The sequence below is a fragment of the Grus americana genome, chromosome 13 (genome assembly GCF_028858705.1).
Source record: "Grus americana isolate bGruAme1 chromosome 13, bGruAme1.mat, whole genome shotgun sequence".
In the NCBI taxonomy this organism is placed as follows: Eukaryota; Metazoa; Chordata; class Aves; order Gruiformes; family Gruidae; genus Grus; species Grus americana.
In genome coordinates, this window is record NC_072864.1 from 15235752 (window position 1) to 15524109 (window position 288358).

At 38.6% G+C, this 288358-nt stretch overlaps 1 protein-coding gene across 1 annotated transcript; it reads right to left on the reverse strand.

The window, feature by feature from the left end:
* Positions 1 to 173975: 173975 nt before the first annotated feature.
* CBLN1 (cerebellin 1 precursor) lies at positions 173976 to 177110 on the reverse strand. The gene is made up of 3 exons (XM_054840640.1): positions 176514 to 177110; positions 176166 to 176285; positions 173976 to 174973 (listed from the first exon to the last, which is right to left on the reverse strand). The coding sequence occupies exons 1-3, from the start codon at positions 176778 to 176780 to the stop codon at positions 174776 to 174778; spliced, it is 585 nt and encodes a 194-aa protein (XP_054696615.1). The 5' UTR covers positions 176781 to 177110; the 3' UTR covers positions 173976 to 174775.
* Positions 177111 to 288358: the final 111248 nt, after the last annotated feature.

Genomic DNA, 288358 nt, shown 5'->3' on the forward strand with positions numbered 1-288358 from the left:
AAAAAAGTAAGAAAAAGCAGAGGGAACACCACAGAGGTGGAGGTGCTCCATGGGGAGGCAGATATTCAGTGAAGCCTGTGGAGGACACCACACCGGAGCAGAGGGATATTTCCTGATGGGAACCCCAACCCATGGAGGGAACCCATGCTTGGAGCAGGGGAAAAGTGTGAGAGGGAAGGATCGGCCAGGAGGAGCTGCCCGGTGCTGCCCATGGCCCCATCCCACCCTGTGCTGCGCAGAGCTGGGGGCAGAGGAGTTGAGGTGGAGGAGTGAAGTTGAGCTTGGGAGAGCAAGGAGGAAAGGTGGTGTTTGAATGTTTGCTTCTTGCCACCTGAATCTATTTTAATGGGGTTTTAATTAGTAATTTTCATTAGTTTTAACAAATTAATTTTAGTTATTTAGTTTTTCTCCCCCCATTCCTGCTGAAGGAGTGAGTGAGGGGCTGAGTGGAGCTTGGGCCTTGGCTGAGATTAGCCCACTGCAGAGCAAAAGATTGTTCAGCAGTCAATACCAATGTGTACGTCTGTGATTGAAGATAATGTTTTGCCGTTAGTTGTGCATTTAGAACTTTATCTCCAGAAGTAAAATAAACCCCTAAATGCTGTAAATATGCATTGAAATTTTTGAAATCTGAGGTATATCTTTCTCGCTGTATGAATTCAGTTCTATCAGAATCAGTATTCTTGTGTTTGTTTTGATACACAGTGGAAATAAGTACTAGTTCTCTTACACATAAATATGCTATCTATTTGTGAATTGAGTTTCAAACTCTTTTATCAACACTGATTGCTGCCCGGGGAAATGATTCCAATATATCAAAGCCTGAGAGAAAAGAAAGCCAAGAGTGGCTGGATATTTCAAAGCAGAATAAAAAATGAGCATTAGAATTCATGACAAATAAAAGCAATTTGTAGTACAGAGGTAGACGTTGTATTAAATAAATGCATTTAAAATATTGCATGTAAATGAAATAGATGTCTGAGTTTAAGAAGGAAAAACAAGTGCTATGTATCAGTGTTTAATAAGGTATTTGTAGATAGTAAGAGACTTAATTTGAAAATAAGATTACCTATAATTCACTCTGGATACTTAAAAATTAATTTCTTCTTTATCAGAATCAGTCACATTTATTCCTATTAAGTAATATTTTATTCTTAAAGTAGGTTTCTTCATTTGCTCTACCTATAACATAAAATACTAGTCAGTGCTAAAACAGTAGGAAAATATTCTTAGCAGCAAGATATTTAAAGAAAGAAAAAGGGATATGTTTCACTTTCTTCATTATGCTGTGACAAGGACAGTCTACTAGAAAAGGTGAAAAATATTTTGGATGCACAAATTGGATGACACCATTTAATTTTTTTTCCTCAAGCATTTATTCTCACCTCATGAGTAAATCTATTGTGTATTTTCCTGTTTTCCAATGGAGACGTAGCAATGTCATTGCAAAGCCGTTTCTAAACAAAAGAACCTTATTCCTCAGTGACAATTAGATAATTTTGGAAGCATGTGTTTTGTCCTATGTAATGTTGTAACAGCTACAAAAGAAGCAAAATACAAAAAAAGTAATTTTTTATAAAAATAAATTACTGTATTGCTTGAACGAATTTAGGATGCGACTAGATTATATTGCTGTTTTGTTTTAAACATTTTGGGCCTATAGAAGGACAAAAGCTAATCTGATTGTTTTAACAACATGTTGCATAATAGGTGTTCACTTACAAGGAAAATGCTTTGTCTTCTAGTGTTTTTAAGATATTTTTCATTTTAAAGACATCAATTATTTGCTGCTCTTGAGACAACACCACTTTCTACCATGATGTGGACGCTATTTGGAATATGTTCACCGTTTTTTATTAGATTCCAGTGATGAACTTTAACTGCGAACCCTGGAGTTTACTTACTGACATACAAAATGTGCATACATGTCTGTGTGAGAGATTTGAACAAGCAGCCCCTTTCTCTTAACAGAAATGTGAAGTGTTGCATTCAGTCCTTGTTTCCAGACTTCAAGCCACTGTCTGTGATTGACCTACACTTGAGAAAAAGACAATTAGAGGGTGATATTGAAATTTCCACTTTCATATTTTTGTAAACTCTCTTCAGATTGCTCAAAAAGCAGACCTGGAAAATCTAGACATGTCCATACCTATTCTGTGATGAATCTGTTCTGCTACCTCATTGTCACAAGTTTGTTTTTTAAACAAAAAATGTTCCATGATCACAATAGCTCAACACCAGTTAATCAGCTTTTCCCACTTTTCTGTGATTAAACTCTCTTGTCATCTTGTCTCACTTGTATCTAACCTGTTTTTCCCCTTTCTGTCACCTTCTTGTAACTTCTGATGTAGCTGTTGGAGATCTGAGTCTTGTTCTGTGCCATGTACAGAGATTTTTATGATTTCAAAACAATTACTACTAATACAAGAAGTGAAAGCTTCCTGAATGATTTGACACGGGGGCCCTGTTCTACAGTGCAAAAAGGTGATTCGTGACTCTCAACTGGATCTGCACTTGCTTTGTTAGAAGGACACTAAGGCAGGCAGCATGCTTGCGTTTTTTTAAAAAAGAGGACATTCCTCAGGAGTTATCCTTTTGGTGAGCTGAGAAACAGTAGCGGCTGCCAAGAATCTTTCAACTCTCACTGATTTTTTCCTTTCAAAATTTCTTGTATTTTTGATGGCAAAAAATTTTGAAGCAGAAAATCTTTTGTGGTTTGGGTGCTTCCCCAGCTTTAGAGCCAGGCAACCTAATATGAAACATGCCAGTGCTAGAATAGCTCACAAATTGATTTCAATCAGTTTTAGCAATAGCCTGTATGCCACACGCTTTTTAAAAATAATTATTCCACCTATGTTTAATAGCAGCTGTTCTGAAAGTTTTTATTTTAACTGTGTAAAAGGACTCACAGCTTAACTGCCTTGAAAGTAAGACTGAAGTAAGGTAGACTCGAGTCCTCTTTCAGCCAATGTGGCAGTTATCCTGTGGACTTCAATGTTACTGTTTAATGGATACTACTACAAATAAACTGATTAAGCAGGGACACATTTCTAATTTGTGTTAGTAACTTAAATATGAAACAGTACTGTTAGAATACATAGTTGTAGCTGTGTGACACTATGGCTTCAGTAGCTATGCAGTGTGGCTTAGGGAATGCCTGTCCCATATGCTTTAACGCTTGAGTTGTAAAGCTGGCAATGTTCAGTATCATATTTCAATTATCATTTGATACTCAGTCATTCTTATAAACATAGCTAGCCAGCTGATCTCTTACCTGGGCTTTATAATTTTGACTTGTCTCAATTTATTGCACATTTACACGACATGTGGCATTCACTCGTGAATATTCTTTTTCAGTTGAACAGCAAGTCGACAAGTCTGTGGTGAAAGTTATGATACTTTAAAGGACGTATAATCTGCTGTGCTTTTCAAAACCCCCAAATAGGTAAGATGCAATCAAATTTTATACTAGATTTTGTTTTACCAGTCAGGCACTGTTATAATTTGACAGACATGATGTGATACAATGAAATCTGAATGACATAACCCAATGTGACATAACTGATAGGCCAATGTAGAAATTTAATAAACATTTCCAATAAGTTTACCGTACTTGGCCTGTCATATCCCCAACCATGCCCCAGTGTTATGTCAATATTTGGGTCAGGTATTTGGTCTTAAGCATTACAAAATGTAACAGTTCTCTTATTCATGAGAAGTGCAATAGGTGTTTCTATGTGCCCTTTCTGGATATTCAGGGTATGAATAAGGTTGTAACTATGTAATTATTCCAGTGTGGGCACCTGGAAATCATCTTGGTTGTAAATGGTCAATAGAGAAACTACCGAATATATGATGGAATCGCTTAACCTACTTACATATAAATTGCCTAACACTGATATACTGTGGTGTGGCTAGCTATGACTCAATTTGCTTCTTTCTAAATTTTTTAGGTTTAAAAAACCCAAAAACCTCAGGCCCAGTTTCCTTCTCCTCCTCCTCTCCCCCCCCCCCCCCCAACTTACCATGACAGTGGCTTACTCAATTATAAGCAAGGTGTCTCCTCTACTTCCAATTTACATTCCTGCTACCATCAGAAGGTTCTCTTCTAATTCAATGAAAACCAATTGATACAGCTAAACTCCCAAACCTCCTAAAATGGCATTTAATATCTGAAATTAAGAGAACACAAAATACTTTTAAAAATTCTTCACACTATCCCTTCAGCCAGATATCAGTTATGCCTTGGCCCCTTTTCTAACTAGCTAAAGGTAAGACTTGGAATCAAGAGTTTTAAAGTTTTTTGTAGTCATCTAATTCTTGTGTTTTCAGTAGGAACTGGCAGACTTGCAAATGTAGCTCATAATTAGAACGCATTTGTTATCATATCTGCATTACCTGCCTGTAATATGGAAAAAACCTATTAATATTGCACACCACAAAGAATGTATTTGCAAATATTATTTCTGGGAACTTTTAGATAAAAGGCTTGTAAACAAGTTGTACTCTTTTAAGCAACAAACAGTGTAATTAACAGCACTTATGAAAGAATTGCTTTTACAACCTGAGTCAAAACTGCTATATAGTCTATTCCAAACTAGGCCATGTAAATGTTTGCTAAAAATGGACTGGGTTATGGAAACCAGAGAGCAATTGTCATGTGTTAGTTCAGTTTCACATTTGAAATATGGATTAAGGGATCAGTGTAAACTACTTGAATATACTTGTATCATCTTTTCAAAAAAAACCCTACATGTAAACCTCCATCAAAAACTTCACAGCAGGATTATTATTTTTTTTTTCTTTGGAGTTTTAAGACCTGTCTGTAGGATTCTGCTGTGGAGGTGCATGGAAACTCCACGGAGGTAAAATCTTCTCATATTAAGGAGTGAAGTCATGGATACATATAAACACGCTAGTAATTTTGTTGCTAGTGTAATCTAATTCAGATTTGTTTGTGGATAAAAGGGATAACACTTGCAGGTTCAAATTTTTTTGTGTTGTTTTATACTGAAATCTGGTATAATAGAACTTATTTCAAACAGAATTTTCCCACAGTTCATTCAACTAGTACAAACCAAGACATTTTCTTCACATATTTTTGAAATATTTTCTTGTGTTTTATTTTGAAATATATTTCATGATTTAAATTAAGGCAGAACATGGGGAGCAGCAAGGGGGATCAGTGAATGAAAGACTGAATTGTTGCTTGTGGCTTGCTACATGGAATTGAGGGAGGTGTTGTGGGAGGGGAGAGTTTCCAGAGGCATCAGAAGACAGCCTATGTTCATGTTGGGAATGCTCCCTACCTGTAAATGGCTCTGTTTTTAAAAGCCTGATCATTATAAACACCAAGTCTCTTCATGTGCTACTATTGCACAATGAATGGCAGAAAGCACATGAAGTATATCTAAATATTGCTGGCTGTGACTGGACTTCATTGGCAGGTGGTAACTCATGCTTTGAACAAACAAATTTTGTTTTACTGCTAGAGCTGTAAACCCAAAAAGAAGGCCTTCCCAAGGTGGCTTAGAAGCATAGCCAGTTTTCCTTAACACTTTCTAAACGTGCACGTTAGTTGTAGCAGCAAGCAGGAAAGTGCTTAGTAAAGCCTTCATACAGGCATTACCTTGACTCAACATACTTTCCCTTTGTGGCCAAGATTGGAATAGGTTAAAGCTTACTGTACTCCTTGACCCGCTTTCCTCTGTATGCTGCCCGTGGAGTGTCTGTATGTTGGCATGGGTCATATCTATCTGCCCTGATGACAAGCAATATTAAAGCAGCTGCAGGAATGATCCAGGGCTGCCTCTCCAATGTCAAATGTGATGTTTCAGAAAGAATATCAAATATGGTTGGTGATGGTGACAGTGTGAGGCATAGTATACTTGTGTACCTACACTGCAAACTATGGTATGGCTGACCCTATGGTAAGGGAACATACTCTTACCCCATCTCCCTAGAGTTGTCTCAAGCTTGCCACAATGCAAACATAGAGGTGGCTTTTGGCTGGAATTTAGGTGCCAGTCTATATTCAAAGTACTGCATGAATATACCCAGTTGCTCTGTAAAAATAAGAAACTCTTTATCTCCACATGACTCCAACTTTGAAGGTGCCTTATGCCTTCAAAACAACAATGTCTGTGGAGCCACTCTGAATACATATTTCAGTTGAAATTCGTGCCCTCCTTTATTATGGAATAACTTCATTGATGAAGGGCATTCAAGTGACTTGGGTCCTGAAACATACTGGTTAAAGACAGGAATAAACTGTCCCCTGCCTCTGTATAGTAGAAAGACTATAACTGTTCAGCCCCCCAAGCCTGACATATCTGGAGTATCAAGCCTCCATGCTCTTCCCTGCAAAGGCCAGGGGCAACAGAGGTGATGACTGTAACCTTTTTTGCAAGTAGCCAGATGGTCTTATTTCAGTCACCTGAATAGATAATAGGTAGCTCAGGAAAGAAGTGCTTATTGTCAGCTGAGATGTAATTGGTTTTGGACACAGAATATCACCATTTAAATCTGTTCTTACTGTCTTAGTAGCTATATGAAATAATTTTCTTAGGCATGCTAGATTATACAAGCTAAATGTAAATAAAAATATTGAATGGTACTGAATCATGGGAATACTAATAGTCTATCTAGTTTTTTCAGGAAATAAGCCTCAGGTACAAATGTTGTGATCTGGTATTACATTTAATGTAGTTATTTGTCATCATAATGCATTTCTTGGGTATTTTCCTTAAAAAGCAAGCTATACAATAAATTTCAGTAAACTTGACATATAAATTTCTGGGGAAGAAGAGGTAAAAGATAGAATGCAGGTAACACTAGGCTCCAAAATGGATTTGGGGATGATACGTTGCTAATAAATACGAATCTTTGTAAATTACATTGAATGGTTGCATTCAGAAAGTCCAAAAATGTTTTATTCTGAAATCTTTAACTGTTTCAAGAGTCTCTAGCTCGTTTTGTCCATTTTCTACCCATTTCTTCTCTTGTACTCGTGTCCGTATGGCTTAGCCTCACAAGGGTATCCAGAGGTATGAGCAAGGCAAGTAGCATGGCAGATTTCCTTTAAGCCTCTGTCAGCTCTCTGATGCACACTTGTTATAATTTCCTCTCTCTGTTCTTCTTCCTCCCCCCACCTTTCAGTGGTCATGTGGTTCAACAAACACTCCAGACATGCATTGCTAATTATGTAGTAGATGTGCTTGCTGAATACCACCAAAACAAAAAAGTGTTTTTCACCAAAGATAAAAAGGAGTTAGACACACATGAAGATTTAACCAGTAAACAATGGGCTAGATTCATCCCTAAAGTAACTTTTCCAAACTTGTCCACATCTGAACTGTTTAGTTCACAACTCCTTTACCAATAAAACCAGACAGTTTCAATACCGAGTGTTATTTTAATTAATGGCAAACCTCTTGGCAACATAACCCAGGTTAAGTAATACTACAGTAAGATATTTAATTTTATGTGTCTAGAAATGTTATACTGAAGAGGTAAATGGTGTTTTGGAAGTACTTAGTCTGTGTGAAAGGAGACATTATATGAGAGATGCTCACTGGCTGGGATGATAGGAAAATTGCACAATGCAGGAGGATTTGCTATGGCTCAGAAACAAATCCATTATTAATTGTCACTAGCAAGAGACTCGGGAGATTTAAGAGAAAAATGTCTAGTTTCACACCAATCCAATCATAGGTTTGTGCTTATACAGCTGAACTGCCCTCCCAGTATGTTCCCTCTCCTTTTTTCACCCCAGAAGGAAAATTCATGTAATGCTACTCCATGCATTGTATGCATTTTTTTTACTGAGGAAAGTACTTCTTGCTTTCCTTCCATTCTGTGGAAAATTCAGTGAATTGGCAATAGAATGAACCCTTTTTGGTAACTAATGAATCACATTTTCTCTTCCAGATTTGCTAAGGGTTTCAGTGTTCCACTCTGATTATATTTGTATGTAGTCCTGGCAGAAAAGCTATTATGCCTTAAAGGTGCTTTACTCCTATACAAAATTCATTTTCCCTTAGAAATACATACCTTGGTTATGCAGCAGGGTTTATGCCATTGTTACAAGCCTCATCTTCAAGTGCCTGCATTTACACTGTGTTTGCCACACTAACTGCTTTGGTGTAGCTGTAATAAGGAGCCACCTCTTTTCCCCCACCCAGTCTCAATATAGACAAAGTCTAAGTTATGAATGTGATAATTAACTATATATTACAATTCATTAAATATTCTTAATTCTGATGTGGGAACAAATGAAATTCATCATTAGCAATTGAGTTTTAAAGTGAATGTGTGTGGGTGCATGGGAATATGTATGCTAGAAGAAATTTATGCAGATTAAATCCATTAGCAATTTTCTGCACACCTCATTAAGCAAAATATCAAATCCTACTTAGCTCTGCTGCTGCTCTCATTAGACAATTTAAACTATACTGTTCCATACCATGGAAATAAAAAAAAATTAAAATCCCTGGTGTAGTGTCCCACAAGTGAATTATCAAAATCTATAGCTGTCATACTAACAGCTTGGAGTAATCATGTTGCTTCCCTGTACTGTATCATTGTTCAGCCTGCCAAGAGACAGGCAGCCTGGCAGCTACAGAGGGGCTCTCTGGGAAACAAGTATGTTTCTTACATTTTGTCACAGAGCAGTCCAGGCTCTCTGGCATCGTAAGTGGCCTAAAGCATGTGCACTGCTGTGCATCAGGTGTTGAAAATACTTCCCAGTGATGAGTGTTGAAAAAGTTACCCCGACACTCTTTTTTTTTTTGTCAGAAAAAACAGATTTATAAAAAAATTGAAGTTTTCCGTGTGAGGATGTCACCCTTGCTAGAACTTATAATGGAATAATTTCTTGGGTTAATGATGGAATATCTCTGTGGCTACAACTGTGTCAGAAGCCATGGTTTAGCCAGCACTTTAAGCCAGTTTGTCAACTCCACTGCTTAAGTAAGCATTCCCAATGTGCCCTGACCCCAGCAGCTCATTCCTGTCCTCCCTCGTGCTTATGCTGGCGCAAAAATGGACAACGAAGGGGGACAAATTGGCTTAAAATTTACCTGGCAAAATAAGATCAAATTAGTTTTGATATAGTTAGATTTGCTGATCTGGTTCAACACCTAGCCTTGCAAATAACCTGGCGCAAAAGAAGGGAAGAAAGTACAAGCTGAGGCTAGAGAGAGGGAGGACAGAAAGTGCTTCTTTTAGTGGTAATATTGTTTTATGGCAGTTTAAAGTTTTCATGATACTGTGGCAATAATGTGATCAGTAGTTCAAAGGAAGCTGTATAATATATAATGAACAAAAGTAGGTAGAAATCTTTAAAAGGAGTTTGATTGCAAGTATTTGTCATTATTTTTGCAGGGAAAGGGGAAGAAATGGGATTTCCTCTTGTCTGTCCATTTGCACACGACAAGAAAATATGTGAAAGAAAGTATGAGATATAATATTATAACTTAGTCTATACTGAGTGAAAATCTAAAAAGGATGGAGAAACTTTATTCCTTTCTTTTCCTGTTATTTAATGGCTCCTCCTGTTTTCAAGACTGAAAAGTGCCAAATAGTTTTCATTTCCATGCCCAAACCACTTTGTCCAATGCAAGCTCACACAGTCTAGAAGCAAGGTGATCCCTTAACCAGAGGGTGGCAAGGGGAGAGGAATGATTCCCAGCTGAGTACTCAGGGTTGAGGTCCAGTTAACTTTTCTTTCTTATTTATGAGTGAAAACACAGCAGAGTCAGAAAACACTAACAAAGCCACTTAGTTCCTCTCCATGTACAGTATTAGGGCAGTATTTTACTTTTAAACTAGGTTAACCATATTTTTAGCCTCTGTCCTCTCCTTCCTTCTTGCAGATGGCAGAGCAGGTAGAGTTTCTGTTTTTTACCTCACACTGGAAGCAGCAGTGTATAAGAGAATAGGGGAATTCTTACAGTGCCACATGTAGTGTCCTTTGCTGCCTTTGATCATTTGTCATTTTGATCATTACGCAGTTTGAACAAAGTAGCTAATCAATCCCTTCTCATTGTGTCCTTCACGTACTGCCTGCTATCAGCTTTGTTCATTTTCTTTATATTCAAAACTGTACAGTAAATAGTACCATAGGTCGTCTCAGCTCTAGTGGGTGTGCCTGTCATTCTGCTGTGAGGGAGGGGGTGTTCCTATTACCAGCTGGCACCTCAGTCAATCAGGAATGCTTTTGAGCCTCACCAGGATACGTGGCTCTCTGTGGGAAATATTTTGTACCTCATTATGCTTTCTGTAGCCAGTAGGTGCACTGCACATGCTGAGATGCAGGGCCATAAGAAGGAATTGGCAGATAGGAAGGTTTCTGGAGCACTAACAAAGACACCTGAACCCTATTTCCTCCTCTGTTCAGTCACACAAAAGCAGACCCGATGTGGCATATATGAAAGTGGCCAAGTAGAAGCTTAGTGGATTGTGCTTTTATTGGTTCCCAGATATCCTAGTGAAACTGGGACAGCCTTAACTGTGACTGGACAAAGTGTAAGCAATTCCAGTTCTTTCTATATGAGTCATCTGTCAGTCTGAGCCTCAGTCTTTAATGACCCCACCCTGCATGAGGGAAAGGGTTTGCTGGCTACTTCTGACAGCGTGAGTCACTGGGGCACAGGCTGGGCCTCTCAAAGCCATGGGCCCTCTGAAATGTTCTAATGAACTTAGTTTAGTCCTCTACAGAGAAAAATCTCAACTTAATTTTTTTTCTGTGTCATCTGGAAACCCAGATAGGGTCAGATCCTCCCTCAGCTGTTGTAAGCTCTCTAGTTCCCCTGGCTTTGCCAAGGGAAGGGAATTCAGTCAGATGTTGGCTTGTAAGTGCTTATAGCTGTGGGTGAGCTCATGGCACAGAACTGGGCCCTCAGTTTGAATCAAAGGAGGATGAAAGAGGAGAGATGGGGGAGAAGTAATCCCATTTTTTTTTTTTTCAGGATTGCCTTTTCGCCTCGACCATAACCCATTCCAAATCCCATTCTTAAGCCATGAATGTGTTGTATGCTAACCAAATAATTTCTCCTATTATACTTTACATGCAACAAAATTCTTTAAATTCAAAGGTCACCAGCCAGACATGTAAAATGACTTCATGAACGACTTCAGCTCATTAATGATGCCTCAGTATAGCAGTGGCTCTCCTCTGTTCGTTAGAATAAAATTTCTTTGCACTTTATGGCAAACCATCATTATAATACAGAACAAGGACAACAGTGTGTGAAAGACTTTTTTTAATGAGACTTCATAGCTGCTCATGGTGGGACTCCCTATCCTGTTTGCTCTTGAAAGAGCTGTCTGACAAAGGTTCAGAAGAATTTTACCTGGTGAAGAGAGCCAGGAAGAGAGTTTCACAGGGAAAACTGTCAATGAGCTTAGAGAAAGCTACGTAAACCTGGCTGCCCTGTTGGCTGAGCTGTCAGTCTTCAAACAAATACAGAGAGAAAATCTTTAATTGTACTCACCACACATATGACATTTTATGCTGTATCATTGTCATTTGCAGCAGTTCTTAACTTACGGAGAAAAAGCAGCAGTTCAGGATCCCCAGAATCTTGAGTGGACTCTGCACTTAATAAGGAGAAACTCTGTAGTTTAATAATTACCAATTATTGAGGAAAATAAACTCTTCATTAGAACCTCTAAAACTCAGTTGCATCATCAATGCTCTTGCTGTTATTCTAATATTATTTTAGTCCTTACCTTGAATATACCAAAGAAATGGAATAATTCCAACAGTGCTGGACTGAGACAGCTAATTTAAATCTCCCTTAATAAATATTTTAAGGGTTGTTAATAATATTTTAGTATCTTTCTTCTTTAGCTGGAATAATGAAATTGCAGAAATGGCTTATAAAGTTTTGTGGATGTTCATTTTTAATTAAAATGTTCTTCTCTGTTTTCCCTCAGGAGTGTAGTGACTTGAAGCACTAGAAAAGATAGCAAGGTTCCTCACAAAAAGAAGTACCAGTCTGACTACTGACCTCATGATTCTATAACTTTTTCATTTCCTGTCTGTGAAGCCAGTACAGGTTCTCCTCACAAAAAAATAAATACTTACAAATCCAGGCCCTAATCTTGTCCTCCTGCCCAATTTTCAACTCCCTTTGAAGGCAAATGTAGTTTTAATTCATATGGGAGGCAGCATCAGAACAGTTCTGCAATATGCAGATAGCAGAGTAATAATATGATGAGACATACTTATAATAGTGCCAGCCTCAAGAGGTAAAATCAAACTTTATAATCAATGGAATCGTAAGGTATTTGAAAATTATTATGTTGTTCTTTTGGCCTGTCATCTGTTTTTTCTTTATTGCCTGTCTCCAGTGTTTGTGACACTGATTGCTATAGATATTATTCTTGCCATATACCTCTCATCTCCTATCTATTAATTAATTTCCGTATCTATTCCCCCAATAAATTCTTCATCCCTGAGTCAGTTCCAAACCTGTAAACTCTGTATATGCCTCTCATCACTATTATCCTGAAATAGACTCTGCCCTAGGCTTCAGCAACTGTCTCCCCAGCTTTGCTACCACTTGTTCCTGTAAATCCTCTGAAATTCTGTACATCCATCTCTCTCTTCCTCACTGGCCAAGGTCTCTTTCCACATGGGTACTGTATGGGCCAAGGGCAGAAAATTGTCATCTTTCAAGCCTGGAGTTAGGAAGAGGTACTGTTCTTCTCCACTCCTCCAAATATTTCTGTCAACACTGGGTGAAGCAACATAGATATTGAAGTAAAAGAAGCTGTACAAAGTATTAAGCACGGTTACTAAAATGTTCATGAGCTCCTTTCTTCAGCTGCTTTCTTATCCAAATCATCAGGCTAGTTTTTGCAGCATCTCTTGGTCTATTTTCCATCTTTCTCTTTGATAGGCCAAGAAAAAGACCCTTTTTTTCTTGTTATCTCCAGTCCTCTTTCCCTTGTGTTGCTCTGATCTGCTTTGTCAAGTGATCAAAGTCCCTGTACAGGTGAGCTGTTGCTTAGTTACCACCTGCTTGGAATTCACTCTTGAAAAATTGCTTTGTCTTGAGAAGTAGCCATATCTTTGTTCCTTGGTGCTCCATTTAAATGGATGATCAAAGTTTATCAGCCTGCTCTATTAGCACTGTGTTCTGTGCAAAACTTTTTCTTGTCACCTTCTATGGATTTTAGGTCAATCTGGAGAAAAGAGGTGGGAGAGAAGGCAAGAATGCTCTGCAGTTTAGAGATAATGTTTGTCAGAAAGGAGTCTGACAGGGAAACAAAATGCATAGTCTCTGGCAGCAAACAGGCTGCACATAGCCAGACATCCCAAATGATTACAAGAGCGAATCAAGATATTTTAGTGTTGGTAATTTTTTTTTAGATTATTGCCTCTAGAATTTTGTTTTTCTGTAGACTTTGGGGAGAAGATTGGCTAAATGCATTTAGGTACAAAAAATACATCCCAATAATAACATATATAAAAGCAAATGTGCAACAATCTGCAACATAAATCTTCTTGCCCCAAAAAGGCAGAGAGAAGTATCTGTACTACTGATTGCTGCTGTTGCTCTTCCTCTGATTCTTTTCCAAATCATCTCCTACAGTGAGAAAAAAAGTTGCATTTGCGCTTGCCATGTGCATGACAGTGTACTACCTTAACTTCATGTTTGCTTTTCAAATGTACAAATCAGAACCAGGCAAATCGACTGCCAGGGTTCTTTACCAGCTGTGCATTAAGCAAGAGGCCTATTAATGCGTAGAGCAGTGTTTAAACTAGAGAAGAGATCAGGGGCTATCAGCAGCAAACACCTGAAACAGCAGCATCAAAACCAAAGGCAGACTTTAGGTGAGAAATATGGTCATAAAACTGTACACAAAAGAACATTTAGCACCATCAGCCATCATGCAGGACTGGTTGTTACCAGGATTCCATGTTGTACCTAAACCATTGATATGTATGTGCTCTATACTGTATATGCAGGTAGAAGATTACAGCCTATTAATTGTAGCGTAAGAGATTCTATCAAAGTTGACAGTTGCAGAAATAGAAACATCTGCTAGCTTTGTTCCCAGTCAGGAACTCATCCTGGTGTTGTAAGTGAATGACTAATGTATTACTGAAATTTCTTTGATTTTTAGTGGACTTGAATGGAAAGGAACTTTAGATTTAGTGTTGGTGCAGATTTTCCATCAAATAATGAAAAAAAAAATCCTGCTAATTCCATGGGTGGCAGAATTTGGATTACCTAAGCATCTAGAAATTTTTCAGCTTCAGGAATAGTACAAACTAGATTAGGATTTCTAAATCCATTAGATTTTCTTTAGAGAGGCTGAAAAAACTGTGGCGTTATACAACAATCCTCCTTTCCCATCCTTCATGAATAGATACCAGTACTGGAACAAAAGTAGATGGATTAGTTATCTCTCCAACATATTCTTCAACATCTACGGCATTAAATTTGAGCATTGTTATTTGAATTCTGTCATCCTACCTGCATACTTGCACATTTGGATTGGTTGGATGAATAATAGGCACACTGAAGAGGTAGGCTAGATATCTCAGATCTTTTGAAAAGCAGAATGTAAATTATTTGAGCAAAATTTAAAAAATACTGAAGGTTTGGGTAAAGTCCATAACAAGTGTTCCCACATGTCTTAATTTTCAGTGCCTCTTGATAAGAAATTTATTGAAATACTTTGTGTACACATAGAAGCTGCTAATGATTTTTTTGACGTGATGCAGTTAATAAGTTGATTATACTGACAAGTCTCTTATATTAATAACGCTCTTGTCCTGATTTGATTTATTATATCCAGACCCACCTGACTCAGAAGGTGCTGAGATTAGCTATAATTAAAGTACTCATTACCCTTGAGTACACAGCATGGGACACTAAGTCTGATTCCAATTCTGTTCTTACCACTAATACAAATCCAAGATGATATCAGTGAAGGCAGTGTTGCTACTCCAGATTCTCACTGTTGTGGGGGGAGCCTTTGGTCCAAGCATGCCAGATTGACTTCTATCCATATGTAATAACAAAAGAGCCAAATATTCACAGGTTTTTACCTGGTAATTCAGTGATAATGACAAGTTCCTATTATTGTAATATGAGGACTACAGTCTTTATGAACAAATAATGGCTTAAGACCATGAAAAATAAGTAAGTTTCACTCTATCATGAAAGTGTTTAAAGTTCATAGACTTTGGTAGTGCTCTTGTCCTAAGAGTGGCAGTTAATATGTGTGGTCTTCAGAATGTAACTATTCAAGCAGACCTGTGTGCTCTAGCCTCCTTTCCCAACTTCTGGTAACCATTCATTTAGCAGTATTTCACATTATTCCTCTCTGTTTTATCTCTTATTTGGCTCTTCCATATCAAAAGGCTCTCCTAGAATGGATACTCTCTTCCTTTTTTTCCTCTACGTTGTGTATTTTTTGTCATGAATACTGGCTTTGATTTTTTTTTTAATCTTCCTGCCACTATATCTTTTATTCTAACCTGCCTTTGGATTCATTCCTTTATTCTGGCAGTGTTGTACGTACAGAAGCAGATGGGTGGCTGCTGACTGCTGGGGGGTGAAGAGCAATAACTCTGTTACTGCATGGGGATTTCTTTTAGGAAGTGCAGGAGCCTGGAGGAAGTGAACCAGAAGGGCCTGGAGTAGGATCTGGCAAGTGCTACATATTTCTGAGATGCCAGATCCGTAGCTTAGGTCTACTACAATGCTCCAGGTGTGAGGTCTACAGTTTAAGAAGTTTTCTCCTAAGTCAAGTTTCCAAATAAAGCAGCCAGGAGGCTGCTTTTCCTTACGAGTGAAAACAGATTGAACTCTTCTTTTAGTGTTTCTCTCCCCCATCCACCTCTCCCCCCCTTTTTTTTTTCTCAAAAGAAAAATAAAACTGTAAGTGATAACAATAATTATTGAAAACTTGCACTTAAACCAGCAAGGAGCAAATTCTTACTGCACTCTTGATCAAGTCCTGAGCTACATTTTCACAAATTTAAAATATAAATACTGATTTCTGTGACTGATAAACTAATCTGATCTCTGAATATAGAATATATGCTTCTCTTGCACTTCTTTTCTACAAGAGAACTATATTTTGTGAGGAAGAGCAATTCACCAAAGTGGCACTTAAAAGAAATTTTAGCTTCAGTTAACGCATGCCATAATGCCAAATGAGTTCTCCTGATACTCTTTTTGTATTCTGTAGGGCTGTTTTTATATTAGTTAAATCTGTGTCAAGTTCCTGTTATGCAGCAATTGCTGTAATTATTAACTTATTCCTAGAATTCTAGAATCTCAAAGCAGTTGGAGGTTGAAAGGGACCTTGGAGATCCATCCCCCCTGGCTCAAAGCAGAGTCTGGTAAAGCAGTTTGCTCAGGGATATGTCCAGCTGAGTTTTGAACAGCTCCAATAATAGAGACTCCACAACCAATCTGGACAATTTGTTTAAGTTTGTGTCAGTCCTCAAGGTAATTAAAAAAAAAAAAAAAAAAAGTTTTTCTTTAAGTTGAATTTCCAGTTTGTGTTTCAACTGTGTTTCAGTTTGTGTCCATTGCCTCTCACTTGTCACTGTGCACTTCTTCCCATCAGTAATTTACACATACTGCTGAAATGTGAACAAATTCAAAATTATGCAAATCAAGATGATGATTTTGAGGGAAGCAAAATGTGCTGTAGATATAGTAATATTCAGTTTCTATGTGAAACAGCTTGCAGTATGGGAAATTAAAGCAGATAGATAAAAGATAGTAAAAAACCAGTTAAGTCTGATAGTTTGACTAATCTCAGTGCACCTGATTCAGGTGTAGCTGAGCGAGATTCTTCCTGTCTTTCTTTCCTGTCTCACTAAATTTTATTAGGGAAAGGGGATTGTAAAGCTATCGCTACAGTACTAGTATTATAGCTTCTGTTGTTCAATATCCATTACCATTCTTTTATTTTTTTTTTTTTTACAAAGTTAAATTTTGCTAACAATGAGATAGTATTAAGCATTTTTGTTGTTAATGCTTTTGCATAGGTACAATGTCAGCATAAAAGCAGCTACCGGGGATATCAAAGCTGAGAAGGATCGAACATTGGGAACATACTTTATTTCTGACAATTTGTCAAAAATTACTAGGGTTTGTTTCATAGAAAGGTATTACAGATTGTGAAGAACAAACAGTTTTGAAGAATATGTCAAAAGAGATTTAAGTTAGAGGCAAGAGTATTGATTTGAGATGCAAGGTTACTTCGATACAGGATTACAAAGCAGGTGGGGAAAAAAAAGTAATGAAACTAAGAGCAGTCCCTGCAACCAAATTTTATAGAAATTCAGAAAGGATCTGGGCCCAATCCTGTGTCAAGCACCAAATTGTGTCGATACTACTGATTTAAAAAGCACATTGTAGAATCAGGCCCTATTCTATTTAAAATAGCACGTCATACTCTATTTTCCTCTTTAATGCTGTTTGTCTTTCTGTCTCTATGCCAAGCTCGTACAGGGACTCAGAAAAGTGTTAAAGCAGGCTTTCACATTAGTGTTTCTACATTAAATCTAATTTTCATGAAACAGCTAGATTCTATTTAGGTTCCACGTCTCATAATATTGGAAAGTTTTTAATTGCTAGGGTGCAAATCCTCTGACTAACTAACCCAAATACTTTAATTTTTAACTCATGACAGTAATAGAAAGACACTTTTTGGCTCCTGTTATTTTAGTTCCAAATGGCTGAAAGCCTTGCAGAGTTTAAAAACATCAAGCCTTGAACAGCTTTGCTCTGTTGAAGAAGCTCTAAGGCATGCAATTTCTTTGCCAGCTGATGTTTGCTAGATTTAAAAACAACAAAACGTCCAACCCTGAATTTAATTACAAATTTTGCAAACACTTTTATAATTCTGATGTTACCATGATATTTTGCATGATATCTCAATGTCTACACTAGAACTGTGAATCTAACTGAAGAAAATATTTTCAATTTCTAACAGAAAATGTAATCCTCCTTTTTCTGAATCTGCAATGTGGCAAAGGATCAGGGCCTTAACATTTTATGGAGGCAGAGTTGCAACTGTCTGATCCTGCTCTGAAGACAGTTGTGCTGCACATGGGTACAAAATCCATCTTCTGTGAAGTGTGTGTGTGACTGAATAGCTTCTTGAGTAGGATTTCCTGTTGTTCAGGGGAAGGTAGCCTTGCATTGGCATCCTGCCTTCAGTTATTTGTTAGCCTACTGTATAGGATCATCTAGGGTTAGGTTTTGCTTCCCATTCTGCCAGTTCCAGTTGGCTGTACATTTATTAGAGCTACATAATTTTCTAATTTTGCCTGGTCAGAGAGTTTTGTAACCAGAGACAAGTCAAAGTAGTGAAGTGCCCAAACAGCTAGAGAATGGGAATTTTTATTTAATATGGACACACTTTCTCTTATTTTCTGTAGGTTATAGACTGTTTATCATTCACTTTTCCCCAACTGTTTCTCTGGCTTGAAAGTATGGGTGGACAAGATCTGTGTGCATTTAAACGCATGTAATCTAACGTTGACAGCCTCTCAGAACAGAAGAAGGTTAAAAAGATCAAAGTCTAATGACTAACTGACACTGTCTTTAGTTATTTACTTCTGATGGCAAAGGGTGGAGCAGTCTGGTTTACTGTGTTTTGCTTCCACTTTCTACAAAGTAATTACTTCCCCAAAGAAGGTAGCTGAGGTCCAAGACCTGGTTTCCTCTAGTTTCCTGCTGGGTTCTGAAAAACCTGGTCTTTGAAAATCATAGTTGGGCACCAGGTTCCAGTACTTACAAATGTATTGATTTATAGTAACAATGGTAGTTCTTGTGCTCAAAGACTAGGTGACAACGCAAAAATAAAGTTACAGTGGCTTTATATCAGAGCTACAGGAACTCATTAGGGATGCCTTCTAGCATCTGGCTTGTCCATACACAAAGTAGCAGTGTGAGAAAACTTGATGAATTTTATCTATTCAGTAATAGCTAGGAGATTTTTTTTTCATTACAAAATAGAATTTTGCCGGTCATTTAATGTCTCACCTACTTCAGATTTTTTTAGGACTGATGTGTATAATACTACCTTCAGTATGTCTTCAGCAAAATTGATTTTATTATCCATTGTTTCAATATTGTTAATAATTTACAACAAAAGAATTAAGAATACATTTCAAACAATGTAGAATTAAAAGTAACATTTCGTAGGCAGTTAATTCTTATAGCAGACTATGCACCTTCGATATTTTGAAAACATAAAACCCAACAACAGCTTCAAAGCAACAAAGATATTCTAGTTTGCACTGTCTCTGTCCAAGTACTATAAGAATTATTTCACAAAACTTCACAGTCCAATATGCCAAATAAGAGAGGGGCTGCAGATGATGCATGTTTTGTATGCACACTGGGGCTATGCTTCTGAGTATGAGATTCCTCATAGAAATCTTGTTGTCTTGTATTTATATTAATCCCAGGGATGCATACACACATCAGATCTGCCATTTTCTTCTTCCCGGAAACAGTGCATAGATTCATGACTTCTGTCTTACAAAACTAGGACTGAGTATTGTACACCAGGCTATACTTATAACAGCAATTTGCAGAGGCAGTATCATAAATGCTGATCCTCAGGGTTTCTGAGCTAAGCTCTTGTAATAAGATCTACACAAACCAGGGGTGAGAATTTCTCTTGAAGAAATGATTGACTTTATTCTGAACCTCGGGTTGCTCTGGTCTTAGCACAAGTTAGAGAAGTCCCAGTCAAACTGAGACTTGATAGAGGAGAGTGAAACACTTTTCTACTTCGCTAGCTATCTCCTCTCCTTGACTGCCTCTGTGGTTTGTGGGGTGTGAGCTCTTCCATTTGTAGACCAACTGAAAGCTTCCCTACTGCCAGGGAGTGGTGGAAAACCATAAGATATATTTTGGTTCTTCACACTACTCAAGGACACAATTTCAAATACAAAAGAATGCAGCTTAACTTTATTAGGAATAGTAAAAAAAAAAAAGTCTGGATTGTAATTTTTTTCTTAATCCACAGAAGTGTTGAAATTTTGACCTAAGACCAAGAAAAGGTTTCTAGTACTTTTGCATTCTGACATCTCTCTATAAGTTGTACTGGGACAGTTAATATGAATGTACTAATTTTTAAAAAGCCTATTAATAGGGGGAAATTGAAGCATTTATATTGCCTGAGAATTTGTTTGAGTTTGAATATCTGGTTTTGTTTTGTTTTCTGAAGAGGTCTCATAAGGATGATCCCTTAGTTCCTATACTGTGCACACGAAAAAGGCAGTTATCAAGCATAGAATAATTACCCGTGGCCTGTCATTATGCTGACCTTCAATTTTGAAACTGAACATATTCATACACAATTGAGGGCCCTACAAGACCACCTTTTGTTCTGTTGAAACATAGGAACAGGAGAAGCCATGAAAGTAAAAAAACCTTTCCTCTTCTGTTCCATCTTCAAGTTTTTTTTCATTCTTAGTGTGGAGGAGATTGCAGAGTGAGACAGTTTCCAGACCTGCTGTCCTCTCAAGGTCTAGCAGTGTGGATCTCAATTAATGCCAATTCTGAGCATGGCTTTTAAGATGCAGGTACTTTTCTACCTGAAACTGAATATAATATAATATTATATTCTTTCAAATAGGTCATCTAAACAGCTGTTGAATTGTAGAAGCTTCCAGCCACTGCTGATCTGAGTCAGGTTTGAACTGATGACCTGCTGATGAAAAGCTTGAGTCAGATTTCAGTCCCCTGAGTCATTTAGACTGCCTGCAAATGCATAATTAACATTTAAGATGCAAGTCTTTTTTTAGTAGCAGGAGATGGGGAAGAAGGTAGTCAGTATTTAATAATCTAAACTGTCCTGATACAATACTGCAAAGAAAATGCCTGTGCAGCTGGCAAGTGCAAAATTCAATGTTAAAAAGGAAGCCCATTGGGTTACAAGTCAAATCAGGATTTCACTGAAATAAATGGCAACACTTCATTTTCATTGAAGGTTCAAGGATTGGGAGGGAAAGAGCAAAGTGGTAGTTAGGAATCATCTGAAGTATTGGAAATATGTTCAATTCATTTACCTAAATAAGTTTGCCCCATATCTTAGGAAAGGCCATGTAAACACTGATACATTCTGTGTAGGAGAATGATGTCTCCTACCCTTTCTCCTACATAGGTGTCTCTTTTCAAAAGATTTTGAGTTCATCCTAGTGCAGGATGGTGCTTGTGGTTATAATTCTGTGGGTTCTGCAAAACAACAACTAGCCTTACTCTGTTTAGGAGGAAAGATGTCCTGTAGTGAGTTTGCCTATTTCCTTCCAAAATAGTGATGTTCTCTGCATTAAGTGAAGTTTAATTTCAAATCTTTAGTGATGGAATTTTCATAGCATCTTTTGGGAGACTTTCTGATGGACTAACAGATTTCAGTGTTACTGGGATTTTGTTGGTATACACAGTAGCTATATCTTTTAATATTATCTGATGACTCCTAACTATATAAACTCAACTTTTTGCCCTGTTTTCTTTTGATGTGTTTACAGACTTTTATATCTGCAGACTTTCATTGCAGGCCAGCATCAGTTATGCCCATCAACAGAGACAGAGAGGAAGACAGTTATAATCCAGTTTTACACAGAAAGAAATGTATGGAAACATAGTAGGATGAGAGGCAGTTTTTCATAAATGAGAGTAGATTTTCTTGATGATGTTTGTTCATGAAAGATTTACTATTACACTGTCCAAACCCCCCAAAATCCCAAAAGAACTCCCCTTGTTTTCAGCTTCTTTCAGACAGAATTTTTCAGGTTGAAGTTGTAATTAAACTGAAATGTTTCTGCAGCAGAGCTATGAAAATAAATGTTTTTGAGTGAAGACAAGGCTGTCAAGCTGTGCTTCTCAGCTGGCAAGGTGCTGCGATACAGTGTGGAGCCTGTGCAAATAAACTCTGCTTGCTCTTATTTGACTTTATAAAGAGGCAGGTTTGTTGTGTCTCTGCAGTGTTGCTGAACTGAGTGTGCTAGGATATGTGTTGTAAAGATATTTGAATGCTTCTGGATGGAGTCAGATGAGATAGTATACCCATTGCACATGGCAGCTGGTAGTAGAGCTGCTTTTAGTGGGGTGGAAATACCTGCTACCCAGGAAAGAAGACAAGAAGGAATAGGAGCTCTAGGATGGGATAGGAACGAAAAGTTGGATCTAGTGAAGCACTAGCATTGTCCAGAAGTTTAGGATTTGGTCTATATAAGGTTGTCTTGAAGGTGAGCCCTTTTACTTAGCTTATATCATTTGTGCAGGGCCTTGCCTGAGTAACAAACTAATTCCTGGTTATGTGTGATGAGTAGAATAGAAAGCATGAATGGGAACATCACCTGAAGGGGTTTCCTCACCGCTTCAATTATTGAAAAGCTGTTTTCTAGTTTTTGGCTTGAATTTATTTATATTCTGTTTGCTTGCATTTTTCTTATGGCTCCATTGTTCATTAGCTTAAAGAATGCTCTTCCCTCAGTGATGATTATCTCCCCTCTTACACTTAGAGAGAGCCATCAAATTCCCCTTCATTTTGCTAGACTTAGCAAGCAGAGTTCTTTTATTATCCTCTTTCAAGCTCTCCATGCACCTTCTCAGTCTAATGCCCTTTCTGACGCTTTTCCAGCTTGAGTTCAACTTTTTAAACAAAGGTCACTATCAGCGTTATAGATAATATTCCAGATAAGATTTTATTTTTCTTCTCCTCACAAAAAGATTATTCACTTTATAGTCTGACAGTAGTCTCACTGAGAATGTCAGGATTTTGCACAGGTCAGAGAGAAATCTCCCTCCTTATTAGAGCTGTAGATCTTCCCTCTTTCACTTTGTCTCATGATTTCAATTACTTTTCATGATATGCATGAACCATTTTTTCATCTACAGAAACAAAAGACAAAATAGAAAAATGATTTTATTAACTTGTTTGTGAAGGATCTTTCTTTCCTATCTTTTATCTTAAATGCTATGCAAGATTAAAAAGATGTGCTAATGTTCTATTTGTAATAAAACTGTGTATTAAGCAGCCATCAATGATCAATAAATAAGCAAAACCCCAGAAACTTATTAAAGAAACATTTTAAAATAATTTCAAAGTTTTAAACACACACATTGCAAAAGTGTTCAGTCCAGTGTTCTCTGCATGGACAAATGTTAACTTTTCATAATAATCTGGTTTTGGTAAAATAATGTTAGTAATAAAACTAGTTTTAAGATATACCTGGTTTGTGTACCTAGAATTAAGAAGAATACAGTTTTTAAGGACATGCTATATTACTTTCAAAATGTCAGATTTTGCTGTGAAAGACCGAGAAATGCAGCTCCCCACTTTGTTTCATTTTATGCCACATTATTATAGGGTTAAATCATATGGAAGTGAGTCCAACAAAAATAACTCTGTAAATTCATAGAATTGCTTGTGATGTAAGATAAAACTCCCGGAGTGAAGTCCTACCTCTATTTAAATCTGTTGGAATTTTCCAGTGACATGATTAGGTAGATTTTCAACTTAAGTGCATCATAATAGTCTTATGGCTGCTTGCTGTCAAAAGCAAAGTCACTATACATTTAGTTTATTTACCCTATATTGAAAACAAATACCCTTTTCTCATTTAAATGCCTAAGCAAGAAGAGTTAAGATTTACATGAGAGGTACAAATGCAATATGATCACTGTAGTAAGGAGGACAGTTCCACCAGGATGCATATAGGAAAAATGCTCAATTGGAGGGAAAAAAAAAAAATTGCAATTCTCTGAATAACTACTTTAATTTTTACTTACACAGTAAGGAAGTCTGCAATAATAATAATAATTTTAAAAACTTCCAGAGGAGTTGTTAATGAATTACTAACTACTCACAACAGCAGTGAAATATTTTTAATATGTCTGCTGGTGAGAACTCAGCCCTAGGTCAGACCAGCACTAAGTCCGTGCATCACTTCCACCCTTGAAGAAAGGACTTTGGCAAAAGCTTACGCCGGTCTTCCAAGAGAAGAGAATTTCAACCAGGAGAATTATTTGCCAGAGTCACTAACAATCATTGGTGTTGGAGATCTTGCTATAAAGCACCAAGCATGGTCAATTTGCACTGATGTCAACAGGAGCTTGAGAATAGTAGGTTATGGAAGAGAAATAATACTTACCTGAGAAGTTGTTTTAAAAATGGTATTTACACAAATATTAATTAATCTACTGTTAACAAATGATTGCCTGAATATTTACAATATTACAAAAACCCATAAAGAGTTGGTATTTATCTGCTAGTTGTATTTGCCATACAAAATGTCATATTATATTAAAAGAGAAAATGCAAGAACATATTATTTTTCCCAAGATCAAGTTGCCATATTTTCATAGCTGCTTCTTGGATGAAAAATAGACACCCAGTCCAACAGGTTTTTGGAGGAGATGGTAAACAGCCAAATCACTTTAATTCTTATCTTTTTATTTTAATTTCATATCACGGACAGGTTGCTATGTAAATGAAAACAGCTAATATTTTAAATACATCTTCACACTTGGTTCAGTTGTCATCTAGTCCTGTCTTACTGTGTAATCTTTGGGTAATAGCAGTGCTTGATACTTCTAGGCCACTTCGAATTGTGTTGATCTTCATGTAATACAGAAGAATAGGGCCAGGAAATGTTAGGGGTTTTGTCTGTTTCAAATGTTCATAACGTCCATAAGTAGGAAAGGGGTTAAGGATTATGCTAGTACTCTGGGAGATGTACTTCTAGCGGGCATAGTGATACTTAATTATATCTCATTAGAGTCACAACAGTAAGAATGAAATATGTTTTCCTTCCCCCCCCCCCGATAGTGCCTTTAGACAAGCTTTCTTCTTTCTCTTAGTTATACCATGTTTCATTATACATTGCACTTCTGAGGGAGGGATCTGGATGGTAAACAATTTTAGTGGGAAAAGATTTAGGCCCCACAAAATTAATTGGATAAATATAAAAAATTCCCTTATTACCATGCTTTTCAAAATGGCTTATCAACCATTTTATGAAAGGCAGAGTGAAGTGATTTCAGGTACATTTGCAAGTACATCCTTCACTTTTGCCAACCAGTCTTATAATCGGTCTAGATAGTCTCTGAAGTGAAGCCTAAATCACAGAATACAAGAAGGGTACCCTTCTGTTCTTCCTTTGTGCTAAAGTTATCCTTTCGCTGAAAAGACCAGCATCTGGGAATCTTTAATGCTCATTAATAGGAAAAATATTAAAGATACTCTTCACCTTCATATTCTGACCACAGTGGAAAAAGGTCAGCCCTGAGCTGCAGAGCTGACACTGCATATTATACTACTACACTGTAAACTGTTAACAACTGTATGCAGGTAGTATTTAGTTCACTACTTGGAGGGAAAAAAAGTAGTGCCAGTAAGAAAAAAGAGAGATCAGGTAGCAATTTCTTCTATTTGTTCTTTTTAATTTTATTACTGTATTTTCCCCATCCCGATTTTTCAAATAGCAGTAGAAGGAAACGTAACTAGAAAAACATTAACATCATGTCCCTTCCAGGTTACACCTAAATATTTTTGAACAAGAGATAAGGGAAAAAGAGGGAGGCATCACTGATTTTTTTTCAACAGGTACCTTCATTTAAAATCAAGTTACACTGTATAAAGAGAAGCTCACCTCACATTTGAGAACCATTTCTCCTAAAAATAAAATGTCTGGGTAACAGGTCATATTAAAGTACTTTTGCCTAATGAAAACCACTACTAAGAAATTTCAGACAGAGTTGGACTAGATATGTTATGTGAAGGTGTGTAGTGTAATTTCTAATAATTGCAAGAAAGAAATGGAAAAAGAATATCAAGAAATAAACACCCAATAACCTTGCCACTTTCTAGAGGATGTTTAAAGCAAACTCTCTGCCAAAATTTGTGTAGCCAACGCAATACCACTAGCTTCAGCAGTGGTGAAATGCTAATGTAGTCTGAATCATCTAAATTGCTTTGCAGAAGTGATAGGAAACACACTGATTAAGATCTTACTGGCTTTCAGCATTGGCATTGCTCTTATTATTGGTGTTAACAGATACAACTTGTTGTAGAAAACAGTCTGGTACAGTTTTCCAGTGTTAAAGCAATCTTGGACAAGAAAAACTGTGGTTTCTAGGTAAGGAGTTTAATGCATCAATCACGCCAGCTGGCCAGTAGTCAAAAAATAATGATTTTTGGGTCCTTAGTAGAATTCATTTTCAAATTACGGGTGGCTTCAGATGGATGTAGAGGGTTGGGTTTTTTCCCCAATGAATAAGATGGTATCAGAACACACAGGAAATTCGCTAATTTAAATTGCTATTACTTGAGTCACAAGGTAACAGCAAAATAGAAAATGGAATGAGTTGAACAGCATTTTAGTCTAACCTGACTGCTGCTTAACCTAATGGCTACTAAACTAGAAGCATCTCACTTGATCCTGAAAGAAAGCATTTACATTTATGAAAGAGATGTTTAAACAAAAATATCTGTCATAATAATCATTACCCTGTCTGCTGAGGAAGTGCAGCAGGTGTTGAAAAGAAAGATTGTAGTTAAAATTGTGACAGAGTAGATTAAATTTCTCAACCTCTGTCACTATCAGAGATGGACATGTGAAAGATAGCACCAGAATTGAAACCTCTGTGTTATGGACTTTCTGCAATATGTTGTGTCAATGGCTAAAGAGCAGGGTCTAAGCAAAATATTGTACTTTGCTCATTTCCAGAAGAGCAAAGGCTGTGCATAGGCCATGTATGGTATCAGTGAGCTGTCAGCAAAAGAATTTCTAAACAACTTTTCAACACAGAATAACTAAAGTCTTGGAAATATCAACAGTAACTTGTGCGTTGATTTTTGCCTTGTGTACATACCTGTTAAAATGACATAGCAAAAAATTGTATAGCCTGCTTAAGGAAGATATAGCTGTAGTGTACTCCAAATAGTGTAAGTTAAAGTTTAGCCCCATCCAGTTTCTGCTGAGAAAAACTTCAATGCCCAGATAGTACTAGAATAAGCAGCACAAGAAAAGTATATGGACAACTTGGCTTCTACTGGCAAGTTCCAAGATTACTACCCAAATTTAATAGCAGAATTCCAGCTTGATTCCAGAGCTGAATATACTTACCTGGATTTCATAACTGGGTTGATAAAAGTAAAATTTTATTTGGCAAGTTCATTGCACTCTTAAGTGGTATTGTCACTGCCATTTATTTAATCTGCTGGCCTCCTATGAGATTTGATTTAGTTATTTTACGTTTCACATTTGCTGTCAAGGTCTTTTTGAGGGAAAAAATGTTTAAAAGGTGCAAATTTGAAATAGTTCAACACATTCTTGTAAACAAGCAGCTGTTTAAAATGTGATAAAAATATGGTACAACCTTAAATTATCCATCTTCTCTGCTTCTATTTTTCACCCAAGCATTACATTTTCAAACTTTTCTGCTACAACAATCCTTGCATAGATTAGATTAGACTGTTAGATTATTATTCCTTATAGGAAAGATCAGTAAAAGTAAGGGATTGGTTTTCATTTTAAAATACATATGATGTTTTTGTGATGAAAGTGCAATAATGTAGAGATTGTCTTCATTGCCTTATCTTTCATGGGGATGTTTTCCTTAGTGCCATTTTAAGCCCTGCTCTTTCCTATGTGAAAAGTACCTTCAGCATTTGTACATCCTTGAAGCATCTTTACCTTTCCTCTGGTGTCTGTGGCTTTCCAACTGCTGGAAGAGTTATAACCTGTCATTCTGGAAGACAGAAGTAGTTTTGTATCTTCTTTCCCCCTGCCTTTTTTTTTCTCCTCAATTAATTGTCAGTGAAAAAAGCTAAGTAGAGTTGCACAAAGGACTGACTATGAGAGCGCAATTCCAAAAGCAGCACCTAGTATGGCAGAAGGTGTTTCTTTAGGAGTGAGCAGTCTCACCATCCACAGTCGTACTTACTTGTCACCTCCTCCAAATAAAATAGTCTGAAGAGTCTCACCAACTGATGAGTAGGCAGAGTGCCACCTGAACACATGGGCATAAGCCTGGGCAGCAAAGAAATCATGTTTGAGCACCAAATGTGTTTGCTGAATCCTAGATGGCTGAGTGTGGCATCCCAAACAGCTGTCCATATTGAAGTTATGCATCAGTGGACACAAGAATGTGAAAATGCTAATCTAGCTTTTGGCTAGGTCAGTTTAGAAAATGCCTGGTTATCTGCATAGAGATTTTGGCTGTGTTACACTAATCACGGTGATGTACAGAGGGACATTAGAAAGTCCCAGAGAACCCCGTATTATCTATCAGACTGAGGAAAAATTAACATATCCAGCCAAAATAATAATAGTTGCCTTTCTGCTGGGATGCCAGAAGTGTATTGGGTTTTGTGTAAGTGATAGCAGTGGCCATAGCCATTTCAGGGGTGCCTCATTTCACTTCTGTAAAACTATTCCCAGTGCCATGTCCTACTCAAAGGACACAAGGCAAAGCATCCTTTGGGCCTTCTATTGTGGCACCAAGACAAGTACCATGCCTGCTTTCCAGAAGTAGTAGGCAATTTCTCTCTAATGAAAGAAGAAAAACGTACTGATTTCTTCAGACCTTTAAAATATGCTTACCAGCACTAGATGTAAAATTTTTCTTAATCAAATTTTCTTGAGTAGCAAAGAGACTTCTCCAGAACCGTGAGATGAACCTTTGCAATTAAGTTTTTTATGTAAGAATGGAAAATTATATGTTTTCCAGGAGCATGGCTCCTCCCTTCTGATTCATAGGGTTCACATTCAAGAGTCAAAAGCTTGTACTGAGGCCTTGTAGCCACACGTTTGAGAAGAGGGATTTCCCAATGATATGTTGTAGCATTATACGTAGAATAGAAGTTGAACCCTAATGAGCCTGTCTATGGACATCTTCACCTTTCTTTAGGGATCATACCACTGAGGCGCTGAATTCAGAAGGAAAGGAGAAAGCTGAGCCCCTACCTCTGCTGTCTCATGCCTATATTTTGGCCTAGTGCCAATAGTTTCTAATGCATTAATAATAATAATAATGCTTAGCAATTGTTTGTATATAATTCCTAGATGCTTTCACTGAATCAAAAGACATGCCAAGTGTATATCATGTGCCTGTCAGCATTTCCATCCAGCATAGTACTCAGGGCCATCTACTGTGGGTTCCTGCTGGTCCCACATGCTCCTTCAACCAAGAGAGTCCAGGGCAGCCAGAGAGACCAACTGCAAACAACTATACTTCAGCTCACAGCAGGAAACAGAACGGCCTGATAGGAAAGGTGTTAGTCTACAGAAACAAAATCCTTTCTATATTTCTTGATTTCTTTTCTCCTTCTCCAGTGGCCTCCCTCGCCTTCTTTCACTTTGGCATGTGTAGAAACACAAGACGTGGTGAGGCAGCATTATACGGGTGGTCACTCCTGACTCACAGGAGCTTCAGGGGGACAGTACTTGATCAAGGATGACTGTGAATTTTATTTTCCCCTGCAGACTGAAGAAAAAAAGACTCAAAAAATGATTATAAATTAAATGAGATGGTACTATTTTTATCTGTGCTCACTATAGTAGCACTTAGTTGCAAAAAAATCTAATTTATTTAAACATTTTAGCCGTATGAAATAGTATAACTTTTAAACTAGAGATTTAGCCCATACTGCAATTTCTTTGTGACTGCATCTAGAACAGAATGATGGTAGCTCAGTATTGTATATCCTGGAAATAATACATCTTTGCTGTTTGATTCACGGTGAAAAAGTAGGGTAGGCTGTAGAAAATGCAAGCAGTCTAATCTGGATCTATTCACCAGTTAACTAGATTTTTGTTCTGTAAGTAGTTTTCTGTACATATAGCAAATTGTAGTTACTCTTCGCTGGGTAAAACACTGACTGGGTGGCTGAGCACAAAGAGTGGTGGTGAATGGAGTTAAATCCAGCTGGTGGCCAGTCACAAGTGGTGTTCCCCAGGGCTTAGTAGTGGGGCCAGCTTTCTTTGATATCTTTATCAATGATCTAGACAAGGCGATCAAGTGTGCCCTCAGTAAGTTCGCAGACAACACCAAGTTGGGCGAGAGTGTTGATCTGCTTAAGGGTAGGAAGGCTCTACAGGGGGATCTGGACAGACTGAATCGATGAACTGAGGCCAACTGTATGAGGTTCAACAAGGCTCAGTGCCAGGTCCTGCACTTGGATCACAGCAACCCCATGCAACACTACAGGCTTGGGGAAGAGTGGCTGGAAAGCTGCCGCATGGAAAAAGACCTGGGGGTATTGGTCAATGGCTGGCTTAATACGAGCCAGCAGTGTGCCCAGGTGGCCAAGGCGGCCAGCAGCATCCTGGCTTGTATCAGAAATAGTGTGGCCAGCAGGACTAGGGAAGTGATCAGCCCCCTGTACTCGGCACTGGTGAGGCTACACTTCGAATACTGTGTTTGGTTTTGGGCCCCTCACTACAAGACAGACATTGAGGTGCTGGAGCATGTCCAAAGAAGAGCAATGAAGCTGGTGAAGGGTCTAGAGCACAAGTCCTATGAGGAGCGGCCAGGGGAACTGAGGTTGTTTAGCCTGGAGAAAAGGAGGTTCAAGGGAGACCTTACTGCTCTCTACAACTACCTGAAAGGAAGTTGTAGCCAGGTGGGTGTTGGTCTCTTCTCCCAAGTGACAGGACAGGAGGAAATGGCCTCAAGTTGTGCCAGGGAACATTTAGATTGGCTATTAGGAAAAATTTCTTCACCGGAAGAGTTGTCAGGCATTGGAACAGGCTGCCCAGGGAAGTGGTGGAGTCACCACCCCTGAAGGTATTTAAAAAACATGTAGATGTGGTGCTTAGGGATATGGTTTAGTGGTGGCCTTGGCACCGTTAGGTTAACGGTTGGACTTTATAATCTTAAAGGTCTTTTCCATCCTAAATGATTGTATGATTCTACATATTCTACTGATACACACGTAAATACTTCTTTGCAGTCTCTTGACATTTGCCGTATTTATTTTTTATGCTGTTAAATTTATTTGGTTTAGTTAATAGATTATATGGTTATCTTTAATGCAGAATTTCTTAATATTGTTGTGGGATAAGCTTGTCTGGATGAATGCTAAATATGTAAGCTAACTAGGCCTTCAAAAATATTTCAGTCCTATTGAAAATAGATTTCTCGATTTGTAAGAAGTCAGTCTTACAGTCTCATCTAATTTCCCTTACCATTTTTAAGTATCAGGAGGGCCAGGGAAACTATAAGCTTTTGGTTTACTTTCTGCTAGTAAGCTTAGTCAAATAATTAAAAAATATATAATAAATACTTTTATGAATACATTGTTTGAATTCATGTCACTGCTGTTTACTTGTTAAAGTATTGTTTCTGAGTATAAAATTATTCTTAAACAGAATATATTTGTAGTGAAAGTCCAATTTTTGTTATTTTCCTACAAAAGATGTCAGCCAATCAGGGAGTAGAAACAATACCAATAACTATTCTGTTTCACACTGCATATTTAATAAATGTAATAAATGTTATAAATATGTTTCGCACCATACATAGTACTAAAGACTTTAAACAAGCAATTTCTCTGCAGTCTGGAAATTTTCTAAAATTATTTTGAAAAAACTTGAAAATATGTCATGTACTATAAAAATCACAATTATTTCATATCACTGATTTTGAATAAAAATTCATACTGTTTTCATTTAGAGTGTGTGGTCAACACTTTATAGATACTAATTCACATTTATGTAATTCCTTCAGTGAAAATACAGATTGCATGACTGGTGGTGGCTACATATTTTAGCTTTTAAAGATTACTTTGGTTTTTTTTCCCCCAAGTAAAATGTTATCCTGGTTTTATATTGTATTTATTGGTTTCCTTGTGGATTTAAAGTGTGTAGTTCCTGTTTGTATTTTTCTTAAAGCTTTTATACACTCTTTATTATTTATACCATGTGGCAAACACAAAAACAAGCAAACCCTTTTTTCCAATGTAATATGTTTTTGTGCGCTCCAAGCTTCCTGGGGTATTCTGAAGCCAGAGAGACAGGCTGGAAGTGGACAGGAGTCAACAGCCTGATGACAATAGGCAGCCTTACAGCTCAGAGAGAGCATCCCCATCTTTTCTCCCTTGAAACTTGAATACCAAGCTTTCAAAACTCAGATTTCCTTCCAGAGAGGTTTTCATTTAGCTAGCAATCCACTGTGGCCCTTGAGTTAATAGGGTCCATTAGAGTCTACGTAAGATTGCCACATCCTCCATATATATTTATTGCATATAGAGAACAGATTTGCATTATCTGAGCAAGGAGATACCTGGTCATTTGAGTTAGGATAGGATATATGAGTTGTTTCATATATGTATGTAACATTTAGGCTGGGATTTAGATCTTAACACATTAGATGTTAGGTCTTACCACATTTTAGAAGTTTGGTTATTATTCATCCAAGCTGTAAGTTCTCTCTGTAGTCATTGAAGAGAGATAAGCACTTTCAGAAGGTAATTAATACCACCTTAACATAAATGTCTAAGGTGGCATACTTGACTCCAGAAGTCTTTCTCTCTTTCCCCCTATCCCCCCTCTGTTAACTTTAGGGGTAACTACAAAACTAGCTTAGATCACATTCCTAACTTTTAGACAGATTAAATTAGGCGACATGTAGCTTTAGAGAACTTAGTACTTGATATATCATCCATCATTTCTTGAATTATAGTGTCTCGGGATCAACTGAATAGAAATCTTTATTTTTTCCTGAAGTTATGTCAGATTTTTGCGATAACTTTTAAATATTCTTTCTTCCCTTGAGCATCTCCTTTTATTTAAGATTGCCCACCATGCTGCTAATTGGACTATATTTCATTTGATTAGCTTATTTTGGTATGGACATATTGACATCAACAACATTTGCTCTGCTATTCAAATTTGCATAATGATGCATGCATGAGATTTGTATGGCTATTATGCAATAATAAGCTATGTATTTACATAATTATGTCATAAGCAATTCTGCCATGAGTAGTGTCAGTGAAGTCAAATAGGGATGACATTACAGTCATAAAACCATAAGAAAAACACTTGTCTACAATAATATTAGTAATGACCTTACAGCTTCTGGTGCCCCAAGTGAAACTAGGTCATTGCAAACTACATAGTTTGCTAGGTAGGTATGTTTTTAAGAGGGTGTAGTAAAGTGAAAGTTTTTGATTGCAACTTTTCCATAGACACAGTTACCACAAGTGTTCATCCTTTTGTAGTTATAAAAAACATTTGTAAAAAATCAGAGGAAGCTGGATGCTTCTGTGATAAATTTCATTCAGCCCAGATCACAGTATCCTGAACTGTTGTGAGGAAGATGGAATGAAAATTCAAATTTGAAAGTGAATTTTGCAGTTGAATCTTATCTCTAACAGATATATGAAACATTACCTGTCTCCCTTCGTCTTCCCTTTTTGTATCCTTGACTGCTTTACAGAAGACCATTTAGAGAATGGGGTTTGAATTCTTTGATGCAGACCCATTTGTAACTTAAAGTTGTACATGCCTTACTGTCAGATTTGTGTATATTTTTCTTTTCTTGGATTACTAGAGTGTTCTCTTCTTTAGCTCAAAGGTTGGCTTTAATGAGACAAATCAGAATGTAAATTTTTTTCTTTTTCCTTTTATGGTTTTCTTTTTTAGCCTTTGTTATAAACATCAGTAAGAGATTAGTGATAAGTGAAGTATGAAAATTATGTACACATTTTTAAAAATAGAAATGTGGCAGCTCTGCCAGCAGTCAGCAGTTTTTAGACAGTGAAGCTGAAGGGAGTAGCAAGTTTTTAATAAAAGTAAATGAATAATCAGATGACCTGCACATCTGATTGCTCCTTCCACATAGGTAATGCAGACAGTTTATTTCAGATATTGTTACTATATCACATCATTGCCTGTGCAAGTATGTTTTGTGATTTTTCAGTTTTCTATAATATTTTGATTGTACTTTTGTATTTTATTTTGGTGTTTACCAAGAATAATAATTTGTACTCATGAATCAGTAGTATTTGGGGGTCATTTTAAGATACTAAAATATTATGTAATGCAGCAAACTGGAAAATAATTTGTAGTCAATTTGTACGTGTACGTTTACTTGGCTGTAAATTATTACCCTGGTTTTAAGTCTTGTGCTTTATTTTCATCTCTAATAGATCATTATTGATTACTGAATGAGCATTTAAATATTATAACAATGACATTCCCAGAATTCTTACCATGAAAAGCAAGTGTGATAGAACATACACTAGTCTGACATTATTGAAATACTTATGTTGATGCTACTTTGTGAAAAGAGATTTTCCTGTTAAACAAAGATATAATAAACACATAGAATCATAGAGAGTCTATACAATGTAATGTAATAAAAGGACCTGGATAGTTCTTTTGAGATTGTAAATGCACATGCTTAGAGATGGCCATGCTGGGCAATCATGAGAATTAACAAATTTGGGGGTGTTCAAATGAGCATTTAATCTGAACAGAAACCAAATCATTCATACAACTGATCATGCAGATTTTTATCCTATTATGCTTATTTATTACTACATATGAAATTTCTTATACTGACTGAAAAAACACAATTCAGCCACACACTTCTGTCTCTGTTGACTGATTATGCCTGTAAGGAGTAAACTACGTATATAAAGAAATAACAAATTGAAACTAAGTGCACATCTCTTTCAATCTTCCAATAAAAGCTTTTTGAACCAAGGGCACAGACTGCCTGACCAGTGAGCCGTGTGATAAAGCACAAACAGTGCAGGAAATGAAAACCCTAGGAGTAGCAGATGATGTGGGCAGGAGGCACAGGTATTTCACTCAACTCTATCTGGTTCACTCCCCAGGCTCTCAAAGAAAACTTAAACATTATTTACTCAAGCATGTGCTAGTTAAAACCAATATCTCTAGACCATCTGTTCAGGAAGATGACCTCATGCAACTTTCTGCCCCACCATTACGTCAGTGTAATTCTGACTAATCAATCTCTGCTTGATCACATTGTCTTAGAGTTTTCCTTACCTATAGAAAAGAAAAAGTTAGACTTAGCTGGATATTTCAGCATCATTTTCTGAAACAGAGTTAAGACCCTTAGTTGTTATAAAGTAGCTTGGCTCTGCTGGATCATGGGAGTTTCTCTGATATATGCCAGATGAAGGGCTTGGCCATGTATATTTACTACATCTATCTATTACTATGCAGTCTTTCACTATGAAACGTGTTCCTTTTCAGGACACTTCTCAGAGGTATCAGCATTGTTTGGATCATCAGGCTTTTCTCATATCTAACTATTCTCATCCAATTATGTATTCATATTAAAATAGAATTGCTTTTATAAGAAAATATTATAGTGCAGTAAAATGGCTAAAATACTTCTGAACACCATTAACCTTTCAGTGTGAAGTGCAGTTGTGTGTCATGAACCTTATATGTTAAAGTGGCTGTTGGCTATAACAAAAGAATCTTGCAAATAAATAAATAAAGCACAATATAGAAAAACAGTTCAGTTGTCTCAGCATAGAATGGAAAGAAGTGCGAAGAATGAGCAATGGTCTTTCAAATTCAGTACGTGAGTGCTTGCTTTCCAAGAGTCTAGCACCAAAATGGATGCCTGATGGGCACCTAGAACTGAGTCAGGAATTTTAATCAATTCTACCTCATGTATTCAAGGTGGTGTTGGGTATTTAATCTGTATTTGTACTCAGTATCCAACCTGATGAAAATACATTTGTTGGTTTGCCTTTTCTCCAGCTTTTGTATTGTGCTTGTTTAGTCAGATCCAGTTTACATGTACATACCTTAATCCTACATAAATGGTAAGGAGAATTTGCTCCAATGTTCCCCTTGAAATGTCGTGAAAGCCTGGTCAGACATTCTAGCACTGAATGTGGTTTTACAGGGCATTTTCACATGTCCCTGTCACTTCTGTTTATTCATTCACACCTTTGCTGCTTTCTGATATAGTTCCTGTTTGTTGCCAGGCAACTATAGCTGTATTATGCAGGGTTCTGCAGTACACCCAGAACTAAATTGCAGTGCACCATAAAGCAATAACTCATGTTAGGCTGTACTTTTTTTTTTAATTGTACCACACCTTTGTTTTCCAACTGTTTTTCTTTTCTAATTAAGTGATTTTCATCTAAAGCATGAAAACTTTCTAGATATATAGTTAACAGAAAAATAAGATTGATCAGGAATGCAATGAGGTGAGGAAAAAAAATTGAAAGGATCTTTATGGTTTTTTCCTGAATCTTTTGAAACAGCTTTGTGATGTGCCATAGCTCTTTTGAGGCATCGCTGTTATGACCTGTGTTATCATGATTCTCGGCTTAAGTAAGTTGCATCAGAGTACTAGTGAGCATCAGCACAATCTAGAAACAGGCAGAAATATTAGGTGGTTGATTAATCTCTTTTTATTTAGATGTTTGTAAGACCTCCAGGCACAAGGAGATCTCTGTGTGTATGTGGTTTTATAGCACAGTGATATGTGGAGCTGGTGGCTACTGCTGTTCTGTCCATTAGAGCTATAAACTTCTTTAATGAATCTGGACAGGAGATTGCAAGGAAAAATTTTTGTATGAGATCCTGAAAAGTCTCTCTAAAAATACAAATAAGGAAGGAAATTTACAGTTACTGTGAATGAATACATGTCTAATGCTGAGGAGGATAAATCTCACGCAAGGGAATTCATTTACATACTATTAAAGTCGACATGTTAATATCAAAGCATTAAAATATGTAAATAGCATAAGCATGCACAAAATCCTAATTACTGCTTTACATTATCAACTCATTTACTCTTTATGATATTTTATGACTATTCAGCAGTGTCAGCAAGCAATTATAAAAACCTACTACGACTTGATGATAATGCATTTCTGTATATTTCCTTTTCTTTCTAAAAACCATTCTTCCAGTCCTAAAAGAGAATGATGTGAAAAAGATTCATGTTGCTGAATGTCCTTTTTGCATGAACAACATATGCTTTGAGTTTCTAGTGGTTCAGTGGTCTTTCTTTTATCCTGCTTACCAAAAAGGCAGATTTATATGCAGGCTAATGAGAACTGACATTTTTTACACTATCTGCTACAGTTACAGTACAGATTTAATCCATTGCAGGTGTTATATCATTACAAAATAAGCTAGAGGCATATGAGCATTGAGGAAAAACTTAACAGTTATTATCATAGAAAAAGATGCTTCATTTTATGAAGCATTGTACCTTTTCAGTCATAAAGTCTTTACAGCAGGGTAGAAATTTGTCATAAAATCTGTACTGCCAACCTGTAATAAGACAGTCTCTTTTTTCCCCCCAGTAACTTCAAGCAGTTATTGAAATCAGAAAGCAGTGATGTGATATTTCTTGATTTCACTAACATGTTTTATTCATCTTAAACAGTTGCTTTAAATTAAATGGAAATTTCTTTTGGGATGTAACACTGCTATTGTGATGAGTCTCTTGATCTATGACAGGAAACATTTCATGTCACAGCGACTTGAGACATATCAGATTGTGTTATGTCAGTGTCCTTAGTGGTCTTAAAGAGCTGTTCTATACAAAAAACTAAATGTGGGGGCAGTTCCTAGACTACTTGTGTAAAAACATTACTCTTACAATCAGAATTTTTATATATGTTAGAAAACTGGGCTGAACCCTTACTTTGAAAAATTTACTTTGAATTCAATTGGAAAAAAAATGTAGTTTTAAAAAAGGTGTCCTGAAATAATTTTAATTATTGCTTGTTCATAGAGGATTTATGTAAACTGTTCAGGTTTTTTTGCTCTTCTGTAAGTAAACGTGAGTCAAAATGTGGAAGATCGGGGCTATAATCTGAGCCTGTGCTGTTGCTGAGGAGCTGATGTGATAAAGAGAATAGAGGGAGTTAAGTGATTGACAGAAACAACTTCTGTTAAAGAGGAAGTTAGAGACAAAAGGCTCACAGAAAACTATTTTAAGCCAAGGGCAGGTGACACAAGAATTGGAATTTAATGAGCCTTAAATGCCATAGAATATGCCAGATGTACAGTTACACTATAAAGTCTCTGTACAGTTGCATACCTTCCCAAAACATTTTTAAAGGCCATTCAAAGCACACATAGTCATAAATTCAATCATATGATGCTCAGAAATAAAGCCAAAACCATTTCAGGTGGTTGCTATAATCTATTCCAGGTTAGATTTCATTTTAACTGTGAGAGTTTGAAGCTTGGTTTTCCTAACACCACAGATTACTTCCACAGAAGCATCATTTTGCATCCTCTCACTGCCTACTCATGTGATACAGGTGGGTGTGACTTATTAAGTGGCACCTGGTAGTAGGCTGAGTCCCTGTGCACGGTGCAAGCTTGCATCTCCGGGTTGTGTCTTGGAAATTTGCTTTCCAGTCTGCAACTACTTCTTGACAATGCTCACTTTCTTTGCTTTCCCTACCTTGCTGGCTTCCTATACAGAGATTTTGATCAATCACAATTTCCACTGATGTGTTATTTTGGTTTCTATGTATGTGTTAGGGCTGCATTCAGATCTCCTCCAAGTAACAGTTATATGCCAATTTTGTGCTTGAGTGCAAGAGAGCTGATACTAATTTAGACTGCTTACTATCAGGTTTGGTAGACCTTGCCTGTCGGTGCAGATGATGGAGAGAGATAGGTACTGTATTCAGATCGTTGCTTGGAATGCAATCATAACCTATTATCTCAGTGTTCTTTTAAATTTATGTGATGTGGGAGACACTAATATCCATCCCGTTTCTGATAGCAGTAGTCCAAACAATGCTTATTCCTATTTTAGATAGTCTGAAAATACTGGCTTTGATGAGGTATACCACGTGTAAGTGTACAAAATTATTTTTATTGACAATAATTTTTCAGAGAATGTTGTTTCAGTGGGATGAAGTATCTGCTTGTCACTATAGGCTGAGCTTGACAAGCCATCTCAGCTGCAATGAGAAATAAAATTCAGAAATACTGAAAGTTTCTTGCAGTATTTTAAAAACATTTTGATTCTAAAATTCAAAATTACTTTTTTCAATTCAAAACTGATCCATTTTACAGAATAGGTGTAGGAAAATGAAAACAAAAAGCTATTTTACTTCAGGGCAAAGAAAAGATTTCTGATAATCAGAATTTATTTTCCATTTTGTGATTCAACTACTAAAGCAAAAATGTACATCATCTGCTCAGCTTTCTATGCTTCTACTTTTTACATTTTGCCTTGCAGTAATATCTTGATCTGATCTAGTCTGAAATATATATTGTAGCCAAATAAAATGATTGCATACCTTTGTGACAGAATATAAATAACAGTAATAGTTAAGGTTCTGCTTTTACTAGCTGTAGGCTAAGGGGTTCCTAATTACATCACACTACTTTACAAAAATATCTTATGGGACAGACTGGCTCAGTGTTGCTGGAGACAACATGTGGTGTCCCTACTTATGCTGCAAAAAGGAGCCATGAATGCTCTCCCAGAGCCATATGGCAGCATGTGCATGGCAGGAGCCACAGGGCCTGAGAAGGCTCAGTGCCAGCTGGCCGTGCCTTGCTGGACTAATGGACCACTGATGGTCATCCTGGCTTGCCCTCAGCCTTGCACTAGGTCTCTATCTTGCATTTTTCTTTTACATGTGCAGCAGGAAGAAAATACTTGTCATACCGTCTCTCTCTTTGCTGTATCACTGTGCATGTTAGGAAAAGCATAGTAGAGCCTCTGTATATAAGCTATTTATAATGGAAATAATGTGTGTGAGGGAGTTGTGGTGAATTATATGATAATTTTTTGTATTGTACTTCAGGAGTGGAATGGAAGCTCATCAGTAAATTCAGAAGAATATGTGTTTCAGCACCCAAAATGAGGGAGTCATTACAAACATGTAGAAATCTATTTTGGGGGAAGGTATAGCTCATAGGCTATACCTTAAATACTATATAAATGCAATGATCTTCCACACAGGTCTCAGTTCATGTTTCAGATCCTAACAAAAAATATGTGCAGGTGTGTAGATGAAGGGGGACACAAAAATGATGATGAGGTCAAAAGATGGATCATTTTATGCTCTAAATGCATATTGCCAGCCCTACATACATCAAAAACAGTGAAAACTTCAAGACTGTAACTTAAATATGTGGGAAGAACAAACTTGGAACATACTGGGCAGTATTAAGGAAGAAGAGGAATGAAAAAAGGTGGTAAATGAGAAGTCCTTCATTTGCTTACTCCAAAGTGGGGGTTATATAGGTTTCTATACTACTTGTATTTTTATCTCCTATCTTCTTTTACACAGTATACATATATTATTTTTGGTTTTTTCACAGACTTTTCTTCTGTCCCTTTTGAAAAAACATATTCTTAAATAGAAAGCTGGTTCTGTATGTCTGAACTTTGCCATCGTTTTGTGGGGTCTTGTTTTTCTGTAGTAGTAACCAGATGAAAGATGTGTGACTTCTGCTTTAAACTAATACAAATGAGATGCTACCAAATGACAAAACTCTGGAAACTGGGGCGGGGGGGGGGGGGGGGGGAAGACAACTCACAATCTCTCCTTAAGTCGTGCAGTTATGAAAACAAAGCTTCTCCACAAATATATGAAATATAGATAGGGTTTGCATCTTCACTGGAACTTTTTTTTACTTATCTCACATCAAAATCTCATATTAAATAACTACACATCTATGTACAGTTAGATGTGTAAATGTTAGATGTATAGACAGACTAGAAGAATTATCTAGGGAATATGGAATTTGTCATATAATCTCATGTACGTATCATATTCAACTCTCCTGCCACCCATTCCAAACTAGATAGCATCTTTCTAAGAGGGCAGTTTTGCCCTGTCATTTTGTCCTACAATAGGACCCAGAAATTCTGTATATTTGTTCAATGGGGTATCAGCTGAGTTTGTGGAAAGAGAAAACAAGTGGCCTACCTTTTTTAGTGTTTGATATCTGCAATGCACTATGCTGATAGCAACTAATTAATTAACTATTTTTGAGATTAGGTGAGGAATATTATTCATCTGCAATGGATACAGGCCATAGAGGAATGGAGAGAGCTGACTAAAGCTACACAGTGATTCTATGATACAATAAAGATTACATTTTCAAGGACTTTGTCTCCTGTTCTGTGAGAAACTTGAGCACATTCTAAACTTTAAGTGTTTACTTATGTCCTTGCCTGTTCAGTAGACCATGAAATCCTGTACCTGTGGGCAGTATGTATCTGATCATACTCACTGTGTCTGCTAAAAAAAAAAAAATTAAAAAAGTCACTTCTAAAAGAAAGCCAAGGTAAAATCTTCAGAGTTGTTATTGTACCAGATGTATTTGAAACAAATCCTCTTTGACATTGCTTCATTTTTTTGACCTTGATAGAATTTTTGCTTACAACTCAAAAATAGGTGCACTGTGAACTGCATTTTTGTCTTTATCTCAGAGAATATCTCTGTGGACTTACCTGAATTCAGCTCAAAGTCTTGATGTGAATGAATTGTAACACAAATAAATGCAATTCAATGAAAGAGTAGTTGATTTTTAGTAATAAATTAACATCTTGTCTTGGTGTTAGTGGTCGAAGTATTGCACATAAGTTAGTACATTATGTTTTTTTGAGGGTAAAATTAAAATAACTTCCATACCATATAGCTAAATGGTTTCCACCTATGCAATTTCTGCACACAACCGGGTTATTGCTCAAATTTTTTTAGCAGGCAAAATAGAAAACCAGGTTATGAAATTAATTTGACACTGAATAAAGAAACAGAATATATATTTTTAATCTCTAAAATACCAAAAATACATGATTGTTATTAGTAAGTGTGTTTGTGTTATTCCAAGAAGTGAATTGAAATTGGAATGCTTAGTTCTGTCACAGTATACCCTGAGATTTTGAAGGCAATTCTCCATTGGCTTTCTGATATTTGTTTAGTGATATTACCATGTGCTTGAGAAGAGTGATAAACACAAGAGGGATTTTAATATTTGTATGACTTAGGCTTACTATGTGGTGTTTATCTTTTCATCTTAAGCTCAAGATGCTGAAAAAAATGTCTCTTGCTGTTCTGATTTGAAATCCTGCCAGAGCTCAGACATTGGCAGTAGGATATTACCTTGGCTACTTCCAAATGGCTATTGACATTAATACATTGCCAAATACATATAAAAACCTCCTTACAGATAAAAACGGATCAGGAGATAAGAAGGATGCAGACAACACATCACCAGGTGAAAACATTAAGGAAAAATTAGACAAGCTGAGTTGTTATCCTCAGTTGAGTTATTCTCTGTTCTGTGGACAATTTGTCATTTGTTCTTGCAGCAGATACAGGAGGAGTCGACCAAAGTGTGCATGTGGTGATATACTATTGAGATGTACTTTGTAACTTACTGAGTAAAATATGTGTTTAATTATATATAACTGGCTAGATTCTCAGCTCAGTATAAATCAGTTTGACTTCATAATATTTTGTAGTATAAGTGGCCAATCAAGTATCTTAGCTAATGTTGTAGCTTACTCTTCAGTATGTCATAAACTATGTACCAAAAATTCACATTTTGATGCACAGGGGGTTTTTTCCTTACAAAATTCAAAAATCTTCCATAAGAGTAGCCTTAAAAGTTGTGTTGTTCTAATAGTCATCTTCTCTGTGTCATTAAATTTGATTAAAAATAACTGGGATAAATGTATCTGCAAAGAACTAGTTCAAACCCTTTTATGGATTTTTTTTTTTTAAGTATGGTATGACTTTATATTTGAGGAGGCTGGTCACAGACTTCTGATGAGCTTCTACTGTAATTTTGGTCATTCAGAAGTGCATTTATGAATTAGTTGCAACATGGTTGCACTTACAATTTGTAAGAGGATTAGGCTAATTCTGTCAAAAATATATTTAATAAACCTGGGGGAAAAAAATCAATATAAAATATTTCATCACATTGTGTCATGTCTATTTTGGCAGGTGACAATCTTACCTTGATGAGCATGGTGTTAATGAACATAAGAAATCCTCTCTAGTTCATATGTCAAAAGACCTTTAGGTCTGCCAGTGAGGCAAGCTTGCAAAAGGTCTAGTTGTATTCTGTTCCTAAAGCTAATTGAAATTCTTCAAAGTGGGAAGTAAAGGTGGACTTCCAGAAATTTTGTAAAAACTCACTGAAATATAATTTGGAATGTATTTTCTCACTTTGCTATAAGAGTGTGAAGCTTTATGAAGATTTATAATCATAAAATCATAATCAGTGTTCATGAAGATTCACACAGACTTGCTATGTGATGATTTTATCCTGTTCTAAATTACTTTCTCCCATAGTTCATCATTTATTTCAGTTCAAAGAGACCGAAATTACAATTAATATCCTCTGTCTACCCTAAAGTCTAAAGTTTTTATGCTCCTAAGCAACAGAATCCTGAATGTTGAATTCCATCAGTGCTCAGGAGCAGGATTTCTGATTTACTGATGGTACATCAATAGTACCAATTCTTTAATATGAGATCCAAAAAGCTATTAAACTTGGCTTCTACTTTTTTAAGTGTGCTAAATCTATAGTTGTGTACAGACTAAATATTACATCTTTTTCATAGTTAATGCTGTAAAACTGCCCAAATACCAATTTTTTAAAAAAACCTGGGGCCTGATTGCTCATAGCCTATACCTAGTTTGGTTATTTGATGCCTAAGTATCAAACTGGATGGCCTTAGGAGCAAAGTCACCAGCTTCCCTCTTTCCCTGTGTGATTCCATCCTGAGGCCAATTAATGCAGGCATGATTTTTTGACCCAGCATGGCAAAGGGTTTTCTGTTTATGGGAACATTCATATATTTTCACCAAGTCTAGAAATAGTCGGAAACATCCACTTCTTTTGATTGTCCATGACTTTAACTAGATCTGAGGGTGCTCAGATCTTTTTATAAACAAACCTTGGGATTTGTATATCAGATTTAGTTTAACTGGGGCCACTGGTTGCTGTATTGCTGAAAACACGATGCTTTTAAAAACACTGATGCTAGCAGCAGCAGCAACATTTAAATAAATGCAGGCAGATATGATCATTGTTAACTTGCCTGTTTTGCTGTTGGTCTTAGAACAGCATTCTGTATAAAACCTCAGTCTTTGCTACTAAAATACAAACTTTTTAATGGTGAAAAACAAAGTATCTATTAAAAAACTTTCATATTAATCAAATTGTGGTGAATCCTGGCAAAATTTGCGATATGGTCTTTGAATTCTGCATTTGAATATTTACATTAAACATTATTATTGCTTGTCACACTATAATACACCAAATAAATTTCATGACTATGGGCTGTGTTATCTGTTTTAAAAATGAACCTGGTAAGTCTGTTATCTAAATGTGCAAGTAATCCTTTTGTGACAGAGACTGTTATTTAAGGTCACTCAAGGAAAGAAAATAATCAGAGATTGTTTTTGCTCACACTTCATCCTTGCTGACTTTGTATACCCCTGCTGGGTCTTTCTTACCCTTCTTTTCCACAGTTTCAACAGGTCTGTGTTATTTGCAGATTTAGTTAGAATAGCCTCTCTGATCATAGATCCATATACCACTGGACAAGGTGTAAATGACCTAACCAAGTAACTATGCTGTAGGAAAAAGACTGGAACTATATAAGTTCAGTTCAGTTGTGTTCAGTACTCTGTTGGCATACTGCCTATTGACTTGTGCTGCAAGCAGCTTGCCAGGAGCTGAAGGTGCTGATCCTTTACTAATTTTTAGAAAATTTTTCATACAACTCATCTCAAATTATTAGTAAAACAAGAAAGATTGTTAAGAATTAAATAAGTCATGAGAAATTGTATAACATAAACAAAGTTAGAAAACATTAAAATTCTTGAAAGAGAAGAAAAATGTTTTCCTTTGATTAACTGCAGAAGCGTGAACAGATGTGGTAGTCCTAATGGCCTTCTGTAGAACATAAAAACTAAAATGCCTTTTGTTTTGACAGGTTTTAAAGTATTGTGAACTGTGGCTAGGGATACCAAGAAGTAGATGAAAGAACTTCAGCTAGAGGTGGTTTAGAGAACAATTCCAATACAATTGTGTGTATTGTCTTACATTATTTACTATAAAACTTTACTAACTTCATTCCTTAATAATTATATCTCACTGTATTCATGTTTATGCTCCCCAAAGAAAGAATCATGTTCCCTTACATCAATGAATGTTTAAATATACCATGTGATATGGTCCCAGAATCTGGAGTATATTATGCAGGGTAACACTGAACAAACACAAGGATTGCGTGAGGGCAAAGAGCATGTTTTGAGCCACCCCAAATATGCCAAGTCTCGGTTTGCCTTATGTCTCTGTGACTCTAGTTACAGGACTTACCTGAGGACCAAAAGAATGCACAGTGGAAAGGCCAGATCAAAGTCCCTCTTTAAAGAACAGTCAACTAAGAAAACCCAATGTCTACAATAATAACAATAAGGTAGAGACAAAGAAGATGTAACGGGTGCTTTCACTCAGTATTCTGAAGAACTAGAGCTTCAATACCCTATTACTGCTTTCTTTAACTGGAACTTCTGCTATGAAATAGTGCTGATCATTAGCTGTTTAAATTAGATAAAAATGACCACCTCACCTGAATGCAACTCAAAATGGATCTGCCAGCCCTTTTAAGTAGGCAGGTACTTAATATATTGCAACAATTTGGACCAAGTTCCTTCTGAAAGACACTGAACTGCTCTGCTTTTCATGTACAAGGGCCTTGAATGCTTGTAAGAAACAAGTCCATGGATATGCATTTTACAATATTTTCTCTGAAACATTACCTGCATGCTCTGCCTGGTTCCCCTTTGTGGAAATGAAACCTTCAGATTTTGAAAACCAAACCCATTCTTTCGGATTATTCAATAATTTAAACACAGCTTCTCTCAGATACCTATGACTATGTGGACACTCTGGGTTAAGTTTGTCTTTTCAAAGGCATCTGACAGGGGCAAAGAGTTACTCACATTTTGTATTTTTCTCTCTTGGGTTTCATTTTGTCTTAGGCTCCCCAAATAAAGTGTCATTTGTATGCAGACTGTGCAGCAGAAAGCAAATTACTGTTTATGTTGGGAGTTTAAAATATACACGGACATAGACAAATAGCTATACACACCTTGATAGGGATTTCATTCCTTGGGAATCCTTATCACTCTAGAGAGCTCCCTGGACTTTGGTGGCAAAATCCTCTGAGAGATCTCAGTTTCTTGCAGACAGCTTGTGTCCCAGGTATGGAAGCTCTATCTCCCAGCTCCAACTTTTCTCTAAGCCGACTTTGACCATGAATTAAATCTTCTTATCCCTTCTCCCTACTGTCATCTCATTCCCCGCTGATGTTTGCCATTACCAACAGCTTGCCCCGACCATTAAGTCACTGACTTGTACAATCCCTATGGCTTTAAAGGCCACCATCAAGGCTGTCTGAAGATGTCTTCTCAACTACAAAAAATTTCTACAGCCTGAATCCTGAAGTGCCGAAGGATGGCTGCTCAACCAGCTCTGTTACTTTTGTTGCCTTTTAAAGGAAAAAAAAAATTGTGGGTGTGTGGTAATACTTTTCTTAAATGCCTCTTCTTATGAATTTCCTGAGAGCTATTATGATGTGGACCTGCTGTTTTCTTTGTTCTGGTTTTTGTTTTGGAATGGAGAGTCATTTCACACAGGGCCAACTTTCAGTCCATGGACTGTTGTGGTCAGGAAGTAGCTGCACGTTCAGACATGAATTTATGCTTTTGTGAGCATTTGTTAACTTTGGCTTGGAAGTGATACCAGAATGATCTTTAGTTCAGACACAGTTTAGTAAAAATTTCATTAATGGGAAAAAAAGAAAGAAAAATAGAGAAGAAAGGCCTGGCTGGTGTCCTCATACTCACGCAATGTCGATAGCTGGGATCAGTAGTTTAGCGACAGTTTGGCAGCTGAACTGCAGTGCCTTGGTGAAAGGAAGCTACCTTTGCTGCACTACAAAAGGCCAGTCTTAATTTATTTCCTCATATTCCAAAGCAAATTCTTTGTCTTCAGTGGTGTCCCACAAATGTATGCATTTGTTCACAAAGTATAGCCCTGACACCTTTACCTAGTTAGGTGATGGCTTTGAATGGAATCATACAAAACTGAAGCAGAATAATTTTCAAATTTATTTATTTAACACTGTATGATATCACTGTAGTTATTCTTTCTGTTCCTTTACCACAATAAAACTGTAGACAATACTCTACAGGAAACTTTTATATATAGTGAAAGAGCTTTTATTTTTGGAAGACTATAGTTCTCCACTTGGTGGTCTGCCTGTTAAAAGCAAACAGTTATTTTAGTTTAGAACACAGTTCATATCAAACATTAAATACTGGCTAATGTCATTCTTGATTCTGGGACAACTAGTTGCTACAGTCTAATCTACTACATTGCACTGGGCAAATATTATATTTTATATAATATATTTTATTATAATTATTCTTCTAAACATAATGGTAAATAAAATATTTCTTTACAGAAATTGAACAATAGGTATGTAGCTGGGTCTGAGCATAAGGTAAGTCTTGCATGTCTTTTGCAGGCTGTTAAGAACTCATTCTTCCAATGTTCTTTCCTGACTGGATGCTATAGAGGAACATAGGATAGAAGCAACTCCAAAATAAAAACTTCCAGAGATGCACGGTATAGTTTTATCACAGTGTTAATATGGTCATACCAGCTTGGCTCAGATGAAATGGGAGAGAAGAGAGGATTGCATGTTCATATGAAAAACTCCACAGATATATTTGAAGATGAAGTCATGAACGAAAGATGAACAGTATAGAGAGTGCCTTGAAACTTAGGGAAAGAGACATTAGGAGAAATAATGCAAAGTAATAGTATACTTCCTCCAAGCATAGCATTGCCACTGTTTTCACTACACATTGAGAACATAGTGGTTTGGTCCCAGGTCTCAAAAACATTTAATTAATTTTAAAAAATTTTTAGCTCACCAGTCATGCACTTTGGGGAAGTGCATATTGCTTCCTGCTGGATAGCCAGCTAGCAGTACTAGTTTATATGCCTGGTCCTTTGGGGAGTCATCTATCCTCTTAAAAGAAATAAATATGGGATAGATATGGGCTGCTCTGACCACTAAAATTGCAATTTGACTATATTTTATTGCAGACTGTATAATTTCGTGTGCTCTCTCAATCCAGTAAGACACAATCTGTGCCAACGTTAAGACAGTTTGTGTTCTGACAAGATAAAAAACTTAGGTGTTTAAATTGGATGCAGCAACTCAAAAAGGCCATATTTCCTTAATTTTAAAAGGTGGTTATAGTATTTTACCAATCTAAAAATTAAGTTCTTTCTTTCAGAATATTTTTTCATTTACTCTATATATATCTATACACACACATATATTTTATATATAAGGGCTTCTGGATGAAAGGCTGTTTAATAAAATAATTATATTTCTCTCCTATTATTATATTTAATTACCAAAATTTTATATGCATTATTGTGTAACAACTATAAACTGTAGATTAATTTAGCCAAGCAAATGCAGTACATTTATTTTTAATCTCTACCTTGCACATTTTGTTCATGCACTAGAGTATTATTATATATGTAATATATTAACTATTAGGTACTTATGATATTTTGGTTTTATGTATGTCTACAAATTCCTAAATTCCTGTATCATGGTACTTTAGAGTAGAATATCATTATATCTATAAATTTAGGAATTTGTAGACATAATGATACTCTGAAGTATTATGATAACAATATTTCTTTTTGTTCATTGCAAAATGGCAATCCAAATCCATAATTCCTAATCTCATTTCCACATTTAGGTATCTAGTCAGTATATTATAGATTCAAGATGAACTTTGTGGTAGTATAAAATTATGGATTTAAGTGATGTCTGGCTGTATAAAAGGATGATATCCCTTGATATGAGGACGTGACCCAGTGTTTTAAGCAGTTAATAAAACATGCTTCTACTGTTCAGCAGAAGATTGTGCATGGTATTTTACAGCAGGTCAGTGTTTCTAACTGTCATTTATGTGAAGTCAAGACAAAATACTTATATGGGTATATTTTAGGCTGGTTTTTTTTATAACTCCTGTATGTTTTCTGTCTTATATCATATTGTAACATAGGATTCCATAGTTTCTTCTGTGACACCTTACAGCATCCAGTCTCATGCTTCCCTTTTAGATACAAGGAATTATGTGATCTGCAAAGCAAATTAGCATAGTTCACTGGAATTTTTTTTTAAATACTTGCTTAACCAGTGATAGAGGGTTGGATGTAGATTTACATCTGAAAAAACACCAGGCTGCTTTTCTGGAATTACTTGTGGAAAAAGGAGGAGCAGAGCACAGGAAATTGAACTTGAAACCACTTTGGATCTAGAATGGTTCATTGCACTGCATACTCCTCTCATTAGAAGGCTAGACTTCTGGATATTGCCATTTTGGGATGAAAAATAATTCATAAACACCTACTAACTACAGGAAGAAAAAGGGAGTTTTCCAAGAATTCATTCTCTTTGGTGGTGTTTTACTTTGTCAGAATATCCATATTTCAAGTTGTAGTAGTAAATGTTAAAAATATTTACATTGAAGCTATTATAGTTGATGCCTTTACTGTCCTGAATTTCACTAAATCAAATATATTAATATTTAATATTCCTAAATGTTTCCACAAAGCCTCTAGCCACTTTCAGGGTAAAATTAAATTGCCTTTGGCTCACACTGAAGAAGAGCTTCCTTTTGAAACAGCTATTCTTAGAAAATAGTGCTATAGAGCACGGAGCAATGGAATTGCTATGCATAATGTTAGGGCAATTTCTTTTTGCCTGTAGGTGATATGACCAGCTGACATTTCAACACAAGAATCCTTCAGAGTAATATAGAGAATTTGATGTGACAGTGTCTCTGAATCAACAACTGAACTTAAAAAACCATTCATTATATATACAACATATGTACTAGCCTCTCATGTAATCAAAGAGTTTTCTCTGTCTTGTTTCCATATGTAGTTGTCTCTTTCTTTTTCTTATTTTTATTTTGACTAAAGCATACTTAAATGATCACACTTCACACACACTTGCACATACACAGCCTTCACTTTGCAGGAGTATGCCTCATGCATTGCCATTTCTGGTTCCCCACGTCTTGTGTTTTGCTCGGATTGCTTCTCTTGCCAGGAGTGTCAGCTGAGGGGGTATTGTAAGTGCAGGAGAGCGAGCAGCTCCTTGCTTCCGAGAGGGCGATAGCAGGAAATGTCAAAGTCTGCCCTCATCAGTTTGGATTAAAGCTGGATGGAATATTTGGCAAATGCATTAAAGTCAAAGCAGAGCATGTTGGAAAACTGCAGTTTGAACACTTAAATTGGCAAAGAAACTAGCAAACAAGTTTTTATGAAGAAAAGTATTAGACAGCCTTAGTGTTATGGCTTTATTCCTTCCCCATAAAATAAAAATAAGTCATAAACTTTTTTTTTTTTTGTGAAAATGCACTTCACCTAATGTTTCTGAAAACTGATAATGAAAGGAAGTAACCTTTAGGGTGCTGAATGCCAAAATTTCAATGAATGCGGTTGACACAGGTCAGTTCTCCACAACAGTGTGCCTTATTGCTAGCTTGAGCACATGGTTTGTTATTTCCAAGTTCCTGTGTGGTTTATTCAAGAAGCTTGATGGATTCATCTGCTTTCCTAGAGCAAATAATGTTCTTTCTGACTGGTGGAGGGCAGAAAACAGGCAAGCCAGCAGAAGTTACTGAAAAGCATGGGTTTCCTTCTTTGTGGTTTGAAAATTTGTATTCTGGTCAACACTGCAGTATCTGGGTGAGAAAGGGCCTTTCAGTGAATGGAGATGGTCTCCTTTTTTATCTATGAAAAACAGTGATTCTGCAAGATAGGTACACCAAAATGACATACCAGTGACTTCAAGTGACAATCTCTGTAGGAGAACTTAAAACTGCTGCGACCTTCTAGTCAGCTCCAAATGGGTCACTGATTCACTTTGATTACAGAGTTATTCATTTCCCATGTTAAATAATTTATAGGTTATTTATGAGTGCCATAGCTAATTGTAATAAAGCTATAACTTTTTGATCTCTAAGGTGGGTGTTGCTGCCTTTTGTAGAAGCAGAAAGTCTGAAAGTCATAAATGATCACTATCCTTAACAATCCTTTACTGTACAGATGTTTTACAATAAAAACAGGGGACAGGGCATTCTGTAAATTTAATGACATATCACTTAAAACATCATATAATTACAAGGTGTATGTTGGAATAAAAACTATACCTTTGCAGGTTAAGTAAAGAATCACTAATAAAATTGTAACAGACATACATTATACAGCATGGGGTTCATAATGAATAATTGCTAGGTTATTAGTGCTTAACAGATTAAGGGTACTTCCATTTATTACTGTGCTCCACTAAGGATGAGCATTAATTTTTTTTCAAAGCAAATTCACTGGAAACAGTTTAAAATTTATGCTTGTAATGATTGCTACATGGTCCATTAAGACCACCTCTAAGTGAGCTTAATTTGTAGCAGATAAATGTACATGTCTACGTATTTTTCAACGTAGTTTATGGTGCATCCTGCACAGCTGTGCCCAACTGATTAAATCCTCACAAAATTTAAATAGGAAACCCATTACATAGGCAGTATTATATCCATTTATCATACACACATTTTCAATTTAACTCTCTAAGCCTTTGTGCGGGATATTTTCACTGACTCATTAAATATGTATAGCGAGGCCATTTTTTCTTCTGGTTTGTTTTGCTCTTTTGTTTCCTGGTTTTGTTTGGTTCCTACTTTTCAGTTCTATCATCCAATAACTAAGAACTTCAAACTGAACATCATCTACAAAAATTATCTCAGTAATGATCCTAGATATGACAGTCCCTTAATATCCTAGATCTAGAGAGCTCTTACCGAGAGAAGCAGAGCTATAATCAATATGTAGGGAAAGGTGACTGGTACTAACACCCTCATTTGCCTTCCAGAATGGATTCTGGACACTGGATTTGTCCTGACAGATAGACATGCTAAATGCTGAGAAAGGTTCAAATTGCAGATATTTCTTCCCTTTCTTCAACATTTCCCATTGGTTACCTCTGGGCACCTCCTGATTTTGTTAAAATGCTTCCTTAGGATCCCATTCTGAACTGTCCAGCTTTATCTTTGCTTTAGGTGTTTTAAGTCTCATATAAAGCATGGTTCTGGATTCTAGAAATAGGATTAGAATTTGTCCAATTTTAGAGATCAAATTTAGCTGCTCGGAATTATTATCTGAAATCCCCCTTATCATCATTGACTGTAGAGTAAATTAAAGCTGTTAACTTCACATGGCCTAAGCCCTGTGTAAAATAGATGGTATGAATTCCCTGTCAGCCAAATACTGCTCTACTTGATTCAAGGCTATAGATCTTTCTCTGGATCTGGTGCTATGGTAAAAGTCTGGATCATCATACCCTGTGGTCTGCTTTGGTGAGCCTCTGCAACTGTACATAGGTTTATTAAGCTCACTATAGTACCTGTGCTAACAGAATACTGCAAAATAAGGGCCAACTTTTGTTTAAGCTGTAGGAATATCTTTGCCTATCTTAGAGTAACAAAAGGGAAACAAGATTTTAAAAAACCAGGAATAACTAATTATTGTTCATTCATTTTCACATTCCCCTAATTAAATGCCAGAGACATATTCTGTACTCTTCTACAAACTGAACAAACATACAGAGCCACAAGGAAGTGTTGACCTTCAAAATCTTCAGGAATTGAAGATTTCCTGTGAAAAGAAATGGGTGTTTAAATAATAGTTCTCTGGTAGCTGGCTCTGTTTTCTTAATGTATTTATAAAATTGAATCATTTGGCTTGCTTTTTTTTTTTTTAGCAAACATGAGTATTTTATAGAGAAATTGGAAGGACTTGGTAATTTTGCTTTTTTCTGTGGTGCAAATAGTGACAATGATTTATTATAACCTTCTTTTTTGCCTACCATTGAAGCCATTGTGTCTCTAAATGATTTTTTTCCTCCCAAGGTTGATAGAGTTAGTCCATTTCCCACAGAAACACTGATAGATGGATGAATTAATTTAAAAACCTTTCAGATTACAATTAGAAACTAGTGTATGTTCCTGTGTTCTGAAATTTGTTTCAGTATATTTAGAATTTTCATTATGTATTAACTGTATGAAACGATTGATTTTTGTTTGATGAAGATGAAAATTCTGGTGTAACAGTTTGCCAACTTGCATGATATTCTTACAGGATTTTATTGTGGGCTAGAGCTAGTCCTGATGTTCTTCAGAGCCTTTCAAGTGTTTGCTCTGCTCAAGCCCCATGGTTTGAATATGATATTTCTTTTCCTTTTAAAAAGCCAAATCATCTGTAGGAAGCAAGCAGGATTCCCAACTATGAACCCCCAGATAGCGTGCCTCTGTTCTCCCCAACAGGGGAGCACTAGGATTAAGACAAGGACAGTGAGGAACGTTTAGAGCTACATCATCCTTAGGATGTAGTGGAGAATGGACTTTCCAAATCTTGGAGACCGAGTAGAAATGTCTTAGGAGATTTAGGGAAAGGAGGATGTCCTTCATTTGAGGTTCAGGTGAAGGAAGTATGCACTGTTAAAATGCTGAGCAATTCTTTCATTATTCTGAATACTCAGGTGATCTGGTGGTAGTCCCCACACCTAGAATCAGTGCTTCTGGCTCAGTCTTTCAGGTTTTTTCTCAGATAAGAAACATATTCTCAGCCTAAATGTTCTCTCAGGGTATTTCTGACACCTGACCCTTTAAACAAACACTTGGAGAACCGAATGACTGTTATAAAATAGAAAAGTATATATTGTAATAAGACCTATAAATGTGATATTATAGACGGACTTACTATCTTAGAAGAATAGATAAATGCTTAGGAACACAGATAGTCAAACCAAGGAAAAATTGTCCTGGATATTCATTTCAGTTCAAGCATCACACAGAAACAGAGGCTGGCTGAACTGGACAGTTCTTGAACAACCCATAGGTGAGGTTAGAATTTTTAAAGACCTCTGTGAGAATTTGAATGTCAGGACTGTGTCCCAGTTCATTCAGAGACATCTGTTTCACTGTTCATTTTTCTAGTGATCACTGCCAGTAGGAATCAGTTGTGACTAGTAAAGTGCTGGCTCCAGGGTCTGGACAGTTGGTGGGATCTTCAAAGTGTGAAAACAACAAGGTTTTGTCATCACAAGTGTGAAAATAATATTGCAAGTGCATATGATATTATTTCTAGATTGGGGGGAAAGAAAGTTTCAATGGATAAAGAATTATGGGTAATGAGTTGCTTGAGGTAAAGTCTAAACCTTTGATGATATAAATGTGCTCATTGTTTTGTTTTCTTTCAAAAGTGAGAAACTGTTCACTAGGAATATTAGTAGCTCTCCAGTATCTGATGATATATTTTTCTCATGGAAACACAAAACAGTGTCTTTCAGCTATGCACAAGTTTTTGGAGACTTGCTTGTGATATCAAGAAATTGTTGACTGTGAGATTCTCGTGTATATATCATTCACTTCATCTATATCAAAACAATGTTTGTGCTTGTGATGATACTGTTCTGTGTATGTTTAGCGCATAAACATTTTAACAGAAGTGTTTATTTAAAAAGGCATAACAGTGCAAATGTATAAACCTGAGGAGGTTTGTGTCACAATCTGTCATCTTGAAACCTTACCAAGACAAAGTTACTTCAGGGGAGTCTGTTTTATTTTGCTACTGGCAGCAAAATCATTAGTTGCAGAATAATCTTATAGAGAGCTAGTTGCTGATTAAAAAATAGACTGCTCCCTGTGTCATACTTCTAGAGGAATCTTCCTGACATTTTTTAATTTTTGAGGAATAACTAATGCATTAATGCATTATTGTTAAACAATCATTACATTTTAAATTATTAATTTAGCTAATTATAGGTTTTAGGAATTTGTCTTCAGTTTCAGGTTAACTTTTTTTTGCAATAAATAGATGTATGAAAGAGACAAACTATCTACCTATTAGAAAATATAAAACTATATAATTATTTCTGGAATATTTCCAGAGCAACGAAAGAATAATTGGTAATTGGGTTACTAAAAAGAAAATGACCATTAATCTACTGAGGGTTTTGAAAGCAATAACAGTTTGCGTCCAAATTATATTAAGTACTTAAACATTTCAATTCTTGGGTGCTTGGTTGATCTGTAGTGCCTATTCTATCTTACCTCAACCTTTATAGTTTAAATAAATTTATCAAAGTATGTCCAATTCAGAAGGCAATTTCAGTTGAGATTATAGTCCCAACAGAGTCAGAGGTAGGGTCTTGTCTTAAAGCTGAGCTAAACAATTCAAGCAAATTCAGTGAACAAAACAAATTTATATATAAATTAAAATAAATATAGAAAATATTTTGGGCATGAGAAAGGGACAAATGCAGTTAACAGTAGTTCTTAACAATTTTTTTTCAAGTGAGATGTTTGTCATCTGCCAAATGATAGCACATTAAAATATGTTTGTGACAGAAGCTGACCTTTGTGAAAATACATTTTATGCTCAGATGGAGGAGGTTTGATTATCATATAGTTACCACAGCACATGTAAAATACCTGGCTTGGAAAGCAGAAGCAATCATCTCTAATTAAACTTTTTTTTTGTTTCAGTTGAGTTGACTTGCAGTCAAATTGGAAAGCATCTTCATGTTTTAACAAAAAAATAAATCTTGAAACAATAGAAATATGTAAATATTGCACCACTGCTACAGAGATGTTTTGTGAAGCTTTAATTAAGACTATTTGGGATTTTAATCTCTGTGCTGTACTTCATGGTGTATGGTAATGTTTGCGGTTTACATCTCATTGCATTAACTGGCAGTGTTATAAACTGTATTCTTTCTTTGTGGTCCCCTATGTGTCATATGATTTACTTCTGATTTTTTTTTTTTTTGACAATATTTCTTTTCCTCTCAAAGTATATTGGGTTTTTTGGGGGTGGGGGTTGTGTTTTTTGGGGTTTTGTTTGTTTGTGGGGGTTTTTTTGTTTGTTTTTTGGTTTTGGGTTTTTTTTAAAGCATAACTATTTCAAGCAGTGGCTTAAACATGGAGGAAATATGAAATGTTTTCACATAACTCTGTAATGTGATATTAAATAGATTTAACACATATTTAATACAAACATACTAAAACCAACTTCCTCTAAATTTAAAGTCTCTTTATAACATGTATTATTCTTACCTAGTTTTAAAACAACCACTGTCTTTTCTGTGTTGCTGAACTGTTGTTTTCAGTTTGTTTCCAAATCCTTCTTTAGAATACCCCCTCCCCTGCTTTTTTCTTCTTTTTTTGTGAAACCTTAGCGATTGTCTCACCTTTAATTAATTCCTTTCTGAATCATTGTCTCAAATTATATGTGCCTGCAAGGGTCAATGAGCTGCTTGGAGTGAATACCCGTCTGTCTTTTTTTCAGATGCTCTATAGCATTATGTGCCTACTATTTTGCACCCAGTTTTGACTGTGTGTAAAAAGCACAATGCAGACATTACTTTACATATGCAGTGTACATAAACACAACACATATACAGGGCTGAAGAACGTGATCCATAATATCCCGTTTGCTGAGCAGGGAGCTGTCTAACTTGGAACAATTTTGTGATTTTGCCATGCTCTGGAGTATACATTACTCTTTTCTTATGAGTTCTCGGGTCATGAACAAATGTGCAGAGCCAGTAAGTCCATGAAAATGAAGGGGGAGAGGAAATAAAGAGAAATCAGGAGCGAGGAAAATGAAAAGTTGGATGAGTGCTAGTAGAAGGAAAATGCTTACAGGTTGTAAACTTGCAAATTCTTTACATTTGAACAAAAAGTACACCTTTGTGTTAAAGGTCTGCATCCAATATTGCCCTTTGAATTTATCAGCTTCCATTTCCTAATTTTCAGTGGCTCTGTACCATGGAAGTTTGTGGACTTACATACTGGTACTTACATACCCTAACAGCTTCCGGGCAATTGCCAACTGCTGGATATTCTAAATAACTTAATCAGTGCAATGAAGCAAAGCAGAAGAGCTAGTATTGGCCATTTCAGTGGTGCAAGCACATCCATATACATTCTCAGAGTTAAAAAATGTTCACTGCTCAAGTCCCTTGTGGCCAGTGTCATCTTCCAAAAGACTTCTCAGGAGAAGCATGTTCTTACCCAGGTCCCTTTGGTGACATGAGCAATTTTTTCTGCTATATTGTGTGTCTCATCATCTGAATCATCCTTTAAGGATATGCTCTGGGCTGAAATCCTATTTGCACTATTAACTTTTATTCTGTAATAACTCATTTAAGAACATCAGATAGTCTCTAAATAGGCTTTTTATTAATGTTTTGTTCAAAAATAATAAATTCTGTTCCTGTTAAAATAGAATTTTGCAGCCTATGCAATATAACCTTGAAATTTCAAAACTCTTTTAAAGACCTTGCAGTCTTCCTGATAAATTGAAGAGTTTATTGTTTTATCAAATGATACACTCAGAGGAACTGCTGATTGGTTTGTTTTTTTTTTTTAAGTGCTAATGTCTTAACCCTACTTGCATCTCAGATTTGAGTTATATATAAATGTATAATAAATATATAGTGTATATAGATATATATACTTCAGGAATATAAATGGCTCACAAAATCTAATTAGCTTGTTCTTTGAAATCTGTCTGGTTAGTTTCAGTTATTTGGTTTTGAATCCATTGTTTTCTCTGCTTAATTTTGCAGTACAAGTATTGAAGTCTAATGTAGTTTGGCTGAATAAGCATTATGTTTGGAACTGGGAGGTCATCGATACTTCTTAGTCAGGCGCTACACAAACATAAGTGAGAGAAAAAGCATATTCATGTGTGCTTGAAGACAACCTGAGAAGACTGAGGTTTTCTCACTCTGCTGCCCAGCGTAGCACATGCTCTATTTGTGTGAGAGTCTGATGGAGGAGAGGCTGTCATCAGTATTCCTGCTGCCTCTAGACCTGTTTATGGTTTATGTTTTTATGTTCTCTGTTATTACAAAAAATTTAAAGAGGTATCATACATAATGAATAAGGATTTCCAAGAATTCAGCAGAAGCTCTAATCTGACTCCTTAAGATGCTCTTGAATTTCAACGTTTGTCTAGAAGATACAAGTTTTTGGTCCAGATGGGAAAGAAAAATGCAGGCCCATTTTCTGTATGCAAGTCAGATGGCACCCAAGGTAGCGAAAAGTTGATGAGAGGACCCAAAATCTTATGAAAATAGTTCAAATGAAATTGTGCTGGCATATATGAACTTGAATATTAGCCCATGGACAGCGTCAGCCCTTCAGCTCAATATTTGTTTAATCCAGAGAGAAATCATAGGGCCTATGGAACTATGTGAGAAGGATGCATTTTTCTCAATTCACTTTTGTCTAGGTATATGCAAAGCGTTTCTAACTTTGCTACCAAACACCAATTTAGCTTGTTATAACACCTTCCTTGAGCAGTCATGGAGTCCCACTGAAATGTATGTTCTGACTCAAAGCTTAACACTGTGTTTCTACTGTTGTAGCCAGTATGTTGCTATGAAAACTGTTGGTAAGTACCTATCTGGAATTATTGAAGGACTTGACCTTCTTCTGTGAAGTATTAGTGATGTTATTGAGTTCTTTTTTAATAGTGTTTTTGTTATCTCTGCCCTTGTAAGTCCCTTCTTCCAAATGTTATAACTTATTAGTTTATATGCTGTTTTCATTGCAATTATAGCTGGTACAGGAATGTTTTGTTGCCTTTTTAACACATTGTCACCATGCATCATTTTTAGATCCTCATTGCTCCTTATTAGAGGTTACTTAAGTTCTCAGCTCTAATTGGATAATGAAGCATGCTTACAATATAAACTAGCAAAAGCTTATGTAAAGATTTTGTTGCATTGGTGACAGTCTGTGGTGGTTTATTTTATTTTTTGTGTGTTTGTGTGTCATCTCTTAGGTTAGTTAAATGTAATAGAAATGTACATAAGTGTCAAACAGCTGGTACAGGCTCTGCTGGAATGGATTTGTGAGTGTGCCAGAATATGTGAGATCTCTGCATGCTCCACCTAATCTCTAGTATGGTGCCACCTTCTTCTGATCTGTTTTCGTCCACTGACACAGATCAAATAGAATAGGATACAATGCGTGTGATGAATAGCTTTGGTTGTCTGAAGAAAACCTTGGGATCTCTAAAAAAAAAAAAGCTCTTGGAAGATAAAGAGAAGGAGAAGAAAATTATTGAAGTGGTACTGAGTCTACACTAAAGAAAATGCTGTGATTCGCCTCCTTTAGTTATTGTTTTGCTTATGTTTTTTTTTGGTGGTTGTGTGGCCTCAGTGTGTATTACCCAAGCATGTCATAATTTGGAATGTATTTATTACTTCTCACAACATCCTTACAGTATAAAGAAGTATTACTGTTATTATTTATTATCTTCATTAGTTGAGGCACACACCCAGCAGACTACAGAGACACTCCAACTAGTGAATACCATGCTAAGATGAGAATTGAGCACAGCACATTCGTGGTAGCTCAGTGCTATGCCTGAGTTGCTAAGCCATGTGTCTCAAGAGTGCCTGTGAATGCAGATGAAGCACCATACAAGCCTGGTATTGCCTGAGGAGCGCTTGTGGGACAGACCCTTGTATCCTGCACAGTCCGTGCTGTGTACTGCACCGTGTAGAAGCATTACCTTAAAGCATCATTAGCATAAACTTTTGTGTTCTGTGGCATCTGAGTCATTGAAACTACATTTTGAAACTGAATCCGTGTCTCTTGAGTCCTAGACCATTCTTCTTCCCATATTTACTTGTAAGCTAATTTCAGTTTGGTTTTTATCTGTCAGGTATTTATAAACTTTTAAGGCCCCTGTTCAAATTCTTTCCTTTCTCTAATTACACAGAGTTCTTATCCTGTATATTTTTGGAATTTACTTTTCCACTACAGAATTAGAGAGTGGGCACTGTACTGCTTCCTAAACCAGCTCAGCACTAATCCCTCAGTGTTCTTCCTCTCTGTATTCAGGAGCAAGTCACTACTACAGATATGGACTGAATTGCGTGATTGCCAGCAAGTTTTTTCTGAAGGGAAATCTACTGATTGAACTGGGGACTGAGGCACAGCAATTCCAAAAGGTTCTACTAAAAAAGTCCAAGAAAAGCATGGAAATTAGCTGGTAGTTCTTATCTGCTGTGTTGTGGGTAGGTGGAGCAGTCATATTTAATTAAAATGAGGTCGACCAGCCAGAGGATATACCAGCCTATGCAAAATATTGACAAGCTGGTGTATACAGGTAGTCGTATGGTTTCAAAGCATTCATCAGCTCTTTTAGTCTGCGAGAAGGACATATGGATTAAAATTATATACCCAAACATTACAAGAGACAGAGAGGCCAGAGTGTATTGTTTCAGAGCACTCTAGAGCAATCTGTAGTAGAAAATTTTCTACAGAAATGATTGAGTGATAGTAATTAGCTTATATTGGAATTACTTTAAAATTTATATGTTATAATATTTCAAAAACATTCTAACTGTCCTAAAATGTGAAGAAAACTACCACTACAGCATTTTAAAAAAATTACATACTATGGAATTACTATCACTCTGAATCATTTCTGTCTGATTTTCCTGAAAAATAGTTACTATAGACCTGATTATACTTTTTCTATCATTGTCAGATATGTCAGTGAATTTCCTGGTATATAACTAAAAGCAAAATGTGGCCATTTAATTCAGCAAACAGCAATAAAACTAGTGAACTCTGGAGAGTATGTATTTGGAGTATGAATAGTAAATATTACTTTTAAATTGGGTTTATAGACTATTGTTAGTACTATTGTTTCCTTTTTCATTGCATCCTTGAGAGCGGATGTTTACAGATGCACTGTTGCGAGAGCTACTTATTGTAATATCCTTTTTGAGTAAAGTCAGGCAGCCTGTGCTAATTGCTGTGCAGAGACACTCTACGATGTAATATACAATGTCACTTAAGCCCTGTTCATAAAGACCTGAGTTTTCAAATGTTCAGAGCATTACAATAAGTTTTGGTTTGGGCTAAATTGCACTATTGATTTCTTTGTAATTAGGTTTTAATGAATTGTATTCACTGAATTGTATGTTTGTCAAGGGACTTCAAAGATTGGATTGTGATCATTTCATTCACTTTATTTATTTATTTTTATTGTGTCTAATAGCAGAGAGCTCCTGGAAATCTTTTCTAGATATCATTAACTTTGATTTTCGTGTTGGCTTCTTTAAAGTCCAGCACCTACTCTTCTGTACTATAATATTATTAAAAAGATTGTAAGAATTTGGCTTGCCTAAAAGCTGTTGAAGTAATCCAGCTCTTAGACATTTCTTTTTTCTTACTGTTTGCTCCCCTGCACCATTCGGGTTAAACCACTTGACTGAAATTGGTCGGTAAGGGCTTTGTTGGACTTTTGCTCCATTATGGTTGCTTATATTTCCATTAATCTTTATCACTGGGCACTAAAAAGCTGCTTTTCCTTGTTGATCCTTAATCAAATGTCTTGGCAGCAGATAATCCCCTGTTCTGATTTATTAACATGCACTTTTCCATGAGCTTTTCTTATACTGTTTTATTAAATTATGTGCTTTAGAAGGAGAAACACATATTCTACACCAACCCCAAAATACTGATTAAATGGTCCTTATACAGCTTAGTTTATTCTCAAAGGGCCAGGGGTACCTGCTGTAACTTTGTAAGTATGACTATGTTTCACTTTTCTAATGGAAAATCACATCATTTCCTGAAATAGTTAAGTAGTTTAAAAATCCCTGCTTTAATTTGTGATTTCTGTATTATGTGTAAGCATTTCCTTTCTCGTTACCTTTGCTAATATACTGGACTTTCCACTGTGCTAGACAGCAATCATGAATAATTTTTGCTGAGCAGAGTCCTGGGTCAGCATGGTTTTCTTGTGAGCTGGAGCGTGAGTCTGGCCCTTGGTCAGTAACCCCTTCAAGGCAGGACAACAACTGCCTTTCACAGAGCCTACTCTTGATCAGTCAGTTGTCTTTTGTAGGGGAGGTGCTGAACGCTTCACTGCACTTGAGTGGGTTTATCTTTCTTAATGCGATTAGAGCTAATCCAAACAGCAGATTAACTTGTTCTTCCAACTACAGCAGTTGTCCAGGTTTCTCCCTCTCTAAGATACCAGTTTTTAATGAATACATATATGCTTAGATAAGGGGCTGTATGCTGTCTCAAAGCAGTGGTGGGGCTCTGTTGAGAGTCCTTCCAGACCAGAAGGAGCCTAGCAGTGTTAGAAAGGTATGAGCCAAAGCTAATGCATCCCAGAGAGATGTGACATATTAGCTTGACTTAGCTCTATAGCTTTTGTATTGGAATTTTTGGATGTAAAACTGGTTTACAAAAGAGAGAAATAGATGTACAACTGCCTGCACATGGCTGGATAGGAGTACCTTCATGTTTTCTTTGATGCTGACCTACTATATGACCTTGAGTAAATAAGTCACTGAATCTTTCTGTGCTTTTGTTCTTCCTACATACCTTTATTCTACCTGTTATATTCAGTCTGTAATATTTTGGCCTTTCATATCAAAAAAGCAAATCTTTCCTAATGTAATTTGCCATTTTTGTCATTGATCATTGCAAAAAAAGATTCCAGCATGTGTTTTATTCTGTATGATTTGTACTTGCTTAGGTAAGAATCAGTCAATTCAGACATGAAAACATGCACAATAATTCTAGCTTGCTGTATTTTACCATTTAGTTTCAATAAACATGTTCATACAGAGGATTTGTATCTTTCAAACTAAATATTAGACATTAGTTCCCTGTTAGATTTAACCAGCAGCCTGGTGAATTTATGCTGCTCCCCTTAGCTATGAATTTGTTGTCTCTTCCAGAACTATTTGGGCATAAGGGCCTGTATTGGGCAATTAAAAAAGACATAGAGCTATTACAACTGTGCCTAAATACTACTTCTAAATTTGCACACGGCCATTTCCACATAGAAATGCATTTTGCATGTGTGGCTGTGCAGTTTAGTGCCAATAATTTATGTTTATGGTATGAATGCACCTGCATGTAAGACTTTATTTTAAAATTTGGTCATGCAGAACTTTGCTTTTTAATTAGGTTTTCTTTTTTTCTCTTGGACAAAAATTTGCATTTGCATATATTTGCATGTTTTATATGTATTTTTAGAAGGGGTCACCGCAAATTGAACTTGCGGAATGGTAAAATACAGCTTGGGTATACCCAAGTATGTAACTTATGTAAATATAAACAAGGATATGTATCTCAAAGTGAAAAACTCAGGAGGTCTGGCTAAAATGTGGAAAATCTCTTTGGCTAAGGAAAAAAAGAAATTTCAGATCACAAGAATATGTTCTTCATGCTTCCTCATGTTTTCCTCTGAAAAATTTATTCTTTTCTTTAAATTACAGCTGATTTTATTATTACTATCAGAATATTTAATACTGATACTCATTTTTTCTCTTTCTGGCTATGAAATAGTTTACTAATAATATTGGTTGTAATCATAGTGTAAGAGGCATTTGTGCAAAATGGTGACATGCTTTTTATTTGTTGAGATATTACTAGCTGTTTACAAGCGGTGCTGGTAGCAATGATTTTTTTTCTTCAGAGCATTTTAGTATGACGTAATGGTATATATATGTCTCTGGGGCAAGACATGGAGCAAAGAGGAAATATTTGGAGGCAAAAGCAGATATTTCCAGATGAGCAGCTTCCTTCTTGTTTCCTATTAGAAATATATCTTACCTTTGTCATGAGTTTCATTTACAGATTGCTTTCCCTGTGACAGCATTGTTCAGTTTAAATTCATGCAGTCTAGCAGGACAATACCAATTAGCTAAATTAAGGTGAATGGGATATTTAGCAAAATAAATAAATATTACACATAAACAACTCATTCTGCTTAGTTGCACTGAATGAATTTCCAAACAGGCTAAGCTTGAGTTTGTATACACATACTTTTTAACTCTTCCTCCTGAAAACTATCTAACTCTGGTGTCTGCCAATGAAGTAAAACATGTCAGAATGAAATTGAAGAGAGGATGAAAGTGGTAGGAAAACAATGCAACAACAAGTAAATATAGAAGAAGCCATAATTTCCCAGCAAATAAAAACTAGAATGCATAGAATTAAAAAAGTTCTAGATAAACAGGATTTACTTACATCATTATCTTGTCTATCCTCATGTCAGTACAAAATAGTTCTTTTCTGCAAATTTCCAAGTATTTAATCCATTTTAATGTATCTTAGATGACAGGGTTTCACAAACTCCCTTAGAAGCTTATTCCATGGTCAGATACATCTAACTATTAGCATTTCCATTCCAAGTTCAGCCTTTGCTCTGTTTCATCCTATTATTGCTACCCCTTGGGCCACATTAAATAGTTTTTTCCTATTCTTGGACTGTATGTCCTTCAGACACTTAAGGATGCTTATCATTGATCCCTCAGCTTAGAAATAGTTAACGAGAAAAAACTGCTTCAGTAGTATAAGATGCAGGGGATACAGCATTTTTAACTGCTGGATATGGCTTTCTTAAACTGCACTGCAATGTTTCTGCAAAATATAAGAGGAATTAAAATATGCATTATTTTTGCCCCCTTATTTCTTGATTTAAAGTGGATTTTTTTAATTGATTTGATCTTTTTGATTAACTTGTGTTACAATGGTTAGGTCAGGCTGGGAACTTCAAATCACCCAAAATGTAAAACTTATCCTGCTTGGGAGCTTAAATACCCTCTTAAGTCCTTACTTATTTCTGCTTGATCCAGTGTCACTAGGGGACCAGATCTACCTCATTTCCAAGTAACACATACTGAAATGGTTTTCTACAAGAAGTGCTGCAGTTATTTACAGCACACATACACTGCTTTGTTGAGGGTATAATTGTTTCCTACCATCAGTGATTTTTCTTTTTTTTTCTTGCTCTACTTTCTAGTTATCAATGTTGCTGTTTGTCTTGGAACTGGAGATTTTCCATAAAAGAAAGCCTACTTTTGTCAAGGTAAGTGAACAAAGCCATATTGGATTGCAAACATTCTTGTGGTAAGAAGGTTGCTTTTATCTTTGACGCTTTGTAGTGCTGTTGTCTGCTTGTGGCGAACACCTATACCTGAAGAATTATTAAGCTAAAGAGTGAACAAGACAGCAAACAATGCTGGTTGCCCGTAAAACTAGCTTCATAAAGGAAATGTACCAGAAATATCAGCAAATATTTCTCCAAGATCTCACAAACTAACCATTCAGATAAATATAATTTATATAGCTTTCTGAAACAATGTTAGATAATGTTATAACTAGCACAAAAGCTGAACACTGATAATTTTATGGATAAACTCTGCTAAAGATATATATTATTCATTTCTCATAGCTCTTTCAGTTCTAATCCTGAATGCTCCTGTTTTACTCTGGAAATATTCTCTTCAATTCTTCTTTATGCCATGAAATGGAATGTCATCATACTGTCAAAGTACAGACTAGTAATAAAGAAAAGAATTTAATTTGAATAAGGCTAAACAAATAACATCCTGTCTGTAACTAGCTGATTTGTTTCTGTTTCTGAATGTCTATTTGATCATTAGTGATGGTTTTTTTTGCACGTGCTCTCTATCTGTATAGTTATTAATACTGAACACGTGATACCCACCACCATGAAATCTGGAACTGTATTCATTAGCTCTAGTGGGTTCAGGCCAGTACTGGCTCATAAATAGGTTTGTTGCCCTAAACTTGCTAAAATTGGTTTGTGCCAATGGAAAAGGCCAAATGGTGCCAGGGCCTCAAGGGGCCCCTTCCACCTCTTAGTTCCTAGTGTTTCCAGTGTAGTGACATGGCTACCTTTCAGTTCCCTAAACCTGGCATGGGGACTTGAGGAACTAGAGAGAAGTTGCAATGCTGTTACTGTAATACAACTAATGCCAATTCTATGGCATAGCAGGAGAAGAGGCTGAAGCATGCTTAGGAGGCTATGTCCTGAAGCATACACATCTTCAGAAAGAGGATACAGAAGAGTACTGCAATGCACTGTTAAAGTGAAGTCTGTATAATAAGGCCCATCAGACAGTTTCCAGGTACTACTGGAATGAATAACAAAATTCTACACCTGAGAATATATCAGGAGGATATTTTAATTAAAGTTGGCCCTGGAAGAAACAATGTCTTGACAGAAGCAAATGGTTATGGTGAAATGCTGGTGAATAATAAAACAGGGAGAGAAGAGAAGGAAACAGAGGATTGAGAGGCTGTGACGTAAAACTGGTCTATAGATTTTAACAGATGCAAACAGTGAACTCGAGATCTCCTGTACATGACTACTACCCTAAACTTGCTACTAGTAGTGCTCATTTTTTTGTTTAGTTCTGTTTCAAGTTTCAGTGAAGACTTCTATTCCTGAGAGAAAATAATTGGTCACTGTTTTGGTGGGACTTCTTGACTCCTGAAATAAGTCAACCTATAACAGTAAACAGAGGTTTACTGTCCTTCAGTAAGAAAGAACCAATTTTCTTTTTGATATTATTACTGTTGTCTGATTATATGATCATAACTCTTGCAATCACAAGAAAGAGTTAAGGAAACCACTGAAGCTTTGCCTTTTTAGAGAAAAGAACATAGCAGTATAGAATATTTAGGAAAATGTCATCTGAGGGAGTCACATAAATATTACTGGCATTATATCTGGAAACATAAAGCAATTTAGTAATTACTGCCCCAGCATGGCTTATATTTAATATATTAATTGTATTTGCATACATCAGGTATATACATGGAGACCTCAAAGTCATCTCTGTCAGATTTCATGAATCTATGAGTCAGGTAAACATCTGCAGCCAGTACAAAAAGTCCGCTTAGTCAAGCAATTTATCAGGACCATGTAAAAACTGCTTCTCACAAACCTTCCCTGTTAATTAAGCCAGGACATAAAATAGCATCTGCAAATGTTTGACTCTTGATCCCAAAGCAAGGAATCATTGCTAGGCTATTTGCAGAGTGTAACTTGAATGAGGTACGTCCAGAAAAGCAGTACAGCAGACAACCAAATACAACAGTCTTAAATACTTGGGATAAGGCTGACCGATTAAAGTCTATATTAACGTTATCAAATCCAGCTTTATCTACAGTAAAATATATATATATGGCTGTTGCAGAAAACATTGTTATCCTGGCAGTAAAAATCAGTGTCTGTCCAAGTTTTTCTGCAAAAGACTTCTCTTTTCAATGCTTACTATTTTTTGTCTTCATAAAATTAATGGTGATTGTTAGTGATTTTCATAGTTGCTACTATAAACTAGAGCTAAAGTACCATGAAGAAGATTGGGAAGTTTGTAAAAGTAAATATTATTTCAGATGGCCTTCACCTGAGCCTAAGCAAAACCCCCCTTTTTTTTAATTGTTCAAAAGCAGCTAGGGATTCAATCACAGTTTGCTGTTTGCCAGCTACCTCTCTGGACAGTACAACAAATTATTAGAAACCCTCCTCTACAGTTACAAGAAGCCATAGAAATCTGAGGAGGCAAAACACATGGTACAATGTCTGATTCATTCAGATATTTGAAACTTTAAAAATGGTTTTAAACAACAACCTGAAATAGTCTAATGCTAAAAACTGAACATTTGTCAGAATGAAAGTTTTGCCTAAACAATGTGTGTTTCTACTAACAAACATATTCTAAGATGCTGCATATTTAACTGTGTAGGAAAGATTGGTGCAGAAAAATAATTTGAATGCTATATTGAATAAAAGTTGCTCTTATTTTGCTAGATCTTTAGACAAACGAATGTGAGCTGCATGTATAGGCTTACTGGGTTTTCTTCAGTAGACACAAGGACAGTAATCTCAAGACAGTATATTCATAACATAATTAAAACATCCGTTTCAGGGATCTTCCCAACAAGTTCCAACAGTATCATTATCACTTGCACTAACTTTGCCATTTAATAAATTTTATGTGAAGGGATCATGGTCATGTCTGATTGGTCAGTCTGACTGGCTGAACATCTATAAGCATTTTACATGAAAATGGTCTTGATGTTGCTCATGGAATGTAATTGTGACAAATGCTCAAACAGTAAACCTTCAATGGTAATCAGTCAGCAAATTAAAGAGAAGGGTTTAAAGACTTATTTTTGTAAATACAGAATATGGAGGAAACATCTATTTTTGCAGATCATATTCCATTTATTTGCACATGACTGCTGTAACTATTTTTTTTTCTGATGCAGTTTCTGAGCTTTAAAATTTGTCTGGTTTTCCTCTTTCATTGATCAGCAAAGATAGTCAGCATTTTTCCTCCCATCTCTTCCTCATCTATATCTTTTTGTCTGTTATCACATTTTATAGCCTGCACTTCTAGCACTTCCTTGCTAGTCTGTAAAAGGCCAAAAGGAAGATTCAAATAAGTCTGGTGATAAGTAGTCAGGTCATCTGGTTTATCTTCTTTACACTGATTTTTGTTCATCTATTCACCAGTTGAGTTGCTGGTGAAGCAAGGTAGACAAGACAGTCTAATGAGAACATCATCCAGGTGTAAGGTACTGTACTTCAATTTTAATGAAGTATTATGGGAGTCTTAGTTTTAAACACTTCATTTTGCCACTGTTAGGACAAAAAAAAAAAAAAAGGCTAGGGCAATAAATAGTTCATCTGGATCAGCATTTTAGGAAGTTTCTTTCTGAGAAAAAAAAATCTCACATGTGATGTGTAGGCAATGAGTAGCCAGATTTTAAAATGAGCAGTATTTACTATCTTTACATCCTTGCTAGTGAGTAAAGTGATACTGAAGGTGACATACCCGTGGCAGTTGTGAAAGGAATAAAAACATTCTCAAATAATTTTACTTTGTCATATCTACTAGATTGTTTTAAAAATCTATTTTGAATTTCCAAAAGCAGCATTTCCAGCAACATAAACCCCACTTTTTATGGTACGAAAAAATTATAAAAAAACAATAAAAAAATCCAAGAACATTTCAAAAGTAACTATCTCTAACCAATAAATATTGCTTTCTTAAAACTGGAGACACTTCTGTTTCAGTTCAGCTAGATGGGGCTCTACGTGAACTACTGGAACTGTCATTTCTGTTTTCTTTCCATAAAACCAGTTAAATGTGATTAATCTTAGTTCTGAAGGTGACTTTTTTTCCCCCTTCTGTTTCCCATAATATCTGCAAAATTAAAAGCACTGGCAGTATTAATCAAGAGGAATAAATACAGGACTTCTTAATTATATAGACTGAAATTTACGCTTACATGTTTAGAGGAACTTAGCGAATGAGGAATTGACTTTTTTGTGTGTCACAAATCTCCACCTTCTTGCTTTTGACTTTGTGTGTTTTTTTAAATTGCCCCTTGAGAAAGCTCTGTTTTAAATCTCTGAAATTCACTTAAGAGGGAAAAAATGCAGATTCAGAGTCTCACTAAAATTAGTGTACATGACCTTGGGCTTTACCTGAAGCTTATGAAGTACTTACATCCGGGATGTGTCGGTTTACCTATCCCAAAGGAAGATGTTTAAGATATGTCAGAGAAATTATCATCTAGAAATGCCCATTTTTTTCCATTGAAAACAGGCAGCTACCTCAGATACAGATGTCTGTAAATTCAGACACTTAACAGACAAGTGGAAGTCCCCCTCCCCCTTTCCTGCTACCCTTCCTATGTCTTTCTCTTGACTTCAAGGACTGAGCTCTAATCTTTTATCCTCAATTAATGCAGGAATGAAAGGATGATTTTCATTTGCTTTCCAATTCTAATTTAAGAAAGAAAACAATGGTTGCAAGAGAAATCTAGAGCTGGTTTATGTTAGTGCTCAATTATGCATTATTTAGACAAGAGTAAATATTAGGATTTGAGAATCCAGCACAAAAGTAATAGATTTTTCTTTCTTTAAGGAAAATAGCCTATTTGCTTTACTGCCAAGCATTGACTGTTTCAATATGTTCAAGCCTAGAAGGCCGAAAACAACGACACAGATGTGATTCATGTAGGGCTCACCAGCATGGTGCTTCAGTGTTCTGGCTTGTTGGAAAGCTTCCAGGGGATTTAGGAAAAGAACATACTGAAGAAATGCAAGCCATTATTTACCCAATTAGTTGGGAAAATGTGTTTTTTCAGCATGATCAGAATTAGCTTTGATGATTTTTTTTGTTCTCATCACAATTTCCCCACACAGAACAAAATATTTAGTCGCAGAGCTGTTATCTATAGTTAAAAAGTTTATGTATCAATCCAAAGAAGTTTTGAATACCCTGTTCATTAAATGGCTTACATGTCTCCTAGGTGATTGTAGGAACAAAGTGGAAGCATACTGCATAACAACAAGGCAAATCCATTATTGTTTTAGTAATGTAGTATTGGAACCTAGATCATGTTTTGTACATAGAATTTATTTGGCTATTTTAAACTTGTAAATCCTAATTACAAGACTATATTTATTAGATTCTTCCTTCCTGGAACAGGATTATGAATGTATTGGGTTTGGAGGGAGGTAAAAGAGACTGTAGGAAAATGCTACTTAGTGATGCTGTTCTCCTTGCGTGATGTCCCTAAGAACTGGTGCAACTGAAAGACAGACCAATGTGGAGCCATTTTAAAAAGTGTAATTAAGTCATCTTGTTTTATGTAAGATTAAGGCATATTAAGGTTTCCTCAGTCTCTAGATTAATCTACTGTAGATGCAAAAATTTGCAGATCAAAATCAAAAGTGGTTTTACAGGGAGGACCTTCCAGGCTTTCTACATAGTAATGAAATATGATACAAAGCAGCACAGTGTCAATAAATCTACAGGATAAAGGTCAGGTTTACATCGATGGACAGAGCTGGCAAATACATTTGTTCCTGCAATGTCTGTGTTTTAAATGCCACCCTCTGATGAACCTAGTGCAGAAATACACTTTTGGGTTTGATGAGATGTCAGTTTTGTTCAGTGCTGATCAAATAAGATGAATGAAAGTGAAACAAGAACAAAAATATTACTTCTGTCATTTATTTTTTATGCATTACAGGAAGTGGGTCAGTCAGGGAGATTTCTCTTAAACAAATAGCAATCACTGAACAATATCACCCATTGATCTCTTTCATAGCAGGCAATAGGCTTTTTGTCAGAAAGGACATACAATTCAAATACCACAGAATATGTAGAAATGCCCATGACAGGTTTAAAAAAGTATCTTCCCCTCCTTTTACTTGCCAAGCCATCCTTCTCCACAAATCAATCTAGGCTGCAGAGGCAGAGCACGGCAAAAACACTTCCAGATCTATAGTAAAGGCAGATATTCTAAAAAACAAATGTGTAACACAAATATTGTCTACTGTAAAGGAAATTTAGCACTTGACAAAAATAATTTGTTTTCTATGATATAAGCATTAAAAAACCCCACCAAAACCTGGCAAGTTGGCAATTGCGTGAGCTAAACCATCATTTTGTCTAACTGTAGCAATTTGAAGGCCCTTGTACTTAGGCTGAGTGATATATCCCATCACTAATTCTCCTCTTCAGAAAACGCTACCAAATGCTGGAGTCCATGTATCCCATAGGATTGTAAATGTTTGGATTTTTTTAAAAAAATGTTGTGGATAAACTGTCCTGAAGATGTGACACTTCCCTTTACACTTAATTTGCTTGTGAGATTATTTTAAAGCATTTAAATACAATATCCTACTTTGATCCTAAGCAATTTTCGTGTGTATGAAATGAGAAAACTAAATTAAAATATAAGAATCTAAATAAGTGGCTTGAGTTCCTGAGCATTTATAACCTGTATGGAGGTAAATGTTATTTCCAGTTTATCACCTGCATGTCAGCACAGCTAAAAAGCAATACAAGAAATTCTCTAATAGTATTTTACAGCCAAATATGGAATGTTTGCTTTATATGAGTTATTTATTCAAATAACTGAATTACTTTGCTTGACAAGTTGTCTTGGTCATAAAATTCACAGATTATATCTTCTTCTGAAGATGTGTATTTTAATGTCGTGGCACCCGTAAGCAGAACTGATTTGATTTAATTCAAAAGACTTTTGTCTATTTCTTTGGCATATTATTTATGGAGGTAAAATAAAAAAAAATGTAAATCATAATGACTGTCTAAAATAAACATTCCTCTAGTAATGAACTGAGATGTGTGAGAAATACTGAGAGCCTCTCATGTCTGGCTGAAATCTGGGTTTACAGGTAGCCCATAATCTTCACTTTATCATTTTCCTTTTTAGAGGCGAGAATAAGCCTCACTTTCCTCTTCAAAAGTGGGGAGGAAAATAACAGCACTCATGAAATGGAAAGCTGGTTATAGGAGCAAGTTAAAATGAGGAGAGACTGACCTGTATTCATGTGACTGATTTGTTCCTGCTCTGTCCACTTGTTGGATTATATACAAATATTTAAGTATTTACCATTCAATATAAAAAGACTGCAGATCTTAACCATGGTAACCATTGTATCGCTTGCTATTTAGTATACCTGTCTTACCCTTGCAAAGCCGAGAAATGCCATTAAAAGAAAAGCATGTATTTGAGGCTTCAAAAGTGTTGATTATATTGTATAAGGTTTTCAGGAAAAAAAAAAATCCATATATAATACAATTTATATTCTCAGTAGTTCTTCAGCTTTTCAGAATCTTTTTAAAACATGAAGAGACTATAACAACAAGGGAAAATCTGAGAATGACTCTCATAGCATGGCAAACCTAGAGCTTATGAGAATGACTTCTGTTTTCTTCTACTCTTTCTCTCCACTGTACTGTAAGAACACGTTATGATTTGTATTAAATCCTATAATCTATAAAAATTAAGTAATATTGGGATTTGGGGATTTTAGCTATGCTTCCCATTATGAGCACTCTTATGCAATATCGTATAATATGCTTACTTAAGTGATATAGTAATGTGAAGTGAGATTGTTCATGAAAATAAATACATAACATTTTAGGGCACTATTACAAGATATGTATTATTATACACACTTGCATTTAACAGTGATACCACAAAAATGAAACAAAGCCTGAGTTCTTTTAAAGCTTTATATGTTTTACCCTAAAGATCTACTGTGAAATTTTCCTTTTTTATAGGAGGGCCAAGAAAAGAGTTTCTTTCCATTCCTTAAAACTTTCAGCTACTGGTCTCTGAGTACCCCGTAAGTTTAACTATACCTAATTTCAGATCAACTTTTCTACAGCTGCAGACCGGATGGAGATCTTCCAGATACATGCCAGACATCTGAAACTGTCCACTGACTCCCTTATTTTTATCTCTGAGATCTGTTAGATCATTGCTCTAAAGCACCTTCCTTCCCATCATTACCATATATAATTGACCTTTTTAATAGTGACAGAGAACAGAGAGGGAGCATTAAGAGAACTTTGTATATCCACGCAGCAAGACTTTTGGCTGTGTCCTCTTTCACCCTTGCAGAGAACGTAGCTGGGAGTGTTCCAATGACAATGAACTTAGTGGCGGTCTTCAGGGCATGTTAATATTTTTTAATATTCTGAAGACAGCAAACATTTGATAAGCATGCAGTGAGCTATCCCATGGAATTGTTCTTGCAGTGGCAAATAATTTGACTCACCTTTGCTGACTAAGTTGTTATATATGGTTTCCAGTTGTACTTTATAAATGACTTTAATTTACAGTGCATAACATGGCTATGCCTCTAAATCCCCATGCAATAATTTGTATCCTTTCCCTCGATAGTTTAATTGTTTGTAATTTTTTTTAAGGTAACTTCTTGATAATCCAATCCAACAACTTCTTTCCCTTGCTTCTGAATAATAAATCTTTAGGTACTCTTTATTCAAATTATCCTCGGTACTTATTTTATAACTCTTTCTAATCTGGGTAACACAAACAGTATTATTCTTACACTTCCTTGGGGAAAAAAAAAAGCACCACAGAAACTTATTCCTTTACATAAACACAAATCAGAACGTTTAATTAGATTTGCTAGTGTAGCTGCCAAATGGTCTACATGTACTATAAATGGGGTACGTATATCATGTATGCTTGCACTTCAGTTGGAACTTTACACTACCTTAATACTGTATAAGCATCAGAGTAAAGAAAGGTTTTGGTTCCAAAAAATAAAGCTTCATCTTAATCAAATCTTTACAGGAGTTTTTAGTATTCTAAACTCCACAATATGATCCCTGGGACTTTAAATTCATGAGACAATATTTGTGTAAAGAAAATTATGTGAAAAAACCAGAAAATAAGTGTCTAAATAAATCTGGCCTGAAGTCCTTCCAGTTTGTTTGTGATGGATTGCTGAGCATGTGAAACAATATCTGAACTTTCCTTGCCTGTCAATGGGATAGGAAGGAGAACTCTAGGAATACAATCTTGATGGTTTGTGAGACAGTGAGGTTTGCATTTTGATACTGGTGTTTCCTACTTGTCAAATGAAAGTGCTTGCATTCAACCAAAAGGTTAGAAAAGGATTATGAGCTCTGTGATGCTCTTATTTTAAGAGAAAACTTTGTCTTCACAATCTTATTAGAAAAGTCACCAAAAAGCACATAATGTAATGGGTATGGAACTTAAAAATAAAACATTTATCATTTTTTGAAGGGTAAGTCCATCCTGTCAATTTGTTCATGGAATTTTCTTACATCTAATTTTCCACATCTGACTCTTATGTCATTTCCTATCACTTCAGAGATGAAATAGTGCATCTAATAGTTGCTTTGACCCTCACTAGCTGATGAAAAGGATTTTTTTAAATGTCAATATTCAGTAATACATATTAAATGCTTTCTAGTTGTCAGTGTGATAGGAACTTTTTGAAAAATCTGTTTTGCTTGAGAAGTATAAACATTCTGAATTCCTTTTCTGCTCACTAAAAATTCTGAATTTCCCAGTGTACGTATGTATCCGGACTGCAGGCCAATTCTGTTATAGTCTTCCTCCTTTAAGCCTTATGAAATGAAACTACTGTTTTGCGCAGTTGCTAAATACCAAATATAGTAAGCTCATGCCAGGTCTTAAATCTTCTATTAAAATCTTCACAAAGCAGTAAAATGAAATTAAAGAAACAAATTAATGGGCGTAATCCAGTCCATTAAATTTTCCCGATTTAACCCATGTTAAAAGAAATTCACTGATTTTTATAGCAATAATTTATAAAACCTAGTTGGTGGATGCAACCTCTTTGAAATGGTTGTCTTTTCATGTATTCAACTAATTTACCTTCCTTTCTTTTATTGCCATGGTGGTTTTTTCCATGTTCAAGCCATCATTGGAATATGAAATTTCTATCTGAAATTTCTTACCGTCTTCAAAGCATGTGAAGAAATTTGTTTCTTTATCAGTGCAGGCAAAAATCAAGCAGAAGTTTACAGCCTACTTCTGTAAGTAAAGTCATCAGCACATTAAAGTTTAAAGCAGGTGAACAGATGTCCTAATAAACATGGCAGGATAAAATAAGGAAGATACTTTTCATAGGTTGTTCCTGGTTCTTTAGAGGTGGATTCTTTTATTTATTTATTTTTATTTCCCCCCACCCCTGCCCAAAAAGTGTGGCATCCAGAAGTTCATTTAAGGCCTCTTGATTCTCTGAATACTTTGCATTTTTCCATTTTTACTCTTCTTTTTAAATTCAGATTTTAGGATGTGAGAAATGTAGACCTGTTATGATCAACAGTAAGTGGCAACTTTTGTGACCTTGGCTTTTTTAGATTGTGGACAGTAAAAAAATTCAAAAGTAATTACTGGAAAATTTATAGTCGCTTTATGCCCAGTCATCTAAATAAGTAGGGAGTGGGAAGAAAAATATAGAGAAGGTAAATTAAAACCTCACTGTGTCAGAATCAAATACAATCATAAAGAATTCTATTAAAAGTAAATTCTTAGGACAGAAGTGTTTTCTAAATTTCTAGTAATACATTTTTTCTGATTTTCCCCCTCTATTCCTTTCCTGTCCCCTGATATTTGATAACACTTCCTCATGTGCCTTTTAATTTGTTCTTACTTTCTTAAAAAACAGTCCTGACTTAATATAAATGGATATAATTCATGGGTGATAACTGAAAATTGACAAGAAGTTTGATGTTTTACTCATTAGCTGCCCTCACTTTGTTTTTTGGATTACTTTACTCTTTATCCTGCAGAAAGAGCACAGGACCTTACTGTCTGTAGTCATAGTTGTGCAAATACACATTGAAACAGCTTTTCATGTTTCCAATGCTTTTTATATTCCTGACATAAATAGTCACACGTAGGCATATATACCTACAGGATTGAGTCTTATTGAGATGTAATAAACAAGGGAAAATTCTTGTTCAGGTAGGATTTTTCTTTTCTCTAGTGATGTCGCATCACTTTAAACTAGGTTAGTGACACTGGGAATAGGAAAAGAAAGTTCAGTATGTGTCTGCTTTCTCATCTGAGTCTTGAAAGTGCTCTCCTAGCAATGTGGGTATTCTCTCTGGTCAGTTCATCAGAAGTAGCTGAGTCAGATATCATAAAATAACTAACCCACATTCACTTGCTTAAAGCTCAGGCACATCATACTCATTGTTTAATTAATTTAGTAGTTACAGGTTTATTTTAGCAATAAAATATGCTATAGCTGTAGCATGTCAATTCAAAAACACTATTCCTTCTTCATGAGGAGGCTGTCCAGAGATTATCAAACTACTGTTCAAGAAATTAGATGGCTCTGTGTTGGTGTCAACATAGAGAGTATTCACCTGCATTTGCAGAACTTATCCTGGAGAAAATTGTGATTCAGGTGGCTGATTGTATGTATCTATATTTTAAATTAAAAATGAAGAAGTTAGAGTCCTGGCTCTACTGAAATTTCACTGAATTACTATTTGAAGAAATACGGCTGATGTCAATAGTAATTTTTGAACACTGTTGAAGCTAAAGGAGGGGCAAGAGCTTAGTGTTAAGTGGGAAGTTACTAAGGTAACCCTCATGGGCATAGCTGGGAATGTTAGCAGTGAAGAATTGGATCAAGAAAGAAAATGGTTCTCAGACAAAGTGTTTACGATTACTGAGAACAGAAATGAAGTCCAAAGAAAAAACTAAATAAACAAATTTGAAACTGGCCATACGAAATCAAGAGAGCAGGACATAATTAGAAGGTGGCAACAAAGAGAGTGGTAGCTCAGGAGAGATGTCTGAGTAAGAAGCTTATTGATAGGAGATTTTGCACTGCCAACTAAGGTTATTAAATCAGCAACGAGAGATATCCAGAGAGAAGAAAAGCATGTGATTGATATGAGTAAAAATACTTTGAAGAAGATAAAACATTGTTAAATAATATTGATTACGCAGGTGAAATAAACCATATCCATGAAAATCTGCAATATCTGCCACTGAAAGGGCCAAAAATAAACCTTTCAAAAGTGAATGATATGCTAGCAGAACTTAAAGTCAATTAGGGTGCAGAGAGGAAGACTGGACAGTGACCTACTGATTGAGTGAGATTGACACAGTGCGAAGGAAAGGTGACTGGAAGGAACGTACAAATTACAGAACCATTTCTGTAGTGTTGCATGTCAGCATGTTAAAAGGTCTCTGGAAGGCATTTAAAAGAAAACAAAGTGAATAGATGGGGCAGAGGTATGAAAGGCTCTTAAATGATGGCAAATCATATGACCATGATGAGTAGCACTGAGAATTTGGGCAACAGCCTTGCTGCTCTCAGAGATACTTATTCTGGTGGGAAAAATTAAGTTTGAATTTATGATGAAGGTGATGAAGATGAGAGCTCTACCAGAAAAAGTGGTTAAAGACCAGTTTAATTATCACAATCAGAATCCATTAATAAATTTTAAGGAGTAATGCTTGGGTGAATTGTGGAATAGATGGGTAGTGGTTTGGAAAATATTTTAAGATTATAATTCTGTGCCTAGGGCAGTCAGTCCTTCACTAGACCTAGAGAAGGTGGTCTAGAGAGGGCAAGTATGTATGGAAAAGAGAAAGAAGGGGAAATTGCAAAGAACCTGGCTAAAGGCAGAGAGGGCTGAACAGAAATAAGAATCAAAAAAGATTACCAGTAAATAGACAAAGGTAGACTATATGTATATTTTGTGTAGAAATATATACTTGAATACAGTGGTTATATTGTAAATGTTTTGGGGAAAAGGAGTCATTAATGAGGATGATAGTGATGTTCAGTGAATAAATTCTTAGCAACAATTCAACTTCACAAAAATTAGCAAAGAATTTACAAGATACTTTGGTGGAGTAACTATTGTGGTATACAGGCATAGATTGGAGAATGCTTTGTGTCAAATAGTCAGTATTACTGGTCAGAATGTTAATGTTTTCCAAAGAGGAAGGTTTTTGATAAGTACAAGACATAGACTGCGGACCTAACTTCCTCTGAAAACTCATTAGATTTGATAAGATTTCTGCTACTACTTTTGAGGTTTTTTAAATTTCTTTTAGTGTGAAACAAAAAAAATAATTTTAAATGCAATTTATAAAAAACTATCTAAAACTTTAAACAGTAGAAATTTGTAAAAGATAGCTTTGTCTGTGAATGAAAAATATATGTTCATCTTGTTTGTATTAAAAATGCATTCATTGTAAAACCCCAAGCTGTCTGTCACTTTAGTTTGGCTTGTATAAATAAGGTATCTCTGTTTAGAGAGAACTGTGGGCTCTGTTCATCATCTTCCTGTTCACTTTATGTTTTACATTCTTTGTCAGGACCCTTTGTTTGTTTTTCACTTTTAAAGTGTGTGCTTATCAAAGAAAAACTTGCCGCTGTATATGTGTTTGTGTTTGGTGTGCAACCATTGCCAAGGGATGCAGATTGTAGGAAAGATCTAAGAATAATTTGACCTGAAAACTCTAGCTACATACTTCTCTACCTATGCGTAGTCTTACAGACATGTAAGTATGCATACTTCTGAAGAAAAATTGCACCTGTTGTGTTCAGAGGAAATGTGTATGAAATCTGGTAGGTGAAATGCTGACTCCATGAAATCAGTGACAAGTTCTATGTTGACTTCAAACAGACCAGTATCTGGCGTTGTAGAACACAGTTTCTGCAAGCGTGAAGAAGGGTGTTTCAGTGGAATACAGGGAATGTATTCCAGTTAGGATAAAATGCCAGAGGTATTTTTTGCTGGTGGATGGAGGGGTTGCTCTACTGCTTGCTTTCTTTGGTAGGAGTTCATTTCATTCAATGGCACCATAAAAGGAAAGAAAAAAAATTTCAGGGCTGCTGAATTCTCTTCTGTCCCAGCCTAAGAACACAATCTGAATTTTGTTCCAATAGCTAGGTATTTTTGAGGGGACAAAAAACCCTGAACATCTCAGATTTGTTCTTCAAAACTACCTAAATGCTTTAGGAGCTGTAGTAACCTTATCTTGCATTGAAACAGAAGTCTTTAAGTGTACATAGTCTTTCTGAAAATGGGATTTCAGTGCTTTTGAGACTTCTCTATTAATTTAATTCAAATGGAACTGATCAAGGTAAGTTTGCATAGTGTTTAAAGACGTTAGTTTAGCAACTTCTACATTTAGATATATGTTCAGAAAAATACAGTTAATTTTCTGTTTACCAAAACAGAAGCAGTTGAAATTATAGGACACCAAACCAGAATGTATTATGTCTCCTTGTGGATTGTACTTTTGCAATGAACTGGCAAAAAAGCCCTAGGGTTAATAACAAAAGAGGTATTTATTCTTTTTTCTATATGGTTAAATTAAGTATTCTACTAATTGTTTCAGAATTACTTTAATACTGCAGATATTTCTCATGAAGCATTTACATCCTTGCCTCTTTAACACAGTGAACAAAGCAAAAATGTCATCTGCTAGATCTGTATGTTAACTGACACACAAGGAAATGAGTCTCCAGTTCTGGTAGTTTACAGTACTGGTAAGGTCAGAATCTTAATTCAAGTCCCACTAAATGCCATTTAAATTGAATGTAACTGCTGTGAAACTGAGATAGATTGTATAAATGAGATCAGAATCAATCCTAATCCCTAAAATTAATATTCAAAGTTAATTTGAACAGAGGACATTATTGCCCTTTATTTTTATCCCACATTGTCTCTCTCATCCCTCCTCAAAACTATTTGGTTTTCCTTAATGTTAATAATGCAGCTATACCTCACCTTGTTATTAGGAGATGCACATCTCTGCTTTTAAGGTTTTGAAAATTAATTTCTGTTCTGTATTGGAATAAAACTAAACGTTTTGCATATATTTGTAAAGCAGAATCACTCTGAAACACTTGTTTGACAACTAAAAACTGAATTCATCTTTTTCAGTCCCTCCTCTCACAAAAGCCCTCATATATAATTCTGTCAATATAGCCTTTAGTTGTAGATATTCAAAATCAGCATAGTTACTTCTCTTTCACTACTACGTTAGTCATTTCTCCTTTTAATCCTTTGTTAGCCTTGCCCAAAGAACACTTTCTTAATCTCATTTCTTGCCCTAAATCTCACTCCATCTTTTCCCTCCTTTTCTTCCCACAGCCACACAACCCCATACCCTTTCTTTTCACCCATATATTACCTTCTAATTCCGCAACATTTTACTTTCATCAGGCACTTGACCCTCCCAAGCCACTACCATTCCCTGCTTTTTTGGGACCCACTGTATGATACTAAGTAGAAAAGGGAGTGGAAGGAAAGAGTGTCAGTCCTTTGAGTGGTGCAGCTCTGCTCCCACATGGATGAGGGCTCCTGTACAGAAAATTCTAATAGGTTAAAAGATCAAAAGACAGTGATACCTGATAGTTTGTTGTATGCCAGTTCACCAGTGCTGTACTGAATTTTGGAGTACAGTTCCAGGACTGAGATGCTGTCATGGAGAAAACTGCCAGATGACAATACTTGTACATCTGGTACCTTCCCAAAATCTGTTTTTTAAAGTTATGTGCCATGTTTCTGATCAAAATGCTGAGTTTACATTTAGCACCGCGTGTTTGGCCAGCAATGCTTGTTTTTCTAGATTTTCCAAAACCCGCATTTTCAGTTTTGCTGTGCAATGTAACTGAACATATGTTCCACAGCTGAACCTGTCTGTGACAGTGTGCTGTGTGGGACTGTGCAAGGGAGCAAACAGACAAAGCTTATGTCAGAGCTCACATTTGATGAAGGGAGGAAAGTTACTGACTGATCTCAGGAGGTCTTGTCCACGAACTATATCCTGGTAGATGGCTGCAGAATAGTTCTCTGTGTAGCTATGAGTTTTTATTTTCTTGCGTAGGTTCGTATCCTGTACTCAGCGGGACCTACTTTGTTATGACATACAGATGGCCTTTTCCCTGTGATACACATTTAAATGGAGAGAGAGAGTCCAGCTCTGCAAAATAGGTCTGTCTAACGATCCATCTGGCATCAGAGAGCTAGTGTCCTGTTAAGGGAAGAACATTGATGACTCTCCATGCTTTAGTATGACCATTTTTACTTGATCGATTTTAAAAATTACTTGTGTTTCTTCTCCATCTAATTTCTCCAGTTGCTCATATTAAACATTTGATGATCTTTTGAATTTATTTCATGATTATAATTCCTTTCCATCTGAAATACACTTTATTTCTTTCATACATTCTTCCTTTTTATTTTGTGAAAAATGCTAAAAATATTTTAAATGCTCTGTTATTGTGTTCCTGGCTGTATCTGAAGTTTTGTTAAATTCAATTTTCTAATCATACTGATCAGTGGCCACACAGAGACCTCAAAGAAAATGACAAAAAGCAGAAAAATGGCAATTTTTGCTATGCATGTGTCAGCTGCCATAAACTAGGAGATACCTTACTACATAAGCACCAGGAAGCTTCAGCTGTTTTTAAAACTAGACTTTAAAAAAACCCTTCTTTTGCTAAAGTTTTGAATTGCTAATGCATATCTTTAGGGTTAGTTGTTGGTGTGGTCGTTGTTTTTGTTGTTGTTTGGGTTATTTTGGTTTTTTAAATTTTGTTTCTAAATAGATGCAGAACAACTAAAATCCTGTAAGAAATTTTTTACTGCAAGATTTCAATCCTGATCTTGAAAATCCAGTATTTTATCATTTATTTTATAACCATAATGCACCTTGTAGTTCAGACCTCTTGTTTTAAGCGTGTTTTCCCTGACTTCCACTAATAAATCACATTTCGTTCTACTTCTTTATAGAGGATCTGCACAGAAACATATCTCAACCAGACTCTGAAGCCTTGGGCCTGTAAATACTGAGAGCTTTTTAGAAGGCTAATTCCTTCATTTTTTCCATGCCATGATTGCTTTGCTCATTAAGAGATTGCTGCATTACATTTATATTTGTATTTTTTTACATCTTATATTTGAAAACATGAATGTATAATGTCTCCCTGGGACTCTGCACTATTATGATGAAAGATACAAGTGGAGTCTAAGACAGACATGTTTAATTAGTGAGCAAACTTGACATTTTCAGTGTTTAGACTAGACAGGGAAAAAGCCAAGAGCAAACTAGTGTTTTGGGTTGTTTGGGGTTTTTTTTTTTAGATTGCAAACAGAAAATAATTGATTTAACACAAATCAAAATGAAACGTCTCTACATTTGTAGTGGATAAAAGGCCATTAGAGTTAGGATTCAATGCTTAATCACAAACCTAAATATTCCAAATACCTAAGTAGGAGCAAATATTGTAACATTTTTGAGTGATAACCACTCAAATTCTGTAAAGGGTAATGGAAGATCTGCATCTTCATTAATAAAATGTGTAATTCAGAATCAACCTCTGTAAAAATCCAAACTCACCTGCTCAAATCTATTTTCTTCTCTTAATAAAAATTTGTTGCAAATATTATTATTCTTTATTTGCTTTGTGATATCAAAATCTTTACAGCATTACGTAAAGCTGATAACATGGGGCAGGAATGGAAGTATTCAGCCATTTAATTAATTTGATTAATTTTATTTAAGTCAGTTGGGACCTCCTTTTAGTTAACTTTGAATCTTTCACCCTCAGCTTCACATACAATGGCTTGGCTATATAATTTTAAATACAAGGACTAAGAATCTTGATTTTTATTTCTTTTTTAAATTGATTGCTTTTTATAGAAATCTCAACAGAAAAATTATAAAGGGAAAATATTCTTTCATTTCAGGTTCTAAGAAATTCTTAATTATTAAATGCCCTAAATGTACATGCCTGGATTTTTCATTTAGAGTAGAAAAAGATGATCTTGGCTATGTGCTCCATGGCATGTTAAAAAAAAAAAAAAAAGAAAAATCACTGCCCCACAGTGATCATCAGTGGAGCTGGCTCTGCAAGGTATTGGGAAAGATTTTTTTGGTGAGGTCTGAAGTCAGCATAAAGTGTTCACTTGACATTTAGCAACCTGCTGAAATAGAAAATGTAACATGGAAAACCATCAAATTCATAGCAGTGATATATTACTTATTCAATGAAGTTGGCACACTGTGTTATGGTGTAGTATAAATCAATGAGATAGTGGTTGAACATTTCATATAGATCTATTTTCAAGCTAATACATCTGTATGGTGACATTGATCAAATTTCAAAGAATTATACCTGTTTATTAAAACCAGAGAAAACTGGAACAACCCTTACATTAAAGATAGTGGTGTGTAGATCTGTTGTTAACCCCTTTGTTCTTGGAAGATGCACTATTTCAAAACAGTGCGGTCCTTAATTTAGAACTAGCATTTTGACCTCTGTTTCCAGCGCACTTGTTTGAATCTGGTCAACCTTAGTTGGGTACAGTCATCAGCATTTGAAATTTGCGTAGATGTGGTGTGTTAACCTGATTTTCTGTTTAATGGGGCAAATCATCAGATCTCACATACAATCAGTGTAATTGTTTCTGACCTGGACTTTATTCACTGGCTATCAGTAGGGTAGCTGGGAACTAAATGAATAAGCAATACTGTCATTTATTACTAGTGATAATAAAGGAATGTAAGACTCCGTTATCTTAGCCCTGTTTTTCCTAATTTATCATATGTTTAGTTTAAAAAAAAACTCTTTAAATATTTCTGTTGTCACAAAACCTATCAAAAATACACAATAGATGCTGTTTAGAATGAAAGAAAGCCTTATCTTCTGAATTTCTTTTGATAATTGTGCCATCTTTCTTCCCCTTCTTTCTCAGTCCATGAGTTTCCTAATTCTCATGCTATCTTTCTTTGCTGCATGTCTTCCACATTAGAATTAATTTATACCATCACAGGATGTTACAGAATCAGATCTATAGGATGTTATACTCCCTTCAGTGTTGTGAATGACTGAGTGACACATAAGAAGGTCAACCATTTGGGATGGCAGGTTGAATGCGTTCATCTGCATCTATTGCTACTAGTTTTATGTATTATATATTAGTAGATCATTAAAGTGGGTGATCAGGTTTTGGTTTCAACTGCTAGGGACATTTTTTTCTCAGCTGGCAATAGAATTTTCATTCTTTGGAAGTCTTTTATTCTTTTATGAGTAATAAGTGATTCAGTAGAAAGAAGTAGGAATAGTTCAGTTTCACATACCCTTCTAATTCAGGGTTAGAGGATGAAACAGAAGAACCTACAGAATCTGAGAGCTAGGGCCCTTAGGATTTAGCTAAGGCCAACTTTCTCTTCTGTGAAGTTGTGTTTTTCATTATATCTGACATTTTTTGAGGGTGAGTTTTGTTACAGATTATTAGCCTATGGCACTAGGCTGGGAAGATGAGACTTCGCTGAGATACAGAACACATAAAAAAAAGAGCGAACAATTGAAATTACAGGGTTATTGGTATCTTGTTGTCAAGGTAGCTTGAGGTTGGTTTTGCACTGAGAGGAATTCAGCTTGCTTTTATGTGTGATACTATGAAATGAATTCAGTGCCCAGTGTGCCCCAACACTAATTATAAAACTTTCTAAAAACAAAGAACAAAACCAAAACAATTCTTTCTAGCTTTCTTTCACTGTTTAACTCTTGTCATGCATCTCTGGAACCACTGTATTGATTTACACAATTGAGGCTTTAAATGCAATCAATTACCATATGTATCTTCTCTCCTGGTTTATGCATATTCATGGAAGGAACAGAAAAGATAATTTTGCATCAGATCATTACCTCTGGGATTTTACTTAGGACATTTAAGAGTCAAGTTCCTGAATTCACTGCCATTAACTTTGAAGGAAGTAAGCCCATGTCAGCAAGGAACTATTATCTTCCTGGGTAGCTGCTGTGCAACAAATATATCGCAGTCATCAAACATTGCCAGCTTATTAAATAAAGGGGAATCTAAGAAAGGAAATTTCTAGGAGCATTTAGGGAGAACCTTCTGGGCAGCCTTGAGACATCTTTGTTCTTTCTTCCTCAGTAAGTGCAGAGGATTAAGCCAGTGAGTAGATGCTTGCTGTCTGGAGGAGGTCTACAGTCAACAGACACAGGAAAGATTTCAAAATTGTCTTGGCAAATATTGTTTGGAAAAAAAACAGAATGCATTTCAATATGTATATATTCAAGGTACTATGTTTAGGCAGGATTATAAAATGAGAATAAATGGATGGATAGTAGTTTGCATCAGAAGGCTGTAAATTTAATGTGAGTTATCAGAAGTATTGTCATGAGTGCAGCAGGTGTTCTATGACATGTATCAGCAGATACATATCATGCATAAACAGGACTCAGAAAAAAAATTTTTCTGTGCTTGTAGTTTTTAAGACCCCACCTACAGTACTATGTCTAGTTTTAGTTCCAGTGTGCTAAAGAAAAAAGCATGGGTCGCTAGAAGAGTTTTTACATATTTAAAGATTTGTCTCAAACCTCTTTAGTTTTGTCTCTTTAAAGTTAAATGACTCAGTTCTCTCAGCCCACTCATAGTTGTGTTTCCTGGATCTCTAATCTGTTTTTATCCTTTGAACTAATTCTTTAAATATGTTTTTTTAAAAGACCTATAAGAGGAAGGAAACAATCTATTTTTTATATCAATGACAATTGAACAAGCAGTATTGGGAAGCTGCAACAGGGAAAAGTCACATTAGTTACTAGAAAAAACCTTTTAACAGTAATGATAGTGATGCATTGGAATAGATTGCCTGGAGAGATTTTGGAATCCCCATAATTGCAAGTTTTTAAAAAGACAGTCTAGACAAACATCTGTCAAGATTGATATGTTTGATCTTGCCTTGAGACAAAGGATGGATGAAATGACCTCTTGAGGTCCCTTCCAGCCCTGTTATGAATCTATAAAATAATGTTTAAGCTCCCAGGGGAGAAAGGAACTATCCAAGCACAGAGATGCTGCTACAAATCACCTTTGATATTTTCATTGACAACAATTTGGAAGTGGTCTCAGTGGTATAGCTAGTAACGATGAGATAAAATTATCCTAACTAACATTCATTTGTGGTTTCTTCAATCAGAATCCTATATAAACACATTTCTAGGTTAACTCTATATGCACTGTAACTTAAGGCTTCTTGCAGGAAATAAGGTTCTGTGTTTGCAGAATGAGGATCTTAATTTGAAAAGTTAAATGATGTATTTGTTATCACATTGCCATAGAATCACTCCTGGTGTCTCTGAGACAAGCTTGTCAAGAGAGTATACTGATAAACGTGACTCAGTCTGGAAAATGGTCTTCTGCAGAAGACCATATGACCTGTTTGGGAAAAGATAAGTGTTACTTCATGTCTCCAGAGACAGCTGGAATTTCACTTTAAAAAGAGTTTGCTTATAAGGATCTGCTCGCTACAGAAGCTCATTTCTTTCTGGAGTTCTACAGAGCAATGGTTTTCAACCTTTTGCAGTTTTAAGACCCTTAAAAAATTCCTTGGAAGACGTTGACTCTAGAATAGTGCTTGTAAGGTTATTAACCAAAAGTCTGGTGTTAAGGGAACTGCAACAGCAAAGGGGAAAAAAAAGCAACCTGAGCTCACATCATATCACAGATCAAAAACACCTACTGTAGAGCTGTACACAGGGAGGTGAAATTGTCTATAACTAGCCATAGGAAAAGAGCAATTTCTGACAACAACCTTAGAGATACCATTTTAATTACCTTGCAGATGAGTCTTCTATGGGAAATGTTGTTGAAATATAAGGGCAAATAAAAGTGAAGAGTTTTTACAGAATCACATGATATTTCAGATTGGAAGAGACCTCTGGTGATCTCTAGTCCAACCTCCTGCTTAAAGCACTGTTAGCTATGATGAACTCAGACCAGGTTTCTCAGGCCTTTACCCAGATGGGTCTTCAAAATCTCCAATGACAGAAGACCACACAACTCTGGGCAACCTCTTCCACTGCTTGTCTCTCCTCTTGGTTTTGTGGGTCTTTACCATATTTAGACTCCCTCACACTTTGAAGGGTGAAGGAAGACTTTTTTCTTAGTAATGGCAGTGTCTATGAAACACCAACAACTGAAGTTCTCAATGTACTTTGGAAATATTAATCTTTGTTAACAAATGGTTGTGACTTTAGTCTTTCAACTGCCTTACCCTCATCTGTAAAAAGAAATGATAATGCTTACTTGTCTTTGAGTATTTGAGAACCTTTGGTGAAAACTGTATGCTAATTAAGATGCTTCTCCTACAAATAAGTATATTTTACTCTTGCATAAACAAAAAAAATCCTATCCCTTTTTAGATTTGAAATATTCAAAACCGACAGAGTATTAGCTCAAGGACTAATTTAATAAGAAAATGCAACTACCATTATCTCTTACTGAATTAAAGGACATTGAGACTATCAAAAAGATTAATCTGCTATGTTGAAAAAAGCCTTATACATTCATTCTATTGAAAAGAACTGTGCTATTGATTTCATTGCTTTCAAATAAGTTGGTTCTGGAAATACAATTAGGTATCAGGATGCAGGGAAAAAAATAGCTTGTTTTGTATCATCAAAATGGAAAAACAACAAAGAATTGAGTACATTCCCCATACATGTGAAAAGCTTTTTCTAAACAACTAAATTAATTCATTGCTACAAGAAAGCAACAGAGATAAACAGTTCCTCTATCTTCAAAAAGACAACTTTACAATAACTAATATTCTTGAAAGAAAATTGATTATAATTCTTTTTCAAAGGGTATAATATAATTTTGGAGAATATTCCTTTTTCTGAGTCATTTACATAAAATATTAATTTCAAGCAAATTAATAAGAGAATCTCTCTTAAATTCTGATTCAATGTTCTTATCAGACAATAGTTTAAATGAAGATGCTACGAATAAACACATGCAAATCATACACATGCTGCAGAATAGTAAAACAGTTATAGAATGGTATAGTGAGGAAAGAGTAGTATAAAGTAGATATCTAGCCCAATACACGTGTAAGATGATGCCTGGTGCTCAAGTCTGCTTTGTATACTATCCTTACAACTATATGGTATCACAGAAAAACATGAAATGCAAAATTTAATGGATGCCAACCTGCTGAGCTTTGTCCACATATCCACTATTCATAACAAAAGGAGCTTTGCTGTTTAAGAATCAAGTCTGAAAAATAGCGTGAAAGGAAACCTGTAATGTATTATAGCTCACCCAGTAGGTATGAGGATAAGCTATCCTAAGGAGCTCTTCATTTTGTCCAGGAATCAAAACATCTCACTGAAGGTTATTAAGGCTTTTAACTGCAGACATACACGGTCTGATGAGTGACTTCTCCAAACTGTTCAGGTTGTGTTATAGATATTTTCAGGTTTGGAAGAATTCTTCTAATTTGTTGTAAATCACTTGACTGAACTTGTGTCTTCCTGTAAGTAACAGTAGGAGAAATGTCCTGCCAGTTCATCACAGGCAGTGTGCTCACTGCTGCACAAATGGTAAAGTACATTTGACCTTATTTATTCGTTGGCAACAGTTTGAAGCAAAACTATGAACCCCCTTGGTACACTTGACAGGGCTTTTCCTTCACATAAAGCATGTTCTGAAAGTAGCAAAACGTTTTCTTGCCAGATGAAACAGCTGTAATATGCTGCTCTCAATTTGTTGTGCCCTAATTCTTCTGCTTAAACCATGTAAAATTTGCTACCTTTGATAACAGTCTCACCTAGCTCTTTAAAAATAGCTTAGAATATGACTTAACATGTTAATCTTCTCTGTCCTACTACTGCAGTTTATATCCTTCTCTGGAATATATATGAGCTCTTAAATTATTTATGATAGGCAATGTTACTGAGAAGAATATGAATCAAAATGGCAGACTTTGATAAATAAAACTACTTTTTTTTCTGTCTCAAGAATCACATGAATTCATGTTGTTTTGCTCGTTTTACCAGGGAGGAGAGAGAGAGAGGTTAAATGACTTTCCTCAGGAGAACTCTGATAGAGTAGATAGCATATAACATCACCTAGACTGTGGCTTTGCATACACTTACATATGTGATTAACTTTATCACAATAAGATGAGGCATTTGCAAGCATATTCAGTGCCCTTAAAAATTACATCATATTTGATTTGGGCTCTAGCGATAACTTGAACAATAATATGAAGTAGAGGAGGACAATCTGCAAGAATCCTCTCATTTTACACTTGTATTTCCCTCTGTTATTTTTGTCTATGTCTTCAGGCTGAGTGTGAAAAAATGGCCAATTTTCAGAAGCTCTACAAGCTTCTCCCATGTGATAAACAGACAAATCAATGGGGAAGCACTCTTACATCTTGCACTTCTTTGGCTTTACACAATTATATTTTTTACCTTCTCTGTAAAAAAGCTTTGCAGTAAACTGTCATTGTTCCCCTGCTTTTTTCCCCTCTCTGCTTCTCCAACAATCTGGAACCAGGGAGATTTATTTGTAGAACATAATAGGATAAAGGGGTATCAAATATAATAGTATCAATGAGTATCAATCAGTGTTAGGAAACTGCAGTTGAATGAGGCTGCTGATCAGGATAGTAAAGTTGATAGCTGATTTCATAATTAACAGAAAAAGAGGTTCAAGGAGACAAAGAGTCTTTATTTCTTCTCTTTGCTTTGAAGTGAACTGTTGCTCCAGTCATGCATGATAGACAAAAGAACACCAAACCAAACCTCATTCAGGATCTCTGTTCATCTCACAAAAGTTGATATATCAAGGGTTAGGATTTCCTCCAGTGTGACATTTCTGGGAGTGTAAGACACGAGAGAGAAGCTCCATGAGCTAAGACAGCTTTTGTAATCCAACCTTGTAGTTTGATGGATGCATGGCATTTATTTCTATTGATCAGTGACACAATAACAAGGAGAAAAGGCATTAAGATACTTAGTTGTCAAAGCTATAGAGGGGTTTCTTTTTTCCTTCTGATAGCAATATTTAAAGGGAAAACTTCTACAATGTAATTGAGAAAATGCTTGTAAAGGTATAGTTTGTTTAAGAAAAACAAAAAACCAAAAAAAACCAAACCAAAACATTACATTTGTGCTCTTGGGTTGCTCCAAGAAGAGTTTTAAAAACTTTTAAAATGCCAGCAACCTGAAATGTCAATACTGAGTCAGGTTGAGGAAAAATTCTGCTTCCTGACAGCACTTCATATTTGTTGCTGAAGATCCAATGTGCTACCTGCATTTAGGAACACAAGCATAGTTATTAGTTGGGGTAGGTGTTTTGGTCATTTCCCATAAATTCTGAAATGTTTGCAAAGTTAACCTATAGCTGTTTAGAACCTAAGTATCAATTAGTGTACACTGAGAGCGGTTATTCTTTGTCATAGAGAATAGCTGAGCTCTTGTTATACAGGTGGTGGGTGTTTTTCTCTTAAAAAAGATTACCTCTCTAGCAGGTATGTACGCTATAATCTCTCTAGATACTGCTGTATGTTCCTGCTTCCTGGCAGAAATGCCATTACGGGTTTAAGTTGTATGACTATCATTCTCTTATCATTCTCAGGCAAAACCTGGCAAATGAGAGAGAGGAACAAAATGAGGGATATTTTATGTGCTTTTTTCTATACTTCACTGTTTATCTGCTTTTTTGCTGATGTAGATGAGATCAACCAAAATGAATGAAACTTCTTTCTCTCACCAGCCTAGAACACTGATGTTTTCTCCTCTCTTTATCAAAATTGAAACCTTTTCTTCAGTTTATGTAGTGTGTGCAATAAGAATTTTTTATTACAGAACTGTTATGTATTATAGTAGCCATTCATATTAATAGCTAGTTTACCTGCTGTATCTTAGAGCTGCATAGGTGCAACAATATAGCTGTCCAAATGTTGACAATTTGGGATTTTCTTTTCTGTCTGTAGGTGATTTCTGTGATTAACTAAAAGGAGAAGTTAAGTTCTTCTTATAACTTCAGGTGAATTAGAAAAAGATTACCATGTTCTAAGGTTTGCAGCAAACACAGTAATGAAACTTGATATTGAAATATTCCTTGGAGAAGACTAGTTCTTTTGCTTAGTTTGAAAAAAGAAATATTGAAGGAATGTTTTTGTATTTTGTAGTGACTGCAAGAAAATAACTCCTAAAATAAGCGTACACATCTTTCACACACTCTGGAAATCTTGGCACTTCCAAGCTAAAATTACAGTTCTAATTTTTGTGTCATTTATTTACTTGTTTATTTTATTTTGAAAAAGAAAATTCAATGTCAGTGTAAACCTAGGTGCCTTGGCAGGAAACAGAGATTTGAGAGCATCACAAGGAGGAAAGAATAGCAGTCATTTCTCTTCCAGGCCCCTCACTAAGTGTATCACATCCTGTGCGTGGCATTCTCAGATGGCTATTCTGTAGAGAAAATGACATATATATGTGTGTGTGGTTAAACCTTCTGCTAGGTGCCCAGTGCCACCCATAGTACAGTTTTCACTCTTGACTCCTAGAATTTGAAATGAGCCATCTTCATGGGTAGCTTCCCTGCACCCCCATCTCATACATTCTTCGTGGGTCACAGCAGTGCCTGAGAACATGGAATTGGGGCTACCTTTTCTTTCAGGCAAAGAGAAAAAGCAAACAAAAGTAATTTGGGATATTTGTATTTATATAAAATAAATTGAATAAACCAAGACAATGTGGAAGATTTTGGTGAAGGTAACAATTTGAAATAGCTGTCTAATTACAGCACTTCAGCACTTGCATCTTTCACCCTTCACCCACACCCATCTGCCCACTGTTCTAGTACTTTGTTGGAAGTGGGCTAGGTATTATGGAATTGGTGAGCCTGGCACAGTGAACCAGTGCAGCACAACTGTTGCCTCTATTGATACTGCACTGGCAAACCTGCACCGCTGCTGATTCGGTGGAGACTTCTCAGGCTTCCCTGCGAAATCAGCTGTGCATGCTGTCAATCTCACACACACATCCTCTACAAGGACAGGGACGGCAGAAAAGCAGGATCCTTGCACAAGATTTCTGTTTCTTGAGAAACAGTCTCTTAGAGCAGCAAGCCCCTTAATTTTGGCTGAAGTTTAGTTGTATTCCTAAACCAAAGTCTAGCTCTGGAGAGGTCAGGGTTATCCATTGCCTTCCAGAGGTATTCAACATAAATCTTGTGCTGTATACTGTTCTGTGATATTGTTTATTGATTCGCTGTGGGAAAAGAAATACAAATGATTTAGTAGGTAGGATAATTGGTAGTCTGCATTAACGTATGAAAACTATATTTACTGTATTTGACTGTTGAGGAATAGAATTTTCTGTTGCCTGTCTTTTTACCCTGGAGTTATATGTGGTCAAGAAATCAGTAGTAGTTTACTAACCAAAAATTAAGATTAGGTAACTCAACACGAGAGAAACAGGTGTCCATTTTTCTCATCATTTATCATAGCCCCTTGTTTGATTGATGACATATAAGAAATTAGTGACATATGGAGTATAATTTCTGTACACCTAAGAGGTTTTACACTTACTAGATTTAAAGTAAAGTTTCTTGTATTGGTTTATTTGCTGTCACAAAGAATGTGAAATAAATAGCAATGTTCTTTGATTTTTACTCCAGAACAGGTAATAGAAAAATCTTTAAATATAACTGTCTGGTGCAGGTCTGAAATACTGTACCTACATGAATATACAAACACACACATGAAACCATGGCAATGATGAATGCACAGCCTTGCACTACCTTGAAGCCCAGAAGAGGAAAAATGTACTTATGGAATCAAAAGATTACAGTGTTAATGTGAGCTACACGTAGGAATCAACTCCTGAAAAAGGAATGTTTTGCTATTACATAGTTCTGTTTTCCTTTGTCACCTAAAGGAATAAACTTTGTTTTATTGTAATTATATTTTCAATTGAAAATATACTGATGAGTTTAAAGTTCTGTGCAGCTTCCATTTGAAGTAGATCATATAACGTGCTAAATATATTTGAATTATACACCAAACATAAAGCGAGGCTAAGTTCTAACACTTATTGTAATCCATAAATGATACTGTGTAATTATTTCACCACATAACTAAGGATAAATTTAGTCACATGGATGCTAAATCTATATATCCAGCATGACTTTAATCTTAGACCGCTCCACATTAAATATACATCTTGATTACTGAAGGAAATACTGTAATCTTACTCCTTTTGAGGGGTACCTTAACTCTCCACCATACAGCTTTCTGTCCTTCCATTAGCTTGTTTGGTCATTTTCTTGTTAGTAAACTGTGTTTGCTGGCCCTCATGTGCCAAAGACAAGGGGATGCTTGTGTATTGCTCAAGGCAAGACTCTCAATTCACATTGTTCAGGAACTCCACCTTTATTCTAGCTCATTTGGGGAATTTGCGGAAAAGATTCAGGTGAGAAATGAATGTACAGCTGACAGTCTATAGATCTGCTAGTTGTGGAGAATAGCTTGCTTGTGTCCAGGTTTATGAAAAGAATCTTCATGAAAATAGAAATTAAGTTTTCTATTTAAAATGCTTTCTAGATTTCAAAATACGTCTACAAATCACACAATGATTTAGACCTGTAAAGAACTGCAGATGATGAAAAACTAGAATTCCCATTCTGCAATTCAGCCTGTGTCCCATTTTCTCTTTTTATTTGGCCTTGCTTGAATAATTAAAGTGGGACTGGCAAAGACATATCTAAGGAAAGAAATTCAACGTAATGCAATTATGGAAAAATATCATTCAAACATAATATGTTTTCTGTACAAAACATGGAATAGTTGGCAATGTTGTACTAACCTCAGCTAATTGGTTATGATGATTTGTGGACATTACCTCTTTCTGGTTTTTATGGGGGATTTTCGTTTCTTAATCAAAAAATATGAAATTTCTCCAATTGATTGGGAAATTGTTGATGCTTCATTCTGTAGTTCCAAAGTAATACAGAGATTACTAAGTGTGGGGCTGAACATTATTCTGTCATCTTCAGCTGGCTTAACAGAGTGTGATTGGCTTGGGGACCAGCAGATTTGTATTCTCATATCCAGGGAGTACTGCTGAGACAGCGGGGCAGATACAGAGCCCACAACGCACAAAGATACCTTCTGGAGCAAAGCATATATATGGTTGTTATGAGAGCTCAGCTATAAAAAGGCTGAGTGAAATATGGCATCACTAAAATGCATAGCAAAACTCAGTGTGATTTCCATGCTGCCAGAATTTCATTCTAATCCAGCAGAAATTTCTAGAATGAGATAAAAGGTCAGATACACAAGCCTGCATAGAGAAGGAATATATTTTAATCAACGCTTACTTTTATTGACCTGATATTTCCTAAATTTTAAATTTTAAGATGGACATAATTCTTGTCCTTGTACTCAGAAAATCTCATTTGAAATAAGACTTAGAAAGTGTTGATGTCTTTCTATAGCTAATCAGAAACAACTTCTGAATCTGTGGGAAATTAAGCTAGAAACTTTGCAAGACAACTTTGAAATATTTCTAAAGTAATGCCTCAAGTTGGAGACAAAATTGTTGCTTTAAGAGCAGCAGTCCTGATCTTCTGGCACCTGGGAGGTACCCAGAAAAACTCTTAAATATACATTGCCACAAGTAATTTTAACAGTTGGTCCTTCTAGCACAAGGAATACTCAAGGAACTGGTACCTACCGGATTAATTACATCTGACATTTACTTTTCTGTAAATGAATCTCTGTGATAATGTCTGTTTTAAGAGTTCACTAAGATGAACCTGATATTTTTCGGAAGGTTACAATTGGCTTAATATCATTGTTCCCTTTCCAATCAAAGGGAGAAAAACAGAAAATAAAAGTTTGTCTCTTGCTTTAAAACAGGTAAATCATTGTTACAGAATATGCTGCAGTGTTTTTTGAATGTTAACTTTTTTTTTCATATCTACAAATACCTAACAAAATTAAAATAATCTTGAAAATCAGTCATTTGGGAGTAGAATAAAATACTGCCACCATTAGACACACTACAAAACTTCTAGGCTCTTACAAAAAATTATGGGACCATTAAGAGTCTTTGCATCTTTAATGGGCTAATTCAGATGTATCTGCACACAGAGGTTATGTTGGTTCCATTGGGATTTGTCATTTCATTTTATAGTATTGCTGCAACAAACCTTAAGCTACAGTACAAGCTCTTCAAAGCACATAAGACTTTTGCTTGTGTGGTTCTTGCCATTTATTTGGAGTGATTACTTCTGATCGTAAACCCAAATGCTCCCATCAGGCATACAGTTATAAGTGAGTCTAAAACAATTCTTGCAAACGATTGCAAGAACATGTCAGTGACTTACTTGCCCATAGGAAAGTCAAAGTCAAATTGTTCCTGAGATGGAATCCAACAGAGCTGGAGGAATTGGAATGTTCAGAGTGAGATCTACAAATCCCCATTTCATTTTCATGAGTATTATGAAGATTTGTTTGACCCCTACTGAAGTATTTCCTGAGAGTATTTTATATTGCAGAACACTTTGTGGGTCTCATCTGCTCTCATGTACAGAGCATGCTGAAAAGAACCAGTCTTCATAAGTCTTAGACTGTTTTGTAGTTGTATCTTACTAAACACTTGTCTTCCTGCCAGAAGGAACACCATCACACCATATTAGTTACCCTTTTCCACAGGGACTTATGCTGCCTGTTCATAATTCAGGTTTATGTAAAGGTAGAGAGAAAATATGTAAGCAAACTTGAACATGTATTTCTAAAAATTGTTGAATTCTTAAAAATTATCCCAATCTTTTATCCGGTGAGTGACTTCCAAACTTGCTTGTCTCTTCCTTGAGATTTGCTTACCAAAGGTCTGCCTCTTTTGTAGGTGAGAGAGACTTCTTAGCACTTTTCTTGCTTATTTTCTGATAATTACTACCATCACAAAAAAAAAAGGGTAAAATTATGGATTTGTAAAAGTACATCTTCTAATAAAGTGGAGATAGTAGTGATGATAGTGAGAAGAGAGAAGGGAACACTCACCAGGTTCAAAAGAAAGAAAACACACAAATGAATCACTCTGTTCTAAACTTGCATCAAGCGACACAGGAGATACCGAATATTCCTCTCTCTCTCCTTTGCCCTCCTCCCCTCCCCTCCAAGTCATTGTAAAACACAACTGATGACTAATGGCAATTCTTGTTCCACATGCCAATTTCCCAATAATGCTCAAATTTAGCTCACAGAATCTTAATTTTTATGGAATAAAATATTGCTGCTGTTTTCTACTTATGAAATAGCAAAACATGCCAGAATTTTAAAGCATTTAATCAGTTGGAACAGAGTAATAATAGGCTCTGTTTGCTGAAATTTTCACAAACAAGTGACACAAATAAAGTCACTTCCAACCTCTCATTCTGTCTAATCTAATCTTCACTTTTATTTGATCACTATTGCCAAGCAAAAATAAAAAAAAATAAGAATACTCCAGCATCTGCCCCTCTTCTGACCTTCCCAGCATTTATGTTGCTTAATTAAATTTCTGAAGAGTTTTCTGGGAGGAGTGACAAGAGCCCTACTGAGAGAAAGACAAGTTGTAGAGGAAATTTTGCACTTAGTTCTGAGCTTAAGTGTTGTTCTCACCTCCAAAGAGCTCCTACAAAGTTTGATTTTTCCAACAAGTAAGAGGTGTGTCCTTTAGATCCTCACTTCTTAAGAAACAACATTTTATTGCTACAGCTGTACTCTATTCAGCTGGAGTGTGTAAAGAAATGCAGCACTTCCCACCCTTGCTGTTGTTACCTGAATATTTAGTACAGAGCTTCCTGTATGACTATCACTTTGAATTCCTAAATTGTGCTGTTCCTTCTTTATTAACACTTACCTACACTAATTTACAGCTTCAAACTGTAAGACTTATTATGAAAGACTGCAAACAGTAAGAGCTCTCTACAGAAAATGATAAAATCTTTGTTCTTCACATGACCTGATATATAAACACTGCTGCAAAAATCCTCTTCAGGCTCCATGACGTTCCAGTACTTCACATGTCACTTGAACATGGCCTGGAAGTAGGTCAGGCTTTTGTAATCTCATTTCTTCAGATTTGGTTTGATCACAACAGAATTTCACAAGAGGAAGGTCTCTGCAGGAGCAAGGCAAGTTTTAATGAAGCGCTGTGTAACACAGAAAACTTGGGCTTTGCCAGTTGATTTTACATAAAATGCTTTGTGTACGGGAACTTCAGGACTCCTGTGCTGCCACACAAGTTGAACTCACCTGGTTTTGCTGAGGTTGGCATGTGTTGGCAATATTTGTAAGATATTTGGATAAATAATTTGAACAGGGTGTTGGCTGGGGCCTTGTATGCAGATGAGTAAGAGGTGCTGATGATTCTGTCCATATTCTTGAGCTTCAACACTTGCATCACGCTTTTCCTCTCAAAATGCCTTGGTTTTGGTTACACTAGCCATGCCAAGTTACCATCACAGGTCTTATTTCATAGATGAGAAAACCAATGCAACAAAGCATGTTTTGTCTGATACCACAAAATCTGTAAGAAGGCAGCTCTGCTGAAATGTAAACAGGATGATAGTTGGTTAACCTTAAGAAAGTTTTGTCAATTTTGAGAAGACAGAATAGACTTGCTCTTTGCTAGGATTGGCAAAAATTCAATAGCAGGGCCAAATAAAGCTATGTGAATTACAGCCTTTGTAGAGGAAGGATTTACTGTGTGATATGCTGACAAGAATTAATTGCCTTTTGTTCTGTTGCCAGTGTAGACCATAATGACCTATGGACACTACATCTGCATATGCAGAAGAAATTAATGTAGTATCTTGCAGCATCTCAAAAAATAGTAAACCTTCCAACTGTCTTGCAGAAGTCTGACACAATTGTTGTGCTAGTGTTGCCAGAGAAGAAAAGCAGGTGGTGAAATCAAAAAGGAAGAAATGTGGAGGGGTTTGAGTTGGTTTCTTTTCTTTGCTAATCAAAGATGACACCAGTGTAAGTTAAGGCAGGATTTTAAAGCAGTTGTTTAACTGGTGCTGGTGATATTACACTGTGCATTACCTGAGTGGAAAGATTTTCATTTCATGCTCCTCCATACTTGCAGCAGCATTATGAAAATATAATCTCTTAAGGCTAAACTCTGTTTTATTGCTTTCCTTTCACAATCAAATGATTTTATGTAGTAATTAAGGTCTTTTGCAAAAATCATAAACATTAGCATATTGCTAATTTAAAAAGCAGTTACTAAATAAATGCCTATCATGCAGTGCACGTGTTCCACTGTGCACTTTGCTTATGTTGATATTGCTGTTTCCATTTTTATTTCAGCTGAGTAAGAGAAGTCTACCCAAAAACTGGTTTTCTAATCAGGTATATGGGCAAGGATATTTAAGCATATAAATCGCAAAATTGATTAAGGTATGTTGCAATCCACCTACAATCCCTAGTGATTTTACTGTGTGAATTTCCTGGTCGTTGCACATATAAAAACCTATAGACCTAGCTAGGTATTCCCGGGCAGAGAAAACTCATTTTCATGTACAACCATTGATGCATTTCTAGGGAATGTATTGCATCTGAGGCCTTGAGAAATGTGGCTCTCTAAGAAATAATTTCAGATTTTAGAGTTTATGTTTTTAAAGCTAATTGGGGGATTTTGATGATAAATTCTTATATAAATCCATTTACTTCTTTTGAAAAAGCTCATCTTCAGCAACTATTGATTTTAATAGCTGAAATAAATAATCAGAGCAAAACAGCTACTCAATAATTTTCATGAAAGTTATGTCTACTAACTTATGTTTTCTATAGAAATAGAACAGTATTGCTGTGACAAATCACTGGTATTTGACTTGCTATAGCTAGAAATCATCTTATCTATCAGAACTCTATTTTAGCCAAATTGTCATATTTTACTGCTTATTTTCCAGTGTAGGTTAGCACTTTAAGATAGACATTGCCAACATTAAAGCTAATATCATGACCAGAGTAATATTATTTGAAAGATCCCTGGTTACATCATAACAGTCTATGGCCTTGCTGACCTCTGTGACAAAAAAGATTCCTGAGCATCTCTTTTAATTTCTTGTATTGAAAGGTAGAATCTCAAGTTAAATAGGGCAAAATTATCAATAAATTTCTTCAGAAATGTTAAAAGTAACAGAATCAAAATAAATTTTAGAATCAGTTGGGTTTTACTATTGGAATAAAGGTCTGCATAATAATGTGCAAGCTTAGGGAAAACTTGTATGCGTATCCTTTGTTGGACAGACCTCAGGTTGGGCCTTGAATTCTCTATTGTGATTATTTTGGTTCCACACACACAAAAAAACAAACAAACAAACAAAAAAAGTCCCAATTCTAATGTAATTCCTTACATTAAATTCTTTTAATTCCTAAAAACCCAGATTGTCAGGTTTTCAGGGAAGTTATACATTGCTAATACAGATCTCGATGCTTATTCAAGATATTTCTTTTTAGATATTCCTTTATGTCTAAAAGCATGAAGGTTTTATTAAATGTAAAAGACTGAAAGGAACACAGAATCCATATTACATGGCATGTCCTGCTGTGGCCTTACTTTGCTAAAGAAATGTAGCAAAAATGTGCTGGTAATATCCTTTGTCTTCATTATAAGAATCTGTGTTACTACATTCTTTCTGATGTAAGGCCATTTACCTTGGCTCCCAACTACATTTAATCTCATTACATTCACTGTCATTATAGCAACATCTTTATTCCACTTGAAAGACTTTAAAGCTCTGGAGGATGATATTACAGTAAGGGCAGAATATGCTTTATTGAATAGGGTCCTGTGTAAATTCCAGATATGATCATGCCATCCATTTTTATGAGCCTGCTCACATGATTCTGGGTTAATGCAGCAGTTGCAGTTCTTCCAGTTAAATATGAGGATGGGAAATCAGACCATGAATAAGCATCTTAAATATTTTGGTATTGAAAAGATCAAAAAAGATGTATTAAAAGATCTTAATATAGATCTTGACTTAAAAAAGAACTTCTGTACTTTTCATGCAAAAAATTCCACAAAATTAAAACATGTTTAAATACAAATGCTAATGTTAGAAATAAGAGTAAATTAATTCCAAGACAGGAAATGACATCACTGTAACTACCCTCAGTATAGAACTCAGTATTTCAACGATCATATTGGGTTTTGTAATATTAATAACAAAATCTACAGTGCTGAGTTGAATAAGCCTTACTCCTGAAAGAAAAAAAAATACCTAGTTTAGGCTACTTGTCAAGGGATCAGCATTAGAATGGAAATTTTCATGGACAAAATGCTTCAGAAAATTAAAAATCAGAGAGGCAGGGTTGGGATATTCAGGTCTTGTACAGCTCATGAACAGCCATGGGGCTGTTAAGGGTGTCCCCAGACAGTCCTGAGAGGCAGCAGGACTCTCAGCAAGGTGGTAGAACACAAGAAGCTACTGTCATCTTCTCTATCTGTCCAGCTCTCTTAGGCCTATAAAGTACATTTCTGAAAATGTGTCTTTGTGCTGAATTACCTCTTTCATCTCCTATATTTTTGTAGATGGTTGTATAGAATAGCAAGTACAAGGTGCATGCAAAACTTGAGATCAGATAAACTACTTTCTTCGTGACTTGCTTTAGATAGTGAAATAAATAGCTATGTGAAATTAATGGGTTGTATGTTCTTTGTGAAAAAACAGTAAAAATTTCTCACTGCATATCTGAATAAAGCATTCTTGAAGTACTCTGCATGACCATGCTGATAAATAGACTTATCTAATAACTGAAGGGCAAGTTATTGGTTCTTGCCTTTGGTCAGTGATAACGTTGTATGATCGTGTCATTTATTATGGCAGATTTTATTAGGTGTGTTATTATAGGCTACCCATAAAATTTTATGTACTAGTAGAAAATAAAATTATAGTTTATCAGATTATTTCTCTGCCTCTAACTATCCCAGATGGGTGAAAACAGAGATTTGAAAGGTATAGAACTTCTTAATGAATACAGACCTAAAGGATGATAATGTTAAAGATGATTCTGTCTGCTCTTTACCCTTTGAAGCTGCAGCATCTAGTGCTGATCCAGGGACTGACCCAAGGGAAGGGTAACAGTAAAATCTGTTAATTTCATTGAGGTGGCTACTAAAGATTTTGTCTAGAGAATGGCTACAAAATGTAAAGACAGGGTATGTCTTAGACCAATATATGCAGAATATCTTTTCTTTTTTTTTTTTTTTCCCCAAGGGCAAGCTTTCTGCTATATTAGCTTAAGTAAATATTCATGTTGATAATTGGTTCAGATAATTTAGGTAAATGGTGTTTTTTGAAGATGACTTAAAGTGCAAGATTAGTTATATGAACAGAAATAATTGCTTATCTAGCCATTTCAATAACCTGTGCTATTCTCCTTTTTATCTCACTTTACAAAGCAACTTCACCAGGCCATAATAAGTGTTACTCATGTAGAGCCTGTAAGTCTTGCTTTAAAGGAGCATATAAACGATGAAAGCAGAGACAAGACAGGCAGGAAATAGAACTCAGTGAGGTTATAGATTCTTGCAGATTTTTCTTCCAAACTGTTGTTCAGTAAAAAGATTTCCCTTTCCCTCATGCTGCAGAACCACACTTCCATGCTACCTTTTGCTGGCTGATCCATGGCACAGTGTCTTCATCATTTCTATTGAACTTGGGAGACGTAAGATTGGGCTGACACAGGGCTTCCTCACAAAAAGATTCATTGGGTTTTCCACTGAACAGAGTTCTCATTACTGAGGAACACAATCTAATTTTCACTTATACAATGGATGGGTCCCATAGTTCACAAAAATATAGGGAGGGAAAAGGTGTCTTACAAGCCTATCACTCCTCCTTTGGTTTCTCAGAGTTTATCCCCAAATGAGTTCAACAAAATACCATTTGTATTTCCTTTTCATATGTAATTCCATACAGGCATGTCTAGAAGTGACATTTGTCCCAGGGTGCATAGTCAAATGTTTGTACAAACTGTATTCCTGATGCAGTAATGAGACTCTCTGGAATCTCCTCAGAATGATGGCTCCCTCTCCTATTACTAATGCATTTTCATAGTCCTGAAAAATCTTTTCTGAATCACTGTTTTCAGTAATGTTCTTATGCATTAGTATTAAGTTTCATATTTGCTAGTTATTTCTTTAAACAGCTTTGCTCCATAATTAATGACTTCATTGGTTTTTTCTGATCAACCAGGAAAATTTCTTTTTCTTGTATTCCCACTTGGATATGTTCTGCTTTTATTTAAAAATTAAGAGATTTGATCCCATGTCTTTCTCTTCTGTATTAGAATTAATCGGGTCTAGTTTAATATTGGGAGATACCAAATAATCCCTGGTTAGCAAGTTTTGTGTTCTAGAAGTGCTGTTTTCATCACTCTACTAGCTATCAAATAGTAACAGGTTGGCTGATTTTGCCACTAGCTCTCCATCATGCTGGGAAGTGTTCCTGCTGTAAAATAATCCAGTAAGGTCTGTTGGTTTTGTAGTTCTAAAACTCATACCGCTAAAAACAAATGGTTGATATAATTTGCTCTTTTGGGAACCTAAAAATGACAGGTGTACAAACCTGTAGCAGAATCCTAGCAACAGTTAACTCCACAGAAAAAGCGTGACCTAACCTTATTTTCTCTCAGACTGCATGTGAATTTAATTACATAGAAGTCAAAAAAGGAGACATGCTAGCCATTCCTAGTAGACATGCTTTGACCTGCCCTGTTTTAAAGGATTCCCAAATTCATAATTTTGAAGGAGCATTTTTCTTTGGGGGGGGGGGGAAGTTAGATAAGGCATTCTTCAGAGAAAATGTTTCTAGAATTGGAATCTGAATTACTTGCTGGCACACAATTGTTCTCACTCCTCCTCCCAATTGGATTTTAATTCAGCAATCTGAGAGATTTTACAAAACTAATCATTTGCTTTGATCCTGTGAATACATTCTCCTTGAATAAAGACAAAATCAATAGGAGAAAACAATTGATGAGAGGAAGAAAAACCTTTTTCCTATGCTCTAAAAATGTAGCTGTCCATTGACAAATGGTAGCATATTCTACAATTAGCTTATAGCATCTCTCAAGGAGAAAGACGCAGAAAAGACTTATGAGGGTCTCTCAGTGGAACATGTCTGTATCTGGTGTTGGGGATGATTCAAGTTCACTTTGTCCTCCACCACCTTGTCATCAATTTTCTTAACTTTAGCTAGCTGCTGGAAACAGTTTTCTATTTGCCATTGATATGTGCAAGTTAATCAACACCATTAATATGCATTCCAGATACCTGCAAAGTGTGTTCCTTACTACTAATGCCATTTTCCCCATACACTTGGAAACCTATGGACTGCTGCATGTATGATCTTATCTATCATTACTGTCTGATTTCTTTGAGTATAATAAACTGACTTGATCTTTACTTTGTATAGGAAACGTTTGGGCTTTTCATAAAGGAAAAGCATTGTTTAATTCAGCTGACTACCTTGAATTTAACCTGATCTAGATGATTTCCTAGAATTTCCACAGACATATCTGTATCCACAGAGAACTGTATTCTAACAATTTACAAGCTTTCAGTAAAGTTTCAGCAGACATTGTAACCTTAATGACTGTAGTGCCGGTACAGGTTCACGTAAACTTAAAGGTCTTCATTTTACTTTTGTCCACTCATTTGCTAGCAGCTTCCTCTTAGCACCTATAATTTGCTGCTTCTGAAAGAGAGTATTGCATTTACAACAGCACCGGTGTGGATGTAGCTGTTTTTTAATTGTTTCATCATAACTATTTAATTGTTTAATGCTGTATGATGCAGTCAGTTCAGTGTGCAGACGTAACCGTAATGGCTTTGTTGTTGACTTTTGTTCCAAACATACCATTAAGTACTAAGACCATCTTTCCTCTGCCAAGCAGTAAAAGTTTGGGACCTATCAAACTGGTTTTCCAGCAGAAAAAAACCGAGGAATATAGAAAGTGTCTTTATTCTAAATGCAGTTAATGTATATGTGATCCTGGGGTACAGATGCTATTAAATAGAACTCTACTACTTTAGAAATCTAAGCCAAAAATAATGCTCAATATGCAGACAGAAATTGTCTCAAAAACTGAGACCAGGGATGAGACCAAGCTCTCCTGGCACTCCTAAGGTTCCTCTCTAACCATCGCTACCTCAACAGTGAAACCTCAATATTAAAAACCATATTCTTTTCAGAACTGGCACCTAAGGAAAAGAATTTAGAAAATTGCATCTACCAGCATCTTTTGGGCACACCTACCAGAGGAATATGTTTGCAGATAAGATTTATTAAGCATTAAATGGAGCTAAGTACATATAGCCCTTTGTTAATTATGCTTGGTCATCCTGCTATACTATAGAGAATAGTGCTTTTTTTTTTTTTTTTTACCTTTCATATACCTTTTGGGGTAAATATGTCATGATGCTTGTTGATAACACTGATTCCAATAGCTGAGATCTTTCGCTTACTTCTTGATTGCTCTGTATTCAGGTATCCTGAACAGTAAGCACAGACCACATCCATCTGTCTCTCAAGTCCATAAAAAATTTCCATTGGAAATCTAGTTTGAGCCCTGAAACACACTTGTAGTTATGAAAATTATTCAGTCTTTCAAGAATCATCTAGTATTACTTGATACTCTACCCAATTATTTTCCCTCCAAAATCTGTTTTCATCATTTAGTTATTTATATTACGGGTGTTGTTCCCAAAACCAGTACATACAGGAAAATCAGAACTTTCTAGCCTAAAGGGAAATGACTTGTAGTACAAAAAACAGGGGGCAGATTTTGTTTCTTTATCCTGCTTCCTTTTTTAATTTACTAACCTCTTATTGAAGCTTAACAGAATGGCTGACAATATGCAGCACTTTCTAGAGTCAGCATTAGCAAGAATGTTAAATTCACAAGGAACTAGAGCAAGTAAGGAACAAAATACAGAAACTATAACTTTCTTTTTTTTAGTGCTTATGTTCCATTAGATTGTTAGTTTTCATTGCCATGTGTTTTAATGTCGTTATGATTTCCATAATGTGTCATGCTTTTTTTACACAGTATTTTCATTAAGTATCTTGCTTGCTTTCTTTGCCTGACCTACCATTTTGTCTACGCTCAGATCTGTACAGAACCACTTTCACTCCTCTAGCTGTTGCCTTTTTGAGCCAAGCTCCTGCTCTGTCTGTGGTGGGGCTGTAGCTTTCCACTACTCCAGAAAGTTGCCTCTGCTGACTGTGCGGGATGGCCCCAGGAGGAAGCGTAATAGTCAAAGCCTTGGCAGTGATATGGGGTGCCATGGCTTCTGTGTAAGTCAGGTAGTAGCAAGTGTGAGCCAGGACATTGCAAGGTTTTGATGGTTTGTGCTGAATCCCAAGTTTATCGGAGAAGTCTACAGAAAATGAAGATATACTGTACATTACTTGGAAAGAAATTGGAAGTTACTTCAGTGATACCTTTCCTGACCTAATCCCTGATAGTATTTCCTAAATGGAAACAGATGTGTAACAATTTAAGACTGTCTTAAAGGATGAACTACCAGTCCTTATATTCCTAATGGTCCGACAAGCTGCAAAAACTTGTGTAAAAATATCTTCAATTTTTTCACCAGAAATCTCTACCCAAGAGAAACTGTGTGGCTAAAACTCTCAGTCCTCCAAATATATATTCTGCCTTGTTTCTTCTCAAAATGGAATAAAAGGATTAATTTCTCCAATTCTGTAGAAAAAAGAATTTACAAGATTTTTTTTTAAAATGTTTTTCCCCTTATTTTGTGTTCCTACCAGAATCTTACTATTCACAGAAAAACTGCGGATGCTTTTGCTTTCACTGTTATTTCTTGTAGGGGTCACGTGCTGCTTTTAATTACAACCTTACTCCCTACTGAGGCCTCTGCAAGTATTACCCAGAGCAACATTTTAGCCACTACATTTAGACTGAGACAAAAGCTAATCTTCTATATCAGAGGTTCACTGTGCTGGATTTATTAACACCTTCACAATCTTCACCAGTACTTTAGAATTCTTCAGGTCAAATTCATCCTAAGTGAAGTCAAGCATAATAAATTCTCAGGCTTCTGTCTAATTCTATGACAGGTCACAAATTCTTTGGTATAACGTGAAATGAGAGAGAGATGTAACTGCAACAGAAAAAAAGTAGTGGTTGTAAATACTGATGAGCACAATAATTATCCATTAACAATGACTAATGAATAAATCAAGCATAGACTACAAAGAAAGGTTCCCAAGGACCAGGAGTCAAATCAGGAAAAAGACTGTGCTTTCTGTTGTACAGTCAAGGATAAGCCTGTAATTTTTAGTGAAAGTGCTCCAAATTGTTACCCTTTTGTTTCAAAATGTAGCTTGCTTTTATGTTATATTTCATTAACTCTGTGAAATATGTGTGGAAGTGCCAAGAAATTGATTCCTTCAGTTATGTTTATGTGGTGTCATTGATCTAAGTAGGAACCACATAAAGTGCCGTCGATCTAAATGGAGGTCAGGTTGAAACATCCAAGGGAAGAATATGGTTTTTTGGTTCTATAGGAGCAAAACAGCCACTACATTTATTCATTCACATGCACTTTTCTAAGTGAGTCACAAACTGTTCCTGTATGTACTGGGACTTGAGACTTGTCTGTTTCAACAGCAGGGAGCAGAGGCACACGAGTCTCGTATTTGTTGCTGTAGTGAGCAATAAATTAGCAAGAGCCAATATAATATTAACCTACTTTAATTGCAGTCTCCTTGTCTGTTTGCTCTGTTGTATATATTTAGTTGCACAGTCTCCGGGTGCTGTGCTGTTTCCAGTATGATCACTAAAAAATGATTGTGCAGTTCATTTTCAGGCATCAGTGATGAATTTTCATCAGCCTTTAGTAATGCTTAAAGAAGAATTTGACTGTGTCAAAACATTAAAGCAAATACTTAAATCAGATCGCATCTGCTGTTTCCATATAGACTCTTTCAGGCGCTGATAAGAGATTAGATTCAGATAACTTACAAGATAATATATCATTTAAGCATATCCCCAAATCCAGAAATGATCAGAGAAGACAATGGAGAGGGCACAGATGAAAATGCAAAACTAAATCTAGGAGTCTGATGAATGGGAAAACGAGTGACTCGGCAGGTGGCACTCTACCAATACCCAGGTGAAATTAGAGACTACTTTATAACTGAAAGTGGTGAATATTTGATGAAATGCAAATTTAAGGTGCTGAAAGCTACAGTAGGTGGGAATTCCTTGAGTTTTTAACATATTCCAAACTAAGTGCTGTGTGTAGAAAACTCATTGCAATAATCAGCACTTAAACCTTGATCAGATGGCTCTGTAATGCAATTCTGCCTGAAGTAATTCATCCTGTAGACTTATTTATTTCCACTTTCTATTGTGTAGTACTGCTATACAAAATTAAATCACTGCTGTATAGCGTCTAGAAGAGGGGATAATTTATTTGTGACTGAAAGAATATAGTACCATCATGGCTGATTTTTGTGGGAGTTTCATGAGGTAAGATCTATATCAGAATCAGGTTTGGCAGAGCCATGACTTTCTGAAAACACTTTTTGCAAATGTAAGGTGTAGAATTACTGTGGAAAGCGATACACCCCTAAAATTAATTGCTGTGTAGCAAAGTATTTTTATACTACTTGGCTGATCTTTAAACAAAAGTTAGCATTTCAAAAAAACTTACTGAAACCATTAGCTTTCTTGCAGTGCATTCCAGTTCAATAACTTTAATGAAGAGAAGTGATATCTTCACATTAAAATTCTAACAAGGAAAATACTTTCTAGTCATCTCTGACTCCAGAAATTTGTTTCTTTCACTGACTTGTATTGCTTTACAGGAAGAAGTATCCATCATTCACATACAATATCCTAACTTCTTTTAAAAGATTTGATTTATATCTGTTTCCAGAGGTCTCCCAGACTGGGGACGTTAGTGGAAGATGACTGGGAAGCAGGTTCTATTGTATTATACAGCATGTTTTTTAAAGTCACAAAATAGCACAAGATTTGCTTTTGCATATGCATTACTGATTGTTATTGTCTCAATGGGTAATTATTCTTGCGGTATTCATTTAACCGCTTAATACTGAGTTATACTGTTCTGGGGCACATTACACAGTTGGCAGAGGGGGCTAGAGCAAGCATGAGGGGTTAATTGACTTTTATTGAAGCAGTTTATAGCTTGCTCTTATCTTCATCCTTAAGCACTACTGATCCACTGTAAACTAAGGTCTATTGGGACAATATTTTTAAAGGTGTTTAGTTTTCCACTAACCTATATTTTATTTGTGTTGTTTCATTTTTTCCCCCAAGATACTCTAGTGATAAAAAGGATAAAGTCATTGTTACTGAGTCTCTTTTTCTTAAGGTGAACATATTAAATTCTCCTGCCCATTAAAGGGCAGATGTTGCATATTTTTTTTCCAGAGAAATTTACATACACTTTAGTTTGTGGAACAGAAAATGCAGTAATTCAGTAGGTAGCTACATTTGCTTAGCTTACATAAAGTGCTGTAAGGAGATCTGAGGGGAGAAGTGTTACCCTTTTAAGTGATTTTTAAGATATCAAATCTTATTTCAGTTCATTCTAATGGTTTTCTACTAGTAGTATTTTACTGTTATCACCGTTCAGTGTGTTTGAGGTCTATTAAAGATTTAAATGAAAGTTTTATGGAATATGCTTTTTTAGAATTCAGAGGATTTTATGGATTATTATTATTATTCATAACATCTGCCACTTACAGAAAAAAGCCTTAGAATGCTCCTTTAATATGTATTTAATGCTTGTGATACAATTTTATATTAAATAAGATTTGTTTTATTTTAGCAGTTGTGTTTGTGTAGCTGTGGGAAAGATCTGCTTGCTCTATAAACCCTTAGGTCTGAGATTTATAGTTTGGCTATTAAAACTTTCATTATGAGGAAACTTGATATTTCTCAGCATATAACATATATATGTTTTTTGCAAAAGATGGAAGACTGGAAAAAGAATAGAAAATAGACATTTTAATATTAACGAATGTTTACTGGTAACTAAAATGGATTAAGTAAAGGAGTAATGTAGATCCTTTCTGTTTTCCTGCTGTATCTTTTATAAAATCATTTTCTTAAGAAACAAAAATTTGCTAGAATTTGAGATAGCCGCAACAAAGATCTTGGAAGGTATTCTAAAGGCAGACAAATCAAGCCTAACTCCTTTTTTATTTTTAACTGCAGGAAACTCCCATTGTTCGGTTTTGTGCTTGACATTGAGCTGGGCAGGTGTGTCCACATAAGGTGCAACAGGGAGGATTTGCATGCTGGCTTGCTGAAGTGACAGAATTGTGCAAAATAACTGCAGTGGTCTGGCAAGCTTCAGGAAGCAGGTGGATCTGAGGTACCTATCTCCAAAATTACAAGGCTGAAAATGCTTGCTTGCCTGCTGCCTAACCCAGGAGGCATCTACACCTTTTTTCCCCCCAATATTATTCACCAGGCTCCTCTTCTGTACATCTTGGCATGCCTAGAATTGCCCCACTCTTGATAGATTTGGGTGGTATAGCCTATAATTCTGAGCAAATTTGGGATCCAGAAATTTTATGTGTGTATATGGGAATATGATGTACAGTCCATAGGAGAATTTGTATATGCATATTGAGAGGTATAAATTTGCATACAAGAGAAGATGTTGGTACTGATTTTTACTGAATACAGACAGCACTGTTCATTTAGAAGATTTAGAAAGCCCTTTCTCCTCTTGTATTATTACCTTTGTTCACTTGCATTTCCAAATGCTGTTAATATTGAATGAATATGATAGAATATGATAACAATATCACATTAATCAGTAAGAGAGTCCTTTTTTCAGAAGTGTTTTTTCATCAGGAAAAAGACTAGTCAAATGGAAGTGTATAGGAAGTAATGAAAGTTACATCAGGGAACTTTTCCAAAAAGAATAAAATTTTTGCTAAGCCAAGTGAAGAGACCAGAACAGTCAGCAATCAGATAATTAGAGCATTTACCAAAGAGCATTTGGAGCAATGATTAGATTCTGGCCCCAAAGACCATAAGGATGTGCCTGAACAAAGAGGAAGTAGCTATTTTGAGGTGATGTTTTCTTTCTCAAAAGCTATGAATTACAAGAAGATCATTGAGAACAGTCAACATGGACTTGACAAGGACAAATCATACTGGATCAGCCTGAAACTACTTGTCAAAAAAGGCAATGGTGGAGAAGGGAAGAGTAGTGAATATAATAAACCTTGATTCAAGAAAGGCTTTTCACACTGTCTTCCACAGCATTCTCAATTGGAAACTAAGGAATTTTGGACCGATGACTGGAGTGTTAAAGGCTGAAAATTGGCTGACCACCACGCTCAAAGGGCCAAACAGTGCTTTGATATCAGAGTATCCAGAGGTACATGCTGAGACTGTTTGTGTTAAATGTCTTTGTCAGTGATCTGGATGATGCAAGTGAATACCCAGTTGGCCAAATTGCAGGTGATACTAAATTGGGGTGGGGCATGACAAAAGTTAGAGCTTCAGTGCAGAGACACCTGGAGAAACTTCAGAATTTGGCCAACATAAATCCGGTAAAGATGCACATAGTGAAGTGCAAACTTTTGTACTGGAATGGAAAAACCCTGTGCTTTGGTACAGATCAGGAACCCATTGGCTAAATAACAGACAGCCCTGCTGGAAAGGACTTGGAGTTACAGGGGATGCAAGACTGAACGTGAGCTGCCAGTGTCTTCTTATCATGAATAAGACAAATCACAAACTGGGCTACATTATATATGTCTGCTCATTTCTAGTGAGGCCATGCCTCAAACACTGCATCTAGTTTCAGGCCCTCCAGGTCAAGAGGGAAGTTGACAAACTGTGGTGGATCCATCAGAGGGTTGTCAAGATCATTAGGGACGTAGAGCAACAGCCCTGAGGTTGAGGGGAATGCGCTTGCTTAAGCTGGCATGTATGCTAATAGCAGCCTACAGCTACTTTAAGAGGAATTGCAAAGATGATGGAGTCAATCTCTTCTCAATAGATGACATAAAAAGGGGCAACTGCCATGAGTTGTGGCTTGGGAGGTTTGAATGAAGCCTTCCTATCAAGGCTACTAATGCATATACAGGTTATGAGTGTGCTTTTCACAATTTCACAATCCTTTCTTTTAATATCTTTAACACTTCAACCAATTTCAGTTGCTTTTAACACAGAATGAGTTTAAACCAGGTGAAAATTTCCACAGTTAGTTACTCACTTCCACAGCTATCTCCTGTCATATCACTCTATTTAAGTCTCTTATGGGAGTATTCAGATTTCATTTTTTGCACAGTGGAATGAATTAAGGGTACAATATCAACTTGGAATTCCCCAGGAAAGGAATTTCAGTCTGCTTTCATAACAAGTTTTAAGCAGATTCAAAGAGAGGTTTAGTTTACGGTCACTGCAGAGCATCTGCATTGACTAGTAGACACTAACAGCTCTGTCTGAGGCATTTAAATGTGTTGGGTTAATGATTAACTGCTAAAAATTCTCAGTAGTTTTTAACATAATAGACTATCATGTTCTATCAAGTAAACTGTATGAGATTATTTAAAATTGTAATTCAGATTAAGAAGAACTATTTTTCCTAGAATATAGTAGAGTTATATGGAAAATAAAGCACTGATAGAATTGCCAGAATAATTTACCATTGTATGACATGAAAGTGGCTTAAATCTCTGTTGGCAGATGAGCACACAGAGTAATGGTTCAAAGTGATCATTACTACTTAATCATAACACGTTCTGCTGGAAGAGGTAGTTATAATTCTCCAAAATGAGGCATTTATATTTCCTCAACTGTTTCTCTTCTTCCTCTTCATGGTATATATCAAGGGACAAGATTCATATTGAAATGAAATTTTTTCAAATCAGTTAGTGAATTAGTAGAAGAATGACCACAGAATAGTTGTTTAAACTTTACTCAAATAATGAAAAGCATTTCAAATCATAGTTACCACTCTTATCATGATTGACTTGAAAATCAGTAGCACATAACATAATTCTTGTTTTTGCTCCAGTCATTCATATTTTATTTATATATTTACAGATGCAGTCAGGTAGCAGTCTCCAACATGGTGACAGTTCTATATCCTATTTCTCGTGTTTGGTTTTGCTACATTACATTTGCGTTATTTTCTTTTTGTGACATACTGTGGAACAAAATTTAATTTTTGCTATTTTTAGTTTACCAAATTAACCTTCTTCAGCAAGAACAGCTGCAGAAGGAGTCCCTGGAAAGTATATGTGAAATTTTTTAAAAAGTACATGAATACATTTGTGCTTCTTAATATATGAGAGGTAGTTTGAAAGAGTCAATAATAATCCATAAATGATTAAAACTATGAATAAGATTTTAAGAACGACTAGTATTTTGGATGCCGGTTGATTCATGACCAAGGGACATTGGAAAAGCAAGCTCTTTCCAGGTGTTCTGACTATATGCCTACTATATTATGCCTAATATATCTTCATGGAAGAAGATAGTCTCCTGACTGGAGAACTGGAGTGCCTACAGCCTAGAGAAATTACCATTAAAGATTTTCAGGATTAGAGAGGGATGACTTGCCTGGATTATTCCGTATCACCCCCATTAATGAAATCCAATAGATGATGAAGATGTGTAAGTTCATTATAGACCATTGCACATCTCAGTGCCTTATCTGTTATGTCTACTTAAAAAGCCAGCACTGTCTCCCAAAGCTCTAAAAATAATATTAGACTTTTTAGGTAACGAAAGGTATTGAGCCATTTTCAGTTCATGAAAAGCACTGAATGATGGATCATTAGGATATTCAAATGCTAGTCATATTTTTAAATCCCCAAACTATACAAATGTTTTAAATTTAATTAATTTGGTTCTTGATATTCATTACTAAAGGCAATTTGCAAGACAATTGTTGAATGGACGGACCACTCAACATTTTGGTTATAATGGACATTGTCTAGTGTTAAAAGGAGAGGGATGGTAGTTAATGACACCTTGCAAAGTAACTTTTGCTGTGGAATTCTCTTTCGATGCATTCATCGTTTTGTGACAGTGACTGTTTTAAATACTGTCTTCCTCATTGTAACAGGATTGAACCATTTCAAACATTCTGATTTCACAGCCATACAGGGTTTAAAATATAAATTTCTCATGTATCTCAATAAGATTACAGAGAATATATGTTAAGTATGTTTGGAAGAACAGATCGCTCCTTGATGTTTCAGTAGAGGTTTCTATTTTTTTGTCTTATATTGAGCTTTCTTTTCCTTGTTTTCATTGTGTTTTCTTTCTCCCTTTTGAAGTGTCCTTCACTGACATGCAGTCTCTGCACTGCAACCTCCCTGACTTCTGATCCGGATGGGGTGACTTTGCTTCCTTCTGCCATGCCTGTTATGTGGCCGTTTGTTTGCTAATGTCAAACATCTACTGTGGCACGTTAGGTCAAGCTGTAAGAAGTAATGTCCAGGCTTCTTTTGATACTGTCAAACACATGGAAAATGCCTGGCCTGCAGGATCATTATAGCAATTACAGCATTATAACATCTTCCTTCAGATCAAGTGTCCAATATCACATATGTGTCTATAAGATTTTCAGTTAAGTATTTTTAAAGTGGCTCTAAACATTATTTTTCTGTGTACTGTCTTGCTTATCTCTGCCTGTAAAGACTCACTCTGTGTCTTGAAGGTACTGAAGCTCTACAAAATGTTCTTGCTCTTGGGATTATAAATTATAATTTATCAACTGAAATACTTTATCACTATAAAAATAAAAAAAAAATATACAAAAGCTAGTTGTTATATTCAAAAGAGGAGCTCTACTAACCTGTGAGATATCAAAGACCAGGCCAGGCAGTCTAAAAAGTTTTGGAGTTTTGCCCCAAGTGAGTATTTGTTGAAATACCTTGAAAAATATGCCTTGAGTTTAGGTTTTGTAGGATAATACTCTCACTGAAAATTTTCGTATCCAATACTACAGCTGTAGGTAGTCGGTTAAAGGCAGTAGTAACTGGAAAAATCTAGAGAACCCATGCTTAAAAAATCAAGAAACATTAATTTTGTGTCATAAGAGAACTGCAGTGCAAATAAAATGGGTTGATATTTGATCCACAGACAGTGACACTAATTAAAGGACTCATGGGGATCATAGGCTGATTTTACATTTCTGGGAAATATTGGGAGTTGCATTTGAGAGGACACAAGGTGGTATTTTAAAGTCTATATGCAAGATGGAAACAGTGACTCTAATGTTTTTAATTCATACAGATGCTTTTTATAGCTTGTTGTAAAGTTAGAATTAATTTACCCAATCCAAGGGTTTAAATGATCTAGAAAAAATGATTTTATTCTTTTATAAAAACTACAGAGAAAAAAGATTTAGAATTGTAGAACAGAGCAAGACAATTACTCTGGGCAAAAATCAATGAGACTATGCACAAGGGAGAGAGAGGGATACTCAGCATGAGTTAAGGGTTAGTAGAAATAAGCCTTTAGTGTGAAATTCAATCCTGTGCTAAGTACCAGCACAGACATATCACACGAACCAATTAAGGACCATTTAAGACTGATGTACTTTTTCATTAAGTGTCTCTTAAATGTAAAACTAGGTCCTATCAGTCAAATATTCACTTAAAGATGACCAATAAATGTAGTAGAAAAGCTTTTCCTTTAAATTACCTTTTCTTTTGACCAGGAAAAATCTTGCTGAGAAGCTTAGAAACAGACTATAGTAACAAGAGGTTAAAAGGTAGTCTGTGCTTTTACAAGTCCCCAGCTTATTTATAATTAAGAGATGCACTGAATTTTGCTCTGCAAGGCTGCAGTTCCTCATAGAACAGCTTGTGAATTAGTAAGAAAGAGTACTAATTGTTTGCTTGATCATTAATTAGCCATGCCGGCTTTCCACATCATCATTTAACTCCATTAAGCTTAATGTTTATACATATACCATACTAATGATCTCACATACAGATAGCAGTGGAATACATAGTGATTAGTGAAGCAATAATCACATAAAACGTTATGAATTTCATCAGTATTAATGTTAATTCCATCAATTTGCAATATTACAATAGAAACTGGATCACAATTGGAGATGTATTTTTAGACATCATAAATTATTACCAGATAAAATTATTTCCAGAGGAACAAAAACCCATAAAAATAACACTGTGTCTTTGTGGGGTATTCATTAAAAAACCAAACAAACAACCTTCCTCCCCCCCCCCCCCCAAAAATAAGAGGCTGAGTTTCTAGTGAGATCAGTATAATAACTAGAAGTCTTGAAGTTCTCATTTATTTTAGTTCTTCTTTCATGACATCATGATGAAATGACAGTGATCCTTTTAAGAGCCGTGTGTCTCTGTTCTATGACTTCTTCCAAATTTTGATCGAGACAACTGAAATATACACTGTCTGTGAAAGCTCATAAAAAGGCAACAAAGCTAGTGAGATGTACAGTAAGATTTACATATAAAGCACTTCAAAGACTATAAAGATTCAGAAGGTATAAATTGACGCTCCTTTGGATCATTTACCAGTTCATACTGCTGAGACTCTCATCCTAGAGTGGTTTGGTTTGGGAAGAGTAGTAAGTAGTGGGAACACAACAGAGTATTCAGAATAGTGATGGGGGTATTTTCTGCATTGCAGAGCTCAGTGAAATAAATGCATCATGAAATTAAGGGCCAGTGTATTTAGAACAAATACAATAAAATGTTTTATGCAGAAAATAGCCCCTGGATTTTTCAAGGGCAAAAAGACAGATAATGTGTCTGTATGTAATGGGGCTGGGTAATTTGTTTACTAATACTATTTGTAGCAGTGATAATACAGATGATCAAATCTCACGTGACAGAGAAATATGATGAAAAGGAAACACTTCTTTCTTTTTCTTACTGTTATTTCATAGTCAGTTAGATGTTTTATGGGTATACAGAGACATAAAGTATGAGAGGAGCTGTAGAACAGTAGATAGACCCATTATGACAAATTCTCTGTTACTTGCTCTGTGAATACCCAATCCAGAATGCCCATTGTTGCCAAACTGCAGAAAATATTTCTATTTTAAGAGTTAGTTTGGACAAGCAAAGCTGATAAATGATAGAGCTAAAATAAAACCATGGAGCAGAGCTAAGTGACCCAATAATAATATCTTACAACTTTTTTATTCATATGACACCTGATTTATACATCTGCAGTTCCCACTGATTTCAATGGTTCCTTGTGATTTACATTACTATAGATGACAGTGAGATCAATTCTTGCACAAAAAGGCCTTTTCCGTTGAGATTTTTCTGTCTCAATGCTATGTTGCACAGGTTCAAGCACTATTTTCTCTTTTGTCACTTTTTGGTCAAGACATATTCTCTGTAAAAGGTTCTGGAAGAGTTCTGTCACATTAATAGTTTCTAACTGAAGGCATCATTTGCCAGAGCCTATATTCAGTGTCACACTCTTTAAAAGAATTGCTCTTGGCATCACAGCCTAATGGTATTACAAATCCTGTCACAATATCAATAGTGAAGTGGTAAGAGAGTTAGAAATATTAGAATGGTGCTCCATAGTCATATAGTTTGGCAAAGAATAATCTGACTCTTCTCTTGCTCATACCAATGAAATGTTGTCAGTCTCGACTATCTGGATTTATAGTCTGATTGGAAGACCACTGGAATCAATCTTCACCTGTCCAAGGGGAACAAAGAATTCCAAGTTAAGTGCTCCACAGTGTTCTAAATAAGGAACTTGAACTTAGCGCGTAAACAGATCAGTAGTATCATCAGTTGTTTCAGATTTAACAGGGAAGTAAATCACCTTAGCAAAATATTCTTTTGGATAAATTGTAAAGCAAGATCATATAATCCAGCACACTCCACGTGGACTTTTGTCTATCTAGTACAATCTGCCAAAGAGTCGCCTAAGAAAGCATCAAGCAGTGCCAAATTTGACCATATCAGACTGCTGACTGCAGCCTGTCTGTCACATTGCCCCACCAGATAATTGGATAAGTCATGACAGAAAGAAGTATTTATTTGGTTCTTTCTACACATTTCTAAAAACTAACTAAGAGAATCTCCAAGACAGCAATAGTCTAGAAACTTTACAGAATTTCCTAAAATTAAACGGATGCATTCAGATGGTGTGTATACCATTTCACATGAAAACCTCATAGTCTTAGTAAAACCACGTGTTTAGTATAACAAACCTGACTATGTTTGCCAGAAGAATTATTAGTGATTTCAATCTATTATTTTGTATAATTAGTTGGATTTCAATTATAGGTCTTAGAAAAGGGTGTAAGCTTTTTGTGAGAATAGTTGTCCATTATTATCCACTCTGATGCAACCCTGATAGGACGATGTGACAAGAATTTCCATGCATTGCTGATATAGCAAAAAATCAGTAGGAACAAGTAAGCATAGCTAAAATATATGGTTTGACTTGAATATAGTCAAACCATTCAATCACTTCTGATTTTTATTATCAGTTTCTTTAAGTAGACTGTTTTAAATGTTTACCAAAGGAAAAAGTAAAAGCACTGATGGAAATAAACCCTTCTAAAACAGTTGTATTGTGCAGATGCAATTAGTTTTCCTTCTGTAAAACCATCAGAAAACTTAGTGGCTCCCTAAGGTATATTTAAATATTCTTTGATGAATTTTGTGTCATGCTTGATTGTGCATGTGTCACACAATTCCAAAGAATGTGTACAATGGGAGCAATTACTTCTCCTATATAACTGTAATATGGCTTCATATATAATCATGAACAATTTACATATGTTATATCTGTACAGGAACAACCATATTTAATACAGCCCTTCAGTGAAAAGATTTTGTCAGTCGTCGTCTTGTGAGAAGATTCTTATCTACAAAGCAAGTGTTCAGTCTGAATATTAGGAAAAGGTATTGTTTGTTAGTGCAGCATGCTTAAGTGAATTAGGAAGACTGAAAACAATTCAAGTATTTTTCTATTTTCAAAATCCCTTCTTTTTATGTGTTCATAAGTCAACCAGTCACTAAGGAAACAAATGTAGTCTTGTATTGGACTCAAAGAATATTCCTGCAAAAGTTGGGCAGCATCCCTGCCGATGTGAGTTAATATAATTCTTCCTTCATTCTGCCACTGAGTTACTCATTACAGTTCACCTCATATTACTGCTACCACCTTAAAATCATCTCTTCTCCTTAGAGCCTTCACATGATTTTCACTTTTATCTTTCTTTTTTTCCCATGTGTTGTGTCAGCATTGCAAGCCTGGTTAGAACTGCATAGAACTGACATTTCTACATCCTCTTGATTTTAGGCACCTGGAAAAGAAAGGACTTTTTTGTTAATTTTTTGTTAAAGGGTATACAAAGGAAAAGCAAGAACCCTCACTAGTTGTTATACTGTGGATAATTTTATCTTTGATCTGTGATCTGTGACCTATATGTATGGAAATACATGATAATTACTGCTTGCTTTTACACTAGTGTTGCGATTCTGGTGTCCTTGTTATTTATTCTTAAGACTGGAGTGAGCACAGGCCTTTTCACCCACACTGCTACACTTGAGTCCCTCTCTCCTGTTCTTGAAAGTCTTTTTTAGTCCTACTGTTACATCCCTTGCCCTTCTCTGTCCTCAGTCCAGTCTCATTCTTTTCAGTTGTCCAGGATCCATAGGCTTCTCTTGTAGTATCTATCTTTTTGACCCACAGCTCTGTCTGTCCTGGACTCTACTGCCCATTTCTCTCAATTCTGTCTTCAGTCTCTTTGATTGACTTGTCCCAATTTATATCCCTAGGCACCTTTTTATTCCTCCGTAATCAAATGGGATAGCTTGTTCCCTTCCTGAACTTCTCTGAAATTTTTCTAAATTTTTTTCCTGAAATTTTCTAAAATCAGCCTGAGAATCTTGGAAACTTCCTAGAAACTTTCAATCTAAATACTTCCTGTTTTGCAAAGCTATGAGCAACTGAGAATATGACTTTATGACAGTAGTCATTCAAAACCTTAACAGGAGACAATCTTTTAGCCTTGCCTTTTCAGCTGTGCCCAATAATATTTTTGACTCATTATTATACCATTAATTCGCAATATGTGATTTCACTGAAATAGCCTGTTCTTTTTACCATGAAAATTAGTGGCGACATCACTGGTCATCACTGCTAGCTATCTTTTGCTGTGCTTTAAAAATATTCACATAGATCACTGATATCAAAATATAGATGTTGTGCATCCAAGTTTAAACAAAGTCTTCTAGACAGAATGTGTAAATGGAGGAGTGAGCAGAAATAACACTTTTTATAACTACCAATACATCTTTCTTCTTTAAAAACAGGAGGGGGGAAGTAAGTTCTTTGATACTAATTCTATTTTTAATTAATTTTTAGGGTTATGAATTAACATTACTAGAAGGTGGGAAGACTGAAGTTTCACTTTGACGCTGTACATTAAGATTTAATGACCTAGACTTATTTACACCTAAATGAGTTTTTTAATGGTCTAATTAACAAAATGTATCAGTTTGCCTCTTTAAACTAAGCCACTCTGAGGTAGTATCTTTTAGTAATTTCAAATGTTTAATAAAAGATGAAAGCCTTCCATTATTTTAAGTGAGTACTTTTCTAACAAGCCGTTTCATCTTAACGTATTACTGCTGCCTCAAAAAATTGGACTTTACATTCAGAATAAATTTAAATTAGGATCAATTAAATTTAAATTCAGAGGAATCTGGACATTTTGTGTAGGAAAAAGGTGAAGAAATATTTAGATCTTGATAAACTCCTGTATGGGAAATTCTACCTCCCAGGAACTGCTGCTTTCAGAAGACAGTCCTGCTTATCCTGCTGAAGTGCAAAAGGTCTAGTTTGTGAAATGAGGACTATGGTCTTCTCAGCACTGAGAAGAATAATTTCTCTGTTTCTCTGGACTGCTGAGTCAGACTTGAGCCATAGTGGATTAAGTCCAGTGCTATGAGTTTGGTTTTATTAGGAAATCTCTTTATTAAATACTTTTCACTGATTTCTAAGCATTCTTTCCAGCTGTGTTAACTGATAATCAATTTAGATCAGAAGAAGACAATATATTAATTATCTGAATTCTATTATCTGTTGTCTGGAAGCTTCCAAGTACCTTGTAGAGACAAATTTTACCCCCTTTTTTAAAGAGCAGGAAGCTGGGATATAGAATGCTTCAGGACTTGCCCAAGATCACAGAGAAAAGTGAGCAACAGACCTCTTCGTTCTTAGCTAATTCTTAATATTGTGACACAGGCTAACATATCTGATGTGTGATAGTAACTTAGAAGTGGCAAACTTCAAGTATAAGAGGACCCCCACTGGTTTCCATGGGGCTGCTTGTATGAATCAAGTTGAGCATTCACATAAGGTATTTGCAGGATTAAGGCTTTACATATGGTGGAGAATTGAGCTTTATATAAACTTTAAATAGATTCCCAATCCTTTGTGCTTCCCATTGTCCTGTGTTACCTCTCACTCTGAAATAGGGCATATCAGACAGCCAGGAGAACTGAGCAGACAACTGGAAGGCAGAAGGCTGTCTCCTATGAATTAAAAAATCTAAAGGCTGACCCCCCAAATCATACACTTCAGTTTCAATAACTTCCATGGCTTTGATATCAATCCTGTGATTCTATTTTGGTTTATCTTCTGATTTTTGAACTCCTGGGGTTGGCTACACTGACATCATCTCTAAATTTGGTGGGGAGAGAGAAAGGCAAGCATTGTTAGGGTGAAGGAGCCTGAACAGCAGCAGCTGCTGATCTGCTCAGTCAACACAGTCTATTTTATCACACGGCTTGAGATCGAAGGTTTCTCAACTATATTTTTAGCGCATTAAGTAAAAGCTTATTTGTTTTTTGACTGAGGTGATTATACTCTTGGTGAGGTGTTACTGCTTGTTCTGCAAAATAATAAAGACTGTTAATCTTACGATAAACTCAGGGGTCCAAAATGAGCGTCACTCAAACCTCTGTTATATTACATTCATAGTCAAAATGTTCAGAAAACAGACCTGCATCTCTGAAGTCATGATTATCTCTGCTTTAATGTGCAGTAACAAAAGATAAATAAGTTACCTGAGTCTCCTGTTAGGGCTGGGGAGCTATGCAATTTGGGTAAATAATAACATAGAAGATGGCAAGATCAGCAAGATCAGAACAGGGGATACATCTGTTTATGAGCTCTACCTCAGGAGTATTTTTAGTCTCTATCCCTTAGAGAAAGGATTTGTGGCAAGAAATACAGTATGTTAAGGGAATTAACTGTATTCTAAATAGCCCCTGCACTGGAGGCCATGAAGTATTGCAGACCATAATTAATCCTTCAGCTTACCATCAGTAATAGGTTGGTAGCTTTGTGACAAACTGGTGAATCCAGGCAGTTTGTAGACCCACTACCTGTAACTTGTTCCTAGACAGTTCTATAGAAAAAACTCGCAGCTGCAACAAAGCTGTGGCTGTGTTTGCATGGCACCATGCAATATCACATAGAAATATCAGTGAGCAAGCGCTGAGTGAGTACCAGAAGCCATCTAGCAGCAATAGCACAGTGTGCTGTTTGGGTATATTACTCTGATAGGAATAATATGTCAATACTACAATTCTACTTTTAGTACCAAGCGAATTTGGAAATATCACTGTATACCACTGCATTATGCTACGCAGACATGTACCTGGTGAAATGGGAACAGAGAGGGGAGATTCTGACTCCCATTAGAGTCAGTAGAAGTTTTCACGTTACTTCAGTTGGTTCAGCATTGCACCCATGGTTTTTTTACTGGTTTGAGGTTTCCCACCTACATATGGGTTCATCCCACAGCTGGTAGATCACAGCCTATTAACTGTAATTCTTATTCTTCATCCAAGTTATTTTGTGACTGTTATAAACTGAAGAATAAAAGATAAATCTCTGGCAATGTCTTGTCTGTTTAGACAGAAAAGTCTTTAGGAACAAGGTCTGTTGCTATAGTGCCTAGCACAATAGGGGCCCGGGTCTTAGTTGGAGTCAATGCAGTATCCTCATTGTAGTAATAAATGTTCCTGAGGAGACAGAAAAATACAACAGCTACTCTGTAATGGAGTCATGCACCATAATGGCATAAAATAATTTGACATACAGACTAGTCACATTATGTGTGGAATTACACCTCGCTATGCAAAAACTTCTCAGGTACTAAAAATAATCCTTCATGTAGCACTGATGATCTTGCAGTAACCCAAATGATTTTACAGACCCCAGAGCGCTCTTTCACGTATATACAGATACCATACTCTGTAATGTAGCACCAAACTCAGGGAAATGCAGCCACACAGAAGATGAAATGCAGAAAATATTTAACAGTACAAGAGCTGCAAGACAGAATGTGAGCTAAAAAAATGCGTTCTGTTAATGTTGTGAGGTGGATTTAAATAAGTAGGAAATTATCTGCTGGGATGGAATTTGGCAAGAAGACCAAACTTAACATTCCCTCATGTCATCCAAAATGTGTCAAGTCCATCTCAATAATGTCCTCCCAGAGGAAAATAGGCAGAAATTTTCCAGTAAGCAATGCTTCATTAGGAAACGCTGAGTTACTGAAAGCAAAAATATTTCTCAGGAAATGCTCTGGCTCTTTGGGTTTTCTTATTTAATTTTATTTTTCTTCCCCCCTTTTCTTCCCCCCCCTGCCAAAATGCAGGCAGGTCTCCATTATTCATGGGTCTGCAGCAGACCTTCTGTATGGCCTTCCTCTGACTCCAGGCCACCTAGCAGGCTTCCTGCGACTCACGTAGGAGCTGAACCCAGTGCTCACATGTCTTCCAGGTGTCCCTGGGGGAGCTGGAAACCCTGAATTTCTGAGGTCTCTGACCCAGCTGGGGACTCCTGTAACTTTGACTCCTCTCTTTACAGCAAAGAATTCGGATACCTTAACTACTGCCCCAACCCCTGGCCTGTGGGGGTAGAAGTCTGAAAGCCCTAGGAAAGCTTGCCCAGTAGTGGCTCATTCTTTTGCACCCACAGCATTGGGCCCTGTAAATACCAAGAATGCTGGTTAAAGTGTGTATGTCCATATTTCTGAGCTTCCTACTCTATTGGTAGGTGAGAAACAAACAACCCCAGGAGCTCTGATGCTGCTTTCATAATGGGATTTTTCCTAGGTTCATGCAAGATTCGTACAATTGGCCTCATTTGTTTCAGAAAAAATAATCAGCACCAAAACTATCCAATTTTTCCAATGTAAAATTTTTGGAACATTAATTCCATTGGAAATCTTGAGAATCCTCTTTTTTATTGTTGTTCAAAGCAGAAAAGTGGAGTAGAGATCTAGAATTTGAGTGAAAGCATCTGCTAGCACTGTCTGGGGAATTACTTGGTGCTCACTCCTTGGGCCAAGCGCTTCATGCTGAATTGCTAGCATCACTCCAAACTTGTCTGCTTGGTGATTTGCTATCCGAGGTTGTTTGGGTTAGTCATTCTCAGCCAGTGAGATGTGGCATATCCAGAATGGGAGGCTGATAATGTTTGGCACTTAATTCTTGGTAGTATATTGTTTACACTACAGCCATTAAATGTTCTATAACCTTCAGCTATCCTGTTTTTTAACCATGACTTTTATAGTGTCCAGATGTGTTGAAGCGTATGTACAGTATGTTCAGTCGTGGTATGTGCAGAGTTTAAAGCTTTGTGATTCTGTTACACAAAATCTCTCTGTGCCTTCACAGCTATAATCCTTCCTCTTGACAGAAACATTAAAAATAGCTATGGATGTTAAAGATGCTCCCTGGTACCCATAACAACGTTTCATTGCATCTGAGTTAATAGCTATGGAAGGACTGAGCGCAACTGACTGGTGCTATGAAATGTCGCTATATTTGCATTGAATGGTCTTCTGTCCTGTGCCAACATGGAAGAAAGCTGACACCACTTTAGATTAACAATCTCTGATATGCATATAATTAGGATGAAGTTTGCACTTGGTGTGGTAAATAAGAATAATTACAGCTCTCAAAACACATATTTAATAAATATTCAAGAACTGTAATAATTCACCAGCAATCAGTTGTGAGCAAATTTTCTTAGAAACCAAGAGATACATAGCGTCTGTGGGTGTAGGAAGATTTGCCTAGGATCCTTGTACCAGGGCACACCTTGCTCTGCAGTACCTGAGAATGCAGATGAATTTGGCACTCACCTAGGAAAGAGTACTAAGTATTGAATACCCAACATTAGCCTTCTGGCTGTAGTAGGACTAGTCCTATGTGGCAAAGTGGTTCCAGGATCGGGACTGGAGAAAGCTTTGGCTAGGATTAGAAGCTGTCAATTCCCAGAATCAGAAAATTCAGAAAAGGATACTGAAGGCTTTATTCAAAGCAGTGCGATGAAATTTCCCCACTAACTGTTTTGCAAAAATTATATTAATAAACAGTTAATCTGGGAATTGTTCCAGCAGATCATGTACAGGGACATCAAAACAAAAAAAAAAAAAAATTGGGGCTGGCATCGTTCTATGTATAACAAGTGAGATGTCAACACTATGTAGTGATTTGAGCACACTGATGCCTAACAAGAAAGGAAAGGTGTATGCTGGGGGAAAGAGAGAAAAAAGAAAAGTTTGAGATGGTATTTGTTTAAAGAAAGAAATCCATCATATGCCTTTTTTAAATGAGGATAAAACTACTCTCTTCAGCTGCATACAAATGGGAGAACATCTCACATATTAAAATGGAACTGGGACTTTCAAGTACTTCACTCAATATGCAGAAAATGATACTGGATGTTGACAGCTTTTCTCCACAAAGACGACAGCTGTGGGGGTCCTTTTATTAGACAATACTAAAAAAAATCCTAAAGTGAAGTTTTCCCAAGTAAATAGGCAAATATTCAATAAAACAATCAAGTGCTGTTTTTATTTTGCTGTTCAGTAAGGAGTTTGTTACATTTCCTGCAGATAATACACAAAACAAATCCCTTTTTAGGACTGTGGGAAGTACTCATATATGACAAATGGTGATTGGTATACAGATGTGCTGAGCTGGTAATGTCTGTGTTCTCCAGAGCCTATGAATCATCTGACAGCGCCAGTGTGATGTTAAACTAGAACAATATTTTCCTTTTCCATTCTGGAACATCCTGAACTTTCCAAAACCAGAGAGCCTTCCTTATAATTAGAGGCGATGCCCTGCGAAACCACAAACCCTGTCCATTCTCAAAATCTCTGCCTAATCCCATGTATGAACTATACACACTGCATGTATGAACTGTATGTATTGCCCTTATTTCTTACACATGTACCCCTAGTAGAGAGCCAAATCCTGGAATCAAAAAGAATTATATGGTAGCTTCTAGCTAACTTGAAACTGCCTTATCTCCATCTCTCCATGTCTGACAGTCTGGGAGTTATCCCCAAAGATAAACTCATGGGGTTTAGATGCAAAGTGACTATTGTGGAAGTACTTGGGCTCAGGAGCTGCTTCTGCCATGTCCCAGTCAGCTGATGCTGAAAAAAGCTCATTCTGAAGTAGGTCTTCATGGACTTTTTTAGTCTTCTCCAAGAACAGAGGGAGATGTTTGGTAAAATAATAGTTTATACTATTGAAAGTGATGGTTATATCTTTCACAAAATATTTATGATCCTTGTATAAGCATCTGGGACACAAAACTGTTAATATGCAAACAACAGAGTTAACTGGGGTATTACAGAACATCAGCAAACATATAGAGTATAAATCTGGCAGGTGATACATGGAGATAAAAATCAGCCTGGCAGCTCTTAATTTCCATTTCCATTCAAAAGACAGCTTCCCAGAGATGAAGAACTGCTCCAAGGAACAGCTGCACTTTCCCATGCTTTACATCTCACAGATACAATTTGCATTTCAGGGAAGGAATGCTTATTCCCTAAAACTTCACATATGAAGTTTCCCCCTCATGGCAGGAGGGTTGGAACTGGATGATCTTTAGGGTCTCTTCCTACCCAAACCATTCTGTGATTCTATGATTCTATATTATCTGTCTTAGTTTTTCCTCTCTTAGTCACTTTGAATCAAACCAGAGGTTTCTTTGTTTGTTTTTCTGTGTTTGCTTGCAGAGCTACAGTTAAACAGCAATTACAACTTGGATAGGTGACAATGCCATTGCTGTTTAACTCTCTTTTTTCAAGTCTTGATAATGTATGTCTTAATCATAGTGACAGTTAAGTAATCACATGGAAAGCCAAATGTATCAAATATAGATGCTATTATACAGTTTAAAATGATTGCCATTTAAGAAAAAAAAAGGAGTGATGAAATTGATATACTGAGAGTGTTTTATAAATCTCTGCAAAGACACAGGAATATATTGCATAGTGGAATGTGAGTTATGTCTGCAGCTAGTTCTCATTTGAAAACCCTTTTGTGATTTTGAAAATTCATCCCGTTTTATCTCTTTAAAATGTGTGCTGTACTTTGTTCCTCACGTTCTACAGTGGTAGAAATGAGAGTCTAAAATCATCTTCATGGCTTGTCATTTGACAAATTATTCCACTGGCTCATCCTTTACTTCCTGAGAAATACAAACATCTCTCTCTGCCACAAAGACCCTTTGAAGCTTACCCCATTCTCCCTAACCAGCTGACTTTTGTGTCTGACCTCCATCAGCACTTAATCAAGGGATATTCACTAGCTTAATTAGCCAATACTGCCTTTTCTGTCAAATATCTCCTAATCTCTTTTACCATGTCTTCACAAGGTTCAGATCGTCACCTATAGCTCATATGTGCAAACTACAATTGCTCTTCCCTTCCTCTATTCCTCTTCTATATCTACAGAGCTAACCAAGGTGAGACAATTTATTGCCACTTTATTGACTCTTATGCTATATTCCCACCGGGATTTCAGTGCCACCTGAGGCTTCTCAGTGCTAGAATAACATAAATCTTTCATAAAGTAAATATAGAGAAGGAAGGGGAGCAGGTAGGAGTCAGGTTGCTCACAAACGTTGAATAATGAGACTGGAAGAAATGGTGCGAGTCACTGTAAGCTGAAAGCTTACATTAACATCTCTATTCTATAACTATATGGTATACTCAATGGTTAGTTAGCTTTGGCGGGCATTGCACAGTAAAGATGCATTAGAGTAATTATATTGTAATGACAGAAGATCGTGAGTTAAAGATGTTGTGGATCCTGTTAGTATACACATCTGAAATTGTTTGGAGCTGATGTGGGAGGTGTATCCACATGGAATTTGATAGCACTGATATTGTAATTAAAGCTGAGGAGATGGGGTTTGTACTTATTTCCTACTGCTGCCTGTGAATATTAATTAGCTCATGTAACCACCTGACCCTAGCAATAATCAGCTCCGTTAGAGCAGGAGGGAAAATGTGAATTGCCCACTAAATATTTATTAAGAAAGCCAAGATGAAAACAGCTCAGTTGTGATAAAGAATAGAGGCTCCTGGAAACCCAAGTGCTGCCTCCGTGGTGGAAGGAAGAGCAGAATCTTTCCAGGTTCCTCTGGCCTCTGCTTCCTGGAGGACAAGGACATTTCTGGCACCACACAGGTGACAGAAACATGCCTGTGTGGCACACAAATGAGTAAGAGAATCACAGGTCTGCAGAGATCTTGGATTTCAGAAGACAGATGAGACTTTTTTTTCCTGCTTACCTTCCTGCCTGCATAGGCTGTAAGGAGGAGAGAGGGCTCCAGAAGGCAAAAAATGTTAAACCTGAGATGAAGAGCTTCCCTAAGTCTGGGCACCCTGGATAGACATATGTTACTCTTTCTGAGGGCTTCAGCATCACGCTCAAAGAGAAGGTAAATGGTTATTTCATCACTTGCAAAAATGAGATGAAAGAGTACATGGGGAAACCCTGCATCTTGTACTGGCAAAAGCTCTAAGAACTAAACTAAATAAAACTAAAATTCTAGCCCCAAGTCCTAGGCTGTCTGGCAATTGTCTCTGCCTGGCAAAGCAATCCTTTTCACCATTCACACTACTAGTGTAGTGTGAGCTTTGGGGATACCCAGAAATTTGGGTTAAGGGGAGAAGTTTGAATGCGTGCTTTTTAAACATAGCAAATAAAAGCCATGGAGAAAATTGAAAGATTAGTCTATATCTGCAGCATAACTAGGTAGCTCTGTTTCTCTCCTCGTTAGGTCCTGGTCTTGTTTGCTGCAGCTGCAGCCTTCCTTATGATTTCCTGATAAGACTTACAGAGTTTATATTTTTGTGCTTCTCCCATCTCCCTCATTTCCTCCTATCACAGTCCCCTCCCCAGTCATAAGGATTTGATCACCTATGATATACAGTCTTTGGAGTCTATGTGGAGGGGCAGACTGTGTCAAAAAATGGTGTATTCCTAATTGCTTTAGGGTTGGCTAGGCACTAATTCTCAGAAAAGATGGTAGAGCACGATGCTGCTGTGCACTAGTGTCTGGTTGCTGCTCTGCTGGAGGTCCGTGAGCAACAATAGCACTATGAGTCCTCTTTCTTCTTTCCTGACAGCACCACAGTACCTGTATCTTAATCAGTCAGCGTCAGACAGTGTCACAGGCTCTGAACGCTCCTCTAAGCAAAGCACAGCACAAATACCTCCCTGCTGTTTGTAGCTTAGGTTACCATTACTAGACTGAGCTGCCTGATGTAACGCTTAAATGCTCCAGACAGGCTGAAATCTTCAGAAGCGTTGGCACCAACATGTGTTCAGACCAAGACACCCCTCAGCCACGAGCCAGGCAGTTTCTGTGCTCCCGTGACTCTGGTGGAGGCTGCCTAACCTGCTAGTAACAGCATAGACGGGAGGCAGAGCTGCCGCCGGAGAGAGGTGACAATAGGAAAAGATCGTTGTGGTTGTTGATAGAATTTTAGTCTCATATGTTTCAGAGAATTAGGAATTTATGTGTATTTTATATTAAAATATTGCATGCCTCTCAAGTTATCTGATTTGTAACTTTCATGACTAGTATCATTTAAATCAGAAAGGACGAAGGGGGAAACCTACCCAAAATGAAACGGTGACATAAATAAGAGTTGTAGAGGAAACAATGGAATAGCTGACTATAGGGAATAATTGTAGCTCCATCAAAGTTAGAGTGGTTTACTGTTCGCAGCAGTCAGTCTAGCATCAAAGGGAATCCTAAACCTGAAACCCTCAGAAAGAAGTGGGTTATCAGCAGATACAAACTGATTCATGTAGCGAACAAAGAGAACGTTTTGCGAGTGGGACAGCCTGGCTTTTCCCAACTCAGTGACAGCGCTCTCTTCCCTGAACATGGAGAGGCTAAGCCTGGGCTTTTAGGCCTTTCACCATGTTAACATATTTTCCTCAAGGCCCTGTACCTTTGAGGTATGATTAAATAAGGCTTTATTTTTAAAAACATTATGTAAGTTACATCTGTTCAGAGCATCCTGCTGGGAATGTTTTCAAGTTCCATAAGCAAGTTAGACCTGCGGTGGCAACAGCGGTCTGGTGAACTGTGTTCACCCATGGGCACTGAATATTTACTGCAGCTTTATTAAACTTTTGATGTTTAAATTCTTTACAGACTAAGGGCCACCGATGACAAACTTCAGCAACTTGACTTTCTGTTTGTTGGTTACCACTTTATGAGCCCTCCTCATGCTGTGTAGGTCCTCATTGTGTGTAGAAGATAAATAATTGATTATTTGGAGCTACCCTGCTAGTAACAGCACAGACAGGAGGCAGAGCTGCTGCCGTAGAGAGTTGACAAAAGGAAAAGATCATTGTGGTGGTGGTTGATGTACTTTTATTTGCATATGTTATAAAGAATAAAGAAACTAGGTTTAATTAATGTTGAAATGCAGAGGAGCAATGATGGCTTTACACTAGGTGTTCCAATTTGGCTGGGTTAGTCTTCCTCCAAAAAGAGGATCTTCATGTTCAGCAGAAGGTTTTTTGGGGGTTTACTTTTGTCTCAGATTTCCATTGAGGGTATTCCTTCTGTCTCCCTTTCGAATCAAAAGCACTTCACCCCCTCAGGTTGGGAGTCTGCCTCAGTCTCTCCACAGCATGGTCCAGCACTCAAGCAGATGTACCTGTGTCTTCCTGCTAGATGATATAATGGTAACTTTAAGATGTCTCCTGCAAAACATGTACATAAATGGATGCAGAAATCAGTGGCACTTCTTTTTTTGACAAGCATAAGACCATTCACCCATTTGAGCTGTTGCAGGATTGAGACCTTGCTTAGAAACAAGATATTCAATTAAAATAGTATCTGTTCAATTTTAATTTTTGAAATCTTATACACATTGTAAATATTTTGGAAATGAGAAAGAATATAAAAGTGTTCAACTACTGCATATTCAGAGGCCTCAGCTTTAGTAAAATGTTATGGTTTTATGAGACTACCTTATAATTCATTTCAGCTGCCCCAGAAGTAAAAAGACAGTGGTGTTTCAGGGGCTGATTGCAGAGGTCATAACCTTCTGCACACAGTATATTGAACAATTCCATCATTCCTGCCTTCAAAGTGAATTTAGACTGACATAGCAGAACAGAAAAAATGCTTAATAAACTAAGGGTTTTATTGCACACATACACAGTCTCATAGGTATGCATTCAGCAAAGAATGGGCATGACTCTATAATAGGTACGCTAAAAAAAGCAATCTGTAAGTATTAATATCCCCTTTCACCACACTGAATAAAAAAGTCCTTTTCAGTTATTTTACCCTTTATCCTCATCAGTTTTACATTTGTTTGACTGTACTATTACCTTAGTAAAGAAACCTTGTTATGCAAAGTGATAAATATGAAATTTAAGGGAATGAATCTTTTATGGGTAGTAGTAAATGCAGTGCACTGAGCCAAACGAGGGATTCAGGAACGTTGCCCTGGCAAGCACGGGCCTGTGTGCATGTCCTCTGGCGAGGAGAGAAACTTTCCATTGTGCTGCCCATCCAGCCACCTCAAGAGCAATGAAGGCGAGAGCTTCCAGGGGCCAACCCATCAGCCCAGATGCTGAATCAGCCCAAGAATTTTGAACTACAGGAGAAAAATGGATCACATCAGAGGATTTTCTCCTTGAAGAGAAATTCACCCTGTTCTAATTAGAGATAGAAATTTCTGAGGTATTCTGGACTTCTTTAGCAGTTTAGTGCAATAAACAATGGAAATATGGTCATGCACTTTTCACCTTAGGCATGCGCATTGGTTAACCCTTTGATGTGATAAGATTTGTAAGGAAAATCCCTCAGACTTTCATCCCCTTGAAAAGATCCGTAGCAAAACCATTTGATAAATCATGCCTGGTCTTTAGCACCCTCTCCTTCACAGTATCCCCTACAGGAAAGAAAGGCTTTAGCATCCCCAATTTCCAGATAAGCAGCTAAGCTCTAGGAGACTAGACCAAAGTCTCCAGGACATCAGAGTGCCTGAAAACATTTGAGAACCTAGGCCCAACCAACTCTCTAGAAGCCGAGACGAAGGATGGGAAGCAAAGCCTTAATCCAAGGCCATCATGCCTTAAATGTTAATCATAAACACAGCACCATCCTTTTCCTGCAGAGAAGTTCCTCACCATAAATAATTCTTCATTACCAACACTTGTTTGCTAATTGCTTTTGTTTTGCAGTCTCACCGTTTCATTATTATGTTGTACAGCCACCGCTACCTTATTTTTCAGCCATATATTGTCAGTCATATTTTTGTTTCTTGTTGTTGCATTATTGTCAGGCTCTAAGCTGTTTATGAGTCCCTGAAATGTGAAATTTTGGTCCTCTTCAGTTTTCAGCTAATCCTGCTGCTTAGATGCAGGCATATCACATTTACCATACAGAGAGATTTATTTAAAAACCAATTGTGAATTACACTGAGGAATCTTCAGTAAACCATGACAATAAATAATGAGAGGATGTTTGCCTGGAGGACTTCTCCCTAATGAGTTTTGGTCTTAGGCAGGCATTCTGTTTGGAAGTCAGATACCTCATTTCCTAGGATTTTCATGTTTCTCCCTATCTTGCAGGGCTTTCTGTGAGATTTTGTTAATAATTGACCATGGGGTCACTAATGACTACACATAACGGGAAAAGACATGACCATGAACATACTTGGGGGAAAAATAATTTTATGTACAATTCCAAGTCTAATATTTATTTATTTGTAAACAAAAGATCTTAACAAGATAGTACAGTAGTTTTGGAAGTAGGCATAGCCAAGTGTGCTTAAAAAGAGACTATGGACAGTTGTTGAGTAGAAAATATTATTATGGTCCACATTTCAAGTTCAAGATTGTTTCTGCTCTAAGGTGCACCTCTTTGTATTGTTACAGTCTTATGTAGGGTCTGTTCGCAAATGAACTTTTCTAAATGAACTCTCTCACTTTTGTAACTGTGGCATTTGCATTAGTTCACCCTCCAAAACCCACCTTTCTTCATGTGTGCCAACTTTGCTCTCTGCTGCTTCAGTGGGACACAGGATCTATGCTAATATGGAGTTGTGGCAGCTACATGGATGAATACTGGTGTCCCCAGTAGTCCACCAGTTCAAACCTTCATCACTCTGTAAGGTACACAAAACGAATTTTCCAGCATGGTATTTTGGACACTCTATTGTAAGGTGATATATGTAATAGCAATGGAGGTATTTGCATATATACCAGTGGAAGAATATGATGCATGTGCAGGAAGAAGAAAATCTGTAGGGAATGATGTATTGCTTATTATGTTTGAGGGAGATGGGTGCAGTTCCACTGATGCTCGTTGAAACCCCCTGGCATCCCACATCACAAGCCTGTACATTAATTTCACATCTGTTAAAAGTGGTATACTATTTCCTTGTAGGTTTACTTAAAGATTGATACAAATAAGAGTGTGAAGCACTTTTTTACTTGAACAGTGAGAGGCATGAGTGTAATTACCTAGAGACCCAGGGTCCCTAGCCAGTTCATTGGCCCTGGAGAGTTACTTACTGGTTGCTGCTTGGATTCTGCAGAATAAATGGACATCCAGGTAATGTGATAGGAAAGTCACCTGACTTAAGGATTTCCCTGTGGACAATACCCACTGATATTAAAAGGTAGCCAGAATATACTTATGGTGCCACAGTTGTTAAAAAGTAACATGTATGGCAAATAGTTTTGGTTGGATCTTTCAAGCTAAGTTAACCTGCACCATGATTTTGAATAACTGTATCCAGGATGAAGTCTTCCTCCCTAGATGAGATATTTCATCTCTGCTCATTAGTAGCTCATTCCCATACTGGGCAGAACTCTCCTTAAAGTGGAGCAAAAGGAAAGAATAATATTGTCAGACTCCTAAATTAATAAAGCTCTCCCCTGATCTAAAGCAGCCCAACCATTTACTTACTGCAGTGAACAGCATGTCCTCAAGTTATGGAGATTCACAATGGGAAAATCTGCCTCTTCACCTCAGCCGCACATCTGATGGCCCTTAGGCAGAAGACAGGTTTGAAAGGCATCAAACCAGTAGCAGCACACGGTGTCTGGTTCTTCAGGTAGTGCAAGGTTCAACAGCCAAGTAAAAAAAAAAATGCATCGCTTCTTTCCTACTTGCCTCCGGCAACATCTGCTTGTGTGACAAAGTGAAAGCTCAGTAGTTCTGCACTTCAAAAACTAGTTTGATGTCTGACTTACATTCAAAGTGCTCAGTAACTCTATGCTTTGCACTTACCTGTTTTAATCTCTCACAGTGCAAGCAACTTGATAACGTAATAATCAAAAAAAGATTGACAGATGTAGCAAGCTTAACATACCCCTCTGATTCTTCTACTACTTCAAGAAGAAAAGAATTCCTCTAGTGACTTCATTGTTTTCTGGGCATCTTTCTAGATGAACTTTTCCAATGGTAAAATCATTACAAAGTAGAAATGAAATCTCTCTAAGGGCTAACTTGAAAACCTAGTCTAATATAAGGAGCTATAATGCAGTAATTAATCCTATAGGCAAAACAGGACTTAGCGTGACTGGCTTTGTAAGGCAACGAAATATAAGAGAAAATGTTGCATTAGGAGAGTTAAGCCAGAGTGTTATTTTGGGGTGTTACAAAACCAAGGTGTCTCCAAAAGCTAGAGCCCAAACTCTAAAATGAAACCCCCTTGAACTTCTTGAAATGTCAGCTCGCATCTATATTTTAGTTCTGAAAATGAAAAGGCAGTGCTGAGAACACCGGTGTTCGGGTATCTCTGATATTCAAATCCGAACTGGATTAAAATCCTACCTCGCCATGGCAGCTGTAGTATTTTCCGCTTCCGTTCCTTTTGGGATTGTTGCAAGGTGCATAATCCCCCAGTTACATGAGGAAAGAGGCTGTGGGTGTTTTATGGCTACGTAAGAAGGTCCCTTCCCAGTCACACTGCAGCTACGTCAGGCCCTCTAATGAGCAACAAAGTAAGGCTTAAACATTACTCTGCCAGAGAAAGGTAATGGGAATCCAGGCTGATATCATCCCCTTTGAGATGGCTTACTTGGAATTTTTATATGCGAAAATAGAACAAAATCAAGCCCATCTGAAAAGAAAACTCAAAACTTGCTACTGGGACAGGAAATGAGTGAGAAAAAAAAAATCTTAGTTAAAAAAAAAAAGGCAAATTTCATTTCCAGAATGACAGAGAGAAAATAGATCGCTAAATTATAGATTTACAGTGAAAGTTCAGCAAACAGACAGAAGTCTATACAAAGTATTGAACATTAGAGATACTTGAAAGACATATTATTTGCTTTCATCTCTCTTAGGAAAACAAACAATTGCAATCAATTATGCTGTAATTTTAATACTGGCTTCAAGTGATTTGTTAGATTACTTTGCATTATTAAAATGTGGCTTACCCTAATATAAGATAAAAGCACAGTTTGCTTAGTTTGGAAAATAAGAATTGCCTTGTTCAAATTGGAGCGAATCTAATAGTCGTATGTGTAACAAACCACACTGATAGTTCAGGACAATGCATTATCTTAGACTTTTTTTGGTCTTTAATTGTGATCAAATTAATCTGGAAAAATCAGTTTCTAATTTACTATTAATTGACTCCTTGTATGTACTAAAATTTTGGCTGTCTGAAATCATAGCTTTTCTGCTGTCTTCAAAAAAAGAGATTATAACACAATTCAGTGCCCTGCAGTAAAGCTAAAGCAAACCCACAACACCTGCACTTGGCAATTGTACCTAACTACTTTCCAGCAAAGCAATAATCTCTGAGAAAGGCCAACTCTTTAAGTACTAAAATTATACTAGATGAACATTAAGGCTAAAGTCCTTGAGTGGAATGTGCGTAGCATGAAAGCAATTTCTCTCTCAGAAGGTTTGATAAAAATAACATTGCATTTTCCTTTAAAAAAAAAAAAATTCTGGTTTTAATCCACACATGATAAGCTACAAGAATTTAAGGGTCACTGAAAGAAAAAAAAAAATCTCTGAATACTTGACAGTAGGGGCGACAATAGACAGCAGAAATAAGACTATAACTTTGTTACTATGCTGTAACCACTCCCAAAAAGCCTTTGTGGGAAATGCCTGGGTTCCTTGAGCATCCTCAGAGTAGGTAATGAGACAAGGAAGAATTCAAGGTGTTAGTGAGCCGGTGTGTTACCTACGAGCATGCAAGGTGTGCACCTTCCTTTAGCGTCCTTTGATGCAGGAAAGAAGTAATGTCTCCCCAGTGTACCAGCTGACTATGAACGTGCCTCAAAGATCTCTTTTAAATCTTGTCCAAGTTGCTATTAGTTCCTTCCTTTTTATGCAGTAAATGTTGCGCTGCTAGGAACAGTATGTGTCCTCTTCCCATAGTGCAGCAGTCATTAAGAAAAAGCATCTTGTTTATATATTTGTGTGTATACACACACACAAAATTATATATTTTAACTTACACATTCATTACCATTTGTATTTATATATGCTATATATTTATATGCATATTTTATATATTCACCTTTTAAACCTTATATATTACTTATATTTAATAGTACTTTATATAGTGTTTGGTTTATATTATATACATTGTTTTACATAGGTATATATTTATATAAGTAAATATGTTTAGCATATTATATATTTAGTTATATTTTATAAGGTTTGTCTATATTAAAAATGACAACATGAAGGCTATAGGTGCTTTCCACCTATTTGGGTGGGTGAGGAGAGGCTAGGTTGTTCGTAGTTGTTTGGTTGGTTGTTTTTTTTTTTTTTTTTTTAAAGTGGAGTCAGTCACAAGAGCTGCCCCTGTGGGCCCAGGCTAAGGTTGGTGCCAGGAATGAGTGTCAAAGACCGGGAGCGAAGTGCTCGATGTTAAGTGATGCAGCAGCAACCCACATCTGAAAAGCAAACTCGTGCTGCTCTCCCAGGCTTTCACTGTGGGTGGTGCTTTTGGGGTGTATTTGTTTTAAGCACAACTGTGCCTTGACTCCCAAGCGTCTGCAGCAGCACACTAAATCCAGGTGCAATGCTCTTGTAAAAGCAAGCAGCACTAGCCAGCACCTGTCCTATCGCTCTGGGGGCACAGGAAGGGGCTGCCGGCTCTTCCCCAGGCTCACACACACTTACAGTCCCAGGGTGATGATCCTGCAGCCCCCACAGCCGAAGCAGCCGCCCGCTCACCGTACGGGTGGTTCAGCCCTGCCTCAGCAAGGCAGCCGCATGGCCTGGCTGCTTCCTCACACAGAGCAGGACACAGCTAATAAGGAGCAGGCTTTTGATGTTGCAAAATTTTCCATCTGTTCGCAGGATTTATAATTACATGCAACTCACTGTGCACCTTCAGCAATCCATAATTGGTAGGCATTTGCCTCATTAATCATTCAGGTGCTGTGAGCTGCTCCATGCACAACTGCAGAATTTATGGCCAAATTTACAGATCCTTACTGTGGTTTGTATCATTTACCACACACAATTTTTTTGAACTGTGGTCGATTCTGAAAAAATTTGCAGTTAGTGTAGCTTAGGGTTTTTAGTATCATGAAGTGCCACAAGATGGCACTGATTCCGAGGCACCTCGACCTGGCTGCCTCCTCCTCTTGCCTGGGCGTCGGCTTTGCCATCGCAGCAGGTGCAGTTTGCGCTGCTTTGGTCATTTTTTACTAACTAGCTACTGGCTCCAACAGCACTCAGCTTTTCATGGTTTGGTTTGGTTAGTTTTAGCTGTGGCTATGAAATGCTATGATTCTGTGACAATGACACTTTGGGATTTAGACATATTTAATTTTCTTATATATGATGGTTGTTTTGGTTTCTTTTAAGGCCTGAGCCAAGCCATACAAACAGCATTCAAAGACCAGCCTGCGGTAAGTCCACCAAGAGCTGACATTTGTTATTTGTTGCTAAATTGGGTGAGTTCTTATCAAAAAGTAGAAACCAGCAGTCAGGGGACACTCACAAGAGCAAGACCATCTGTTTAGCTGAAGCATTTACAAAGAAGTACTTGTAACTGTTGGTACACAACTTACCCGTGTGATTGCTGCTTTCTGGAGCCTCTTCCTGCCACCATGCTGGTAAGTCCAACACAGTTCCTCACTTTGCAATGTTTCTTAAGTGCCTCCTGTACTTCAGCATTAGGCAGTCATCTCTAGACTCTCCAGGTATTCCCAGTTGGTTCACAATGTCTCTTGTCCTTTTGCTATAATATTCATTACTTTTGACCAAACTGTGCCTTTTAGGCTGGCTGTAGCATCCTGAATGGTGGTGTTCCAGTGGCTCATTTGATTGATGAGTTGCAATAACTGCTTTTGAATGCCTTTGTTGTGACACTGGTTTTCAGTTTCACCCATGTATAATAAATAAATAACCTAACAGAGTGTATTATTTTATTCCTTTATTAAGTCATTTATTACACTGCAAGTTCTTTAACTGCATCAGAAATGTTTCTGGATAAAACCAATTTACTATCATGGTTTAACACACCGCTCTTACATGGATTGCTTTTCAGTAAATCCATACATTACAGAACCTGCCCAACACTAAACAATAATCTTTTAACAAACTTCTAGTCAAATCAAATTTTTATTTTGCCTGGAAACTGAGTTTGTTCTGGTTACTGAAAGGAAGAAAAAAACCAACCCTCTTTTAAATGCCCTTCTCATCTATGAGAAGGTACACATTGGCGACATGTTGAAATACTCTAAAAATGGCATTTCTTTAATAATAGGATGAATCCCGCACTCTTCCTGGCTTTGAATCAAACTCTTAGTCAAGCGAAAATATAGAAATAAAGAATACAGACAGTACAAACATAGAACAGATGTTTACATTTAAACATATGCCAGTCAGCTGTTAAAAAAAAAAAAAGATTCAGACACCAACATATCAAAGGCATATTACTGACATATGGTGTCTGACACTTCCACAAATGAACGCATACACTGGCTTTGATGACAACCATGCAAATTGCATCTTTCCAGGCAAAGAGTTTATCAGGGGAACAGTCAGATTTGTGCCTTTACAGGAATATGCATTTTGGATTTCTTCTGGAGGACGTACCATGTTGTAACCATAGAGTATGCCACATCAGGAGAACATGTCAAATCCTTCATTCACTCCCTCTTGTTTCATTCAGACCCAGGGTAAGACTTTAAAGCATGTGAGACCCAGCAAGCAGGTCTGCTTAGGAGTGACATCCAGCTGGCCAGCGGTGCTATACAGTGTTGCATCACAGTTCCAGGAAGCACTTGGACAGCGACCCTGTCTCCAAAAGAGGGGGCAGGGGAGAGTACCCTCTAAACCAGCTAGACAACACAGTGGCAAATTTCAGCCAGCCACATCAAGTTGTTTTTTCCGTCTGCAGTGAAGATTTGCCCTGGTTCCTGCAGTCCTTCAGGATCAGTAAGAGTACAAAACCCAAGCAAAGTCTCCCATCAGTTGTCACAATCCAGTCCTCATTTGCTGCTTTTGCTAGAACCGTTCCACACCATGTTACTCACCTCAGAAAGGGACCCCAGGAACAGCCAAGCACAACCGCTGCTGCTGAGCTCCTCTCCCAGAGACAGGCAAGCAGAGTAAATTACATACGCCAGGCTACTCCAAGTGCTATTCTTAAAACTGATGGCCTGATCTCCTTGGCATATGGTTGGCGGTTCCAGCACATGGGAAGTTACTATTTCACCATAGGAGAAATAGGTGTTAAAGCTTATTAATATTGGGGGGGGTGTGGGGGGGTGTGTGGTGGTGGTGGTGGTGGTGGGTGGTGTCAGTCAGGCTAACATGGGGCTACATGCCAAGGTACTCAAGTCCCATCTAGACTTAAGCACATTTCAGAGGAAAAAAAAAAAAAAGCATAATTTCAGGTGCTGGGATAGCTCTGCTGGCCAAAATTCAAGGTACCAACTCAGGGCTCTTGAGGGGTCCCAGAGTCGGATGTAGGGTTAAGGGAACTTTTAAGATCTCAGCACCTAAATTTTGCCTACGTTCCTTTCTAGAAAGTGCTGAGGGGGTAGCTGTTCAGCTCAGAGCCTGTGAGAGCAAGACTAAAATAAACAAAGGCCACACTGAAGTTTACAAAGATACCAGCTGAGGAAGGTCAGGCAGTTAGTTGAAAGAGAGACTTCACTGTGCCTGCATATGTAAATTGGGGGGGGGGGGGCAGGGGTGACCTAAACCAACAAAACACTTGTTTAAAGCTAAATTAGCCCTATTGTCCTCACTTCCCCAAAACAGCTCCAGCACCAACCCCGACTTCAAGTTCATAGGCACCACCTAATTCATGTGTCCTTAAGAAACATTTTTCTGTATTAAATAACTTCTGCATTAGCATATCCTTGAGTCTAGCAGTTAATTCATCATTTTATACAAACACCATCCAACTGAGGAGGGTTTTTTTTCATGAATGCACTAAATAAGGAGAAATTCCAAAGTGTTATTCCTGCTCTGGCTATGTTTAGAGCCTAATGGGGTACACTCGCTGGTCCCACTGATGCCTGGACAAGGCTTTCAGCTCATAGCTGGCTCACATCCTGTCACTTCAGAGCACAAAGAGCAAGCTGTCCTCCCTCCCTAGAGACAAGAGTACATCTGTTCCTCAGCCCAAGGTGCTGAAGACAGGCAGCACGCTAACCGGCATTCAGCATAAAAATGCCAAGTGAGTTGGGCTAGCCTTAAGTTGCAGGTTTGATTGCAAGAAGTCTGCCTTGATGTTTCCTGTCCTTCTAGTCCCAAGCTTTCTGCCCTTAAATAAAAATACTATTTACAGAATTTCCCCAGTTTATTTTATCAGCCTCTCCTGTGTGTTCTCTCTGGTATAGAAAAGGGGGGGAAAAAAAAAAGTCATATATTGTCTTCTAGTCACTCGTCAGGCCTCCTTTAAGGACCTTGTAAGACATTTTTTTGTGTATTGTTTCCCTGCATATGTGGGCAGCTTTACTACTTCATCCCCCTCAGGACCACTTAACAACATCAGCAAAGCAATTAAGTGTAGTTTTCAGGAAAATGCCAGCGGCATTACACTGTCTGGATGGGAGTCTCAACCCAATTATTTTCAGCTAGTTGTGAACTGTGGAAAGTGGACTTTACTTCATTATAACTTCAGTTCCCACTGATTAAAAGTCTAGTGTGTTACAGACGGTAAGGAAAAATGAAACAATTAAACTTTCCATCAATAAAATTGCTGCATATTCTTCAACATAGGGGTTTACTTCTCTCCAGAGGAGTGATTAAAATGAACTGATTGAACTATAATTTGATTGACTGAAGAGCCTCAATCCATTGCACTAAAGCTTAAATTCCATCTTATTGCTCTATTTAACTCTGAATATAAAAAAAAAAAAAATCACTGGCAGTCTTGCAAACCCTTTACGCAGTTATCCAGCTGAAATTTCTTGCTGCTCACAGGCTGCGGTAGGTTCTGTTCTTTCTGTGCTGTGTGTGCCTGATTCACAATGGATTGACACTGAAAAAAAAAAAGATGACACTTAAGAAATTATATACTACAGCTTTAAAAAAATTAGAAAAGGCTTGTTATATTATCAGGTATCTTGTACCTAGTGCATAATCATTTGGGGATTCTAAACTCAACCACAGATAAAGTTAATCCAAGAGACTGGAAAGAATAATTGTCAGGTTATATACAGTTGTTGCAGCAAAAATTAGCATATTCTCCTGATGAAAAATGCAGCCGCGATGCACCTTCCTACTGCAGAGCTGGGTTCAGCAAGGTGTGAGGCTGCCAGATGCACAGGTTTGTATGCATGCATATGTATGACTCTCTCCTTCTAGGACATACTAGAGAGGCATATTTAGTCTGCTCTCGAGTGTAAGTTGTGCTGGCTATGAACCAGGATGCCTGGATTCCAGTCCAAAGACTGTTTCTCTGGACTTGGGGCAAGTTTTTAAGGTTTGCTTAGTCTATGAGGCCTTCATCTCCACAGATGAAAAAGTATGCTGCCGGAGTCAGAGACTCCTATAGCACAGTGAAGTCTAATGAAAGCCAGTTAAGAAACAATGAGCCGCTTGCTTCTGTCAACAGGCTGTTTTTCCATTTTGATACAGAAAATACCTAGAATATCATTCCCCCTCTGAAAAGTTAATTGAAATGCCATTTCCTATTACAATGTTGCCCCTCTGTTTTACAACACCTGCCTTCTCCATTCTGACCTTGTATTTTGAAATAAAACACAGTATTTGACATAAAGCTGCACCACAGTAACAATGACTAAGAATATATTATAGTGTTAAATTGAAGCAAGAACACATTATATTAGTAATTAAATGAATCTGGCTAGGTAAGATGTGCTTATAAAGATGGGCAACAGCTGGGTTAAATACTTAATGCTCTTCCTCGAACAGGCAGATCAAACTCCAAATTAAGTCAATAGATGTTTTTCCATTAACATCACCAAGAACCAGGAGATGTATTCCTTGAGCTATAATATTTACTACTAAGCTCAGTTTGCTGTTGAGCTTTGCACTTCTGGCTGTGACTGATCTATGAGGCTGGCTTCACAGCTAATCAGGCCATTTATGTGATTTGTATCCGCTCCAACCCTTGGACATTGCCAATCCCAGTTTTACAGGGATTTCTGACCACAGTCAAGGGGTTACTAATTCACCAAGTTCTTTGGTCTTATGGTTTAAGCATAGGGCATACCACAATTCTTCATAGTTGTTAGCCAAAAGCTACCAAGACTGTACTGGAGCCACTGAGGGGGGTATCGATCTGATAAAATGCTGCCTCCATCTAATGTAGAAGGAACACCTTTAACAAATTATATTTGGCACGTAATGATAGGCTTACATTATTGGCCTTTTCTTTTGTTTGCTCTTTCATTTTGATTACCAATTACTATAAATGTTATCCTCTACTCCACCTCACCACACGTAACTTTGAAAAAGATGTGCAGCAACAACAGTAACAGCAGCATTTTAAAGGGAGACAAGGGCAAATGCAGACCCACAAATCTGTAGGTGTCTCTGGAGGCTGCAGGATGTTTGCTACATTCCCTGAGCCAGCTTTATGTACACACACCACAGGTTATGTAGGGCCCCAAACAGCTTAAATGCCTACATAATGCCTGTTTAATCTTTCAGTTCTTACACAGACAAATTCCCTCAATTATAGTAACAGCTCTGTATGCATAAAAGTTGCAGAAGAAGGTGCTGCGTTTGAAGTAATTTATATCTTATTTTCTTGCAGGACAAGAAAACAGCAAAAAGAGTAGCCCCGAGTGTGAAACTAGCCTCGAGACTTCTGTGATTCCTAAATGAGAGAGTGGCAGGGATCTTACCAACCCTTTATTCATCTCTCACAGCACTCCTACACTCATGGCAGCAAGCAAAGCCTGGGAAGGGGCTTTTGTCATGCTGACATAAGTCACAAGAAATCTGGGCAGGGTGCAAACAACATCAAGAGCAGAGCAGGACCTTCTTCCAAGTCCAGCCTGTGCAGGAATCTGCTGACCCAACCAATTGCTTAATGTGGTTCCCCAGAAAAGTGTCAGCAACTGTATGGACAGGAACTTGCCAACAGTTCCACCAGACCATGCTGGACTGGCACATCAGAGAAAAAGTGAAGAATGATTCAAGCTGGATCTGTTTCCTGTATCTGTGGGTCTCATGGCAGATGTACAGGAATAACCATTCACAACTATTTGAAAGAATGTCATTTTGCTATGGATGCTGCAAAGTCACACAAGTGACTTCTCTGTCCTTACCCTGTTAGGGAGAGGCATCAGAATTTTCTGGTTTTCAACAGCAAGTTGATTTCAAAATCTCTAACTACAAAAATATTAAGAAAAATGTATTAGCCAGAAAATTTATGTTTGAAAAATACAGCACTTTAATTACAGAGATACCATAATTCTCAATTTTTACAGAAATGTGTTACTGCAATGTCTTCATTAGGTTATAGTTTCACTATTTAAGAAAACATTATTTAAAAGGCATGGTGTTATCTGTTTATTCCACACTGTTTAAAACCCCAGCAAAACATAAGCAAACACTTGACTACTCTCTTCCTAGCAACCAAGGTCTTTCATCAGAAAAGCAGCATATTTGTCCTTCTTCTGCACCTTGTATTAAGCCAAATTTCTAGCTTTCAACCCTTTGGGCCATTCAAAAACCATCAAATTTCTGGAATATAATTTTAGGTGAAAGTCTAAGCCAGTGACTAAACCATCTCTTTGTTAATTTTTCTAAAAAAATTTAAATGAGCTTCCCCCCCCCCCCCCCCCCCCAAACCACGAGTAATCAGAATGCCCTCAGCTTTAACATTACAGGTAAACCATCTATCAAGCTACCCAGAATTACTTTGGGCCAAAATGCCACATTTGGATACATCTGAATCCCTATCTGATTGCCTGTGTCACCACTACTTACATGTAACACAATGGTCATTGGGACAGATTTTTTTTTCACAATTCTGTGTATCCCTTACTTCCACTGACAGAAATATCATTAAGTTAATTTTAGGCCCTAAGCTTCTTTACATTTGCTAACTTGCTGCATGACTTAACTTTTCAAATTACTGGCAGCACTTTATAAAGTGCTGAGTTTCTGTGATTCCCACTGCAGTGAGTACAAAATACAGTTACTAAGTACTCCCTTGGGATTTAGTGCTGTCTTTAAAGGCTGGGATAGTGGTGATGTTTTTACTAAGAAGAAATGGGGTTTGGGGTTTTTTTTTGGATCTCTTATGACCTTTGCAGGATGCTGGGAATTAAAAAAAAAAAACAACAAACCCCAAAACAAAACAAACAAACAACAACAACAACAAAAAAAACCCCCAACAACAACAAAAACCCAAACCAGAAAAAGACTAACAGAATCCTTTCCTCTACATCCCTTCTTTTCTTATAGAAGGGTAGGTTCTCCTTTTTTTTTTTTTAACTGAGGGAGATGTATGGTCTCCTTGCTAACTCTTCAAGAAAATCAGAGGAGCAACTGGAAAAATCTGTCATCCATGGAAAAGATGAAAGATAGCTAAGTGAGAGGCTGTGTCCTTCTCAATACTTACAGTGTGGCCAAAGAGCCAGCTCCCCCCCTTTCCCAAAAGAGTTCGCAGACAACTGTCCAGAAAAGTACACGGTCTCCCCAACAGTTCTGCTAACAGCAGGACGTACTGCAGCACTCTGGACTGCCGCTGCCATGTCATTTCAGTGCCTCTGAGGTCAGCTGAGTGTATTAAATTAACACTGTTCCCAGGCAAAGCACAACGTCTGCGAACAGAATGGCATAGCATAATAATGGGATACAAGGAATAGATACATGCCTAAATAGTAAATGGTTGGAAGGCGTGGGGAGCATTGACACGCTTCTGACTTATGTGACTTAGTGCCAAATGTACATTATCACATGGATATCCCAGCAGATTATGTGTCTGTTCACCACCACTTAACATTTTCATACCTTATTTCAGTTTTTTTGCATTTGTTTCACCCTTAATAATTTATTTATGAGTTTAAGATTATTAACAATTTGAAGCTTCATTACAAACTATCCTACGGGAATCTCACCTGCCTCGTCCCATTAAATTATTATTCCCAAATATCTAATTTACGTTTAATAAGACATCAATTGAACATCAACAAAATAATAATGAATTAATAAACGATAGCTTCCTAGAAATACTAGCAGCGTAAATATGTAAGCAAACATAGTGCACAATCTGCAGGTCAGCTGTTAAATCTGAGAATATTTTGTCAGAATCACTTAGTATTTGGAATATGGTAAGAAGCCATAAAAATATTTAATTGCTATGGTCTTCAACTAATTCTTGTGATAATTGTGAACCATACCAACCTGTGAACCTGTAGGGCAGAGCTGGAAAGTAACAGAGTGTTCTACGTGAGATCTAAAACACTGTAAATGTCTCGGGGCCTCCATGTTTCCATGAAATGAAATGGCAAAAGAATGTTGGTTTAGGTAAATACTTACTTGTTTAACATGATCTCTTAAACTGAAATGCTTTATTTTTCTATACAGAAAGTTAAAATACATCCTCTTTTTTAACGACTTAAACGTCTGCCTAAGAACATTCAAATAGCTTAGTTCAACATTGCTGGCTGGGTGTTCTAACAAAGTATCAACCCAAAGGACAAGCTTTGGCAAATATTTCTATCCAGACAGAAGTGGCATTATTTCACCCTGGGGAATTTCAGTAAAGGCCCTAATCCTATTCCACCCTATAGCTCCACAGCACTGTTTAGCACTAATTGGGGACCACTTCCACATACATTTCCTACGCTCATACAAAGCCCACACAAGGCTTAATGGAGGAAGGGGAAGCACAAGAGTCAAAATTTTCAGTCTGGAATTTTTTTCTTTACTTCACCAAATTCTTATTATGTACCTTTTTTTTTTTAGTTCAAATTTTATCAGGGCTTGAAGAAGAGCCTTAGATGGAAAAGATGACCACGTCGTCAGTAGCGTGCTTCTCTGTTGCAGTCCACCAAGAATCAGTTACAGTTCTTCAAATGATGCCACTGAAGTCAGTGGAACTCCCTCAGCCCCTCACTTCAGAAGAATTTACCTCAGGACTTTAAATGCCCATTTGCAGAACCAAAGCCAGAAGACAGTATTACCCTTCTATGACTGACATTTTTTTAATATTCACTGACTCTCCTTTTCCTTTTCATCCACAACACATTTTTCTTTTTTAACTGCTCGTGTCCACTGTTTGGATATCTCCATTACACAAGCAAGGATTATAAAGCCAACTGTTCTCAGGCATGCAGCATGGGTTCATCCAAATACTGCAATCCAATTTGAAACCTTAATGCCGCTTGGGATGTTTACAAGTCCACTGAGATGTGCTATTCAAATCCTAACATAGAGAGGTTTAACATTTTATAAAATTTTAAGATCTAAAGGGGCCATCAGACATTCTGGTCTGACCTCCTACGTCAGATTTTTGCCCAGTTACTTCTGTATCAATCCCCATAACTCTTATTTGACTAAAGCACATCTTCCTGAAGTACTTCCAGTCTTAATGTGCAAGTAGAAAATCCCTCATCTGCTCTCAGCAGTTCACACTAGTACTTATTACCCTACACATAAAAGCACGTCTTCTCAGTTGGGCTTGTCAGGCTGTCACTCCCACTCACCGACTACTTCTTCCCTCTGCCACACAGTGCTCCAGCAGTCCATATTTTGGTCCCATGGAGGTGCTGTACACTACAACCTGGATGAGCTGGACTCATCAGCGGTATGAGCAATTCCACCACTCAGAAAAAAATGCAATTGCATGCACACACATCCTTAGCACGTCTTTGTACCATGAATGATTCATCAAAGTCCAGAATCAAGGACATCTCCCATGTGCTCTTCCTCCTGAGCGGACCCAAATACATTCCTTTTTTTGGGCACTCTCATAGGAAAATGATGACTAGTCTAAAACAGAAAGCACTGGCCCACAGCTTTGAGGGATGGTTCTAATTTTAGGGCAACCTGCTTACCAGATTTTCCATTTCCTCTCATTTAACCACACCCAAGTTTTGAAAGAAAAATGCCACTCACTTCTCTTTTTAAAAAAAATTCCACTACTGGACTAGTTTCACTGCCCTCATTCAATCAAACTACTCATTGACTTGAACAGATATTTTTCTTGAGTAAGAAAGAATAAAGCCTTCAGTTTCTGGGCCTTCTTTGCAATGGAACCTGTGAAAAATCAAAATAAATAACGTACACCAATCCACCTTTACTGAGTGCAAAAACAGTCCCCCAGAGTGACAGCTATCAGTTTGTCTCCAGTGAGAGGTGTATAACCTCTCCTGTAAACATGACAATGAATAATGATCAGTGTCTTACTCCTCTCTTACCCTCTTGTGTGACAGACCCTTAATCATGGCTATTACATTATTAATTGCTTCAGATAATTCTACATGGCTAGAACGCAGCTTTAGCTCCTCTGGAGCTCAAAGACAGTATTAAAAGCCTGCTTAGGAAAGCTCCTCAGAAACATCCCAACTATGGAATGCTCTGTTCTAGACAGAAAGTACATAGCTTCAGCTTGCTGCCTCCTACTCCTGGATGATAAAGCATCCTACAAAAATTGATACACCACTGAAAAGGGAAAGATTTCCACCTGAAAAAAAAAAAAAACACCAAAAGACAAGCCTACCTCTCATTAAGCTCTGAAAAACTATTCAAAATTCTGTTAACTTAGCCAGACCTCTAGATCCTGCAAAGTTCACCCATCCTGAGTAAGTTCCTGACCACCAAGGCTCATGACACAATGCCAAAGCAGTATCACAAATTATGACTGTGCAACAGAAGATTGAACTAGAACCCATGCACTAAGGCACTGTACCACCAGCATCTATTACTGCTCCACAAGCAGAGCTGTAACATTTTAGTTTTGTATCTATAGCATTATGAGCATCCTTCAGGAATAAACATAACTCTACACACTTCTACAGTCAACTAGGAAGGATGTCTATACAGGTACCCCAAGGAGGGAACAACTGGGCAGAATCAAGACTCAGGTTTGCACCAAGCAATGAATGATTCATGAACTCTTTATATGTAGGTAACATGAATCAATTCTTACATAGTAATTACTAGAAAATTAATGTAATTGCCTCTCAAGAGAATTACTGGAGAACACTGTTATCTTCTGCAGGTCTGTAGATGCAAGCTAAAGCTACGTATATGTAACAGGTGATGATACACATTATGACAATGTATTTGGTTTAGAATTACTTTGGAATATGTAGCAACTTATTGATAGCCAGCATCTTAGAACATTATCTATGTGGCAATTTATCAATTCTTAATAAAGCTCTGTGCTTCTATGTATTACTGTTGATGCTGCTCTTGATTTTGACTCAGCTAATTTTTGTCTGGGCTCAGCACTGTGGCTCATCCATGTTTCCCCAGCTCCCTCAGGATTTGCAAATACAAATTCCTACTTGATAAGTCTGTTAAAAAACTGAGAACTGCATACGCAGCACCCCCCTTGTCTGTTCGTGAAACTAACATTGGTTCAAGATGCTAGAAAGGCACATGTGTGTACTAAAAGCACAGGTTCCAAGATAAACATTGCATTATCCATAAACCAGTTATACTATCCTCAAAGCATACTGCCAAGGTGTACGACCACACTCAATTGTCTGTATGTGCCATGCAGGAAAAGAATTTTCAGATGAACCACATCTGTAAAGGTAAGTTTCTTCAGAACTTCACAGCCACAGGGTGATGAAGCAAAAATAAGTAGATTTAAAACACCTCTCTGCCAAAACTTAAGCCTGTTCCGTACCTGTACGATAATCATGACTTTAGATGATTCGAAAGCATGACTGCATTTCAAGCAGAATTTAATTATGTCACACATCTCAGTTGTGGAGAGCTGTTGTAAGCAATTATGATATACAAAGGCACAATTCTCAGTTATATCCTTAGACAACAGTAACATTTCTTTGTGAACACTTTCCCCCTTTCCAAGACTTCCCTTTCTTACCAACACCACGTCAGCTATTCCATGAGCCATGTTCCTCAGCTGTGGAAGCTTAGCAGCTTTCCACTGATTTAGTCAACCGCAGGGATTGCTAAAGATCAGGTTTCATGTGATTCTGAGTTCACAATAGTGTTCTGAAAAAGGACTTTTAAACTATTTACGGTTCTTGTTGCAGTTTAAAGCCTGCATAATATTTCTGATGAAGCTTTGTGACTCCAAAAATCCACAGTCTAAATGAAGAACCACTAAAAAAAAACCTCTGATTTGCCACAAAAATCGATCTTCCGCTGCCCAATTCCATTCTTAATGAAAGAGACAATTCAGAAACCTACAGGAACATGCTTTATTGATTAATTCGCAAGTCACTAAAGCCTGCTGCCTATGTTCCCTCCAATAAGACTAACCACATAGTGCTTCCAGTGTACTGCACTGCAGGAAAAGATGATGACCCCAGATCTGTTCTGCTGGAAGTCCAGTGAGACTAAACATACCCAATAAATGTAAACACAGTACGCCACTAAGTTAATGATAAATGTGTGTAGGAGACAAAGAGACTTACATTTCCTCTTTATTATCCCTTCAGTTGAGCCACTGCCTTATCTGTAATTTATTTACCCAGGCCAGTTGGGCCCAGATGCATACCTGCTTTTTCATGGAGGTACTTGTTTTTCTCAATTTTGGAAATGGATTAAATAAGCCAGGAGGAGGCCAACCTACATGTGTGAGGTCAGACAGTGAACTGTAATCTACACCGCAGTAGATGCCTGAATCCATTCAGGTTCAAGACCTAATTTGGCATAAACCTGGTGTGCAGCTGTATTGCACTGTATATTTTATAAACATATCTTTCAATAATCTTCTGTGCTTCTTATGAAAGCAATAACAAGCAGTAAGAACAGCAGAGCCTATATTGGGCAAGCTTTCCTATTATGTTCCACTAATGCATCTCAACTGTGACCTGTAGTAATTTGGGTAACCTAATAAGGCTGAATGTCCCGTAAGAATCTGGGATGATACACTGCCTACCTGCAAGATACGAGGAAGTACAAGAGAACAACTAGAAACAATAGGTTTAATAGAGCCCACTTCTCTTAAATCATTCTAATACTCTTCTTCCTTTACATATGCTCTTGATAAGTGTGCACTGACCCAGTCAGGCATAACACTCTCTACTGCAAAACTCAGTTTCAAAATTCAAAATTTCAAAAATCTGTTCACCTGATTTCAGTCCCTTAGTGGCTTTAGTACAATTCTATGTAGAGAATGGCTTCAGAAAACAGCCTCTGCTCTCAGGTAGCTGTTACCTGGATAAATAAGGTAACAAGCAATTTAGTGGTGTAGAGAGGAATTAAAAGATTTTTTTTTATGCTCTTTAATATTTCCCCTAATTCTAAAATCAACCAAAACTCCAGCATAAAAATCACTTTTCCTTTAGAATTGTCTCTCAGCAGGGTAATGCACACTGGCAAGTTATCGCTTTGTGCCATACCGTATTTTCAAAGCCATCCATATTCAATGTGCTAAGAAGTGACACTGAATCCCACAATCAGAAATAAAACCAAAAGTTTCAAAAAGATTTTGGAATTTAGATGAATATAAATATAGCTGCTTTGAAGCTGCTTTTACAGATTTACATTTTAGTCTGTTTTGAACGGATAAACAGACAAAATTATGTTTTGTAAAGGAACAATAAGATTTCCAGTTTAACACTTTCCATAGTTAGATTGTAAGAAATGCTAAGAGCCACAGAAAGAATTATTTATGTTCACTATACAGAAAGCTTATGTTTCATTTCTGCTTATTACTTGAGCCCCTGAAAAGCATCTCATTTTCTAACCTTAACAACTATTAATGTAAGCCACAAGCCTTCTGCAAATGTACATTCCTACCATCATTTACACTCTCATCTTTCCCACCCAACTACAAGCATCCAAAACAATCAGGGGGCAATCATTGTTTAGTCAAGAGATTCAGAAGGTTTATCAAAGGTTTTCTTTTCTTCTGAAAGACACAACTAATGTTGCCATAGCATTCATACATACTTAAAATTAAAAATGTTGAGAAAAGGGCTCTGAAAGAAAAAATAATTGGAAAGATTCATTCTCTAACACTACTTCCTGTCACTTCACTCCTAATGACTGAAGTGTTTTCATAGTTTTCTATGTTCTCCCTTAGTGCTGTGTAATTTGATTTCCAAATCCTCCGAGAGCTCTGCAAAAAACCTACAGGGTGTTTTCAGGATGTAAAGGTCAGAGTTGAAGATGACGGGGCGTGCAGAAGACAAAGTCTCAGAATCTCTTGCTTCAAATCTGTCATTGACATGGAAACCAGGGACAGTAAAGCAGACTGGGTTGTCTCTTAAAGGAAAATCAACCACAGTGGGAACTTCCTAAGGAAAAATCAACCCTGTTGGGAATCTCAAAGATCCTAGAGTAACTGCCAGCAGAATCCAAGTGACATTCCTTAAATCAATGGAAACACAGCTTTCCCAAAGGTCTGCATGGAAATCAAACAGGCTTCCAACACTGGGAAGCCCACGCAATGTGGCTTGCATGCTTGGCTCACGTATAATGCCTGGTATTTAAGGAAATCCTCCTGTGCTATATTCCTGAACTCCTTCCCACCCTGCCCTCCAAAGACAGCTTTCCTCAGCCAGCTCCCTCACTGTCATCACAGCAGTCTCCAAATTCCTGACAAGATGTTGCTGTTTTGGTCTAGACATTATATAATCTTCCCTGTGCTGACTGGCCCCATTACTGTTAAAGAAGTGCCAGCCAATCCCTATCTTAGGGTTCCCTAACAACCTTATTTTCTTTTTTATTGTTTAATTAACATAATCACTTCTTAAGAACAACTGTAATACCAGTTAGTAGAACAGGTGGTGTAACTAGTAAAATGTCTATAAAGAGAAAAATCAGTATCCCACCAGATGTACGTAGAGGATGTACCTTCTAACATCACAAATTCCCTTTTGGGGACCTGAAAGAATTCTCTGCTGCTTTTGGATGTGCTTTAGTTTTACCTTATTTGTTATTGTCTATTTAATCAAGTTCTTCTGTAGTATAAACATGATCACCATTATGCTAATCTCTGCACTAGACATGCAAATATATAAACATTTGTGTGCCAAATTATTAAGGTTCTGTCTATAATACTATGCCCCTATTTACTACCTATCTTTTATGTCTTATGGATTTCTAAACATTTAAATTTATATCAGTGCTGTCACATATCTGCAAGCAGAGACAGTTTTATGAGCACTAAAAAAAGCTGCAACACACAGCCACTAAATACTAATGACATAAATGGTATCCACTAATGGTGTCTATTTTTATTACAATGCAAAACTTCAATATATTGCAATTACCACTGCTCTCAGACTGAACCATACACACTGTGTAACGCCAACTTCCATCTCTATAGCATAAAACGGCATTATTTGTTGTATATAGTTCAGCCCTGTACTGCAGATGTTGACTGAATGCTCAAGTCAGCAGCTGTAGCTAAAATTCAGTCTATTTACAATCTTACTGTTAACTAATACCCCAAATTGTCAGATATGCCAATGCATTAGACATTTTTCAAAGCCTACTGCACTAATAGCATGTAAGCGTAGCACATGTCTTGTTGTACCTGTCAACTTTGCAAAGGTAAAGCATGTCAAAAAAAAAAAATTATCTTCTTATGCTTCTGTGTTAAAAAATCTTTAGTGAGCAATTTTTCTAAAATATTGTAAAATGGAAGTGCATTCAACAAAGCTTATTCTCTTGTAACTGGGTTTCTATTTTACCTTACTAATGTTAAATTTTAAATTCTTCATTCATAATTAGAACACCGTCTCTTTTTACTTCAGCTACCAGATAAAAACTTGCTGTTAGGACTTTGAAACAGTGGACACTTCAATGTTGTCCATAAAACTGGACAAAAAGAAATGTGTGGCAAAATCCCTCATACATGCATCGGGGGGCAGTGGGGTTAATTTCATTTCATCTATGCATTTTACTTGCCAGAAACTTTCACCAAATAAGGAGAGCTAAGTTCATCTCTCAGATTTTTCTCATGCCTGTTTACCTCACATAAAACAAGCCCAGTTATATTCCCTTTCATTGACTTCAACTGAGAATAACCTCCAGAAAGCTGGAAGCTTTATTTGAAACAGGAGGCATTTTTCCTATTTCCATGCAGCTTACACAAGGAAAACACTGGAGACAAAGTAGGTGTCAGACTTGGTAGCATTTTACATGCATTTTCTGACACAAGGCAGACAACAGAAACGTGCACACAAAATATTTCCCTTCAAGGGCTGGCCAGTGAGAACAGCAAAAATGAGAAGACGTTAGTGTAATTATTAGAGAGTTACCAAATACTGCTTGTGCTTAAAAAATACAATGCAATTATCACCCTTAACTTTAAGCGTGGAAACCCACTCCACCGGAAAGTAGTATTTTCTTTAAATGTTCTCATACAGTTTACATAAATCTAAACATACATGACTGACTAGAGAAGAACGTGGAATAATAACAACACCAAAAGGTTACAACTAGGAATACTGATATGGTATTCCTTATTTTTTTCATCTTCTTTTCTCTGCCCATAATCTTGAACCTGACAAGTGCCTTCTAATGTAATCTGAACACACTTCAGTGTTGTAATATTTTGACTAAATAGGTTTTATCAAGGATACCAGTTAATGGTCTCTGTTCTACAATTAAAACAATAAAATATTCCAAATGAAAATTCAATGGCAGTTTAATTTCAGAATACAGGATTTCTCAAAACAACAAATTCATTAGTTCAATTATTTGTAAGAAAATAAAGCTTTTCTAAATAAGTAAAATATTCTAGCTCATTTTCTCAAACAGAATTTAAGATAATAGCTCATTTTTGCAATTCAAAATGTTGGGGTTTTTTTTCATTTTTAATCCTCTCTACACATCTTAAAACTTGAAACAAACCAGACTGACTGACTTTACTAACGCAAAAATGAAATATTTGAGTACATGAAAAGCATTTAATTTTTTAATGAATTCCTTGTTTTTCTTGAGGAAACTTAACCCAATTTGAGGAGTATTTTTGGGCATTTTAAAATGCCATCTTTGACAACCTGTATCGCTCACTAAAATTCTTTCTCTCTGCTTAACAATCACTTTGTACCAAAGGAGAAAATGAGCTCTTTTAAATAAGACCTTGGACAAAATCTGAAGCATATCAACTTGAAAGAAAATGTTGACTTTGTTTAAGTTTCTAAGTTTAATGCCTCCCACAGCAAAATAGCAACAGGTCACAGGTCTACTAATGCCAAGCCAACAAGTGCCTGACACTTTTTTATTGTTTTTGTGATTTGGGTTGCTTTGTTTTTTTCTTTTATCACCCCGACTTAGGGTTCACAAGTTTGCCGGTATAACTCTCCATGCAGCAAAGCCCAATGCCATTCCCCTAACAGACAGCACTTTGGTGAGGTCCCTAATTTAGGAAAGTAGCTGCCCTAGAAACCACTATAATATCAGGGAGAAAGAGTGAGACATCTGCAGAGGCCAAGTCAGATGGTCTCTGTACACGACTGCTCCCAAGCTCCTAACTCAGGCATTGCAGTCAGATGCTGGAGTGAGACGGTCTGAATCCAGACCAGGATCTAAACTGTCCTCCCCTAAAAATCCTAAGTGAATCAGTTTTGTGAATAAGGATTTCCATTTCAGCCTACAAAGTGTATTTTCACTAAGGCACTGAAAGAGAACACAGCAACAGCACAGTTTCCACCTAGAATCAGAATTACAAAGGTCTCCATGGATATTACGTACACTCACATAGCAGTATGTCCGGTGGTTTCTGAACTCACGGACCTGACTGCTGTCTCTGGACACCTTTCCCACCCTGTTGCTCAAGTCTCTTCTACAGCAAAAAAGAATCTCTTGTGGAGCATCTCTCTACCTGGTTACACACAGGGAAACCATGCTCCTTTGCTGAAACAATAAAAATACCATGGAAAACAACAAGAGCCTTTCTGTACACTTCAACAGGTGGTCAATAGAGCCCTAAACTAAAAGCCTCTTGCCTCCATTACCCATTTGGAATATTTGGCTATAGATAGTTTTGTTTTCACATGTAAGGACATTTTAAAAAGCAGTCTAGGAAGGATGGCTGTCCGTATCTGCATTCCCTCCAAAGGGAATGGGGTGGAATATTTGCACCTAAGGCAATGTTTTTTTCAAGGTGTTTCTTCTTACTATTACAATACAATGAAACAGCTATAATATCTAGAAGGTTTAGACTTTTGTCTTGTAACCCTGCAGATGAATAGCTTCAACCTTTGAAAGAAATTGCAGTATGAATGTCTATTTTATTCCAGAGTTGTGTCTGAGCAGACTATTAGTAGAATACTGATAAATGCTACAATAGCTATTCTTTTTCCTCTCGTTCTGCTTTTATGCCATTGCCAATACCTATCCTTCCCCTGGTGATGTCAGCTGATGCCTGTCTCATAACTCTCAGGGTAACAGCATTAGAAGAAAAAGAAATTAAGTTCAAATAAAACTGCCAGGTAGAATTCAACATTATGAGATTATGGACTGAATTGTTTTCTGAAGCAGGCACATATATGCAGAGTTATACCACTAATGACCTACAAAGAACTTACATATTAAAATTTAATTACTATAATATTATTTAAGAGAAGGGAAAAGATACTAAAGAGAATTATTTTTCTTTTTCTAGTAGCTCTACGATTTTTAATGGCAAGTAATAACTAACTTCATCTTCTCTATATATTTCCTGGGGACCGTGCTTGTAGCACCATACATTGCACCATGCTGGCATAAAATCAACAGATGTTACAAAATCTTTGTAAAATGTGCATGTGGCTACTAAGACATTTAACTAGGCCTTTGCAAATCTCACTAGGCATTCTTATGCACACAATTGCATTTGTACAATTCTTTGTGTTTGCTCTTGCGTAGTAAATCTAAAATGATAAGGAGCTGAAACTGCTGGTCCTGTGAGTAAAAATAAATCAGTGAGATTATGGAGAACATGCAATATGAAGACTACACAACAATGGTGAAGAAATGAAGAAAGTAATTGCTAGCCATGCAAGTAAGAATAGAGGAGTACTTGATTATGATACACCAATAGCTTTAAATTATCAGTACAGAATTGTTTAGGTGCCTTTGTGAAGCAAATGAGTGAAGTTGTTTAACATGTAAGAGAGAAGTTATCTATGCTATAATTTATGTCGTATATCTTAAAACCAGTCAGATACTTCATTTGGATCGCAGCAACTGCTATCACCATCAGAAACAACCAGCTCCTTAACTAGCTTTTTCAAGGAAGTCAAATAATGAAGTGCCACAGAGAACAAATACATTTTTTGTTCCCTGAAGCAATGCCTTCAGTGAGTTAGAGGAAACAGCTATGTCCCAGAGAAGCTTATAAGGCTGTAACTGATGTTTCATTTGCTTTGAAAATTTGTATTTTCTATAGCTCCCAGACAATTAGGGTCGCAGCAAAAATAACACATGCAAAAGACACTAAGAGAAACAAAAATCTTTTTTCTCATAAATACCTAAATAAATTTGGGAAAGACTAGAAACATCTAGATATTTGTCCAATCTTAAGGTAATCCAACACAGCAACATTTTCTTTAAAAGGCTCTAGCATGTCCATGGTTAAAAGTAACAGTTCTACTGAGAAATATTTATCTTTTAAGATCATGGTGGTAAGTACTGTTGAAACATGCAAGCATGCAACTTAGGAATAGCTAACATTTGCTCATGGCTCGAAAGCTATCTTGTGAAGAAAAACAATCTTATAAAAATGCTGTAATAGAACTAATGAGAAAACTTTGAATGTAGTATGTGTGAAGTGGGATAGTCAAGGAAAAGAAGAACGTATGTGGCAATTTCAGTTTTCAGGAAAACTGAATCCGCTGTGGCTCTGTTAGTTGGTAGCCTGGACAACAACAGACATCAGAGGAAAGCCTGCATGTCTGCCCACTGAAAGAAATCTGACTAGTGGGGATTTCAGTGCACAAACAACAAAGGACTAGACCCTATAACTGTATTAAAACACTATTATGGGACTGAAAAAAAAAATTAGCAATGCTAATGGCTGAATGCCAGTGAATGCAAAAAGTGTAGGAAATTAGAAGGATGCAGTAGTCATGGTGAAGCAGGTATCAAAAGACGAAAGGAAATCTAAGTAGATCTGGGAAGACAGACAAAACTGACAAATGGTACATAAAACAGGAGCTGATGGAAAAGGGGGGCTGGCAATTAAGATGCAGAAGAAACAAAAAGAAGTTGGAACATTTATCAGGAAACTTACATTAGGTGATTTGTAAATACATCTCAACATTTATAAAAGACAAGGATTTCTCTTCAACTATTTTCTTTGTGTACTTATCCATAGTTTTAGAGACTGTCAGTTTTGGAGATTACATCATATGCATATTAGTCTTCCAACATACTGAAACTTTTTTTTTTACCTTTCCTGAATAACTAGAGGTACGTTTATGTAATTTAGTCTGATTCACTGTAATTCCTAATCTCTGTCATCATATCAAATACCTTAAAGATACTGGGCATGTTTCCCATAGCACAACTATTTCAAAGAATGAACAGAGTAAATAAACATGTGCTGGTATTTTTCATGATTTACCCAGAGTCACCCAGAAACTGTATTTTAAATGCTTGGGAATTTGCAGTTTCTCTCACAGAAGTCAGAGCGCCAGCGCTTTTCACATCCCATGTCTGCTCACATCGATATCTGCTCCAAGAAAACTTGAAACATTCAATTCTGTTAAGTCAGGCTGACAGACTTTGCAAGCTACAATAGAGAAAGCATTTGTGGCATTAAACTCAACTCTTGAAACCTGCTCTCCACTTCCTGCCTGCTCTGTGGAAGCATGGTTGTATTCCTGTGTATGTGAGCAGGATGCAGAGATGGAAAATGGCTAGAAAATGGCATGAAGCAAGACTACTGCTTCCCCTAAAGCTTTGTCTCCAAAATTACCCCCTCCTACACCCCTCCAACCCTTACTTCTCCTTTACGGTGGCCAAATCCAACAGTCACACCCTTTCCAGAAGGAAGGGAGCTAATGAGGGTCTTGGAATATTAGCTGTGGTGACTCGTAATCTCATATAGCACTTCACAGATGTCCCTGCCACCAGATCATTCACGTGACCTCAGGAAAACCTCCAGTTGATTCCCTTATCCCATCTTGCTCATATTCATGTTGCAGAAATAGCATTTGAGTCCCTCTTCTCTCCATCCCCACCTTTAAAACTACAGGCAAAGAGAACAAGCTACCACTGAAACTCTCAACTGAGAGCCCACCAGCTAGCATCTGGTTACTTTTTATATTCAGTTTTTCCAATCTGTGTTCACAGTTAACAAGAGTTTACCTGCTATAGCTGGCCTTCACCTGGTATCTTGTTCACTTCTTCCTTTCATATTTACCTTAAATCCCAAATATCTGAGATGTCTAACTATGGGAATGTATTAGAATAGATTTAAAGATGTCTGCGCAATGAAGGTTAAGAGCTAGGTATTTCTTCACATAGCTGTGCACTAAGCTGTAAGAAGCTGAATTAAATGCAACAGTAAAGCAGAGCTGAACTTTCAGATGCATCCCCTCCACTTGCTATGTCTCTACTAGTAATAGAGGCACTGCTCAAAAACATAAAACCTAACTAGCTGGTATAAACTAACTTTACATAAGCAGTTATGACCTAAACAAAGTTTGAACAGCACATAGCCTCTGAGTACTCTTGCCCCAGTAAGACGTTTTGAGTTTAAATTTAGATTTTTATTGCCCTTGGAATGCTGAGATAAACTTTCAGTCCCACTGGTGCAACTCCAGGAAGAGACTATATTAAATTTTGCTGTTCATGAAGGAGTGTGCCTTCATTCTATTCATTACCAGGCATGCAAGCCACGTAATAAAGCTGAGCTGTTTTTGTTCGTATACAATGTGCACCTTATTACGGCTAGCAGAATTCTGCAAGAGCAGTTCCTATTAGCAGGTGGTATCACGCAAGAGCTGAGAATTACATCAGGGGTCTGTGGGGTTGAAAACACAAACCTAACACACACCAGGGTCTATCGGGGAATGGTCACAGATTTTGTTCTTTACTTCTCCAGCCTGGGATAGATATCTTATCTCCAATTTTCCTGCTTTCACAGAACATTTAGAAGTATCTCAAACACAAATTAATCAACTTCTGGAGATGGCATTGTGAAGACACAATGGCAAAATTAAACATCTGAGTTTTGAAAAGCCAAACCAAGAATCTGCTTATTTGACAATGAAAAAGTCTTAAATACCCTAATATTAGTAACACGCATTAGTCTTAGGTGCTAACATTTTACTAGGAAAAGAAAAAAGTAGGCATTGTTAGGCCCAAGTAGAAATAACATCTGTGACTCAGGAACAACTGGAGATACTAATAAAATTAAAAATCCATTCTTTTGTCTGAGGTTTCTTTGTCAGTTCCCAAACCGAGTTTGTCCTTGAATCAAAACAGTTTAGTTAACTGGAAACAGCAATCTTTTTCTTACAAGTCACAAGTAAAGATTCACCTATTGCACCACTTGTTTAGTCCTGTAACTGGAAGAAGCATTCGGTATTTCAAACGTAACGATCCATAATGCTGCACAGATACTAGGCAGAATGTTTAAGGTAACAGTTACATTATGCAATGAAACAGAGATTCCTACACATGCGAACTGATGCAAATCATCATTTGCCTCAATAAAATAAACTCACAAAGCAACTTACTCAAAGTTAGGCAGATTCCAATAACCTGAAAATAGTCTTTGGGGCAAAATAATGGTAACTATCCCTATGACAAAGAAACTAAATGTGGTGTATCTCTTGATGCAACTTGTCATTATCTTACTGATGTTCTCTCATCAAAATCTCATTCAGTTCTGCTTTTATTTATGTCAAGCAAAAGGTCATCAGCCCTCAAGGCGCTGTGCCCATGCCACAAGTTGTAGGTCTCCATTGGTGGCAGAAACAGTTCCATTTTGGGGAAAATGGACAGAGGTTATCCAGATCTTTATCCTCCTAACAGCAGCTGCAGCTGGTATGAAATGCAGCATTAACTTAGAGTATGCAACACTTTATCGATGTAGTTCTCCATTGCATTACTTGCTTTTCAAGGTAGTATGGAAGTGAATCCCTATGGTTTTAATCACATTCATTATAGGGGAAGAGAATTTGTGATCTAACCTTTAACATAGAAAGTTTAAAGGAGAATCTGTTGTTTTAACGTATCATTTTTGAGTTTTACATTTTGTGGGGTTTGGTTTGTTTGGGTGTTAGGTTTTTTGTTGTTGTTTGTTAGTTAAAGACAGAGAGGAAGTTTGAAGAGAAAGCTGAGGGGTTCTTTGTCTATTTTTTAAACACCGTCTCAGCAATACAGTCAAATTGACAGTGCTTCTCCGATCCCCTTTACCCAGAGGAAAGTTTGTGATTATTTCCTTTTTCTGCATACAACATAAACCAAAATTGCTTAACATTCCCTTCCTCTTCAGTTCTTAACCTCTTCAGCTAGAACCAGCTTAGATGGGATTCTCTTTTGCTGATTTGGGGAGGTTCCTCTCTTTTGGCTTCACTTTTAGATCTTTCCAAAGCTGTTTTTTCCATAATAGCCTGTGACTTGCAGTTCTGGCCCTGGGTCTTCCTCATGTTCTACAGTATTTTGAAGTTTAATTTTATACCTTTTAGAAGGCTTTTGATTTTATTATGTTTTTTGTAACTCTTACTGCTGTCTTTTCTTTAAGCTTTTATAGATATTGATAACATTATGAATTACATTACACTGTACAGAAATAAAGCTTGCTATAATTGAAACTCTCTGCCATTTTCTTGGAATTCTTGCAAGGGGTTGGGACTCCCTGTGAATTTATTTCAAAATCTCCTTTAATCCTCCTGTTGGACTGATGTCTTCTTTCAGAAAAGGAGGACATTGTTCCAGCCAGAAGAAATGACATAGCATGAAGAAAAAGAGGAAAAAAAGTCCAGAGTCATGAAAGCAAATAAGAAATACAAGTGAAATAGAATTGAGAGAGGATTAAACTCCACAAACTGGAAGGGACAGAAAAGTAGGATGGAGCTCTAATTGAAAGGAAATTGAACTAGGTACATAAGAACTACGTAGATCAAGGAGGGAGAACTTGACCAAGGGAGAGCTGAACTAGAAGACACCTCTCACCTTTTAGCTCTATTCATTATCCACCCTCTGTCTTCTGTTCCCAGTGAGAGCTGGGAGCCCTTCTGACAAACTTTCTCTGCCACAGTCAACACTGAAGCTTGAAAGCAAAGCCTCTGGGACAGGAGCTGCTCTCAGAAGGTCACGCCAGCGCTACAAGGGTGTAGTGATGGGCCTGCACTGTCCTTCCAAGGGTGGGATGAATATCTGGGCTCCAAGGAACATAAGTCAGTTCTTGTTCCACATCAAGAAAAGGGAAGATCCAAATCTAAAGTTTGCAAGGTGACATATTTTGTGAACAAATGCTTCCCTTCTTTCCTGGTACTCTGAAAGTCTGACTGCTGTGGATGCAAAAAAACACTACTAAGAGCTACGCACATTGCAGCCGTCTCTCAGCAATCAGAATGTCTAATACAGCCATCAATAACTAACCACCGTCCAGGATCACAGACCACAGCCTGCTTGCCTCACCTGAGTGCAACCTGACTGACTCCTTGCAGACCTTTTTGTCAAATAGAGAAGCTTTTTTTTTTTCTTCCCCTCAGTAACTGGTTCATTAACCTTCTTTCTACTTCTATATACCATTTTGGAAAACCCATGTTAACAGCCACTGAATGCACTCCGCACTCATCAGAGTGTTACAGTGTTAAATCAGAGCCCACAGTTATAGAATACACTGCTTAATCTACCATTCTTAGCCATTCTGTAGTGTGATGTAACACCATTTAAAACAGAGCGGTGCCAACTAAAAAAGTTGAAAAGGGCACTATTTGCTACAATTATTCCCATGGAATGCACAATTAGATTAAAAAAACCCTGTGATCTTCTAATATTCATCCTTCTGAACTGGATGTTAAAAAGTAAATCCCTTTAAGCATCATGGGTATACTTTAAAGATGAGTCTAGCAATAAAAAAGATTTCCTATGGATAATTGATATATCTTCTACCAGTTGGAGGGGGAAAAAAAAAAAAGAAGAAATATCCCAAGGTATGACAAGTTTGCGGTACAGGTGATATATGATAGTAATTGACATCCTAACAATAGGAGACTATAAAGATACCCTGAAATTATTTTCTTTTCTATTTCTTCCCTATCTGCTCTTCCTCCTCTGTTTCTTCAGTGAGCCAGATTTGCCAGCAAGGCAATTTAATCTTCCGGGGATAAAGAAAGTCTTCCTTGTCTAAGAAAAATAAAAACTTCTACTGGTCAAGGACAGAAAGCCCAAGAGGAGGAATTATGTACTGACAGTGAGCTATGTTTTTTTTATCTCTAGGAACGGAAACAGCAGTATTCTAGAAGAAATAACACTGATTTAGCTAGAATGTAAGGAAGACATCTTCTGTTTGATGTATGTTGCTTTCTGGACAAGAGTAGGACAATAGCTTGTATTCCCTAAACAAAATACCTCCTACTGTGTTTTCACTATCATTTAGTGAGAAGTATTTTATTCCCTTGTAACATTAAGCTCTGAACCATGAGAAACATCATGCTCAGTCATGAACCTGGATGGATGCTTATTTAAGGAGCTACCAACAGGGGGGTAGCTTATGCCATGCGTAACTGGGAGAGGGAAGAGTCATTGTCCTATCCTGTATGGGTAATAAAGCACACCATGCCAGCCAAAGAAACAGGTAAAACAGACACAGAAACTAAACCTCAACTACTGCGTAAGTTTACAATCCAGGGCAACCTTTTTTCATTGTTTTTGTTACTGCACTTAACAACATAGCAGTATGCCAACCAGGGTCAATAAAGTAACATTTATTAAAGTAACTTATGACTCAAAGACACAAACTTGCTAACTTGGGCTTAAATGTAAATACAAAACAAACCTCCACATCCGTATTTTCTTCACAAACACACATGTGCCATCTTGTCAAGATCCACCTTAAAAGTAACTGACTGTTGCCTGTGATTCCTTCTAAAAGAATGTTCCAGTTTTTAAAAGGCCACTTTTATCTGCTGGTTTAAATATAAAACAACTCCCTTACTTCTATTATCTAGCCTGAAAGACTACGTGGCTGGTAAGCTTGTGCTTTAAGAACACAGAGCACCTTTTTGCTTTCAACTGGATGAACACATTTTTTACATCAAGCACATTCTTAAGTGTTTTGCAAAACTGTAGGCTTATCAGGAGAATAACTATATATATATCAGTATATATTTCCATCATTTCCTGAGGAATCAATGAGAGATGTGGGTAGCCAATACTTCAGCCAGAATTAACGTATTACTGGTTTCCAGTAGAGATCCTAACACTGTATATCAACAGGGTTCTTCTAAACAAGAAAAAAAATTAAGTTAGAAAAGGAAAAGCACAGCATGAACAACCTAAAAAGGTAGTGGAGAAAAACTGGAAAGGGCTATTAAAGAATTATTTTAAGTTAATTTGAGATGACAGGAAGTAGACATACAAATAGGCAGGCATAAAACCAAGTTAACATAGCAAAGAGGATCTCCTTCTGATTGGCAAGGCTGAAGTATCGGGCTTTATGAAAAGAAAGATGACTAAACCAGTTAAAACAGAAAAGCTGCACAATAGAGGAAACTCAGCAGATGAGCAACTCCATCAGAAGGAATGCATAACAAATGTCTCAAGACATAAAGGACAATTTCTACAGCACATCACCAACGTTGTGGGCAAAGATGTAAACTGCTGTGGCAGAGAAAACTCTCCGAACAAGCGGTCATGTGTGGCCGGGCCTTACCTTGCTTGCTCTAAAGTGCTTAGTGCTTCCTATCGTGTAACAGTCCCTTTGCTTCAAGCTGGCAAAAATGCTTTCCTGTTGCATAGATGCAGAAAGAAGTGCCTTGCATTCTTCCTCTGACCCCCAGAATAGACATAAGGTTAGCTGCAACCTGGCCACTGCGTAACAGGAGGGATATTTCCATAAACTGCAGCAGTAAAGGGCTGAGTGAAAAGCATCTCAGTCAGACAGAAACTCACTCATCTATAGTATGTACAACAGCCTTTGTGCAGAAGTATTCATTAGACACTAGTGTAGATACAGTAAGACAGAAACAGAGTGTGGTATGATATGCTGTCACCATTAAGGTAGGATGTGACAGATATATTTGGAAACTATAAAATATATTCACACAACTTCAAATTAAGAGAATACATGTGAAGCCAACCTGACTAAAGAGCCCTCCCGTCTTTCGAACATGCTGACATTTACAGCGCTAATCAGACCAGCTCCTAATTATATCAATTTAGACAACACCCCAACGTTGTATTTGCAACACCTTCCAGCTTTGCTCAAAACACATTACAATAAGGGGAACATTAAAAACATGCTTACACATTAAACTAAAATTATCATTCTGCAGTTGATCTGTGGTTATACAGGACTCATTTATCTTCCCAGCTGCTGAAGTGTAACCAAAGGGATTTGGCTGTATTACCACTGTTATTAGCATAGAGCAGTCATGACCAAACCCGTGGGTATTGACTAGTTGGCCTACAGAAGCCAAGCAACAGTTTTGCATGGTTTCAGAGGAGCCAACGCTACCTTATACTAAGACCATCTCAGCCACAGAAAGACACGAAAATGTGCCAGAAACAAAAATTGTATTTCTGTCCTTGACAGTGTGTTCTCCACATTTTTGTACGCCCTTCACTTGTTTTGTATTAAAACAGCTCCAGACCAATTCTACCATTTCCTTTCCCACACAGAACACATACTCAGGTCTTCAGTACTATCTAAAAGATTGCTGGTAGACAGAGAGAAGATGGTCTCTTTATAAAACCATCTACCATTTCTAGAGAAAACAGTAAAGGATGTTATTCAAATGAACACCTTACTTACTTGGTATGTTATGTTTCGATGCTTTTAACTGGTTTTCTTCTTTTTCTGCATCTTTAATAAAATATAAATATTTTAAGTAGAAAAAGTTTGCCACAGGACCAGAACAGGTTACACAACCAAAGCCTTAGACTGATGGAACTTAATGTGACCATCACCAGGTAACACTGGACAGCTTTGACCCTGTGACATTCCAGTTATTTTCAAAAAACTATCTTAAGAGGCATCTCAATTTTCGGACAACTGCATCCTTCTACCATGTGTGTGCCACTGAAACTATTAAATGCCTCCATAGTCATCCAGAAGTTTTCCATGATCTTGAAAATGTGGCCAAAATAATTCAGTTGTGTTATGTAGGGCCACATAACAAATGAAAATAAAATGGGAGAAACAGGGATGTGTTTCTTACAAAGTTCTAGTTACCCAAATCATCCTTGTCTCATGCAAGCCTATCTGCTGCTTCCAACAACTGAGATAAGAGGACTGGGATGTATTTCTGTAACAACACTGTTTCCTGGCTTCTGCCGTAAGATCCCACAGGCAAAATAAGTTGCAAGAATTTGCACTGCAACCCAGCGATGCAAATTTACATCAGCAGAAAAATCTCATTTAACAACCCACTGGAACTTAAAACCATACCTTGAAAACTGAGCCCTGGCACCTCTACTTTAATAATGAAAGATCCTCCTCTTCCTGTTATAGAGAGAAGCAGATTTTTCTCTGAATGTATCTGTTCCAAAGCCCTTTCTACTCAATGAAGTCTTTCCACTATGTATATTAATAAATACTAAATAAGTATGACTTTCATAGGTCAAAATGTTATGTTAAACCAGTACTTCAAGATTCAGTGATGTCTTAGCTCAGTCTGGGAAAACAATTTAATTCTGAGTTTGGTCACAGCTGTGCAATTTTTCATGTACACGATAAGCTAAATGCAAAGTTGGTAAGTTTATGTATACTAGTGGTGGCAAATTAGTAGCATGGCTCTCAATTAGCTTAATCAAGCCACAATAGGGACCTGGGAACATTGCAGGAAACTCAGTGAAGATCTCAGCTCAATACATCACTGCAAGAGGTTGGCCACATGACAAACTGCATGGCTACCATAATTAGTATTTCTCTTATGTATTTAAGAGTTGCTCATCTGCTGAGCCTCATCTCACTATTCTGGATAGAACTGGTCCTGCCATTTCAAAAAGAGTCATTTCAAAACTAGAGGCTGCAATCCTCTGGGTTCTAAGAACAATAGAGCCTTTGGAATGGCTCTTCGAAGAAGACTAAAATAGTGAGATTAATCACTCAGAAAGGAGACAACAAAGGAACAGTAAAACCAGATTAAAAAGAGAGACTCAGAAGCTTCTCTTTCCCTACACCTCAACCAACAGAATCGCAGGGAAATTCAGTTCTGTTGACAGCTGGGAAATACACCATCAGGTAAAGAAATGATAAAAACATTCAGAAAGGAGTTACGGATCCATGCCAAACAATAATTTTAAAACATGGCTCAACATATGCCCAAGAATTTGGGGAGAATCAAAGTAGGAAAGAGAACCGCCCTGTGAAATTTCATGTCTTGTAGACCACATTTTAACAATTTTGAAATCAAGAATAGTACCACATGCATGGGAAAGAACAATATGCTTCTCCATTCTTTCAATGGAAATGGTATTTATCAGGTCAGCAGATCAGGCAGTCTGACCAATACCCTGTAGTGTTCTGCATGAAATTTTGAAGGAAAGAACTGTTAGAATGAGCAGTATGACATGTTCATTTTTTTAAGACTCAGCATTTTTATTTGATAACAGAAATATAGCCCTGGTTTGGTGACAGCAACACCAAAAACACCTATCATGCAATCAGTGGCAAGGGAATTTTATTAACAGAAAAGGTTCAGGATTATGTTTATTTTCACTACAATATTTATCTTTTAAAAAGGCTTATTTACTACTGATGAAATTGGGAAACACTGTCAGTAAAGAAGCAGCTCAAGGAGGATGGCCCTGACTTGAATGACCCTGAAGCCCAAAACATCAAGAGCACGTTAAAATTTATTAGCATGAAGGGCAACAATGAAATGAGAATTTCCACTAGAAGCTGGATGACTATTAATTGCAAACAAAGCAGGAGTCCTCCTGTGATCCTCTAGTCCTTGAATGAGTGTTGTGTAGACAAAAAAATAAAAATAGCACTACTGCTGGATGTCTCTGGCAAGAAATTTTCAACACTTCTGATAGGAAATACAACTTAAATTGACGCACTGATATTTCTTCTAACATACTGTACACAAGAAATTACTAATATGAAAGACAATTATTCACATCTTCTGTCTTCATTTTGCTCAAACTCTTCCAACATCTCTTCCTCAGGTCTTCTTTCTTCTGATAGCTTAGCAGAATTTCACAGTCTCCCCCAACTAGAATTACTCTCCAAAATACAGCAGGGAGACACACAAGAGAAGGTATGAGGATAAGATCAAAATACATATAACTTGCTACACTATGGCAGAATAAAAATTAAAAGGTCACTAATAACAAGAGTGCTAGGAGCAGCATTTTGCGAGGAAGACTCATGACACTGAACACATTTTTGTTAGTCATCTAGGCACAAGAGGCAGGAAACCCTTGGGAATCTTTTTGCAAATCTAGATGCCTGTGCAATGCTAGAACCATTCTCCAATAGCTCCACAACTCCCCTCTGAAGGGAAATTCCCCAAACAGGACTTTTCAGCATCCCAGACATGTCCTGAGTTCAGAACCGCAACTGTTTCATTTTAGGAATCCCATACTGTAAGAAGACTGAGGTGGGTTGACCCTGGCTGGAGGCCAGGTGCCCACCAGAGCCGCTCTCTCACTCCCCTCATTCACCAGACAGGGGAGAAAAAGTGTAACAAAAAGCTTGTGGGTCGAGATAAGGACAGGGAGAGATCACTCACTAATTATCGTCATGAGCAAAACAGACTGAACTGAGAGAGGGAATTCATCTAATTTATTACCAAGGAAAACAGACTAGAGGAATGAGAAATAAAATCAACTCTTAAAACACCTCCCCCCACCCCTCCCATCTTCCCAGGCTCAACTTCACTCCCGGCTTCAACCTCCTCCCCCCTCAGCAGCACAGGGGGACGGGGAATGGGGGTTACGGTCAGTTCATCTCACGGTGTTTCTGCCGCTTCTTCATCCTCAGGGGGAGGACTCCTCTCATCATTTCCCTGCTCCAACATGGAGTGTCCCCCTCACAGGAGACAGTCCTTCATGAACTTCTCCAATGTGAGTCCTTCCCATGGGCTACAGTTCTTCATGAACTGCCCAACGTGGGTCTCTCCCATGGGGTACAGACATTCAGGAGCAGACTGCTCCAGCGTGGGATCCCCCACGTGGTCACAAGTCCTGCCAGCAAACCTGCTCCAGTGTGGGCTCCTCTCTCTCTCCACGGATCCACAGGTCCTGCCAGGAGCTTGCTCCAGCATGGGCTTCCCACGGGCCACAGCCTCCTTCAGGTGCCTCCACCTGAAGGTGGAATCTCTACACCCCCTCATCCTTCCTCCATGGGCTGCAGGGGGACAGCCTGCTTCACCATGGCCTTCACCAGGGGCTGCAGGGGGATCTCTGCTCCAGCGCCTGGAGCACCTCCTCCCCCTCCTTCTGCACTGACCTTGGTGTCTGCAGAGTTTCCTACATCTTCTCACTCCTCTCTCCAGCTGCAAAAGCTCTAACTGGTTTTTTCCCCTTCTTAAATATATTATCACAGAGGTGCTGATTGGCTTGGCCTTGGCCAGTGGCAGGTTCGTCCTGGAGCCAGCTGGCATTTGCTCTATCAGACACAGGGAAAGCTTCTAGCAGCTTCTCACAGAAGCCACCCCCGTAGCCCCCTCCCCCCGCTACCAAAACCTTGCCATGCAAACCCAACACAAAACTAAATGCAACTGGTAAAATGGCTCATTACGACATCTCCCCACCAACATGGGTATAAAGCTGCAGAAGGACAAACAGCATCATCTTCCTCACTTGTCCAACAGAAGGCCATGGGGGAGAGGGAGAAAGCTCTGCACCCAGATGCGCACAGCTGTTCACATTGGGATCAACACTGCTACTGACCCAGGAACACTGGAGATGAGGCACTCCATTGCCCTGTATCCTAGGAAGCCTGGAGGTGCTAGTGGAAAATGGGGGAAATGCACCCAATTCAGATATCCCCAGTGCAGGCAATGCAGCCTCAAGTCCACACTGGGTTTCCAGAGAGAGTGTTGGGAGCACAGAGAGGAGCAACACCCCAAGACACAGGAACTGATTACTGCTAGCCATGCCCAAGCACTCTTCTCCCACAGCAAGGCACACAGCTTGTTTCACTCTCCACAAAAACAAGGCCTCTTTTCTTTCTGGGGAAGCAACAAGAGAGGCCTTTTGGAAACTCTTAGGTGGGAGAGTACACTCCGTGCTTCCCCCATTGACCCTGCCCGAGGGGAGGCAAGAAAACCAGTTTTGCAAGCCCCCTCGCCCCCAGGATTTCTGCACTACAGAGGTTCCCACAGAACCTAAGCCTTCCCCTTCCCCCTGCACATGCCACTGGAGATGCCTCCACCAAACGCTCTGATCACCTCCCTGTCAGACCACCTTTCCATTTAAGTGGACAGGACAGTCCCAGAGGTCACCCTCAGGGACACAAGAGCACAGCTGAGGTACAGAAGCTGCTTCCAACTTGCTCTTCCCCAGTCCTCACAGTACTGTCCCCTCCCTGCGTCTAAAACCCCACCTGGTGGCTGACCCACGCAGCCCCACTCCGCTCCTCTTACCTGTTGCAGCCCTTCACCCTGCGCCAGCCACGACTCTCCAGCACTCGCGGGTCTCCGTTTCCCCCTCCCAGAAAGAATCAGGACAGTGGGGCGGGCAAGGCGCTCCCTGCCAGGGGCGGCACTGCCGCTGCCATCCAAGATCCTGCAGCTGAGTGAGCTGACCCCGGAGGAAGGTGCAGCTCTCCCCTCCGCTCTGCAGTGGCTCTGCCTCAGAGCCGAGCCTGCCGCCGCGCAGCCGCTGGCGGGGCTGGAGGGAGCCGGCTGCCCGGCCATGCACAAAGCCCTGCCTCTGCTGGCTCCTCAGGAACAGCCTCTTCCAAGCGAACTTATTGGGCTGCGAGCTGTACCTGGGGGGGTAGAAGAGAAGAAATTATGTTTTGCAATGTGGAGCGTGCATTAACTATTCCCAGAGTTAACTGCATTTGACTTTCCCTTCTTTTGGGCCAATCTCACTGTCTCCTGCTGGAGTTATTAATCTTTACATTTGCATTGTTCGTGCAGAAGCGAGTTGGTTTGTTTCTCTCTTTCCACCCCCTCACCCCCACACACGCTCCCTAAAAACTCAACAATTAAAAATGTGGATTTTTTCCTTTAATTCCCCTACATTGAGTAATTATATTCACATTAGAAATCAATCAACTCTGGTCATTACCATTAGTGATATGCTCATAAACCAAACACTAGTCATGCTAATGAACTGAATGAAACATAATTTCTTGTTGTGTAAACTGATGCTCAACGCTAATCAGCAATAAATTCAATCAGACATTATTTACATCAACTAAAAAACACATTAAAGCCGGGTAAAGAGCAGTAGCTGCTCACATCTGGGGAAAGCGCAGACATGTGCCTGGGAGCAGGCTCAGCAGTACCACAGCTGCAGCGGCCAGGTCCGAGGCCACCGGAACCCTGAGGGGACGCGGCCTCCCCACGAGGGCCCCCTCGGTGGCAGGGAGCGAGGGAGGCCGGGCAGGAGCCGGTGAGCTGGGGTCTCACGCTGCGGGCGGGACACACCACCAGGCCCAGGCGCCCCCGGCCCACCGGCTGAGGGGGTGCGTGCTGCCGCCGCTAGCGGCTCCCGCCTGCTGCCCGCAGAGAAAAGCCGGTCCCTCAGCCCTCCGCTAGCCCACCCGTCCTTCGTCCGCACCTGCCTCCACGCAGCCCGAATGGCGGTGCCCGGACCCGGCTGCCCGGCCGAAAGCCACGGCCGGCTCCGCCGCTCAAAATGGCGGCTGCGGCCTGTGGGCACGGGGCAGCCTCAGCAGGCGAGCGGACAGAGCCGACCCTGGCGCGCTTACCCGCACCCCTAAGGCGGCCACTTGCACCCAGCTCCGGTTTCCTTCGGCTCGGTCGCCCCCCTTGGAGCCTGTTCTCCTGGAAAACGTCCGGGGTACTGCGGGTCGCAAGGCCCGAGCATCGCGCCGTGAGAAGATGGCGTCGCCTCACCTGGCTCGCTCGCCCGCCCGCGCATGTGTGAGCCTCGCGCCAGGACTCGTGCCGGCTGGAGAGCCGCGCGCGCCCCGCCCGGGGGTGGGGGCCGCAGCCCCGTCCTTGGGCAGGAAGCGGGCTGTGGGGAGAGCGCGCTGCCACGCGGGGCGCCCGCCAGAACAGTAACGCTCGGGTCACCTTTCCCTGCCTCGAGCACGGGGCGAAAGCACCGACCGCGCGTGAAGGTGGCTGCAAGTACGGGTGCGACCCGCCGGCCCGGGCTGCCCTGCGGCCCTGCCCGCCTCGTCGGGGCGGCGCTGGCCCCGGGGCGCTCCCCCTCGCCCCGGGAGCACGGCCCAGCCCCGGAGAGGCATCGCATTAACGGCTCCCCTCCGGCTGTCCGCCGCGCCCTGCAGCCCGCTCCGAGGGCTTCTTCGCGGCCTTTCCCTGCCGGGGACGGCCCCGTCTCCTCTCACCGCAGTGGTGGACCGGGATGATACAGAGGGATTTTTTTAATTTTTTTTTTTTAAACACAGTCCGTCTGCTGAGGTAAATCACCCGGCGCCAACCGGGGCTGGGAGGCAGCGGGGGCCTGCCCTCTCCTCTGGGGAGCTGGGGCAGGAGCAGGCTCCGCGGCCAGGCCAGGCCAGGCCGGGTTCCCCCCCCCCTCTCCAGAGCACCGGCAAGGACTCCCCAGCCCGGCAGGGCGGCCGAGCGCCACGGAGGGGGCTTCGGTGCAGCGGCGGCTTTACCTCCCAAGCGAGGGTGCTGTGATGCGCTGCCCTCCCCGGGGCCTCCGGACGGCCCAGCCGCGCTGCTCCGCGCCCCGAGGTGCGCCCGTGGGAAGCGCTGCCCGCGCAGGGCTCGACACGGGCTGATACACGCTAGCGAGCGGTGCGGAGGGGCTCGCTGCGCGGGCGCGGAACGGACAAGGCTTTTCCAGACAGCCATGGTGGCGTTTTGTAATAACTGCAGAGCAGTGATTTGCTGCGATTGGGGGTAATATAATTTCCAGCTGCACAATATTAATGAGATTCTCACAACCAGGGGAAAACTTTTAGCGGAAGGTGGCGGGTTTATTTCCTTGGCGCTAAGGGAGAGGAAAAAAAAAGAAAAAAGGCAAGCATCAGCATCATCAGCCCCCGCACCTGCAGCGTTTGCCGGGGCAGCCCCGCGTGGGTCGGTCTCAGGGCGGGTGTGGGCACAGGGCCACCGCCCGTTCTCTTGCAACCCGGTAATTTCTGTTTCCCCTTCTCTTTTCGCTCACTTTGCTCCCTGGCTGCGGTCACAGGAGGCAGGAGCGGCTTCGCTCGCCTTGTCCGTACCTGTCGCTGGTGGGTGAGCTTTCCGGGGCGTGTGCGGCGGCGGAGGGCCGCGCTGCGCGGAGAGGGGCGCAGGGCCGCGGCGCTGCCAGCCGGGCGGGAGGCGCCGGGCCGGGCCTCGCCGGCGTGACGGGCAGGGAGCGCAGCGCGGTGCCGGAGCGGTTAAAGGCTTCAGGGGAAAGTAATAAAGTGTCTCACATAGAGAGAGAAGCGTGCAGCCCGGAGAATCCGATATGTGGGTTGTCTTGGGCAGGTTATAACTCCAAGTGAAAACCACCCGGCTGCCTTCCGTTATTAACCTTTCTTCATAAATCTCAACTGCTTCCCCGTAGGGCTGCTGGCCAGCGGCCGCAGGTGCTGAGGCTCCCGGCGAGCTGCTGGCGGGGGGTCGGCCCGCGCCTTCCCCTCTGCTGCGGGGCGCGAATCGCGACATGCGCCAGTCGGCAAACGTGGCGGGGAAAGGCGTTTTGGCCCCGCACGCCTAGGTGACGGAGGAGCAGGTGCTGACACGCGGCTGATGAGTTTCGCTTGGAAATGAAGGGCCGCGGCCATTCCCGGCTCGGACGGAGCCCGGGCCGGTCCCGCTCCCCGCCGGCCGCCTCTCCGCGGAGCTCGGCGCAGCCCGGCAAGGCCGCGCAAAGGCCGGGCCAGCGATGCGCCCCCGCCCGCCCCGCGGGTCTATTTCCAGGGCAGAACCTGTGAATAAAGCGAGAAGCGTTTCTTATTGTGCTCGCATTAATTCCCCCCCCCCCCCCCCGCAGCTAATTAAATCCCTTGCTGGGAGCCGGGGATTCGTGCGGCTCTGCCGGTGCCGCAGCCGGGGCGCGGAGCAGCCCCGCGCCGGTCGCTGCCACGCACACAGCCCAGGGGGTCGTTTCACCGGTTTATTTCACGTTAAAGTTTAGATACAATCGAAATCCTCGTACGCACCTTTTAATAAAAGTAGTAATCTCTTTGAGTACTGCAAAATTATAGCATTTACATCTTTAAAAGACTGTAAACAAAATAATACTAGCAAATAAATAATACTAGCATCGAAGTATACATTGTCAGGTATTTTTAGACGGCCGTATAAAATGCGATCTGGTCTATAGAATATAATACAGATAAATGCTATAAATAAGTGGATGTAAGAGTCGGCGGGAAACTTCGTAGCGACGGGTGCGCTTGGGCTGCCGGCACCGCCCGCCGGGCTTGCGGGACCGCGCCGAGCCGCGGGGCCCCGCGCAGGGCGCCGCATGGGGGGCTGCGGGCGGGGGCTGCGTGGGGTGCCGCGGCCACACCCGCAGGGGCTCCCCCGCCCCGATCCAGCCCCAGCACCGTAGCCCCGGGACTGCGCCAAGCCTCCTCCCCCCGCCTGCCTGCATTGAGAAACCTTATTTCTGGTTAAGAAAAATAAAAGTCCCATTTAAACTTTATTGAATTAAAGCAAAAATTAATTTTCGATATTCACACATATATTACAGAGTAATAGTAAAAGTTCAATATACTTCCTGGCGTTTAGTTGGGCCACATTGTACAAGAGCAAAACAAGCATCAAAACATTTAGCAGCCTTAAATTTCACAATCACTCAGAATTACATAGAAATATTGAAATACTCTAGTCAGCCTTGGCTGTGAATAGTTCTTCATGTAGAAATTTTTCCTTTTGCCAGCCAGTACACAGCAAGAATTGCATTTTTCCTTCCATCATGGCATCCATGTATTCAAAAATACTTTGCTTTTTTTTTTTTAAAAGTTAAACTCAGAGAAAGAGTCAAGATTAACATGTTTTAAAAACAAAACTACAAAATATGCTGTAAAGGACAATGAAAATATCTAAAGTCTACTTGTGTGAGGCAAAAACCATGGGGGAACGATGGCAGATTACACCAGTGACACAGAGATGAGAACTAATTTTGTAGAAGGAAAGAGAAGAATATAAATGGGGGCTTGATCAATTATAGTGTTTCCCACCTGTTGGCTGCAACACAACAAAAAAGTAGTAATTCTTCATAGCAGATGTACACAAACCTAAGCAGGATTTAGCTTCTTTAATATTTGAATGTAAAAAGTCTGCTGTCCACAACTCTTTAAACCCAGCTACGACTTGGGAATTCCTAAGAGATCTCTCCCTTTTCTTGGATAAGAAGTGATTTAAAGTGGGAACACTAGAAATCCAGAGAATGTTGAATACTTCCAGCCTCCCATCAAGTTTCCTCTCTCCAGTTTTAGATAAGCTCTGTCTCCTTTCTCCATCTGTATCAGGACTCCATTGCTAGCAGCTTCTCGGGTCACATCTTGGTCCCCTGCAAAGGCAGAAATCACTGGCCACCCATTTAGCATCAAACTCACCTAAAGAGCAAGATAAAACAAAACCCTCTGTCAATTAAAGTCAGACAACGACACCGCCGGGGCTCGCCTAGCAGGCGAAATGCTTAGTTAAAAAAGGACCTCTTTCGACAGCTGAAACTCCAGCCCCATAAAAATGAAATATCAATCTGAACCCAGCTAAGGTATGTACTCTGAAGGAAGAAGCCTTTCACTGCTGTTTTAGACCGACAACCACATCAAAACACCCAGTGCATATAAAACAGGACATTGATCCTATTTTGAAGAATTTCAATAGGGTGCCTGTGTTTTCAGGCTATGAAAAGAGGTCTGCTCATACTTATTGAAAGATGGCTTTATGCGAAACCTCAGAGACAGCGAGGAGCAGAGCCACAGCCGACGGAGTCAGCGCGTTTGAAGTGTATTCAAGAGGTAGTTTTCCTTTGTTAGGCAGCAAAGACAATATGCCACAACATAGTCAATAAGCTCTGCTCAGCTCGCATTAATGATCCCGGGACTGCATAACCCACATTAATAATACACTACCTGCCCAATCTAGATGTGTGAAGCCGCTTACACCAGAACTGTGCTATATAGCTGTACATTCACCTTTGCAATGCGCATTGCTACACAGACAGATTTCCTGTCTAGGTTATGCTACCTGGCTTCAGGATGGTAATTTATTATCCCTACCTAGAGGTGCGTATACATCAAACCACATACAGAAGGTGTGTATAGGGTGGCAGCATACACACGGAGCTATATTCCTTATCGTATCCATGCCATAGGCACCTCCCTGCACCCCAAATCCCCATGAAACCCTCTGCCACCCGAGAGCAGGTGAGGAGCCCGCTGAGGGCTGTGGTTCCCACGGGCTCTCTGCAGGGATGCTTCTTCCCGTGCTCCGCAGCTCGGGGCAGCCCGGGGACCTGGGCAGGCTGGGACGCGACGGCAGGCAGCCGTCGGGGTATCACCTCCCGTCCCGGGACGGCTCATGCAGACAGAGGCCGGGCAGAGGCCTGGTGGAGCTGTGCGGCCCTTTGGGCACCGTCCCCTTGGGCAGGGAAGCGCCGGGGAGGTCTGTGCTACCGGCGGCGGCTCAGCGGCATGTCCCTGCCCCGCCGCCCGCACGGCCCCCGTCCCCGCCGGCCGGCGGACCCGCTCCGCTTCCCCCCTGCGGTGCCCGCGGAGCGAGGCGACGGCGCTTGGGGCTGACCTGGATGGTTTGCCTGTTGTACACTTTCACCACGTGAAAATTAAAACTGTAAATCCCTTTCCTGGGCGAGATAAAAGTGCTCCGCTCCGAGTCGAAGTTGCTGCCGATATTCACTAGTACCTGGAAGGGAAGGGCATCATCAGCACCTCCGCGGGGCCGCCGCTGCCGCCCAGTCCCGCTGCCCCGCGGCCGCCCTCGGCCCCCAGCGCCCCCCCCCCCCCGCCTTCCCGCGGGCACGGCCCCGCGGGGCGGTGCGTCCCCGGCCCGGCCCCGCCACCTTCCCCGGGAACTTCTCTCCTCCCGCGGCGGCGCGCCCGGAGCCCCGCCGCCCCACCGCGCCCGCCCTACCTGGTCGAAGTAGATGATCATGGTGCGGTTGCTCATCTCGGAGGGCTCGTGGTTGGTGCTGCGGATGGCAGAGAAGGCGACCTTGGCGCTGCCGGAGCGCACGGAGATGCCGAGCGCCGTGCCGGTGGGGTCGGAGGTGGGGTTGGAGTCGCACACCACGAGGCACTTCCCCTCCAGCACGATGGGCTCCGTCTCGTTCTGCCCGCACGCCAGCCACGCCGCGCCCAGCAGCAGCCCCAGCCTCAGCCCCAGCCCCGGGCCCCGCATGGCGCCGCGCTCCCTTCCCTTCGTTCCGCGCCGCGCCGGGCGGCACGTCCGGGGTCGGCTCCGCTCCGCTCGCTCCCTTCCCTGCCCTGCCCCGCCGCGCTCTCAGAGCGGGGCCGAGAGCGCCCCGCCGGGTGGGAAGCGGCCGCGAGGAGGCACGGGAGCGCCGGCACACATAGCGCGGGGCGGTGCGGGTGGGGTGGCGCGGGGCGCTGCGGAGCGGTGCGGAGCCGAGCTGAGCGGTGCGGAGCCGCCCGCCGCGCCGCGCGGGGCTGAGGGAGGCGGCGGGAGGCGGCGGGGCTGCCGGCGAGCACAAAGACGGCGCGGGGCGCGGCCCCGCCTCCCCACCGGCCCCGCGCTGGCGTCAGCGCCCCGCGCCCGCCCCCGCCGCGCCCGGCCCAACCGGCGCCCGCCGCGCGCCGCCGCCGCCAATGGCCGCGCAGTCCGTCTCCTGCCACCTGACGCCGCGGCTTTTGTTAGGCGGCGCGGGCGCGGGCGCGGGAGCAGGTGCCGAGCAGCCGCCCGCACCGCACCGCACCGCGCCGCGCAGGTAGGAGCGCCGGGGCGAGGGGCTGGGGCGGGGGGCGGGAGAGCCCCCGCGGAGCGGAGGGGCACGCGGCGGCTCGGCGAGGACCGGGGTGTCGGGCAAAGCCTGGCCGAGGGCCCGGGGCGGAGTGGGGGGTGCGGAACGGGGCCGCGGCTCTCTGCTTTGCTCCTGGGCGAGGAAGGATGGGAGGAAACGGGATGCTGCGCGGTGGGGCAAAGGCCTGCCGCCGTCACCGAGCAGAAATAGCATCACCGGGTGTGCTCTGAGCTGCGGACGGATCCGCCCCCCCGCGCCCTCCCTACCGGAGAACGCACCCAAGGATGGGATGCAAAGGGTCCCTCTTCCCGGGGTGTCCGATCGCCGCTGCCTGCTTCAGCCGCCGCGTTCCCATCCCGGGAGGGAACAGAACGCGGTGCCTCCGGCAAGGCTTCCCGAGCAAGAAACTTTAAAAGCGTATAGAGACTTTTCTGGGCGTCAGAGCAGCCGGCTGTTAGGGAAAGTAACATCCCTGGTGCCTGCCCAGCCCCCGGACAGCTCCGGCCTGGAGCGCCTTTTTAGGGCCGTTGTTATTTCCTAAAGTGCAGAGATTGCTTTGTCTTGGTGGGCATCCGAGCAGTGTTCATTCTGGATGTGCTGTCAAAAAAATCATAACCCGGGACTGCAAAAGAAGAGATTTGGTGATGAACCATTAGAAACAAACCACTCGAACAAAATAGTTTTCTAACTGGCAGATCTGTTTCCAAAATTAAACTTATATTCAGAGACAAAAGCTTACATGGAGTTTGCGGCATTCTCTCTGGGAAATTTAATATCATCCAAAACTGGGGTCCAGTGCAAATCATTATGAATTTTAGTAAAGGCTTTAATTTATTTTACTGTGCTGTTCCAATTGTGCGATTCATAAGATTTTTATCTGGCAAATTGATCTCTCTCTAAAAACTACTACAAATAAAACTTTACTCATATTCCTGCCCTGCTAAGTTAAATGTGTGTCTGTGAAGTTGCTCAGACAGAAGCCTGTGAAGTATCAGAGTTTGCCCGTGGGTTGGTACTGGCTGGCTCTGAGGGGACGGGACGTAGTTATAACCAATGGCATCATCCCTCAGGGAGGATCAAAACACCTTGCACTTTCTTACAGACATTCAACAGTGAAGCAGTCTGGAAACCAATGCAGTGGCAAAATTGTTATAGTCATCAGAAAATGAGTTGGCGAGATAATAAAAACTCTCCTGAGAAATAGAAAATAAGATAAAACAGAGTGGGTGGAGCCACAACCTGTTAGAAGGTGTGTTATGTTTTCCTTCAAGATACATCTGACCTTCTCAACTGAGTCAGAAACCAGAATCAGAAACTTTTTTAAAAATAAAATTAATATTTCTAAATATAAATAAGCATTTTGCATCCTTGTCAGTACTGGCGAAATGACATGGAGATATGCAAACTGAAAAGCACAACTCTGTCCTTTCAAAATTTTTGAGTGCTTGACTGTGTGTTCTTCCAATATATGTGACTCTTTTTATGTAAAAAATATACCTATATTTCTCTTTTAAGACACTTAATGTGCATGACAGACGAGTCAATTCTCTTGTGCTACACAGCTTTTCATTTGTAGCTTGCTGATTTGAATCCAGGAGGGGCTTCCCTCCTGAGCTGGAAGTTGCCCTTGATGTTTTGTGATGACCCCCCAGGAAGAGGCAGGGTGGGCCTTCCTCCCCTGGCTGCCTTGACCGCTCCGCAGGCTCTGACAGACAGAGATAACAGAAAGAACAAGATCAGATGGGCCTGGAAAAATGAACAAATCTGTCACTTTTACCAGAAGCCCTATTCCTCACACAGGAGGTGGGCAGGCAGGCAAGGGGGGGATACAAAGTTTCCTGTGCCAGACAGCATCATTGCCACAGACTATCAGTCTTGCACACTTCACTAGCGCTGTAGCACCCAGCTTCTGCAGTTTTGGCTTTAATAAAGTAACACCAGCCATGCAAATTAGACATTACTTCATTTTCATTAAATGTCACATGCGGCGCTAGGCAGTTATGTTGATTTTCTCTGTATTGACAAACAGCCTCTGACTCGTACTGGGAACAAAGAAGAGACGCTCAGCAGGAGGATGTAGGTACTGATATATAAGAACATGGCGTAATTAGTGATGTGTGGCAGAGAGCTCCCAAATTAGGAGTGCAGATTTGCAAATCCAGATGTTTACTGAGGGCTAGGAATTACATTACCCCATCTAATTACAAACTGCCTTGTTAATCAATGTCATTGAGATACAATAGGGCAATTGTCATTCAGATACAATGGGAACAGTATCAAGGTATTAACAAACTGTAATAGATGTTGTAGATATTAGACTGAAACTAACCTATTTCTTAAGAAGATCTCTTTGTTTGATGTTTGCTTTTAAGAAATACTTTTGTGGATATGGAGAAAATGTGTCAACTGTCCATTGCAGGGTAACTAGCCATGACCTCAGTGTTGACAGATTGACCACAGACCAGTAGTTTGTAGAACTCCCCTAATGTTTCACCCATGGGTAAAGAAAAAACAAACAACTTGGAAATAATCTGGAGGGAAAAAATTAATGGAATGATCCTCATAAGTCTCTGAAGAACCACTTCAGGACTGGTTACTATCCTGCTCAAATCATGAGAGGGTTGCTTATTTTGTTCCAGAAAAAAAATATGGAGAGACCAAAATAACTTGGTTTTTTTACCCCTTACAGAAGCAAGTTTAAAGCTCAGAGGTACTGAACCATTACCTGTAGAAACCAAAATATAGTTTAGCCACAAAGCAGTTTAAATCATGAGCAGCAGCAACATTACCTGCCCTGCATTACACTGTTGGTGAGCCTTAATCCTGTTTTTGGAAAACCATCCTTAGAAACTCAATCTTACTAGACATTTAACTGTAGCTTCACTTATAAGAAAGACTCTAAGGGGGGCAAGTATGAGCTTCTCTGAAAACAAGTACAGAGAAATCTATTTGAGACCTTTATTTTTCTCCTTCGAGAGAATAATTTATCAAGAGTTTAGCTAGCTGTGTATAAAACCACCTTTTCACAGACTTCTTGCCTTTTGATTTAATCCTTCTTGAGTAAGAAGTGCAAGGTCTGGCCTGTAACTGGATAACTCATATGAAATGCAGTTTGTTCACAGTTCTGAAAATGCAGTTTGTTGACTGCTATATTAGTTTATTAAGTATAAACAGCAAAAAGCAATTCAGGGATTTATATATGCCCATATAAACTTGAGATACTTGTCTTCCCAAGCATCTGCTGGGATTCTGTACAAAGTCTGAAGATGTGTGAAAATGAGATTTAGAGCAAAACAGAGCTCTTGCTGATCCATGCCCTGCACTATCTACAACCGTCTGATTTGCTGTTGTAAGACAGGTTTGCATGTATTTATGATGATTTGCTTAGGGTGTCACCTTCACCTTCCACAGCAAGCAATTAAGGTATCTCAAAGAGCAGACCAAGTTCAGTGAGAGAGCACACAGCAGGAGCAGATGAACTATTAAGGTGACATCCAGCAGAAATTATCTGTAATGTTCCACGCCCAGTAGAGTAAGAAAGGCCACAGAGACTCGCTGTGCCACACGCCTGCCAGTGCAGGTCGGACACAGCAGAGAAAGGACAGAACATGGCACAGGCAGGCTGGTTCAGGTGCCAGGGGAGAACACCACCAGGCCAAGGGAATTGTCTCTCGTCATCACTGGTGGTTGCAGGAGAAAGATGGCATCACTAAGGGTAAAACCCATCAGTAGCATGGACAGCTAAAGAGTACATATGCTTTCCAAGGTGTGTTCCTGCAAATAACTGCCAGGTGATCATTTGCATATGTTCATATCCAAACATTCTCTAATTTTATTTGATCAAATTAAACCAGATTGCTTCACAAATTTAGTCATGCACTCCTTCCTACAGAGAAATAGTTCTGATTTTTACTTTCAGATCTCACTTCTGACTAAAGAATATATTAAAAAAAATAAGCTTAGTGTTTTCACTGTACCTTCATGTGTTTTGAAATATTCAAAAAAGTTGTGGTAAAATGTTGAAATAAAAATTCACCTTTTGCAGTTCGCAATCATGGCAAACCTCGGTCTCAGAAGTGGGAATTTTTGATGGATACGGGCATTTGCAAACAGAAGGTCAAAGGGGACGCTATTACACAATCTTAACCGAAGTGGGGATTGCAGCAGTAAATTAATATAAAATTGTCTACCTCAAAGGATATTGGGTTTTGTATATTTTGAAGAACAACACAGTTTATTAAGATAATGTGGATAATGTCATCTACTGCTTTTTATTGCCTGCCTGCAATACAGTATTTGACTTCTAATCTCCTGTTTATATATTACATAGGACAACTTTAAAACTGGGAAAGAATATTAGCTCCCTGCTAAAGATATGTGAAAACACCATCCTTGAGACAACTATTAAACATTCTAGTTTATACAACCATAATTGTCCATATGTAGTATAGTGCTGTCAAGCTTTTCTTTTTTCTTTTTTAAAAAAAATAACATTGGATTTCAGTCTTACCTTAAAAGGTGTCTGCTTTACAGCTAGATTTCTATTGTTGTATTTACGGATAACATGCAAGTTAATTCATTACTTGGATGGGATATTAGCTGGTTTTCTTTCGGGTACAAAAAATTCCTAAGTGAGGGATGATGCCAAGGTCGGGAACTTGATTTGTTTTTCTTGTCATAGACTTCTGTCAAAAGAAGTGCATTGTTACAAACAAATAACTCAGACTGGAAATTAGTTGCCATTCAGATACGTAATTATATTTTAACAGGGCAAAATCCCAACCCGAGCTGCCAGAGAACACTCAGCTAAAGCCAGCATGGGTTGGAACAGCATGTGTGCTCGCTGTAATTGTAAACGTGGCCACCTTGGTCATGCTGCCTCCTCAAACATAAAAGAATTAAGACCAAAGCTGTCCAAATGTTAACTGAAACGCCTAATAATTAGGGGTTATTAGGGGCTGTTGGCTGGCTTTATTTTCCACCACAGTACTCTTGTATTTGTGGATTGTATTTATACGCAGAATTAAAAGCTCTGTTTGAACAGGTAATCCAATCTCCTCTATGTAATTTAGCCAAAGATTTTATTTTTTTTCTGGCCCTTAATTTTGGCTGTGTTTCAGGATGTATGGTGAAACTGCAATACTAAAAATAATCTCATTCAATATATTTTATCTGAAAGGATAAACCAGGCCAGCTTACAAATGCTGGGTAAAATTCTGAATTTTTTTTACTTACAGAGGAAGCATCAGAGGTGCTGAGGGGAACTTCTTTGTGTGCATCGTTCCCTCTAGTGGCTGCTCTTCTCAAAGAAAAGTAGCAACACTTCAACATTTCTTCCGTATTTAGGTACAAAGTGGCGGGTACAGGATGGAAGGAAGCTAGTCAGGATGGAGACAAGTAGACAAGTTTAGGTACCAGGAAATTCAAATCTCATGATGAGCCATATCAAGACAGAGATGTACATCAAGAGCCATGGATTTGGCAATATTTTTGTGAAAATGCAATATGTTCTTGAAAGACGATAGTAATTGTGATCACTTGCATGCAAGACCAGCTTCTCAGCCACTTGGCAGTCTCTCACACTGATCCTTTTTGTTGGCCTGTCTTGTTTTCCCATTTTCCCAGTGCTTGCAGGACTCAGAAAGTTAGAAAATACATTGGTAACAGCCCATAAACCAGCTGTCCCTCTTGTATCCCTTCCATACATTTTTCTCCTATCTGCTACATACTGTCTCCCTTTTGTCTGTCCTTTTCAGCAGCAGTAAAACCACATGCAAGTCTCCGTGTTCATTGCTTACTGTTCTGCTACTACTGCTCTGAGATTAGCATCTATCATACAACCTACCACCCCTTCCCAAATTGCTATCAAAGTGATGAGTCAAAACCACGAGGAGGATGAGGTGGCTGAGACAGTACTGCAGAAACACAGCTACAGCTAGGTAGAAAACAAGGCTGCAGGGATACAAACAGCACATGGAATATTTCATAAGGACTTATTCTTGTCTGCATGCAGCAGTGAGTGGTCACACACAATGAAGTCCAATATTGTGTCTCTGGCCAGCTTTTCCAGGTGTTGAACCAGGGACTCTGTGGAGTTTAAACACCTCAAATGGAGTGGGTGGGCTGCAAAAAAACAACCCCAAACAAACAGAGGGGGAGAGAAAACATGCTGGAATTTCATTCATGTCTCACGCGGATACCAAACTGTGAGAATTTTCCAGCCCTTCAGCTGGAGACGTCTCTATTCTTCTCTGCTTACTCTCACCCCTTTGCTTTCTTCCATTTTTACTAGTTTTATAGCTGGGTTACTCTCTCCAGCCAGACTAATTTATTCTAGTTCCGAACAGAATGGTCTAGGTCCTTGTAATCTACAGTAGCTGCGAGATTTCCTTAACACTTGTCGTTTACTGCTCTGACAGTATATGATAACATAGGCTACTTGATAACAAAGGCTATTAGATACCTCCCCTTTTTCACTGCACATATTGGACATATGTGGTACTCGGCACAGAAACTACTACAGGGCAACCCCAGGGTGCATTCCAAGGCACATTTCCATGAGAAATCAAAACCTGACAGGACAATGATGACTGTCAGATCTAGGGGGTTAACTTCTAACCATAAGTTACCAGCAATTAAAATCCTGATATTAATATTTCGTTAAGGACTTCTCTTTCTGAGTAACTAATTTGTTATTCAACCAGTCAAAAGTGTCTATAGCCTTCCCAGCAGAATTTAGACCAACCCGTGGTTAAAGAATAAATCTTTAAAATAACTAATTACTTACAAGATCTTTGAACTTCTACTGGGACAATTCTTGCTGCATTTATTTCTCTCTAGGTTTGGGTGTGAAAATTATTAGTAGTTATGTGTATTTTCAGCAAAAAAGCAAAATAGTAAATTCCATCAAACACTGACTACAGCTACTTTTTATCATAAAATTTTACAGATTCCCCACCAGTGAGCTCATTAGCGTAAATGATAGAGCCTTATCTCAGGTTTAAAGTCAGCATTTTTCCTTAGCTACCAAACAGCCTGTTTTCTTTCGTGACATGGTAATGGAGGACTTTACTCCAGAGAGCGGGGAAAATATTCCTCTCTCTTCTTGCAGGGCAATCAAGTAGGGCTGGTAAAAACCAAGAAAACTGAGTGGGATTTCAGCGTTGTCGGTATCCTTCTGGAAGCCTTTTCTAAAAGGAGCAGAGCCTTTGCAGGGGAGAGAAGTGCACATTGCACCACAGGCCTGTTGTGAGGGGCAGATGTCAAGGGAAGAGAGAGAAGGAAGGCTATTTCTAAAGAAAATAATAGGTTCTCCCTATTCTCCCCCCCAAAATCTTTGTGACATACAAGCATTACATGACATACACGCCAGTATCCCAGGATGGCATCAGTGTTGCTCAGCACACACTGGTACCTCACCAGAGCTGGGAAACTGTGGAGTCATGCTGGCAATAGGCACAGGTGGTGGAGGTGTCCTCCTCACTTTCCAGGAGCACCTGCAGAGGAAGTGGTTAAAGACACCAACAACTACAGATAAAGATAATGCTTAAAATTTTTCAGTTGAAAACGATGACTTCAGATTATTTCAGTGGTAGAGAAAGGGGAAAGGGAGGGTAAAACCCTGAGTACCAACCAAATTCTCATGGCTTACGGCTGGAAATGACTAGCCTAGTAACCGCAGGATAAACCTGTGAGCCAGCATACGAACACTGTTCCATACTGCTTATTAAACTCTGCTTTTTATGTATAGTGATCTCTTGCATTCATCACAGTACATCAAAATAACTCTAATGAACACGGTCAAGGGCTAAAGCTGCACTGTTCAGAGGGCTCGCCATGTTTGGGTTAGCTGTTCAGAAAGGAGGGGGCATCATTATGTCTGGTGTTCATCTACTGCTTTCTGAAATTGTAATACAGCAAATTTCTGAACACTCCCAGTATTTTAAAGAGTTTTTTGTGGCTCTGAATGAGAGCCACATCCTCCAGTAGTCATTCAGGCAAAATCCTGTTTGGCTCCTGGCAGCGCTGGGGAGCCTGGCTCACGTCCGCACCCGCAGCTCCCGGGGAGCCGAGGGGGTGCCTGGCGTGCCAGGCTCTCGGCAGGGGCCAGCGGGCTCCACTCTGGCCTCGGCAGCAGGCAAGCTGCAAGGCAGTTTGCTTGAGTGACAGGAGAGGGGATATATGATAGCTGCAGACTGGAAAGCCTTTTCTGGTGAAACGCGAGCAGTTTCCAGCAGTGCAACAAACAAAATGACAAACAAGGGGATGTGGACATGTAGATTCTGTGCGTTTGAGTTAATAAAGGCTGGAGGGACATAGCTGTTTGTACCATAAACTCAGCAAAGATTTCTGAAGGAAACCTTCTGTCGCTAGAGTCAATGCAATCTAGTTTAAAAAAAAATCCTGAAAGGAAGTAAAATACCTTAATTTGGGGAGGAGAGAATATATCTCATAGAAACCAAAATGTCTTCAATTCACTAATTGGAGCAACATTGTTTAAATATTATTAAACTGTGAAACAAAGTGTCATTATTAATTTGGCTTGGGTCAAGCAGCATATTCCCTCCTCTCAATTCCAGATTTCTGATTTTGCAGCGAGCTGGGCCTGTGTTTCCACTGTGTGGGTGGGCAGGTCCCCCCCCACCCTGTGACAGCTTCCTTTGGAGTGCTGATTCCCTACAAAGCTCCATCCGAAGCCTATCAGGCTGAGTGTCCATTTTTTCTTTCATCTTCTCTCAACCTTGAATTTACCTCACGATCCATGGATTCAGGTGTTTTATGTAATTTCTGGAACTGCATTTGCACTACAAGATAAGGGGAGAAAAAAAATAGAGAGAACTGCTTCCCATGAAGAGCAGACTTTAAGATTTCCATTTTTTTCTGGTTTATAGAGCACAGGGAAGTGCCTGTATGTTGCAGTAAGCTCTGGGTCTGCTACAAGGCTCAGGGAAGTGGAGAAGAGATTTTTTTATTTACTGAGCATCGTAAGGACCCCCCTCAGTGGCACCAGTGTAGATGGTGACTGGCATACGCAGGCAGTTCTGCTCTTCCCCAAGAGCCAAATCTACTTGTTTTGGAAACTGCTGATGTACATGAACTTCAGAGGCGATATAAATTGCACCTCATGTAGTTGTGGCTACTACCTGGGCCAAATTCTCATTAACACTGGAGTAATTTTTGCATGTATATTAAATACCAGAGGAGTGGAAAGAACTGTTGATGAATACAGGCACCTAGTTCTTTATCTACGCTGCCTCCACATATACATTTCATCCCCTGAAAAAAAAATTTCCAACTTCAGCCTGTCACGAATATCATATTTTCTTACATATTCCTTCCTCTAACTATACCCACAAGCAGATTGTCCATCGGTGCCACCAGCAGCTTGTGACAAACTGCTGTTTCAGTAATTACTGAAGGTCTGTATTACATTTGTGATGCTGTTCACCGGAGGGGTTCAAACCTAGAAAGACAGGCATCATCATTTTTCTTTTGAAGCTGAGACCAAGCCTGAGTCACTGGGCTGGCCACTGACTGGCTCAGCAGATCAGCAGCGGCACCAACCATATTGTATTTATTGAATATTATGGAGGGGAACAATGGGATATAGGATGGTAACAGCAGTGATACAAAGGGAACTAGACGGCACCGGATAAGGAATTGAGTCAGGTATTGGCCAGCCACCAGGATGAGCGTATTTATAACAAAGATCATTTGAGGGTCACAATCAGGACATAAAGGGAATCTGCTTTGTTTGCAGTCCCCTATATTTGGAACGATCCACACTTAACCACCATCATTCAGCACATCTTTAGGGTACAAAAATGCTTATGTATTTACCAAGATTTTAATTAAAAATACATTTTTCTTTTTGCACTTGATGACTTTTTTACTCTTATAGCTTTTCAAGTAAGCTGGGATTTCTTCATTTGGGTTATGTAAAATATTTACCTATGGAGAAGCCTAGCTGTGTTCAGTGACTCTGCACCATACCATTTTCTTACAGGATCAGCAAAATTCTTAAATGCTGGAGTGTAAAAATTGTGTTGCATTGCATTTGCGCATTGCCTTTCCTTTATCCACAGAAACTCACCTCACTTGCCTAAGCCCTTTTGCATACTAGGTTTTATTTACAAATTGGCAGTAAAGTGCTGTAGTGTCTTTGACAGTTTGCAATTAATTGCACACAATCTGTTTAGGCTTCAAGATGCACCTTTCATAAATGATGATATATTCCAAAAGGCAGTCCAATTGGCTGCTTTACATATCGCATATATTTTTCATATTTCTGAGACAGGACATATGCGAAATCATTTTACTGTGGCACAAGCACAGAAAAGATGATTTGGAAGAAAGGCCAGAGGCCAGAGGTTCTGTTTCTAATTCTTCCACTCACTTGCTGTAGACTGTGGGTAAGTCATCTAATATTTCTCTGCCTTTCTTCTGCATCTGCACAAGGTTGTTTATTCTTCTAAGAGTTGGATTTCAGTGAATGAAACTCTAATTTATTATTATTAATATATTCCAATAAATGGTTGCAGTGCTTTAGCATTGCTTTGAAGTCAGGCAAATGAGTATTAAAGAAACAGTGAACTGTAAGAGACGGCACTTCAGTCCATCTGATATGCCTGCATTGAAACGTTACTTGTGGGAAGACCTCCTCAGAACAAGAAACTGATAAAGGGGTGTGTGCTACATGGGTCCCAGAGTCCTGAGAAGCTTCTTCTCTTTTTGCTCATCCATTGTGTAAACACTGATGTTAGTCGCGTGGCCCAAATCACTAAAAGCAACTTTTATAATATAAAGCATTTAAATGTGCCAGTAAATACCTTATATTGGCATCATACCTATCACCATTCTTAAAACTAGCTCCTATCTACCTTCATTATTCTCTCCTTCCTCCCACCCTGTCTTACTGTTTTGAATTATGGGCAACTCTTGGAAAAGCGACATATACTTTAATTATACACATAATACCGTAATTGAATCAAACTACTTTGTTTCCCAAAAAAAAGCTATTCTTTATTTGCTGGTGGGCTGCTTGTTTGTGAGCGTAGCATTGTCAGTCACATCAGGAAAGCCATCTTGGTCATAAAATAGCTATTGTAGAGGAAGTCTTGTTGGTTCTGTACGGGGCTCTTTAGCAGTAATTATGTACAGCTTTTAGTAATTTTGAGAGTCACCCAAGCATCATTGATACAAACCATTTGCAATGACATGCAATGATGCCTGTACAGTATTTTTACAAGCAAACTAAAATAAGACATTTTGGTGGTAACATGTAAATTAGCCTTGAGGCTTGCAATGCAATGCTCATCAAGTGTGTAACATTTAATTACAAGACCATTGAGCAGGAGTGAGGTCCTCTGAGCTTTCCATCCCTACAATAGAAAGATTCTCCCACTGAACTGATAAATTGAATACTCTCATCAGATGTGGAGCGAATCCACTGCTCCCTCAGTAGGCCAAACTGGCATTTAAGGGACTAATGTCTTTCAGGACCCTATTTGGTAAAGTACTTCATGGAGCTACTGGTGCTTGAGATACCTTGTTGAATCCCATCTGCAAGGAACTGAGAACTGCAGGCACTCGGTACAACCTACCCTCAGCCCATAACCAGAGGGAGCTGCACCTAAGGTAGGAAAGCTCAGTCTAGGCCATTCTGATTTCTACCTTAATAAAGAAAATTGCACTGCACTTCAGGAGCTATGTAATGTGTAGTGTCTTCATACATTCATACAGAAATGGTTGCTTCTGACATGCCTAAGCATACAGAAACATAGGAAACGCCAGCAATTCTGTGTTCTGCACTGAATCGGTGCAGTTTGCACCCACTTGTTCATGGAAGTATGGATTAAATCTTTTATTGGCTCTAGCCCCCATCACAAACAAAACTAAATTTATTTGTCTCAGCCTTTACTTCTGGATGCTTCTGAAAAGGTAGTGAATGTTTTGTTGTGGGGTCTAGGTTTCAGGCTGGGTACCTATTTTCTAAATCTTGGACTCTGGTATTCACAAAGTAGCTGGTGTGGCCAAAGAGTGGCAAACAAGGGAGAAAAGCCACAAGACATTAAATACGTGGACATAAGTCCTCCAAGACCATTCAGAGCTATCTAACTTCCTGCCCTCTACAGATACCTTGCAACCCTCCTGTTAGGGTTGCCAGGGGAGATGCCTGGGGGTCTGCTGAAGCAGAGGACTAGCAGGTGCCCAAGATGATGCACGCAAAGGTTTCACTTGTTCATGGTCTCTCTCCAAGACTGACCACACGTGATATGTAATGAAGAACCATCCTCTACCTTCTTTCTCTGACCAATTTTCCCCCGCCTCTGACAAACACCTTAGTCTTGACCAGTTTAGAGCCCAGTGACTATTGTCCCCGGATTTTAGGGACTTGTGAGCCAGGCTCACCCCCCTGAAGCGGAGTTCCCTGTCCTCATCCGAAGGAAACAGGACTGCAGCAAAGGTGGGAGAAAGGGACAACAACCTGGAGACTGGACTGAAAGTCCCTGGCAGCACTGAAAAGGACCAGAGAATGCTGTGCAGAGGTGTTGGCATCTGGCTACCTAAATACTGTATATATTGTGAGCTTTTGTTTGAGGCTCATAGACTCTCTGTTAACATGTTTTGGTTTCTGGCTGTATACATTACTCTCCAAGTGAAATCCTCAATGAATGCAGGCATGGGTGCTTTTCATGAGTAACTCTGTCAGCTTAGTGAGAAAGCTAGAAGAGGACATATGTGGAAATTGAAAAGTATCTCATCCAGGTAAATCCCATGGCAAACATTTACAACTTACTAAGTTTTGCGTAGCCTGATAATGAATGTTGTAATTTCTTACGTGTTTTCTTAAAGTCATAAAGCTTGGAGCTACATAAATATGTGCAAATTTGGCCTTTGTTTCAAAAAAAGTTTAGAATGTTTCTATCCACGTTTTTAGTCTCTATCTTTGATGAGTGACATAAAAAAAGCCCAACCAAACAACAACAAAACAAACAAACAAAATAATCCAAAACACCCCAGAAAGATAAAGAGGGAAAGAAACAAATATTTTTGCAAAAGAGGAAACTATATAACAGTCTAGTCTTGCTCAAAATTTTAAGCACCTCCTCATTTTTGACTTTGGAATACTTGAAGTTGACAAAATTAGCATGTCGGGAGGAAGGAAAGTTTACAAGAATTTGCAAGAATTGCTTGAAGTTATTTGAATTAACTTCTTGATTACAAGAATCAAACAGAAAATCAATTACCCATTTCAAAATCCAATATTGATGCTGTTTTCAAGTATGCTTGAGAGAGAAAACATTATTCTGTAGGTTTTCTGGAAATAGGAGTTTCCTTTTCAGCATCTATCCAGTGTAGCAAATGTGTTTGCTAACTTACTTGTTACAGACCACATTATGTGTGTGTTGTCCCAGTTCTCTAGACGCTGGAACATGAGAAGCCTGAGGAACTGGCTGCCCTGCTGCATGTGGCACGGGATACCACTTGATCTGGGACAGCTATTGTTAATGTTCTGAAAAAATCTGGCTTCCCAACACTGAAGTGTTACCATTTTATGCAAATAGTAGTTGCAATACCATGCTCAATCTTGGCTATTTCATGATTAGTGTTCTCATGTCCAATCAATAAATCCCCAGAGTCTCTCCCTGTAATGGCCATTTTGCTCAGGCTCTCCAGTAGGGAGGTCTATTTAGCAGCAGGTTTTCAGCAGACCAAAATGTGGAATCAATAGCCTGAGAATAATCTGCCCGCTTGTCCTTATGAAATATTTGTATTTTTCCATGCAAGTTCTAACAGACCAAATGACTTTTCCAATATGTAAGGGTTTAGTGCCTCGTATGGAAATGCATCAACTACACAATTGCCAGCACACGTGATGGGATCTCTCAAGGTCAGTAGTGAATTGACTGAAGAGCTTCAATAAAGCTTTAAAGTCAATGTATCATGCAGATACAGAACACCCACCTAAATGGTTACAAATTGCTTGTGAGTGACTACAGTGCATAGGTGAGCGTAGCCTTGGGAGGACATGCGGCTTTCCTCTTGTGAGCTTGTTCCACACACCTTACCTCCCTTCTGTTACATGAGACAAAAATCGAAAACCTCTCTGCTGTATGTATACCTTACCTAGGGAAGGGACACTCATGCCAGCCTCCTTTCTTGGTTGTTTTTACCTCCCTGCGTGGCTTGCAGCCCGGCGCAGTACATGACAGCAGCCCACTCCTCAGTCTGTCCCTCAAGTGGAGAGCAGGGGTGGGGGAGCACCTCTGCATGCACATCTGCATTCTGTCCCCCAGGTATCCCTCTCTGGTTTTAACTGTACCATGGGACCATTTTTTCCTTTGAAAAGTAAATACAATAAAATTATTAATAATAATTGTGATAATAACAGTGATTTAAGAGGACTTAAAAGCTATTTGCAATTAGTTTCTTTTCTTGACTCCTTTAATATAGTCGAAAGAATATTATAATCTCCATGTGTCTTTTCTGATCTGGGATATATCTGTTCTTATCCTGGTTTTCAAAGGAGAAGCCCTCAGCAAAGGGTCTGAGGTTACATATGCATTTTTAGCTTGGTTTCCTAAGGAAATGAGGGTCATACCATTGCTGGTCTGTCCTTATTTTTCTCTCATATTGCCTTGCAGGAACTTTTTAGTCTGTCAGTCAATCTCAGCCAGAATAAAAAAGCATTGTAAGTCTCAAGAATAAATACATGCCTGTAAGATTTCATGGACATTTTTGGTTGGGGAGCAGAAGGAAACACAAATTAGTGCTCTCACTGAGCAAAGGTGAGGAGAACACAGCCAGTGCCACCTGCTTGGCAGCAGCCAGTGTGCAAACCAAGACCAGTCGCTCGAAGGCATGAGGGTAAGTTTGGACAAGCCAAGGGCAGAAACGGCTTCTTGGCTGGCAAGGGTTTAACAGTGAGACCCGGCTGCTCCCAGGAGTGGGAGGCTCCCAGGAGCACGGGGCACCTCTGCCTCGCAGGCACGTCTCTAGTTCTGCGATTCACAGCTGTAGTTACAATTCTGTCATCAAATTCTGCCTTCCCTGCCAAAATAGTCAGGATGTTTTGCAGATGACACATGGCAATACCATTCCTGTTCTAGAGAGATTATAATTTAGGGATATAAAGGATATTAATTCGCAAAACCTACTGTCTGTCTAAATTTTGAGGTACAGACTGCAATATAATCTCACTGTATCAAAAACATCCAGCTGTTTTCAGGTAGGGCCTGATCCTTTATTTTAATGTAGCCGAATAAAAGCTCTCACTGAATTTAGCAGTGCAGGACCAAACTTGGGCTGTGCTGCTTTGTATTTAGTTAGTAGCACTTGACAGAATAATGTAAGCACATTTTTTATATATATTTCATATGTAGCAGCACTGTGTGGCAGGCAAAAGCAGTGCGAGAAATCCCCACAAAATAATTAAAAAAAATGAACAACCGATGGTAGCAAAGAAAAAAAAAATCACCCTGAAAAATCCACAAAATCAATAGATTATGAAAGCTACTCTGAGGCTTCCACTGCTATCATCTCAAGGCTTTATTATCAAATATCAAAAAATCATTACTGCAATATCAAAACATTCATAACAACAATACAAAAACTCTACTCAATCTGTTCCTGCAGGGATCTGATCTAAAAATCCACAAGACAAAAAAAAAAATGCTGTGAAAATGGCAGTTAGCCAGTTCAATCATTCAGCCAACCTGGTTCTATAATTGTACACTAGTCACTGCATTTCAGTGCCACCACTGTAGATAACCTCAAAAGAATTGTTCAAGCAAACAAACTAACCAAATCAGACAAAATATGAAGCCTTTTAGAAAAGCTCATAAGTGCTGTTTTCATATGCTCTATTTGTGGCTTCATGTCTTTATATCTAGCATAACTGATTCCCTATCATTTAGATATGATAACCTATAAACCCTACCTTGTGTCCTCCTGCAAAAGGCCAATTCTTATCAATTTTAATGTTCCCCAGATTTCCTTACCTCAAAAGCAAGAGGCACTCCAGATGGCGTGGGAAACCTTCATCCTTGCTATCTATGGGAATGAAGTTTTAAGGAATTCATGTTTCTACATGGAAGACTTCTTTTGTTTGAGACTAATTCTGCAGCTTTCATGCATACTTATGCATAGTACTTCCAAAACTAACATAACTCCTTTTTGAACCTACAGACAAATAGAGCTTGTAGTTCATAACGGCAGTATTTTGGGGTGGGGGGAATCATTCTCCATTTACTAGTTTAACAAGAAAAGGAACGAAAGATTTCTGGTCCAGTTTGTCCAGGGTGATCTGCTTCATTCTTGTTTGACACCTGAAACCACCGAGTCTGACCTGAGATTTATAACCCCACTCAGCTCTTTGTAGTGCACTGTTGTATTTAACAGATATTTATAAAAGCCTCCTGTACTTGGGGACAAATCAGAAATATACACTAGTAATAGATGTTTGTCTTTTCTTAAGCTTAAAATAAGTAAAACTCATCGTACTGCCATTGTAACTTGTAAAATTTATACCTTTTTTGGGTGGCTTTCCTCTTGAATGTGTGGGTAGCAGATGGCCCTTCTGAATCTCAGAAAATGCATGGAGTTGGCTGACTAGACCAAAACAAGAAGGTTAAAGAATTGAGGGGTGTACACAGGAACGACAGGGATAAACCAGGGTGCTTTCAGTTGGACAGGCTCATGTGAGCTTACTCTGTGATTTTACATGCGGGAAAAGACCTGTGGGAAAAATACCCAGACCCCCCAAAAATGAGATCTTTGTAGATGTGGAACATCAAATGCGAATGGCATGTGAGCAGAGTGCAGATCTGTCTTGTAGATGTTACATACTGCCTACATGTCCTTGGCTTTTCTTCTGCTACAGGCAGACTGTCTGAAGTCACCCTCCAGCCTTTCAGATGATAATCTACTTCCTGACAATAACTAGCAAAAGACTAACATTGCACTTGGCTCTGCAGTAGACTCAAAACAGCTCACAGGCACGGCGCAGGGTCAGCCTGCTGCTAGGCTGTTTGTTTATTTCGGTTGACATTTTCCTTTGTCGAGAATCTGTTCCTTGTTATTCAGTACATACAGCCCTGCACATATCCTATCTGTTTAACTGTCTTTGGATAAAAGTGGGTATTTTCCCATGTCAATAAATGTTCTGGTGTGAAGCTGTGAGCTGGCCTCTGAGAGAACCACCCCCTGCTGAGTATCTCACTTCTGCATTGAGTTTTCTTTGTTAATCATGTGCAAAATAAGAAGGCTTTCTGTCTAGCAAAAACCCATCATTAATTTTTCATATGAGCACTGAAGTCTTGAACAGAATCCTTGAGTAGCTTCAAAGAAAAAGGAATAATAAACCCAAAAAGCTACATTTTCCTTTTCCCCTTCGTAGTTATTTGGTATTTTAAGAAAACTTTTTAATGCAGAACTACAGTTCTCTCAACTTCACAGTGACACATTCATTCTGAAGACTATATTTGACCTTCAACTTTGTCCTTCATTAGCAGGATTACACCTAAACACTCCATGTTACTGCAAATGAGACAGATGCAATGTGTATTCTGTTCAGCCCCAGTATTAGGATTATCCCAAGAGTGGCATTTATGTTCTTGTAGTTCCTTGGTATAAATAAATATCAAAGTAGGAAGACCAATCTGTACTCCACTAGGAATAATAAACTAAAATAATATGGCACTGATTCTGTTTGGGTTGTCTAAATGTGTTTTTATGATTGTATATGTTTATGGCTTTCTCACACAGCCACCATGAATTCCAGGCAATTAAAAAGGACATGAGTTCTGAAGCATTTTAAAAGGGGCTTTGCTTTCCAAATGGTGTGTATTAAAAGTAGAATACATTTTTTTTGACAGGGCTACTGCAAAGTCAACAGTCACACATTTCCCCTGCTCCAAATTTCTTCCCCTTCTCCTACCTGAAATAACTAATTAGAATATCTCTGTAAGTTGAGAAGAAAGGGAAGATTCCTTTTATGTTTGCACATATATTAGATGCCTTGCTAGCTTAAGACTCGGCCTGTGGGCCCCAGATTTGAAAGTAGCTCAGAGGGAGTATATAGCAGGTCTTGCATCAGGCATATCAACCTACCTATACACTGTATCATCTGCTTTTTCACGTTGAACAAGTCCAGTGTCACCATGCGCGTGATCGAGAACAGTTCTATCCTTGCTGCACGCTGCCCAGTGTTCACCCCCACTTCACTGAGGGACACAGATTTTTCAGCTGTGGGTGTAGAGAAGAACTTTATTTAATTGGATAAATAAGTAACTCTGCTCTAACTTACCTTAAACTGGACAGTCTGTGGTGTCATGAGTTCCTGAACAAAGAAGTAAAAATATGAGCAGTGAAGAAGCAGTATTTTAGATCAGACTGTTAAATGTGGTTGACTTGCTTTTGTTATTTACACCAATTCAAATAGAGAGTAAAGGGCTGAGAGAAAAAATATTTTTAAACAATTTTCCAATTACAAACTAAATCCAGTCTCAGGTGTTTATGTTCAAGAAATACTTCAGAAGACTACAGAAAATCAGATTTGATAGGTATATCAAACAGGTACATTTTTAAAAGGTAAAAATGCATTGTTCCTCCCTCAGGTCAAAGCACATGACTTTATACATGAGAAAAAGTGAATAAATGGAAGAGGGTGATAAAGCTCAATATTTTGCTTTCTCCAGTAATTTTCAGAGATGATTATGATTCCTTAATTATAAGTAATCTGTACCCTGCTCCACAAAGTTTCCCAGAGCAGTCAGTGGAACAACTCATGGACTTAGGTGTTAACAGCATAAAATTTCAAAATTTGGCCAGATTCATCATGAAAGGAGAATTTATTGAAGAGTATACCTACAGCAGTCCGTGATCTGTTCATAGCATATCTGGAACAAGCACCTGAAATCTCTATGAGGTCCGGGGACATGGCATCGGAGTTTCAGCAAGTCCACGGCACACTCTTTGACGCACGATGGATGTGGGCGAACATACACAGAAATTCTGGCTTAAGAGTCCACAATTCTGAAATTCTTTCAGAGTCCACAAATAAACATATTTTATGGGAAAATCACTAGGGATTTCTGATCATAAGACGTTCCCTCATCTGCACTGTTCACTGTAGCTTTGGTCCATCCACCTACTGCATATGTATTTTACTGGGTGGGTAGTCATAAAGAGAACTATTATCCCATTGTGCTTAAGTGCAGAATGCCAGTTCTGTTAATAGAAATGTATCATCATGTCATTATTAAATATTTATATTGTTGTACCACCAAGAGACCAATCCTGTCAGGTTTCCTCTGTTAAATTTTTAATGAACTATAATCCCTGACAAGCTGACATGAGTCTGTGAATGAGCAGGAATTGGCACAAGCTTCCTGCGTTTCCAGAGGAAGGGTGTAAATCCTGCCCAGGACTCTTGTTTAGCAATGAGATCCCTTCTGGAGATAAAACAGGCACTCCTGAGATAACCTCTGCCAGTAGCAGGGCAAAGAGGGAAAACTCTGATGAACCACAAGTGTTTCCAAAGGCAAGCAGTAGCAATCCTGTTCCTCCAGGGAGGTTAGGAGGCAGGAAAAGAAAATAAGCAGAATGGGGAAAAGTCCAGCTCATTATTTGAAAATTATAGCCCAATTTTTACAAGTTTATTCAAATCAAGTTCTGAGCCTAGCAAAATTAATCGTCATTAATGAACACACCTGAGCTGGCTGTTCGGTACCAGCCTGTAGCAGCAGACCCAGTGCTGCCCCGGGCAAGAGCTGCGTTGCAGGAGCCAAGCTCTCCTCCTTGCCGGGGCGGAAAGTCTCTTGCTTGTCTATTGCAGCAGGAAATGTTTTGAAATCTGAACAATGCAGGAGATCTGAGAGCAGACAGCACAGATAATGAAAAGAAAAAAGAACTATTACTTGGAAATGATTGTTGCTTTGTCACTTTTCCTTAATTTCCTCAGTAACTGGTAGAAACCATTCCTTAGAAAATGTTTAGGAAATAACATCCATAACACCATTTGCCTGCCTCAGTCTTAGCCATTGTTTCCATCCTTTTACTTTTGATGACAGGTGAGTTTCAATTGTAGTCCTTTTTATGAATACTGTGTATAAATTATGCAGATTAAAGTCTCTAATTTCAGAGTAAATTTCAAAGATTCTCCTCACCTTGAGATGTGTAAAAACTGCATAACATTTTTATTTAGTTCTTCAAAGGCTTTATGATCTTTTTTTTTTTTTTTAAATAATGCCCATAAAATCCCTACATTCACTTATGAAAGCAGAGGCTGGAAGAATTTAATAACAAGGTTTAATCTTCAGTTAATTTGTTAAACTCAGGTAAATAATACTGATGATCACACTGTAACATGTAATTTGAAAGGAAAACTGTTTTTCGTAGTTTTTAATTGAACATGGTCCAACAACAGGGCTAGAACAAACTGACCAGGAGGCAGACCTTCAGCTGGTGCAAAGTATTTCTGAAGTCAATGCAGCAAAAGCAATGTACATCAACAAAGAGCTAAAGTATTATCAAGGCTCTGATTCTGGAAAAACTCCTTTGTTGATCCACACTGAAATTGAGGGAGCTGCATGTGGGGGACAAGGATTCAGCTGTTTGGATTTTTAAATTCAGGGCTCAAGGCTGGGAAATAATTCCCTGCATTGACATTTTCATTTTTGAGCCTTCTCTGGCTGTTTGGTACTAAATTCATCGGCATGTTTCTCTGCAATACAATGAACAAAATTTTCCTCATTCCACAAAAAGGTTTTGGATTTCAAATAAACTTCTTGTTGGACACTGGCATAGAAGAGATCTCTCAAAATCACAAACTCTACACAAGAATAGCAAATACTTCCCCAGTACCTAGAAGACCAGCTTTCAATGGATACTTAATTTATGTAAAATGAACGAGCTTGATCAGGAGCAATTGAACAAGGCTCTGGAGTTGTCTGTTGCCTGATGACTACATAACTTAGTAAGGATGTGAAAGGTATATATTTGTATGTCTGGTTAAATCAGGCAGAGACATCTGAACAGCAGTTTCCTGCATTTCTTGCATGAGTTACTCCAACTACTGAGCTACTGGCCACATTGGTGCAGGCAAAGGCCTCACTCAGTAACAACCCTGTAAAAAATCAGTATTTTGGCTCCTACAAATGGCTTTGGCTTCAAAATTTGGTGCCTTTCAATGACATGCCATTTATTGGAACATTACCAGTTAACCTGATTTGCATGTTTTGAAATTAAACCCAAAAATGTTAAGATGGCACCAAACCAGAGAAATATGAAATTATCTTGAAAATCACATGTACCTTCCTATTTGTGTTGCATGACAATTAAACAGCTGAAGGTTGGCTGCAGTCTTACAGCTATTAGGTCTGGATTTCTGTGCGTCACGAGCCTTTTCACAAGAACCTGACAAATCTCTCTCATTAATAACAAATGACAATCTCACTGGTGCTACAATGCATGTTACATTTAATCAATTTGCTATTTGTATTCATTATGTACTTCTCCTATTTTAAGTCATGAAAAATTGAAAAGTAATTACAACATGGAAGAACATCATGGATAACAAATGAGATAAGACGAGAAAAACTACTATTAATTGGTCAGTTGTGCTTGTCAGTACATTTAAAGTAATTAAGGCAGGGAATGAGATAAGACAATTGTATGTCTTTGAAGTAAAACAGAGCATCAGGATAACCACTGGTATGGTACCCTGGTTATGATGAAAATTCAATCCTCTAAACATGTATGGTGTTAAGACAAGCTTTAGAGAGCTGTTTAACTACAGCTTGTACTTAAAGAAGTCCAAGTAACTTCCCTGTGTGAAATGTAATTGTAATGCCTGATAGCATGACCACGCTATAAATAAGTCTGTCAGCATCTCCATTATAGCCCCCACTGCCAGGGGCTGCTAACTCATCTCTTTTACATTTCAACAGCCTCAAAGAGGGCACACAAATTAGTGACTCAGATGTCTATTTCTGTACTAAAAAAGGAAGAAGAAGTTAAACTGTTTTTAATCAAGAGAATATCAAGATGCTGACAGATTTTTTTAGGATTTCATTTGCATTTTCCTGTGAACCAGAGCTTAATGTAAGTATTACCTTAAAAAAAAACGAAGTGGAAGAAACTGTCTCTCTGAGACAGAGATAGGCTGATGCCATTTTGCACCTTGGTAAGACCCTGAAAAGTGGAACAGCCACACTATCTGCATTTAATGAACAGCTGCTGACTACTTCTAGCTATTAGTTTATAAGCCTTTTACCAAACCTATTCGTCCACATTACTTCTGTTGCTGGTATACACAAACACAGAAGAACAAAGGGTCACATTCAGAAACAATAAATGTGCCTAATTTAATCTTGAACAGAACTTGGAGGAACTTACATGTCCACAGCCAGCACAGCAGTCCTGGGAAGTCCTCTGTCTAGCTGTTTCTTCTGAGCCCCAGAGGTATGTAACTCTCTGGACTCCACAGTTTCAGCATGGATCAAACTGAGCGGTATGCTCATATTTGGACCCAACCAGTGCAAGCCACAAGCACCCCAGGGGTTAGTCCTAGTAAGCACACTGGATTTGGCTTCTTAAAAATGCAGTTATGGACCCTACTTCAAATTAAAACATCTAATACCTAAGATAGTGCTCAGAAGAGTAGAGTGAAGACCGGGCTGGTCACACAGTATTCTGTGTCCGCATGGTAGATCTTTCTGAAAAGGGGAAAAAAAAAAAAAAAAGAAAAAAGATAAAAGAAAAAAATAAAAATAAAAATCTGGAATTAACATTAATAAATCAAGTTCTTAATAACTACTTCTTGTACTTCAGAATTAAAATTCATCCTTATAATCATGATTTAGGAGAGGCAGTGGTCACAGGTTCCTGCTATGCAGAGTTGCAAGTGTAAACATCAGATCATTTCTGCTGAAAAGGGTATCTTTAAGGTTGAATTCAAACAGAAAAGAGAGTAAAGACATAAGAACACAAAAAGCCATGGCTGACAATCACTTTCTTGAGAAAGAGAACCACAGTGACAAGGGAGGGCAAAAGTGCTGAGGAAGGTGATGACTGTATTGCTGTGACATCTGGGAAGTAGAGTTTGGTCATAAAAAAACTGCTCAGCATTAGCAATTATAGTAGCTTTTCTTTGACATTGCCCCTGAAGTTTAGAGGGAATATCATTGATTTCATAATGAAAGCTATTCATTTTGCTAAGGTTTATTGTAAAGTGTCATGAGGAAAGGCATCCTCAAGACACTAAGAAATATAATGAAAAACCTGCAAAAAGGTGTAAAGAATTCTACATCGCTGCATTGTCTACATATTAATGTAAGTAGGTACTAAATGCACGGGCTGATTAATGCTTCCTTCCCCTTAAGGAAGGAGAATTACTAAAACACTATTTAAAGAAATGCAGGAGTAAATAAAACAAGTACTAGCAGCATAGTAATTACATGGGAAACAAGACACGGTAAAGCTAATGTGCTTTCTCAGATAGGATTTGATCTAGAAATTGACAGATAAAGCTATTCAACTAGGCAACATAAAGTCTTCATTACCTTCACATAAACCATTTTTTATCACTTAAGTACCTTGCCAGCTGTGTGTGTGTATACACTGTATAGTCTATTCCCCATCAGCAGTAAGGTGTGAAAATTCTCGACTTATGTCATTCTAGAAAATAATTTCAGCTTATCAGAAAGATTTTTTTAAACTGCTTATTCAAAAGGATTGCAACTGTTTATTTGTCACCATCCTGTAGTCAACAAAAATGTTAGGGTTTTGTGAAATCGTAGAAACAATGAGCTTTTTGAAGAATAGCCTACATGTGTATATCTACTCTGAAGACCCTCTCAAGGAGAACAAGGATGTCTGTGTCTCAGATAGAGTTTTGTAAATAAGGCTTTAGACAGTTCATTGGTATAAACAAAAGAGTGGAGGCAAAGCTAAAAAAGAAAGTGATATACAGGTTAGTATTTTCTAGACTGGTGTGAACTTCAAAAGGAAAGAGAAGAGTTTTTGGTGTTTTACAGGACACGTCCCAGTCAGCCTCAGCACCATAAAACATGCTGGCTCCCAGCACTTCATAGCGTTTGCTTGGCCAACAAGACCTTGATCTCTGTTCTGCATGTCAGACTGCTGCATCGGTGCAGACCCTGCTGTGGCGCTCTGCAGGAACAGCAGTCTCCCCAGCTTGTAGGGCTGGAGTTGAAGCAGGTATATTTTGTATCCAAATGCACAACAGATACTCCACATATTATAAATACTAGGGGAATGTAACTTAGGACCATGCATCCAGATTCCTAGATTTATTAATATATTGTAGGTCTTCTGTTTATTTGGAAGGAAATTTATATATCAAGCGCTCTGAGTAGTGGTATGTACTCAACTTCTATTGACTCACAGCTGGTTGGAAGTAATTATATGATTTCTCAATAAGCATCAGAAGTCAGCCATAAAGTTCAATTATTTTGACACAAGAGATCAATAACAGGAATATGAAGCAATTATAGGCCCATGATTCAGAAGTTGCTTGGCTAAAAATGATCACACGGTGAATCAGTCCCTGACTACAGCTACAAGTTCAATCAGCGGTGTGGTTCTTCACATCAAAGCACATGTAATCAATGGTTTATGCTATTAACATAAACTGTTATTATTTTGCATTTACAGAGCACACCTCGCAGCATGGGCTGCATCCTGGGCTGAACACATCCTTTCCCAGAGTAACTCTGAATGTAATATTGAAATCTGCCATCATTCATATCTGTGAGAAGCACAGAGATAACAGCATACATTCACTTCTTTTTTAAATCTGCAACAGCACGCTCTCTCTCACATTAAATATTGATCGAACTCCTGAGTCAACAAATTTCATCACTGAAGCAAACAGAAGGCAGTACTGGGATGCCCACTGTCAGGGCCAGTCCCAAGCAACTGCGCTGGATGCTCTTCCAAAGTGCTCCTGCTGCCCTTTCCCTCCCAGAAAGCGGACTGGCAGCAAGCTCTGCTGTCACAACTCAGCTGCGTGGCCAAGTCATTACCACGTGCTTCCTAGCTCCCCACACCACGCTGCCTCCTGCCCACTATCCCAAAGCAACACTGCTAATACCTAAAAGTGTCAATAACACAGAGGTACCATATCTCTTTAATGATTGCCTTGTTCCTGGTGTCTTCTCCCAGTTCCTTTGCTGTAATAAGCAGACAGCTGGCACTAAACATCAGTGTTTTTTCCTGGGTATGATAATGATTTGACATAAAAAATAATGTTAGACACAGTTAGGTACAGATGTGACTTTGGCAGTTTCCCTCCTTTCCCATTTCCTTCTGCTGTCTTTGAAACAAGTCTACAGCAAGCAAAAATGAGCAATGAAATATTGCTGTTCTCTACTTTATTTACTAGTGCTGCTGCACCTGGACAAACATTGACTGCTGTTCCATCTGAATGAGCCTAAACAGGGTCCACCATTAGGAAACTGAGACATTTCCAATTTCACATTGCAATCATTATATTGCAAGAATGTGGAGGACAGCTCAGGAATACAACACATTAGCCTATGATGCAAAAAAAAGTAAAAATATGTGTAATTTAGGCTCCAACATTTGGAGCTTAGGGTCACAGCCTAGGCTGTTCAGCAATGTATTAAATAGAAGACAGTGTGTCTAACAATTTGACTAAGCAAACCATATGGCTATGCTCAAGATGCATTGCTCTCTTTGTTTTCAAATGACTGAATTACTTTAAAAAAAAAAAGAAAAACAAACAAAAAAACCCCCAACCAAACCCAACAACAAAGAAACCACCAACCCCCAAATCTAAGAAAGATTTATTTTAGTAGGCTCAATAGTTTGGAGGTTGTTCACCTTAGAGATGAACATGTACTGAGTCCTTGTGCAGATAATTAAGAATTTTTCTGTGTCCTTCTATTACTGACAGTAAACAGAGGCCATGGCTGCAAAAAGACAAGAAAAAAACCCCTTCCCTTTATTCTTACTTTCTATCCTAATTCAACAGTTAAAATATTGTTATTTTAAACAGTTTAACCAATACTAGAATGGGTTAAAAATGGGGGGGGGGAAGTAATGGATATATTATTTTTTTTCTCCAACAGTAAAAACTTGCACATTTTATTTTCAAACCTATAAATTTTGACCAGCTTTGCTCACCAAAAAAAGCCTGAAAAGCAAGACAGACTGATGACACTGAGAAGTGTTAAAGAGGACCCTTCAAGTTTCTTGGACAGCTGACTATCAAGAAAGCAGAAAGACTGTATGTAGACAAACACTTGAGAAGTATAGCCTATAAGAAAAGTAACATCTTGTATCTTTTAAGCACTGCATCTAACACCATTTTATATCCTTAAGAGCTATAAATGAAGGTGCTGATTATACAGTAGTATCATCGCAATACCAGTGTGGTCTTAATCAGTTGTCATAATAGTGCACGTCTAATTTTCAAGTGCAGGTTTATTAACTTGCAACTAGATGATCTTTAAAGTCCCTTCCAACCCAAACCCAAACCCAAACTGTTCTATGATTCCATGACTCCTTCCTGGCACCTCTGCTGCCTGCTTCCATGCCAAGGCTCATCTGGTACCAGGATGAGGCTTTCCAAAAACAAACTCCTTTCTGACCTCTCTCCAGAGAGCCACTCACTCCTAAGCTTTCCCTGACCACTGGGACACCAATAAGGCAGCAGAAGTGAGACTCAGACCGCCTCTGTTAAAGGGAGGTAACATCTCCTGTCACTTGACACCAGTATGCAGGTTTAGCACCATCCTGTGTTTTCTGCCATGGTTTTTGCTATTTCATAAATATTCACATGTGTATTTTATTTGTGGGTTTTGGTTAATTTGTAAAATTGGAGGTGAACGTATTTTACTTTTTCTTTCCTCAGGCTCTGTGGAAGGCATCTGTGCCATTCCGCTTGTGTGAGCACCATCAAATCCATCCCCAGAGAGACAACTAATTAGTCACATGGAAAGCTTAAGTCTCGTTCCTAAGGAAGGAGGTAATGTCATGGTGGCAAAACCTGTCACTTTTGCCTGACCAATCTGAAGGGGAAAAGACTGTAACTGCATCGTCCAATCCATTTGTGTGACAGGGGAAAGGACACTGATTTACCTAGGGTGGAAAATTAATAATCTAAAAATATTCAAAGAGAAATCGTCTCCAAGTAGTGCTAACATTTTCACAGGCAGCTATCTCTTCCAGTGCCACAAATGAACCAGAGTATCAGCGACTAAGTGATGGGCAGTTATTTAATGAGTTAATCTCATTAGGATATTTGAACTCTCAGAAGAGGCTCTACCCATTAGCTACATGAGAGCTTTGAAATGAGCCTTTCAACAGGACTGTAAGAATGTACTAAAAAGTGGTTAACATGCTGTGGACTTTACCAGGGTTCCCCCCTGGACCAGGCTGTCTGGCAGGAGGAGGAGCACAAGGTCGTTACTGGTGAGCCTCTCCGCGAGCCCTGCAGCCACATAGCTAATGGTCACCCCTACAGCCCATCAAGTAACATCACTAACAGTTTGGATTCTTGTTGTTTCTATGGATAACTTTGCTATTCTGTGCAATTTCACCTTGGTTCCCAATTTTGAATCCTATAGCTTTACCTGATCTGGATACTTAAACCTGGACTAGTCTTACTTTATATATAAGACAAAAAAACCCCATAATAATAGTTTTAAGTTAAAGTTACTTAACCTCACATTCTCCCTAGTGATGGTATCCCATCTAATTATTTCCTTTTTTAACCTGAATTTAATTAACATAAACACAGATTGTGGTTAACTAAATTAAGAAGAACAGCAGAGTCTCATCTAGAACAACATCATGTCATTTCTTCGATTTCAGGGAATACCACAGCTTACACAAGTATATCTCTAGAATTTACATTGTGTAACTGGTTTCTGCTATTTATATTTACTCATATTAGCTTCAGTACAATTATTCACATCAACAAAGTGAACAGTATTTGAGCCTATAACATTAAATGAAAGGCATTAATAGAAAAACCTAGAGAATATCTTCCAGCAATAATTAAAACTCAGGACAGAGTAATTTTTTCTGTCGTCATAAATCGCCATGAAATGCAGATACCTAATGTCTGATTATTCAGATCTGCTCCATGAAAGCAGTCAAGAAATGTCCACCTCTAACTGCTAATGCTAATTGCATTTAGTCTATGGTTTTAAAAGCAGTGATATGAAAGCTTCATATTGTTTAGAGTCTTGTAAAATGTAACTGTTAAGTAATGCATTTTCAAGAGTTTGGGGAACATTATTAAAGTTCATTTCCATGCTGCAGCTGCAGGAGTTGGAATTATGAAAGTGAAGAAGCTGTAAAATTGAAAAGGTCAGGAGTGACATTCATCTATTCCAGCTGTCAAATCAAGGGAATGTTAACAAAACTAGTCTCTGGTAGAAAAGCTAATTGTCTACTTGTATTTTGGCTGCCCCAATACACGTATTCTACTGTGGCTTATCTATAGGAAAGACCACACTGGAACAGCACATCATTTTTTGAACAGGCCTCTTGTAAACAAATGAGCCTCATTTCCCTAAATAAGCAAGCTCTAATGATTCTATAACTCCAATCAGTCTACACAGCAGCAAAAAGTTTCCAGTCAGTGTTTAAAGAAAACAGTATGTGAATGAGGTTCATATACTCCTGGAAGCAGAGTTGGTTTTCAGTGCTGGCAGTACAGGGTAAATTTAACATTTTACTCCAATGTTGTATTCTTGCAATCAGCATTTCTAAAATGTCTCCTACCAAGGCATGTTAACATAAAACAACATATAGGAAAGTTTCTGTCACAGACCAATCTTTTGTAGATGACCTGGATTTAATGATCCCACAGTGTGAAGGACCTTCTATTCAACAGTCCATTCCCACGAGGTGAGATAGTGCAAACGTAACATGCCCAAACACAGATCCTCAGTGGAGACTGAGCCTAGGACCTTTGTTACTGAACAACAGACCCCTGCCACATGCAGGAAGAGCCCTCATCAAGGAACAGTGAGAGACTTGTACTTTTTATCATGCACGAAATCCTGCCTTACACAGAGAATCACACTCCTCAGCAACTGAGACCAAAGAAAGTGGCCTCAGATCTGTAGGATGCCACCCATTCAAGGGAATCCAGTGCTTAATCCACACAATTTTATTGCAAGCCCCTCTGGCTATTTTCTATTGCTCTTTGGTTTTGTGTTTTCACCCTATATGCTGTAGGTGTTACCAGAGGTCTATACGTACAACTTGAACAACCACACATAGCTGACACTCAGTGTGAAGACTGTATTTCCATAATGCACATATACGCCACCTCAAATTTAGATTTATCCTGTGTTATGAAATAAAGATGTAACAGCAACAATGCAACTTGACCTATGACAACATAATATTAGGTCAGTATGTAGCTTTCTGGGTAACGTTTTAGAAATCTTTCTGTTATTTGACTTTTTTCCTATGGAGAAGTATTGCAAAAGCTAGAAACAATACAGACAATTCATGAAATATTCAGGCATACAGTTGCAATCCTTTAATAAATGGAAGTGACCTTCAAAACAGACATCCCAAAGATTAAGAGAACTTCTCAAAAGATGGCATTTGTCACTAATCAATGACTTGAAGAACTTACACTCTTCCAAGAAATGAATACAAAAAAGACCTTTCACAATTATATCACTTTAAAAGCAAATAATTCACAAAACCCACATAAAAGAACATTAATGAGTTAACAAAACAACAGAACAAAATATCAAACAAGCCATTGAAAGGATAAATCCCCTTGTGCCTGTCAGTATCTGCGTCCATGTCTAGAGTGCTGGAAAGCCATCCTCTCATCCACCTGCAGTTCCCAGGGGCTGGACGACACTATCGGCATTAACTACATTTCTTTGATTCTGATATTGTACGTCAAAATATTTATAATGTTTTACAAATGGATTTCCTTTTTCATAGTTACACAGATATCTTGGCTCTAACTGGGTCACTATATTGGAACAGATGTAATCTCAGCAGAATACTGTGAGAAATCTGGGCTACATTAATGACAGATCCAATTACAGCGGAAATCTCTAGAAAACCCAGATTTATTAAGAACCAGGAGACAATTACAATGTATTTCTAGGGACGACCAGATGGACAAGCCAGTCTCAAACTCTTTAAGGGGGCTGGAGCTGAACAAGCAGTGCCTATGCCATTGCCTACGTAATTGGAAAAATTCCCATTCTGAGGGCATGATGAAAAAGCCGGAGACTCACTGCGGACACCTGGGGGGACTGGATCTAAACGCATCCTATCCCAGGAAGCAGCATGGCTTACACACTGCTGTGAGGACAGGGTGACAGAGGAAAAGGTGTCCAGGAGAGAATGACAGAGCAGGAATCAAGAAACCCCAGGTGACTTTTTGTCCAAGGATAGAATTTACACAAAAGAGCTCCTTATGATTTGATATCAGGTCCTCTTGAAAAGCTACGTTTTCTCTCCTGAATAGGAAATAAATGCCACCTTCCAAGCAGCAATCTGATCCCATGCTTAAGCAAACCCAGCAATCTACCACAGATTTGCACCCAGAAAAAAAGAATGAAAAATACTTGAGAAATCTGAGTATAAACAGCTTCTTTTACCACTTCAAAGGCAGGTGAAATTTCACAGCATCCTCTGTGATCTTGCTAACATGCTTCATCAGAGGGACCTGCCCCTGCCTCTAGTAAAACTGCATCTGTGAGTAGTCCCATTAAGGTAATCTGGATCTAAAAGAATGTTTGAAGTTAAGCATTTAGTTAATTAGGAACTTTGCTGAATCAAGGTCTTTTTTTCAGCTAAATACTTTACCTGAGAAGATATATTAAACCAGTAGAAAATAGTATTTCTCATTTATAGAACTTCCTGCCAGCTCCAAGCTAGTAAATATTTACATTTCAGCCACTCTGATAGCTAATGTGACCTTTCTGTTGTACATTTTACACCTGTGCTGTATTTTACTTTCAGTGTTAACATTCTTTCTGGTCCATCTTACATTAACAAGCAGTATTTAAATATATGCAAATTTCATATTTTAGCTGATGTTTTAGGAACATTTTTAAGGTCACCCTGTTTGATCTATCACACAGACATAGCAAATTTATGCACCATATATCCTATCTCTACATGTTTTTTACCTACATCTGTCTTCTCTGATTGCATTTGAATGGGCTTATTTTCTATTTTAAATAAAAGATTTATGCTTTAGCTGTCAGTTTGCCTTTATTTGAAAATTTAATAATTTAATTTTGTTTCTAGAAGTCTAGATTAACTTATTAGATTTAACTGTCCCTTGTGCATTGCAGCAATAGCACAAGTATACTTTCCCTTGTGGACAGAGTACATAAACAAAATGCTCTCGACTTAAAAATAAAGAACGTTGTTACTCAGACCAATACAACACAGTTGGTCCAGGATTCAAAAACTGGTGTTGTCATTTTTAATAATGATGGTGAGCAGTGGGAATTGACTAATAAATATGACAACTCACAAATCCAGGAGCATCCAAAACCTGGGAAATGCTTTGCAGGAAAGGCATGGTCCCCTACAATGTCCCCTATACTTAGGTTAGTGAATATCCTTTCATGGCACAGCACCACTGGGACACACAACTCGATCCCCGATACTTGTGGATTTATTTAAACGAGACAGAAATGAGAATCTGCCTCACTGTTTCCAGTTAGTCAGAGGCCTATTTATTGATTCAGTGTGGTATTTCACATCTTCAGTGACATGTTCTTTAGCATCTCTCAGCAGTGCTATGTTCCTAATATTGTTTCTCAAGCCCCGGAATTTCAGGGCTTTCCTAAAACGATAACCAACTCATTGCAGTTGCTGCCTGTGGTCCTTGCAATGCCCATAACAGCTAAGTTCTCAGGGTGGTGGGGTGGTGTTTGGGGAAGGTTATCATTTGCAAATGTGTTCACACATTTTGACTCTTTTTCTCTATTTTTCATTTCTAGAAGTACCTGGGCTTCTGACCAGTTCTGTTATTTTCTCTTCATGTTGCGACATCCACGTACACCTGGACAGAATCTGTTTTTAATCAACCCCTGCACCTCTTATAAACACTAAAAACTTAGAGCTCATGATTCTGCACTCTCCATAGTATGCACTGCAGTATAATGATGCCAAGAACAGAGAAAGCAAAAAGCTGAAGGATAGGTATTTACTTGGCTGTTAGTAAACCTTCAGCTGCATAGTGGTAAACTGTATCCTGATTCACTTTGTTAAATACTGCATATCACGAGCACAGATCTTTTGAGGAGAAACAGGAATTCCTTATACAAAGAAAACAAATGCATGTACATGATGGGTTTTATCACTCACAAAATATCAGCTAAGAGATGAATGGCACAGATCACTACAAGGCCCTCTACTCTCCCATTCAGGGTAACACAGCAGCTATTTAATATAAGCAATGATGATGAACAGCATGGCCACCAGTGAAAAAAGAAAATATTAAGAGAGGCAGAACAGGGCAAAACTGAATCTGTTCAGCAGCCTTCAGTCTGTGCCACTACATGCATAAAGTGCTATCAGATCCAAGCAATCACTACAGTAACTAGTCAATCTTGACATCAGCCCCATAAAAACTAAGTGAAAATACCACAAAGCGCAATCTCCACATACATGACATCATCAACACAAAAGTGGAGCCTTGCCAAAGTTCCTGAAAAATCACATCAGCTCAGAAACACTCGAAGATATGTATTTTAGACACATTCACGAATATGAGCCTTCTGCTGTGATATCCAAGTAAAGAATACTCATGCTCTGTATAACCACTTCTGGCACTGTATGACCACACTATTGGAGGTACTGGGCAGGCAACCATCCAGCAGGGAAGGCTCACACTTACCTGCTCTCTTGCTAGCAGGCTCCCCTGCTGAGGGGCATGAGTAAATCCATTCCAGCCTATCCCTTCTGCTGTGATAGCAAAAAATTTATCAAGGATGTGTTACATTAAATCCTATGCCAATGACCTTTCAAAGCATCATACAAGACAGAAAATAAAAGGGTAAGACCTGCAAGGAAGTAAACTGTGCACTACACACTTAAAGGTTTCTTCATCATGTTTAAGAAGTAGAATACATTATGATGACAATTATTTTGTTACAGAAAGCACCTTCAAATACCAAATCAATTGTACAAACCTCTGCACCAACAGGGCTGAAAAGACTGCACCTCCTCCAAAGATAGTAGTGTCGCTTTGATTTAACAAGTAATTAATGAATACATAAACCCTGGACAGAACTTTAATCTATCCCAGTGCCAAATAATTAATCATTCATTCCACGTTTAATCCTGTTCTGATAAATGTAATTAATATTTCACCATGGCACTGCAGAATAGAACAGTACCTGGGAGCAGGGAAAGGCAGCCTTCCATTTCTCCGTTGTAACTCTGAAGCAATAGGCACTGTCTACAACTGACAAGTAATCCAGAATACAGTGCTCCCCTGCAGTTGTAAATTAGGATTTATGCATGGCGTATATTGTGATTGTAACCAGGCTTTTTTTCCTCTGACCTATTATTAAAAAAACAAAGCAAACCCCAACAACCATGAAAAATAAGTCACCTGAGCTTGGTCGACCATTTTCCTCATCTGACAGCATTTGGGAAACCAGTGCGTGCACTAATGTCTTGGTCTATACAATGTCACTGAACATATGCCAGGGCTGTGGATAGAGAACAAAGAGTGTGCAGACTGTCTGCTTCTGTCCACAGAGAGCAGTGCTGTGAGTAAAAACAACTGGATGTAGATTTAAGTCCTAATTTTACTGCAGGAAAACACTGGCATCTTTTTTGAAAGCTTGAAGTGTAATCAAGAAATGTGTTGATGTGTACAAAATTAAATTGCAGGAAACCCTATGTTGATTTTTTCCAGGGTGACACATCTCAGGAATCCACATATTTCAAAGAGTTTTGCGAGGAAGATTCTATAACAAACAAAGTGCCTTGGGAACCTGCTGCCCAATTACTCAGAAAAAGAGAGCCATCCCTTCACAGTTGTCTCCTTGCTCAGCATTCTCTGATATGGCCACAAATTCTTCCCTCTAAACAAATTCTAACTATACTATTATCATTTCTTCTCATTCAAATGCAGAAAAAAAAAATCTCCTTGATCAATAATGCCAATTGCCCTGACAAATTTTTTACAGTCCTTACAGGAAATCCAGCTTGTGACACAAAGCTCTCCCAGAGTCACGCACTGACGCTCAGACAAAGGCAGCTGTAATTTCTCCCCTTCCTAAGATCCTATATAATGCTACTACTCCAGCTATCATTAATCTAAATCTCCATATGTCCCAAATCAGTAAGGAGACAACTTTCAGATGGAGGTCTCTGGTGAAATAAGACTAAATAGAGCCACGTGGAACCAGGCAGTTTTAATTTTGGGACCTGCCAGAGCTATTTTATATGCAAACTAATTTGCACACGTGATAACTGCTTATCTGTGGTGACTGACATCTGTAACATCTAGGTGGCAATTCTACCCAATTATGCTGGACAGCATTTGTGCATTTGCAGAGAACTTTGATTTAGGATCATGGTTTTATCAGCTGGGATTCATTCAAAATACTTTGTTTTCTGTTAGCTCCAAATATTCTAAAAATGCACCTAACTTCTTGCTACTTGAATAGAATCTAAAACTGTTATAACCTGAGTCATACCCCTTCTTAGAGCACTTCTCAATGCTAAAATAAGACCTAAGTACCTACTAAGTGCTAGTTTTAGGTTCATAAGAAACAACTGACCTGATTAGGAGCAATGGATCATTGAGGCAAATACCCTGCTTCTGACAGCAGCCAGCACCAGAGGCTTCAAAGGAACACTCTGGCCCACAATAAAGCCTAAACAATAGGAGTTTTTATTTATTGTGTTTCTTGATTGAGTCAACAGCTCTTTTGCACAGGAGACACCTTAACAAATGATTGTATATGCCACATCTTTAACTTGAGCTTGCAGCAGTGGGATGATATTTATGCTCTTGTACCAATAGTCACATGGACTTGTTGGCCAGCTGCTGCACCTCATTTCTGAATCCCACAAGGAAACCTTTTCCATATTCATGAACACTGCAATAATTTCTAAGATTCTGGAAACTCTCTCTGAATCTACGAGTTATAATCCAATTGATTTTTTATTGCTTAAGATTAACAAAGCCTTAATTCACTGTAAAAACAGTGTCATGTGATGTTTCATACATATACATACACATTATTACATCTTTGCTATTGCATGTGCATTTTATCTCCATTCATTCTAATTATTTAAAATGGGGGGAAGATTAAATTATTGATAAATGTGAATATACCATTCTATGTTAGATTTTATGAGATTGCATTATGAAGAGTACCTCTTGTAGGAAAAACATATTTATGCTTTATAAGAAAACCAATATTAAACTGAAATGGTAGCTATCAGCCAAGGTTAGACCCATTCATGCTAATATGACCTTCAATTAGTGAAGCACACATGTCTCAAGATCCAGCCATTTTATCAGACACACAGTTTAGGATGAGGAAATGTTGGTATCCTCAAAAAATTCTACTTTGAGGTGACCTTCTGCATAGCCAGGCTCATTAGGCAAAACAAAAATAATTGTGCAGCTTCTTCCTGATCTCTCTTTAGAAGGTTTTCAGGAAACCTCAAATTACAAATAATGATTTAACCCATAGATTCATGCTAGTGCATAGCAGCTTAGATAGTCAACACATTCATTCTGTGCAATTCCCCAAAGACACCAGTTTACTGCTTTTACTTAGCAGGAACAGATATTGGCTTTTACTTAGAAAACACTACAAATCCACTTGGGTCCAGATTTTCGAAATAGTAAATATCATTGTAACATCCCTAAATCAGCAAAGTACAACTCAGTGGTCCCCCTTATTTTCAGCCACATTTTCAGGGACCAGCAGTTTTCTCACTGAGGTGTTCTGAAAATCTGTCTAACTTCAATGCTGAAGTAGCTGAATCACGAGACTTCTTTTATTCTCATCCAGAAATATAGCACCTTTGACATGGCAAACAAGTAGACATATATCATACTCCATTTGTAAACTCTAATATGTTCAAAGAAGTTTGTGGCTGCTAAACAAATATTTATCCCAACCAGAAAGAAAACTAATGAGATTATCATGTGGAATTTTCTCTAATTTTTACACGAGCCCTTTCTGCAACATGCTGCAGGCAACAAAGGAGTTACATACAATGCTTATTTATAAACAGTTGTATTCCTTTTAAGTTATCTATTAGAATACAGAGAATTAAATTAGAGGGAGATGCTTAAGTACCTAAGTAGAAACAACAAATGCAGGTAAGAGATCTTAAGGAAATAAGTGGAAGGCTGACTATTAGGAAGCAACCACCAGGGCTAAGAACAGTGTAAACTTCATGAGACTGAAGAGGATGTTAAATCATCCTAAGGCTCAGCACTGAAAGACAGAAGAACTGGTCGAACAATGGAGAGCTTCCCAGAAAATATCAAAGAACTGGCAGGAATGGAGGGGGATGCATAGGGAGAGACAGCTGGTATATGTTGCTGTTACTTACTGAAGTCAGCCGAGATATAACAACTTACATTGCAGTTAAGGATTTGGCTCTGAAAACCTAATAGATAGGATGAGATAACGGACTGATACAATTGGATCATGTTATATTCTTAGTACAGGAGAGAGAATCTAAAATAGAGAATCTAAAATAAACTTTGTTGTACAATACCTATACACTTCCCTTTAGTTTGCTGGCATATTCTGAGTACTCAAATATGTCCCAGTACTTTTTTTTTTTTTTTCCCAAACTTGTCTTCTCTTCTGAAATGATTTCATTTATATCCCTCTTTGGCTATGCCTGTCATCATGTATGTACACACATTTCTCCAGCACTGTCCCAGTCAGGTGAGGATGGAGATATTCCTGGGTGTTCCAGCACATTCATACAGACCTTGTTAGATTATTGGGGTTTGGTTTTGAGTTTGTTGTTGTTGGGCTTGGTTTTTGTTTGGTTGTTTGGGTTTTTTTAGACTAAGTAATTTGAAATCATATAGAGTAGTGCATTTTGAGCATAGCCTTATGGTGTGCTCAGTCAAATTGTTAGACACGCTGTCTGCTATTTAATAAATTTTTGAGTGGAAGTTCTTAATACTTACCACTTCCTTTTTCCCTAAACGACATTAACTGCAACAGCCAGAGAAATGAGTCCCTGGAAATACTCTCCTTTTCTCTCTCCTCTTTTTATTAAATCAATACAATACGCAGCCTTCACAGCGTTTAACAAGCCCCGGGCTTGCAGCGCTGCGCGGACGGGGCGGGAGGCGCGGGGCGGGCTGCGGGCCGGGAGCGCTCGGCCGTTGCTGCAGCACCATCCCCATCTGCTGCCCCGCGCCGGCATAGCAGCCGCTGGAAAACCCGCTTTGGACAAACAACATCGGCCTCGCACCCTTCTGCGGCAAAGCTCTCAATAACTTCGTGTTTAGACTTCAGCCAAGACCTTTCCTCCAGTCTTGCCCGTACCCGCAGTCTGGTCAAACAGACTGATCCGGCAGTGTGCTCTGCAAAGCTCCTGCTGGTTCCACGGGTTAGTAATATTTACGTGACATTTTCCAGCAGAGTAGTTCTAAATTCTTGACTTTCTCTGCATTAGTGAAATAGAATAAAACCAACAAAGGAAAAAAACTCTGCTATGATTAAGTGCAGCCATTAATGTAAACACTAAAGTGGGAGGCTGTCAAGTTGCTCCCCAGCAACACACCCAGCACCTCTGTCAGACCGTCGTGGGGGGCTGGTAGTTGGGGGGTGTGTGGCAGCAGACCAGGACAGCATATTAAGAAGAGTGTAGCTGTACTTCCTAGAACAGTATTTCTAAATTGTGTCTTTAAATTAAAGAAATATCTCATCTTCCTAAGATCATATTCTGTCAAGCTCCCACAATAATTTAATTTACAACCGATTAAGATAATGTACACTGTTAATTTCACGTGCACACACACACACGCTTGCATTTGTGGAAATGTGCATAGGCTTTTTTAAGAGGAGTTTTTTTCTCTTTGCCACTGTTTGACAGAAAACCTTCTGATGTCTTAGAGAGGAGCAGTGGCGCATAGAGCACAGCCTCAGAACCAGCCCTGCAGATGGGGCTGCAGGGATCCTTCATTTATCAACTACTTGATTCATTTGATGTGGGCTGATACTTGCTCTTGGCTTTGCTGTTTGCTTTTGGGGTTTTTTTATTACTTAACTTGTGTTTATAACAACATCTGTACTAGATTCTTTTATGTATAAAAACATAAAATCACATCTTGTACATAGGTAGTAAAAGCACTGATTTGCTAGTGTGGTATGTTTCTCAAACTAGTTGGGTTCGTTTTGGCAATGTACTTTATCAAAGCTGTATTTTGCCTGCAGCAAAACAAACTGTCAGCTGTTACAGAGGAATAATTATTTTTCATATTAAAATGTGGCTATATGACAGTTCATTGTATCCATTAAACAGCTACCTATTCTTCAGGCTGGAATCAGAACTGCTTTCAGAGAGTATCCAGCTTGCTACTGAAATGATTTAGATAGGCCGAGTGTAACACTGTAAATACGATTAAGGCAAAAAGGCAGTCAATAAAACTGTCAGTTTAACCCTAATAAAGCAGGAAGGCCTTTGCAATTTCTCTATAGCAGACAGTTTATTGTCCAGCTGTATGCAATGACTTCAGGACATCTGGTCACTTAACCAATGAGTATGAAGTCCAGAACACCAAAGGAGCCATAAGCGAAATAATCAGTGGTCTGATTCTCTTTTGTACTGAAGACCCTGCACACAGCTGTGACATCAACAGACTTGCATGGTTTGGGCGTAAAATGCGTAAAACTTTAACATTCCTGGGGGCTGTCAGAACGTGACAAAGAGTGTTGACGGAAAGACAATCACATCTGAAGAACCCCTTATTTTCTAGGCTAGGTCATACTAGCGGGCCGTAAGTCTGGGAAATGCAGGAGTGCATTTATCTCAGCTAGGAGGTGGTAGGGCCTTGTCTTGCAGCTGAAGCAAGTACCTGCCTTTGAGAGTGCTTCCCCACTTCTCCTTTCAATCAGTGGTCAAAGCTAAATTAATCTGACTGGAGGCTGTGGTCTCAGTGCAGAGGCATTATGAAAGTCCTTGCCCCTCTGCCAGTGGGGAGCAGTGCCCACTGGCCAGCACCAACTCCCGGTGCCTGCCTTAAGCCACAGCTGGACACATCAAGAACATCAGTGGTCCCAGCTGGGAAGCATATACAACAGTCTCAGCCAAGACAGGGTGTCTGTCACCTGTTCTGCTTTGTAACAAGGTTTACCTGGCTTACCTGTAACCTAATTCAGAGGCATGAAGGATGGGCTTGAGATTATACCAAAACAGACAGTGCAGTCAATGCTCGGTACTGCCCGTACATAAGGCAACGACATTCTTTGCTCTAGTTGCCCTACAAGCAGCTCCTGCCCAGACAGAAACATCCACTGAGTTACACAACTAACACAACCAGCTCCTTCACCCTGCAAACCTTCCTGTAAGACCTCATGTAGTCCTGTGCACATAGAAATCCCCTTGCGTTAGCAAACACATCAAATTCTCACTTTCACTGCTACAGATTAGGGCTTAAAGATAGATTTGACATCTGGATTTTCTGGTTTATACATCAGAGTTAAAGCTCAATATATTGATATGAGCTGTAAGGCTTATTTCCTTCAGGGTGCAATCAAAGCATGTGGATTTCTACAGCTGCAACTGCACAGCTTTGGTATGACTGCAGGTACAGAAGCTGCTGTGGTAGCCCTCAGGCAGCTGATGTCAGACTGGTCTGTGAGACCATGTTCATAGGCAATGCTGGCAGATCTGTGTTTTTTCACTTCTGAAAGTGATCCCACATCCTGTGCTTTAACCAGCTTCCTTCACGATAGTTCTGGAGAACAATTATGCATCATGATGATACCTGACCTGCCCTCATCACCATTTTCTCAGGATGCATTGCTCCTCCCTGTCTGATGAGTCTAACGAAGGCATCTGCGTTATCTCACAAAAAAGGCAGTGATGGATTTGGAAAGCCAAGAGGCTTAAGTGATCTTCTTCCCACACCTGTGCACTCAGAGGGTCAGTTACAAGGAGGCTGGGCTAACACAGACTCTGAATTTGCTGGAGAACTGATGGGAAGTGGCTACCAGCTCATCTGTTTAATTATTGTAGTAAGTTGTCACACAGCCCCCAGCCACCCTCAGACTATGGAGATTTCCAGGATACAGGAAGGAAGCATTAAGCCAGTACACAGAAGAGGAAAACAAGAGAAGGACACAGGAAGTCAGGGCTAAAGACAGGAACAAGTCCCAGATATCCCTCCTCTCCAAATAAGTTCCTCTTCTACTGAAATACAGAGCTGTACTCTGTCACCTACCATTTTGTTTGTGCTTGTTCAGTCATGGAGAAATCTGTCTGATGAAATGAAACATCTCCTCCCAGAAATGAGGTAGCTGCTAAGTGAGTACTGGCTTCACACAGTTGTCAAGGCAAACGCCTTAGGACTGAGCTGTTAGACCTGCAATGGAAAACAATTTTGCTTTTTTTCTTCCCACTGGGTGTAAGTCTTCCCTGTCTCTCTGTTGTGCTAGTGAAAGCAAATTTCACTGGAAACTGAACCCATTTACAAATATTTTGACAGATTGAGACAGTTGCTCAGTAAAAGTTATTAAATGTATGCAGATAAAATACAGTGTTGTGTGAGCAGCTGCTGCACAGACCTGTGTGAACTTCATTTTATTTATGCTTTTTAAAGGCTATATGGGTGTCCCTGTAAAACAGAAACAAAGTGAACATTATTCCTGTTGGTGATAAATTTAAGAAAAAACTCAGATGATTAATCCTCAAAAATGTGCAGTCTTGACTTTTTTTTTTTATTTTAAACTTTTTGGCAGGAAGATAGACATGCAAAATTGTACCAACACTGGTCTTGTATACACTCACACGTTTCATTCTATAGATCTGGTTGGCATCTCCCTTTGAGGCTGTCTCAGTTTCTGACTGGAACAGGTTATTATGTTTGTGCCTCAATCCATCACTTTTGAAGTATCCTGCCAAGAGATTGCCATTAGAAGCCAGTGCAGCGAAACCAACTATCTTCCATCTAAAACATGACTTGCATTTTTGTATCACATCTCATTTTTTTCTATTCCTAACATTATATTACCTATCTATATAGTTACTTTCCTGTAGGGGCAGAGATCATGCTGTACCTGCTTTTTCTGCACCAATTACTGTTATTTTAAGACTGTGTAAGAAATGTCTGCAAATAAACATTACCTGAAAGTTCCTGATGCTTTCCCCTGACACTCTCACTGGAACATTATGACCATAAACCCTCCTGCCTATAGCAGTTACAATTGATTTTGTTTCAAATTCTGGAGACCTGAGCAGTGAAACACTGAGAGTGTTTCAAATACCAGGATCAGCCTATAAGCAAAGGGCAACAAATTTCAGATGCAGCTGTTGCACTGGGTGACATGAACGGACAAACTGCTCCTCCATAAATGCCAGCACTTACTATAATCTCTCTCGCCCAGGCTCCATATAGAGTAATCACAGTCTGCACAAAGCTGTGATGCTTACTGCATATACACAGACACATTTTCTCACCTTTACAGAACTTGAGATACATGTTTTGACACCCAAATTCACATACTCAATCCAACATTAGAAAATGAAACATCAGCAGGGAAAATAACTTAATGTGCATTGCTCTCAGAGTTCAAATAATCTTTTCATATGGTAACACTGCAATACATAGGTAAAAACATGGTAGTTGAACTGGATCACCGCTTAAACAGAAACTGGAAGCACGGGTGCTCAGACAACAACCATGAAGCAGCCTTGCACAGTCAGAGCCATGTTGCATGTGAGCTACTCCCAGCATGACACAATCCATGAATGGGAGAGTAAGCTCAGTGCGTTTGCTGACTCCTGCCCAGCCCCAGCGAGAGCAGGGCAGATGCTATTCTGGGCCTTTGCAGCGCTCAACCAGCTCCTGGTCTTCAGACCATCAGCACCGTAGGACGCCTTTACTTTTAAACGCAAGAAGCCATGCAGTACCCAGCATGAGGTTGTAAAGAATTTAGGGGTGAAGAAGATACAGTCACCCAAAGGCAAACCTCGCAAGGATAACATTGCTGTTTGGAATAGTGCTGAGAGATTTAAAGGGTGAACCACCCTATGTCAAAAAAGCTGAAAATAAAAATAATCTATAAATGCCCTGTTAAAATGTACGAGATGTCTCTTATCGCTTGTTGCTCTCTGAGCACTTCTCTTGTCAAATTCTGCTTTGCGATTGATGAAAAAAAATATCTACAGTGTTTCATAATGACAGGGCATAGCTACTTTAAGGCTGCTGATGAATAAGGAGGCCTTGAACACAGCTATGACAGTGCAATGTTTGTTGTTCGCCACATCAGAAAACAAATGCCAAACCACTTCATTCAGGGTCTTCTATTCATCAACCCCTTTAAAAAAAACACAGGAGCAAAAGACTGTGACTAGAAATAACATCATGTGGAACAACATTCTCAACACCAGTGCCAGCTTACTGGGGAGCTGCTGCTTGTGAACTGGTATGCCAGCTTACCACCATGCACAGCTCAGGGAACAGGGACTATTTAGGCCTTATTTTCTTTTACCTTGAAAGTTTGGTGAGCAACAGCTGAGCTCATATTTAAGAAACCTGCTTACAGGGTTGGCCATCAACAGCTGGATTATCTCTTTGTATTGTTTGTCTTTTGAAATTGTGCCATTTTGTAACAGAATCCATTTTGCATTTGCCCCCCCCGATTAAAAAGCTTTTGTGGATCAGGGTTAAAGAAAAAAACCTACATATTTAGACAGGATAGCAAGAAAACATGTCACATCACAGCAAGGAGAACAACGGGAACAACAACTACCTGTGTACCTGGGACACTGCCACCACATCAGCCGTTATGGGAGCGGCCTGGAGCACGGATGGGGCTCAGGAGCGCTTGGAGCAGTTAGCCTGTGAACCACAAACCAGAGCTCACCATCTGGCCCCTTCAGGGAAAAATACTGTGACTTCTAACCTTACAGCAACAGTTTCAAATTCATTTTATAAAGAAAGCTTTCTGAGCCATAGAAATTTTTTTGTATGACTTTGTTTAGAAAAACTAAGCAGGTGCACTTACCACAAAATTTCTTCATAATAAAATGTATTCCAACTTTATGAAGAAGCTTATACTACTGCTAATTAAGATTAATAGTTTCAGGAGATTCAGAGAAAAATAACACCTATACTCATAAAACTTGATGACAACATCTGATGTGTTAGAGAGAAAAGTGATTACTCTAATGCACCATAATGTTTGATACATAGTCTTACGGCTCTCCCCTGCTGTTTTGTATAACCTATGAAGTCAACAAAGCACAGATAAAGAAACAAATCAAAGGTAGGACACACATGATTCATATTCCAACAAAGAGGAATTAAAATACATAATGGCTCCCAGATAAAGAAGAAAAAAAAAAATAGCATTTCTTGTAGTATTGCAGCCCTGACCCCATTAGAACTTTGTGATACTGCAGATCCATCCCTTCTCTAATTAGTCCATACATTAACTGCTAAGACTCACCTGACTTCAATTTATGACTTACATCTAAACATAAAAACTCGGTACCGTTACGTGGCAGTTGGATACAGAAAAAGTTGCATTCTTAAATTACATACTGCATGAGCAAAAAGTGTTCTAGGGAATCTGCAAATGCCTTTGTGCAGCATTGCCAGTCCCCTGCAGGCTGCTGTCGGGATGTGGTAGGTCCTGTTAGTGGAGCAGGATTTTCCACATCTCTCACCTTCTTTCACTGTCCCTGGTTATTAAGGGGTTTGGAAACATCTCCCCCTTCTGCCCACTCTGCAAGAGGCTTTATACTCTCTTTCCTTTTTTCCTTGTCTTCTTTTTCCTTTCGTTTCTTAAACAAAGACCTTGTTGTTACCAGTTCTAATTTTAATCAGAAGAGTTTTCATGAATGGTGCCTCCCATCCCTCTTGACACATTGGGTTTTTTTTGGTTTCGCTCTGCAGCTGTGCTTGCCCCGGCATGGTGCCTTCTCAGCTTTGTAATGATCAACAGTCATTGTGAAGGAACAATTAAAATATATCTGGATTGTCACATTATTTTGATAGAAATTATCTACAAGTATACTCAAACTTCTGGAAAAAGAATACATGCAAGGGACATATCACAGCATGGGACCACAGTTGGGGTGGTGACATTCGTTATGAGACCCAGAGAAGCAAGGTGAATTGTTGATTCTTTTAAATCTCATTGACTTTATTTGCATGGCCTCCTCAATCCACAGGTCTCTCTCCCCCTTTGGGACACCCTTCTTTGGATTTTGTGCACAGCTATTCCACAACAAATAACTCCAGGCACCCACAGACAACTTTACATGCTAACCAAAGTGCCACTCAGGGAAGACTGAACATCTCTGTGGTCTTTGGCTTACTCAGACACTGCAATGGAGTTCTTGCTAAGGTGGAAAGGCAGAACTCAACTGCACAGTTACAAAAAGCATCAATCCTGCCCACATCCTCTGAAGTATGAATCACATCCATAGCAGAATTAAGTACTTTAGGTGTTTAAACTAATTGTTAATAGAAGAGCAAGAACTTGGACAGCAAAGGGGCTCAGCCCCAGGAGTTTCCTAAGTGCACTTAGGAACTCCAAATCCACAAAGCCCTGTTCTGGTAATATACCGTACAGGCAGGGAAGCCTACACACAGGATTTTTTCAAAGCACATAACAACAGACACAAAAATAGAGCCAGTTTCTACTGCCCTAAACATTGCATAGTCATTCACATTAGGGCAAAGCTGATAGAAAAGGATCAGGACAATGACACGTTAGTACTGTTACACTCTGTGTCAGTGTAAATACCTTCGCAAAATGCAGAAGAAAGCCTTGCCCATAAATAGACATTTTTTTAAAAAGAATAAAATCTATTGAACTGTGGGAAAAAAGAGAAAAACAAATCAGTTGGCAAATAATGTATTTGAAAAACATGACATTCCAGGTATAAACTGTCTGATGAATGTTTCAGAATCTCTACCTTTTGCTAGAGATCTGCATTCTCAGCAAGCCTGAATAGTTGTCCTTAACCTCCTCCTCATCTGATGAAACAGCAAAGTGACCTCATTGAAAATTCCTTTCCATGCACTATTTGCATCTGCATCCTCCTCTAGTCATCTCTCTCAATTGCAAAGAAACAAACAAACTGAAGAACTGCTTAAATGAGTAGGTGAAAAGCAGAATGCGACCTCTTTACCAATGCAACACACTAACAGGAATCACATCATGTATTCCTTTGTTTCTGTGAACATATGGATTTGCTTTGGTGTCAGCAGCAGCACATTGCTAAAGCTGTGATGGCACCGACAGCCTTGTGTGGGGCACAAAAGCTCAAACGCTTTTCCTATGAGAGACCTTGGCAGTACTGTCCAGGAGCCCACAGTTTTGAGTACCATGAGAAACAGCTTGCTGCTTTTCTCTACAACAAAAATATTCATGGCTACCAGCTGCTGATAAGCACTTGCCAAAGACATCGGCTTCGTTATTTAGGCAAGATGCTGGAAGTGCCACAGTAAACTCTTCAAGGGCCTTTCTGGGCTGACTCTTGCTAATTATGGCTGAATATATAAAAGTCATCACTGTGTTTAAACATGTAATTTCTGATACAGAATCCTGGGCCTAGTTACACCTTTTATTTCTCCTGTGCTCAGCACAACACAGCAGGATTCACTTTAACTAGTTCACTGTCTAAAACATCTATATGTGTATCCATGGCTTAACAGGATTCTGCTGAACATATTCTACATTGCATAGCTGGGCATAACAGGGATTAATTGTTGAAAATGTGCTCTCCCACTCAAAGGTAAGCACTAAAACCTGATTTTAATAAATATTTGTACTGTGTTATACCAGTTGGGTATTTCACATGCTCTGTGTTAGGCAAATGAGCTGCCCCAGGGTATTAGCTTCATGGACTGTTTGCAGTTCTATAAAGCTCTATCAGTTCTCACCACATCTAGACACTAAAATAATTTGGGATATTGAACATTAAAAAGGGCACCGCAATGCAAACAGTCATAGTCTTCATTGTACTGCTCATAGTTCGTCAGCTGTGAGAGCACTCAATGGAATTAAACTGATCATGGGCAGGTGTTTTTCCTTTGCCCTGTGTGCTGGTGTGTACTGACTAGGAGGTGGCCACGTGATAAACCACAGCAACCTGAAGCTGTTACAGGCAACAAGCAATTGGAAACAGCAGCTTTGCTGGGTTATTACTTCAACTGCCGAGGGAAACCTTTAGACAGACCTTACATAAATGCACACTTTGGTGACACAGGCACTTCTTTCCCTCACCATATTTCTGTTCCCGGACCTCTCGGTCTAATTTATAGAAAATAATAAAGTTAACCTAAAATAATGGCAAAGTCACCCTCCCCTGCTTGCCCCATGTCTTTCATGCAAACTCCCCTAGAAACACCCAAGGCAAGAGACTAGATTTGCAGTGAAGTCCTAAAATTAGTAAAATGAAAAATAGCTGTCAGAAAATTGAAGGAGCCAATGCTAGAGCTGGAGATACTTCACAGAAGGCAGCCTGCTGCAGGTCCTGGCCCTCTAGCCGAGGTTTGCTCTGGCTCTCTTGCCTGGACTCCCTGGAGAGAGCAGCAGTCTTTTAGTCTGTAGGTACTGAACAGAGAGCTTGGCTGGGGACAACAAAATGAGTGCCTCAGTCAAACACTGCTGAGAAAGCAGTTTGGATGACTCCTCTGCAGCGAAGATGTTCCCTGTCCCAGGCTGCCCACATAGGAGAGTCCAGTCACTCCTGTTCAGAAAGGAGGCATATAGTTTTTCCAAATAGCATACAGCACTTCTATCCCAATCTTCTGATGAAAAAGAACAGAAAAGGTGAAGAACTATAGCTGGTGCCTCATCTCCTCTATTCTCAAGTCTTCTCAGTGACTTTAATAGACAGCTAAAGACAATCGTATTTCTGGCAAAACCTGTGGTAGTATGTACAACAGAGAAGTAGGAGATGGCCTCGGAGTCTGCAGCACTCCAAACCCTGGAAAATAGATGCCCAGTAAAAAAAGCACCTGCAACACTTTCAGAGCCAATGGCCAAGTGCCAGGTGAGAAATAAGGGATGATTTCCCTGCAATGGTATCTCTTTTCCAGATACAAAGAGGGCAATACAGTTTTCTCTCACTCTTAGATGAATAATTTTGTACAGAAAAAAATCCCTCATTGCTCACATGAATCACATTGTCAAGAATCACAGAGAAAAGGAAAACAACACTTAAAAAAATACATTTCTGATACTTGGGATATGTAGGTGGTTGGTACAAAGATCCACTCAAGAAACTAAGTAACAGATGACCAAATCAACTAGGAGGATAAAATGGCATGCTGGTGTGCTCATATCTAACTACCTGAAAAGCAAATTTTAACTTTTCCACAAGGTATTCTACCTTGTACATTCTCGTTGAGAAAAATAGACACTTGCCAGCATCTATCTGTAAAGGTAGCCCTCCACACATCTCTGTCTACAAGACATGCTGCAGGAGAGAAGCAGCAAGCCCTGGTGATGGGGTAGAGAGAAGAGCTACTGCCCCCATAGCCCAGACCTCCATGTGCAAATCTATTTCTGGTTCACAATCCTTTACCCTGCAGATAAACAAGAACGGAGCAGCAAATGAGAAAGAACTTATGTGTAGCAACAAACAAGAACAGACAAGGACTCTATCCTCAATGTTCAGGTTAGAATCTCACTCTGCACAAAGTTCAGCAACATTCAGCTCTAGGGTTTACTTCAAGGCCAAATCTGGGAAAGAGAGAGAATGAAAGATCTCATTATATGTGTCCATTGCATGGAAAAATCTCTTCAACACGCCATGTGAAATACTTTATATTTTAGAAATCTATCAACCAGATCTAGTGCACATTGAAGTTAACAGAAAGCCTCCCACAGGCTTTACTGGGCTTTGGTTTAGGTTATGTGTTTTAATTCTTTTTTTTCCCTACAACAGAGAAGCACAGTAAATTATAGAGGTTCTCCTTGCTCTGTTCCCCTCCAGGCTGCAGGCAGCATGCACAGAAGCATCTTCTTCCATGTTCATCTTTGATGGGGGCTCCATTAAACTCTCCCGGTTGTTACTGCTCAGAAGGATTTAATGACTGGCGTTCAACCCTGATAGCACTTAAAAATAGCATTTATGTAAGGAATTTATGCTAAAATGGTTTTATGGCTTGCATGAGAACGTAGGAGCAATAATAATAATAAACCAGATAGCAATGCCTTTTTTAATTCAAACTCTAAGGCAGGCAGATGTCACTACTCATAATAGTCAAGACGAGTGAAAATATAATCTCAAATCATAATCTCTCATAATATCATTTTCACAGTTAAAATTCAGAAAAAAATGCCATTTTCTTGTGCTTATCATAATAGAGATGATGAAAACAGAACTGTGTTGCTTAAATTTTTTTGTAAGTTTTAGTCAATACCAGAAGAAATCAACACCAGCAGTGTTTCACGATCAAACTCCAAACTTTCCAAACTTCTGTGTAACAGCCTCGGGGCCAAGACTCCTGAATGTATGTAATCAAGCTTTTTAAAAGGCCAAAGACCAAAACTTTAGTGATTAAATACCCCACTTAGCCCTGGGAGAAGCCTTCAACATATGCTTCTTCTGAGGCATTATAGATTAATTTTATTTCATCACATCCATAGCATGTTTTATTACTTCTAAACAGCATCCCCTAATGTATACAATTGCCAGACAGATACACTGAAAATGAGAACTGATACTTGGTGGGAAGAGACGTCAGAAAGACCATTTACTGTTTTAAAGCACAGCAGATGGATCACCAGTGAAATACTTTATTCCAAGGCAATTTTCTTCCTTTACTACTGAAAGGTTTCATCCCCTTGGATAAGGCACTCAGTTGAAAAAAAAAATGCAGGCAGTTCTTCATGATGATGCATTAAACAAGGTTTGGGTGGGGCTTTTTTTGTTTGTGGGGGGTTTTTGTTGTGTTTGTTGGGGTTTTTTACCACATTTGGGCATTACCAGGTTTCTAAACCAGAGAAAACCAAAGTTTCTCTGAGTCATGTTTTCAGGGAGGAAGCAGAGACAGTTCCATTGTTTTCCTGCTGTCAAGAAGTTTAGTATGATTAAAATATAAAACCAAGCTTCAAGTAGTCCTATAAAGCATGTCCAGTCTCATCAGCATTAGAAACATTGTTTAGATCAAATGTATTCAAGAGTCCTTATGCAACTCTTTCCAGCCAGGCTCTCAGCTGATCTCTTGTCAGCATCATGGGACTTAGTACTAGCTCTGTTCCATGTTTTGACCATTTTCAAAACCCTCTTCCCTCCCTTGCTCTAAATTCATCTCTACCCAACTGCTCAACCAAATGCTGCCTTCTCTCTCCTGCTCCATCTTATCTGCCACTGTACCCACTCTTTTTCCGCCTGCTTGGGGCTGTTGCCACAGCTGTTCATACAGCCAAGGAGCAATGCCACTGAATTTTGCAAGAGAAGAGCAAGTGCAGCCCCTTGCTTTGTTAAGAGACCCTCTGCATTATTTGTTTCAGAGGCAGCCACCTTCACTCTCAGATTTCTAAATGGGAGAGGGGAATTAGGCAAACAGGCAGGCAGATGCCTGTGTAAAAAAGCCTTTTCTTATAAATAAATCTTCCAGATTCTAGCTTACAAACTAGATTAATAATGCAACTCCCAGATAGAATTTAGAGAAATTTTGAAGAATGCTTTAAAAAATTAATTAACTGTGTAGTATATGAAGACACTGTCTCAGTATTAATGCATCTCTTTCATCCTGGTAACAAGTAGTAAATTTTTTTTCCTTTTTGAACATATCAGGTTCTCATAAATGTAGACTATCAAGCTATCTAGTCAGTGGCATGGTTTATGTCCTCTAAACATCTGAGCATCTGCTAGGTACTTGAGGATTTATTCACAGGCTGCCACAATGAGGCAGTAGTAAGTTGTGGTGAACACAGTATTTACAGCACAAATGATGCTGAAGTGCTAATTAGTGCTAATTTGACTTGGCCCATTTTGGACCTCTGACAATCACAGCTCTTCAAAAGCAAGCAGGTCCGGCATATGCTTATCTAAGGAAAATTTCCACTTCTCTATTTCCCCATCTATTATGATTTTTCTAAGGCAAAACATTAAGAAATGTAAAGTATCTGTTTCCCTAAAGTAGCAGCCCAGGCCAGCTGCTACTGCAGATTGATTTCTAGAAGAAAATGTTATATATATTTGGCTTAATGGGGATAGTCAAAAGTATTAGAGCAAAGCGAGGAAGAAAACGTGTCACTGACTATAGGTCTGTGTGTTGAGTTACATACTTATTTGGAAGTTAATAAAAAAAACCACCAACTTTTTTTCCCTGAGATAAGCAAAAGCTGTTTCCCAAAGAGCTGGTCAGGAACAGGAGAAGCCAATTTCCCTGCTTTCATGCTCTGCCTTTGGGCCCTGATAACTGTACTTGCCTTCCCCCCATTTTCACTAGATGAATCAGGCTAGTGAAGAAAAACAGCTTAGAGATTCAGTACGTTCATCCTTTGAGAAACATGATGCAGTAAACTTTCTTGATCAGGAATATTTTTCTACTAAGACGAGCTACATAATTAGATTCCTTAAAAAAGAGGACTTTGAAGCTACACTCTGCCTCCAAATACTTGTCATTTGACCCAGAAGGCAATAAGTGAAAAATTCTGAAAAAATAAATCAAAAAAAGCTGACATGCTTTTCTGGGTGGTAAAGCTTTCGTTTGCTAACAAAAGGCTTGATTCCCACTGCTTTTGATATCTGCAGAATGACAAGCTAATGAAAGCACTACTCAGTGATTGACAGTGTAGCAGAATGAGGCCAACGGAGTCATCACTCAAAAGAAGAGAGTAACTACTCCAGTCATCTCTGAGGTGGATGAAATGCTGGGCAAAGGACTACTGAACATTTTCTTCAAGTTACACTTTAATAATAATAACTTTAAAATACACTTAAATAATAATTTAAAAACCCACTTGAACACTTTAATTACCTAAATAATAGAAAATACTTAAATAATCCTGTTTTGTGTTTGATCAACTGCATTTGTGCTACATGTCTCCATTGTAACAAAAGGAATAGGCAAAATATTAGATAGATAATTTCTGATAACTACTCATCTGATCAAACTATTGGTACTAAAAATGAGTGGCTCCAACATCTTCACAGGAGGGTGGGAGGTGGCCGGGGTGGAAAATAAATAAATAATAGAAATTTAAAATCACAGAATGGTACACTGCAACTGCAGGAAAATATTTCTGTTGATTAAAAACCTACAGATCCTACAGTTGAGATGAAGCAATAAATATACACTGAATTAAAGCAGAAATAATTTCAAAGACTATGGAACAACATTAGGAATCATGTAAATCCCTCATCCCATTTTTTTCTGCTAGACTTATCAGAAAAAAAAAACCATAACAAGAAATTATGGTGTTGTGAATAATTCCTAAGAGACCATTCTATCATGTGACAGGTCATGTTCAAACTCACCTGTGGCTTTTACATTTACACATTTATCACATGAATTTGAAGCCTGCACTCACAGGAAAACAAAGCACTGATCACCCTTCTCAAATCACAGCAGAGATCATCCAAGGGCAAGCACAGCTCAAGCTTACTTTGCGTTAGACTTGGCACAGTATCCGGTCGTGTGGTGAACGCTTCTGAGCACTGCAGTTACTGCCACCTAAGGGAATCCAGGACAAAGGGGACTGCAGAGGAGGGGAACACACCAGGCAGAACACAACAGTCTCTTTTCCCTTGATTGTTAAAAATATTACTTATGCAATAGACCAAGAACTGGCCAAAGATCATCTGATAAAATATCTAAGAAAATGTCAATTTGTGAAAATAAACATAGCAGCATGCATTTAATTGAATTTCACGTTTTATCCTCTCCCTTCTTCCTAGATTAGTGCTAATTTTTCTCCCTTATTCTACTAAGAACTGTAAAAACATCAATAAAGGAGGAATCTTTTCATACATACACGCACGCATGCACTGATGATAATGTCCTGCAAATACAATGATCTAAGTTTTTGTTGTAATGGCTTTTTACATTTTCCTTTACTAATGCCACACAAGATAAAGACACACAGGCTGGAAACACTGCTTTGCAGAGAATAATGCACTTCAGACATTCTTTGTCCTTGTTTAGTTCTATTCGAGCTTTCTGTAGTCCCGTACCATCTATTTCCATGGCATGATTGTACCTACGGAGCTCCTCGACAGCAGCAATGGGGAGAGCTTATACATAAGATTATCCTTCCTCTCTGATTTCTGAAGGATGAGATTACATTTTAACAACGCCAAAATCAACCCAGTCTCCTCAAAAAGCAGACAAATATTGTGATAGCAGAAAGTCTTAGAAGAAAAATTTGGTTTGCTACTTGTCTTTCAGTGACCATAGAAGACTGCTAAATTACTTTCCTAATATATTTGAGGACAAACCAATTTTTGAAGCTCTGATTTTACGTTTGCAGACGTGAGGATTCAGTTGCAGCAAACATGACTGTTACCAGAGGCATCTAAAAGCAGCAGGAAAGACAACGTACTTGAGAAGACTTTCACAAAACAACACCCTGTCATCATCTACTTCTAATGTTCCTAATAGCTTATTGGCTTTAGAGTTGGCCTGTGCAAAATAACATTACTGGGACTTTTGTAAGTCCTCATTTTACACTGGAAGAAAGAAAAGGCGGTTTTAACTTGCAAAATTCCTGTTGTGACTTGGTAAACACATGGGCTCTTCATCCCTCTCGGCAGCAGGGGGCTCCTGGAAGTGAGAAATCTAGAGTTCACTGACTTCTCAGGAAAAAACAATTTAAATGTGCTCTCTGCACAAGGACTGTAAAGATGTTTGTCTCTGTGCTGCAAGACGCACTCTGAGATCAGGGCTGGGCACTGAGCACTGGTCCAAAGTTTCTCTCCATCCACAAAAATCACTCACTATACACTACTGAGATGAGCAAAGCCCTTCTGTGCACACCTGAACTAATTCTCTTCCATCTTTAAACTGGACAGTTCAGAGAAATGCCACTTTTAACTAGGACTAAAACTTTCTTCAAATAAAGATCCTACATTTACAATATCAGATAAATTTACTGTGGAGCTGCTTATGCCAACACATTCTCAACCCCCTTTCTGCTTTTCACTGGTATTTTTTCCCCACCAGTGCTATGCATTTAGCAGGTCATATCTATTTCTAACACTGCTGATGAAAACAGCACAGCTGCTGCATAAGTGTACAATCCACACATATGCTGACAAGATTGCATGCAGTGTGAGTTAGACGATTAGTTGTCAAAGATGATTAAGAACTGTGGGCAGCTTAATTCAAGTCAAATACTGCTCTAAAAATCCTTCAATTGAAAACAAAGCTTTACAAGAGGTTGATAAGTGGACATCATTCACAAAGGAAAACTGTTGGAATTTTTGGATATTTTGTTAAAGGAATTCTAAGAGAGTCAATAAGGACAATTAACCATAAGGATACTTTTCTTTTTAAATAGAAGCAGCCCAGACAACTCTCAGATCCAGAGCGCAGCAATCCATTTGCATATGTAACTAAAGAGTTTTCGTGCACAATTGCCTCAAAGTATACTTATGATTGCGATGCATTTAGGGTGAAATTTAATGCTCTGGGGAGTAGCCCATGCACAGTCTAGGAGCTATTAAATACTAGTTTACTGAGGTGTTAAGTGATACCTTTTTTAATAGATGAATTCCACTAGAGTCAAGTATTACCCTTTGTTGATGCAGCTCCAGGTTGATCAGCCCTGGAAACTGTGTACTTGTAATACAGAATAAATAGCATTTCATAGAATCATAGACTTATCATCACAGAATGGTTTGGGTTGGAAGCGACCTTAAAGATCATCTAGTTCCAACCCCCCTGCTGTGGGCAGGGACACCCTCCACTAGACCAGGTTGCCCAAAGCCCCATCCAACCTGGTCTTAAACACTTCCAGGGAGGGGGCATCCACAACTTCTCTGGGCAACTTGTTCCAGTGTCTCATCAACCTCATTGTTAAGAATTTCTTCCTAATATCTAATCTAAATCTCCCCTCCTTCCGCTTAAGGCCATTATTCCTTGTCCTATCCCTCCATGCCCTTGTAGACAGTCCCTCTCCAGCCTTCTTGTAGGCCCCTTTAGGTACTGGAAGGTGCTATAAGGTGTCCCTGGAGCCTTCTCTTCTCCAGGCTGAACAACCCCAACTCTCTCAGCCTGTCTTCATAGGAGAAGTGCTCCAGCCCTCTGAGCATCTTTGTGGCCTCCTCTGGACTTGCTCCAACAGCTCCGTGTCCTTCTTATGTTGGGGGCCCCAGAGCTGAACACAGTACTTCAGGTGGGGTCTCATGAGGGTGGAGTAGACGGGGAGAATCAACCTTGGCACTGTTTCAGACAGGAATTATTCCTTTGTTTTTTTAAAAAAATACCCTTGTAATTCCTTTTATGTATAGGTGGGTTTTCCTCCAAAATATTAAATAAACATGAGAATGCTTTTAGTCCCTATTGCTACAGTAAACCTATGGCTGAAATCATTCTCCACTGACCTCTTCAAAATGTGAGTTTTGCTTCCATAAGTATTAAAGAACTGGTTTTTAACAGGTCTGCAACAGAATTAACCAGAAAAAAAGCTTTATAGGGCAAAACATGCTCTCAAAATTTCCAATATTTGGCTAATTCATCAAACAGGTCCGCCTAAAACATGACAGAGTTACTCTGTGCATTCCAGCACCAGCGTGCCAGCAGCGCAGGCTGAGGGCCAGACTTACTAACACTGGGGAAAAAAAGGATCTTAACACAATAAAAATATTGTTAAATAATTTTAAGCTAAACATCTTGTGCTTGGATTTTTAAAGAGCTCAGAGTGTGCATCAGATGGGGGATAATCCATAGCAATACAGTTAAAGTGCAGCTTCAAGATGACCTGCCTCCACATCTCTCTCCATTAGAGCAACTTTTCTTTTAAGCTGTCCCCTCTTCTCAAATGCTTTTGAAGAAAGAAAACTAAAAGTTCTTGACAGCGCTATTAAGGCAAGTAACTTGAGCTTCCCACTCCCTTCTCCTCATGCCAGTAGCCTGCCTCACCTCTGGATATATATGTACACACAAAGAGAAATGGTTTGGGTGCTCTCTTCTTCTGAAAGTACCCACAGCCACATCCTCACAGATCTATCTATTTGGCCTTCACGGCTGACACACACCAGGTCTGTCCACTGTCTGATGCAAACTGAAGCAAAATAGCTGTGTTAGTCTAAGCCTAAACCAGTCTTAAGACAACCAGTTGAGAGAGCAGGGTATTAATCTGTGCAAGCTGATCATAGCTACACAGTTTTTACAAGCCTGGACAAATCATGGGCAGATTTTACTCAAGTGAGAGTGGATCCAAGAGACCTTTCAGACTTACCTATACACAAGTGATGCATTTTGCCTTTACAATGTGGTAAGGAAGGACTCCCCATTTTACAAGGAGGAAGAAAAGTACAGTCAAATTCAAAGATTGACCCAGGTGACACAGGAAACCTCTGGGAAAACTCTCAGCCTTCTACCAGTCACTTCAGTTGTCCACAGTGCCTCCCTGCTCTCCGTGTATTTCCAGACTGCTCTTTAGTATTACAAGCAATACCATGCATTTCTTCAGTAACAGCAGTGGAGACAAAGCTGAACATTGTCAATAATTTCTCTTTCATTCTGTTACTGTCAGTCTGTATAGAATTTCTTGGCTGGAAAATGAAACCAAAAGAGACCAGACTGAGGCCAGCACCCTTCCACTGTCTCCAGTCTCCTCCAAGGACAGAGTCCTGACCACTTTCTCCAGGGCCAAGGGAAATCCAAACCATCTGCATCTCTTTTAGTACTCAGACACTCTGAAACAAACTACAGCCTGTGGCATGGCGTGCTTGGGACTGGGATACATGGGGAAAGAGCTAACTGCAAAACTTTTCTCTGTTTAGGATCTCAATTGTAGTAACATGTTACACCAGCTCCATTTTTTAGCTAAAGCTTAATTTGTCCATAGCTTTGAAAACAGACCTGATTCACAAATACGCACGAGAATATCTTAGTATGGTCAATTGATATTTATATTATGAGATTACTTGCTTAAAGGAAAAAGAGTGGTAGCTTTTGATGAGAGGTTGGAGATGTTCCTCCAAAACCAAGCAGGGCTTGCACCATGGGTACAAACAGTATTGGTATTAGGTGGAAGGCTGGACTCAGTCTTTTGATTCATTTCTCTGCTCTCATTTTCAGTCTTGTTGAGTAGATGTCTCAGACACCATCCACTTCCTTCCTCCTTTCCTGATTTGTCTATTTAGATTGCAGATCCATGAAGCAAGAATGTTTCATCCAATGGCAGTATAGCACTTTGCACAATGCAAATCTTTGATCTAGAACCTGAAGACCCACCTCAGATATACAAAGATGTGCAGCAGTGGAGACTACAATGGAAGCTGCTTGGCATGAAGGCTGAACAGACTACTGAATGGACAAAGAAAAGAATATCAAAAACTTTAAATATCATCAGTGGACTAAACTCCCCCCCATCAAAAGTAATGCATACAGGAATATCCCTCACATCATTAGAAGAGCTATCATTCAGCTGTCACAGTACTGTACATCCTTATTAAGCTTAAATGGATTTTTTCCCCATGAATTCAGAGAATTTTCTTTTAGCTCCATGTGTAATTCTTTAAGTAATTACACATGCAATAAATTAATGAAAATCAAAGAAACTGCCTGTGCTTAGAAAACCAGCTTAATTTGGTATGCTCTGCTGCACACTTCTAAATGCTCAAAATCTTTCAGGCCCTGCTTAAACTAAATGCTTCCACACTGTGCAAGTAATCTTTATAAAAAAAAATAGTAAATTAAATTTGCCAATAAGTGAGGTGTGAAATTTTTAAGCTGTCTTCTAAAACAGGAGACATCAGGGTATGAAAGGGGCTGCCATCCTGTTGCCTCCAAACACGTGTTTATTTAGAAAGGAATCTCACCAGCAACCATCAAGTTACATCGAAAATAAGTGTTGTTACAAATCCCTCCTGCTCTCTGCAAGAGTCACAGTATGTTTTTAAACTGTTCTTTTGAAATCTACTCATTACGTGGCTTGCACTGATTCAGCAAGACTTCTTGTCTCCCTCGAACAGGCTGTTCTCCAAGGTGCCTCTGCTGACTTAATGCTGCTTTGTGATCTCCCCGGGCATGCTGTACCATTTTCAATGGCCACTTGGGAAACAGAAAGTGTCAAATTTTACAGATCACTCCATCCAGTTCCTTTCAGTGGACCTCTTCATACGTCTCCCCTGTAACTGGGTAGCAGTTGTGTCCTAACCAGGACATTTACTGAGGGGACCTCAGCTCTGCAATGCCTTCCCTCCCTCCAGCCTGAATCTGCTGATCAAAAGGACAAGTGGTAAGAGTCCTGGGCACTCACCTGCTCAGTTCTCCACACTGGGAGTGTGTCTCACAGGTGTTCAGTATGACAATGATGCCAACTCTTTGAAACAAAAATAAAACACAAAAACCCTCAAACCCCCCCCCCCAAAACATCCTCCCCAAGCCAAAACACAGAAGGAAAGTGGTAGAAGTCTAATTTATAATATGATAGCACACTGTTTCTTGCAATTATAAATGTGCAGAGCCTGTTTCTGCCTAAAATCAAATGCATTTAAAGAGTAGTATTAAAATGGAAATAATTACAGCTTATCTGTTATCAAATAACAAAATATTTGAAATGCTGAACTTTGAAACACATTATAAACACACATTTAGACTGGAGACATGAAGTAGCTCAGAAGTTTTGAAGCTCTACCACTTTCAGGACAGAACTTTTTCAGAGAGCTCTGAACTGCATCGATTAACATTTCAAATCCATGTGAATCTCCCTGGAGTACATGGAACCGGCTCTCCGTCTGTACAGTGTTTTCTACTTACAGGAGCTAAGGATCTGAGGACCAGACGCTGCATTGGCATGTCCACTTCATTTCAGGAGGAGTCTGACAGTGCAGTATCACTTAAATAATGAAGCACACATCTGGCAGGAGATTGCTGAGGTTGGCTAAGTTTGTACAAGGTCAATTCATCCTCCAAGTTTCTGTGTGCTGAAAATTAAGCAAGAAGTTTACAGGCAACAAGCAGAACCAACTGATCAATCTCAGGGTTTAGTTTTCCAAGTAACATGACTTTCTTTTTAAATCAGATTTTTATAAAAATAGGAGGGAGTGCTATTGTATTGATCTGAGACATATTTTCTGAAACTTTTCATTAGTTAATGCATACCTATTCTAAAACATGATCCTTTTTCTTTTGTAAGGAAGGTAGAATAACTACAATGCACCACACATAGCAAAGGGAAAAGAACACTTCTTCGTAGAAGATCTACCCCACTACCATGCTTTGCAAGTTACGGGCTAGTCTTAAAGGGTGGATAATCCTTGAAGCAAGTGAAAATAATACAGCATGAGGCTTTGGAAAATTTATTTAGTTAGTGCTTTCACTAATTTTCACAGAAGGACAATACCTGCTCAATACAAAATGTGGTATCCAGTATCTTTACACATTGTTATCATCTTGCTTTACAGAAAATGCATCAGTCCTGATATAAAGTTTCACCTAGAAATTCATCCTGTGTTAAAAGAAATAACAGACATTTTTATAAACTCAGAGTATCATAAAAATGAGACAAGCATAATGAAAAGTTATTTTTATCATTCAATAAATGACATTCATGGTCCACAGCATGAAAAAACAATTTAGCGAATAAAAAGTGTAGGTTAAAGCTCAGATCTCAATGATTTTTCACATTCTAACAACTATCCAAAGCAGGCTTTCTTCAGCAGTGGTGGAAATCAGCTATCTGCATCCCAGCTCAGTGCTTTAACTGCAAGCAATCTTTTTGTCTGAGTCTTTGGCATTTAAAAAAAGATACTAAAATACTTTTTGCAAATTTGCTTATTCTCCATTATTTGAAGATTTCAACATCCCTTTTTGTTGCTGTGGTGGCTTTTTTTCCCTTTCTCCATTTGGCAAGCATTGATTTTTCATTAATGCTCCTGTCAGAGCATGAACCAGCTGCTATGTCTCATGAAGTGAGAAAGAGGAGAGCTCACCCTCAGATGGACACACGTACAAACACTGAACTATCAGCAGGAACACCACTGACTCTCTCTCTGAGCCTCTACTCCCTGGCTAGCTTGTTCTTCTTTGAAGGGACAACGTCAAGTGGCTACCAAGGGTAGGGTCAGAAAATACCGTCACAGCTTGGTTGTTCTTAGCTCCCCCTTTGGTAGTTCATGACTGCCATGCCAGCAGACATCAGGGCGTGATAGCTGAGCTCATGTGACTGAGGCTGGCTCCCTCCGCAGACCAACTCAGTGTTTCAGTCACAACAAGTGATGTTTTCTGGTCTTGTCGTTTCTTGACACCTGTTTTCTGGGGCTTTGTCCTGCAGTGACTGAAAATCTAGAGGAGAATCCTAAAAAAAGTGTACAGAGAATCTAAAACAAGACAAATGTTTTCCTTTCTTGGCTTTTCCCATTGCTCTCAGCTTTACATTACTATCCTGTGAGAAAGGTCAGGCTCCTCTATGCCCAGGATACTCTAACAGGGACTTTAACACTGTAATTTCCCATTAAAACTATGGCCTTTTCATTGAGCTGCCCAGATACTTTTTAAAAGTAATCTTGGTTTTGTAAGTCAGTTAAAAAAAAAAAAGTAAAAAGCTCTTCTGATGACCACAGAATGTTCTGATATGTTGGCACAAGTTTGTTATGATGCCAAATAACACCCCACAACCCAAACACAATCTGAAGTGTCTCTCATCTGTGGTGTGCTTGGTTGTTTATGCCAAAGTACACATAGAGAGCTAGTCAAGATGCTTTTTTCCTGTGGGGCTCAAGAGCATCCTATATTCCTTACCACCAAAAAGATGTTACTCACGTAACATGTTACCATGGAGAGAAGCCACTTCACGCTTTGCTCACATTGCACTTCTTCCCTTTGTTTTTCTACCTTGAAAACAAGGACACTATATTCTTCTACATGTGGAAAGTACCAAGCACATTCACTTTAGTATCACTTTTGTTTATTCTTTTTTCTGTTCAGAGCAGCAAAGAAGATCTACTGTCAGATCAGTTTGTGCTAACATTTCACTTCTTTCTTGCCTCTAACTTGGTCAGTCACTGACTAAAACTATTATTTTGCTTTCTTAATAGACTGACAACCTCTCTTGGCAAGCTTATTGACAGGTCCATCTCCACTGATGTCTTTCCTCATAGAAAAACAACTACTTCAATGAGGAAAAACAGCTAGAAAAATACAGGAACAGGCTGGCACCCCTTTTGAAAAGAGATTACACAATCTGGATGTTCAGGCACTCACCACGCATTGCAATAGAAGTTCAGCAGCATTCCCACTCCTGATTCCCATAGCCATGCTATTGCCATTGCCTTGCAGCCCTGGGGCCTCCCCTCTTCCAAGAGGGGCCTGGAAACAACTTCACTGTAGCAATGACTATTCTGTAAACACCATTAGTTTAGGGACTTTGCATGGCCTTCTCCATAGTGCAATCAGGGACCTGAAACTGAAAAATCAAGGGGTTTTACAAGTGCTTCACCTTTAAAGGCTTCTGGACAGTGGCCAACAACCCTTGGGCTGCCCTGTCCATGTTTTCCACTCAGCATATGAAAATCCCTAGGACAAGGTCTCGGCTCTGCAGAGTTACATGCCAACAGCCATGAGGTGGCACGCAGAGCAGAACAAATTTGTCCCGTCTGTAGTGGCACCAGAAAACTGCAGCAGTGTCATGTGGATGCAGAGAAGAACATCCTGGCTTTATGCAAGACACCAAGAGACTGGACCTCTGCTTGACAACTTTATCTTCTGTGCCTTGCCCACAGCTCCTGCTCATCTGTTTTGTTGGACAGTGGATGGTGAGTGCAGCAAGATTGGGCAAAGACAGCAGAGGGGATTATTGGGGTGATGAGAGGACACAGATCTGGCATGCTGAATGGCTGCTGCCACCACAGAGACTCTGGCCAGTCTTGCTGTTCCATCTATTTCCTGAAAAAGAAAAGCTGATTGTTTATTCTTCTGAAAGCTCTGCTTTGGGCAAAGCTAATTTTACATTAAAGCACGGTATGTGCAGGCCAGCTGGTCATGGCAATAGGGACAATGGGGGTAATAAATGCTATTTTTTTGCTGAATTAGACCTAACTGCAAGGAAGAAAACCATGTTCAAACTGTATCAAGAGAATAAGCCCCAGTTTGCCTTGGTGTCGGGTGTGATAGCCTGCTCTAGCCAAGAATCTCTTGTGCATAGTGTACGTGTTTAATTAGTCCAAGCATCTCTTCCTATGTTGAATACTGCTACCCACAAATCTGGGAAGTGAGAAGACTGAGGCTTAGTACCCTGCACTCGCAGCCTACGTGAGTCAGGGGCAGGACCCAGACATCCTTACAGCCAGGCAGAGTACTTCACTACTGGAAAAAGTAGCCGTTTTATTGTGCCAAACACGTTCACAATGGAGCAATTATCTTTGGCAATCTCTAACAATAATTTTAAAATGTTCTCTTCAGTATTATCACTGAATTGAAACTGTAATTTTTTAAAAAAAATCCACTGTCATTCTCTTTTCTAGCTCTAATTATCTGGATTGCATCCACACCATGAAGCAGAATTGTGACAAGAAAGCAATCACCCCAGAGATTTCCCAGAAATTTGCTTTCTAATTGGGTTGAACATGCCTCAGCTTTCTGCATCGCATTTTGCACATAACTGGGTTTTCTATGAACACAATCTATGAAATACAGAAATGCAATATTGTAATTATTTAATTGGGTTGTCACACCACAGGATATTATGGTGCTAGGTGCTGTACATAAATTTAGGCAAAAGATAGTCAGTTCCTGTGCAAAACAAATGAATATTTGAGGGTAAGATTAAAAAAAAAATACTGGAGAAAGAGATTAAGATAATAACCTTGAAAGGAATAGGTGTTGCACTGTAAGCATGATTCTCTATTTCTATTGCAAAGAAAAGAAATATCATGTGTTAGTGAAAATCCAGAACTTTCCAGACTGTTATTTACAGACATGTCAATTATGTCATATAACCTGTCTTTCCCTTATTTACTCATTGGTAGAATGGAAACAATACTTCATAATAGCTCCCTCAAGAAGTATGTTCATAGTGCTTTGCAATCATTTGTTTGACAATATGGCTGTGGAACACTATTGCTAAAGACAAACTGCACAACATTTATAGCTGATACAGTATTGACTAAGCTCATCTTTTCTGTTTTTAAAGTTTTAACTAAGCAACACTTAATGAAATTTGCTAGACTAACTGCTTGTGTTGTCTCTGCTGGTAATGCAAAAGCAAACGGCTGTAAGTACGGTACCCTGAAGGCAGACATTAGGAGTTTCTCTGTTGAATCCAGCAGAGAAGTTTCTTGCATCTCCGTTGAATGCCATCATGCTGTGATTAGTTAATCATTAAGTACATAGTGCTTTTAATTAACTGCCAACTCTGCTTGGGCATCTGTTCTGAAAATCACATTCGATCATGCTTTTCCCAGTCTGTGGCTATGGAGCTCTTCAATAATACAGTTGTTGCTCCATTCTCCAGCTCTCTCTGCTGCAAGATAGCTCAAGTCCAGAATGTCCTACATGAAATGAAATATAAATGATCTATTCTTCCAAGGGAATAAATGTAAATGGGAATTAAACAAACTTATTTGCCTCAATAGGCAATAAATGCTCCTATTAAAAAGCAGATCAAGCCAATTAACATTTTCTCTGGAAGAAAGAAAAGGCTGGAAGAATATTTTTATTCTTAAGTATCAGCACACAATTTTATCAACTGGCCTTTTTTTAAAAAAAAAAAAACAAACACTGATCTTTAACTGTTGACAATAATCCTTTCTGTTTTATAAGGGGCAGGGAGACTGATAATAATAAACAGATTCTGCAAAATATTTTGTTTGACTTAAAGTGAGAAAAAGATACACAGTTCAAACATTCCCTTACAAACACTCCATTTCTCCATCTACACAGCTCAATCTCTGGTGGCTTCAAAAAGCTCCATTTTAAGTGTATTTTAAAATAAACTCCAACATCTTTGGAACATATACTAGCGGAAATAAGAAGATTGTAACATAGGTAGCGCATTCTGTTTTAAAGACGATAGGAAAAAAGCAACATTAGAGCAAGGAGAACACAACACAGTGAGGCTGGTATCTTCTGCTAGTGCCGTGAATCTGGTTGAAAACCAAGTCAAACAAGAGATCAGAGGATGCCTGGCCATTTGATGGCATGAAATGAAATAAGGACAGACACCTAGATCAGGAGGGACACTGATCATGTGATGCCGTATTAGCAGTTTCAGAGAGACTAAGAATTTGCTGGGTCATGCTCTGTTCCCCAGCCTAGGGACAGGGGGCTGGACCCCTCGAGAGCTCTGCCCTGCGCTAGAACAGACTGACCTGTCGGGTTAGCGATAGAGCAGGTGGTTTATGGCATGAGAAGTAACTGCACCAGAACACACCTGCTCCATTATCAGAGCTGGTGCTGGTACACCTAGCCAGAAAGCAACAGTCTCAGCCAACACTCTCATGTTCCAGGTGAGACCCTTAGTCACACTGCCTATGTGTGCTGGCCATGTAAAGGTTCCTGGATGTATGGTGATGCACTGGAAAAAGCCAGAAGAGTGGTCACATGACTCTTTCTTCTCAAAACTTCTTAGTCTAAGACAAGGACATGCAGAAACCCAAGGTACAGTATAGAGAACCACAGTATAGCAACTTCCCTGCTGCCACTCCCACACCAGTGTTTGCCATCTCTGAGCTGTTACTTATCACGTACGAATCTGGGCTAGTAAAAAGGTAGAACTCATAAAATGCCCGTTATTTCTATATGGAAATGTATGTCAAGGAAAAGGGCACTCTTTGTCAAGTCCTGAGAACAGACAGGAATAGACCATCATTAAGCTTTAAACTTGTGGTTCTTTAAGGAGTGGAGCTAAGAAACTCGTATGAACCTTGCAGCATAGAATAAAACGTTAAACAATAGCCAGTCTATAGCAGATAGGCATGTAATGATTATGGTTAATGTAACAAACACTCACTGTTAGATACACATTTTACATAATAACCCTTTCTCAACAAGTTCAAAGTAATTCTCCTGTTTTCTTTAAAAATTCCACTGCAGATGTCAAGATGTGCCAGCACATAGAAAAGAGGTATTTCATAACGATATAAAAACATGCATTTCTAATTGTTTCCATACTGAACTACACCGAGGGCAGCACTTTTATATATGGAGTTCAAGGTATTCCTGGGAACAGGCTGTTTTCTGATGACATCATAAGAACAATGTCACTCAGGCAACAACTTGCTACTATGGCAACCACAGCTTTTACAGATGCTGAACGCCAGTGGGGTTAAAACCACCATTTGGAGATTTGCTAGTTAAAAGTTTGCCAATATTTGATGGAAGAAGCAACAAGGAGTCTGTTGCAGATGCACAGCATTGTGCAGCTCTCTACCTATTATTGGGAAGCTGAGAACAATCAGTTTTATCTTCCAGCCAACGAGTTGCTCGAGTAATCACACTTTCAGATACATCCTTAAATGCCACTGCAGCTAGAAATAGGCCTGAATGCTAACTTTGTGATTTGAGGGCAGCCAAAAGAAAAGGGCTACTGCCTCATCTAAAAGAGTCCCTAAAAATGTAGAGATTTGGGGATCTAGAGTTTTAATACTCTCAGAGCAGAGACCACACAGACTGTAAAGATAGTCTGGTATTATATGAAGACATATCTTTGGAAAAGAAATGGGTTTTTTACACACACACACACACACACCCCACCCCACCCCTCCAAATGCAAAGAATTATAGGATATGAGATAGGAACATCTGGTTTTGTAAGCAATTGCTATCTGTGCTGAGACTACTGTCAGATGAAATTAGTCAGTTACAAAATGTTTTAAAAGCAAAAGCCACGTGTTTCTGTTCCAGAACTTTATGCATTTTACTAACTGCAAGCAAATCTCAGAGGCTCTAGAATGTTGTCAAATTAAAGATATCTGCCCTCTGCAGGACATTAGACAATTCCCTAACTTTAATCACAGATTTGTTCAGCTGGTTTTGTCCCTAACCTATACAGCACAGGCTTGCAGTCAACATTCCCCATAAATCAAATTTCCTGTATTAGAAAGGCTCATAAGCATAATTCAGTCAGAACCCACTCTTAAACTTGAATGAATATCAGCAGAGTATTTTTTCATTTTGTGGCAGCAAACCTCAACTCACTTAGATCCTCCAGGTGTTGTACTGTCTGCCAGGCTGGAGAGTTGCCTGGGGTGGCCTGGTACGAGGAGGAAGAACTGGAGGTGGAGAGGGGTGTACAGATTAACCCCTGGGGCTTCTTTCCTTGGCAACACCTTACAGTGAAGCTCCTCAACTAAAACTGTAATAAAAATGAAATTTAAATGTGCATCTTAAAAACGCAAAACCTAAGGTATATTGTTTATAATGAGTTTGCTGCCAGATTTGAACTAACTGGTCATTACTGGCAGTCTCAGAGGAATAGCTAAAGCCAAATTATGACGCTTATTGGCGGGGTGGTCTTGACAATGGGATACTGAGACACAACAGCAAACTTTGAGAATCACTCCTGTTCTGGGTCTGTATGAAAGCCATCCAGCTCCAGGGCAATGAAGACAACTTGCTTTCAAAACACCCACCTACTGTACTTGTATCGTTTTTTCCATATGTATCCTACTGGGCACTTCGTAGTGTTCAGGACATTTCCTTTTTAGTCCAGGAGAAGATTAAGGCCATTGCTGGTTTTCATTTCCACACATTATCCAGCAATCCTAGCTCCTATTGGCAGCAAAGCGCCCTCTCCACGCAATTCTCCCCCATCATCTGTGAGAACAGAGATGTGGAAGAGGCCAATTACCTTTTGGAGAGAAGGAAATTACTTGCTTATAATTGAGTTCTCCGAGCATGGTGTCCGCTATTAGAGCCACACTCATCCTTCCACCTCCCCCTGAGAGCTTGGGTTTTATTCCTATTTAAGTTCTAATTATTATAATTAGTCTGAAAAGGATTTGGGAGTTAGGGGCTATGATATGCCATATAGACCCCTCAAGGCATCTTTTTGTACTAACTCATTATGACCAGTTCTAAACTTTACCATTTAATCTAGTCATTCAGTACCCAAGGTCACAACAGCTGAGACCCCCTGAGCATCAATCCATAGAGACTCCCACCTTCAGAGAACTACAATTAAAAGGTAAATAATTCCCTTGCTGCCTTCTCTGTGAGGCAATGCTATAAGTCAGAGAACGGAATCCAACCTCAGCCTAATTACTACTTCGTTAATTTACACAGTTGCAATGAAAAAGTTGGCAAATGCTTTTTCGGTTATCAGAACAGAAACACAAGCCCAGCTACAGTTCCTTTCAGACCAGACTTGACAAGACTCAGCCTTACAACAGTAAAGTTGCAAACTTTGTTTGTCTGTATCACTCAAACTGCAAGAAATTCTGAAAAGCTATGCTTCAAGAAAGTCAAATTACCATCAGAACATGCAGGCCATGGAAACAGTATTCTTCACCATGCTAATTAAATATGCAATCCTTTTCTTTGTGCATTCCATTGCAAAACTTCTGCTGAATCAATACAGTACAAGTTTTAAATTATTTGAATCAGGCTGTGCATAAAAGGATTTGAAAGACTCAAAGCTGAATTGAAGTATGAGTGAGTACAAATTCTTAAAAATACCGTCACCCAAGTTGACAGATTCCAAGAAATTCAACAGATGCTGGTATTTTCCTGAATGACAGCAGCCTCCAGGCCTGAAAACTGTAAAGCAAAACTTTGAATTTCGCAGGTAAGAGCATGAAATGTTATTAAGCAAAATAGTTTGTTACAGTGACAGCAGCTGGATTCCAGTGCAGTGTCAGTACCTGGAGAAGGAGGCGGTTTCAAATACTTCTGTTGCTGATTTTTTTTAAAAGATAAGTGAATTACATCTGCAAATCAGAAAAATGCATCCACATTTTTACCAACAAAATACACTGTGCAACAATGTAATACTTCCTAATTATACATGCCATTAACCACAAGTACAAAATTCAATGGCTGTCTTGAATTCTTAGTGAAAAGATGGCTCTTTGAATCAGAATTTAGAAAGTAATAATGTCCACCAATATCTAGATGAATAAATTCAAATTCATTACATTAAAAAAATTGGTAAACAAACTGTCTTCTAGATATGGTTTTTTAATGAGCAAATCACAACTTAGTACATGTTATTAGAAGTCTATTACAACACAGCGTGCCAAATTTCCATACTGGTTTGGTAGTACATACTAACATCACACTTGAAGATTTGATAACTCTAAATCTTTGATTGGAAGCAAGTGCATCTAGAGGAGGGCAAACCCCCGCCCCCCCCCCCCCAATATTTGTTATGATTTTCTGCTAGAACTATGAATGCCAATTCTTCAGCCTGAAAGCAACCTGAATCTCTACCCTGGGAGCATAGGTGTAGCAGCTTCAGCACTGTCCCTAGCCATACCACATCCTCCTAACCAGTGCACACAATTAAGCACGATAGGTAATCTTTGCTCTGAAGCAGGGTGCACAAAATGAATTCTCTTACTCCCAGCCAACATTAGTATCACACTAGGGACCAATATGAAGAAGTTTGCACTGTTGCTGTCTGAGCTCTGTGTTTGCAGGTGACAAATAGACTTCAATTTCTAATGTTGCTGCGTCAGAAATAGCCTTCTAGTTTTCCTAAATTAAATTATAGGCTACTGTCATATTTGTAGCCAGGTACCTTAACTACAGAAGTAATATTTCAGCTGCTGCTGTTTTTTCCTCTAAAAAAAAATAAAGTGGGAGAGAAAGCTGAAGGACAAAGGTGGGGGAGTAGGTCAGATATTGATACCTTAAATCTGGACATCAAGATGTTCTTGTAGCTGTTCAAATGGCTGAGGCACCATATAAGAATTGTGGCAAGACTAAAGATTAGTCCCAGCCATTGTGTTACTTACAGTTCCTGAAAGTAAGTTTTTACTGGTGGCCATTCAGCTGTAACCACATCGTCAGATGCATACAGACCTCTGAGGGCATCATTTAGGAGAGAAAACACTTTTGTTTCCACCTATTGACTGAGAAGGTTGTATGTCACGGGCTGCTCAAAGCTTTCCAGCACCATAGGCAAAAGTTAATTCCCCCCCCTAAAAGATGTGGAACAAAAAAGTACATTTTGTATTTACCACTGGCAGCAGCAAAACTCCACAGAAGGGTAGAGGAGCCCGGGAGGACACATAGTGCTCCAGGGAGGGTTGCCAGCTCTCTTGAATCTCCAAGCTGCTTCCCTACTCCTGCTAAGGATGCTGACCCTGAGAAATACAAACCCCAGTGGCAGTTAAAAGACATACAGGCAAGAACCAAGTTGCCCCGTGCCTGGGATATAAGGCCACAATCCCCAGCCCCTTCAGGACTACACCTTCCTCTTCCACCACTGGTGCCCAGAGAGATGCCTTCTCCACCTGCCCAACTCCCACCTGAGTCCCTCTGCACTCCCACCCTCTAGCCCATCTCCCTCTTCCAATCTCATCTCCCCAAGATGTGTAACCCGTTCTTCTCCCAAGACATACAGGCTTGTGCTGACATGTACAACAGCCAGCTCAGTTCAACCCTGCCTGTCTCTAAACCCTTCCCCCTCTAAACATCACCAAAATCATGGAGGAAGAGGAGGAGAGCATGGGCTACCTTCCTTCCACCCAGCCCAGCTCTGGTGGGAAGCCAGGCTGAACACAAGCTACTGAGTTCCAGCTCTCACAGGCACCCAAGGGCTATAGGGAGCACCTCGTTCAAGCCCATCCTCCGAGTGCAATATGCTGCACTCCTCTTCAGTGACTGCTTGAAAGCAAAGGGTTATTTCCGTCCAGGAGAAGGTGCATGTGATATGCCCAGCAGACACATATGACTCAAGCAGACTATAATTATAAATTAAAGGGGAAAATTAAGGTGCCATGTCTTTGGATTTGTATTCCTGGCAGTGAACTGTTAATGACATGGGAAGCTGCATTTTTTGTTTTTCCCATTCGTGGCTTTTACAGAAAGTTTTACTTTAAATCAGAAGACAAACACGGAGAAAACATGGTTTAGTGGTGGACTTGGCAGTGTTAGGTTAATGGTTGGACTTGATGATCTTAAAGGTCTTTTCCAACCTAAACGATTCTATGATTCTAAAAACATTCCTACTGAAGCTTGTTTGTAGTGTGTTTTCCCAGGCTTCATCCCCTCTCGTACTTAATGGTCTTTTTGTGAAGTGTTAAGAAGAATCTATACCATGTAATATTGTAAAAGTATTGCCTTCCTCTGACAATGTGGTTAAGTTCTCATTTAATAACAAATACATTATTTAATCTCTCAGGTCTGATACCTAGCATATCCTATAATCATAAAAAGCCACGAGTCTCCTCCATAAAGCTGCTCTCAGTACACTGTATCCCACAACTGTTAGTTCATTGCTCTTCCAATAGCTCTGGGAAAGGCCCATTGATATCAGAAAGCAGAAGCGCTTTCCTTTGAGCTAGTCTGTTTCATCAAGCTATTAGATGACCTGAAGTCCCTGGGAGCCCCAGATTAGTGAATCCAGACTTTCACGTGAGTATTTTATTCCTGACGTTCTACCTTCTGAGAGATGATTGTAGGTGAATGATTTTTCTACTGTGTCAAAAGATGTATTGGTTTAATTTAATGCATTTCTGCAAACAGAGTCACATTCATTCCTCTCCACAAACAGCTACCACATGTAAACAACACTAACATGCCTCCCTTCTCCTTGTGACTTCTAGAAGCCAACCTCTCCTCAAAACTGCACATCATCCTGAGTGCGCAGCTCTGAATTCAGCGCTGCAGGACAGCATTCAGGGGTGAAAGAACCCGCTGAGGGGCTCCTTGCACTTCTTTGTTGCAGTCTGCCTCGGAGGTGCTCTGACTTCCCACACATCTCGCTATCTCTTCTGCCCCTTAATTTATGCTTTTGGAGGTTACTTACATAAGCAGTGATTGCAGCACTCAAAGATGATTAAATGGAAGTAAATTAAAACTCTAACAAGGAACACATGCAAACATAGAGAAGAGCATCACTGACTGGATATGAAAGACAATGCAAATTCTGCTTTCGGAAGGGAGGAATAACTTCTTATACCTCTTTCACACCTAAAGTTTAGCTAATTTTTCTCCTCTAGTCAATGGGTGTTCAGGTCTGACACAAAAATTGCCTGTGCTGTACCTTTGGTCCCAATCATGTTTGTAACAAGTCTCCAAAGCTCGCCATTTGTAGTCTGCTCTGAACATGCAGAGATTAAATATAAATCATCCTCAACATGTATATAACTGCTCATTTGTGCAATTTTTAAAACCTCTGAAAACAGGACCCTAAAAATGCAGAAAATCACAATTTTATCATGGCCAGCAGCCATATGCTATTTTCTAAACACCAAACCACAGGTAGAAAAACAAGTCTGTTACATACCCTATGGTAGTGAAGACATTCTTCCATCAAAATGCTGTTTTATGGTGATTCAGCTGCAGATAAGGAGATAATACATTTATCTGATCATATAAACACTGAGAAATTTGTTTTCAGAAAGGATGCAAAGAAGCATTTGCAATATCAATTTATTTTGAAAAAAGTTTTATAATCCAGTACATACACTGAAGGCTTTTACAGCCCCTCAAGTTTTCAGTGTGGAAAACACACACTGGGAACCTTTATGAGGCAACAGAAACAGAAATGCAGCTGCTTAAATCATTCCCCTGTTCAAAATGGTTTTCTACAGTAAACGGTTTTACAATTGCCCTCAATTTAATGCTGCTGTTCTGGTCACTTGAACATGGTTAAGCTACTGCCCCAGTTGGAGCAAGCTGGCCTTGCTCTGCTATGGGGGTAACTGCTCAGTTAACACTTTCTGTCTGGTTGCCAGGACATTGCTCCATGGCACAACACGGTAAAAGCCAGTTTATTTCTTCTGAATTCTGTAACAATCTACCACTCTCTCTAAAACCAATCATCAGTAGATATTTTCATATAGAACTGTTTCTATCAAATTTAGGATAACAATGTTGCCATCAGGTAGCATCCCTACCATTCAGTTGCCATTCACCACTATCAGGACCTGTTTGCCTCAGCAGTCCAATTACCTTTGAAATTAGCATCCTTCTCTCCTCACCTTTATGAAATCTGGCTGACATGAGTTAGAAGACTATAGTCAGGAATGTTACAGGCCAGCTGGACAGTAAAAGAGCTAAGACATGGACAGTCTTCAACACCAGTGAGTCATTTCAAGCATGGAGTGGAAAAAAAAATGGGTACTTCATCTTTTCAACATCTAAACAGGAAGGGAAAGAAAGGAAGAAAAAAACCCCAACTAACCCTAAACCTAACTGAATTTCTCATATACATAAAGTCTAATAGAAGAGAAGATCTTACTAGCCATAACACATTTGCAATTGTCTTAATCATAGAAATGACACTGGTTATAGCTTCCATTAACTAAAAAATAGACAAACCTTTATTTTTCTCACAAACATACATAGACTGTCACAAGTAATTGCACAATGCTAGCTTAGTCAGAGTTGTGACATTTCTCTCAACATTAGTTTAAGAAGATTAACAGAGTCCTTGACACTGTAAAGAGCTTGAATGACAACCTGATAAAGCAGAAGGAAAGAAAAATTAAATGATTCCTAGCAAAACAAACTAAATGTTTACCTTTATCATCATTTAAGAAAAAAATGGTGTTGTGCAGGGTCAGGAAGGTTTTACAAAGCCTGGTTTTTGTTTGCTTATTTTTAAAAGAAGCAGGTGGTATTGTAAAGGGCAGAATGTTTATTTTTGTATAACATTTGGTCACTGTACTTCTGTAGCATTTGTGGATTTTAATGTGTGTAAAGCATCTGGTAAAACAGGTGCATGAAAACTGGGTGTAATTTCATAAATCATAGGAATTTGGAGACTCGCATTAGAAGAAAGCGTGCAGAACGTAAAGGTTTGCTTTGCTTTTAAACAACCATTATAGCACCCTCTCCACACACAATACTCAGTAAAGGTCTAGTGGCTTTCCAACACATACAAACTGAAATTAATTGCCTCACTTGCCTCCACACCTAAATCTCTCATTTATTGTGAAACTGATGCTTCCTTCTTGTGAAAGATATAACAAAACAAATTACAATTTCTCCTCTTTGACTACTGCATTCATTTTGGGCGAGACAGACCTAATCTGGTTCTTGAGTTTCTAAGACCTCGGGTCCTAGTGTCCTTAAGTAGCAGATCTGCATCCCTTGGGAAACAATGACACTCTCAGGCATTTACCTCCTCCAGTTGCTTGTGAATACAAAAGGTAAGTGGTTCTGTTGTGGTTTTTTTAAATAATAATAATAATAATAAAAAAAATATTCCAGTGTATCTGCCCACCTTCTGTCAATGTAAAGAGCAGCACACCAATAAGGTAGGCAGCTTTTAAATGCCTATTTATTCTGCTATTCAATTTAAAATACATACTAATAAGGATTATATGTCTTACATTTATGTTCACCTTGGCTGATACCAGCAAGCTGTTAAGTGCTGCTACAGTATATCTAAAGTATTAAAAAAATCTAGTATAATTTACATACATTATGACCACTCAAACCATTCCAGTTTGATGACTCTGAATATCCAAAATCATTTATAACTCTGCAGCAAATGGCTGCTAAGGACCAAACTTTCCTTCCTCTCTCCCCATGCTTCACATGGAACAAATTCCTTCTCCACACACCCCAGACCTACCGCAGGACTCCTTGACGTTTGCCATCTAGACAGGATTTTTAGTTACATACCACCTGCCTACACTAAACATTAAGAATGCATTTCCAACTAATCTAAAGATGCATCAACATTAGAATAAAATCATTATGGGGGTGCTAGAAATAACCATAAGAACCCCTAGTGTTATAAATGTCCAAACTGCAGAATTAACCTTAAACTTACAAATAAACAGACTTTACCAGCATGGAAATGAACTGCTTTGACTCACAGACAAGATTAACTATGTCCCTTAGAGTGGCATGACCAACTGGGAGCCATTAATGTTGGAATAGAGTTAGTGGCTGTTTTCAGAATCGGCTTCTGTGGGGAGGAAAAAAAAAAAAAAAAGAAAAAATGTCTTTTTTATCCTCACTCCTTTTTTCAGGCCAGACCAGGAGGTGGCAGACAGTTTGGAAGAAAGCACTTTTACATAAAATCCTCTGAGGAAAAAATATTATTAATTAAACCTCTGCAGAAGATGAAAGCGTCACTTATTGAGAACAATCCAAAGTTAGGTCCTTTGTTCCCTGCACAGTTTATAAATATTATTTTAACAGGACAGATTAGAGGATTCTGTCCTTACAACTAAGACTAAGACTACGAGGGGAGAAATTCATTTGACCTGGGGAACTAAATGTTCTGAAAGACATGGCCTTAATTAATTTTTAATCTGTAAACTGAATTAAGTGTCTAGTTTAAAGGCAATGTTTTGGAATTATAAAAACATAGTATTATTCACACATAAAAGAGAGGTTGGTTAGCCCTATTTTAAGTGAAAAACTCAATTAATTCCTAACTGAAACCTATATGAAACAATGATCAGTTCTTAGTACATTTCCCCCTACCCCCAATTCAAGTACACCCTTGTAGCATTTGTGTCTTCTGAGGAATGAATGCAAATTCCTTTATGTTTGCACTCAACAGCAATTAAAAGGGTGGCTGACATTCAGACATTGCCAGTAGTAAGCAGCATTTAAAACACAATAATAAGAAAAAGATCAATTCCATCCCAACTGTCCTGCAGTTAAAGCTACAAGAGAGGCCCAGAATTTCACCCAGTAATTAATACTACTGTTTGGTATGGGTGAACTTAATTTTAAATTTTGTCCTATTTTATTCCTATTCGATATTTAAATTCCTTGGAATCACTATCTTAAACATTTAGTTTCTAACTGTAAGATCTGCTGAGAACTGGTTAGCCTTTAAAAAAAAAAAAAAAGAAAAAAAACCTGTATATGAGTATGACTGGTATTGGCAGCGAAAAGTAATGGAAGGTACCACTTAACTAAGTGAACCAAGAGGCCAACCCATTATATCTGGTCTCAGAGAGGTTCCAGTGAAACCACTTCAGTGACCATCTGCCCAACTTTGTCAGCTTCCTGCAGTTATCAACTGAAAGAGCAGGTTCAGACAGGGGAGATTATAATACTCATGCCATTTTTATGAGGATTGATTTACCAGATTAAGAAACATAATCCATTTTCCTTACTACAGCAATTACAGTGAATCTGAAGAGCATCTCTCCTCTGCTTTATTAACACAGTCCTTTAAATCTAAAGGATGGTTTTAGAAATTATTCCTGAACAGTAAAATATTAGTTTTATTTCTGTCATTTTAATATAATTAAGAGATAATGTCAATGGAACAGAACCTTGCCAGGAGATAATGATCTCACGCTGACAGACAACGAGTAAGGTGAAAAAAGCATTTAGTAAAAGCCTATTTTTTTAATCCAGTGATTTAAATTACTACTATAGCAACTGATTAGCATCTAAGTACAACAGACCGACAGGCTGGTGAAGTGACAAAGCTGGTACCATAAACATTTGTCAATTCACATTCTCATTATCTTTGGAGATTGTCTGTAGCAGCCAGGGTGAATGCTTTCCTCCACCCCAGTGAAATGTTTCCTTGCACATGCGGGCATCTAATAAAAGTTCAAATGAGAGAAATTAAGCATCTGGTCATTAAAACACTGATTTTAGGACTACCAAATTCCTGCATTTTTGTATCTCGAAAGAGGAGAACTCCTGGATGCCCTGGCCCTGCCTCCCGGCTCACCAGAGACAGGCCAAGCAACCAGCCTTTTGAACCCTGACAGTCTTTCACAGGACATTCAGAGTTACCAAGGGGACAGCCCTGCTCTTTTTGAACCATTTTTTTCTTACTACTTTTCATGCTATTTCAGCCCTGCAATTTCTGAAGATCCAGAGGTTTTCTCTGAATATGTCAACAGGATTCCTTTTCCCTATTCAATATAATAAAACATCCACTACAGCTGCTGTTATCACAAGCTCACTTTTATTCCTAAGCTACTACCAATTCAACTGCTTTTCTCACCAAGTCAGCCTTGCAATTTTTTCTTTAATTATCAGAAATTAACTAAAAGGCCTGGTGTTTATCCATAAATATGACACAAGAGACACTGCTCTGTCCCATGCACTGGACACATTTGGCTACAAGAGCAATAGGAAATGCAGCGAGTCCCTTTAGGAAACCTGCCAAATATCAATAAAAGATCTCCTAGACCAGTGCTCACCATCATTCCTCTTACAAGGTCAGTTCTCCCACAGCACCGGATTTACAGTGCTGAGTGTGTTCAATATCAGTATGATATTTTTTAATATCCTGGTGAAAGAAAGGCTCTGAGACCTACCAGTATCATGGAAAATCAGGTCTTTACATCAATATTCAGCTTCTGTCATAAAGGACCTAGCAGATTAAAGAAAGTGATGATTCATTCCTTTATCTTCAGCCTTCTGTGCGTAGCTTGTAATACTAATATCAGCTCCTCAACTTTTCAAACCTGTGGGCAAAGCAGTAGTTGGGCAGGTGAATTCTTAGTGACATGGATGTGTTTGCATTTCTTAGATACAATATACAGGTATTTCTGATAAAAGTAGTTTTTACTTTTGAGAAGTGTCATGTATTTGTCACTACATTGTCATCTTTCAATATCTGTGGACATAGTGGACTTTACATATTGTCCACATTTAGACAGGCACAAGATAGCCTAAAACACTGATGACTAAGGTCAAATTAAAAGAAAAAAAAAAAACAAACACAATTGTATAAAAACCAAATTGAGACCAGTAAAAAAAAAAGATGCTTAAAGCCTAAAGCATGAATTATAACTATAGAAGTAGAATCAAACAGCACTAGTACTGTGGTATAAGATACACACAAAGGCAGAAGAAAAGATTTAATATTTGATAGCAGTCAACAAAATGGGAGCATGCAATACTATGTGCAAGGGCACAAGCTAGTAGTGGTCTTGGATGAATTACAGGGAAAGTGAATGCTCAGTAGGCATTAATAGCATTGCCCTGCTTAGCGATACACTACAGCTTGCTCAGGTGCTTGGAGTTTAGGAAAAGTGTTTAAAATATTAGAGGAAATACAAAGAGGCAATAGAGGAATTAGAGGGTAAGATGTGTGAGGAGAGACTGCGGGAGCTAAACTTACATAGTCTCAAAGAGAGAAGACTCAGGGGGCCTCAATCACAGTCTATAAATACCTTCAAGGTAATAATATAAATGAAGGAAGGGAATTCTCCAGTCTCAGAAGATAGCAGGACAAGGAGCAATGGCCTGGAGCTAAGGAAGCAGGAGCGCAGGGTAGGTTCCAGGGAACAGTTCTTCACTCTGGCCTCTGCCGCACCAGATGAATCCACTGCAGGGAGGAGGAATTGCTCTCCTTCCACCGACTCCGGGGCACATTGCCCACACACATGCACACACTGCACTTGATGCATCCACAACGGTGCTAATCCGCCAAAGACCTCCCCCCAGAACCTGTGCAGCACTGAGTCGTACATCAGCACGGACAAAGAGCCATACGTGGTGTGGGCTATCACAGGCTGCATGCTGACTCACAGGTCTTCCTGCAAGCACAGGATTGTTAATATAGAGTGATTTTAGAGTGAAGGCATTCATTAACCTGGCACCACTTTTATGAGCAGAGAAATAGCATTGTGTTTCTCCACAGCTGCACTTCACTACACTGGGATTTTTCTCCTTCTTCGAGCACTGTTACAAAGGCTGGTTTTGCACATTCTGCAAAGGGTGAATAAAGCTCAAACCACATATTAGCTAGCACATGTGGTGATTTGACTTCCATTTATCCACTTGGTTCAATGGAGAACAAAAATTCAGAGCACTGTACCAGTTAAACAGAATGAGTCCTCATGTGGCTTATTTACTCCTAGGATACATCCATGTGCAGAAACACTAAAAAACATAACTCCTCCATTTTTCAAGGAAAAATCTTTCTTTGTCCTGGGAAAATACTATCCCAATATTTTCATCTTTTGTGCTAGTTTATAACCAAATCCCAATTTTAGGTTCTCTGGCTATTTTCTTATCCTCTAATCCACCTGAAATTGTGATGGTGGCATAGCAAAAAAGACAGCAAATTCTGCAGATGCAGAGAGGCACCTGCATACAGCAGAGGCTGAAGCACTGAAAATGAGGAAGGACTATAGAGACTGTGACAATAACTTGAAGTTTCTGAAGCAGCTTGACTGACATAGCTGGTGGCAAAACAAGCAAGCAATCCAGAGAACATAAGCAAAGCACAGCAAAAAATAATCATAGCAGCAGTCTCAAGTACTGTGCAAAGGGTTCAAACAAGAAGAGTAAATGAAAATGCCTCTTACGCCAGTGACCGACAAAGCAGTCACTGCAGTTTTTGTATATTAAGAGATGGCTTCCCAACAAATTAGCTCCTCCTCTACTTTCTAGGAAGACCCTTTCAGCTTTACTGGACTCCTAACATAACAATTAAACACAGAACAAAACAAAAGCCCCAATACTTTATGACACCTCATCTGTCCAATCTGTTTATGTTGCCCTTGCTCCAATCACAGAGAAGAATTTCAAGCAAAGGAATTTGATGTATAGGCACTAGCAATATAATTTTATTTTATTTAACAAAAGTTTCTCTGTTTTATTCAAAAACCATCATCCCTTCTGCATCAAAATCCCCATCTACCATAAGCTACATATTAGCCCAGAGCCAGACAGGAAACTAGGTTGCAGCTAACCACATCATTGATTTATACAGAACCAGATCACCCATCTGTAACCTGGTAAGCCACGTTCCTCCTTAAAGTGACAGTGGAAAGAGGTCAGGAAGCACTTTGGCTTTGTATCAAGCTGGCTTTTCAAGCTCGTCTACAATTTCTCATTCAACATCTCCTGAATTTGTGCTTTATGTTTGGAACCTTGCTGAGAGCTTGCATCTTGAATGTCTCAGCCCAAAAATTACTATGCCTGTTAATGAATATTTATGTTTAAAAATGCCAAAGCTGTTATTAACAACATAGAACTGAACTATGGTCGGACACTTCGTATATGGTGCTCAGCATCTCTGGAAAAAAAGACCTCTCCATATGGCACTGACATACCTGTAAAAACTCCATAGGCAGACTATCCTGAAACGGTAACCTATGAAAGACTCATTGCCTTGTTAAAAACAATCACCTCCTACTTCAAAAAGAGAGGTAGAATAGAGTTCCTGTACAGAGATCTATTAGTTTTAGGGGGTGGGTTTTGTGCTACTGTGTCCCCCAAGTAAATACTGTTATTACAAAAAACAATTTGAGCTGCTGTTAAGACAGATATGTTTGAGGGTTTTAAAAACTGTTTTCTACATTTGTAATTGAACACACATAGCAGTACCAGCTCCAGTGAGGGCTTCCCAGCTCATATTTGCATGCTGCAAGTTACAGCTTAAATGTACTAAAGTGTGTATTTGTGCAAGCTACCATACCACATGTTGACTGAAAGGCTATGCAGTTTTGTAAATACACACTGAAAAAATTATCTGCCTTATTTGTGTGTTGTCAAGAGACTGGAATCACTTCTGGGTAAATAAGATGCATTTTTAAAATTATCTAATTATGTACAGTATTTAACTTGAAAGACCTGTAGCCATTTTGTCCTCTTAGGAAAAAGAGTATACATGTTTTATAACTCTAAAATAATGATTTCTAATACTAAGAAATATTACAGCCTTAAAAAAAATTACATAGTCCAAATTAGAAAGACTACATCAAGCAAGGCATACATGGCATCTATGAGAGTTTGGCAGGTAACGCTAATTTTCACTGTAAATTCCTTCTGTAGTAGCAATTGTTTTCCTATAACTTTTTTTTACTATATTTTAAATTAACGGTAGTAAGTAAAAGTAAATAACTTTTGCTTTCTATATTCTAAAGCAGAGGAAGAAAATCTCTAGTTTTGGTAGCTATCAGAACACATCATCAGTGACCACTATTAACATTTATACTTAGCAAATCCCAGAGCTTTTCAATGCACACAGAACAACACATAACTCCATAGCAGCTCTTAACAAAGGGCAGTTTTATTTTTTCAAATATCAATCACCTAATATGTGTCTGTCCTAAGTAGTTGCTATGGAAAAAAGAAAACAAGCAAGCATTTTAAAGTGAAAAACATTGACCCGTTATTAGAGGTCTTTGTTTTATTATTATGCAATCCTGCTTGCTAACAGCAGGGTTCCAGAGCCCATCAAGTGATGCAAACTGATGAAGAACGATGTCAGTGTCCTTTGACATCCATTACTACCCATCCTTCTCCTTGGAGCAGTATCCTCTGTGTGTCTAAATTGGCTTTTTATTTAAGACACATTTCTAAATTGACATCTATTGTCAGAGGCTACCCTCAACAGTGCAGGGCACATTTCTCAAAACTGGGGTGGGGGGGGAAGAGGAGGAACAAAATGGGGAAAAAGGAAGAGAAACAGAAAAAGAATATGGCCCAGTAAGTACCGAGGGAATCTCAGGCTCTGGAGACATACGTTCAACTCTCTGCTCTGCCAAATTCCCTGCATAATGTGAGGAAATCAATTAGTACCTTATCTGTGAAATGGGGATACTCAATTACACACAGGGGATTATGAGACTAAATAAATAGTCACAAATTTCAAGTGATTTAGACAGTATAGAACACAAAACAGTACCAACTAAGAGAGAAGCATATTAAGATTTCTGTTCTACACACACAAACACGCACAACAAAATTACTCCAGTGATTTTACCCCTTCAACAGAAACTCCCCTACAACATCAGTTTCAACTACCAATTCCAGTGGCCCAGGAAGCAACTCTCACACTGTGTCCCAAATGACCAGCACCTCCAGGATGGGTAGCAGCATGAAACAGTTCTAACATGGATGACAGTAGCTTACCCAACCAAGAAGCTACAGCAATGTTTCCTTCCTTGCAAAAGTTATCAGAAATGGGAGAGAAGCTGTCGTCTCCTTAGCTTCCTAGGCATGAAGCAGTTCCTGCATCTCCAACTGATGAAAGCTGGAAGATTATCTCTGAAAGTGCTTGCAATGAAGACAAATTTAACCAAAGACCCCAGCTCCAATCAGACCTGAAGAACTACTGAGCTGCAGGTCAGACTATTGTTTCTGAAAAAGGAGAACATCTCCAAGATTTATAGTGAAAAAAATAGGTATAACGGGTGTCATTAACAACTCTCCAGTTCCCAACAGTGAGCATACGATGTCACATGGGCTACTGTATTTAGCTTCTGGAGTTAGCCTGGGAACCAACCTACACAGCACCATGTGCTGCTGCTGGCAAATGATCTTTTAATGGCAGCAGCTATGTGGGGTTGCTTCCATTCAGCTACTGCATTGCAAAATGATGACAAATGATAATGAGAAACTATTACAACTATCAGAAGTATTAGTAAATATTCCTACTGCTTGGTATTATAAATCTAGAGAAGCCTTTAAGACTGATGTCAAACCACATGATGCACACCACGCAGTTAATTTTACAGCTGATAACTTGAATTTTGGGAGTAAATTCAGCACTACTGGAGCAGGAATCTATTAATTCTTTGGCATGCTATAACAATATTTAAGTCATCAGTGAAGGAACTTTAAACATATGATAAAATAGTATCTTGACAGTAAAAAATAATTGAGGATTGGTGCAGAGGGTGCCAATTTTTCTTTCAAGCAGTAAGAGTAAATTTATGTCCTCTTGTTCTGTCACTCTACCTCTAATGGCAGCACACCCATGTTTCCAGTGAGAGCTTTTAAATTCTTCTTTGAATCATTGAATAATTTAGGTTAGAATGGATCTCTAGAGAGCATCTGATGGGAGAGAAGGAAGTAAGCACATGTGCTCCTTTAAAGATTAAACCAAAAACCCCAAACCAACCACTATCTCAACCCCTCCCAGCTCATGAACCTTAGGAAGCCATGGTGATGACTGGCCTAGTCAGTGATGCTTCCTGCTCCAGTAACGCTATGGAGGGAAAGCCCTGACATTGTATGGTTGCCCAACCTTTGCTCACACCCTGTGCTCTTGGGGCACAGGTGGGACCCAGAGAGGACATTTTCCAGATGGCTGAAAATTGTTTCCCTTAATAGTGTTGTCACTAGGGACTGAAAGCTAAAGAGCCTCTGTGCAGGATTTTTATCTGCCAAGAAAGGTTGTTTATTAGAAATAAATAATGAAATTAAATTTTATTTTTTTAAGAAGATGCCAAATACTGACAGAATGCTTCCCTTTTTCTTTGTTGTTTTTTTTGTTTCTTTCTTTTTTTTTTCCTTCTTTTTTTTCAGTCAGCTAGTAAACCATGCAGGCTGTTGGGGATTTGTTAGTGATCTGACTACTCATTAAAGTAATGTAAAAATATAATCCAGCATTTTCAAGCACCAATAATTCAAACCAGACACATTAATAGGTTACCTTTTTCTCCAAATACTGCTGAGCATGCCGTAGGCAGCCATCAACTTGAAATTATTTTTATTAAAGAAGGATGTGTGTGCCTACAGCACACAACTCAAGAAATGTCTCTAATGAGGCAATATGAAAACATTTAGTGACAACTATATTTGAAAAAGCCAACCAAAAATTACAAACCATTCGCAAGACATTTTTTTGTATTTTCTTGTATGCAGGACCTATCTCAGAGTAATATTAACACTGCTGGAGTTGTGTAAGGAGTCAGGAGCTTAGGTAGACATTCATCTTCACATGAGAGAATCCAAACTCAACATCAACATCACTCTCTCCTCAAAGCCCAGTACGGCACTATAGAGCTTAAATTCTCTCAACTAGCATTTACTGTCATTAGATCAGCTTTTAATTATCTGAAGTATGACAACAGCATATTAAATGAATTCCCATCTCTTTTGAGCCTTGAAAGCAACTCATGTTTTGATGACTTTGTTCTTTTAGGAGACATCACCTCTCAGTCCATTACTACAGGGCTCTGCAATAATTTCTTTAATCATGATGAGAAGCTGATAAAAGACATATTTGGAAAACAATATTCTTGCAAACTAAACTTAATTTTCAACAGGTTTTCAAACTATAATAATTTTTGAAAAAGGACAGTTTTCATTTAGACTGAGATAGAACTGGCCAAAATTAGAAATACTGATTGTAAGGCTATTTTCCATTTACCCCATGAATACAGATTACAAACCAGCTGCTTGGTGTCAGAGCAACTCATCTGCTTTTACATTTATTTCAGTCTCTGAACAGATTGGTCAGAGATAGAGCTGTATTAGCAATATCAAACCCTAAGTGGGACCTCTAAGGGCAACTGAACTAACCCAGTCACCTGTGCTGTGCTATGTCATGCATTTGATGAGACAACACCTCCTTGTTTCCCTCTGATTAGCTGATATGCAACAGATCCTGTACTGCAAGTTTAGAGATTTGTTCAGAATTAGACTCAGTATTTTATTAAGACTTTGTTTTTCTGTTCACTCTTTTCATAAATTCAAGCTGTAGATGATGCTATGCAAATATCAATAAGGCCACTGGGTTGTACCAACCACCTGAAGATTGGATGGTGGTTCCTCATATGTGACTTACTGAATTTGCTGCCTTTATCATTACTGAAATGCAATTAAAAATCCTTTTCAAGAAGCTACACTCTTGTATACCACTAGATCAATGTTCAAATTAATGCTCAGACCTAGAACCTCCAAAGTATGAGGTCCTCTTGGCTCCTCAGAATTCAGCACCTGAAAAAGCAGTGCCCAGTCCTCCCAACAGTCACAGTGAAATAATTCTTCAATCACCACAACTTGAGTCCTGGTTTTGCCACCTTCTTCATGGCACATCCCAGCCTTCTGATCTGAAACTAGCTCAGGCTCATTCTGGCCATTCAGAGTGGGCAGTATTTTCAAAAACACACAGAAGACCAAAAAGTTCCAGTCACGTAGACCTAAATGGGTGCTAGATGCTCTTGAGAACTGTTAACCAAAGTTCAGAATGTTTTCATTTTAGAATAAGCAAGATTACTGAGGAAACGAATAGCCACAAGTTTTTAATTCTGTTTGATATTTCACAATACTTGGCAGTGATCTATTTCTAGGACTGTTGACATGCAGGGTGAATAAAATTTAAAAAGTGCTACAAACGAGTCATTTTTTTTATCAGCCTTATAGAAGAGGTGAAATTCCTATTGGTTTATACGTATTACAGGTTAATCATTTCCAAAATAAACACACCCTGCTTTCTCATCTCACACCAGGAGATACAAACAAAAGAGTCCCTTCCAACTTTCCTAGCTATTTTATTCATTAGATAACTCAAGAGGATGCCTGTTTCTTTCGGTTGAAATCTTGGAAGATCTCTGAAGACATAAAACCTACTCCCCCATCTTTTTTGTGGGTGAAGTAGAGGGATCCCAGGTTTCAGAATGAGACCAGATGTTTTTCTCTCTGGTTTGTTTTTTTTTTTGGGGGTTGGTTTTTTTTCTCCCCATTAGGTATCAGTCAGGTGTAATTTTATTAAAGGTCAAGCAGTTACACCAGTCTGAAAAACATTAAACCAGAATCAAGCCATAAGTTACAGAGATATGGAAAATCCATTTCAAGCATTACCAAAAACCTAAAACGTTCCTCATTCCAATACCTTGGAAAGATACTTAAATTATTTAGGAACACTGTGAACATATTTCTGTCTCTTTTCCTAATACAAAAATGCCTTTTAAAGGCAAGATATTTGCTAATTTCCATATATATAGGGAGATATGTGTGTGATACAAGGAAGTTTGTTGCAAAAGTAATTTTTGTCAAAACTTGTGCTTTGGAAAAATTTTATTACTATTATGGTGACAACACACTTTGTGATCTGAAATATTGTTTCATATTTTCCTCTATTTAATCCTTAAAGGAAGCTGCTGTCACTTGTATACTTCTAGATCAGAGTGCTTCCTGTATGCAATGAGTAGTTTTAACACTTGATCAAAAAAGAAGAGATAGATATACTAATATAATGTATACATTACTTTATAGTAGGCATTTAAAAATAATAGTGCCTGAAATTGTAACAAATTCAAAATGAGAAAAAATATAGAACTTGTTTATACATGGTTTTTTCCCCAGCAAAAAACCTGCCATTAAAAATGTATGGTTTTGTGGAAATTTTCAAGTTTAACAAAACTTGTATTTTGCCACATAATATCGTTTTGATGAAAATCTTGCAGGCAGCAGGGAACAATTCAGAAAAGCTGGCAAAAAAAAAAAGTATCTGAAGACCTAGGTTAGAAATCAGGTCCACTTAAATCAAGACCTGGTCAGTAATTTCCCTCCCTAGTGCCACACTGCATTACGTAAATTAAACAATACTTACTCTTCAGTATACAAATACCACATGACCAATTTATATTTCTTACTTACACAGACCCAAAGTGTACTTTATATCAGTTAACATTAAAATAATCTTATAAAGCTTTCTTTTCCCATGGGTATATTCATAAAGTTGGATTCGCTGTGTGTATCCATCCAAATACAGTAACAAAAAGACAGAAGACCTAACAAATACAACTTCAGGAATCGCAGCCTCTTAAAAGCAATCAAGATTAGCAATTATGTTTCATGGTTATGTACTCCCAATATTATTGTGCTCCAGCTCCTAAGGAGATCCATACTGTCAAATGATCAAACTCAGCCATCCCTCTGCATACAGTGCTGCATAAATTCTCCAAGTTTTTATAAACTCATTCTGGTCATAGTCAAAATCCACTAAGCCACAGACTTAGCTCTGTGTGAAGGTGTTTTATTCAATCTTCTATGCCCACTATAAACCATCAGTGAGGTTTGTGGCCTGTTAATGCTTCTATAATATTTTCCATTGTTCTCAAAACCCCTGTTCTATCAAAGGATAATTTACCCTGCCTGAAAGATGGAACAGCATTTTGAGTTTAAAAATTTTTTATAAGATTTCCCAAATCACACCTTCCCTTCCCCTTAGTCTAGTTCTTCTCCTGCTAACATATCATCCATCATTTAATTAGCTATTGTTGCTCTTAGACTTGATTGCACCCAACCTACTACTGCGCACCCATAACATTACTGATGCTGCTTGATATACATAGCAGCTGCCACTGCAAAGCAACATTTGTTCCCTCTGTCCTCTCTCCTCTTCTACTTTCAAATTTTCTCCTGACCATGGGTTACAACCACCTGACATTTCACGCTCTTATTTTACCTAGTGATACAAAAAACAGGCTTTGCAAGGCACCACATGACAGATTCTATGGTCTTTCCTTAGTAGAATGCTGAGCAGATCTCAAAATCTGTGACCCAAAGTAGGACTGGGACCACTTTTGAACCTGATTAGTCTTTGTGTCAAAACCAGCTAGTGCAGACATAAAGCACTTCTAAACTTGTCTCATATATAGATTGTGTGAAGGAAAAGGCAAATAAAAACAAATCCACAATGCATTTAAAAAAAAAAACTTAACCAAACCTAGAAAAGAAGAACTATGTTGTATTATTAAACAATGCATTGCTATTACAAAAAAGAGCAGCCCTAATTTCAACACCTACCAGTATCAATTCAAAACCAAGCTAAAACTTAATATGCCACTGATGCATTTACTTAAGCCTAACCAGAAATGGACAACTTTGACCCCTAGGGAGACATTGGTGTTATTTTTGGTTTGGAGACCTAAAATCTTAATGGAAAGCAGCTTTGACTACACACACTAAAATAGTTGCAACCACTGCAATTAACAGTTCATAAGCAATTCCATTATATAAATGTGACTTACAAACTTTCACTTTCATTGCACTTTAAGCAGCATGCTTTTTAAGATGTCACAGTTGAAACGGGTCAAAAGAGAACGGTAAATACTGGCATGGAAATTAGTCTCCGTGAGAAATGCAGAGTACTGCAGTGTGAAATTATTTCACTCAGCCTAGTCAGAATCGAAATCACAGCCTCCCCAGCCCTCCAGCAAAGTGGGAAAAGGGTTAAGTTTACACAATTTGTACAGTGCAGGAAGATAGTGCTGAAGGGAAAAGAAGGATCTCATAAAATCCCCATACACAGAGCTTCATGAAATAGCTTCTCTACGGAGATTCACAGCAAATTCACAGCACCAGATAGCATAAAATGGTCTAAATATTAGTTCAAGTGGGGATGCGAAATGCATGATTAACTTAGCCATAACTCAATTTCTCAGTCTTCTAAAATGTCCTCAAACAGAAAATCCTTTCCAAGTTGTTCAGAAGAACAGCATGTACTGAAAGAGATCCTCAAATTGGTGTTATAATTAACAGGTAAAGCTCAAAACCATGCAGTTCATTAACAAAAAATAGAACAAAAAGAAAGTGATTTAGCTAGAACTAAAAAAACTGTAATGGAAGACCTGTGAAAGAGCAGTTGGTGCATTACTGATTAACACTATATGCCGTGCAAACTTCTCAAACTACATATACAGAACTCACAAATACACAACATCCATTTCCTCCTTGCTAAAGGAATTCAGTCACACCTCTTCCCCTGCAATTCTCCCTAAAATGTCAGGGGTAAATGCAAAAGAAAAAAACAAAACCCAAAACATTCATCCCCAGAGATAATGATGCCATATTGGAACAAGCAAAAACATGAGTGCCATGTTAGCTAATACCTGGCAAAACAGAGAGAACAGACAAATGGCGTGTACAGTCCCCATTCGGAAGGGGGAAAATGGGCAACAGGGGCTGGTACCCACAGGACCACAACAGCACCCGCATTCATCCCCATGTGTACACAGTGCGGGCACTCTTTGACTCATATCATAACAGAACAAACTACTCACCAAATACCTGACCATTCATAAGTGTAATAAACTTATAAATTGCATTTATAAAAACACATAATAAATCAGTTTTACATTAGGTAGAACTAGAGCAAACGTGGGCCATACAAAGCTGTATAGAAGTATAGAGCTATAAATACCTAAACTTGAAGAAGATTATAAAAATATGCATAATTTGAGAAATTAATGAGAATTAAACTCCTTCCTGTGTATCCTGGCTTCTGGTTAATTTTCTTCCTAGCAGCTGGTGTAGTGCTGTGTTTTGGGATGAGAATAATGTTGATAACACACTGACATTTTAGTTGTTGCCAAGCAGTCAACGGCTTTTCAGCTTCTCACACTGTCCTGTCAACAAGAAGGTGGAGGGCACCCAGGAAGCTGGGAGGGGACACAGGCAGGACAACTGACCCCAACTGGCCAAAGGAATATTCCATACCATGCGACGTCATCCTCAGTATACAACTGAGGTGTTGGCTGGGAGGCGGTGCGGCTCAGGAACTACCTGAGCATCATCTTCGGGTGGTGAGAAATTGTGCTGTGCATCACTTTATATATATATATGTATATATATATACACACACTTGTTTTGTATATTCTTTTATCATCACTATTATTCTCTTCCTTTTCTGTCCTATTAAACTGCCTTCATCTCAACCCATGAGTTTTACACTTTTTTTCTTTTCGATTCTCTCTCACACCCCATTGGGAGGGGAGGAGCGAGCAAATGGCTGTGTAGTTGTTTTAGCTGCCGGCCAGGTTAAACCACAACACTGTGGGACAATGAAGAACTGAAACTGATTATTTTGGATGCTCAATCCCAGCCCAGCTCCTTGTGCCACTAGAGAGGCTCCATGCAAGGCTGGAGCACAGGAACTCCTAAACCTCACACTCTGTAGCTTGGTCCTCTGCCTGTCCCAAACCTCACTCATTCACTGGTTTAAGCCAGGAACAGGCTGCCCTTAGTGAGCTGGCAGGGTGCACAACAAATCTGCCTACAAGCAGAGTACCTGGCAGGCTGAAGGGCACAAGTCAGTCCACGAGCAAGAAAAGGCCACAGGGACCTGACCTAGACTGGTGTGCGCATACAGCTGGGGCCACAGTGGCCTTCTGGTGTCACTTCTCCCCTTTCTCCAGGCCACCCCAGCAGTCACTGCGTCAGCTCAGCCCATCATAATCATGAGACACAGCTTCCAGGAACTGCACGTCACCTAGTTTTTGCTGTAATGGAGACTCCATACAAAGGTGAAAACCAAAATTTTTTACCACACTGATGGCAAAGTCTACGCCTGGAGTCACATCAAAATAGACACTAGTGTGACAATCCTAAAGTCTTTAATGATTGTTACTAGCCGACCTAGACCAACTCCAGAAGAGAAATATGATGGAGATGCCCGACTTGAATTTCACACGCATTTAGTCTGTCACTGCTACCCTTCCAATCACTCTTCTCCTCATTAGCTAGTGAGCTGCTACTATGTTGTACAACAAAACCACAGGAGCCTGTGATAATTAAGTTTTTCCAGGAGGTGACTGAGTCCACAAACAAAAGCCAATTCAGCATTGTTTTTCTAAGCTGAAGAAATTTTTGACATGTGTTTGAATCAGAAAAGTGAAAAAGTTAGTACACCACAAGCATTTGCATTAAAATTCAATCTCCACGAAAAAAAAACACCTATCTGCAAACCTTTCAAAAATACTTTTTTCATTCTCTGTTAAGATATAACTATCAGTTTGCACTGTAGAGCTGAGTATTTTAAAAAATTGTAGAGATTATATTGCACCTAGATGTATATATATAATTTATATTAGTTAAATCTTTGATCTTTTGAAAAGAGATTCACGAGTTTTTTGTGAATCTTACCCTGCAGTTACAACTTCAGTTGTTTCTTTACATCACCACCAGATGGGGCTCACTTATAGCTGAAATCACTGGACATTAAACAATTTTATACTACATACACAATTTATGTTGTACAACCACACACATTGCATGCACATTCATTTTCACAGCATAGTTGCACATATCTCGTGAAAAAATCCATATTTTTAATTTACCGATACAAATGGTTATGGATATTTCTATTTTATTTTTTTAATACCTACATTAATCTCAGAACTATTATTACACTGTATGCCCAGTTTAGATCAAGTTGATAATGGCAAGAAGAGGGGATGTATTGCTCGAGAATTACAGTGCCAGCTTTCTAACTAGTTTCCTGGTTCACAGGATCTGTGATGGGGACTGTCTCATTACACACCTTAGAATTACAGAATGCTTTAAAACATGCTGCATCCAGTTCCAATGTAATCAACAGTAGCAAAATAAAATGCAATTCTTTTGAGCAGTACTTCAAATCTATTAAGAAACCTCCAATATTGTTTTGATGTACCAACATCCCGCCCTCCCCTTTAATTTTTTTTTTAAGGTCAAAAAAGGAGGAGTGAAACCTCTTGCTGTACAGCCTGGAAATTCAGTCAGGGAAATGCCCTATTTTTATCACCTACTTTCTCTCTTTCTGAAGGCTTTCCTTGCTACATTATTTTCTCCCCTCTTCCCAGTTATACATGAACAGTAATTCCCATAGAAAATAACTGAGCTTCCATTTTAGCTATTCAAATTTCTCAGGACAAATTTTGTGAGCGAGGAAAGGCTTTAGCCCATTCTCTTAGCCCAAGTAAGCAGCATTATGTACTCTCTGGTTGATGTAATTCGGAAACGTACTGTGCTTAGATTAAGCAGCAGCATGGACCCCCAAAATGCCTATTTGATAGAAAGATGCCATAATGGCAGACAAATAAAGGAGATAAGAATTGCAAAAATGGGAGAGGATAACAAAGTCCATCAGATGCTTAGCCACAGTGGTGAGAATATAAAACTAAACTTAAAATAAATGTAAATCCCTTTCATTATTTATATTTTAGAGTCATAGACAATATATAAAAAAAATTCTGTAACTGTACCAGGAGGCTTTCTCAGACCTGGCTCCTGCACAGGTGAATCCCAATTCTGCATTAAAAACTATCGCCAACACAGAGCACCTCTGACTACATGGTTTGGCAGCACCCACCTGATTCACACGGTGCCTACTACTGTAGTGCACCATTGATATTTTTCAACAAACATAATCACAAGAGCATCTTTTCAGATAGTGAAATTTCAGACAGCAATTGATTAGCTCTCAAGACTCATCAGATTTTTAAATAAAATCTGTATGTAAAAAAAAGTCTTTCATACATCACCACCAATACAGTGGCAAAAGTCAGCCCTAAAATGACAAATGTTGTGATGCCAGTTCATTTCTCTAAATGGGTGTCTGAACTCAAAACCTCTCAGTCCTAAGACAGGACTGAACAGAAACACACAAAGTTTGCAAATCACATCACTTGTTAAGGAGACTGAAAAGTTAAGATACCAAATAATTAGGCACTTAAAATATTAGCCTGCTTCTGCAATATTTTCTTTTAGTGGATGCTAAATTTTCCCCTGGCATTTTGAATCTTATTTCACACTAATATACTTCCGAGATAAAAATCTCTGAAACTGTAAAGTTAGGAAAATATAAACACTATGGAAAGCAACTCAAGACTTCATGACGATGTTTCCTAATTTCTTCCTTTTGCGAAATATTGCTAGAGTTGCCCCACTTTTAGAGTTCTGTATTTCCTACTCGATGCTGGAGAGACTTTTCTGACTGCTGAGCTAGAAAGATCAGCCACTCAAACCCAGTGCCCCTGGCCCCAGCTGCACGCCTGACTGCGCAGCTCCACGGGGGAGGCAAGCACAGGAGCAGAGTGGCCAGAAGTCACCAGGGAGAGGAGGCAGACAGCTAAGCAGGCAGAGTCTGCCACAAACATCACCCAGTCCCGCTCCTGGACTATGGCTACAGCTGGGTAGAGGGAGTCAAAAGCAAAAATAAGGAGCAACAAAACAAAAGAAAGGAATTAAGGTCTGCCAATCCAAAAGATAAGAGAAGGAGGGAAGAAGAGGAGTTACCTCCTGCTTAGCCAGCTCTCCCAGCAGCCTTAAGTAGCGGACAAAGCTACTTTTGCACAAGTAAAGAACAAGAGCAATGAAGCACCAGGGGCTTCCATGAACTAGTAAGGAACATCATCATGTACAGTGCTGGAAGGTGTTCAGAAGCTTCACACCACTTAGGCTGTAATTGCTTTTTAGATGTTTATATATACCAAGCCCAGCTTCCCAAATCTTCCAGGTTCTTCCGCTATGTGGCCAATATCTAGTTTTGTAGGGTAAATGTTTGTGTTACCACTGACTCGCAAATACTCTGTTTCTCCTAAAAGTTCCAGGACAAGGAAAATAATTATTTTAAACAAGAAACATGGCCAAAAGTTCCTGTATAATTCCTTGAGAGGCTGATTCCCCTTACACATTTCAATTCCTCAGCATAGGCAGAGGGTTAAAGAAGTGTAACAGTGGCTGTCCCCTTCACTGGCAACACTATTTTATTCAATATGCTGTTATTAGAATGGATTTGGGAGGGGGGAAAATGAAGTTACTCTGCAGCCAGTACAGTAGCAGATAGAGATAGCCGAACACAAACAGTAAGTAATTGTTCATATATTCAAAAATAAAACTAGCAGCAAAACAGCTGCTATTGAGCAACTTTAGAAGTTGGATGAATTCACTCCACTGAATGCCTTCAGTTCACGCAGGAGCAGAAGCACACTTGCATGAGAAGGCAATACCACACTTAAAGTCCCCATTCCTTCCTTCTTTTATGCTCCAGAGTGGCACTGTACAGACCAATAGGTACATCTTTGAAATGTAGTTTCTGTTGTGCTACTAAAGTATGCCTAAGTGGTCATTAGATGCAATTGCTCCCATTTTCCATAACATTAAACATGTCCTTCAGCTTTCACACTGGTACCATTGCTTCCTTAACCCTATGAACAGACCCAATCAGTTCTGTTGGGTCCCATGCAATCTGTCACAAATTTGTGTTTCACATTTGCATGGCCAAGACATTATTTCTCTCTCTAAAGGCTGCAGAGTCCTGGTAGATAAGGCCAGATCCAGACAGCCATTCTTAGCCCCATCTGTCCTTCAGTGTAGGGCTCATGACTCAAATGCATCTGAAAATGGGTTATCTTCTGTTGTAACAGCCCTTTAGTAAGGTGAGTGTCACCGAAATTCAGGAATGAAAGAAAACTCCTTAACACCAATTTAGCATTAAGAAGCAGGCATTTCCTTTATTGCAGCGCTGGGTGTCAGGAGGATAGTTCCTGTAATCAGGCACACCTAACGCTGGTTCTCTTGTCATATTTATACACAAATGTTACAAAGATTACAAAGTGATACGCTCCCCATTACAATAATTGGTTCATATTTCTTCGCCTAGTATGCAAACTAGAACGCATGCTCAGTTCCTTTCTCTGCCTCTATCTTTTGAGTAGGTGGGATAATTTGGGTAGGGGGCTTATGAGTCGGTGGTCATGGGGACCCTGGCCCAAATTACCTTTCCCCTAGTTTCTCAATATTTCGGTGTTGGTAATTGTTTACTATACGCCTCAGCAAGATAAGGATGCTGCTGGAGGCAATTAATGTCCTCCCTTTCTGAAAAGTATGTACATAAGGACCTTGAAGTGTCTTGTAGCTCCTCCTTTCTCTCATGCTGTGTAGCAGGTGCTCATTCTAAGAATCGTTAGCCTTCTACCTAAAGTAATAATGAAGAGTTTCTTATCACCTATAATACAAGTAGGCCTTCATTACAGGCCTCTCTTCTTGGCTACGTTTTCTTATTATGTATAATATAAGCAGGCCCTTGTTACAGGCCTTTCTTTTTGGCTACATGAGCACCAGGAAAAGGTTAGACCACCGTTACAATAGTTTTACGTTGCATTCATAATTTGGCAGATAAGGCTGGTGGACATAAATAAATCTTTGAATTTGCTCATTCTTCTGGATCCAAAGCACAGGAGAAGAGTTTTGGCACATCAAACTTTAGTATACTGACCTTGAACATTCATTTATTCTTACAGTGCATCAACAACTATAAAGAAACATACTAAAACCTGAAGCCCTTCTCCAAAGAGCTTACCTCTGGATGTTTGACAAGACCGTGACGAGCAGAAGGAAGGGAGAGGGATGCACACTGACAAAAGGAAGAATCACAGTAATAGGATCACAAGACAACTTTGCTGAGCAAGGGTACAGTTTCAGGTCTATGAGCTTTCCAAGAACTAATTACTGCTCTTGTGGGTGAAAAAATAAAAGCGAACACTTAAGAGTTTTACATGGAGCTGAATAAATACAGAGAAAGAAATAATGTTTGATGCAAAGTGTGAAAAGGAAGAGGTCTCATGGCTCATATAATTTACAGAGGAAGCAAACAAGAATTGACAGGTCTCAGAGATAGGCCAGGACAGAACTGTAAGTGGTTTTGGAGAAGCAAGAACAAGCATAGTGTTTCTCTCAGGGCAAAATCTGAAAGGGTCAGAAAAAAAAAAAAAAAAGGATAAAAAGCTAATTTTGAGACAATGTAATAAAATATTAAAAAGGCAAGTACTGAAATGTGGCATTTGTACTGAACATACTTGACTGTCAACCCAAATGCCATAAAGTTTAACATTTTAGTTTGAACAGATGCTTAATTGTATGCACTTAATGAACCATCATAAACCAGAAAGATTCCTGATATCGTTGTAAGCAATGTGTTACACTGCATAATGGCAGGGACCGATAAAGGAATCTCAACCTGATTACAGTGAACAGGGTATAGAAGACACAAATAACCAGAGAACTGCTAAGGTCCTGATTTTTAAAAAGTCTTTAAAAAACTTAAGCAGACAATCATTTGTCTGAAAACAATGATGAAGGGTCCTACAATTCAGAAGGCAGCACTGGCCTTCACCAAGGCAAGAAATGGACACTGTGTTACCTCTAATGGAGTCCAAGGATAGGTATGGCACAGAGTGGTGCAGAAAAGCAGTGACCCTAGACAGAATTTCCTACTCATGAAGAAATTCTCTTTACGTATGTCCCTTTCACCATGAGAGGCATACTGAAGTTAGGGATGACACTTTTTAAGTGAATATTGGTAGATTCTCAGAAAAACATTTCATTTTCAGGAAAAAAAAAACGGAGGGACATAACTCTTTCCATTAATGTAAAGCATCCTTAATGTCCACTGAAAATTTCACATTCCAATGTAATAAGAAAAAGCATCCACTTTGGTTTTACCTGTTTTACATACTGACCCCTTTCAGCTTTTGGAACAGTTTGTTAAACAGGTCATGTCTAAAGGAAAATTTTTAATGATTCAGAGGTTCATGTCATTATGGCCTGCAGCACCAAGAGAAAGTAAGCATACAAACAGACATAGCCCTAATCTCCAACTGTCCCTTCAATAGGAAGCCATCAGGCAGCTAAAACACAGCAAAGGAAGATGCTTTAAATGTGTGGAAGGAAAAACAAGAAAACCTATAGCTGCTGCAAACAAGAAAATAATGGAAAACCCAAGATCACATGCTATGAAAGCCAAGGGCACTTGAACGTGTCCTGGGGCTTGAGCCACTGTGTATCACAATACTATTGATCTTTGTGAACAAGGTGTTAATAAGGTTTCAAGGGCAATGGATGGGTGTAGGCATCTCTGTGTCTTCCTTTGCCAAAGCTGTTTGCATTTGTGAAATCAAAACCTGTTCTAGAAGTTCTTACCATGGTATAGACCGTAAAGGGACGTGATGGCCCTGACACCTTTCTGCTCCACACCTCCCTCATGCGTAGTCAGTCTACCCCAGCACAGCTTGCTCTATCCACACTCCTCCAAAGCCGTAAGACTACACATGCAACTCTGCTCAGGCACTTTGCTAGGGAGATCTCTCAGCAGCCAGCCAGGAAGAGAAAGAGTGCAGGCAAAAGGGGACACCAAATGTAGAAACTCCCAAAAGGCTCCACTAGCCCTTGAAAGCACCCGGGGAATATGTGGGTTCTGCTCAACACTCCTCTTCCCTTCCTCTGCTAAAGGACAGGCCATGCCAGTACTGCCTTTCCAGTTCTGGGGAAGGAAGATGCACAAAGAGGTGAGATGAGGTGGTACAGAGCCAGCTGAAGCCCATGAGAGTCAATTCACTATAGGTTTCCAGGTTCAGCAGCTATTATTTTCAGTGCCAGCTAGACACAGTCGTGATACCAATATGTTGCATATTGCTGCATGAGGACATCACACAGCACCTCAGGGCTCGATCAGGAAGACCTTGTTTTTTTCCAACCTCGATTACAGAAAACATTAGATTTGTATCATGAACACATGCACATTTTGAATAACTACATTAATTATCTGAAGAGAAGTTAATCGAAAGGTTACACACTACACTCTCACTGACATTGTTTAATCTTTATGTGCAATATGCATACTAAACAAATCCACAGCTCCCGCACCAAACAGCCAGAAATCCAGGACTCTAAAGATAAGACTGCTGAAGTAGGATCATTTCTTATACTTGAGGTTCAGCATCTGCGCTTTTTCTGAAATCTTTTATTCTTTTTTTTTTTAAAGGATCCAGCTATAGAAACACAGTTTGTCAAAGTGCTATTGATCTGTATGCAACTCCCCTACCCCACCTGCTTAAATGAGCTGCAAGGAGGAACTGGGGTGCTTCTTAAACCTAAACCATTTAAATATATTTAAAGGCAACTTGTGACACGCACTTTAAGGAACGGTTGCTCTGCATGTTTCCCAGCTCGCAGCTCCTTGATGCTCGCTGCCATGCTGTAGGTGGCATCCAATCAGAGCGGCCGCCACTGAGGGCCAGGGAGGCGGCTGACGGGTTTTATTTTATATTCCAGCTACAGTGCAGGGAATGTAAGGCAGCAAGTGTGTACAGCACGAATAATGAGTTGTACTAATTCACAGAAATTCACTTTTTTTTTGCCATCACACACTGCTCCTTTTTCTATAGACCAAGACTTTGAAAGTTCATTTTTATGTGTCATTTACTTCCCCAGGGGGTAAAGCCTGCTAAAAATATCACCATTTCTTCTCCTCTGATAAAAGATTATTTATGCAAAGGCAGAATAATTATTCTTGACATACTAGAAGGCTCCCCCTCCCCAAACTAAGGTAGTTTCAAATGATACCTTCATAAAATACAGCGAAGGTCAATGTTGTCAGCTAAAGCTCAACATTGAACACGAGTCTTCTGAACTCAGGATACTGGAAGGCTTGTTAAAGGAAGGAAATTATTTTGCAGTTGTACAGGGCATTTGATTTGAAAGCATGAAGGGAACATGACTGGGACAATGAGGTTTCTGTAACCAGCTACCCCATTCAACCCTGAAGAAAATGAAGTAAGATCTGTATGGTGTAGAAACATAGTAGCAATTAAACCAGGCAGAAATATATGTGGGGGAAATCCTGACAACTGGCATCAAGAGGTTAACTCTTCTTTTCTTTTTAATCAGTAAGTAGTTCTGTCATCTTTTGGTTCAGTGCAAAATCTCCCCAGAGAAGCGCCTCCATTCTTTGAATGTCCATAAGGCAATTAGGTTTTACATTTTTAAAACTGAAGGGTTTTACAGGATGAGCCAATTTATATGTTTCCATAATAAGAAAAGACTCAGGGCTACTGAAGTATCTATTTCAAAATGGCTTAGGTGGTGCATTATTGAATCCTACAAAGCCAAGGGGCTTCCAGGTCCCAGAGTCTTTAACAGTCATTTTGAGGGAACTACCTGGGCAGAATACAGAACAGCTTCATTTTTGGAAACCTGTAAAGCAGCCATTTGCTATTTGGAGTTCCTTCAACAGCAGCAGTGCAGAGCACTGTAAAGAGAGGTCCTGGCTTGAACACAGACACCCAGAAGCAGATGGGTGCTGCCACAGCACTCGGTGGTTATGTTTCTTTGCTCCTGAGTCTTTTTATTGTCTTAATAAATGCGGGTCAAGTCCCAATCATAAAAACAATCAGGTGGATATAGCTGTGAGCAAAAATGGGTGATAGCTTTCAAACTGGAATAGTGTAACAGCTCTATCTACCAATTAAAGCCATTCAGTGAACAAATCTGATGATTAACTGGATATGTAATTAAGCCTTTATTATTAGTCTAATTGGATGGTTAGGGGAATTATTAAAGCTGTTAAGATTCAGTGTAGCAAGCTGGCTGTGCAGTACAAGCAATATGAAATTCAGCTCATTACAAGCAAGGCCAAATGAACATATTTGAGTGGAAATTTGAGACAGCTGCATCCAAGTCTTTCAAAACAAACCCAAACAAACCTTAAAGCCATGAGTTCAGCTCAGCAGAGAGAGCTTTAATGCCCCACTCAAACATGCATGGCAACAAGCTACGGCACAGACCCCATTCCCAGGAGGCTAAGGAGAGAGGAGAGCTTTTCTGTGATGCTGGCTAAAGCGTCCTCCCTTCCCCCAACCGCCAACCCCCATCATTCCTGACACCAGGATAAGGAGGAACTTTTGCAACAGAGATGTCTGACCAGCTAGGGAGCTGAGATACAACTCCTGAAGTGAAAAAAGGAGCAAAAATCTGGTTAATACCTGAAAGAACTTGGTGCTCCAAAATCTGGTCTTGGGAACATAAAAAGAACAAGAAGGGATGTTTGTGTGGACCACTGTGTAGGCCTAGCAAAACATTGAGCTTTCTGTGATCATTTAGCCCATCTTCCACTTGTCCCAGGTCAAAGTCTGGGCTCAGCATGTAACATGTAACATGCTAGTTACATGCCAAGTTGATAACCAGGTCTCTCATGTCCCTTACCAACAGCAAATGTCATTCAGCCCTCACCTGTCCTTACAAAAAATTAATAATAAAGAAACTAATAAGGAAATTCCCCGGCTTACCTGGTGATTAAGAATGTAATTTATGTAGCATGCAGGCAAGTGGAATTATGGCTATTGAAGAGTTATGTCCATTGGCCTCAGCGAAGTAATGCCTTATAGTTGTTGGATCAATATGATGCTAAGTGGTCCGATACAAGCCTGTTGGAGACAAAAAAGAAAAAACAATTGATTTTTTTCCAACAACCAAAGCCAACTCCTCCTAAATTAGTATGTTCACTGAACATGTCATCTATTGTCCTTCCCATTTGAAAAACTACAATAATAAGAAAGTATTCTAGAAGTATGATTCAAATAAGTATAGATGGGGAGCAATAAACCAAGAATAACTATTGCTGGAACTGAGTCTGGAACAGGTATTGATCAGCCACATAACAGCGAAACTAGAAGTGCCCACAGCCTGACCAGAGGAACTTCCAAGGACTGCAGTTAGCTGAAGTACAGAAAGAAGTACACAGTTTTCCCTGGCTTGCATATCCTTCTAGACCCAGGTGCAATCTCAATAAAACAGCAAAAAGAGGTCAAAGTTATAGTCATACACGTGCACACACATAGATTGTGCCAAGGGAAGCCCTTCAGTTCTGCATTATCAGCAGCCCAAACACGTTAAAAAAAAAAAAAAAGTCTAATGACAACAGATATATAGATATATTTGGGCTATATTTCCCAATAGCCATCTCTTATGCCTGCAATTAATGTCAATGAAAAACCCCACCACCACACTGTAGTTGTAATCAAATTGTTTTAAAAACGCCAAAAGCGAGATGACACATGACTGCAATGCTGTTGCACACACACAGAATATATCTAACTCTCTGTGGAAACCAGCGATAGATCTGATATGCTTTAATACCCTGGCTAAGATAAATCTTACAAGTGACTGTAAAAATGATACAAAATATTACAAAACTCACAGTGTGTGTTTTGGGTCTGATTTAAGTTCTTCTCTGCCCCTGTATGAGCTACGCACTATTACTGCTATGAAGGAATTTCATTTAGAGGCAATTGCCTCAACTGAGAGCACGTAACAAACGACGCTCTTTGTGAGATAGTCTGGTATGGACCAGGCATTGATACCTCCATTAAGTAAACATAATGAAATGAAATTAAAGAAAACACCATATGATTCTATTAATTCAAAGCCTTGTTTTCTAGAATAACGTGAAGAAACTGTATTAAAAATATATAGTAACCACAAATAAATAATCATAAAGAGCGCAGACTAATATTAATAATCAAAATCTAAGACTCAACTTTATCTATACACGTGAGATTAGTTTTGTGCTGGTACAGATCTCAAACCAAAATAATATGGCAAGGCAAAAACCAATAATTTAAAATAAAAGGGCATGTGAAGTACAAAAAACCAAACACACTTTCGGTTTCCCTTTGCTATAAAGAAACATATAGATAAAGATCTTAAAAAAAAACCCCAAAGCTTTTTCTGTTGTCCATTAAATCACAACAGTTACTTTCTACTTCTATGTGTCAAAATATTTCCTTATTCTGTACAGTATCATGCCACAAGGCTTAATAAAAAATTAAATAAAAATCATTATGCTGTTTGAAATTATTTACTTTATGGATAAAAAAATAATCTAAGAACAAAACTCCATAAATAACCCAAAGATTTTTCCTGGAAACTCAATTGTAATGCAATTTGAGTTTTTATATTCAAATTGGCACAAACATAGTTAAATATTACACTTCAAAACCAGAATACTTTGATGTAACAAAACATGGAAGGAAGGAGTTCATTACAGAGAGGCACCCAGTCACAAAACAACCCCAAAGCATTAGAAGAGGAAATATTAGAAAGGCACTTGGAGCAGCTGCAGTTAGAAGAACAAAGTTCAAGAGAAGTATGCTTGCAGCATAATATGGGTAGGGCATCATTTAAACAGAAAGAGAGCCTAAAGCATCTCATACAGGTGACTCAGGAAAATGTCATATTAAGCTCTTCGAAGGTATGCTCCTTCTCACTGTCCTTGATAAAAGCTGGTATGCACACGCACACTAATAAGTGGAAAAACCACACTGCATGCAACCTTAAACATGGGAGAGCTCCAGATGTACCTTGTGTTACCAATTTTCCCAAAAACATTGGGAAAAAAAAATCTCCTCTGAGTCATTGCAATCTTTCAGTTTTATTTATTTTTCCAGTAGCTAAACATTTCATTTTTATAAAATCCTTTGAAGCTTACATAAAATAAGCAATAGACTTGTGTGAAAACCACTGTCATAGAGTTAATTATAAGCAGTTACTGAGCTTTTCCACAAACAAAATTGTTTTCAGTTCTTTTAGACTCTGAAAGGAAAACTGCAGGCTGATAAAAAACAGTTGGTAGCTTATAACGCCCCTAGTGCAGCAACTGGGTGTGCGTATCTGTACTGGTGTGTCTTCATAGGCCACCTCAGCAATGGTGCTCAGGGAGCAGTGCAGTGCATCTGCCTACAGCAAGTTGCCATGATAGAACCTTAAACAGCTCAAAGAAAAAACATCACCTTGTAGAATGAAAAAAACAACCAACCAAAACAAACAAACAAACAAACAAAACTCACGGAGATTTATGTTTTGGTGACAATTTGTCAACTCTGGGGTGGGGCGAGTGTTTCTGAGGTCAGCCTTCCAGGACCTTAAAGCAAATTAGAAGACTTCTACATATTTTCATCAGATAGCACATAGACCTCAGGAAGAAAACAAAACAAAACAAAAAAGACTCCAAGACCACTGGAAAAAGAAAATACCACTGGTATAAAGGTGACATTACAATTTATGGAATATATTGCAACATCCCTCAAGAGAAAGGTGAATCAGAGCTGCTATTTTGCTACTTTCTTCCCCTATAAGAAAGATGAAGGCCTGTCATTCATCAAAGTAGGCTGCTTTGTTTTAAAAGAAAGTAGAAAAAAACCCTACCACATAACACTGCAGAGCAAGAAACTTTTCAAGTGTCAACATCCAGTTTTTTCCTAGCATCATCCTTACCATTATTACAAAGCACACACAATACACATTTGTATAACAACAGAAACAGTCACTTGGCATACTTGCACAGAAATGGCACTGCAGTGAGTGTCTGGCCCAGGCACAAGTCCTGACTGAACTGAACTGACCAAGGGACCGCAGGCACAGACAGCCATGTGCTCCCAGGTCCAGAAAGAATTCTGCACTGGGCTGCTGTAAGCAGCACCTACACATCACTGGCAAGGCTGGGTGAGTTTCTCCTGCAGACTTCCCCTCCGCCTCCATTCAACAAGGGACTGAGACTCCCTAGTAAACAGCAACTTAATTAGTACTACCATTATAATTTAGAAAACAAGGATTATAAATTCCGTAGTGCATATTTTAGCTTGAATCTGATTTATAATATTACACAAAAGCTTTCTGAAGTGGAAAATTATTGCATAAAAATAATACTATATCCTCAATGAGTTAATAAAATTTTATTCTCAGTAGAGTCTCTCTCAAAATACACTCGCAAATATCCATGGCAAACAAAGCATACAGAACCAAAATTTCTAAGGCTGTGCAAAATATTAGACAGGGTACAGGGCCATCTGGAGAATGCCATTCATTAGAAAATATATGTGAAAATTCCCTGTCCCAAAGGCTTCTTATAGCACTTCTGATTTTATTAAAGTTGAAAGTGATTTCATTCATTTCAAGTTTTGGAAGAAAGCTGTAGGTGGAAGCAATGCCTTAAGAGAAAAAGAAAAAAAAATATTTTAAAAATCTATTTTCATCCATTCATCCTAATCCTAATTCATCTTTTTCCATGTAGGAGCCTGGAAAAAGCCCAAGAAAAAAGAAGTTACATCCTTCCACTGTATATTGCTCTGCATTGAGTCCTATGTATAGGTATAATCTTTAGTTAACCCCAAACTTACTCCTTTAATTATTCCTGAGAAAGCCTAATTTCAAGGTTTTACTGTAGTGTTTTGAGAACTGCACTAAATGTCTTTGTCAAAAGACATTTAGTGCAAATTTACATGCATTTCGGTCCCATTACCCTGTAAGGAAAGCACCAGTCACTATTATCAGACATACAGGGCTCAAACAAAGAAGCATTTCAAGGGCATAAAAAAACCCCGATTTAACTAATGCACACAGTCAGTTTCAGGTTTTTCACAAAGTCTGATCAGCATTGTGTGATACGCAAAATATTAAAATATTTGACCTTCAAAATGACAAAACAGTACCTGTCTCAATGAATGTCCCTCTCTGGTAGCTTCATGCTTTGAGAGTATAAAGAAACAGAAAATAATCTTGTATTATTGAAATTATGTCATTAGGAAATTTTGTCACTTGATATGCAAGAGCAAAGCATTCCTCAAAAGGCTTTCCGTAAAACTAGCAAAGAGTTCAACCACATAAAAAGTACATTTACCTTCTAAGTAAATTTTACCTGCTTGACTAGTAGGCTACTAGAACTTTCTGTATTTGGAAATCACTATTTGTAGCAATAAAAAAAAGCACAAATCATATAGAGCTATAAAAGGGTGAATGAGATGCAATAACCTAACAATTACCCTGAAGCACTGAAGGACTGAGACACTGATGAGAACTGCTGGCAAGCTCATACCTTTAAATAGCCCAGTCTCTGTGTGGGAGGGATATCAGAGTTCCCAGGTTCTTACTCGTCCCCAAAATGCGTGAGAAACTGAGTAGTGAGAATTTAAAAGAAAGCTTAACAAGGTAGTGCATGCTTCTTAAAATAAAATAACCCCTTGAAAACTGAGGACTATATTGATTTTTTTTATGAAGTAGGAGAATTACAAAAGAAGTCTGAAATATTCATATCTTTTAGCTGTCCCTCAAATACATTTACAGTACTACTTCCCCCTACACCCACAAAAACAGGTAGTAGTCACTGTAGTAGAAAATAAAAATACAACTATCAAAAGAAAATTATGTTGCTGAGACTCTCTTAGAACCATAGAGCATCCTTCACAAAAAGGAGAAACTTCTTCAAGAAACATGAATTTCTAGAAAAATCCTAGAAAACTATATGTCAATAGTAATTGCATCTACAAATAACATTCAGCTTGAGCAGCTATTAGCCATAGTTTGGAAGCAAGATAATTGAGAACTGTTATATAGAGTGATACAGTCTATGATTTTAGGTGGCTAGCATAACATCTCTTAGTATCCAAGAGACGACTACTTGTGTACACCAAGAAGGGAAGCTACTCAGAAAAGTGTCGGTGCTTAGTATTTCCAAGAGCGTCTCATAAAACTGTGAAAACAGATGTGAAATCACTAGAAATCCAGAAATGGCTTCTTAATCACTAGATTTGTATCATTAACTAAAGTGATAGCAACTATGTGTAGATGCCAAAAGGAAAAAGTGACACTTGTTCAATCTGCTAGTGTACTTAAGAAAGGGTGGTCAGAATTACTTTCATTGACTCTGCTTCTCAGAGAGGGAAGATTTCAAGCCTTAAAAGCCTAGTCAATGTTAATTACTCAAGATTAGAGTAGACAAGAATTTATTTTGGTGCAGATCTTGAAGTTCCACTGACTTTCAACACCACTTGTGTTTCTCACTCAGAACAGATCCTGTGGAAAGTTTTCTGTAGACTGCAGACTCCTCTGGTATAGCTCATCCTGGGACCCTAAATTAGGGGTCCCACCCTCAGGTGCCTCCTAGGAGTTGTGACCTACATCAGCAGGACTAGCAAAGTCTCCCGATGCAGTGTGTAAGCTGCTAATTAAACAAGCACTCATCACATACCTAGCAAGCAAGGACCAAAACTAGGCAGTCAGAGTAAGATTGAAGAGGAACAGGACTACGAAAGCAAAAATATTTTGCAGTTGACAGACCAAAAAATCTCTCCCAAAATAGCACAATTAAATGCTGGTAGTTGTAGAAGGCTCAACGTAGGGATTTCCAGCATGCCTGGTTTGACTGTGCCATTCTCATCCCAGTCTCCGCATCCAGCACTCTTCCCAATAATTCCTTTCTCAGGCTGAACTCAGGGAAGATAATTATTTTCCACTCCCTTGTTTCCAATGTCTTCATTCAGTAAAGCTAGAGAAGTCTCTGCCCTTGTCTCTGTTCCATGTCAGTTTTACAACCCAAGAGCAACTGATGGCCACCTCTGCAGAAAGCTTCAGTGGAAGCTCAGAATTGAACACATTATTAATTAGGTTCCAAACCATATTAAACCTCTGATACAGAGTTCAAAAACTTTGGCCAAACTCATTTAGCTATTACTTATCATCTTTTAGTTCAAACATTCAGGCAGTACGTCAGAAATTGAAAAACAATCTATAAAAAGGGACACCTTGTGTACTGAAAAGTTTCTGTCCTGCAATGTGGTGTTAATATTTAGAAGAAACTATTGGAATAGCTAGCTATACTTCTGGCATCATGTAAAAAAGTACATTTGCAAATCAGAGGCGGTACATATACGGTTCATGCACGTATATAGTGTTTCTGCTTTGCTGTAAATCCATTTGTTTATTGCAATTGCTACTAACATGCGAACAACAGCTGTCAGAATAAACACTTTTATAGGTGTGTAGTCTTCAAGTCTGAAAGTGAAGAAAATATAAAAATTACTGTGAAAGAAGGACCTTGCAAGGCCAACTACAGGGCAAGGGCAAAACCAACAGCTACACGCAGAGGCATCAAGCTGCACTATGTGTAGTTCACATGCAAGACTCTAAGGAAACTCTGAAAACAGTGGGTCAAAGGAGAAAAAGGAAGAAGTATTACAGCATCAGCTAGGTCATGGTCTTAGCAGCTGAGCAGCAAGAGATACGTAAGGACTACTGCGAATGAAGAGGAAAAAAAACCCAACCAAAAAAACCAAGCATTCTGCCAGCTCTTGAATACAGTCTCAAACCCATCAGTGTCTTGTGACTGATTTTTAAAGAAGGAGCTAAAAAGTGCTTAGCAACCACAAGCACCAAACATAGCACTGAAAGGTCAAGAAACATAGTATAAAAATAATCATCTAAATGTAAAGGGCAAATTCTCACTTGTGGTTTTTGTGTTGAGCAGATCCATCCCTTAATCAAGAACAGTTCAAATAAATGTACAGGTCAGCCTTGATTATCCAGTCTCGAGTCACTTGAAATTCCAGGATCACCTAGGATATATTGCCTTACTTATTCACTGAAACTACTTTTACAAAGAAATCCATTTTACTTAAAGATTTTAAGAAATTTGGTGTGTAACATTGCAAGGAAAAAGAGAAGTCAGGGATATCCCCTAGTGTTTAGCAACAATAATACTTAATGTTTCTATACAAAGCTTTCCAGATCTATGTCAATGTGCTTAAAGAAAGGCAGCAGCTGGCATAACTACTGTGATGTGAGAAGTGCTGCACAGAGATACAGACATGCCCAAGGTCAGACACAGAAACACACAGAACCCAGGTCTCCCGAATCCAAGCGTGGCATCACGTAGATCAGGTCTAAGTCATACAAAGGACCACAATATCTTCAAATCAGCACAGAGCAAGCTGATTCCAAGCACAAGGACAGCAGCGTGTTGTCCTATGCGAGGTGGAGCAATGCCTGTGGGGCACAGTGCTGTGCTAGCATGCCTATATTGATTTGGGAACTTGAGACAGAAGTAGCCTATATGCCATGATGTAGACACAGTATGCTTAGAGCCCTCTGAATTAAACCACACTGACAGTCCCCACCTCCTTGCTATTTATCAGACACTGTCCTCATTGCATGCACAGCAACAGCAGTTACTAGTAATGGACAACACTCAAAATATGAAAACAAGCACCCAGAAGACCCATGCCCTCCGTTTTCAAAACTTAAGTTAAATAGTTGCATTTAAAAAAAAATACAAAGTACCCCACCATTCTCAATGACTTCAACATTCACTTATTAGTTCAGCATCATTTACAGCAGATATTTCAATCCATGGCAAGTTTTATGCCCTGCAATTTTTTTTTTATTTTTTTTTTTTTTAGGTCTTGGTCATCTTCCTCCCTAGCCTTTGAGGTTAAACAGCTTAAATGCAGCTGTTAATCATCTCCCTTGATGAAGTTAATGAGTACATCACACCCTCATCTGAATCCCATCTACTGGGAAGGAATCCAATGCAGCACCTAATTTAAGGCTGACTATGTAAAACTATGCCTAATTTCTGCCCCACGTTAAACTTTACATTGCCTTGGTCTATGTACTCAATCCTTGTCTGTTCATGTTGTTCTTACCTTCTTTTATTGCCCACAGAATTATCTGTGCAGATATGAACTACCTGAGTAAATCTGCAAGGCCCCTCCCATACCCAGAATTATATTCCTCCTAAATACCGACTCCTTCTTTCCTTCCCAGGGAGAACCTAATCCATTTATAGAATTTATCCTTACTGGTTATTCCAAAAATACCTAACTTCTGTTTACATGTTTAGTTGTGAACTTAGAAAACAGATAGTCCTTTCACAAGAGTCTGAAAATAGTCCAGAAATACTAAGCAAATAAGTACATAATTTAAAAAAAAAAAAAAATTAAAGGCAGACAGCTTAAAGAAGTTTACGTTCACATGAAAATACATAATGAATGTCATTGTAACATTGTAGCTAAGTAAAAATTAAAATTGTTTGCATTATGAAATGAGTGTAAAGTATCTGCATTAATTTCATACCGCAGCAGCCTGATTCTAAATTATAACAACTTGATAGACACATTAAAGAGGGTTTTTGTCATACCTGTAAACATAAACCAGTTTTGAAGCTGTAATATGTAAACATATGCACACATAGCTATCTATGATATGACCCAAATTATTCCTATTTGGGCAGAAGGGACAGTGAGGATGTTTTAGTGAGCAAAACACACATACGGTTTGTTTGCATAAACCTCACATACTTCAAACTTGGACTTCTTATATTTGTTAACTTTTTTTTTTTTACTGACAGGAATGTGTACATATTTTTAACAAACAGATTTGGAAGTCCTTTTTTTAAGAAATAAATTATAAATCTCTTACATGACGTCAGTTCTCCTCAAGCATGCAACATTCATACTACTAAATATATTCATATATAGTATTTTGATGATCTGATTAAGTGCCAGAGCTCGCATACACACACACACAAAATGAAGATAAGGTAGATTCTTTTGTCAAAGATGTATTTGAGATTAATGGCAAGCTGGCAGACTGAATGGGTTCCACTGCACTGAGGCAATTACTGTAGTAGGTAAAGCAAGTGATAAAGATTTATTTAGTACAAGGCTGATATTCATTAATCTCTTTAAACCCCATGTTAAGGTTGTTTAAAGTACTGTAGCTCTTCTCTGGAAAGGTCTGTTGAATCTATGACAGAAAAGGCAGACCTGCATAAATGCAGTGCAGGTCTCCACGGACTATGACATTTCTATACCTCCACAGGGAGGCAAGTATTTTAGATTAGTTTGGTTAGCACTGCAGATGCAGCATGCTGATTTACTAAACTCTGATGCAAGTTCCAAAAATAATTAGCTTATCAAAGATCCACTTTTCCTTCCTTTCCTTTATTAGTGTGCTAAATATGGCATTGTTACAAGGAAATAATTCATTTCACTAATATTCAGACACTAAGTGCAGACTTATCAAAAGTGAGTTTTTTTGTTTAAAAGAGTTCATTCTCAGTGCTGGCTTCTCTTGAAAGATGCTCATGTTGCACGACTAAACTAAACAAATGTCATTCAGCTGTATAATTCCTTCCATGCTATTACAAAAACAGGAATTAGTAAGCATTTCTGAAAAGCAAGTTATTTTATTGGTCCAGTATCATCAGAGCAAGCATCACAACAGACAACTAAACAGACACATGGCACACAAGCTTTTTATGAACCAGGTTTGATGTACCACACAAGAAACTTGTTGAATGGAGAAGTGGCTAAAATTTCATACTTCTACGGTAGACTTTTTGTTAAAGATATTCATTTAGTAGGGCTTTTTTCCAAGTAAAAAAAATCATTTTGATTTGGCATACAGAAAATACTCCCCTTGAAATAGGTTAGTTCCTTCAGTGTTTAAGCAAGAGTTGTTTCTCAATACATCGGTAAGAAAGAATATTATTTCAAGGACCACGGTCAAGGTTCCCAGATATTACTGGCGTGCATATAAATAATCAGCAAGACACCCACTGCCCCTCCTAATTTTTTATCTTTGGAAAGCATATTAAAATGATTTATTTCTAGCCTGCTACTCATAGTGAATGCAAGTCAACCTCTCCTTACCTTGCCAGTGACAGGGATATCAACGGAACCCCAGGTACCAGCTCCCCAGTGAACCGTGCCTGGGGCAAAATCAGCTGCAATAATTCCAGCAACTGGAAATAAAAAGGAACGTTAACAGTAGAAGCTAATCCAGCACACATTGAAGTTACATCAACAACTTACATTATGTAGCAGATAAAAATAAAAATCATAAATTCTAAATGCAAAAATATATTCCATGAGACCACAAAAAAGCAGTGAAACACATTTTAATCAATTTCAATTAGAAGATATCTCAAGTCTATATTAAAACTTTCTCAAACTGCTAGAATCACGCAGACACAGAATTATAAAAAGCAGGTTGCCACAAAAAACCAGAGCAACTTAGCAGGTGTCATCTTAAATAGTAATACATTAACATTTTGTTGTTGTTGTTTTGTGGGGGTTTTTGTTTGATTTTTGTTTTAAAAAAAAATGTTTCATACTGTAGGTTTATTTAACCCAACTTAGCAAAAAATAATGGGGTTGGCCCAGTGTTTCTCTAACATTTTTTCACCCATACTCCTCCTTATCTCTTCTCTGCTCTCCCTCTCTCTATGTGGCCTCTACAGTTTCGTATCATCATTGAAATGCCTTCCAGAAATACCTTTTATTCCAGCAACATGAGATGGTTCCATTGTGCTGATAGAGTTGCCTTTTCCAAAAGAGCAAAATTCTCCAGAGACTGGGGTTTCCAGATCTGAATGCTTAATTTCATATTCCAGCCCAGCAAGGGCAAGGATTCAAAAATACTGGATCAGGTGATCAAACTACAAAAGCTAGTTATGTTGAAATATTCCCTCATTTTCCAATGCTGTTTCAATATTAACATGTATCAAAATATTTTTGAAGATCTGTATTAACATTTCATAAGCTTAATATCCAGCCTATCAGTAACTCTACCCACAGAACTCTGTGCCAGTTATTAAATGAAATGAAAAAGAAAGGATCTTTTATTGCCTTAAATATTCATTTTCCAAAAGAAAAAACAAAAACAAACCAACAACCCACAACACTCCAAAACAAAAAACAAGCACACCCCACACAAACACTAACACCCTCCCAAAAAAAACCCCAAATCCAAAAAACCCCACGCTTTGCCAGTCAAACAACAGCAAATATTTAGTAACCACCAGTTTCTTTTATCCCAGTTATTACTTGCTTTGCTTTCCTTGGCTATGAAGTAAACAGACCACCTTCTTAAAAAAATAAATTTAAAAAAACAAAAACGACAAAGTACTTTGCTCTGAATTTAAGGAAAAAAATCTTAGCATCACATACATCGCACTAGTGTTACAGTTAGACTTAATTGCCAACTTCAGTTTGCATTCAGCCTAGAGAATTTCTAATCATGATTTTTTCCCTCAAGTCTTCTATGCTGATTCTAATACTTGAAAGGGATCTTTATTAGTTTCCAGGCCAAAATCTAGAAATCAATTTATCTGACTGAACAAGAGTTTTATATAAAAGAATGTGCTCTCTAATAAGCAAAATACCTTCCTCCTCTTTCAAGTTATTTCTTCAATGCTAAAAGTATAGATTATTTCAATGGAAGGAGAATTAAGTTTTTCATGTCATCTATCATCAGTTTCAAACTGTATCTCCAATAAAAGCAGCATTATAAAAATAATTCCATTAATTAACTTTATTCTATGTGATTGTTACCGATTCACAAAATATCCCTGCTTTTCAGTAACACACAATCAAGGTACTCAAAATTTTCACAGTCATCATTGCCTTCTAACAAACAATATAAAAACAAATTTCCTAGACAACAACTTACTGTCCTATGTAACACAGGACTCTCCCTCTCCTGCCTTCTCAATACCAATCACAGGGCCACCTTCTTACTTGAAATACCTCTAATATCATGATCAAGTGTAAGTAAACAAAACATCAAGGCCAAACAAAACCCAAAAACTATTTTTGCAAGAAAAAAAATAAATCCCTACTTGATTTTTTGTTTTAATCAGCTCAACAACAACAAAATACCAAACACCCAAACCAATCCATTTTGTCCTTCAATGATGCGTTCAACATGTGGTATGATCAGATAGACATGCCAACACAATTATTTCTTATCATTGCACCCTCTCCTCACACATATTCACACCAACATCACATCTCTACTTTAATGAGTTTGTCCTTGCAAAGGAATACATGAAGGGTCTCCTTTTGTTCAGGATGGCTTGGTTTCATAGGAAAGGTCTTGAAAGGAATTGCAATGGAATGCACGCAGCCTGTGTAGTTTAGCTCTTCTCAGAGTTGTAATGTACAGGAATGAGACTGGGATGGTGGAAAGCAGACACAGACCTTGGGAAGCAGACACCGAAATCTCTTTGACCAATTGATGCCACTCAGCTGAGCGAAGCAGGCAGTGCACTTCTGCCTCTGAGCTCAGGGTGTCCCAATGCAAGATTCAGACAGTGGTGCAAGAGAAGGCTGAAGAGGGCTGCATTAGAGATCCTCTGTGAAGAGGACTGTTTAAGCCTGGCTAACAAGGACAAAGGAGTCTGGATTTATGCTTACTGCAAATGAGGTACAGAGCAAAAGCAGGACACTGTTTCTTGTCCTGTCACTGGGAACCAGCGAAAAGAGCCTTGCTTGGACTTCTTTGCACCCTCCCTTCAGATATTTGAGGTTACACTGATAAGATCCCCTGAGCCGTCTCTTCTCCAGGCTGAACAGTCCCAGCTCTCTCACACTTTCCTCAGAGAGGAGATGCTCCAAACCCTTAATCATCGTTGTGGCCCTTCACTGGACTGTCTCCAGCA

Coding starts and splice junctions, on each gene's coding strand:
- CBLN1 (XM_054840640.1), bottom strand. CDS start 176,780: ATGCGGGGCCCGGGGCTGGGGCTGAGGCTGGGGCTGCTGCTGGGCGCG. Junction 176,286..176,513: donor TGATCATCTACTTCGACCAG/GTAGGGCGGGCG, acceptor CTTCCCTTCCAG/GTACTAGTGAATATCGGCAG. Junction 174,974..176,165: donor ACAACAGGCAAACCATCCAG/GTCAGCCCCAAG, acceptor CTTGCTCTTTAG/GTGAGTTTGATGCTAAATGG.